The 288,358-nt window shown below is 37.0% G+C and overlaps 1 protein-coding gene across 3 annotated transcripts; it reads left to right on the top strand.

Moving 5' to 3' along the window:
- Positions 1-175,715: 175,715 nt before the first annotated feature.
- On the top strand, positions 175,716-285,160 carry LOC106668149 (homeobox protein extradenticle). Of its 3 annotated transcripts, none has more exons than XM_024230464.1 (9): positions 175,717-175,811; positions 255,077-255,324; positions 267,073-267,263; positions 276,961-277,096; positions 277,211-277,307; positions 277,728-277,793; positions 281,298-281,449; positions 281,840-281,884; positions 282,618-285,160. In XM_024230464.1, exons 1-9 carry the CDS (start codon positions 175,775-175,777, stop codon positions 282,759-282,761), a joined length of 1,116 nt encoding a protein of 371 aa, XP_024086232.1. In that variant the 5' UTR covers positions 175,717-175,774; the 3' UTR covers positions 282,762-285,160. The 3 variants fall into 3 exon arrangements, with proteins under 3 accessions (XP_024086233.1, XP_024086232.1, XP_024086234.1); XM_024230466.1 differs by having other exon boundaries at positions 175,718-175,811; positions 281,840-281,902; positions 282,618-282,817; XM_024230465.1 differs by lacking the exon at positions 277,728-277,793 and having other exon boundaries at positions 175,716-175,811.
- The last annotated feature ends 3,198 nt before the right edge of the window (positions 285,161-288,358 follow it).

Raw genomic sequence — 288,358 nt, 5'->3', positions numbered from 1 at the left:
TTTCATAGCCAAGCTCCAATAATTTTTGTGACGTTACACGTGACACATGTGGTCGAGCGTTGTCATGCAACAAAATGGGCCCTTTCCGATTGACCAAAGAGGGCTTCATTACTGCCAATTTCTGATGCATGGTATTAATTTGGTTACAGTATGATTCAGCATTGATGGTTTCGCCAGGATTTAAGAAGCTGTAGTGTATTAAACCAAATGAAGCCCACCATACCGTAACCATTACCTTTTTTTGATGAGTTGGGGGCTTTGGAAAATGTATTGGAGCTTCTCCTTTGTCGAGCCACTGTCCAGAACGTCTAGTGTTATCGTAGAGAATCCACTTTTCGTCACATGTAACAATTCTGGCCAGAAATGGGTCATTTTTGTTTCGACAAAGAAGTGATGCACAAACATCAAAGCGCTGATTTTTTTGGCGATCGTTTAATGAGTGTGGAACCCAATTTTCGAGTTTTTTCACTTTTCCAATCGCCTTGAGGTGGTCAGCGACGGTCGTTTTACTGACTTTGAGTTGCTCTGCAAGTTCTCGAACAGTTGTTTTGGGGTTTTCTTCCACCACTGATCGCAGAACATCATCATTAAGAGAGGAAGGCCTTCCACGACCTTCTTCATCTTCAAGGCTGAAATCTCCCTCCCGAAATTTTTTAAACCACCTTTGCACAGTGCACTCATTAACACAACCCTCGCCCCAGACTTGGTTAATGTTTCTAGCCGTTTGGGCTCCGCTTCGGCCGAGTTTAAACTCGTAAAAGAAAATCGTACGAAATTCTCGCTTTGACATTATAAGGATGACTGAATTATTTCCAAGTAGCGGAATGCTACAGAGGTAAACAAACAATATCATTTGGAAGAGGATTAATAAGTGTTGACATTCATACAAATGAGTAATCCTATAAACGTAAACAGAATATTTTATATAGATTTTTTTTAATGAAAACTTAAAATCCTGCATTATTTTCCGGACAACCCGATATAATTGGTTAAGATAAAAGAAGATATATGTGAAGTCTTATACACAGAAGGATAAAATTTATGTACCAACCTTAAATTTTAATGTACTTAGGATTATTCATATTTCGCATACCAGAAATAGGTTTTTAAAAAGAAAACGTGTATTACCTGATACTGAAATAAACAATTATTGAATAAATGTGTCTCGCGCTTTTTTTTCTTTTTCTTTTTTATCGTAGAAGGTAACGAGACCAGGCGGACCAGTGGATATTTTATCATACTGTACGACATTTACGACATGTTTTACCATCAGCACCTTAAGAAACAAGCCCTGCAGGCGAAAATTAAATTCACAGACGTTCGCTCATCTTTAAAAATAATCGTTGTCTCATCCGCCGTGCAAACTATATTTCAAAAATTCTTACGCAAGTAATAAGACTCATAAAGTAATTACACAATTTAAAAAAACGTAAACGGTAGGATAATGTTGTTGATTCGTGTTTCAAATCTAAATAAACGTTATGCAATTTGACTCCTCTCCGTAGAGAGTTGAAATTTTAAAATTGGACAAAATCACTGGGACAAAAAAAAGTAGTAGTTAGATGTCCGAAGCTTGTTTATTGATGTGCTGATTGATTTCTTCCGCATAGTCTCCCTATGTTTCATCAAGAATAGTTTTGTCACGATCTATAAAACAATCAGTTTTGAACTAGTTTCAATTTTCTTTTGTTTCAAGTGTATAAATCGCCATTTGACTTTTTTTAAAGTTAATTGAAGTCGTAAAACAGAGACCGTTGAGATTATCAGCGATTTATTATTTCAATTCCATTTGTTAGTCCTGGTCCGTATGCTCTCGCTGCGTTTCAGTAAGATCGCCCCTATAATACACATGACGACCGTCAATCTTGGAGTATTTAAATTAATTGATTTTTTTTCTAAGCTAGTTTTAGCATAATTAAAAAACATAAAACAAAATTGTGATTGTGTACAGTTTGGTCGTTTTGATCCGCCTAGTCCCGCTATGTTTCGGTTCAATTTCTTCGATATTAGGCGATAACAATCAGACGAATGTGCTTCAATTATAATAAAACTGACCAATCATTTTTGCGTGGAGTTTTCGCCGTTTATTGTATATTTCTACGCTCCTTGATGACCTGGTCCGCATATTCTCGCTAAATTAGGGTTTTTAATATATTCTTATAATAATTGTTAAAAAAAAGTGCGCCCAGTCTCAGTATGTTTGAGTTAGATTTCTAACTTAGTAAAAACTATTTGATTCGAGGTTTTGAGCTTTTAAGATAGGTCATAAAACCGGACAAAATTGAAGTTGTGTTGGATTTTGAAAACTAGATTTTTTGTTTTTAGTTTGATCTTTCTCCTAGTCTCACTATAGTTTGGTCAGTTAACTTGTATAATTAAGTGATGATCATCAATTTTTGGCTTTTTTAAAATGTTATTAATTTACCTGAACGTAAAGGGCTATTTGTTTCCATGTTTTGTGCGTATAAGATAATGACATAAAACTAGACAGAATTGTTGGGTTTGATATGTCTGCGGGTTATTGAACATTCGTATGTTGTTTTATCACTCTGGTCCGCCCTTTCTCGCTGTTTCGCTTAGATTCGGTCTATGATTAGGTGTAAAGCATCAATCTTGGGCTGTTGTCGGCGTTGCGCCGTGTACAATTTCATACGTAATTACATATTATCTCAGGAGTCCCCAAGAATTTAATTTATTGATTATTGTCGACTCTTTGACAGTGTAATTATTAGTTATTTATTTGTAGCTAATCTTAACCCCGATCCGGTTTCTGAAAGGGCCCGTTGAATAATACGGGCGGGTGTTAACCGTGATACGTACATGAATGCATATCGGCTATGAATAATTCATTGGGAAATTTCGTTTCGTTTAAAATTTGGGCCGATTTGACGCCGGGGCGTTAATGGGCCCGGCAGCCGTATGAATAGGAAAGGCCCGGGACCCTGCTTAAGCAAGAGAAATGAATAATTATCCGGGATGGAATAGTATTTACCCTCGGCTCCTTTTACAAAATTGGCTTCCTGCAACCGGGTAGAAATTGGATCATCTCAATTTTTCAATCTCTCCTGGATTAGATGCTTGCGAAACGCCATTATTAAAAGGTAAAAAACAAATATATCTACATTTTCAACACTTTGTGTTAAATTCTTTGCTGGTACACGAGCCGGAAGTAAACTCGAGGATATTTTACAAAATCAATGCAATCAATTTGTCGAAATCAAGTCCTAAACACGGTGTAAACAGAATTAAACTTCTATTTAGACTTTGTCCGTATGGTGCGTGTTTGTTTATTTTGACTGAGACACGAATATAAACTTACGCGCTAAATGCGTGTGCGTGTGTCTCCACAACGCTTCCGGTTTGAATTCCCGACACCTTCTAACAAAAGCAACGATTCAATTGATAATTTTTAATTTTATTCTGCGGAATGAACAATTCTTGGAGGAGTGGACATGATTTTTACCCGGTAATCAATTAATAGGTTGTACTTAGATACCCTGTACTCCCTATTTATTGAAACGTATCCGATAACAGTTTTATTACGGGTAATGCTTGTGTGAGTGTCGTTTTGTTAATTAGTTAATAATCAGCAATTGGTTATTCTGAGATACCCTATCTCAATTGTCTCCTGTCAGCTTAAGATTGTTTTCAGCTCCTTGTAGAACATTTCCCCTGGACGTGATTTGCTTTTTGCTTTAGGTCTTTCGACTCGTTCGTCCAAATTTAAAAAAAAATCTTGCTTGATAATTTGTGGTTAAAATCCAACGAAAATTGAAGGCTGGAAAGAATGTAAAAAGAATTGTTTTCCACGTACAAGACTCGCCCAGTTAACAGCAGGCCATCGAGTTTTCCCCTTTTGAGATAGCTTTTGTCCTTGGGAGTTTTTAAGTTTCACCTTCGGGGTGGGTCTGCCTCGATACGTTAATCTATTCAGAGCCAGGCTTGGCGGCCAAATCCGCTATATTAATTAAATCCGTGAGCGAGGGGGTTGCGGAGGGTATTAGCAGGCCGAAATGGAGGTTTTATCTCTGGGAGGGTCTCCAGCCATTTCCAGGGGGACTAAACCGAGCCCCGGATAGGGATTTATCTACAACCAGACACACGCTCACATATCTTACCTCTAGTGGTATTTACTTACCAACACCACCGCCGTGCTACCGCCCCTGTTACCGTGGCACAACCACCATCCACAGAACGGTTACGTCGAACCGGTGAATTATGTCCCTTCTCTTGGTGTGGAACTGCGAAAAACAATGAACTCACGGAGGTGAATTATGTTAACGCTCTGATATCCTCGGGCAATTCAATCCCAAACGGAACCCTCTTTCGAACCTCTAAAATTCTCAGACGTCTATAATAGCCTGTACCAGCCCTTCTGCGCATCAATTATGTCAAAAAAGCCATTCCCTTGTTGAAAAAACACACAAAATAAATACGAGGGGAGGTTTTTAAATCTTCAAATAAGAAACTGACCTGATGGAATTACTTCCTTTTAACGGGGGCAACGTAGTTGTATGTCTATAAAAACGTAACATAATAATTTCAGAATTACTACTAACGTATTTTATGAAATGATTTTGAGACGCGTACTACAAAAAATAAACTCACACTAATGCACGCAACTAACAACACAAAACTAGGTGGATTGCATAAAAATACCAATTAGAAGTGTTATGCAAATATCATGTTACATTAAACAAATGTGACGGCAGTTTTACGAACTGACAGACAAACGCACATGTACTAACGAAAAATAAACTAAATCTATACAAAACAAAGAATTTATATATAATATAGCCGATAAATCGCACCAGTCGCGGGTGTACATAAGAATAATTTTCTCTTTAACAGCGGTTTACAGGAGGAAAAACACTTTTTCGCTCACTCACTTCCCTCTTATAAATTCACTCAATCACTCTCCGATTAAATCATTCTCATTAACTAACTTACTCACTTTCTCTGATTCTCTGAGTCACTTTCTTTCACTCACTAACTCACTCCCTCATTATCATTAACTCACTCTCGTACTATTCATTCACTAAATCACTCTTACTTTTTGCCCCACCCAATTACTTAGTGACTCACTCTCTCTCACATACTGCTCACTCTCTAACTCATTCTCACTAACCCACTCTCTGACGCACTCACTCTCTCGCTAATTCACTAACTCCCCCTTTCTCGTTAATTATTTGGAGATCGTGAGGTGCGGGCTGGTGTGACGTAGGTTTTAGAAAAACGTTTTCTTTATCGTGCCAACGTTTCGAACTTTATTGAGATTATCTTCAGCGCTCAAAGTGTTTGTTTTCCGTGTAGATGTGTCAATCTTGTGTGTCGTGTTGAGTGTGCCGTGAGTCTCGTTAACTCATTCTCTCACTCTCTGACTCACCAACTTACTCTCACTCTCTGGCTCATTCATTGACTAACTCACCCACTCACTTTGCCACTAACTCACTCATTCAGTCACTCACAACACACTAACAGAAAATCAATGCCACACTAACACAATAATAATTTTTGAATGTCAAAAATTCAAAATCAAAAATTATTGATATAATGCAATGTTATATTTACACACACTTGCAGACCATAATGTTCGATCAATTCTAGTTTAAATTTCATCATTATTTTAAACCATTTGAAACCTCTTTTTTCGTCATTGATCTTCCCAGTCTCTAAGAAGTAAATTCAAAATGTTTTGACTCAACAGTTCATTTATATTAGTTGGGATCGTACGGAAACATGGCGAGAACGGACGGACCATATGACCAGATGCGTTCTAGTTAATGTGTGGTGATTAGTGACCGTTAGTCGATGCTTATTCGGAAATCGTGAGATGCGGTCTTGTGTGATGTAGGTTTCAGAAAAACATTTTCTTTATCGTGCGAACGTTTCGGTCTTTATTGAGATCATCTTCAGGGCCTGGGATTTACAAACTTTTAAATTTAACAAATACTTGTAGGATGTGGAAAAACATGAATTTATACAATGCAAAAAATATTTTTTATATTCAACCGAAGTATTTCTACTCACGCAGAAAACAAACACTTGAGTGCGTAGAAATACTTTGATTGAATATAAAAAATATTTTTTTGCATTGTATAAATTCACGTTTTTCCACATCCTACATGTATTTGTTAAATGTAAACAATGTTTGTAAATCCTAGGCTCTGAAGATGATCTCAATAAAGATCGAAACGTCACGATAAAGAAAATGTTTTTCTGAAACCTACATCGCACCAGACCGCATCTCACGGTTCTAGTTAAACTAAATTAAATAACAATCGCAGACTGGTGTAAATTGGAGCAAAATCATGCCTTATATCGATAATACAAAAAATCTGTGACCATGACGTTTGACTTATCATTAATTAATAATGTAATATATCGGAGGCTGTATGGAAATTTAAATTAATTCTCGGGAAAATTTGTAAATTGTTTCTGTTAACTGTTTTAGTAAGTTGGTAAAATGGCTGACATTCCTAATCAATACTGTCGGACTGAAGGTTTTATTGTCACTTGTTCCTCCACCCTTGATCGATCCGACGACTGAGTGCTCGTAGTACTGAATCATTCTTCAATAAAAAACTATATGTAGTGATTAAAAAAATCATAAACGCTACAAATTGTTTAGTTTTGTATTGTTTAGTCGTATTAAAAAAAAAAGTTTGGTATACTTTGTATCGAAATATTTTATCTTGTGTAGCCTTAGCTTTTTAACAAGTGGCATCTTGACGACAATAGGGAAGCATTTTTATTATTAAAAACGTACAAGATTCTCAGTGAACATCATGGGAACAGTTTGTACGGGGCAGCCGTGGCGCAATCTTGCCTGTATAAAGCGATAAATCTGTGAAAAGCGCCCCAAAGGAGTTGCCGTAATATCGCGAGGGCCAAGGGCCGGAGAAAGAGGCAAAGGTAACTTTACACTTTGAACACTTTTTATGCCCCTTTTTAACGCCTTGTTCGGCCCTCGACGAAAACCCGTTTCCCCGCGCGGAGGCGATATCTCACCAGATCCTATGCCCGTCTCTTTATCGCGGCCTTATCTTAAATATCGACCGTCTAGTCCTACTCGAAAAGCTCGCGTTTTTCTTTTTTTCCCCCTATCTCTTTCTCTCGACAGAAATTCTTTTCTTTTAGTACGGGAGAAAATTGGAAACGTCCCAAGCTCCTGCTATCATTACAGAAATATATTTATTATTCAATTTAAAGTTTTTAAAAAAAGTGAGATAACGCTTGGTTATGAGTTTAGGTCGGACATGAAATAAACATTATAATAAGCCAGGTGGAAATACAACTCCGCCTTAAAAATAATTCCTTCATATCATACATGTGTTTTTTCCCCAGGAGACAAAATTTATTACCAAAACGTCTTAAAGATAGGATTTATCTTGGTTTAAAATCCTTTTTGAATGTTTGTTTACAAGCTGAACCCGGATAAAGAAGAAAAACATTTGATATTTCATGGACCCTTCGGGTCACGCTGTTTCTCCACTTGTTCCCGCATAAGTGTTTGAGAGTTCAATTTTACATAGTGAAATGAGAAGACTTAAATGGTATAAATCCAACAGAAACGTAGTGCAATTCCTCTACTTCAATGCAATGTGTTTGTTTATTCTAAACAAATGTCGTTGTTCTTCATTTAAAATTAAATAGTTAAGTAAAAATGTAATTGGCCGTTTTTGAGGTCCGTCTAATCTCGCTGGTTTGGTAAAAAGGTTTGGCCCTAACCGTCCCCGTGACACGATAACCGGAAAGGAAACTACAGTCTTAACACCTCGCAGAACCCAACAAAATAGCTTTAAAAAATAAAATAAGTATATCACTGCCCCTATCCTGGTTAACCAAAACCCATTACTCGGGCTGAAAAAACTAGGATAGAAAACCGGAATAAAAGTTTCAACTAGCGTGTAGTTCGATCCTATTCAGTGTATACTGATGATTTGGTCTGTCAGTGGTTGGTTTATAGGAAAAGATGGCGTATTGCGGGAACAGTGAGAAGACGATCCGTGATGATGAGAGACGACCGAACAATGAGACTAGTCGGACCAAGAGATCTGAAACGACCAGACTAGTGCTTAAAATTGGTGTAAAGTTAGATCCTAGCCGGACTATTCTTGCTGTCTTGATATGTCAATGGCGAGTGTAAGGAAGAATAAGTAATGCGCAAATGGCGAAGCAGAAACTACCAAACTATCAGTTAAGCGTTAACTGGTCATCTACAAACGACTGTAGCGTATCTGAGTAAATAAGCTGTTATAAAGTAATCACCGGATTCTTAAGACAAACCTACCTAAGATGCTGAAATGGCAAAAGGCGTATGGAAACATAAATAGAATTTGTTGAACGTCCGAATCGGTTCATCGCTCCACAGATTTGATGAAGATTTTTAAAATTACGGTCGTTTTGTCCTGGCAAGACTTGCAAATCAGATGCTTTATTGCTGACAAACCCTGATTATGGCGACTGACTTCAAAGAATGAGACGAGGGCGGTCCATGAACCATACCGACCAAACTGGGGTTTGTCATCCGCAGACACAAGAAGAAATCTTACGATTTAACAATTATTATGCCTGTTTTTATTAGCTTCGGATCTGATTTGAGTAAATCTGAGTATTTGCAGATTGTGTTAGCCAAATGAGAAGATTTTAAAGAAACACGATCAGGATTAACGAGTTTTTAATATTGGCGTATTTTGCGTTTTAGACGGAAATAGCTCTTGTGGAGGGTAGAGAGTTTTAACTGAATTTTTCCTCGTTCACCTTGGTACCATCGGCGGCTAATGTATCTTTTATCCCCGGCGTAAAAGGCATTATCGGTCCTCTGTATCGGTAATTACCCTAAAGGGGCAGTGGAGTGTTTGTAGATCTCTCCGGGGAAATATTAGTTATCGACCCGTCGGAGAGTCGGGCTTCGTTCCTGAGTCCCACCCCCGCATTATTGCCAATGAGCACATGTGCTACATTATTAATTTGCCTCCCTCGCGTAATGAACCCCGGGACTAATCCCCTTCCACGGGCAACCCTTCCACTCCAAATATAAATTGTAAAACGCCAGCCGCTGCAGGCCCGGAGGGACGCCACCCCGCTTTGATTAAACTCCATCTTGGCCCTCCGGGCCGGCCTCGTCGCCTCGGAATTTTTAAATGAAACGCGTTCCGGAAAATCCGACTCTTGCTGGGATGACCACGTGATCGTTATCTGGACAAAACAGAACTCATAAAGATATCGCGGGAATTAAAACAAAACGACCTCCGAAGGGACGCCTCGGCCACTGCGCCGTTTCGTACCCACGCAAGTGTAATTTAGATTAGCCCCCTTATCAGATATCCGGCCTTGTCGACAGAAAGAGATGTGACCGAGGCTTCAAGCAACAGAAAAAAAACCAGCCTCCGCATTTCTTCTATTTCAAATACGATATAATAAATCGACCTGTCACTCCTGACCTTTGCGTTTAGCCGTTTTCGGAGGAGAAATTTCCATCTGACTTCAGGAATTGTGTTGTTGTGCGTTTAATTTTCCCTCTTGCAAAGGCAAATTCAGTTGATCGTAGTTCTAAGTCGATATTAAATGTTCTGAGTTGGATCGAAGTTAAAAGTATAGTCATGGTTGGTGGTCGTAGGATTTTCCAGCAACACACCACTCGTATTTTCTACAAATTTTACATAATAAACCACTAAAATGCATCAATTTAACAAATATCATACTATGTGTTTCTTTCTATGCTAACATATCCTCCTGTTCTCTCTGTACATAAAAGGCCAATTTGAACGTACTAACGTGCTAACGAAAGAGCTAACCCAAAGTGGTCTTGGATGGAAGTCCAAAATATTAACTTCATGGCAATGTTGTGCTTAAAAGTAAAGGGTCAGGTGATTAGAATCAGGATCCAGTAGAAGTACTTAATATAAAATGCTTAAATCCCACTGTTGAATTTTTCTATGTCGGATCTAATCGGAAAACGGGTTAAATACAACTTCAGAGGATTAATTGGCCGGGGAGCTTCGCCTTTTTTTCTTTTTCTACGGCTCACCTCGGCCCCACGCATTAATAACACATAAATTTCATTTCCGCCCTCCTAATCATCGTGCGCATTCGTCAGCGATGTCGCTTAGACGTCGGTTTAAATGTTAAGAAAACAACTGGCTCTTATTTCCTCCTGTGACGGAATTTATCACATCGGCTGTGACATTTGCATTGACATCTGTGGCCGGCTGTGCGACAGTACGCACCGATGCCGTTTTTTACTGTCTAAAAATACTGAAAACCCTATTTGATAAAAATCCAGAATGTATTAGGGTAAAAAAAGATTTCTGGCTAATGGGGTTGCAACTGAAGGCCCCTACCTTAAGAAAAGAAGACATTCAATCGTCCAATCACTTTCCAACTTGACAGATTATTATTTTCAGAACTGCTGAACATACTGACATGCAAATATCGCATAGTATGCACATACTAAAAAATATATAAAAATAATGCTATTGTTTTATTAAAAACTTCTTCGTTTTAAGTAAATTACTAAAAGATTAACCAAAAAGAAGAATATGACCTTTGGTGGGAGCTAAAAGGACACTGGTCATTAAATGGAGTAGACCTGCATATCTCTAGATTTATTTAAATTCTTGTTATATTTTTTGATATGTCAGGTCAAAAGGAGTATCGGTTTTCGAAACACTTCCAAAATATCCCGCCATGAGATTGATAATCCGTTTATTCAGCCGGGGGCCGAATTAGAGCGGATAATCGTGAGGGTGTCGGGATTGGATCCCGGGAATAGTTTAATGGTTTGAGCCGTGCCGGGAACCGCTAAAACTTAACTTGATTCCGGCAGGGTTGTTGCGGGGGGCGTCTAACGGCTAAGTCGGCCGCAAAGCCCACCAAGTTGGACAAGTTATCATTCGCGGCTTTCAGCGCAGTCAACGCCTCGTACCATCCGGCAAGGGAAGTTTTCCAACTTGCCGTTGGTTTGAGAACGAAGAAAAACCCAAAATTAACGCAAGCATTATAATACAAAATATTGTCAGCACACCGGTAATCATCAATCAACAGCAAAGTGATCTTTATTGATAGATTAAACTGAATTCAATTGACAGAAATTTTGTCGAAGGAAAAATACCAAATGTGAAACGCCTTTTTAACGCAATAGCGTACTTTTTAATTTTCGAGGCGGGGTTATTTCGAATTTCAATCATCTTGTAGCGTTACTCTTCTCTCTCTCTCTCTCTCTCTTTCTCTCTTTCTCTCTCTCTCTCTCTCTCTCTCTCTCTCTCTCTCTCTCTCTCTCTCTCTCTCTCGTTCATTCCTTTCTATCTCAATCTCTCAGTCGCTTGTTCTTTCATTTACTCACTCTTTCATTCATTCACCCTTCTTCATTATTTCAATCACTCAGTAATTCACCGATTTTTCACTCACGTAGTCGATCAATCACTCAGTAGCTCATTCGTTCATTCACCCATTAGTTCATTCACTCACTAACTCAGTCGCTCCGTAGTTGGCTCATTTATTCATTCTGTTACTAACTCAATCACCCAGAGGCTCATTCTTTCATTCATTCACTCATCCACTCATTCCCACTGTAGCTCACTCAGTATTTCATTCACTAACTCAATTGCTCAATAGCTTATGTTTACGAACATTTATTTAGTGACTCAATCACTCAGTAGCTCATTCGTTCATTCACCCATTAGTTCATTCACTCACTAACTCAGTCACTCCGTAGGTGACTCATTTATTCATTCTGTTACTAACTCAATCACCCAGTGGCTCATTATTTGATTGATTGATTCATTCATTCATCCATTCATTCCCACAGTAGCTTATTCGTGCGTTCACTTATTAAGTGACTCCAACTCTCAGCAGCTCAGTGATTCGTTCATCCTTTCATTCACTCACTCACTCTTATTCACTAACTCAGTAACTCATTATTTTTTCACTTGCATACTTGTAATTCGCACAGTAATTCATTGAATTATTTGCTAATATCGCTTAGAAGCTCACTCGTTCATTCGCTCACTTACGGATTGAGTCGCTCCGCTGCTGAATTATTCATTCCCTCATTGACTCACTCAAATCACTCAGTAGCTCAATCTTTCATTGATTCACTCACTCAATAACTTAGCAGCTCGCTCATTCATCGGTTGTTCATTTACTCCATTTTGCCAATTTAAAGCATTTCGGCCTTCAACCATTTATACAAAAAGTTGGGCATTAGAGAAAATCGGACGGTGTTGCTGGAAAATCCCATTAACTCCCAGGCGGAAAATTAAACTGTATAGCTCAAAATTTGTCATGAAGACTTCGATCCAAATCTAACGTTCACAACAGGCGTTGATTGAATTATAGGCCGGATAGTTAACCCGCGGACTTCATTTAAATATAGCGGAAAGCTTAAGCGCGCCAGGAAAGCATAGCGAGAAATGGCGGACCAGGTTGATCAAATGTGAACCCGTTTTCTGATGTCGGATGATCAAGTTGTAAGTTACGGAAAATGTCTTTGCGGCTGGTCTCGGCTAAAAATTCCACTGACCCTGGCGAAACGTGCTCTTAATTCGTGTTTACATTCTGTGTAAACATGATGGAATTAAGCCTAGCCCTGAATCAATAGCCGTAGTCGCCCCCGAAAGGTAATCCGCATTTCATTCGCATTGGGTCTCGCACGAAGGAAGGGGAAATAAAAATCGGAAATCGTATTTTTGGAAAGCCATTTAGGGCGATTGCGATGGGGCGAAGGGACAAGAATGTTGTCGGGTGAAAAAGAAGAAAAAAAAACCGAAATCAAACTGTTGAACCTCGCGTTGTTATTATTCCGTTTCCTGAGCTATTAGGGAGGGAAATGGATTTTCGGCCGGCACAGAATGCACCATTAAGTTAACGAGATTTAGATTGCTCGCGTCGCGCGACTTTCGGGAACGAAAGAAGATAAAATTCCGATAAATATTGTGTCGCCTTGAGTGTATTGGGAGCTGGTGTATCAATATTCAAGGGGGAGGCCGGCTTCTAATCCGATTGGGAAAGCTCCAAAAGTCCAAAGAGTTTGACCACTTTCTAGACATTTGCCCTTCGGACAAATCGAGGCCCTCCTCCGGGGCATTTACAGATTGCTCCCGTTCCCTGAAGATACACAGGGACACAAAATTGGACCTTTTTCTATAAGGAACCCCTTATACTCTCTATTATTTACAAATTGAATTCGAAATTGATTTTTTTCCCTAATCTTATAATATAAAAATAACTTTTCAATCACACTTTTGATCTTTGAGATCCTTCCTGGTAGTATAAAATGTCAGTAATATACATTATTGCTTTAATTTTTGTGTGTATTTAATTAAATTAGATTCACCCCATCAGCCCACCGCGAGACTAGGCGGACCCAGAATTACCTATCTCTTTGTAACAAAAAAAATTGATTATTTGTCATATTTTATTATATGAACAACATCCTCCCACCAATGAGTCTCACTGCGAGACTAGACGGACCGAGATTTCGTTTGTATTCGACGGTTTGCGAACGTTCTGTGTGTTATGTAATACTGTCCGTTGACGAGTTTGTAACGTTGGATAAGGCAATAGCGCCCTGCAGCGCCGGGGAACATTTTAAAATTTCCATGACAAACGGACATGACCAAACGTGATCTTTATTTTCAATCGGCTCAAACGTTTCGAATATTTACCGGACGGATTGCACAATTCGTACACAATTCCTCGGCTCGAAACTCTTTTTGAGACGTTTTTGATGCTTATGATGTGTACAGTTTTGTGTTGAGGTGTATTTCAAGGGTACATTCGAAGCCTGCTTTTCCTCTCTGTAGCAAATCTACATTTGCTGATTTTTTTATGTTTAAAGTTATATTTTTATATTTATATTAAAAATTAAAAATATTTTTTGAGTTGGTTGGATTTTTTTTTTTTGCTTTTGTTTTATGGTTTGATTTTGTTTGAAATGTAGAGTTATGGCCTGAATTATTATCTTTATTCGCTCACGTATATTCCTCTATATTTCAGATTTCATCTTACTGTTTATATGTGAGGTGATTAGTGACCGTTAATTGATAATTATTCAGAAATCGTGAGATGCGGTCTGGTGTGATGTAGGTTTCAGAAAAACATTTTCTTCATCGTGCCGCTTCGATCTTTATTGAGATCATCAGTGAGTAGAAATACTTCGATTGAATATAAAAATATATATTTTGCATTGTATAAATTCACTTTTCCACATCCTAAATGTATTTGTTAAATGTAAACAATGTTTGTAAATCCCAGGCCCTGATGATGATTTCAATAAAGATCGAAACACGATGAAGAAAATGTTTTTCTGAAACCTACATCACACCAGACCGCATCTCACGATTTCTGAATAATTATCGATTACCGGTCACTAATCACCACACACGTTTTACCTTAACTTTGTCATTTTTTGAGCAATTTAAAATCCGATTGCACCATTTTGTTGAATTTTGAATTTTGTTTTTTACTTTAGTTATCGCATGAAATGTGGAGTTTTGTCATTATAGAACTAATAATTTAATGTGTGGTGATTAGTGACCGTTAATCGATAATTATTCAGAAATCGTGAGATGCGGTCTGGTGTGATGTAGGTTTCAGAAAAACATTTTCTTTATCGTGTCAACGTTTCGATCTTTATTGAGATCATCTTCAGGGCTCAAAGTGTTTGTCTTCTGTGTAGTTGTGCCATTCTTGCGTGTCGTGTTGAGAGTGCCGTGGCAAAAGAAAATGTTTTTCTGAAACATACATCACACCAGACCGCATCTCACGATTTCTGAATAATTATCGATTAACGGTCACTAATCACCACACATTAAATTATTAGTTCTATAATGACAAAACTCCACATTTCACGCGATAACTAAAGTAAAAAACAAAATTCAAAATTCAACAAAATGGTGCAATCGGATTTTAAATTGTTCAAAAAATGACAAAGTTACGGTAAAACGTGTGTGGTGATTAGTGACCGGTAATCGATTAATAATTTAATGTTTATATATAGTTTTAGAAAATTCAATATATTGTTTTGCTTTTAGGCTTTTTTCTTGGTGAAATTTAGTTTTTGTGATTACACCAAACTCTTCCGTACTCGGTGTTGGCATATTATGTTCATCTATTTTTGTAGTTTATTTTTCTTAGCAATGTGGAGGTTTATCGTGGTGATTGCTTTTAGACCCTAATTTGCATTTAAATTTATTGATTTTAAATTAGTTTTAGTTTATTGTTGACTTTCTAGTTGTATTATTATAATGGGGTTTTTCACGGATTTGTTGTTTACGAAGATAGAAATAGTATTACGAAGAGTTTGACAAGGGTACTATCCAAGCCTCTTCTCTACTGTAATATAATATGATTATATAATAAAATGATTATTCGGAGACATTGAGATGCGGCCTGGTGTGACTTAGGTTTTAGAAAAACATTTTCTTTATCGTGCCAACGTTTCGATCTTTATTGAGATCATCTTCAGAGCCTGGGATTTATAAACATTGTTAAAATTTTACAAATACATGTAGGATGTCAAAAAAATGGGTTTATACAATGCTATAAATTTTAGATTCAATCAAAATATTTGTACTCACTCAAAGTGTTTGTTTTCTGTGTAGATGTGTCATTCTTGTGTGTCTTGTTGAGAGTGCCAGTGAGATTGATTGAGATTGAGATATCTTACTGGCACTTTATTTGTTCAATTTAAACAATGTTTATAAATCCCAGGCCCTGAAGATGATCTCAATAAAAACGTTTCGATCTTTAATGAGATCATCTTCAATGCTCAAAGTGCTTGTTTTCTGCATATCTCTCTAAACACCGCACATGTAAATATAATTTTATTTATTTTAAATGTTTCTTAAATTTACTGTTTATTCTTATTTTATTACAGTTTCTTCTTTTGTGATTAGGCCTTTTTCTTGGCTTTTGTTTTGATGGAATGTTTTCGCGTAAAATTTGCCGTTATTGTGATTTTAAGGTGCAGTAACTTTTCCTTACTCGGTGCTGACATTTATATTCCACTATATTTTTACTTTTATTTTATTAAGTCCCAGTACCCTAATAAAAAGGGAAACGTTCTCCTGAAGGGGTGGCTAATAAGAGACCCCGGGATCTTTCATCCTAACAGTCCCGAGCACCTGGGAGTCGAATAAATTCCTTTTCAGAAGAGAGAGAATCCGCGGGCGATGAATCATTCATCCCTATATATACTTAACAAGCCGTTAAGTCTCCCGGTGAAAATGACGGCATTTGGAATTATGCGTTTTTGCCCGGTTTATACCGTGTCACTAGGGAGGCGGTTTATGGTACAACGTTTATGGTACGATAACTGTCATGGGCCGAATTTACCGTCTACCACCTTCCGTCTGCTATTTCTTATTTAAACCGGGATTCTTTTTTTCCCCACTCGACTCTTGTGTCCAGCCCGGTTATCTCACATCCTAATGTCCTCCCTTGTAATAGTCACAATTAGACATGGCGAATCAACCTCCTTCCGGCCCGGGTGCAATTACACGTAACGCCGAACCTCGTTTTATGGCGGTGCGTTAAACTCGGCCGAGGGTGAAATGCTGACAATTAGAAAACTTTATCGTTGCTCTTTTAGATAATATCTTTGTAAACGGTGATGCCGACGTGTAACATGTAATACACACACCTTTAAACCTATCAGACTCTCCAAACTTAATTTTTTGACTTCGGTAACCATAATACTAATTATTTTCTTTTTCTTTTGTTTCAGGTGAGTTTCAATTTTCATTACTACGTAGATAAACAGAGTAAGTGATTAAATTCTATGTTCAAATGTTGGATAAAAAAACACCCCCTCCATTAAGACTGCTCCAAGTTGCGGATTCAAAGACCGTGACACCCCCCAGGCTGTACGGTCATACTTCAAAACCCCCGGACCTCCTGGGGATGTAACAGGAACAAGTTTTACTCCGTGTCTTTTTTCTTTAAAAAAATATTCAGTCGATTTAGCTATAAAAGAGTTCTCGGTAACCGGCTGTTGAACCCCACAGGTCGGAACTCTGTTTTAAAAGATATCCGGCGTCCCCGTATATTTCATTATCCGACTGGAGGTCAGTATCAGAGCATAGCCGTAGTTTATGAGCCAATTAAGATAGTGTGGCGGTGAGGGTGCTTGTATTCGCCCCGGCCACCTATCGACTTTATGGCGGATAGGGCGTAACTTCACGTTTTGAACTTCACGCTTGTCCTCGGGTTGTCAAATGGCTCAGAAAGCCTGTTGGACACTGATTTTTTAAAAATAATTCGGCGGCCATCGCCTTGTCTTTCAACGGTAATATGCTATTAATGTAATGTAATAACCAATTATTATAATTATCGTGGCAACATCATAATTGGATCGTAATAATAAAGTGATAAATTTAGTTTTTTCCATAATGTTTGTTTTATTATCTACATAGACATGAGATATTTTTCTTAATACATATGTACAGATTAGTTGTGTTTTTTTACTTGTACCCAGATCGTTAGGGTTCGGGAACATGAAGGCGTTTCGGACTGTTCCAGCCAGCGGACATTGGATCCGGTGCCCTTTTGTAATTAGGTCCGCGTGGCCCTCCCCACGGTTTTTGCCAGGGAGGCACAAGTTAATTTCGTCCCTTTCCCCGAAGGGGGTGCGTCTATAATTGCGGCGTGGGGTGAGTCCGCCGTGCGCAGAACACAGGTGTTTCCCAGATCTAATACCCGTGAAATTACACGGTGCCCACATCGGACGGACAGCTCCCTTTGATATCCACAACCTTTTATTAGAAGGCCGGTTATAATTTACACTGCTCTTCCCGGCTGATACTTCCCGGCTCCAATTTCACTTAACTCAAAACCTCCTATTATCCTTACTTAATCATAACTATCGCTAATTCTTTAACGCGGTGGAATTGTTTCAAACGAGAAATGGGCTTCAATCAAACAAGTACTCGAATTCACCTTGTAAAGTCGTGCTTTGAAAGGGTTTAAACCATTTTCGCGCGCTTCGGCATGTGAAAGGTGCAATAAAATAGAATTCCACCTAACCATCCGGAAGAAGAGTCCTTTTAGTCGCGTTGGTTTAGGCTTGCACGATACCCCCCTATTGGCAGGTGTATCTAGTCTCACTTGGTTGTTGCTAATCAGGCGCGTTTATTTATTTATTTTTTATCGTTATCTTTGAAAGGCCAAATACTAAATACATCCATCTTCAAGATGGCTGTCCTCATGGTCTGGCTTCTTTGTGGAAGTCTGATACGTTTGTTCTTCGAAAGACAAAATACCAAAGTGAAGATGGCTGGTGCGCATAATCTCACTTAAGCTGTCACACTTTTCTCGATAACCGAAGGATGAAATGCTAAACAAACCCACCGTAGTTGTCTGACATGTCTAGAGTAGATGCTTTAGCGACATTCAGACTCGTTTTGGTATATCGGCATTTTCGACAGTCAGTAATCTTATCCATCTCAGAAGATGGCCGGTCCGCCTCGTCTCGCCGGTTTGCCATCTCAGAAGATGGCCGGTCCGTCTCGTCTCACCGGTTTGCCATGAATAATTTTTCCAATTCAGTGCCACAATTTTCAAGTTTGTCGCGATCACCGAGTGATAAAATAATAAAACAGACCCACCAGAGTTGGCTACTGTGCTTAATGTAGCTACTTTGCAGGCATGTTTTTTCATGTCGCCTTCTTAGAAAGACAAAATCCTAAAAAAAATCCATGTTAGAAGATGGCCGGTCCGCCTCGTCTCGCCGGTTTTGTTTGCCAAACATAATTTTTGCAGTTCAGTGCCACAATTGTCTAAGTTTGTCGCGATCACCGAATGATAAAGTAATAAAACAAACCCGCAGAGTTGGCTACTGTGCTTAATCTCGCTACTTTGCAGACATGTTTTTTTATGTCGCCTTCTTGGAAAGACAAAATCCTAAAAAACATCCATGCTAGAAGATGGCCGGTCCTCCGTAATATTTTTCTCATTTCACCATCTTAAATGGCAAAATTACACATAAAACAATCCATTGTCCTCCCAATGTCACTAGTTTCGGCTGTCACATGCCTCTGGGCTTGTTATCATCGAATGTCAACATTACACATAAATCCACCTAAGATATCTGAGTTGTCCAGTGTAGCTATCAATGTCTACTTTTCTATCATAGAATGACAAAATAGGTCACCCCCTGATGACTTTTCCTATGCTGCCCTTTGTTAGTTTGTTAATTGGCGCTGTCGTTGAATGCATTCTTTGTTTCTACCATTTCTCTTTGCAAATTGCCTCCTAATTTCAATTAATCATAAACTATTGCTAGTAACTTTCAAACAAGATATATGCTTCGATCGAGAAGCCTAAATATGTTTAGTTTTCCTTTGCCGTTTCCCTGAACTACATTTTGTCCCGAGGAGGTCGTTTAAAATGTAAATTGTTTTATTTGTAGGAATGCACCTTCGTCATAACGTCTCAGGGTGTGTCTACTTTTTGAATCCCTATTTCCTTATCTGTATTGCTTGTCAGCATGCTTGCCAGACGTCTGTTGATACGAGCCGACCGTCCTTTTCTCGCTTTTTTGCCCGACTTCTTATCCCGTCCGTGTTGCAATGTTGACTTTTCAACCTTACAATTAGTACGGGGCATGTTGAACACCTATAAATTCTTCTTTTAAGCAGTTAAGACTTCATTGACGTTTTGAAAAGGATTTCGATGTCTCAATCTTCCAGGATGGCCCAAATCGTCGATTGTACATTTTCAAACGGTGATTTCGTGTTTTATTCGGGCGAAAGGCCGGGAGCAGTTTGAAAAGCGATAATAAATAATTATTATACAAGACAACCCGCCCCGGGTAAGCTTTGACCGTAAAACTTTCGTGCGGGCCGGCGAAATTTGACAAATGGGCCGGCGGTGTGTCAGCGCTCATGGCAACCGGGCCCGGAGTGCAACTTATTCCGGAAACAAAACCCACACGGAAAAACCATTAACCTGATTTCCATGTTTTTAAGCCTTGTTGCTTTGTCGTAGTTTAAAAAATGGATAGCTGATATATTCATTCCCACGCGTAAAGAGACAAAGCTTGTGGCAAAGTGCGCGCCCATTCATATTCCGCGGTTCTATTAGGTGAGATTGATTGATGGCGTGGGCGTACCGGTACGATTTTAGCAAGTCTTCGTGTGGAAAAAGGACAACCTGGTTTAAAACGTTTCTGAACGCCTTATAACAAGCCGCCATATAGAAGAAAGCAGAGAAACGTATAACAAATTTCATAAAATTCAGTTTAGACATCCACACATGTTCAAAACCCTACCTCTTTGCCATGTTATTGATTACAAACCAAATAATTTGCATTAAGTAAGAATTTAAAATTTGTTGGTATTCGTCAGTACTTGGTATCAGAAAAATATTTTTGTATATTTAATAATTTGATTGTATGATGATCAGGTCGAAATTTTCAACCATGCTTTTGGAATTTTCTTCTTTTTTTTGTCGACTGCAGAGTTATGGACTTTAAATTTGGCCGTTTTCGATCTTCCTAGGCTGCCTAGTCACGCTGTTCTCTGGTCTTTCAGTCATGCTCAATGATAATGCGTTCTTGTTGGAGAGATGCAAAAATGAGCATTAGATGCCATCTAGGTTTCTAGGTCATGTTTGAAATATTTATGTTGTTACCTAGGTTTGTTTATTACACAACCACTAAATAGAAAGGCTAGAAGTTTGGCTTATCAGATATTTACTTAATCCATGGAGAAATTGTGAAATATTTTGTCGAGGTATGTCATTTTTGTTCGGTTCCGACTATACCAGTGAGCATTTACCACCATCTTAGATAAGCTGAAGTCTCAGAGTTTGGCGTACCAGAAATTGACTTGAACAAATTCCAAAACGCCCGAATCCTACCTAAGACAGTATAAAACAGTAGAATTGCTCAATCAAGTTCGTGGATCTGATTGGTTTTCTTGTTAACTGGGATATCTTGGACATGAAGGCCATAAGATAGTTTTTCTAGTCAGGGTTGTCTACATGCCTCAGGTATCCTACTGTGGTTGAAATTGTCATTGAAATCGATCATCCGAATATTGGAAAGAATCACAGTTTCTAAGCCACATTTGACAACCTAGGTCTCTTTATTCGAAAACCTTGGGTAGAAGAAAGTCTAGGCGTTTGGCATACCACGAATTGGCTTTGAACAAGCCTGAGTCTTGATCTAAAAGTAGAAAAGATGTATAATCCAGGCCATAGGCCATTTTAACTCGGATATCTTCATAGTCTCCGAGATAGTCTGGGCGTTCTCTAGCTAGGGTTTGTTTACACGTGAGCTTCAGGTATCCTACTGTGACCGAAATTGTCAGAATTGATCGTCTGAATATTGTGGTCTAAGCCACATTTGACAGCTTAAGTCGACTTTGTTCGAAAACCTGTGATTAGAAATAAGTCTAAGAGTTTGGCATACCAGATATACCTACAGGACCCGACACCAGGTCTGCAACAAGAACGGTCAGACGGTTCAACACTGTAAAATCCCCGTCATGTGTTCGAAAGTTTCGCTTTTTAACTCCAGCATATTGGTTTTGACCTCTCCTAGAAAGTAAGGGATGCACTGGTCATGATGTTGTTCAGGCCATAGATCGTGCTTTTACTGAAGCTATCTTTCAAATTCAACAGCAACCATTAATATTAACAAATGGATCCACTAACAAATGGAAAGACCGAAAGTTCGGCTGTTTGGACATCGACCCAACCAATGATGGAATGCTAAAAAGCCTCCTTCACAAAGCCATAAATGGTCATATTTGATCATCCGAGAGACAGTTGGATAAAATCAGGGTTTCTTAGCCATATTTGACAGCCGATGTCTCTTTCTATATAAACAATACAGTAGAAGAAAGTCCTAATAATTTGGCAGGCTAGAAATAGCTTTCGAACCAGATTTCAGGTCTCATCGAGTCAACTCCGCAGAATGATCAATCCATAGAAATTATGAATGGTGGAGTTTTAAAAAGATAGTTCCTAATCACAATAATTTCTTTTGCAACGATCCGGATTTCGAGCTTATAGCTCATCATCAGGTTGAAGGAGTTCTAAAACCTGATGATGAGCTAAAAGCTCGAAATCCGGTTCGTTGCAAAACAACTTACTGTGAGTAGGAACTATCTTTTTAAAAAAGGATTAATCAATCCATTGATGGATCTGAAAGTTGACCTGGATCGGAAACGACAAACTGTTCTATTTTATTTATTTATTTTCTAAAGTAATCTTTACTATGATTTACCTGAAGACGAGAAAGCATTTTGGCCTGTTTTTGCTGTTTATTTACGTGTAGTGAAGTAAAGTTGATAAGATGAGTTCCCTCGAGGACCCAATCTGGATATCAAACAAAGGGAAACTGTTTACCCAAGTGGCCTGGAAGATGAGAAAGTACGACGCAAATAGGCCTTTAAAAACTTTATCGATCCGCTCCTTGTCTCCAACTATGTTTCACTATTACATCATTTTATTTTTATTTGTAAACATCTACTCAAGGGTCTTGTTCGGAAATGTTAAAGGTGCGAAAATTACGTAACTCATGTAAAAGGAGTCAATGAAAAGGGCATTAAGGGGTAAATTACTCTCGGGAGGAGATGCGCATACAAATTATACACCTTGCAGGCCTCTCTCATCCCACTTCCTCCAGGACAGGTCCAACATTTTGGTTTTGAAAAACTCATACAGGAAGTGCGTAATTGGCGCAATTAAAAAATCCCTTGCTCGGGTCTACCTTAAAACGCCGATTTTTTTTCCGAGTGAGGATTTAAATAATTGAAACCCATTATTACAAGTTGTTTCTTGAGGTTTTGTTTTACAAAGGCAACTCTTTAATCGCACTTATCGCCAGTCAAAAACGGTTAGTCAACATCGTATTAATATCTGTTACGCACTATCATAAAAAAATAAAATAAGGAGAGACTGATATGACGATAAAGAAAACATAAAAACACACGGAAAAAGTAAACTAAAATAAAATATAAATATTTGACTTTATTGACCTCAAACTTATATATTTTAAAATTCTGATTTACGCCAGCCTGCTAAAACTAGCTCATTTGTTTTAACTTTTGTTCAAACACCTCAAATCATAAATAAAACCGAAAATTTATTGAAAGAAAATCTCTCTTCCAAACAACCGATTCTAGCTTTATTTTTCGGCTTAGATCAAATTGTTCATGTTAAAAAGAAAAAAAATCAATCACTTTGATGTTTCAAGAATGAATATTGATTTTCTAACGGCTACTGCTAAGGGTGTGAAGACTTCACCCCGGTATTGATCAGTCGTTGACGCGGTCCGCCTATTCAAGCTTTGAGCACTGTTGGAATTCGGTGCCTATCGTTCAAATAAACCTGTTGTACGTTAATGGATTGTCTTTTTTTCTATAATTTACTTTTTTCTTTATTAATACACAATAATGCATAAATGTAGGGGAAAATACAAATAAAAGTTACCCATGGCCATATTGCTTTCTTTGTTGTCGTTTTAGCCTATTTTTTAAATTTTTTTGTTTCAAATCTATTCTTTTTTTGCCTATAAAAATATGTAGTTACGAATACAAGGTCCTGAAACTTAAGTTGAAATCAACTGTGACCATGTTGATAGATAGGATAACCTTCCTAATGCTTTATGCATCCAGTAAAAACTATAGTTTTATTTTTTTTAATCAAAATATGAATGTTTTGTGTAAAGAGCTGATTATATTTTTTTTGTTCAAAATTTGTCATGTTTATCTCCAAATAATCTTTTTATATAGAGTTGCTCTTTTTAGTTGAACATATTTTTTTCTTTAAGGCTCTATCTATACAGTATACCATAACTCTGTCATATTTTCGCTCCTATTTTGGATTTTTATCATGAATAAAATATTATTTCTAGAATCTGACAACTACGTGGTATGTGCATCGATACAAAAATATCAATATGATTGTAGAGAAACCTAGTTTAGCTGTTATAGTTCGAGTGCCTTTATTTTCATTTTTATTATATTGAAGTTCGTTTGATAACTGGAGAAGTATATTATATTTCTTCTATTCTGTATATTTTTGGATATCTGTGAATTACCTTGTAGATAAATAGATACTCGGTATTTTGTATCGATATTTTAGTTCTAATATAAATTTTTTTATTTTATCCTCTGATAACATAATATTTGTCATACTAGATTTTCCATACTTTTGGTAAAAGATTCCTACAATGGGTGAAATTTAGTGACCATTAATTAATGATTATTTTGAGATCGTGAGATGCGGTCTACAAAGATTTTCCGTTAAAATTAAATCAAAAGACTTTTTACTTGGATTATCAAATACATGATATTTCGAAAATATTGGTGCTGTGAGAAAAATAAGTTATGCAAGTATCGATTTTAGAGAACCGTGATATTTCAGTATCGATACTTTTATGGCGAATCGATATTTCATTTCTACATATTTATTTTTTCCAAAAGATTTAGGTGAGGTTGTGATGAGAAGTTGGTGTCCTAGTGGATCCAAGTTACGATATCTCAAGTAGCCGAAGGTCGTGGGTTCGAATCCCGCTCGTGACACTGACTTTTTTTATCTCAACCAATACGTTCCTTAATGATTAATTAATTGAAAAGAATTTATTTGGTCAATCGGACCGAAACCTAATCGAATTAAAATCAAACCAGAGTACATTTTTGTTGAATATCGATAAACTATATATCGAAAATATCGATGTTGTTAGAAAAATAATATGTATCGATAATTTCGATATTATAGTGATTCAATGTTGTTAGAAAAATAATATGTATCGATAATTTCGATATTACAGTGATTCGATGTTTTTCATGGATGTTTGCTATTTTCCTAGATAACTGTACATTCACCAATTCATTGTCCGGTTGTAGAACCCGAGTCATTTCAGTATCGATACTTTTATGGTGAATCGATATTTTATTTATACATATTTATTTTTTTCCCAAAAGATTTTCTATTAAAATCAAACCAGAGGACGTTTTTGTTGATTATCGATAATCGATACATCGAAAATATCGATAAACGATACATCGAAAATATCGATTGTTCGAAAAATAAGCTTTCCATGTATTTCTCGTAAGGGCACTGGCATTTAATATATCTGAAATATCGATGTTGTTTCTGGGAATCGATGTTTATTCATGTATGTCTGCTATTTCTATAGATAACTCTACATTCACTAATTCCTTGTTCGGTTGGAGAACACGAGCCATTTCAGTATCGATACTTTTATGGTGAATCGATATTTTATATATACATATTTATTTTTTTCTACAAAATTTTCCATTAAAATCAAACCAGACGACATTTTTGTTGAGTATCGATATACGATACATCGAAATATCGATTGTTCGAAAAATAAGCTAGCTACGATCATTTTGAATTATCCATGTTTTTCTAGTATATTTGATATTTTCCTAAATATGTAAACATTCATCAATTCAATTCACTAGTTTTCGTGGTCTACTTGATCAATTAATAACCTTCAATTAATTCAGGTTTTTAGTTGAGATAAAAAAGTTAGTGTCACGAGCGGGATTCGAACCCACGACCTTCGGCTAGATACGGTAGAGTACCACCTGAGCTATCGTGACTTCCATCCATTCGGGCACTAACTTCCCATTCATCAATTCCTTGTTACGAGCGGGTATTGGCATTTGATATATCTAAAATATCGATGTTATTTCCGCGAATCGATATTTTTTAAATCATTTTGCCTCGTAATTAAAATAGTCTTTAATTACTTAGTACAAATGAGTGTTGAAATATGCACTATCGGAAATGTCGATATTGATAAAACGAACCAGATATTTTCGTTTTAGTATCGATAAATTTTTCTTCATGGGGAATCGATGTTTGCGATCCAGAATTTTGCTGTTTTGCTTCATGATTGGAATGTTGATAATTTGCTTACAATTAGTCGTAGTAGGTAGTTGTCAAAGCGGAAAAAGATATAGAATAGATAGTGCGTTTTCTAACAAAAGAGGGGTCAAAAGAAAATCTGACTACGACAAGAACATCGTACTTTCTTCACCAGTCCACCCAGGAAGGAAAGGCGACATAAAAATGACGATAATGAAGTGAAAAGTCTTAAATAGGGTGGACGGACGGGTGGGCGTCTGTGTAATCTTTGATAAAAGTGTACTTTTATGGAGGGTAAAAAAAAAGGAAAAAGGAAAATAGCACCCGGGTCCCTTCCTTTCCGCCCTCGGGTTGGGTTTGAAATATTCATCGACCGCTTTACTGGATGGACTCACTCCTTTAATTTATGTTTATCGCCCGTCTGTGAAGAGGAGTAGCGGCAAACATTGTCAGCCCCTTGCACCCGCCGCCCCTGAATCTTGGATACCTCCACTTTCTCTCTTTCCACACACGCCATAATCATGAATATTTATCACCCTGGAAAAACTATTTGCCTATTTCCACTGATTCGCCTTTCTTTGAGAAATTAATTGATAATAAACAGACAAAATCTGTACGTACGTGATATAAGGTGATGCACCTCATACAGGAATTTCAGCAACTTTATTCATTTTTAACGTAAAAACATTTTAAAACCGAAAATATTGAAGATTCCATGTATATTACAAAAGCAACGGACAGGATTAATAGAGCATACTTTGAAAAAAAAGTCCGAAAATCTTCAAATTCATTGATAGAAAACTTCATGATTCAACAATTTTACAGTTATCCTGATATTGCTTGAAGAAAGTAAAAGTAAATATATCGATTATCGATACCGGCATCTTGGAAAATTTCTGTTTTCAATGCTAGAGTTATCCACCACTTTTGCATTCACGAACACTGGATCGAGGTCTTGAAGAAAAAGCAAATTCAGTTGTTACTGCCAAGCTTTCGACCTGGTCATCATCAGAACAAAACAATCTTAAATATGTGTACGGAAACTAATGAAGTTGCAGGCATTGGCAATGTTCGGACTGCGTCGGTCTTCAAGGAAATTTCAAATCACCTTTAAAAAACTGATCCAAAATTTACGTATCGGAAAAATGACAGTGACAATACCAAATTATTGTGGTAGAATACGAATGGAAGGGAACTATATGGACAAAAGCATAGATTATCGATTATATACATCGTTATGGACAGATATATACATAAATATTTATAATTAAATATCGATTGTCTAGAAAAACATTTTATCAGGAGGAGGACAGAGATATACAAAATGAGTGGAATATGTATGGAAGAGGAATTTAGGGACGAAAACTTTGATTAGCAATTATATAAAAACATATACATAGAAAGATATAAATACACATAAATATGAATAATAAACTCTCTGGTTTCGATATATCGATTGTCGAAACCGACATCTTATCAGGAGAGGGAGAGTGTAAATATAAAATAAATAGATTAAGTGGGGAGGGAAAATTTAAAAACAAAAACATCGATTCGCGATTATAGACAATGTATATAATATGAAAATATACAGTTCTCTAATATTATCGGTTTTTTTGGTATATCTCTAATATCTATACCACCCTAATTATTTAATTGTATTAAATACTATTAATATATATTACAGTAATATATTAATTATATTGAAATATTAAATGAATTGAAACTAAAGAAAAGCCTTTTTAAAAAAGATGGTTCCTACTCACATAAGTTGTTTCGAAACAATCCGGATTTCGAGCCCTTTAGCTCATCGTCAGGTTGAAGGGTTTCCACAAACACGTCTCTCGACATGAATCGCAGACGTGAACCCGCTGATACCCCCGCCAACGCGACGTTCCAATGAGGAGCCGGGTTTTTTAATGGCGCTCAATTTGAACGTTCGAAAAGCGGTAATTAGAACACAAATAACAATTGTAATAGTAAATACTGTAAGAAATTAATTGTAAATTAGTGATTAAAGATAAAAAATTAAAAAATAAATAAAAATAGAAAATAAAATAATTAGAATAATACCTTAATATTATTAAATTGTTATAAACATAATAACAATTAGAATAATTAGTTTAATTATTTGGACGTTTAATATTATTTATATACATATTTAAAATGGGAGCTAGATCAAAATCTGTTGTATTATTAATGCATATATCACCATGCTCAATTTTACATTTTTTTATTTCAAATTTCTCAAACCAATCTAGTTCTCTCCCTTTGTGAAACTATGTAACACTGTTATTTAAATTTGAATTGAAATTATGTTTTGTTTCTTTTAGATGGTCTTTGAATTCCGAAAATTTGTTCGTCTTAGGCAAATGTTCTTTTACTTTCGTTTTTATTTCTCTACCGCTTTGTCCTATATATTTAATATTACAGTAATTACAATTGAGTTGGTAAACCCCGCTTTTTGTCATGTTGTCTACCTTGTCTTTAGGTTTTGAAAGGATGTTTTTTACTGACTCCGTACTTCTATAAGCTATTTTAAAACCTTCTTGTTGAAAAATTTTACTAACTTTTTCCGATAATTCACTAATGTATGGCAAACAACGTAAACCTAATGATTCATTTATGGTGGGGTGGCAGAGTCCTATTGTTGATTCTTTTAAAGTTAATTTTTTTATTCTTTTAACTAGTAACCTATCAGCAAATATTTCTAGATACCCGTTGTTTTTTTGCTATGGTTTTAATAGTATCTAATTCTTTTTTATAGTTAGCAGGAGTTAATGGAAGTTTTAACGTTCGGTCTATGAGCCAAATGAAACCAGCAGCCTTTTGAGACCATGGGTGGAAAGAATCCGCTGGAATCATAGTGTCTGTAGTTGTGGGTTTTCTATATAAATCTATTTCTATTAGGTTGTTTATTATGGACAATTTTAGGTCTAAAAAGTTCAAACAAGCATCTTTGTTAATTTCCAATGTAAAATTTATATTACGGTGTAGAGAATTAATTAGTTGGAGGAATTCTTTGAGATCCTCTAATGTTCCCGACCATATGCATAAAATATCGTCTACATAGCGTTTCCCAAAATGAACATATTTAATTAATTTGTTTTTTGATTTCAACAGGGTTTTTTCAAAATTATCCATGAATATTTCGGCACAAAGTGGGGATAATGGAGACACCCCATTGGTAACCCTTTCATTTGGTAAAATTTATTATTGAATTTACAATAATTAGATAGTAGGCATATATTTAAGAGGTATATCATTTTTTACAAATTCGTTAATTCTCGGTAAGTTTTTGTTTTATGAGTTTAGCACATTATTCAACGGGGATATTTGTGAATAAATTAGTAATGTCAAATGACACACACTAACACACAGTTGTTGGGTATTTTGATGTTATTTAATTCTTTTATCAATTCTAAAGAATTGTTGATATGTAAAGTAGCGGTATTTTAATAGCCGGCTTTTCTGTTATTGGGTTGTCCGGAAAATAATGCAGGATTTTGGTATTAAACAAAAAAAAAGAAACTAGTTACTTTAAAGCAATGTTCTTTAATCAAAATANATACAAATGAGTAATCCTGTAAACGTAAACAGAATATTTTATATAGATTTTTTTTAATGAAAACTTAAAATCCTGCATTATTTTCCGGACAACCCGATACAATATCGATTTTTTATATCGAATTTTATATCAAAGTGTATAGATTGTCTTGATGAAGTGATAAGACATAAAAAAAATTATATTGCTAATTAAATGTTGTTTGCATCGAATGATTTGATTTGTCAAATCAAGGTCGAGCAGTATTTAAAAATTTACTTGTCTGAGAAAAATTACATGCTGTTTTCTTAACGATATTTTACTTGTTAACCAAACCTAAAGTTTTAAAAAGTTTAAACGGAAAAGAACAATTTTTGACAAAAGAAATTCTGTTCAAATTGAACTAATTTATCTAGTTATATATATATAAAAATAAAGAAAAGTTTGCAAAAACTCCTGCATAACTGTTCTATGCTAATATATATGACATAGTTATATTAACATAATAATTAGCATTACGTAATATTTTATGTCAATTAGTTTTGTTTTTAATTACGTTAGCACCTGTTGTGTATATAAGGCATTTAAGCTATAAATTGTAACACATTTGTTAAGAAAAAATTAATTCATAATTTATTGGTAGTTTCGATGTATTCATAAGATCGGATGACCATCTCTGGATCAGTGGGACGGCCGTTACATCGACAAAAATAAATAACAGAGCCAACAACAAAAAGGTGAAAACCCGGTGCCCGATTGCATTTTATGCCTCCGGTATAAATATTCATTAATCCAAGAAGTGGAACATTCAGGTGTATAATGTTAAAAGGGCCTGACAAAGTCGCTCTTGGCCATAAACATAAATCTACGGGCCGAACGGCGCTCCTGAACCTGTGGGGGGGGGGTGAATAAATTTTCGAAACCATTGTTTTCTAAAAAAAAAAGGAAAAGAAAGAAAGGAAAAAAAGACGCAGATGGACTGCATCTTACGATCAGCGACGTGGGGCACCAAAAAAAGGGGAGATATCTCGAGGTAATGAGCCATGATCATTACTGAATCCGAATCAATTGTGTTCCGTATCCAGAAAAAAGACAATAATGAAAAGGACGCAGAAAAGGATTCTTCCTTCTAGACTGCCAATAATAACGATATTTTTCTATTTATAATAGATATTTTTTAATGTTTGTAGTATCAATTCTTATGACATAATAAATCGAACTTATATACAAAGTGATCAGATAATTTTATGGTTATCTTTATGGCAATCGCGAATCGCCTTTATAGCTTTTGATAAATGTAGATATGTTGTTTTTGTAGATATTCCTCTGACAGAGAACACAGGCATTTTTATAAACATTATAATAAAATATTCACCCGTAGATATAAGTANCTATATATATATATATATACACACACACACATACATACAGGGTGGCCCCAATCGATTCAGCCCCACTTCCAGATCTTATAGGAAATTGAGCGCTGAGTAAAAAAGGTCTTATGAACCTGTGTCCGCAAACCCTTCAGTTCAGAGCTACAGGCAAAAAACCATGAAAAGCCACGTTTTTTTTTACATTATTCCTGAAATTGTTAGTAAACCTAGCCTGAACGTAAAACAGAACAACATCTGTAGGGGATTAATTTCTGCGTCGAATGAGATTAAAACCAGCCTAATCGACCGAAAATTTCATTTTTGGCGATTTTTCGAAGTTAGGAGGTGAAGGGGTACACATAATTCACCGTTTCTGACATTTTTATCGAAAATTCACAACTTGAACTGTTTTCTGATGGGTACTGCCTACGGAATGAAATAATGTACGAAAAATCTGAACGGCAAAACGAAGTTGTGAATGTGATTGGGGCCACCCTGTATATATAAAATTAGCAAATCGATATTTTGGTATCTGAATTTCAATACTCTATACATATTACTCTGATAATCAAGGACAAAGGACCTTTCTTTTCCTTTCTTTTACAGTTTCTTGACACAGATGCATATCGATATTCCATATTGCAAAAATATCGATATTATTAACGAGAAATAACGATATCTACCTGATACCTTGCATTTTGAATTTCCATTTGTTCTTGCATCTTTTTGTTTCATGAGAAAAGACGATTTTTTATTACCGAGAAATTAATTCCTGCCGATATTTTTGATATTGAGCATCGATATTTTTCTTTTAGAATTTCAATTTTTATTTCTTTAGATCTTGCTATTACATAAGAAAAAGAATAATTTTTGCCGATTGCTTGTTAGGTAATTTGATAGGCTATTAATGATGTATAGATAAAAACTGAAGATACTATTAAAGTGCAATTAATTCTCATTGACACTTTTGATTTAGCGAATCTACAGTTTTCTTCTAGATTATTGATTTTCATCCAAGATATTGCTGTTCAATGTGAAACGTGGAATTTTTTTACTTGTAGAGGATTACTTAAAGATGGACGTTGGTCTCTATATTTCAAAAATATCAATATTATTACGGAGTAAATAATACATATCAATTCTTTCGATATCGCGAATCGATATTTCGTTTCTACAAAATTGATATTTTATCCTAGATATTACATTAGAAAAGAGGAACTATCAATATTGTCGTCAAGCAATTAATTTTTGACTTCATGAATTTATATTTTTCAGAGACGTTCCTCAGATAATTAATGTTAAATTGAGAAATTTTAGTCGAGATAAAAAAGTGTGACGACCGGGATTCGAACCCACGACCTTCGGCTAAATTCGCCGCTGCTCTACCACATGAGCTATCGTCACTTCGATCCGCTCGGACACTAAATTAAACTTGAAAAATGGCGAAAAGGAGGGAAAATTCAAAAGGTGGGGTTGAGATGGGACGTTGCTGTCCGAGCGGATAGAAGTCACGATAGCTCAAGTGGTAGAGTAGCGGCGTATTTAGCCGAAGGTCGTGGGTTCGAATCCCGCTTGTGACACTGACTTTTTTATCTCGACCAAAAACCTCAATTTAAAATGAATAATCTGAGGAACGTCTTTGAAAAATATAAATTCATGAAGTCAAAAATTAATTGCTTGACAACAAAAATTAATTAGTTGAAAAGAATTTATCTGGTCAAGCGGACCACGAAACCTAATAAATATTCCTCAGATAGTTGAAACAGAAACCTTTCTTCTTACGATGTCATATTATTTGGGTTTTTTTTTCGACACGACAAAAATATCGAAATTATTTTAAAAAAACTGAATAGAATCGATGGTTTTGATATTACCATGAATCGATGTTTTGCTATTGCAATTTCGATTTTTTGTACCTAATCCTCTCGCAACTAAAATATTTTTTTTTACTATTACACATTCGATAGGAGTATACCCATGTAACGATATTATTTTAAAGAAACCTAATATTTTAATGTAGATACTTAATCATCAATTTATGCTTATATGGTGACAGGAATATTTTCAAAAATTCAATTACATACTTATAAGGAAAGATATATGGTCTATTACCAAAACTATCTACATTATTTCAGAATACATAGATCCATAAATCTATCGATATTGTTGATTTTGTAGATATTTATCTACGTTATATATGAGTTTATCCATGTGATAATTAGAACTCCGATTTTTTGTTTTATTTGTCCAAATTTGTCCGTTATGTAGTAAAACATTTTATGTATGTATTGTTGCTTTTGATATACTGTAAGTGTAAAATTTCACCTCTAGTGCGTTCAGAAATATATAAAAGTGGCAACCCACCTGTAAACATTATTACAGTCAGATAATATTTCCTCGACGCAGAGGGGGAAAAATAGGGAAAATAAAACAATATACGTCCAAATCGATAAAGGTATATCAATGTAAATAGAGTTATTCGGAGACCGACCGACCATTGAGGAGATCCCGTGGTAGAAAATCCACCGGGGGAGGGAAAATAACGATTGAATTTACGACTTAGAAGAGAAATAAAGGAAAGGGGTGGAAGGACAGTGAAATGAAAGGCTAACTGTACAGCGGAGGATATTTTAAAGGTTTGTAGGAGGGGGTTGTAAATCTTGTGCCTGAGCTAATGGTTCGACCCATGATGGGACATATAATAAAGGAAAGCCCTCGTTCTCTTTCTCTCTCTCTTATTCTCTTTCTCTTTCTCTTATTCTCTCTCTTTCCCTTCCCCGAGAAAAGGCAACCCGTCCTAAAAACGAGGCTCTTCATGATTTGTACTCTCCACGTCCCCACGACATAACCGACGGCCCAGAGGGATGAAGCATTTTCTGTAAAATTAGGCCCTCACGATCGCCCTCCTCTCACCACGAACTAGCAATTTTCTTTTCATCAATTCTCTTTTTCTTTTGCAATATTTAAATTCAGGGAGAGATAAAAAAAAATTAACTTTGGTTCTAATTGGTTAGAACAGCTTTTATCCTGACTGCTCATAAATAAATAAAAAAACTAGACTTCTCGCCGTTATTAAAGGAAATTATTAGATGTATTGATTTTTCATAAAATATGAAATGAATTCCAAATTTGAGGTGTTTTAATCTGCCAGGTAAATATTTGCCCCATTTGCTCTGATCATACAACTTAGAACGCAAACGTAAGTAGATAAGGTAATAAATACAAGTAAAGAAATACCAGTAGAAAACAATCTTAAGTACAAAAACATATTCATACACAATAACAATCGAAGGGGGGCGTCGGTGGCCACGGTTTAGGCGTTGACACGGCGCTCATCACTGTAAGGTGAAGGTCCCGGGTTCGAATCCAGCGGCTTTGCATTCGAACCCGACATACTTACAAGTGGGCTTTTTTTTCCAAAAACACCGGCAACCCGAGGGTTTATATAACCTCTGCTGTTGAGAACCCTGGGGACAGACATACATCAGTCATAAAAACATAAACATCTACAAATAATTTATTATTATTTTATTTTGATCCTATTTGTACGTACCAGTTACTCACACAAAACGTTTTCGCTGATACTAATGGCAGCGCTGCACCCGGAGGTCATAAGTCATGATAAAGTAGCCAATTTTGGCTATCAGTGTGAGGGATTAAGGGGCGAGGAGGTCTCGAGGTCGATAGGAGTCGTGGCGGATTCTCGGGATGGGAGTGTGTTGAGAGGTCTCGAGCAGAAGGGTTAGGATCAAAAGGTTGGTCTGAAACTTTTGCAATCTGGAACTGATCAGTTCGTTGACAAAAGGGATTTAGAGGTAGTTGTGGATCGCGAGGTTAGTGACGTACTAAGGAGCGTAGAAGATTTATCTGAGGAATTTTGGATGGAAGGATTGGATGCGCAGGATGTTGGATGGTTTGGCAGTTCCACTCCGTATATCGGTCGCAGTTAGGTGTTGTATAAGTTTAGTTTAGTGTTGACGTTCAAGACGGATTTCGGTCCTAGAAGCCTTCGTAGTTTTCTAGTTTTTTACTGTGTCTCTTAAATCTCGCATGGGGATTTCACGCCAGTCCTAAGTATTTGACACGAATGGGAGAAGACGGAGGACAAACGTGTTTTTCAACGTGAACGTACACTGAATACACTTTTCTTCATCAGTCTTGTCATCCACTTTTTGCACCGGTCTTCGATATGTAGTGTTCTTAGATGTTGGAGGAGTTTAGATAGGATTCGAGTTAGAGGACACCTGCGGTATCGTCTGTGTAGGTTGTGATTAGAGTTTGTAGTCGGTCAGTAGTTAGAACCAAGAATGTCGGACGCCGGTTTGAATCGGACTGATTTCCACAAAACCTCACTTTGTAACAGAACAAAAATAATGATCATGATTTAGAGACAAAATAAATCAATCGCAGGAACATATGGTCACAGTGTAAAGACTACACACTTAGAATCAAATAATCTCAGTGAAAATGAGACAAACCCATTGACGTAAGGTAGAATGATTTACTTTGTAAAAATGCGCCGTACCATTTGCGAAATTCTTGTCTAGGGTAACATCCGTTGGCCCGTCCAGTCTCGCTTTTGCCGTTAGTGAATCGCGGTTTTTGGCTCATCGCCATATTAAAAAGAAGTCGAGCCAGTGTGTCGTGTCGCTTTGATGGTTTTAAACAAAAACCGAATCGGTGAAGGATAAATTTAAGCTGTTTGAACATTCTCAGACGCGTCGAGCCGAAACCTGTCAGCCCGGGAGATGATCAGCTTTGATAAAATTGTTGACCACTCGCTTTTTTCGACTTTGTGTATCTTCTCCGTCCGTATTTCCTTTAATTTAAACGGCTGCCAGGAAAAATTTTCGGCAACGCGCGTTCTTCGCATTTCCAAGGTGGAATTTTAATTTAAATCATATTTCGACTACGAAAGGGCTTTAAATTCGTCTTAAACGAGTTGAACAGTTGTCGAGTGGTGGCGAATCCACTTAGTGCCGTTTGTCTAGCCAGGATCGGTTTAAACGGAACCGTAAGAGGTGACTATTTGCTCTGACAATAGGATTAAGGTGGGCTTTGGTGGTCAATGCCTTGGGCGATTCAAGCGTCAATCCCATTGTCTGAAGATTACACACGGCCGGAGTTAAAAACTCTTAAATGACAGCCCTTCCACAAAGGGAGTCATTATCTCGAGTCAACCAGATTCCACGCCGATCCCTCCTTTCTGGCTCTTATCACATGGAAATTGCAAAATTGTGTGTGTCTGCCAGGGTAATGATCCGAACATCGCTGATGGATTTCTCGGGTCAATAAACGAGGAAATGTTACCATATTTCATCTTGAAGACGTCACTGCTTATACAATTCTACCAAAAACTAACAAAAAATTTATAAAAAGATATATACCTAACTTAAAAAAATTATAAACATACAAAACACACAATAACAATCATTGTAAAACATACAAACACAAATGTTTAAATTTTCCACTCATTTAAAACTTGCCTGATAATAACACAATCAACGTGAAAAACTATCCTTCTTTCCGAAATCTAAGCCTAGATGCTATCCCAAACCAAAATTGAATGTAAAATCATTTTAATCACTTGTTCCAACTCTTACAATTTGTCATGTAAATATTCTAATTTGTATAACAGAATGAAATATTTAGGCTTAATAACGGTTAAATTTTAACTTTCAAAATGAAACACTATTTTATTTTATTATTTGGAGGTCGAGGTCGGTAGGTGCGGTCTGGTGTGAGGTTGGTTGTAGAAAAACATTTTCTTTACCGTGCCAACGTTTCGACCTTTATTGAGATCATCTTCAGGGCTCAGGGCTCCTCCAGACTGGCTCTCTCTACATGAGACACATCTACACGGAAAACAAACACTTTGAGAGAGCCAGTCTGGAGGAGCCCTGAGCCCTGAAGATGATCTCAATAAAGGTAGAAACGTTGGCACGATAAAGAAAATGTTTTTCTAAAACCTACGTCACATAAGACCGCACCTCACGATCTCCAAATAATCATTGGCTAACGGTCAATAAACACCATACATTTTATTTTATTTTATTTTTTAAAGTGCAGATTGATCAAGTCGTCTTGTTCGGTGACAGTACATCTTAAGCGGAGTGGAATACCGTAAATCATAAACTTTCATCTCAATCCGTTCAAAAGTTTCGAATTTTTAGGTTTATTTAAGAAAAACCCGTTTCTTTAAGTAAAAAACCTCAATTTTCTCACCCTAACATAACAGTTTTCAACTTTTGACCGAATTTTTAGATTTACGGAATTTCCTTTTTGAGTAGTCCACTATTGTTCTACAAATTGCCAGTCTACGTACAAAATGACTGCAAAAATATCTTGAAATTTGCGAAATTGTCTTTTCGGATCCACTCCTTTAAACCGTACCCTCTTAATTACATGTTTAAAAATGTCAACCCGGCTAAAACTTAACATTTTATGAGCTTTATAACGGTTCATTCGAAACCTCGATTATTTTGACTTCGATGGGCAATGTAAATTGATAATTAGCAAATACTTCTGAAATAATTGCATAGAAAACAAACAAACTTATAGAAATTATGAATGATGGAGTTGAGTGTGGAGTTCAATCCTTTTAAAAAGGATAGAAACAAAATTTTTTACAATCCTTTAAAAAAAAAATGGTGTCTACTAACAGTACGTTGTTTCGCAATAATCCGGATTTCGAGCCCTTTAGCTCATCATCAGCTTGAAGGGTTGCTGCAAACACCTCTCGACATGAATTGCAAAAGTAAAAAGGATTGAACTCCATACCCACTCCATCATTCATAATTTCTAAGAAACAAAATGTTCTTTAGAGTAATAAATAAAGAATAAGCCCGAACCATGAGGTTTATGGCAGCCTACTCCACTTAAGAACTACCGGTAATATTTTTTTCACAAGAAGAGCTGACCGCTGTGCATGTGTATGTGTATACACATGTATATATACACACCCCCGTGGACAGAGGCACTTACTTTGGTTAGGTCACGGGGCCATCGTCGTTTGAGGCGACGTGGAGCGTTTTGGGAAGAGAAGAGGAGAGGGCTTGAAGAGTAGGGCTAGGATGGAATTGAAGATTAGAGTGAAACTTGACGAAGGGAATGTTAAGGTCATTGTGGATACTGAGGTTGGAGACGTAGTAAGGAGTTTGGAGAATTCTTCTGAGCACTTTTGATTAAAAAGCTTGGATTGATTGGATATTAGAAGGTTTGGTCGTACCCCACAGCGTATGTCCAAATATGTCCAATTAACATAACACAATTGTACTCCAAAGCCTGTCTATTTTGCTTTAGCTCAATTTTTTCTGATTTATGGGATTAATTCTTGTGGAGGGTCGATCAAACGTATGCCTATTAAAAAAATAATAATATTCACACAAAATTGCTTATTAAAAATTACACCAAGCAAGTAAAGTGATACCGCACAATTGTAGTAAGAGAAATAGTAATAAATCTAAAATGACAGTAAACACTTAAAAGAAATCATTAAGAAATTAATGAAAATAACAAACCACAATATAAATACAAAAAAACAATAATAAACACAACACAAAAATATCCCTGGTGAACGCGCACCCACGCATCCACACAGAACGATCACAATAATAAATAGAAAACACAATAGTAGAAAATCAAGAATACGAGGGCGTTTTAATTTTTTATTTATCTTAAAATGAACGGCCTACCGTTAGAATTTAATCAATTGTGATAAATTTTCGAAAAAAAACCCGAATCTGCGTAATAAATATTTTAAGCGATAACCTTGTCTTTATGGGGTTAAACTGAAGATAATTGCATCTCATCGGTTACTGGTTTTTTGGTCTTTTTTTCTCTTTTCTTTTGTGTTTTGACGAGGGTATCAGTTTTGAGTTATTGAGTTTCGTTAAATAGGTGGAAGTAGCATGTCGGAGCTGGAAACAAATGGCTTAATAAATGAGAGGAAGGGCATCTGTCTTGCGCTCGTCTCACATAAGACTTTTGACTTAATACTCCCGCCAGAAGAAATTACGAGAAGGAAAACTGAATAAAAGCAATAGAAATAGGGAAAAAACACGCCGCCCAATTTTACCTTTTAATAAGATCACAAATCACCATGACTCAATAAAAATATATTTGAAAGGAGTTATTCCCCGGGTTTGCGAGGGTGGGAAAAATCCTGCGGGGGCAAGTCAAGGATTGAATTTACGACTTTGAAGAGAAATCAAAGGCAAAACAAGAGTAACAACGTTTTAAAATAGGAGACAGTTGTAAATCTCGACTCAACAATCAAGTCCTGTTCGCATTCAAGACATTTTCAATGCTTTCATTACACCCTTAGGTTTTCCCTGGTTTCTTTTAATTTCAATCAATATGATTAGCACAAGGGTGAAAAACTTAGGTGAGAGTTGTAAAATAAAATTTTCTAGAGTATTTTATTGAGTCTTCTATCAAAATATTGATAAAAGAATGAACATTAACATTGTCATCATCCCTTTTCAGGTGGCCAATCAATTCTTTCGGTCTGCCTTGTTTTCCTTTTTATCATAACAATCTATTCCATGCAGTAATTTTATGTGGTCGTTTCTTTCTTATTGTACTTTAATTGTAGGGATTTGAAATTAACATATTTGTCATCTATTAATTGATCATAATTGATAAGTTATTATTCGTACTTCCTTATAGAAGATGGCGTAAGCCGAAACGCGTTCCAATGACATTTTAGCCAAATGAAGAGGACACGTATCCACTAGAATGATGAAGTACCGGTCAGTTTAACATATTTTTGTAATTTTTTGTGCAGTTAGTTATAAAATATAACCCTTGTCCGGGTCTATTCTAGCTGTATTTATGTTGTTGTTTGTACAACTCTTTAAATGTGCTTGGTACGGCCTTTCAATAATATTGGACACCATGTGGATGTTGAGGTAGTTTAACGTTTCAGTCTGATAATGGGGGGATGATTTACTTATTTTTGTAATTTAATGAATAATAAATGATCACTTATTTGTAATATTGGTTCTTACGTAAGCAACAATTTGAGCATCTTATCCGCTTGTTCGCTCTGTGTTTAATGGTCATTAACACATTTGGCATACATAGCGAGCCTAGGCGGACCTGGATGATCAGAAGTCAACCTATTGAAAGCAACCGTTAAATTTATTATATTATTAAAATAAAAATTTCTCAACATTAATAATTTTTAGCAGGTGAATAATTTGATCCTTTTTGTTCCGCATGATCTGTGAGAAGATGCAGACCAAATTGATTAAATTGGAGACACGCCATAAATAAATCAAATTGAACAATAAAACGTAAAGATATCCACGCAGATATAAAAATTTGTTTAATTAATATAATAGAAAAATTGAATTCTTGATGTTTGTAGCATGATTCCACTACGCCCTAATTATTAAGTAATTATAATTATAAGAAATAAATGATTAATTGGTCAAATTCTATTGACGGGAGAGAAATTTTGTAAACTGTGAGGGGGCGCCTGCGGACACAGTTATCAATGGACAGTTGGCAGCAATGATCGACCACACTGCGTTTTAGTGTTAAACGAATGTCCGTCAGTGCGGAATGTTTCACTTCTTTAAATATAAGAATTAAAAACATTTCCATCTCGTTTTTACTGCGAAGAATATTAAGTAAGTGATTAATTAATAATAATAAGAAATAACGTTTTTCAAATCAATAAGAATATAAATAAATAATTTGGTAACATGAAGACTGTCCACCGAACCTGACTGGTTTGTCAAAATTCTTCCAAAGTAACTAATAATTAAAAAAAAGAAAAGAAAAATCCATGCTAGAAAATTTATATAATATAATTCTATTAATTTGTTGTTTTTCTGAGCATTTTCATTGTTTCTGATGATCTAAGTCCGCCTATTCTGGCTGTGGATATCACATATATACTTCTATATAACCTAGATGGTTCACGACAAGCGGGGACCAACGATCAAAGTGTTTACACACTAAAAAATTATTAATACTGAGGAATGTTTAGTTTAGTAATAAAATAAATTTATTAATGGGTGATTTCAATTGTTTGACTGTACCACTTATCACCCAGATCCGCCTATTCTGGCTGTGTGTATGCTCATCCAAGATGGTGGGACAACTGCCGAAAACACGGACAAGCGGACACAAATGATCTAATTGTTTACATTACAACATTATTATTGCTGAGGAATTCTTAATTTATAGTAAAATAAATTTATTAATGGGTGATTTCAATTATTTGACTGTCCCACTTATCACCAGATCTGCCTTTTTTCGCTGAGTATATCACAATATTCATCGAAGCCAACTGTCAAAAATGGCACTAAGAAGCGGACCACAAATAATGAATTATTCACATACTTTAAATTATTAATGTTGTGATAGCATAAGTAATTTGATTGATCTGTTATATTACTTAACTAAATGCCTAGAACAGTGTCGAATATTTATATATTCAGTTTCATTTATTTGTACCGTCTCAGCAACCTAATCAATTTGGTCTGGTTATTCTCCCAGCATATATTCGAAAATTGCGATATGCCAGTAGTACTCAGCGAGAATGAGCGGACCATTGTTCAATTTCTGACCCAGTTCAAATAATCGTTATTAATAAAGATCCAAGTTGAAATTGAGTGTGAAAAATTGCTTTTATGTACCATCCGTTGTCTTCTGATTTTACTTCTAAAATTTTCTTTTTAACACAAAATTCCTCTTATCTAATTGTTTTCTTTTGTTCTGTTTCAGGTGAGTACTTCTTTGGTGACAATTTTCATTTCCTGGACCGAATTCGACCAGTCATAAGTCGGTGGAAATGTCCTAGGTCGGGGATAATTGCCCACCACACCCCCTCCGGTCCCCGATGCTAGAGTTTCACCCCCTTATTATATTTATCACTACACTCGCCCACCTTCCTCGGGCCCGCTTCTAATTCCCTGAATTATTGTCCTAATTCTCAAAGCCGGGTTTACGCTTTTCCGGCTGATTTATCGCCATTTTATTACGCCTTCATGACGTCGTTATATCCTGTCATCCCGGGGGGAATTATAACCGATTATTTGCCCCGTTTACCTTTTTCCAACTCACCCCTTTCCATTCTCTCTTGCGTGTATGGGTGGATTTTTTAACTTTTAATTCCGGCCTTGTTGATGATTTCCCACTTAAAACTACATTCAAAAAACGCTCCTATTATAAAACGCCTGTTATTACTACTTACTTACTACATACTTACTTGGACAAGGTCCTAAGAGGATTAAAGATTAGGCGGCTCGGATTCCTAGAAGGATAAACCATTGTTTGAAAGGTTCAGGTTTGATTTTATAATTATAACAGTTCATAACGTTCACTAACATATTTGTAATAATAATGGTAGAAAGCAGAGAATAAGCAAACCTGGATTGCTATTCATCATATCTATCCAGGTCTGCCTATTGTCGCTAGGTTAATGAGATACGTGATGAGAAGATCAAATATAGCGAACCACTGAAATCGCAGCGGTTACAAAATGGACCAAAGTGATTAAATTGCGAATACACTGGATTTTAATAATGGCAGTGTGAGTTTGAGCTTTAAAATAAATTTATTCTTAGATGGTTACCACAAATCAATCTCCCAGATCATCTAGGTCCGACTATTCTCCCTGTGAAAATCGTAGAAGTGATATGACGATCATATGTCTATATTGACGTCTCAGCGGTTAAACAGTGTACGATAGTGTTTAAATTGCTGATCAACTAAATTTTAACACTTAGCTATGTGAGCTTGACCTGTAAATTAAATTCATTCTTAAATGCTTTCCACATATTGATCGTCCCTGATTATCCAGGTTAGCCTAGTTAAAGTTAAAACAACAAAAGCAAAATTTGTTGATATGTATGTCTTAATCTCAGAAGGTCCGAAGTATTGGTGTGTCGCATCTATTGGTACATGTCAGATGTTTTCTAAAGTCCAGTACATTAGGCAAACCGAATTATGTCTTAATCTTGTCAATAACGCAATAGCCTGTCATATTTATTTGTTTACTTTTGTTAGAGATGAAATAATTAGGATATTTTTATGTTAAATAATGTCGTGGGAGTTTGCAAGGTGATGAGCATGTAATTTTGGTCGTTACCGATCATCGTGGTCAGCCTATCTCTCTAAACTATCAAAAGTATATAAAATAACCTTTTATGATATTTTATTTAAGAAGTTTTTATCAAACCAGTTATGAGATTGATGAATGGTTCAAAAGTCTAAAGACCCTAACAGCGTTTAAACTATTTAGCTTTCAAAGCACCCATTGGATCATAAAAAAAGGGCTTTTCTCATAACGAAAGACAAAAGTCTGAGACAAAAATATAAAACAAATTGATGACACCCATCGATGAAATGGTGTATTTGTGGCCCCTTTGTCGAAAATAGACGCTCGCCCTCAACCGTGCTCACTTTCAAGGCTCGTATCAATTTGTTGAACCATCTTGGCAGCCTCCTTTCCTCGTTATGTCGCACAATGTCAATAAAAAGCTGAGGCTAAATCTCCTTTCGGGGTATTAACGTTTAAAAGAGAGGGTGTTTGTTTGGAAAGGCTGGTTTTGCGTACGTTTGACTATTGGCTACTTATCTGATCAAACCTCTCGACACAATTAGGAAAAGAGTTCGTTTTAAAAACTAGTATTTAACGGATCTGTAAATCACCGGGGATATGTTCAAATTAGCCGTGTGTCCTGTAATTACAGATGGCGAAAGTAAAAGGCGTAATTTATGATTTTCCATCGTTGCCCAGAGCCCGGGTCCCTGAAATTATTATAACCGCTTCTAATTGAAATAAGAGAGAAGGGTCGGAGATGTTTCGAATCCTCCTCGTTTGAGACGTAACAAATATTTTTTAAATCCACTTGTCTTCGAATTATTTATGTCGTCGGGCGTTGTTGGCAGAGGCGACGGGGTTGGCAGCTCTCGACCCAAGGCAGCATAAATAGACCCGACTATCTGCTCTGGGAAACGTCGAAAAAAGCGGCTCAAATCTCGGAAATAAAAATCACCCGACGGACTCGCTCGGCCACGGCCCAAACAGACGAGAGAATTTATAAATCACCTCTTTGTCTTCTTTAATCTGCGTCGAGGACCACGGCTGACAATTAGCCAAGCTCCGCGAAAGATGACAAATTTTCAAATGTGAACTGTTTTTCCCACATGTCCATTGAAGATAGTAAAATAGCGAAACTGTAAAGCTGTTTGGTTATTTGTATATTGCCGGTTAGTTCGTCATGCTCCGTTTTCTCTCCCTGTACATATTATTAGAACACAACTAGGGAGACAAAGTGGAAAAGAATGATAAAATCTTTTAGTGTTCAATTACCTAATTTTTCTTCTTTTCTTAATTGATGCTACATATATAAAGTATTTTTTATTTATTGGTTTGGCAAGAAAGTAATGTCGTTTTGCAATTATAGGATTAATTAGATCAATATTTACCTTTTTGCCTGTATTAATGACTTTGGATGAAAGTATTTCTTCCCACCAGATTTATTAGACTAATACATAATACATAAAAAACATACAATTGATACAAATTTCCTAGTATAAAAGAAAACTATATATATTTATATAACAAAAATTGGTACTATAGGCACCCTCGAGGTGGAACCTGTTTAAGGGCTGCCAGCAATACAAAGGTAAAAAAAAAGGGTTGAGGGGAAAACTGGTAACATTAATAAACGTGGGGAAAAATAGTAATAATATTAGTTACAAATTGTAACAATAGATTAAACCAACATAACAAAACTAAGAACTTTCCTTTTTAAATGGTAGGCACTAATTTTTTGTTTTTAGCCACTTACTCAAATAAACAACACTTGACTTTTTAGAAAATGTTTTGAGATTTACTTAACATCTTCTCATCAGGGACGAAATGGAACCACTTATGGCCTACATAGAGGAAATTCAACATAACTGTTAATTTTGGTTGGGGCAACACGCTATTTATAGGACATCTCTTATCATATTTATTATTTTTATATTTGTTGATATAATTTCCACCTCTATTAGAAAACAGCCTTATGGCTCGGAAAAGATAAAGGTATGATACGGGCAAAATGTGGTATTTGAGCAGGAGTGGCAGAGAGTGTTCCAATTTGAATTTAAATATAGGACATCTCTTAACATATTTATAATTTTTATATTTGTCGATATAATTTCCACCTCTATTAAAAAACAGCCTCATGGCTTGGAAAAGATAAAAGTATGATACGGGCAAAATGTGGTATTTGAGCAGGAGTGGCAGAGAGTGTTCCAATTTGAATTTAAAAAATATTGTACGGGTAATTTTTTTATTGTTGTTTATTTTATGAATTCCAGAAAGGGAACAGTGAAACTGAAAAATTGAGGGCAGTATTATTAATGCTGTAAATAGCTTGTTTGTTGGAATTGTCAGGAGCGGTCAAGAATGAGGTTGTTACGAAAACACTTCTTCATTTTTTGCTGTAGTTTCGAACTTTATTCTGGTCATCTTCAGAGCCTGGGTGATTTGCAAAACATACGTTGTCTGGAAAAAATGCAGTACATATGTAAATATAAATTTTGAACCAAGTATTTCATATTCACATGAAGTGTGGTGCTTTCCTTGTGGTGTCATATTGGTTTTGTATGAAATTGTTATGAAATTTGAATTTATGTTCTGCTGTTTTTATATGATTTGGGCATGGTGGGGTGAGGTACGCGATAAATAAGTAAAGTCCAACAATGGTTTGCTCGATTTAGAAAAGGAAATTGTGTTCTTGAAATTGATGCACGCAGTTGACGTCCTTTTGAGGATGCGATGAGATATTGAAACATAGACTAGAAGAAAATCCCTTTTTGACGACTCGAGAACTAGGAGACCACATCCATAGGTGTATACAAAAGTACGCTTCGTAGATCCCACCCGAATTCAGCGAATTTGGCGGATCGCATCTCAATTTGCTCTTCGCTCCTCTGTCGTCCCTCTTACGTCCCATTTCTTCATAGATTGGTAACAGGTGATGAAAAATCAATAACTTACAAAAACATTGTCTGCAAAAAAAGCTTATCAACCCCCTCAACGCCCCCCAGTTGTTCCAAAACAACAAACGCACGAAAAAAAGTATGCGGTGGACTTGGTGGGACATCACCGGCCCATTGCATTTTGAGCTTTTATCACAAGGGCAGACGGTTAATAGTAAACGGTCTATGAACAGTTAACCCGTTTAGACCTTCAAATAAAGTAAAACCGGCCTGCACTAGCAACCATAAAAGGTGTCCTGTTTTACCACAACAACGCCCGCCACCACGTTGCTTTGAGGACCAAACAAATTATTAGCTCTGAATTCGGAAAATTTTATTACTCCCACCATACTGTCCGGACATTTCATCTTGTGACTATTATTTATTTCTGTCATTACAAATTTTTTTAAATGGCCAAAATTTTGAAAGTGTTCAAACGTCTCCTGAACTCAAAAGTTGAGAATTTTCATGTGGAAGGAATAGACATCCTACCTGAAAGATACAAAAAGTAATTCCAACCAATGGACAATACATCTCCGAATAGTTAAAAACAAGCGAGGTATTAAAAAAAGAAAGATATATATAGCCTGCAAAAAAGTCATTATTTTCTTGCCAACCCAGTATTATTACAGCATGCCTAGTATAAGTATATACATGCAAGGAGTTCAACAATATACGTTTTGTACATTTGTGCAATATGCATTCTCGGTTATTCATCAATTGGAATAAATCCCGTTTTTTTCCTCTGAATGCAGGAAAATTGTAATAAAACGAAATTTAATTCAAATTAGCCTTATGGTAATAGTTAATAATAAGATGTAAATTCATATGCCAAGGATTTTAGAGTAATAATGATTTGAATAATGTTAATAGATTAAACCAAACCAACCAAGTCGTTAGTTAGGAAAAGTAAAAAAATAAAATCTAATTTAGAATAGAATTATTAAATCAGCTAGTACTGTAAAAATTTTGTGAATCTTTGACTGAGTTGGAAATTAGAGGTGACAGTTGGGTTCCGGTCCGCTTATTATCGCTATATATTTTTTTAAATGATTTTAATAAGCCTTCAGGTTATAAGCATAACTGTGTATGTTAGAAATTTGGTAATAAAGTGTATCTGTCTGGGGCTTCCGACATCTAGTTCATTTCAGCCCCCAACTAAGTCTATATTGTATTTACACTTTCAAACACTACATTCATACAAATAAATACATCCATACAGTACACTCATTCCGTTTGGTCGGTGGAGTACTTGGTATTCCTCCACCGACCTATATTCAAACTAATCTAGATTGGGGTCGATGGAGTACTTTTATAAATATTCCGCCATCGACCCCGAACACACACTCATACGCTCTTAACGTTCGAGGGGCGATGATGGCATTATATTTCACCCTCAACCCTCGCCATTCACGCTAATAAATACATGCACTCAGACAAAACATATATACACAACACATAAGACATATTATATACAATAAAAAAACCAATATCCCCTAAAAAGCGGAACGGGGACTCTGAAACTCGCTACATTGTTCGAGAACTCTATTTAAGTCCGGCGGCATGCCTACACGCTCTCTGTGGAGCCAAGGCATGACAAGCCTCTATTATGTGGAACACATCGAGCAACCTTTCTCTGCATAAGGGGCCCATGTGTCGACCGATTAATCCTTAATTTTAATTACTAAAGTATGAAAATGGTCCCTTGCGAAACTAGCTTGGTTATGATAGTAGTATCCATCATCATCCTCATCAACAGTAAAGAAAATTCCTGTCATACGGATGTTTAACGTCCACTAACGTTTTGTTATGTGTTATTTATTACATACTAAAAGTGCAGTGTGTAAGTGTATATTTCGAACCTAGAACCATACGAGTCAGACCCTTAACCAATAGACCACTGTCATTACCTTAATTTGAATAGATCGCTTGTTGAAAAACAGCGGGAATAGGCGGACTGGATGGTATTCAGGCTGTCAGATAGGAAATACGGCTTAAATTGATCGACCTAAACTAGGAATTCGTATGGAAACGAGCCTGAGACAGGGAAAGAGAGAGAATATGACGCGAATAAAAACTTAAGAAACCGCTGTCCTTGCGATTTATCTATGCCAGATCCTTGTATGCATACATTTTTTTTCTTTTAAGTGAACGTAAGTCACGGAAATGAATTCAGCCCTACTTCACGATTTACACGGAGCGAATTATCAACTTATTTAAGTCTGGAGTAACAATTTGTTTCCAGAATTGCATAGTCCATACGGACCGGGCCGTGTTCTCCACGGCTTTTACACGGCACTGTCATTATCCTGGGGCGAAAAACATCGCTCGCTTGCTCTTTTTCTCTCTTTCCCTTTTTCCCTCATAGTAAACAACGGGCGATAACGTAAGGCAAGAAGCGTTTGAAATTTATTCGGCTTAATCCGCCTTAATAGCCGGTGTGTTTCGTTCCTTCTGATTAATAGGCCGGATAAAAATTGAGCTCCGGGAGCCCTCCCGCACGCATTTGTAAAAATGCGTTATCATCAGTGAGAGATAGAAAAGTTTAAATAGGCCAATTTACAATTCTGGAAGAGCCTTCGAGGGAGGCCGAATAAGAGTTTTAATAAGAGAGCCATCCACTCATAAACAAATTTTCTAACTTTTGACCAACTTCATAAGTCTATAATATTCTTTCAATGAAATTTAACATCATATTTAATTTTTCTTGTGGCCTTAAGGCTGTCAGAAACGGACCCGTTTAATTTGCTAACCGGTGCATTTGAGATGGGTTTAAAAAAGTGTTGGGTATTTCAGTCGATCTACGAAGTTTAATATCGAAAATTGTTGGCACAGGGTCGGAGAATTCTTAGCATAGATAGCCATCCATTTCGGCCGGCTAACGGCTAATTAGTGTGCCAGTTTAAGTCGTTGAAAACCCCTCGGGATAACAACCGAGCCGTCAGAAAAAGTGAGATTTTTCTCGACACGAGACTATTAGAACAATGGACACATCCCAACAGCTTGTATATTTGCTATTTGCATTCTTAGATATAATTGTATGCGTGAAAAAAGCACAAATGCTTAAAAGTCGACATTCCCATGTCTAATTAATCTTGGTAATGAATAGATCCAGTTCACGAGCATGAATCCTTTAACGTGAGACGAAGCGAAACCAGTCGAACGCAGAAGCGATTTCCGAAAACCGAACCATTTTTCTGTTTAGTTGGTGCGGATTAGATATTTATTATAAAATGAGTCAATAGGTTTATGTGTGCATGTTGAAAGGGAGTGGACGTATTTCGTGGACAGCTTGTGTATTGAATGCTTCAAGATGATGGGTCATCTTTTATAGTTTTCTAGCTTCTTAGTGTTGTAAATAATCCCGCATATCGATATTTCCTTCTTGTAATTAGTTGTTTTTAAATTTGTTCTAATGGCTATTCAGAGACGATTCAAGTGTTTTAGATTGTCTGGAGTTATTCGGACCGTGAACAGATTACAAAATTTTCTTACGAAGTCTAGTTTTTAGACTAATTCAGTAGTGTGAAATAACGTTTTATTTAATTGATTTTTGACATAAAATATGCCCTACACATTACGTTACTATTTAAAAAAAATTACCTGGAAATGTATTTCATATTATTTGTTTTCTTCCGATTATATGGAATGAAATATATAATAATTTTTAAAAGGTAAGCCTTCATAATAAAATGTAAAATACTAATGTCGTTTGTTATACGTAGATTTGTAAAAATGTAAAACTGATCTGTTGATGGGTGTAAATTCCCGAACGTCCGAATATATGTTTAAATAAGTAACGAATTTACTTTTAAAAAGCCCAAATGGATTTTTTTTTAGCTAAAGTCAAAAAGTAAATACTTGTTATATTTAAACATGATAACATTCTGGAAGTGTATAATTTCACCAGAAGCCAAACATTTTAACGAATACAACTTCACTAAGTATACAGGAAAATGCAAAATGCTAAAAATATATATCTAATTTACACCTTATACACTGTGATGACGTTAATTTATATAGAAGCCAAACACACATGATTATTTACATCGCTAAAAGGCTAGAAAACTGTGAAAAGATGTCACATCATCGAGACGTAATGCATTACATAATGTTAATTTGACCAGTAGTCAAAAAGTTGAAAGAATTCATTAAGAAAGCCTAGTCTTTATACATTGTACGAAATCCGGAATCTTAATTTGTAAATTAGCCAAATATAGGTTAGTTGAGTTATATTAGTACGAAGCTGGATTATTGTAAAACGATATTGGCCATTTATATACATTTTCAGCGCACTGGTGATGGCTGTACAGACTTCAGGAACGAACTCGGATATTATCTGTTTAGAAACTAGAAGAAAGTATACATGAGGCTTGCATATGAGTCTCCACTTGCGAGGAAATAGAGTGATTGATAGCATGTTGATAGCAGAAACTGGCACCCTAAAATTCGTCTCCTTTTTCGAAATCTGTGATCCAACCATTTCCAAAAGACATTCGAAGTAGACTGGACTCATCCGAACAAAATTTCGTAATCCCATTTCGTCTTCCAATCTAAGTGTCAAGAAGATCGTGCCCATGCTTATTCTGATCCTTGAATATCCCACGAACCAACCAACGTGGTGGCTTTTTGTTAGCTCTTTTATTACTCCGTAGAGCTACGTAAAGTGCTACTGCAATCCTCGAGAGCGCGATCTCGTTCGACATGGCTCAGACTCAAACTAGATGCGGACACGATTTCCGGAGCGACAATGTTGCGGGGCAAAGATTCTGCGACATGTATCCGAGAGTCTGCGAAAAAGAGTCCGAACAAAGAATCCCAGTGCGTACTAGGCTTAAGAAGACAGATAAGACTGTAAATATGCTGCTTCTTGATTCTAGAAGTGTATAATTTAACCAAAAGTCAAAAGGTTTTGAAGATGACATCAACAACGTCACAAAGAAGCTAGAAAACTATGAAAAGATCTCATACTGTATAACATCATCCACATTTCAGAATGTTAATTTAGACATTAGACTAACATGGGTCATTAGTTACTCGGTTAAGAAGATAGAAAATTATGAAAAGAACATCTTGAATTAATACAATGTGAGATGTTAATTTAGCCGGTAGAAAAAATGATGAAAGACGTCGTTAAAAAATCCCAAAGTTGGAAGAAAAATGTTAAAGAATGTTTTGAGTCAATTCAAATAACTATAAGTCAAAAGTTTTGAAAATGACATCGACAACACCACTAAAAAGCGAAAATATTTAACTTCCTCTGTAATTTATACATTATACAATTCCAGAATGTTAATATAAACATTAGCTCATCATAGGTTACATAGCTAAGAAGTTGAAAAATTATGAAAATATGTCACATCTTTAATTAATACAATATGTGATGTTAATTTGGCCAGTAGTCAAAAATTATTAAAGAAATCATTAAGAACGTCTCAACGAAGGCAGAAAACTGTCTTGATTCTATCCAAATATATTCTAGAATGATAATATATCTATAAAGTTTTAATATAAGCATAATTACAGATACGATTGTACCAGAAACACTTGGTAAAACCTTACAATTGCAAGTTGTTAGGAAATTGAATCGTTAGAAGAAAAAAGTCTATTGGTAACCAGTCAAAAGGATTAAAGAAGATATTAATAATTTGACTGAAAATGTAAAAGCCCAAGAAATAATACAGAAAAACCTCATTTCCCCGGCAGTATGTAAATATAATTTATTCGGCTTGATTACGAATTTGATTTACATCGTTTCCCCTGTCGTGCGCGACGGGCTGCGGGGTGGGAAAAAAAGCTCCATCTCATTAGATATGTACGGAGGATATCGTTTTGGGGTCCGAGTTTCTTTTTGTCAGGACGAGGTGTACGTCATCTAAAGTAGGGGGACGCGGACGCCCCGGGGATTTATAGTAATGGATCGGCAACTTAAAAATGAATATTTCATCGGGAGCCTCTGTTTTCGGCCATCGGATCTCCACTCTTTAGATAGAGATCTAATTTCAAATTGAATGATTTGTTGCCTCGAATTTACCAACGGTTGGTGCTTTTCTTTTTTCACCGGCTGGGTAAACGACTGGCATTTAACGTTTGCCGGAAGATTTTCCCCCCTGGGTTTCAACCTGTAAAATAAATTGCCCTTTGATTTGGCCAAATTCACTGGATACAACTGCCCGGACACGACAATTTATAATTAACTCTGTGGAACCTCATTAACATTTCCTTTCCCGTGTAGACTTAAAATACGAACGTAGAATACAACGTTAATTAAAAACGTCCCAATGAAATTGAATATCCTGCAAAACCTGAAAGAATTATGCTGAAAAAATTAAATTCAAAAGTTGTATAGAATTAAGGAAGAGCGAACCTACATAATCAAAAACCGACTACATAATAAATCTTAACCGATAGCGTCCTGCCAGGCAAATAGTATTAAGTGCATATAATACATAAACTTATGTTGTAATAATAATGGCTTTATAAAGGTAAAGTCGATTAAAACATTCCCTGGCCGTTATAACTACCACCCATTTTGCACTGAGGTCCGCTGTAGAACAACGAGAACCGACTGACCATGATGAACATTGTCATGCCCCAAAAGACTACGGTTCAATTAATACATGGAGATAGTTGGTTTTGCTTGAGTGTGAATACAAAAGACATATGTTGTTAAGTCTAAAATTCCATCGAAAATAAGCATGATCGTGACACCTTCTGAAGACCACAAGCGGAAAAAGCTGATAAAATAAAAATCTTAATTAGAATTTCGGAATAAATTAAACAAAGCGAAAATAGGCGGCCTACTTTTCATGGTAGGTAAAAATGTATCTGTTGATAATATAAGTTGAAGTCTTAATGTAAACACAAACTGAAGGCAACTGTCGCTAAGAGCAATATAAAGCTAAAGCAGGTGAACCTGCACGGCTGAACGTCGCAAGCTTGTCAGAAACCATCGATCTCAACAGATAACTGCTTAAGACTTAACATAAAGAGAATATAGGTATCCTACGAAGATGAAACGCATTGTTATCATAAAATCGTCAACCTAACAGATACCTCCTTATAATATAATTTGAAGCTTAATGCATACGCAAGTTGAAGCAACTGTCACTTAATGGCATATAAAGCTGAAGCAGTTGGACTTGGACGGCTGAACGTCGCAAGTTTGACAGAAACCATCAATCTGAACAGATATCTGCTTAAGACTTAAAATAAGGCAAATATATGTACGGTGAACTAGGAAAATGAAACGAACCACCAGAGAATAGCCAAAAATAAACAAACAAAAAACAGTAAGAAATATTCTAAAGGCTCAATACACGGATGATGCGAGGATGAAACTATAGTACTATATTAACACGTTACGACATTTATTATATGTTGACATTTGAAAGCAATTTTTATATCCTTGTTGGTTGTTTTTGACTATGTGATAGGATTTTTTATTTGGTTTGGGTAGTTCTGTTTATTTGAACTTCTTGCTTGAGGTTGGTTCATTAGTTGTTTATTTTTTTCAGGAGCAAAACAGTCAGTGGTATCATTAAAAGAGAAAATGGTTATAACGAATTCATATATATGTATTTATTTGTTGTCGGCCCAGGGCGATGCGTATTGAATTATAAAGAGGTTCGTTAAAGGATCCTTTTTCCATCCTTCTGAGTGGGCAAATCAAAAATATATATATTTCTCCCCCACCCCCCTAATTTGAATTCGAGGTGTGGGTCCCTCGGTGAGTGGAGCCCCACCTCGGACTCTCAATCAGGGGATTAATGTATAAATAACCGGTGGAATTTTTTCGACTTTTGACCGCCGGGGGCCCCTTCTCCCGGCATGTCCGGAGTCAAAACGACATTTTCCTCTTGACGGCTTTCAAGGATTCCTCTCCCTCGTCGATGTTAAGCCGATTCATCACAAAAGGGCTTTTGGATGGGGGAAAGTCTTTGAAAATCGGCCTAAACGGTCCATTTTGTACCTGTACCTTTTTCGCAAATGCGACGCCCCATCTAACATTCGATAACATCTTTTAACTTATAAAACGCATCCGTTCGTCATGAATAAAAAAGCGATATAGCCTAATAAATTCCAGACTTGAAGACTTATTCAACAGACGGTGTTACAAATTAAGACCTCTTTGGCCGGTCCACGCGGGCTATTCTTTAAAGCCCTGTCACTTCCCGGCCCCGGTTGTTGGCCCGTTTAGAAAAAAGGGGAAACTGACAGACGGACAATTAATATTAACCGTCCTCCAGGCGGTTTTGACTGTCTTCATTTCGTGATCGGGGCCGGAAGAAAAGTAGTTTTTCTGAAAATCAACTCACGTGTTGCTCTGATCTCTGCCTGTCAGGTCAGCAAGCATTCTTAAAATTGTTAAAAAATCAGTTTATGAATGCTAACAAGGAGGAAACGGCATAATCAACACCCATGATTAAACCACTCCTAACTATATAATAACTGATCATTTATGCCATTTGTACTATTCATACTGGGTTTGTACGGTTCACAATAGCGTGAAGAAACACGACACTTAGTGATAATTAAAATAAAATGAAAACGCAAGATTATCTAAAAAAAAATCACCCAATTACGTTTGTTTTATATTATTTCAATTTTTGTGGACGCTTATAAAAGGTTAAAAATTTTACTTATGAAGGTACCTACTCTACTGTGTCTCAGATGTGTTTGTCTATCTTGGCGATTCTTTGCTTTTCTTCCTCTGGCTTTTGTTTTTCCTCTTCATATTTTCTTAACAAAACCATTAATAGCCATCTCAACAGTCTTGAATAAACTTAAATCATTTAATTCCAACTCTTGGCCAACAATTTAATCGTTTTTGCTTCTCTTATCATGTCAATGTCATTATACTGTTGCAAGTTATTGGCGCCTATTTCCGCGACCTAATTAAAAAAGTACAACAAACGTTTGTAAAACAGTTTTTCATATTTTGTTAAGTACTATTGTGTCCGTTTAGAAACAAATTAACTCCACCTGAAAACATGCTGTGATCATAAACGTTTGGCACCAACTTCTTTCTTTGCCTGATCTCACAAAGTGGTATAACACCGATTTGGATCAAACTTTTTTGGTGATTCTACACTTTAAAATATTGGATACGTATCCGCCATTTCTTGAGAATAGGCCCTGGTTTCGCCAAAAATGTTTGTTGAAAATTGACACTCCGTTTTTTGATATTTTTATTTCCCCGTTCTACTTGTTCGGATCAACTATGTGAATATATCATTTTACTGCATTTTTACTTAGAATACAATAAAAATATTAAGAGCTATCAAAAGTTTATCGATAACCAAAAATTTCTAAAACCAAATTTTTTTCTGGTCATATTTCATATTTTCTTTTTCTCGTGAAACTAATATGAAATGTGTGGTGTTTAATGACCGTTACTTGATGATTATTTGGAGGTCGTGAGATGCGGTCTGGTGTGACGTAGGTTTTAGAAAAACATTTTCTTTATCTTGCCAACGTTTCGATCTTTATTGAGATCATATTCAGGGCCTGGGATTTATAAACATTGTTTAAATTGTACAAATCCATGTAGTATATTGAAAAAAAAAATGAATTTATACAATGCTAGAAAATTTTAGATAAAAAAATGAATTTATACAATTAGAAAATTTTAGATTTTAAAAAAATTCTAGCATTGTATAAATTAATTTTTTTTATCTAAAATTTTCTATCATTGTATAAATTCATTTTTTTTTCAACATCCTACATTTATTTGTAAAATTTCAACAATGTTTATAAATCCCAGGCCCTGACGATGATCTAAATAAAAATCGAAACGTTGGCACGATAAAGAAAATGTTTTTCTAAAACCAACGTCACACCAGACCGCATCTCACGACCTCCAAATAATCACTAATATCAAATTTCGTTTTAGCTCCTCTGACCTCTAAATATAAATTTTTGTTTGAATTTAAATTTATCGACTTTTTACCCTTAATGTTTTTTCGATTTTTAAGAAGGCTGTATAAAAATAAATGTATAAAAATGGAAATATAAAATACTTTATTAATGACAAAAATTTAATTTACACCAGTAGATCTGATTTACATTCAAATTATACACGCATAGTTTACAACCGTCTGTCAGAAAGTCACCTTAATAACATTCGTATTAATTGTGCTCGTATTATGTTCCAATTGCGGATGTCTAATCTGATCGACAGTGTTATATATCAGTTGATTTAGGTATTCCTTTGACCCGAATAAATTGTGCCTATTGGACCTATTCTCAAAGCCAGAAACCATAGAACACTTTATAATTCGTGTTAAGCATTTAAAAGAATTTGTCCAGCATTTTGAAAAGTTTTTGTACACAAAAAATAAATAGGTTTATTGCGTGATATATTTTACTTTTTTTCAATCGTCATACAATAGAGAATGAAACTAACGGATTATATTATTTAGTGGATCATTATATTTATGTATATTATTTCTATTGCTATTACTTTTATTTGTATACTTTTCCTTTCACAATTTTGCTACACTTCCATACCGTTTAAAATGTAATGCGATGTTTCTGAGGTAAAGTGTACCGTTTTGAATCGATGGTACAGATGGTAATTCTTAATTTATTATGTGTGGTGATTAGTGACCGTTAATCGATAATTATTCAGAATTCGTGAGATGCGGTCTGGTGTGATGTAGGTTTCAGAAAAACATTTTCTTTATCGTAACAACGTTTCGATTTTTATTGAGATCATCTTCAGGGCTCAAAGTGTTTGTCTTCTGTGTAATTGTGCCATTCTTGCGTGTCGTGTTGAGAGTGCCGGTAAACCGGAATGTACAGGCTAGGACTAGGCACCGCCAACCTTCCAATGTCCATGGAGTACAGTCATTACAATCCAAAGCCATCAGAGTAATAACTATGTCTCCATTACCCTCCACCATGACTTCAAAATCCCTTTCGTGCATAAAATAATCCTCAAAACATTGTCCATTTTCCGCAATAAACTCACCTCTCACTTCAATAGAGTTCCCCAAAACTTACACAACAGAAACCACCCTTATAACCCCACCAGACGGCCGAAGAAAAGATGGCCTCGCGACCTACTAAACGAGGATTAGTCCTTTGCATATAGTTGGGAGAACAAGGAATGGTTGTTAACTCCCCTCACAACACATGATCTATGCCATTTATAGTTACCGATTGTAATAAATTTTTGAAAAATAAAATCATCATGGTCTGCTTATTGTCCATGCGGTACAGCACGTATATTTTTCTAACTACATGGTTTTGTGAGCTTGACTTATTCCTGGGTGATGTTTCTTTTAATAATAAAGAATTTAACCTGCTTTGTTAATTGTCCCCCTTGAACTTCCTGGTTCGCCAATTCTCGCTGTTTCATCATATCGAAATTTCCTAGTTGTTTTTAAATCTGATCTAATGGCTAGACACAAATGATAGGGTGATCTAAACAACCTGGTCCCCCTATTCTCGCAGTATTCTGATAGAATTTATGATTTATAAACTTAAGAAGTAGTGACACATTTTCATTTCTTTCTATCTCTTTAGCGACGTTCTTAATGGCCTCTTTCATCCTTTTGACTACTGGCCAAATTAACATTATATATTGCATTAATTCAAGATGTTGTGAGATATTTTAATACGTACTTTTCTAGCTTCTTAGCGATGTAAATAATGACCTATGTTTGTCTCATCTCTAATTAACATTCTGGAATGTTTATATTGGAAGGGTGGTTAGATCACATCGTCATATGCTTGATGAAGTTGTTGCATTCTTTTATTTCTTTCATCCTTTTTTTCTGCTGGCCAATTTAGCATTATATATTGACATCCTTTCGTGTTTAGCATAGTGATTTTTTACGTATTATTGTTTCTTCCTCTTTCTTTGTTGGTTTTTACAATCAGATTCTAGGTCCTAAAAAGCTCCGAAGACTGCGGGACAGGCATAAATACGTAGGAAAACGGGTTGAACTGGCCCTAGTTCGTTTTTTTCTACGCAGAGGGTTTTGGATGTTACTCAAGCGTGTTTCGACTTTCCGCTATCTTCAGTGAGTAACTCTTCAATCCCTTTCACTTTCGGCTTGATGTACATATCTAGAATGTGAATAATGCTTGTATAAAGGATTCGGACTCCTTTTCATTTTTCTGGACCTTCTTAGTGAAGTTCTTGAACATTTCTGGCGAAGCTACTTCTGGAGGATTTCTAGTTTTTCAAGTAACTAACCTATGACTTATTTTTAACCCTTTAAACTGACTTTAGGTCTGTATGGCCTCTTTCTAAAGTAACATCCTCGATTTTAAATAATTTTGAAAATTAAATTATAGAAACATTTCGTTGTTCTTTCAATATCTAGTGAAGTTTTTGGGGTCTTCTTTAAACTTTTAATTAGAATTTCTAGAATTTATGTAATGTATAAATTGAAGTCGGGAAAACTTCTGGATGTTCTTAATGGCTTTTGGCTAAAATAACATTCTAGTGTGCAAAAAGTTATGGGATGTTACATTTTGCGCACTTTCTATGTTCATAGTGATTTTACTAATGGTGTTTACTTTAATCGTTGATGACTGTCGGCCAAAATGGCCAAATTAATATTTTGAAACGCATATATGTATAAATCCAAGACGTGACATAGCCTTTCACAATTTTTCCAGGAAAGCCCCTTCTCAGGTACGTGGCCGGTTGGGGTTGAACGACACCCTTCGAAGGGCCTCGCCTCGCCCTTTGTGCCATGAGAAACTTTGGAAAAGGGCCCTTTTGTCGTTAGGCGCAGGGCCACATCTTGCGCCGGCGGGGGGATTTTTGGGACCTTTTTTGTTTTGTTTTTCGAGATTTTTTTCATCTCTTCCGAATCGCACCGGCCCCGGATGAGCGGCAAAGCCGGCCCCGACAAATTTATGTTTCACGCTTCAAAAAGGGTTCGCTCCCAACGTCAAACACCTGCCCACGGTCCTCCTGATTTACGTCCTGACCCTCTCATTCACGCTGGTCGGATCGCACGGGGAAAAAATCCTTTTTCTCATTGGATTTGTAAATTTATTTATTCTTTTTTTTTATAATATATATCTTGACTACTCGAGGATGATTATAAATTATTGCCATATTTTTTCGTTCTGGTATGTCGTCAATTACGAGCTTGAAACATTTTCTCACATATCGCAACTTTTCTTCAGGACTCATTTTATATCATTAGTCATAAAAGAACCTAAAAGCACACACTAGGATCTTTAGTTTTAATGGGTGTACATAGAAAATAATCCATATTTGTTCTAAGTTCTTTCTATCAATTTTCAATAGATTCAACCTTCAATTTTTTTCGTTTTGTTAAGTAGATCCTGTGTAGATTTTGATGTGTTTGTTAAATTATAACTTGGAGGGTCATCACCTCTCAACCACCAAGTTTAAATCATTATTTAACAAATGTTGAGGCATGTTTCTTCACAATTCCGTTTTGATTTAATCTCTGGACCTTTCACGTGTAATTTTCCAACGTGCCAAACTAGTAACTTTTTGAGTGAAAATTAGATAAAAATCTAGGCGTACGGGATAAAAGGGATTATTGAAAACAGCAGAAACACGGGTAGGAGTGACAAGTCGTGAAATGTTAAAAGTCAGGGTTTTTCGAGTCGTCATTCCTGACACTCAGGTAAAAAAAAGGGGGGTGGTCCTGACCTGGGGGGAGGACAATGAGGAGTTTTTCGGCTGGGCCATTTGTCCTCGACGGTGTATCGAGGGTGGGCTACCAGGGAGAAAAATCCCGGGTGTGGTAAGGACACAAGTGTCGGGTGTGTTAATGCGTTAATGGCCACCAGCGGAAGCAGGCTATTAACTTTCATTGTTTTACGTTGAGCGGAGGATGTGACTGTTAAATTAAATTGAACTAAACCCATCGAGAGCTAACCGTACCATAACCATCAAACTCTATTTAGCTCCTTCCTTCAATTGCGAGCCCATTCCTTTCCTCCTGGAAACCGTAAAAGAGAGAAAAACGTACCGAACGTTATTTTTATTTATATTTTCTCTTGAGCGGAAGACATGATGAGAAACTAATAGTTCTGCTTCCCACCATCTTCATCTGTATGATTTCGCAGGCCAAAATAGCGAGGATAAACAGAATAACATTGAAGTCACCAAACAAGCAAATGCAAAACTTTCTCATTGCTACTTCACCACTTAGGCTGAAATAAGTAAAATTTCCTGTTCGTCCTGTACCTTATACTTTACAAGATATTAGTGTGATATGTAAGGGTAATATATCATAGTTGATCTCTCCTTGCGAAATTCCATATACTATCAAACTTAGTCGAAAAACAAGCGAAAAGCCCCATTAGTGTAAAACCACTGGTTGGAATTTCAAACATTTCTTTCCGTGAAGATGAATTTGAATTAACTCTTCTTTCTCTCATTCTCACATTTTTTCTTTCTTTCTCGTTCTTTACCCTCTCCCCTTCTCTATTTTTTCTATATTCCTTTCTCCTTTCTCTTTCCCCTTCTCTCTCCCTCCCTTTCTTTTTCCTTACCTTCTAATCGTTTCTCTTTCTCTTCGTCTCTCCCTTTCTTCCTTTCTCGCTCTCTCTTCTCCCCTTCTTCTTCCTCTTGGCTTTTTCTCTTCCTTTCTCTTTCCTATTCTCTTCTCTTTCACTCTTCCTTTCTTTTTCTCCTCTTCTCCCCTCTTTTTCCTTTCTCTTTTTTCTATTTTCTTTCTCCTTTTGTCTTGTCGTTCTATCTTTTTCCAGCCTGTCTTTTTTTTCCTCCACCCTTCATGTTACTATGCTTACTGTCTGTGGTATATTCTATTCCTTCCCCTCTCTGTCTGTTTCTCTTTCTCTCTTTCTCTCTCTCTCTCTCTCTCTCTCTCTCTCTCTCTCTCTCTCTGTCTCTGTCTCTGTCTCTCTCTCCCCCCCTCTCACCACTCTCACCCCTATCACCCCCTCTCTATTTCTCTCTTTCTCTCTCCAGCTTGTCTCTTTCTTTTTCTACATTTCATATTTGGAAGCTTACAGTTTTCTCGTGTCTCACCCTTTCTTTAACTGAATTTTTTCTCTCTGTCTTCCTCCCTCCTCTCTCTTACTCTTTATCTTTTTCTCATTCTTAATTTCTACTTCTCACACTTTCTCCATATATATTTAAATAGCCTAATTGTGGCATTAATGACAAATCCTGGTCGACCACTCCCCCACTTATGCCAACTTTTAAATCGTTGATGGGTTTTGCTCTCCTTAGTTCGAGTAGTTTTGATGCCCCGGTTGCAAATGCCACATTAATAAGTGATAACAATAGCTAATCCTCATTATGATTTAGAAGTGGTGGGTCGAGATAATAGTCGGTCGTCCGCGGTGGAATGAATGCAGTGTTCTCACAATTCAGTGCAATTAAAAAGGGCAGTTTGCATAATGAAAACGGAACGAGTGCCCAGGCGAGGATCCATTACCATAGCTATCTAATGCCAACATATGTAAAGTTTTAATTTAATTATTGGACCCGTCCTCCGTTTTTCTTCCCTCGATTTCCATTTTCTTCACCAGTTTCCAGACGTTTTAATTTGCACGGGTGAATAAATAATAATTGTCACTTCATCTGGAAGTAAATGAACACCCTCATTAACTCCTTTCCTGTTCTCATTAATTAAGCACTTCTCGTGGATGGTACAAACTGTTAATGTTTATAATACTCCTTCTAATAAGCTCTTGTTCCGTTATGGGGAAGGTATTTTATTTTATTTTTAAACGTTTTAATTAGTACCCATTTCAAAATACTCATCACTACGTCAAAGTTTACGAACAGACACGTGTCTAATTTTCTTTGAATTAATTTTGGACTTGGCCCGTGGTCAACACAACGTTTCTCTTGAATCACATTTATCTTTTAAGTGGATTTTTTCTATTCTACCTTTGACTAACTTTGATTAATTATTAATCTTCCTCGATTAACGAACATCTGGTCGCGATTTTCCCAAGTTTATTGTTTAAATACGGAGACAGAAACGTGATCCACCCCTTCTATTACTGCACTTCTCATCACGATTAACCGGCTTGCTCATCAGGGCCCGCAGTGTCTCGTAAGATCTTCGAGCCCATGACGCAAAAGCCACTGACTTATTTCAAAAGATAAAACACCGAGCGCACATAGTAATCCTTGTCGCTTTTTCACAAAAGGCCCCAAGCGTCTTTGTTGACCTCAGAATAACTAATACGAGCCGAGTATACTGCCCCTCAATTGAATAAACCCTGTGAGGATTTGTCGTGTCTCGGAAATTCCAATCTCGAGAATAAAATCATGCCTTGGAACAAAGTAAAAACCTCCTGCGGTAATCCGACAAAGAATTTGTCTAAACTATCTCTTCTGACTGTTATCGTCAAATATGTCATCACTGCGCAAACGGATTTAAGGTGTTTAAATTTGAAGCTTCTGAATGTAACTAAATTGTGGGCCTGTCATCTATTTAATCATAACTCGCAAAGCATAGAGCTTATTGTTTGTACTTCGATGCTTAACAATGTCGTCTTCGGTTGTGCTATTCCCACAAAGGATGGATTTAAAAAAAGATGTAAGTTTTATTTTATTGATGTAAAGACGTTTTATCTACCATGCGTTAAGGCTGACTTTGTCTGAATTATAAAGATGACGGTACTTAACTATTTATTGGCTTTAAGTTGTATGATTGCATTTTCGATCCTCTATTCCTCGTGAGTTCCATTCCAATTTAGCTTTACTAGCTAATAATTTTTTATATTTCTATCGCGCTTTGTTAGCTGACATCGAACAGGTGGACTCCAGATGGATGAGATCTGAAACCTTTATTTGTGGGCTTAGTGGACTTGTACTTAGTTTCTTTAGCTTGTATCCTATATGACCGTTGTAGAGGTGTTCATTTATAACCTTTCAGGGTATTGGCTGACATCCTGATTTGGACTTGATATCATCCTTCTTTACTAAGTTGGGTGAGATCCTTCGCTATTTTTCTTAAGGATGAGATGTAAACGGGTATACCATAACTATACCATGATATGTAGCTTCTTGGACCAGCAGACCTTCGAAACTGTTGGGGTTGGTTGTGTACTTAACTGTTGATGGAGTCTATGCTGCGTTTCCATTGTGCGAAAATCACTAAACGCGAGCATCATTCGCGAAACGGCCCTGTCGGGTTAACTATGTCCTCGAGGCGAAACATTTCGCAATGTAGAGGAGAAACAAGGTGAGCCATCACTTTGCCGTTCATATCTACATCTTTCCTGCTGGTCTATGTACTTTCCTAGCTGGTGGACAGGCGTTGATGTGGGTTAAAACCTCCGTTGTTATACCAATAACTCCCAGACTATAATATTAGGTTCCCTCCCATCCCTTCTCCAATCCTTACTTACCATTCGATCGCTCTGCATTAACAACCAATAGATCTTTTAGCCATCGAAAAACTTGAGATCATCCTTCGTTAAACCCTATCCTGGGAAACTTCTATTTCCCAAATCTCCCGTGTTGTTTCTCCACCCTTCGCCATTCCGTCATAGCCAACTCTTCCCAATCTGTACCCCGAAAAGTCCTGGTCTCCTCCCTTGTGCCATTTCGATTATGGCTTTTCTGGTCTTCGGTGGACTCACCTGCGAGCTTGTTTACAGAGTCAATAGATAAACTACAGATTTTTTGGGTTTATATTTATCCCCCCCCCCAAAGGGATCGCACGTGTTTAATATATATCGGGATTTGAAATGGATGTATCCCTACTATCGCGGGTTATACTTTCTTGGCTCCTTACAATATCAAACAATTTCTTTCCTTTCCCCTTCCTATATTTATAATCTGTTACCATTTACCATTACTATACACACCCGCAACACTCGTTCCTACCTTCTGATATCTACATCCTGTCAAGCAAATCCACCGCTTTTAGTCTATGTTTCCTTATCAGTTAGTTCCTACAACATCTAGAATTCGTCCCTCACTCCATTCGCTGTGCCTCAACCCTTACCACCTTTAAGTGACGTCTTTTTAAAATCTTTATTTATAAATTCATTTTGACACTAATTTTGCCAAATTGGGATCTTTTTATTATTCAAGGCCCAAAACCCCAAAATTAAATTTATTTTCATCTTTTCTTCTTCTCGGTAGGCTAAGTGAGCAGAGATCTTCTCTAACGTATCAGGATTTGCTGACTATTCTAATTTTGATGATTTAAAACGGTTAAACTTTCACTGGTATTGCTGTCAGCTTGGAGGTCATAGGTCCATATGGCTTGGCAGTTGGTAAGGATTCTTATTTTAGGCGAGGTATTCATTCTATGCCCGCAAATTGAATATAAAGAATGTTGAATTATTCCAGCTTTTTTTTGTATGAAAGAAGCAGTCAAACCTTGCTAGAGGTGCGTACCATACTATACGATGGTACTTCGATGCCCCTTTGTTTTCCTATCGTATGGTTTTTGTTCATTATTACTCAGTTTGACGGTTGATTTAAGATTTCAAAGGATTTTAATGGTAAGTTAACTGAAATTTTAACAGGCACGTTGTGGTGAAGGTAGACTGGTAGATCGGCGACCGGCGAGAATTAGTGAATTTGGATCATTCCCTTTTAGCCTGTAAGCGCTTTATGGTTTAATTAGCATTTTGAAGTTATTTCTTTACGGAGGGCAAGTAAGTGATCGTTATATTGACATATGGCAGTGCATAAGCAATGACTGGTCAAAATTGTAATCCCATCTTTCAAAAGTGCCGCTCAGGACCGGACCACCGAACCGACCGTCGTACTGCCATATCCCGGAAGTAGAATTATAGTACATCTGGTCCAATTCCCGTCCGGGCCGGTCAGAATTCAGAGCCAATTGTTGAAAATATGGCCGGGCGTAATTCGTCGGCCGTGCGGAAGCGCGCGGGATGATTAAAAGTCTTTTAATTGCTTAATTATAACGTCTTTCCGAGGGATTGATGTGTATTATAACCGAGGTGATTGATGGCTTGTATTACTTTTCGAATATTCATTGCTAGCGGATTGCGTGTGTGAGCCTATAGCGCAACATTACCCGGTTCCGGTCCCACCCCGATAAATCATCCCTGCCCTTAGCCAAAAAAGCACTCTTGTACCTTTTTTAAAATCCTTGCATATTTATTTACGTCGTTATAGTTCAACGGTTGGAATTGAATATTTATGTACGTCGGAGAAAAATAGATCTTTATTTTTACATTACGTATAGCCAAATGTCGTTGAAACATTGACGAAAAAACAGAAACTGGTTGTCAAATTGGTTGTCCTTTATCTTCCATTTTATTTTTCCCCATAGAAAATCCAAGCAGTCCAGAGAAATCGTACCTCAAACGGCAAAACCTAGAGATTCGGCCACACCTGACATATTAAATATCCACATCTCTATCACTCTTTTTTTTCTCGATCGTTTCACACAATATTCCGCGTGATGATGATCGTCAAACATAAGATCAGGCTAGAGTCGGAACTGAGCAGTTCTGGGATATAACGTACCAGATTTTAGCCTCTATCTCTATTTATCTAGTTATCTACGGCCTAATATACCTATCAACCAACCAACCATCCATTTACCTATCTAACCACCGACTAGCCAACCTACTTATCAACCAACCATTCTACATTCCTTCTTATCTGTTTACCTTTTTACTTATTATATACCTTCCTACCTACCGACCATTCCGTATATCTTTCAACCAGCCAACCAACGTACCTATCTATCTACCTAGATTCTTTATATCAAACTGACACTCTTAAAACACGGTCCGTAAACTTCAACATCTCACCCATTCTTTCTTTTCGCTTTTTCCAACTCTCTCGCTCTCTCTTTCTCTCTCTGTCTCGCTCTCGCTCTCTCCCTCTCTCTCGCTCTCTCCCTCTCTCTACCTCCNTCTCTCTCTCTCTCTCTCTCTCTCTCTCTCTCTCTCTCTTTCTCTCTTTCTTTCTCTCTCTTTCCTCCACACTCACCCTCCCTCTCTCCCTCTCTTCCAGAAAAGAAACCAGTAAGACTAGGCTAACAAGATTGTTTTGGTAAAATTGCGCAAAACAATAATAACGGTCGTCCTAATACTGACCCTTGAGCGGTTCACAAATGTGTAGTCCAGACTCGATCAGCTCGCTGTGAAATGATTTGGAAAATTGTTTTCACAAATACTACACTAACGCGGTAGCAATACATAACATAAAACCAATAAATAATGCATAGTATAGAAAAAAATAGGTCAAATTAAAATTTGACTTTGAATTTTAGCGGTTTTAGTTTTATATCAGGTGTTACGTTATATATATTTTTTCTTGATAATTATACAGCTTTGTTTATTGTTGGCTATATTTCAAGATTTATTTGAATATATGTTTTGTATTCAGGTTAGATATATTATAAGCGCGTTGCTAGATTTATTACACCATTATTTCGACTAATAATTGTGGATTTATGCAACTATTACACTGGAAATTATTACACACTGGCTAGTTGCAACTTTTAGGTTGCCAAAACAGCCACTGGCAGATATTTGTCACTGCTTTTTAATAAAAATTCAAACTATTTTCTGTCTTTTGTTTAGAGAAAGAAGTTTTTCTATTTACGTATCTAAAATGAAATCTGAACCGCTTCCGATCCTGTTTTATCCTTTCTGATAGCCTTTCCAGTTAATTACTCTTGGCTTTTTAACCCAATTGATTTGTCCAGCCTCGTGAAATCCTCGTATATTTAAATTTCAAGGTCGGAGCTGATGATGTGCACTTTTGCTTAAGTACGAAATCGACAAGTCTTGACTATTGCACAACATTGCGCAATGTCTTGAGCTTACGGGCTTATTTCAATCTTCTGCGTTTGCCTGGACAAAAGGAGAATGCCATGTACGAATTCCAGGGTTTTTATGATTAAAATGAGTACTATTTTATGTTTTTTCTGTTAATTTTCATTTCATAACTGGCGATTTTCCTTGTGGACTGAAAACGTAAAATTTGACTTTTAATTTTAGAGGTTTTAGTGTTAGATTTTGTGATATATTACTTACATTTTTTATTGATAATTATTAAAATTTGTTCATTGTTGGCTGTATTTGTAATTTTATTGAATTTGTTTTGAATTAAAGTTAGATATGTTATAACCGCATTGTTTGTTAGGTTTAATACGGCCACAAATTGCCGTTTCCGTTACAAAGTCGTGAACTTTTAGATTATGAGCATAATAAATGCTCCAAGCGATTATATTTTGTATTGCGATTATCGTACACGCCGTTTGAAAAAAAGAAAATCGAGATTAGAGTTTACAGTAGTCGTATTTGAAATCATAATTAGCGATAATCACGCGTTTTCCTCTGGAGGCTTTCAAAATCCGAATAATCCTCTTGATTAATAGTTGTTTCCGTTTGATTTGTGTTTTCTAATTTAATTCGTTGTGCAATACGTGTTCGCTGTGTTTGTAAAAAGGGTATCTGGAGCCACGGGGTGCGGCGGGGGTGGTAATTTGTTCGCGATTTCCCATTGTTTGCTGTTTCGTTTATCTTCGCCTGTGTTTTACCGGGCGGTATTTTAGAAGGTAGATTTATCGCACAAATGATTAAATTACCATATGAGGCAATTCCTAGCGATATATACACAGGGAGAAGTATGGAGAGTAAAAACTGCTTTTATAACGTGTGGAACGCGAGATAATGAAGACGAGGGAACACAGTGGGCCATTTCCGAATCCCAATTAGGCCCTTTGAAATATTAAATTTTCAAGACATGCTTTTATGACGCACTGATTAAACGGAATTGATCGACATATCCCATGCCTATTTGGTCAAACGGTCGATTTCTTCCGTAAATTAACATCCAAACCGGCCACCCTCCCTTGACATCCGGACATAATCCAATAGTATTGTTTGAACGTTTAAATGAAAAGCCAGGTAGAAAGGTCTGTATGTCGGCTCTAATTGTTGAAATAGATTCTCCCGCAGGCGTAATGAAATATCAACAGTTTTGGACAGGGACGTCCAAACGGCATTACTTCTACATGACAATTGCCGGCCGCCGCTGTGATTATAACGTTGAAAATTGAACGACCGAACATGGCTGTTTAGAGGGCAAGTTGCTCACGTTTGACGTCGGTAATTGAAATGGTAGTTGGTACGAGGAGGGGAAGAGGTCAGGTTGAAACCAGTGATACCCTGCATACTAGATTCATCTCCGAAAACAATCAAATCTAACGTTACTATTACTAATAAAAGTAATCAATTAATTTAAACGTTCTCCTTTCTTATTCCCTTAAAACCCAATCAAAACAATTGCGTTTAACATAATTATTCAATTTTTTAATGTGGGGTGATTAGTGACCGTTAATCAATGATTATTCAGAGATCGTGAGATGCGGTCTGACGTGACGTAGATTTTAGAAAAACATTTACTTTATCGTGCGAACGTTTCGTTCTTTATTGATATCATCTTCAGGACTCAGCATTTGTTTTCCGTGTAGATGTGTCATTCTTGTCGTGTTGAATGTTGAGCGCACTTGTTTCTGTTGCTCCGAGTACATATTATGTCTTCCGAGTCCCAACTATCATTCTGGTCCTATCACCTTCTAGGTTTAATAGTTCTGCTTTTTCTTTAATGCACTTTTCCGATGCATCAGTTCTAATGTAATAATGTAGGGCTTATTCTTATCCATAGAGATTCAACGTCATTTGTCGAAGTACAGTCTGAGGTATGGCACTTGGTTCGCAACGGGAATAAGATGATTGAAATATAGAAGAGGGAGTGTTTATTTGTTACGGATAGAAACTATATATGTATGTATTTGAACTTAGTTTTGTTATTCTTGATAGCAAAACCATGATTCGAGTGTTTGTAAGTTATTGCGTGTGCTTTTAGCTCCAAACTAATCTGGGTATGCTTACATGGTACTAGGAAACTGAGGTTGTATGGTATGGTTAAAAGGATACTAGGAAGAAGGAAGGTTTTGCGCTCCCCAGGCACTGCAGCCTTTTGGTTTTGGCTTATTGTACCTTCCTAGTTCCTTAGTTCAGTGCAATAGACTCAATCCTTCTCCTTAGAAGTATTAGGTCATTCATTGTTGCTGCTGCAATTTGATTCCCTAAGTTTTTTCTATATGTTAGGTTAAATCTCCATTGAGCTGTTGCTTCGCATTCGAAGATGATATTGGTGGATGTTTCCTTCTCCCAATTACATAATCTGCAGATGCCAGTGACCGGTTAGTAGTCCTACCACTCCTCTGAGTTTGGTCCACACTTCTAAGCATTGGTGCAATTGGAGAGGAAACCGAGGTTATTTTAAGCTGGGTTCTGCGACATGAAGGTTTGGAAGGTAATGAACAGGCCAATTAACAAAAAATTGGAACAACCCTCTTACCCATGGAGCGGAACCATCCGCACCGAAGAGAAAGTATGCTAAAATAAAACCTGAAAAATTGCAAAAATAAACGTTCAAGCACTAGACCACAAGTCGCCAGGGCAAGCTAAAAGATTTAGAAACCTCTCAAAAAGAAAGGAGAAATGAAATCTTCTCTCTCAGTAGGCAAAAACCAAGGCTTTCCGGAGAAACATTGAATGTGAAGCATTAGACTAGTTAGGGTACGGCCTCTTCGGCAATTCTCATACCAAGAGAAGAAAGTGCTTAGTTTTGTAAGAAAATGCAAGCTATGACTGTAATCATAAGTGTTCCACCTATGAACTTGATAGATAGTGAGTGGCTATTCTCAGCACTCCGAAAGCCTAACTGATGGTTAGGAGTGATGTCGGAAGCTATTTCATTATACAGGCGGAGCAACAGTTTTTCTACCATCTTAATGATTAAGTAAAACATGATGGGTCTGTAAAAATTAAGAAGTATGGTTTCTTATGCTTAATCTTTCATTCCAGAACGATTTTTGGTAATATCAGATTGTAGGATCACTAAAATTAAGCAAAGATAATTTCATGAAAATAAATTATCACGGGTTAGAGCTAATTGCTCATAATGAAGTAGATAGGTTCGAAACTAGCTGCATCTACAGGAAATGAATCAACGTTTCTTCTGAAATTATTTAAGTCACTATGTAGAACTCAAGTGATGTTATTCTTAAGAAACATTAATATTTATAAAATGATCTAAAGTAAATCCAATGAAATCTAAATGGTGGGCGACTATAGATGCCATAGGTATGGCCGATGTGCTAATGCAAAAAATACGTATGTTCTTGAATTTTTCATTACGCTATAGATATTTTTTTTTTGTTTGGCATACATAGTAAATAATTAATAATTGTTTAAGTAAGTTATAGATTATTAAAGTGAGTTTTCTTTTGTAGTATTTATGCTAGATTTAATGTTAATCTGTGATTCAATAATCATATTTGATCATTGATCAGATAATTTGTAAATGAAAAAAAACCGTCGTCGAGATTTTTTTTTACATTTATTTTTTAACGCGTGACTTTTCAAAGCGCGGTTTAGAGACTTTAACGATCCCTGAATCGTAGGCTTAATCTTCCCAGGTGAATTTTTTTTCACCTGAGCTTAAAGAGTTTTGTTAAAGTTAAAAAAAGCAAAAAAAACAAACGAGGAGGTACTCGACTTATATGTAAATGAGGTATAAATTGCATTAGGGCTTAGTGAGAGGCCGCGGCACGTTGAGAAGGAAGGCCGAGTGCCGGGTAACCACGATTTTCTTGTCAATTAGAATTAGGCACGCCTTAAACTCTCCTCCTGTCATGAATTATAACTCATAGGGCTCTTCTCCGACAAGGGATAAAATCTTTTGTTATGCTTATTAGCGGCTGAGGGGCGTCTGAAAGGGGCTTTTTGAGAGGCCAACTCTTTACAACAGTCCGTCCACGCCGGTTCGCAACATTTTAACTCTTATCTCCCCTCCCGGGGAGCAGGGTCGAGCATTGTCGGTTTTGCCTTCAAAGCTCAGATACAGCACACTTTTTACATCTAAAAAGAAAGGGGGAGAGAAAGGGCTCGACACGCTTTCGGCTCGAAAAGAAAAATTATGTATAGATGCAGCTAGGATCCCTCGGGAGTCTCTTGTTGTTTAAAAAAATGCTTTTGTCCGTAGGTTTTTGTCTTGTTTTAATTAAAAAAAGCGATGGTGTTTTGTGTGGGAGATTTTGTTGGGGTCTGAGGGGCGATGAGTTTGGTCGGATTTGGCCCTGTGTAGTCTTGCTTTTCTTCATTTCGATATCTTTTAATAACTAAATAACCCCTAAATCCACTAGAGGTAATCACTTTTATGCCTAAGTCTCGCTGATTAGGTCTGTCAAACTTTCTAGCATGATACCTGCTTCTTATGACAAAATCATTGATCAATCCATCACGGATGATAGCTGTTCTGTTAGGCTGCTGGTTTTGTCTGTAGCTCTGGCAGACGCCTTTCTTCGTGTCTCCATCATCTGTGGCTTTTGTCGTCCTAAGAGAATAGGCATACTAGGAAAATCGGATAAAACCACACTTCGATGAGGTATGTCTAACCATCCCTACCTTTTGGGGGGGGGGGGTCTTTCAGTGTGTTACTAAGTGATGAACTGGTGTTTTTGTTCTTTTGGTATTCTAGGTTCGTCCTGATATATCCAGTCCTTCTTGATTTGTTTGTCATACTCTTTTGGAATTTGATCATCTTCGAATGTCAAAATAGCGGACCAGTAATGACTGTTCATGACCAGAAGATAGGTGGCTGTCCAGATGGTTTTGTCTGTAGGTCGGGCAGTCATTTTTTTGCATGTCTATCATCATTGGCGTGTGTTGTTTTTTCATTTCAAGACATTAGGCAGGCTAGGATAATCGAAAAACCAAACTACAGTGATTTTTGTCTGCCTTTTGCAGTATTTTAGTGTGTTGATAAGTGACGAACTCGTAATTTTTCTCGGTTCACTCTTCTCTATCCAGTCCCTTATTGAATTCACTACTTTCGGCATGTCGCCTGTTTCTAAATAAAAAAATACCCACCAACCCTGGACAAAAGATGGCTGTAATGACTAATCCCGTTTTTTGGTATATAGGACAAGTTTTGGCATGTAGCATCATCTTTGTTAGTGATTTATGTATTATTTTATGTATAAGCGCATACCACTTAAGATACTTAGAAACAAATATGATGAAAGCGACTAAACTACACATTCATCACCTTGTGGACCCACCTTGGTCTATCCACTCCCGCTGGTATGGTCGGTCAAACTCCTTTCGGCAAGTAGGCAGTTTTGAATGAGAAAATAAACAGAGAAGATGGCTACTGACTACTGTACTTTTCACTGCATCGCTATCATCGCCGTGTTTCTGTGTTTTTTCATATGAAGAAGATAGACTGGTTGAATAATCGTTTTTGTCAACCTGGTTTTAGTGTATGCTATGCGATGAACTCGTAGTTTTCCCTCGGAACATCCTGGACCATTGACTCTTGATGGTTTTGTTTACATGTTTTGGTATTTAGTCATTTTCGAATATGAAAGTATGAAAAAAGACACAAACCTTACATGAAAAATAACGAAAAGAAAGGCGCCTGAAGACCAACCGACAATCTAGGCAGACCTGGACGATCTCAGGCACATGGCTGATTGTTTGATACTGCGCTTTTCTATGTGCGATATGAATTTTGTTGTTCGTGTAGGTCTGTGAGGTTACAATAGAAAGTGTTTATTGAAAATTACTGGAAATGAATGAAATTTATGCGTAAACGTATGGAAGGTATGCGAGGTGATGAATTTGTTAATAGATGTCGTACAAGTTATTTGTATACCAATGTTTATCCGGTGATACGTCAGGACCTCCCAAAGTCGGTCAAATTCGCAACATATTTTGAAATTTAACCGTCTTCAATGAAAATGTAGCATAATAAACATGCGCGAAACTCCGCGTACCGGCGAGAGGAGTCAGTCCAAGATTTTTTTCGATGTGCGATTTGTGCTGAGTTTGCAGACTGGGCCAAAGGCGGAAAAAAGGCCTCGGCAGCAGGTCTTTACCGGATTTACTCCTGGCCGTAAAGAGACAAAAGGATACTAATCGATCCGACTCTTTGGTAGGGGGTTCAAAAACGCGATTCGAGTAAATCCACAGACCTCCGGGCGGGGAATTCCCAAGCCTAGTTTCAAGCCGGTCGTGCCGAAGGAGAATAAAAAGGCGGAATAAGAGGTAGATGGGAAAAAGGAGGCTGTGCGGTGTTAGCGTGGAGCCTATTATAAGGAAACACCCCCGGGCGAAATATATTCCACTCCGGAGAATCCTCACCTTCCCCATTCCATATTTATAACCGGACGACGTGCACACTTGCACACCCTAATTAGTCGAGTACGACGTCCCTGAAGGGATTGACGACCGTCTCACATGAGGTAAAAGCCGAACCGATCAATCAACCTTTGAGAGAATAATACCATCGGCATTCGTACCCGTGTAACATCGTGTCGACTTAAATGTACTGAAAGATAAAAACCGGTGACCGGGGCTTCACTCCCAATTTGGACCCGATTGACATCTCGATAACAAAAGCTGTCGCCCGTTTCCCACAATCAAACCCCCTCATTTGGGGTCGTGTAAATCAGCCGAAATTCAAATGGAAATTTTGGCATGGGGCACCTTTTCAAACGACCCGGCCTTTTTTTTTTTTTTTTTTTTTTTTTTAAGTTCTGTGAATGATTTGTCTCTACTTGTTCTTAAAACCAATTGTTTGTTAACTCTAACCATTTTTGTTTCAGGTGAGTGTTGATGCTTTTTTTTACTGATAACGATTTTCATTGTTTCAACAAGCGGTGAGTCTTTGTTCTGCACATTTTTACACTGGGACGGGGCTTTTTTTACTCTCGTTCTCTCATCGATTCGCCGGTTCCTCTTCGGGTGGTACGCGTTTTCCTAAAGCCTGTCACGCGAAGTGTTTATAACCCTCGGTTATAATATATTTCGTACAGAGCTCGAAATAACTCACGTCCAAAACATGCCATGGAGGATTCTCTTAATAACCGTTTTATATATATAATTATAATTATTTTACAACCATCAATCCGTTTATAACTTCATCTAATGTTAACACCTCATAAATAGCAGATACTTGATATTGTTTGGATTCGCTGAAATGATTTTCTTCACTTCTGAAACTTTTACATATTTTCGAACGATCAAATCCGCCCCCTGTTGTTTTATAACTTCCTCTACAGCTGTCACCCGATTATAATACTTGGCATGAAAGTGAACGTCAAGATGCAAGTAATAAATAGCTGCTTTACGAGTTTTAGATTACTCCCATCTCCTAAAGCGTAAATACATTTAGGAAAAAAAGAACAAACGTTCACTCAAATTGTATGAAATCCATATAACTGAAAACCTCTTTTACTGAGGGACACTCAATGGTATTACTAATTTTGCCCTCTTTCAGGAGAAGTCCTCTAAGTAGATATTTTTATAATCTCATAGCATATAGCAGTTTGTTTATACATACGATACAAGTACTAAGAATAGTGTAAATTTATATTTTAGATGTATATTTTCAATGACTTAATGACATTTTAAAATTTTCCCTCCTTGCGTATCTCTGACTTTTATTTTTCTGATGTTCTCACTCTAGACCTTCCAAACCTTTCGTATGCACTTCTTTTCTTTCTTTTATAGTCAATCTGTGACCGGTTGGAATCATGTTACTATTGAAATATTTGCGAGATTTTTCGAGAGATTCATATATGATGCCCTTAAGACAAATGAAGAGGTTTTCTGTACTGATTACTGTTACAGTCTGTAGAACGATACAAGTGTCCTTGTCCCTTATCTAGAGTGTTCCTTAAGTTGTTTGAGATGATTAGGGGTCAAATTTTCGACTTGTTCTGCGCCTGATCGAGCATTCTCAAAGGAGCCTTACCTTAATGATTACGGACCACAGTAACAACGAGCGGTAGATCGTGTTAGAGGCTTGAATGTTTCTTCAAAAGGTTACTTTGGCCTCGGCATGTTCTTTTCTCTCAAGCTCATTCCCGGGCTGTGCAGTGGTTGCTCCAAGGAGACTTCAACAGGCCCTTCCCGACCCTTGGTTGCAAGGAGGGTTTCCAGGCACAAAATTGGCTTGTGAACGTGATGTGTTTTCTGGCGCGCATTATCTCCTTAAGCACCTTCCGTGTGCATTTAGAAGACAGGACAAAGGAAGCGAATATCATTCGAGGATGCAAAGACTACACCTACCCAGTCGTCGAAATGCGTTGAGGGAATTGTTGGCTTGCGAGCTTGCCGCGGACAGCGGGTGCTTAGGTAACTCGTGGTTTAGGGTACCAGATCCTGTCTCTCCTAGTAGCGTGCTATGTGGGAATGGATTTGTCGTTGGCTGTAAGTGAGATCCCTGGTGGTTTGAAGAGCCTGTCGTTCGGTAATGCCCGCATGAGCGTCCTTTACCGAAAAGATGGTTAGAAATTCCACTTTAAACGAAACCGCGGCCGGAGCGGATCCGGTAGTTTCGTCGCTGGCGGGGCCCCTACAGTCAGCAGAGCAAGAGTGGTCGGCTCTATCTAGGTAGCGCGTTGGGAGACCGGCTGATGCATTTCAGCCCTTTCGGGTATCCTTTAACACGGCTAAGTGTACTTGTTGACCCAACCCTTCAGACGGGGCAAGTATGTTCGTCATATGTTTGATTAGTCTGTCGATGTGGTGGCTTCTACACCGAACCTCATGGTGTTCTCACTGTCTACCGTGAGCGGAGGTGAGTCGCTCCAAACTTGATAATCTAAACGTGTGATAAGGCCTATGTGCCAAGTACTCGCATTAAAGAGCCTCATTGTCTAAGACATTTCGACCACCAATGGGAAACATACATGTCTCTTAGGTAGAGGTGTTAAATCATACAAAATGATTCTTAGGTGTCGGTGTAGAGAGGACCCCTTTGTTGCAGAGGTTTTGCTATAGATCTTTTACCCTTTCTGCTTTGAGCACGTCTTGTGTAATGGAAGATATTAGTTGACGGATTCATTACTCTATATATGGTCTGCCTGTTTTCGCTTTTTAATATACTTATAGGGGCCAGAACGCCCTTAAAACTCAAAACTGTGATGGAGTTAAACCATAGGTCTTTGTTTAAATACGGTCCCAGCATTTTAAAATAATAAATATTCACAATGTTGAAAATTAAAAAACGAGAGGTTTTCGCTAGTAGACCGATAATTACGCAAATTAGACTCAATTCTTTTTGTTTCTTCCTGTAAACCATCAAATCGTTTCCTATAAATTATAGGATTAAAATCTAGAGGGTGCCCAGATAAAATTGTAATTACATTTAATTACAATTAAAAAGAAAAAGAGGAAATTGAAGACCAATTACGGTTTTTATCAGATTTTTATGTGAAATACCTACTTTTTTTAGTTTCGTTTTTTGTTGTGTCTTAAGTGAACTAATTAAATGTAAATGTATTAATTAGACGGTTTGATACACCGAGAAACAAGTGTAGAAAGAAAGGAAGAGAGGTGGATTTCCATTCTTGTAGTAAAAAAAATCATGTATAATTAAGAAAACTTAGACTCAGAGGAGGGAAAAAATACACAGTTCAAAAACCTCCAAAAAAGGACGTTTTTTTTTTGTACCCCGCATATTTTTGGCTAAAAGCTCGGACAGGTCATTGTAGCGGGATGGAAAGTCGAGGGGGAATATTAATTCGCGATAGTTGAGCCCCGTCCAAATGTATTTGTCATTTTTCATCGTTTTCCTTCTCTCTCTCTTTCTCTCCCTCTTTATATAAATTTTAATTAAATCTCTCCCGTCTCCTCTTTTCGAACGAGGTGTTTTTTTCTGACCCGATTAACCACCTTTTCTCATTTGACCAAAACAATTTGTCACTAGTAAGTGAGAGTGTACGTTAGGGTTGAAAACACTTAAAAGTAGCATAAACATTATCAATAAAATTTATAATGTCCCAAAGCCTATATTTCCGATTTCCTTCATCCTTAAGCTCCTTTATTTGCAGTTTTCCTCTTTCTTTCTCTATACTCTATGTTCTCATATTGTCTGTAGTTTTCTTTCTAATATTTTCCTATGTTTTATGCACGTGTCTCTTCTTTTCTCTTTCTGTCTCTCTTTCTCTTTCTCTCAATAATCGTAGGTGTTCGTAAAGACTCGTATTTGGTCACATCACACTGCACTTAGCTAGAAAGGGTGACTGGACGGACCAGTACGATAAACTGCGATCAAACTGAGGAATATTTCGTTATACCAAATACCCAGACAGTGTTTGTATAAAAGGAATGTCACTATAATGTTTGTGTGATGTGCAGGATGTATGTTGAAACTTTGTCAAAAAGTATGCAAATCTACTAAAGATTCATTGGAATTGAAATAAGTCATGTGAGTAGGGTTTCTTGTTGTTTTATTTAAAAATTAAATTTACTTGCTATATTTTTTAATTTACCTTATTACCCTAACTTCATAGGGTTTAACTTTTTTAGGATTTCGCTGCTGATAGGTTCTGCCTAATTGTTTGCTTGCTTATATTTTTTTCTTGATGGATAAGTTTTACTATGAATAAGATTTCTTGGTGATGAGTGTTTTTTGTCTCACCCTTATCCAATTTACATGATGTTATCCTCAAAGGGGTTGTTGCACGGGTGTTTGATTTGATCTAAAATTCATAGTCGCGGGACAATAAACCTGGGATCGCATCCGAGGGACGATTGGTAAGAGTGAATGTGTTTTGGAAGAAATTCTGGGTAAGCGGGATTGGGGTCGACCCGGGCCTGGGGTAGGACGAGAAAGAGAGAGAAACAGAGTCGAGAGATAGGAGTGGAAAGAGTGGGACCGAGAGGGAGAAAGGAGCGAGAGAGGAATTCGTAAGAAAGGAGGGTGAGCGAGCAGGGGTGTAGTGCCGTTGCTAAGATACCCATGTTGTTTTTCATACACCCTTCTTTCTTTTCCTCCCCCCTCCTCCGACACACGAGGCCACCCCGGCAAATATATTGCTCCGTATATCAGTAGCTCCGTTACCTTACACTTATCTCGTATCTTAATTACCGGCCCTGCGTCATATATCGTGTAATCCCCTGACTAATATGAGCCCCGCGGAACTGCCTGTCAGCCGCCCTTCCATAATCCCTTTCTTGTCTACCAATTATCTCCGGTTACCTAGTCGCCTTTTGTTTTCTCAACATTCAACATAGTCGTTACTCACCCCATTTGCCAAAATAGCCAAAATCAGGTTTCGTCGGTGAAATCCTGCTGTCGACACTGTACCTCCACAAAACACCATATATAGGTTACTACAAATGCGTGCCCAAAACATCACTTTTTCACATGCGAGGTTAAGAGGTTAACAGTGAGCCCGGATAGTAAAATTTTTGAAAACATTGATACGTTCTTTGATAATCGATTGTGCATCGGTTATCAATGTTTGTAACAAACGTATGCAGTATTTGTTGTGTCCGGTTTTTGTTGTTGATAGTTTTAGTCCTATTCGGACGGCCAGATCATGCCCCCATTGTATTAATGAACGTTGCTGATTCATCGCAATCAACGAGCCTCCTCTTTTAACATCGTTCGTCGGTTTCTGATTAATTGTGTTTGTCATCGGTTTGACGTAGATTCGTACTATTGTTGCCATATACATTTGTTGTATCAATGCATATTTATCAATTAAGAAATATTGTACGAAAAAACTTCATACAGTCAACATATGATCAACTGTTTTGAAAGGAGTCAACTCCGTCCAGGTGTATGAGGGTTGGTTAAAAAAGCCCATGTCGGGTTCGAGTGCAGGGCCGCTGGATTCGAACCCGGGACCTTTACCTTAAAGTGATGAGTGCCATGTCAACGCCTAAACCGTTGCGGCCACCGACGCCCCCTTTATACTTATTCTGACTGTATATACATCCGTTAAATCCCTATATAAAAATCGGTAAATGTTGGCGATCAGTAGACGTGTACAGTTAGTCTACTTAACTATTTATCTAGTCTACCCAATTACATATAGAAAATCTCCACAATGGCCATCTAAAGAAACCTGAATAGTCGACAAACGGTCAAATGTTTTGAAGGAGTCAATATTTCTAATTGATCATGATAAGGAATCAACGTTGTCTAATGTATTATCAACATTTCGACCCGTCTACCTACTTTGGCTGTATACGAACCCGTTTTCTGTGTCGACATCGATCCAAGATAGAATTTAAGATGAAAAAAGCAAATTTAGAAGAATAAGTCTTCTGTAGGCATATTTTAGATTGTTTTGCCCTGATGTTGACCTTAAAATATCAATTGAATTTGATTTTTCTTCAAGACCGTGCCTTGATCCATAGCAGTGAAAAAGTGGTCATTATTTGTAACATTTAAAACCGAAATATCGATTAAACCGTAAGAAGAAACTTGAATACAGTCAAAAGTTTGGAAAATGACCATTGTTTTTTAATATTGTACGGTTTTTCATAAATTATCTTCTTACTTGATCTCGTTGTAGCAGTCTTTGTGCATAGGGATCGATTAATGATGTTCATCATAGGAAACTTCAATACAGTCAACAGATAGTCAACCATTTGTGAAGTGGTCAATGTTGTTTAATGTATTCTCACTGGATGAACAGTCGTTTGATCTCTTTGTAGACATATTTTTAACATGACCCCAGGAAAAGATCGGTCAACAAGTGGTCAAAGTTTTAAAAGGAGTCAACATTGTGTAATGTATTTGTGAACAGTTTGTCCCTTCTGCATACTTTCTCTGAATATGCAGTCGTTAGATTTCTGTATCGATATTGATTTTAAAGAAGAAATTAGAATATAGTCAACTGTTCGTAAAATTGTCGATATTTGGTAAATTAGAATTTTTATTCAACGTGTATGTGGTGTTTAGTGACCGTTAGTCAATGATTATTCGGAGATCGTGAGATGCGATCTGGTGTGACTTAGGTTTTAGAAAAGATTCGTTCATTTTCTTTATCGTGCCAACGTTTCGATCTTTACTGAGATCACCTTCAGAGCTTGGGATTTATTTTTATTCGACAATTATATTTTCCATTTTCCAGTCTTCGCTGTTTGTACAATCGTTGAATCTGCATATAGGCATCGATTAAAGATACAGGAGGTCAACTGTGTAATGTGGTCAATGTGGTCGTTACATTAGCGCTGAATACCCAGTCTTTGTATAGGCTTTGTTTGTTTATACACGACTATAAGGAGAATCCTGAACTAGGTGAGACGGTGAACTATTTGAAACACTTAATTTTTTTAATATTAAAAGTTTTTCTTATGTTTTGTCCGATGTTTAAGCTCTGGATAGACATCGGAATATACTAAACTTACGGCCACTTTTATTTTCTCTTTGTGCAGTCGTTGGAACTGTATATATGTGGCTTTAACATGACATGATGCAAAATGTATTCCTTTTCTGTCTATCTCAGGATCAGTTTTTCTCTCAAATAATTGTACTATTTCTTTTCAAGCTGTGTGGTTATTAACAATACGAGCTGAATGTGTCCGTTTATTATATCTTCTTCAGTCAAATTAAACATTTCACCTATAAAATGAAATGAGAAATGGTTTAATATGATTGGTAAAATGTTGATGTTTCTAAATTATACCCCTTTAGACAACGGACAGCGTCCAGTGTCCATATTATTTTGTCATATTTTGTTTCATTTTATTTTCCAGAAAAAGCCCTGTTGTGACGGTATTGTGGGAAAGTAAGGACCAAACTGGTACAGACCTGCTTTTGCCTGGCGTGTTCTTAAGCCCGTTTTCCCCCGCGTCCTTCGATCCGCGGTGAATCCGTAGTTTTCCCTCGGTAAATTTCATCTTTCCCCGTATTATTTGCGATACCGACGGCGATATTGGACCTGGAAGGTCTGTATATATTACCCCCCTTCCGGTGGCACAATAGTCCGACCACAATGGCCCTCTGCTGACTTGGCACGGCCTCCGATACAAGTGTCGTTCTCTTCCTGTTTCCCCGCAGAAGAAATCGTTTAAAAGCCGTGTACTGCCCTGTATATTTCAGACCCGCGGTCCCGTATAAACTTTACGGCGAAAACATGTCTAATAAACTTGTTGAAAATAATGTTTCGAAGTAGGATCGACTGAAAAGTAAAACCAACTCGAGTAGAACATATTCAGTTTATTTGTCTTTTCTTCCATGAAAATGGCACGTCAGATATGAACAAATCGAAAATAATCAATTTAACTTTTCCTTAGCGACATCCATTTTCCTGGTCCACGGTTGCCAGAAGTTGCGTTATTGGCCAATTGGACATTTATCGACCTATTGGGATCTTTTGTTGCTCTAATACACATACAGTGTACTCTGATGTTTTTCAAGCGAGCTGGCGAATTCTAGAATCATCAACGAAGAAAATATTCGCATTTGAAATTGTCACCGCCACTCGCCATACAGTCACCTTTTCGGAAAATTGTCAATGTTTTCTGACATGTAATTTTTTATTAGTTCGGTCCTCCTGATTATTCTCGCTGTATATACAATCGTTGGATCTCTATATAGTCATTAAAGTCGGCCAAAGAGGTCTATAGATAATCGGCTTTTCGGAAATTTTTCAGTGTTTTCCGACACCTATTTTTTCATTACACAGGACAACACTAGCACTAATGCCAGCACTGCGCCAGTAGAACACATACTTTGAGGAACTATCCATTGCTTGCACTCGTTGTGTATAATTTGTGGTCAAGGAGGTCTTGAGGCCATCGTCGGTTGAGGCGACGTGGTGGGTTGTCAGGATGGGAATGAATGGAGAGGGCTCGAGCTGTATGGTTAGGATGGTTCCAAAGGTTGGTGTAGAAGGTTTGGAATCTGGACCGGATTAGTTCATTGACAAAAGGAATGTTGAAGTCTGTGGATAGTGAGGTTACTGACATAATAAGGTGCTTTGACAATTTGTCTAAAGACTTTCGATTGATAGGACTGATGTGCTGGATATTGGAAGGCTTGGCAGTACCCCACAGTTCCACTCCTGTCCATATTGGTCTTAGTAAAGTCTTGTACAGTACGGCTTTGTCTCAATTGTCAAAGTCGATTTCGGTCTTAAAAGTTTTCGTAGGAGCCCAAGTCATTCATTAAGTTGTTGTTTATAAGTCTTGTGTGGGGATTCCACATCAGTCTGCTGTCGAGATATAGTCCCAGGTATTTGACTTGAGTGGAAACTTCTCTTTGTTGTTGATGTACAATAGAGGGCAAGACTGCTTTTTCAGCGTAAAAGTACCCTGAGTGCATTTTTCTTCGTGCAGTCTTGTCCTCCATTTCTTAAACCAGTCTTCGATAAGCTCAAGTTGTTCCCTGGATGTTGGAGGTAGCTTGGACAGGATCGAGTGACAGGATAGGATTGTGGTGTCGTCCGCGTAGATGGTGATAATAGGATCAGGATGTACTGGTAGGTCAGCAGTATAAATGATATGGACCATGGCTACTACCTTGCGGTACACCTGCCTTTGTCTGTTTGACTTCCGAGAATTCATTGCCGCACCTCACTCTGAAACAGCGTAGGATTTCAATAAAAATGAGAGGGTAGGAAGCGCTTAAGTTTAAAAAGTATGCCTGAATGCCAGACCCTGTCGAAAGCCTGTGCTACGTCTAAGAACGCGCCCTGGCAACGCTCCTTTTTTTCTGGGGTCGATGAGATGGGGTCGACTACTCTAAAACATTGTTGGATAGTGGAATGTTGTCTAATGTATTTTACTTGAATGTCTGTCCTCTTCGAAGACATGATTTTAAATATGACTAAGAAGAAATTTGGAGAAATTCAGCATGTGTAATTTATTCTCACTGTATGTGCAGTCATCGGTAGACGTGGTTTAATCATAACAATTAGAAAAAAACCCTGAATGTAGTCAAAAGTAGGTCATCTATTTGTGAAGTGGTCAATGCTCTTTATTTTATTCGCAGTTTAGTAATTCACAATAGTTATCTTCACAGACTTTTAACAATACTCAATTTTTGAATATAGTCAATAGATAGTTAACTGTTTTTGTCAATATTTTCTAATATTCTGATTTTTTTTCATCAGTTGTGCTCTACCACTTGAGCCACTAACTTCCCATCTCAACCCCACCTTTTGAATTTTCTCCCTTTTTTGCGATTTTTCAATTAGAGAGAGGTAGAGGTAGAGCAGCGGCGTATCTAGCCGAAGGTCGTGGGTTCAAATCCCGCTCGTGACACTGAGTTTTTTACCTCAACTAAAAACCTTAATTAATTGAAAGATCTCTAAAAATGTTCAACCGTTTTTCAAAAAGTCAACTTCTTGCATTTAACACGTTTCCCCTTCGAGCATATATACAACTCTCTGTATATACAATCGTTACATCTCTGTGCAGCTTTAGATTAACATTGACAAAAGAAAACTAAATACAGACAATCAAAAGATGGTCAAAAATTTTGATAAATGGTCATTATTGACTAGTACATTCCTGTTGGTCATAGGGAGAGAACGCAGTATGGATTAAAGTCCGTCATAAGTCCGTGTATGAAGTCATCAAATAATGGTCAACCATTTTGTAAAAAGTAAATTTTTTTATAGTTAAATTTTTAAAATAGTTAAAACTATCGTACTTTATTCTCTCTGTATGTACAGTCTGAGGTCTATGAATGAACAAGAACAGACAATCAGACGAACGTGATTACAGTCAATCAAGTGTAAAATTATCAGATTTCCCTGTAAAATGGCCAGTATTTTCGACATATCTCATCGGTCCATACTAAGGTGATGGATATGCGGACTGTCGAGTGATGGAATAAAATCAGATAAAAATATTTAAGCCGGAACAATGGGAGATTCCAGTTGGAAATATTCCTTTAATGCTGGTTTTGAATATATCTCAAATTTCCTTCCGTTTCTTGTGTTCGATAGTTGTAATAGTGGAACGATCAGTTTCAGCCGGGAATTTTCTTTAGCTCTCACCGTATCCCCTGTTGTAATCGTACCAAACTCACGTCCACGTTGGATAAAAACAACTCAGAGCGAGAAACGGCTCTAAGCCGTGTATTATAGATTGCCCAACTTAAATTTAGCCGGGGTGAGAGGCGGGTGATGACGAGGCAGATAGATCGAGTAACGCTGATACATATCAATAAAGGATTGGCTCTCTTGCTCTTGTTACAAAGGACGTCATTAATGGATATATCTTGTTGGACTGGAAGCGGGCCCGTCACTTTTTTATCAGTCAACAACATGCTTTTGAATTTTATAATAATGGTTTTTTTTCTCTCTCCCTTTTCCATCCTGGTAAATGCCGTTCTCGCCTTTGACACCGCTTCTGAGTGCAGCCATAAATTAATTGTACGAATCGGGTGGAGGGACCTGTTAAAGACCCCCTTCATTTGAAATTCCGGATTGGAACTGTTCTGAACAGACCCCTGGACGCTTTATCTTCAAATTCTGAGAAACAATTAGAAAATAATATGATTTTCCTGACATCACAGCGACTGGTAAAATTGTCTTGGTAGTAACCTTCTTAAATAGAAATATAAACAATATATACCTTTTTTATCCTTTGGTGGTTTTTTATTTCAGGCCGGAAGTTCGGAATTTTGTAGCGAGATTAGGCGGACCAATGTTGGTAAAAGACAATCAGATTTCATATGTAAAAAAGCCAAAACTTGTATAAATACACAATAGCCTATCAAACTGTCCTCACAGTTAGGGTTGTCTGGAACCATCTGTGGCTCAAACAGGCCCGTCAAATTTCAAACATAAAACAACCCAATCTTTATAAAAGGATAGTTCCTACTCACAGTGAGTTGTTTTAACAATACGGATTTCAAGCTTTATAGTTCTTCATCAGGTTGAAGGAATTTACAATGATGAGCTATAAGCTTGAAATCCGCGAGACAGTTAAAAACAACTAACTGTGTGTAGGAACTATCTTTTTATAAACATTGAACAACACATTCACTCCACTATTTATCATTTATATAAAACATCTTGTAACTGGGAGAGAGAAAAAAACAAAACAAAAATCCCTAGGAAATAAGCTGACCATTGCATTAAACCGTTGTCTGTCAACCTACACTCGAGCTACTATACTGGAAACTTTGCTATGTAGTTACTATATTGGAAGCTATGCTCCCTAGCGAGACTAGGTGGACCGAGGACGATGAAATTCGATCAAATTTCATAGATAAAAATGCCAAAACTTGTGTCGCAGAAAAAAACGTTGGGAATATGCGAGTGTTTAATATGGTGTGTCCCTAAGCATATAAACAAAACAGCAAGACTAGATGGACCAAGGTTGAAGAAAGACGATCAAACTTCACAGGGAAAAAAATCGTCTCGCAGAAAGAAACAGAGCATGTCTCGCCAAACCAAACAACGAGACTAGGCGGTCCAAGATTATTGAAATGAAAAAGCGGGGAAAGGTGGATCATTCCGTTATCTATTAAACTTTACTGGAACTACTATACTCGGAACTATGCTCGCTAGCTAGTCTAGGCGGATCGAGGTTGAAGAAAGACGATCAAACTTCACTGTTAAAAACGCCAAAACTTAGATCGCAGAAGGGAACTGCGGAAATAAGCGCACCATTTAAGAATTACATTTATCAAATAATTTACACTTGGTGGGTTTTATTACTTAACTCTTTATTGGCATGTAGAAATGTGTGGTGTTTAGTGACCGTTAGTCAATGATTATTCGGAGATCGTGAGATGCGGTCTGGTGTGAAGTAGGTTTGAGAAAAACATGAAAAACATTTTCTTTATCGTGTCACGTTTCGATCTTTATTGAGATCATCTTCAGGGCTCAAAAAAGATCGAAACGGCACGATAAAGAAAACCTTTTTCTCAAACTACGTCACACCAGACCGTATCTCATGATCTCCGAATAATCTTTAGTGACATTTGCTCCATAAGTTAAAAATAATACTTGAATAAAAATAATAGTTGAAAGTATACTTTAGTTTGTGATATTTGGTATTATTTCCTTACTCTATTCTCATTTTATACATATGTCAAGAAATATTTGCTATGCTACGGTTAAGGTATCTGGGACATGACATCTACTTCATTTCTGGGAAATAAACCAGAAAGTTTTTATATTTCATCTGGACCTTGATAACCTTGTACTTTTAATAGACTTTACTTGTCATTTTTTCCTGTCAATATTCCGGTTTATCAGTTTTCATTTCAACCAAAACCCTTACAGATAAATGTGTGGTGATTAGTGATCGTTAGTCGATGATAATTCGGAGATCGTGAGGTGAGGTCTTGTGTGACGTAAGTTTCAGAAAAACATTTTCTTTATCGTGCCAACGTTTCGATCTTTATTGAGAGCATCTTCAGAGCTCACAGTGTTTGTTTTCCGTGTAGATGTGTCATTCTTGTGTGTCATGTTGAGAGTGCCTTACATAAAAAGATTAATTTATTGAAATTCGAAATGTGGCCAATCAGACCCCCAAATATAATGGATTTCAGTTTGTTATTGGGAGAGTATAGACTGACTTCAGTGTTTTTTTCCACGTTCTCTATGGATTATATGATGCCTAATTGACTGATCGAAAGGTGTGATTTATTTTATGGGGTGGTTTTATGAGGTTTGGATTGATTAGTAGTTTGGTGATTCATAATCCTGGTGGGCTCATTCTCGTTATTTTGTCAGTACTGTGTTTCATTGTTATTTTGTCATTAGAAGAGACAAGGCATACCTTGGTAATGGTAGACATGTAAACTCAAGGTTTTTTAAAATCGGGTTTTGGTTTTATAAATTTGTTCAAGTTGTCTACAGATTATCTAAGTATTCTTGTGTACAATATGAAGTGTCATCCCAGTGGTTTTAGGTATGATGGAGTTGTAGTTTGTCCAGGTGCCGTGACAATCGAAACCCCCCGGGAGGCTAGTTGGCCAAATTAAAATCCCCATTGTTTTATTTGACGTTCAAGACCTTACGCGTCTTTTTCCGCGGGACAAAGGGCATTAACAAATTAAAAAAAAGAACCTTGGCACCGGAAAAGATAGAAAAGCTTGGGAGTCACCCTGCGTGACCAGCTCGCCTACCCTTTTAAACGTTATTACATCAAAGTAACCAGGGCGTCCGGACAAACGGATCCCGTGCCTCTGGATTCGTCGAAAGGCCGTTCAACCATAAAAATGTTTGTTTCACCATGAGGCGGAGGGGGCTGATTATGACCTTGTCAGTCTCGAAAACCGGTCTCAGGCTACATATATTTGTGGAATAGATAATATTGTACATCTCCGTTGAACCTTCTCGAGCCTCAATGGATACCCTTCATAATTATGGTTATTAAATAAAAATACGATCCCAGAGAATGGAAACTTTATTGGATGCAGGAGTAATGCGGTAATTATTTTTTGATTTAGACCGACCCTCGACACGGTTTCTCAATTCGCAACTGAACAACGCGAATTTTTTTAATCAACTTTATAGATTCATCTCGTTCTTTTCATGCTCGGTGTCTTTTGCACACTTCGATGATCGTATAACAGCAGGAAACAATAAAAGAAAGATTAAGCCGTTACATATCGTCCCAGTGCGACGTAAGGCTTAACGACGTCTGGGCCAATTTCGCGACTGCTGCTATACAGCCCATATCGTGAAAGTGAAAGATACAAAAAAAGAAATACGCTTAAAGAAAGAAAAGTAAAATATAACGATACGATCCAATACGTTAAAAAAACGCTTCTGCCTACACGATAATAGCTGAATTGGCTGGTCCGCTTAGTCTCGCTATTTAAATTTGTCACAGAAATCCGGGGTTTTAATCCATATGCTGTCCAACTTGGCAGGTGAATTTTTAAATTATGAAATATTCTCAAAAATATTAAAGTCGTATTACTCTTGGCCGGCGGCCTGAAAAGTGATTGATTAACAGCGAGAACAGGCCGGCCAGGGATGTTTCTATTAAACTTGAATTGAAAAGGTTTCGTTGGTTATATAAGTTAGTGGCTTATGCTCAATAAAGTAATTGAGATTGATTAGAAGCGAGAATACTCGGACCCAGGGCACATACGTCTGTCAAGAGATATGGTATGGTATGGTATGGTAAAAAATAAAAAGGATATTAGGAAGCAGGGTTTGCGTTCCCCAGGCACTGCAGCATTTTGGCTTATTGTACCTTCCTAGTTCCTTAGTTCAGTGCAATAGACTCGATCCTTCTCCTTAGAAGTATCAGGTCATTGACTGTCGCTGTTGCAATTTGATTCCCGAAGGTTTTTCCATATGTTAGGTTAAATCTCCATTGAGCTGTTGCTTCACATTTGAAGGTGATACGGGTGGATGTTTCCTCCTCTTCATTACATAATCTCCAAATGGGATCATCGTTGTATATACCCATGGTTTTGTCAGATGCCAGTGACCGGTTAGTAGTCCTAGCACTCCTCTGAGTTTGGCCCTCTCCAATTGCAGAAATGGTTTTGCCAGTCTCGGTGAGGGTTGTTTCATCATAAGTTTACTCTGTCTAGCACCGCTAGAGTTTTTGTCTCCTTTTGTTTTGTTTGGATTCGTTCTGCGATGGAGGATTCTATATTTGTTTATGTTATCCCAAGTATAGGTTTGGGGCCTATGTATTTTGTAATCTTGTAAATCCTCCTCTGGCCAGACTATCTCCTTCTCATTACCCAACTGTAAAGAGATAAATAAAGTTCGTATAGAACTGGGTAGATGGAAAAATAGGATGAAAATGTGATCAGATGATTTTTAAACGCACCGAATTACGTTATCAAACTATCTTCAAAGATTATCTCATCTCGTAGCAACATGAGGAAAAAAACAGCGAGAGCGTGACTAGGCGGACTTGATGTCGTTGATGAAATACGACCAAACCTACCATTAAATTATACCGTAGCCTATGAAACTATGCTCGGAGAGTGTTTATGATTGTCTTACCAAGCAAAACAGCGAGTCTAAGCGGACCAAGAGATGAAATACGATCAATTTCACATATAAAAATACCAAAACTTGATGCGCAGACTGAAAGAGCGGGAATAAGCGGACCGTTAAATTATACTATAGCCTATCAAATTATCTGAGAGGGTAAAAATTGTTTTTAACGCGACTAGACGGACAAAGATTTGATAAAAGACGATCATTTGTTCCTATTTTTACTCAGCTATGTTGAATTGATTAAACTTGTTTGAACTGAGGATCTTTAACGTCCGAACTCACTCCCAGGGTGTCTCTCAAACGCTTCAATAGAATAGTAACAGGAAGATTGTTAGTGCATAGACTTGTCACAGCCCCTTGGAAGGTAGGTGGTACATTGCTTGCCAGGTTCAGAAGTGCTCTACAAAGAGCACATCCATATACGTGCCTTTCACAAGCAGTTTTACTGCTCCGAGCAAAAGCTTTCAGCTGGCCCCGGAGAAATAGAGGCCATCTCCGACTAGGTCGGTTGTTATCTTCCAGCAAAGGAACAAGCTGTTCTCAAAACATGACCACCACTAGTCGAACCTCAATTCGGGGCAGTTTAATATTTAAGGTGAGGCTGACTGCCCACCCGGGAATTCCTAAGAACCCGTTGCCTGAGAGATTCAGTAAACCCCCCCCCCAACAAAAAAGCTAAGTCTTGTGTCACAGAAAGGTACAATGGGAATAAGCGAGTGTTTAGGATAGTCTGTCTTGAAGCTAGTCTCGCCCATACAAAACAACGAGACAAGGCGGGCCCAAGTGATAAAAGATGATCACAGATAAAAAAGCCAAAATTTGTGTATATAGCGGACATTTAATTATACCACAGCCTATCAAAGTATGATATGAGAGGTTTCGAAGCATGAATCACCGTAGCAAATCCGGCGGATCCAGGTTGATTAAATACGATCAAACTTCACAGATTAAAAAGCCAAAACTTGTGACGCAGAAAGGTATAACGGGAATAAGTAGATAATTAAATTATACCATATTCTTTCAAACTATGCTCCGGCAGATTTAGTATAATAGCCAAGGCAAAAAGGCGAGACTAGGCGGACCAAATTTGATGAAAGACGTTCACATTAAAAAAAAATTTTGTAGCAGAAAGAAAGAGAGAGTGGTAATAAGTGGATGATTAAATAACATCATATTCTTTCAAACTATGTCCAAAGAGATTTAGGACTGTCTCGAAGTATGTTTTAATGAAATTGAAAGAGTCGAACCTGGCGGACCCAGGTTGATAAAAAGCATTTAGACTTCCCAGAAGAAAGCCAAAATTTATGTATCGGGCAGAAACAGCGCCGCCAGAATTTATAACGATCTGCACAGAGAGATCTGGAAACATGTCGCTCTGAAATAAATCAACGCGACATTTTGATAAAAGGTGATAAACTTGTTTAAATAATAAAATATCCTCAAACCATACGGAGTTTCATAATTGCCAAGAATCTTGCATAATCTTTATATTAAAATAGTTAAAATAGCCTTATGTATTATCTTGAATACCAAGTGATTAGAAATATTTGTAAATGATTGAGCAAGTCTTAGCTGAACAAACACCGAGAATAAACGGACCAGTATGGTAATAGCCATCAATTTATACCCCGAAGCACCAAGTGATTTAATAGCGAGAATAGGCGGTCCAAAGAACTGTTTTTATCAAAATTACAGTTTATTCCGACGTAATTTTCCGCTTTGTGTATCCCGTTTTGTCTAGTAAATAGAATTGTTTCCAATTATATTTTTTCTGTTTGGCATACAAACTTGTAGGAGGTTTTATTGTAAAAAGGAAACTGTCGCGAGGGTGAGAAAGAGTGCTAGAGCCGTACTGTTTTCTTTAAAAAAAAAAAGAAAAAAGTTTTCGTTATTTCGACTCGTCCGACCGTGGAAAAAGGGCCGAAAAGGAGGTCGAGTGCGATGGCGGTTGCTCAAGAAACGGAAAAGCCTTGCAGTTTGATTTACGGCGTCGCTCTCCTCCCCTGTTTATCCTTCATAAGTGCACAATGGAGCTATAAAACCGTGTCACTGAAAACATCCCTTCATGCCTCTCCTTTACGCCCTTTGCCGAACCCTTTTTATCCGAGTTATCAGGCCACTTGGGTGTTTTATTCCGCCGATTGTCAGCCTCCGGGTCTTGAAACATAACTAGCAATAATCTCTTTAGAGCCGTGAAATAACTCTGGTTTTTCAGATTATTTAATTATACATCTCGGTATGAATGAGGAGTTTCCGGTCTGCAATTGTGAATCGTCTCGGTTTAATTTCGCCACCGTAGAAAAACATTCAGCCTCTTTTCAGCAGTGGTGATTTGTGCTTTCTTCACATTCCAGGATTCACTTTCTTTCGGCATAAAAGTGAACTACCAGCTCTGAACCGCGGATTGACAATAATCTCACAGTGATAACCATAAATGTTTTGTTTCGCAGCCGTTGTGTTGCTTAACCTGTTCAGCATTCTAACCTTCGAGTAGAGAACGATATCGTAAGGATATGAGCGAATTTTTACATTCTTCGTGCTAGGATGGGATACAAGGATCTGGATGGGTCCAAGGATAGAGTCTTAAAGATGACCAGCATCAATCAAACGCTGAATTGAAAGGAAACCCATAATTTTCTGGATAGGAGATATGAGTAGACTATTTTTATTCGGCATGATGAAAAAGATTAGCCATACCGTACAGTCAAACTCCTTTTGTATTTGTATATCACCCTGATTAGCTGGTAGATAGTGGCATAATGATGGGGTAGTAATACAAGTTCAACTACCTCATAATACTTTTCAAATTCAGTCTAATAATCATGAACATGGCGAAATGCCGAAACTGAGTTTAAACCCAACACAGCGCTTATAGAAACCTCACTGATCGCACCATCTCGTGAAACCTTATCTTAGTTTGGTCCTGCAATTCAGCGCCATCTTTGAGTTTTCTTTTTATATTGTTTGTTCATAAGACATTCTTTCAATGTCTGTACTTCGGATTGAAAAGCACTGGTGTACCGCACTGTTTTGTCCATGGGGTGTGAGCTATTAATTTGGAAGCGAATATTACTGCATCTGGACCTTCTTGCGTACCTAGTTCCATGAGTATGCCAACAAATTGTACCTTTATCTATCTGTCACACTCACTAAGCTCATCCACTCTCAAATCAACCTTTCGGGGTCTTTCTCCTTCTCTTTCTTGTTGTCTTTGTATCTCCATGTTTGTTCACCTATCAAATTGCTGGGGTATTGTTGGATTTAGTAACAATCCTTGTTTCCTCACATTTTGTATTCTTTTTGTGATATCCTCCTTAATAGTCTCTATGCCAAAATAGGGTTTCTATCTGCGGTGCCCGGTAGACTTTAGTTTGTAATTTAATCGTTATCGATCATCTTGGTCTGTCTATACTATCTGGGTTGGTAGACACATGAAGATGGCGAAATTTCGAACTTTCTGACAGGCCTTAAATTAGAGGTTCATCACCCCCGCAGATCACAGGATCTCGTGACCTTACCTTATTTAGTTAGCCTGGCAATTCAGCACCTATTTCGATCAGATTGTGGTTTTGTCCCTGGTACCTTTTTGTGTCGCTTGAACCATCACATTGGTCATACTAAGCACTCAATTCCAACCTCATTCAGGTAATAGGTCAGCCACAATATGTGCTCTATTGGGCCTGGCATTCCCCTGCATTAGCAAGAATCTCTCAACGACGTGGGGGGGGGAATGGTACTGCATATTCTTCGAATATGTCTTGGTAGTTCAATACCGCGCAACAGCAAACTCTGCCCAAGAAAATGCCACCTCAGAATATCATTGACCCACCTGAGGAACCATACAGCATAGGACCTACCTCTTCTTGACAGTCTGATGTTAAATTTCCCCCATCTGAAGATATGAAGCCAACTGTAAAGAGTATTGGTCCCCATTCTTCCAATGCCCAGTTCACGTGTTCCCGTCCGAATTGAAACCTCGTCTTTTTCAGACCTGCGATAAGACGAGATCCACGGGACGAATGAATCTATAATCACTCTCGTTTGTAGAAAGAACTAGGTCGACCCAGACCTGGCCTTCTAGTGAGGCGCCCTGTGCCTCTGAAGCTCCAAGCGCCAAGGAACTTTTCCTATTGCAGAGTGATTTACATTCAGTCTCCTGGCCACCACGCGCTAGAACTATCCTTCCCCCAATGTTATGACTCTGACATCACGCCTTTGTCATACTCACTCAAATGCCCGACTGGAGCCAATGAAAAAGTTTAAAAATAAGCATAATATCAACTGAAATCATCGAAGATTAACTGAAAGCATTAGTCGTAGCAGAATGGAAGAGCATGATACTACTTTTATGCAAGTGGGATTCATCAGTACAAATGTAAACAAAGAATTATTTTATTTTTGTTTATTATTATGCTCACTACCTGTAACTATTGTAGAAAGATAATAGATTTAATTTTAAACTAAATATATTTGAGAGGCGAGTTAAATTTGTCCATCAGTTATATTCCATCTATGTAAATTGATGTTTTAGTTTTGTCAAATTGATTAAATTTAATGAAAGGACCGTATAAAAGGTAAATAGCGATCGTTCTGGGTGCTCCAAGTTTTCTCATGGGCAAGTTTGAAGTCGTTATTCAATTTTTTTCCCCTCCGCGACCCCCACACGTTAGCGTGATTTTAATGAGATCTCCTTAAGGCTATGGACGGAAACATGTTTGTTACACATAACTTACTCGAAAGGAAAGATAAAATAATGGCCCTGTTAAGGTCTGGGTTACCCTCCGGTCCTCCTCGGGACGAATGCCATTTGGAAGCAATCTATTCATTCATTATCGATTATTAACCGACGGAAGATATATGTACGAGCTCGGATCGAAAGAGTCACCATTGAAAATCTAATTTGGCCGGGGATAATTTTGTATTTCCAGTGTTGAAACGGTGATTGATGGCCGGTTGTTTATGCCGGTAACAAATGAAAGCCGCAAGTGGGTTAGAGGGTTGGGCGGGTCACGGATCGGCCAAGGGTTCTCACTCGGTACTGTTCTCTTTTTCACGTACAAACAAAAATTACACAACTATTATAAACATTATATTAACTATTAACTAACAATACTTAATCCGTTAGGGTTTTAAAATAGGTACAAAACGTCTTTCTTCAACAAAAATAACCCTTTAATATTTTTCTTCCGCACATGAGCATTTGTATCAAACTTTGTCATTGAATCTGATCATCCTTGTCCGCCTAGTCTAGGTTTGTTTTTCTTTAGTTTCACTGGATTGTATATAAAAGAGAGCAAAACTGCGAGAACAAGCGGACCGTGGGACAAAATTGCTTTCTCGTAAAGAAGACTTAGTTTTTGCCTCTCTTTCTCTCTTTTTTTTGTCTCTGTTTGTCTGTTGCTCTTTTTTGCTCTTTCTTTCTCTCATTTTATGTTTCTCTCTTTACCATTTTGTCTTCTCTCGCTTTATTTGTTTCGTTTTATTTGCTTTTTTCGTACTCTCTCTTTCTCTCCTCCCATCTACCACTCTTTCAGTTTCTTTCTTTCTTTTAAACTCTTTTTTTTCTTTATTTCTATGACCTCGTTTTCCTTCTTTTTTTTTACTTTACCGTTTTGTCATACCGTCTGTCTTTTTTTTTCGTTTTCTCTATGGATCCTTATTTAGCACTCTCATTCTCTCTCTCTCTCTCTCTCTCTCTCTCTATCTCTCTCTTTCTCTCTCTCTCCTCTCTCCTCTCTCCTCTCTCTTCTCTCTCCTCTCTCTTCTCTCTCTTTCTCCTCTCTCTCTTTCTCCTCTCTCTCTTTCTCCTCTCTCTCTTTCTCCTCTCTCCTCTCTCTCTTTCTCTCTCTCAAATCCACGAACTCACAAGCAAGCGCAGATTGATCCATTTATTACCGCACAAACTGTAATGCATTCTTGGTAGCAGGGAGGGGACGATTATTTTTTTAACAATTTTTTACTTCCTCAGAAATTATCAAAATTATATAATTGATTGTTCGGTTATCAGAACAATCATCTTTGGTCGCGGGGTATAATGATGACCCTTGGTGAGTCCTTATCATACAAAAAATAATAAATAAAAGCCTCTTCTCTAATTTTCGGAAATCTATCTATATAAAAAGCAGTTTTGTCCCATCGAGAGGTTGAATCGTTTTTATCAATAAAACCAAATTTTTTTATTCTTCTCTCCTCTATTTGAATTAACTCATCATGTAAATATATACGAGTCTGTGTTCTTTTTTACGTTGAATTTATAATCCCTCCCATTAACATTTATATTGTTCATGTACGAGTCGGATGTTGAATTGATTTTGTGTGTCTGTGTGTGCGTGAATCGGAACCGAGCGAAGCGTGCGGCGAATCAGCCAGGCCCAACAGAACAAACGTATGCAAAACACGAATTGGACGTAAATCAGGGGCATAACGCTTACTAAATGATCCGTCCTGTCTCGCTAGTTGCTGAAGTGCTTCACATAAACAATAAAGAGTAACAGCGGTTGAAAACCCGGTTCGAAAATTGAAATTATTTCTATTTTTTTATTTTCTGTTTTTTTTTGTTTGTTTGTTAATATAAAATCGCCTGTCTACATTTAACGTATTTCATTCCTTGTTTAGGACGAGAGTCGATTTGTATTACAATTTCGCACTATTTTTTATTTATTTTTATTTTACGGTGTAACAAGAATATTATATTCAAATCAAATCAGCGGAATTAATAATCTAAAAATAGTTGAATAATCCTTCAACAAAACAAAGCTCTGACTCTCAAAGGTTAATCTAGACTCTAGAAAGTTTTTTTTTATACAGGTCAAATATATATATATCCTCAGTAAGTATATACATAATTTTTTAATGTATCATGTCTAAAATATTATCGGTCATCTTGTGAAATTTTAACTATAAATAGACAGATACTTATATCTTACCGCCAAGTCTCCAGAATTACCCCCTTTTTCACAATTTGTCAGTGTTGTTCCTGTTACAATGTGGTGAAAAGCAAGTCATTCACACGGCTTTGAAGCGAGATTGGGCGGACCGGGAAAACTGGCAAGGGTTCAAAATCAAACGAGTCGTTCAGTCGATACGGATAATCATCGTTATTTTCTCGATAATGTAAAAATAAAAGTCCCCCGCTATCTCTATCTATCTATGTGATACACATACACACATATTCACTACCTCACTGCTCTGTTATCAAAGTACACGCTCTTCCTTTCTGTTTCTATATTATTGTATTCTCTTCTATATTACTTGTCTTTTTTCAGTAACTCCCTGTCTGTCCGATTACTTTCTATTATTTCCATCTCTCTCTCTCACTCTCACTCGTTCACTCACACACTCACATCACACATACACTCTCGCTCATTCACACACTCACACATCTTGCATACACTCGCTGACACACTCTCTCTCTCTCTCTCTCTCTCACACACACACACACACACACACACACACACACACACACACACACACACACACCTCCCCCCCTCTCTCTCTCTTCTCTCTTCTGTTTTTCAGCCTGTACCATACTGTCTCACTACATCTTCCGCCTTATATCTCTTTCCACCTTTTCTCTTCATCACTTCTTCACCTTCGTCATTGAACATATGACAGTTTTGAAGTCCTTATGAAAATACAGGCCTTTGTTAACTTACGTGTCTATCTATACTTGAAAAATTGAGTAGATTTTGTCAGCTGTTAAACGGTTGTTCTTTTGTGTGTATATATTTGAAGAGAGGAAATTCCACATTTTATAAGTGCCTTCCGATATTTTTTTCATGAAAACAATAAAACTGCGTAAGTCAAATTATTGAAATGTATTTTATTGGTAATAAAACTAGTGCAGTAAAAAAACAAAAACTTACTCCTTAATATGCAAGAAAATAAGAAATTAAAAAAACGTTCTATGTACTGTGGTACATAGAACTCTTTGAATGAAAACTATATTGATACATAGAACGTAAACCTAAATAATGTAATGGATAAAATTAACGTATTAAGATAAAATTATTTAGAACGTTTTGATAATGGTTTTTAGCAATTTCTGGCAAAAATCAACGTGGCAGAGAAATCTTTTTTCTTGCCATCAGAATGGCTTCTGAATCAATGACATACAAACTTTTTTAATATCATCAGGTTTAGCACATTAACATGTTTCCACAAATCTGTGTCATTGAATGTGGATATATAAAACCTGGATCATCTTTCGAAACTTTTATCACAGTAACCTTTGCAGTTGGAACATTTACTTTTAATTTAGACGTGTTTTAAGTTTAGAACGTAGGAATGTTCAATGTTAACTATGGAGAACGGTTCCCCTGTAACTTTAGTTGATGCCAGAACATTTTGTAAATCTATCGGAGTGAAACCTTTGGAAACAATTTTCCTTTTTTTCAATAATGGCAAAGTCTCGATCACATGATAAAAAGTTATGACAAATAAGGGTGCGGTTTGTTTTAGCCTGCACAATTATCTGAGGTCTTAACCAGTTTCTTTCTGCCGAAAATGTCATATGAATTCACTAGACGTAACAGGCAGGGTCCATCTTCTGATTCTCCAACTGGCTGATACGCCATGACACATAGAACCTTTGGATAAATCATATGTCCCATACTTTGACCAGTGCTATGTAGGACGAACGCAACAAACCACTTTTAAAGAGGTTTGGCATTTAGAACATTGTTAGGGTTGTTGGGATGGCACATGGAACATATTAAGAAAAAAATCTCAGTTTTGAGGAATTGGCACTTAGATCGTTTAGAATTTCCACTCTATATTTTTCTTAAATGTTCAGTTAAATATATAGAATATTCAGTTTTGTTTTCTCCTTTCCTCCCTGCCAGATAAGGCGCTAATTTTCCACTCGTCCCTCGTCCAGGTCCCAAACTGTTTTTCACAGAGGATGCCTCCCGTCACATCCTATCTGACTGGGGTTAAATCAATAAGGGATTTCTGCCGGGTGCCACCCCCCTCGACTCGACACACCAGAAACACGAGACGCCGCAAATAAATCCGACCAATCCCGTCCCAAGAATTAAAAACAACGTGCGCCTTTTGGCCGGTCCGTCTTTCACCGCGGCTCCTCGACGACGAGAACGCCTGGGGAATTCGCCCCCGGCAGCCCCTAATGGGGGTGGCTTTTAGGTACAGCGAAATCCCATCCTCGGTCCAAGTCCTACGACAACATTCCCGGAATCTCAACAACTTAGAAAAGGATAAAAACTACCGGATCCATCCATCTTGAACTGACGATCTGGTCTACTTAAAACTTTTTTTTATGGACAAAACCTGCTTTAGTACCGCTTTTATATAAAGGATTATAAGATATGTGTCGAGAAGTATTAAATTGAGTGCTGTTGAAATAGAAGAAGGTCATAGTTGTTCACTCTTTCAGGCATAAGATCTACAGAATTAACAATTTATAAGTTTTCCTGAACTTTTTTTAAATAAACCAGGTAGTCCTTATCAGTCATTAATAACGTTGGACAAAAAGGGACTTAAGACAAAGGTTTGGTACTCTGAAGGTACAAAATTCACAGCGAGAATTTGCGGACCGGTTGTTTATGGATGATCGAAGGACTGACATATCACAAGAACAATAAGGTGGACTTTAGAGTCGTGATCCGCCTCTTCTGGCTGATTTTATCTACTTCTGATTATTATTAAACTTAACTCTTGGTCAGTCAAAATGCGTTAAAAACGTGAAAGAATAAAACCGAAAGAACAATAGACCCAGCGAGATTAGGCGGACCATTATTAGAAATTGCTAATAAATATTACAGTATGTTGTCGTTTACTTGATAACTTTGGTCCTTTGTTATTTATACATTTATATTATGTATTATTTATTTCTTTCTACCTCCCTCTCAATTTTAATCCCAATGAAACCAAAGGCTCAATTATTCATACAAATCTTCTTGTGTTGGAATGAAAGTCGCCTGACAACCGGCTACTGTTAAACATCAAATCGCCCCGGGGCGTCCCGAGCTCATAAAATTAATTATTTATTATTCCAACCTCCCGCCGACGATTAAACCACGGGGTTGAGGCGGGAAAGGGCGGACCACCCGATGTCCAGAAGACTGCCAATTAAAAAAGATGAAAAATAGTAATTACATCCATTGAGTTTAGAGGCCCCCGCTCAAATTCAAAACCCCTGAGCTGTTAATTAAACCGGGTCAAGACGAATTTAAAACCAAAAAAAAATTGCCTGCGCATTTCGCTTTTTTTCAGTTTATTTACAAAGATGGTCCAGTGCGTGCCAAACGAACCCACTCGGCTTAACAAATAGTTAATCCAACAAATTATTGCTAATCTACTCAACCCCAATTAACTATACTTTATTTTATACTGTTTTCTTGTCTCACTGAAACCAAAGGTTAGCGCGTTTTAAAGCCGGTTATTCAGAAGGATTATAGTTAAATGTCGAGGTGCTGGTATGACCATAAAAATAATTCGCACGTGCGTTTTTTTTACCCTCCGTGTGTACATTCGAGCTGAAGAGCATAAAGAAGTCCGCGAGAAGACGTGTTTCGCCTTATTTCACGTGAGGATTAGATAATCTTTTTATTTTATGAAACAGGTTGACGTTATCTGGGCGAGGGGACGTTCAAGAATTCCTGTTGTGCAGACCTCGTGTTCTTCCTAGCACCTTTTTTTAAAAAATTATCCTTATGTCTTTACGATCCTGGCACATCCTGTTGTTTTTTCTAATCCACTTGTATTTGCAAAAAATAATCCTAAACTTTCTGTATTCATTTTGATTCCTGATTGACTTATGGTCTATTTCCTAAAGAGAACCTTCTCTCACAATTTTCTGCTTTACTTATGAAAATTTAGTTAATTTCTTACTACCATGCACGAAGTTCATTATATACACCAAAGACAATCGAGTTTTCATGTCACATTTGAAGATATATCATGCGAAAGGATTAATGTAAATTTATTTTCAAATTTCATCCCCATGTTTTTCCCCATAATTATTCAAAATGGTCCCCAACCCTTTTGATAAAATAAGTTTACAATGGATTATAAAATTAAACAATAAAAGGACCGTTTTTATCGACCGTGATACGCTCGGTTTGACGGTCGATAGTCTAGGCAACTCCATTTGTTTTACTCGATCGCTTTGCATTATTGAATATTAATTGATTTTCCTGACAGGCCTCCTACAATAGAGCATTTATTGACGTCCTAGACAATGAAAAGCCCATTAATTGAACTATATGTTTATAATTAGAGGCCCTGAATTATGTCATATTCGTAAACGAGTTGTAATTCTGTCTTACATGCTTTGCGATAATTTTACAAAAACAAAAGTGCGTGTAAATCTTATCGACAGTAAAACCTTGGCTGTTATAATGGATGTCCTCGATAGTTGGCCTTCCCGTTACAACGTCTTGAGCAATAACCCATATAAAATAAGCATATGCTCTTCTGACGTTTCCAATGTAGTGACGTTAATACGGTATTAACATTTCTATCAAATGTCACGGTATAATTGAAAAAAAAAACTGAATTTTTATTTCGTATAAAATATGGGGAAAAAGGGAAAATGGTCGTTCGTTGAGATGGAGAGTTGGTGTCCGAGTTGATAGAAATCACGATAGGTCAAGTGGCTAGAGCAGCGGCATATTGCGCCGAAGGTCTTGGGTTCGAATCCCGCTCGACACTAATTTTTTCATCTCAGCCAAAAACCTTTGATAAAAAGAATAATTAATTGGAATTTCTTATCAGTTGATTTTGAATTTTGTACTAGCAGAGCCTTTATTTCGTGATCCCGGTCCGCCTAGGACACATTTCCCCACTTATCCTGTTTAAACGATAGGCTCTTTATTTCTTTATTTTCGTAGAAATTCTTAGTGGGTTTCGAATTTTGTTGTATATTTCGTTTTTTATATTCTTAAATTGCTCATGTCAATTTTTTCCACGATTTTTTACATCATATAACAACTGTAAACTTGATGGTGTAGTTATCTGACCTCAGTGATTGTATGTAACCTATGCTGTATATTTGCAGTTGAACTTTTTCTCTCTAATCACTTTTTCTTTGTTTTTTTACCTGTTTTTGACTTTTACCATGATGAACCGATTTAAGTCTTACATTACTGCTTTTCTTTAGTTTTTAAATTAATTGATGGTTAAATAGACTAGCCAGTTATATTTAAAAAAATAAGAAGTTTTATCCTTATGGCTCATGTTCATTTCAATTTTATCAGGTTTTTTTATTTTATTTTATTTTATTTTTATTTTTTTTATATTTTTTTTTTTATAGTTTTGTAGTCATTAGTCATTAGTTTTGCAGAAAACAATAATAAATTTAAATAAAAAATAGCTTCATCGGTCGGCCTATTCACCCCGTGTCTATAATGCCAATCAGCATTTTGCTTTGGTTCATTTCCAATTTTCTGCATTCATTTCTGCTCCATTATTTATCCCTGGGAATTTCATTTTTTATATTTTTTATGTTCTTTTTTTAATTTATTTATGTGATTGTATCACTATTGATTGGTTTGTTTTATAGTTTGTTATTTATCTTCTTAAATTGTTGATTTTTTTTTTTGGGGGGGGAGTCAGATTACACACCTCCAGTCGATGATGTCTTTACCTGTTCTTCGTGATTGTAGTAACTACCTTCTTTATTTGCAATCAATGTTATTCGTTCTTTTATGGTGTTTTTTTACGTTATTTACCACCTGATGATGAAACTGTTTCTTTTCTTTCTTAGTTCATTTTTGTTTCTTTATTTTTAGTTTGTTAAGTAATTTTTATAAATTTCTCCTGATTGGTTATTGTTCTGTATTTTGTTTTTGTATATTTGTGTATAGTGCGGCAAGTATAAAAGTCTTGAGGTTTTTTTCGGTTCTTTGAGTATTCTTTTTAACGTTTGATGACTGGGTGTTCTTATACAAAGTTGTTGCTTTTGGACATTGTTCAACTCAAGTCGAGTCCCCGCCCCCAAAAGATTTGTACGTGCATCCCGCTCGAATTTAATCTTTCATGCTGTTTAATACCAGATTTCCTCAGGAGAAGCTGTGAGGGAAGAGGGAAAATGCCCAGTTAAAAATGCGAGTGGGTGTCCGCCCGGGTGAAATGTGGATAGCGGATGGCGGATGGCGGATGGTGGGCGGGGGCGGTGGAACGGGGCCATCTGGCGGCGTAATAAACAGCACCAGCCGACGGCGTCGCTTCCTACAGCTGAGCCGCATAACTCCACCCCAGGCCGCCGCCGCCGCCGCCGCCCCCGGAATATTAAACTACTCCTCATCCGAATAACTTGGGATTCGGGCCCGATTTGAGCCACCCAGATCCAACATCTACCTTGAATAACAATTTCGCCCCTTCTACCATTCCGCTATGTGAAATTTATTTACCTGTCCTTTTTTCCTCCCATTTTCCCTTCCGTGCCACCCCCATGCTTATTGCAATCTTGAATCGAATCCCTCTTTTTTCCCTCTTCATTTTAATGCTAAGGAGGGTGTGGATCTTCTTGAAATTGCGTTGTGCCGAACTGTTTTCTTTATCTCTCTCTCTCTCTCTCTCTTACCCTCTCTCACCAGAACCAAAGGAATCAACCTAAACCCCTGTGGTGACAGTTCCATCAAAATTGATTATTTCTACCTTACCTCGTTGACGACGTTTCAATTATATAATTTTATTTCAAAGTTCATGCCGTTTCTGCCCAATGTACTTAAATCCCATCTAATCCGGTGATACCCGATAATTAAATCTGACAATTGCGTCGAGCAGCATTCTTTTAAAGTGCCTTGGGCTTGGTAAAGATTTTGGTGTGATTTCTATAAAAATAGGATCCCTGTAGTCTAACGAAAGACCAATACTCACTAATACATGTCATGACCAAATTTTCCTCTTTCAAATCGATCCTAGAAATGCCCATAACATCCATTATTTGTTTTGGTATTTTCGTTGAAACAAGACCATAGATTTGTTCTGTCGTTCTCCCTACACACCTCTTCTCAGGATCTGAGTGGAATTATGACGTGTTCCAACAAGGGGCATAGTATACCGACATCATTTCATATGAGGTGCGGACGATCATTGATGACCAAACCTGGCACTTCGACAAAATATTTCGTAACTTATTCAATGTAATCAGTGTAAACTTTAATTTAATAATTTAATTGAGCCTTCGGTGTTGGTTTTACAAGGACTTGCATTTTACCCAGTTGTCCTGTTGGGTTTTAAGGGCGCTACACACCTTCCGATTTCACGTGTCTAAGGGATATACTGTGAGAACTACTAAGTTTACACGGGTTTTCACGCGGATCAAAAGTTTGTGCATTCCTACCATCTTTTGCAACGATAAATTGCGCAGTTTATGCTCAGTTACCTATGGCAACTGGTCTTTAATCATGTCCACGTTAAAGAACATGCCTTTTAGCATTTAGGGACGGGAACCGGTCTTGAACACGCCAAGAACAGAAGAGTATCAATTAGTCTTGCATGAGGTGATATTGCTTCTATCAAGACGGTCCTTTTTTTCTATAAGGGAAGCAATATCATCTGAAATGTACATGCATCCATTCTTAGTTAATTAAAAAAATCATTCATTTCTTCTCATACAGTTAGTGATAATCACTCGCTAAAACGCTTCTTTGATAACAATCTTTACGCCATCTCACACTTTTTTTTTTTTTTGGGGGGGGTTTGCAAAGTCCATTTGTAAGTATATGCAGGGCCGCTGGATTCGAACCCGGGACCTTTACCTTACAATGATGAGCGCCGTGTCAACGCCTAAACCGTTGCGGCCACCGACCCCCGATTATTATTCTTTTAGCAAAATTTCCAAAAAAACTTGTGATTCTTCTTTTTCTGCCAGCCATTGTCACTTTGCCAAGAGTGACAGAACTGAAGAAAATATTTGACCGAACTGAGTTCCGTAAATGCTCAGACAGGTAACGGTGCAGATGAGCTGGAGGTGTGTACCCCCTTTATATGCAACTTTAGTAGTAGCTAACAGTTTTGAAGAGACACACCGTGGAAAAAGATCAAAGGGTGTGAAATACTAGTTGAAAGGGTTCATGAAGTACAGTAATTATAAAGAGTTTGTTTATTGGCGGCCGTAATGCCTGGATCTAGGCCTAATCAATATGTTGTCCAGATTTAAGCGTACGCTTGCGGTGGACCGACCGGAGGGGATTTTTTTTATAGACGGTCTGTTCAAAAGCCCGTAAAAATGCTCCTTGACGTTTTAACTCCCGAAATATTTACGCCCGTGTTTGCGTTTTCATTAGGATGAGGGGAAAACTGGCATGTAAACAACCACGCCTACAGTCGGTCAGCAGAAAAGTTTCATTCGTGGGCTCTGGAGAGACAAAAGGCGATAAAAGTCTTTTCAACTGTTCCTGACGAAATGCCCGTTAGAAGGAAGGGAAAGAGATCCGGCTGTATTCTGCTGACCTCCCGGTAGATAAATCTCGCCTTTTCCCCCGTTCCAGGCCGTTTTATTCGGGCATATTTCTGTCCTGAGGCCGTTATATGGCAAGGGTGCGCGTATTAGCTCTCGCCCTGACACGGTCATTGCTCACGGTTACAGGAACGGCCCCATATCGCTTCGAATCCGAGCAATACGTCCGTTCTCACAGAAACATAAAAAATATACCCTTGCCCTTTACCAATTTGATGGCAAACTGTTGTATGTCACTTAGGACGTCATCATCGGAAGTTTCATGCATTTCAATAAAGGTTTAAAAAAAAAAAGGGATTGCAGTTCTGAGCCTAAATACATATTTTAACAAGATAATACTAGACAGACAAAATACAATTTATGAACAATATATAATTTCACACTCACTCTTTCAATAACCCACTCCCTATCAGAAACAATCACTCATAGTTCTACTATCACCCCTGGACTCGCTCATTCACTCAGAATTATTCACTCTCGCTCTCACTTAATCAATCACTGCTGAACGACTCACTGACACACACACACACACTTTCTCACTGGTTCCTTCATTTTTACACTAACACAACTCTCCCAATCAATCACCGATTAACTCATATAATCATTAACTCACACACATCACATTAACATTCTAACTCACTCATTCACTGACAGAATAGCTTTCTGATTCGTTCATTCAATATTTCACTTACACTTAAATCACTCAGTAGCGTAATACATATTTTTCATTTTTGTGTGGTGATTAATGACCGTTAATCGATATTTATTTAGAAATCGTGAGATGCGGTCTGGTGTGATGTAGGTTTGTTGTAGAGTGGCACTCTCGACACGACACGCAAGATTGACACAATTACACAGAAGATGATCACAATAAAGATCGAAACGTTGGCACGATAAAGAAAATGTTTTTCTGAAACCTAAATCACACCAGACCGCATCTCACGATTTCTAAATAAATATTTTTCATTGTTAATTAATCACTAGATGACAGACTTGCTCGTTTTTTATACTGTTAAATTAACTAATACAACTGTTCTTCTAACCGTTCCACTGAATAACACAGCACATTCACTCATTCATTTCAGCGCAATAACCATTTTACTCATTAGTTCAATTAATCACTAACTCACATTCACTGTTACACTCATTCTCTAACATAATCACACGCTCATGGAACACTCCTCAACTCGCTCTCCAGTTCATTCAGCTTTTACTCATTCACTTGCACAATAACCCTTCCTCATTCATTCAATATCTTATTCACTCACTCTTTCACTCATTCACTGTCACAGTGACCCTTTCGTTCGACACAGTAACTCACATACACTCTTTAGTACACTCAATCTTCCACTTGCACAATAACACTTAATCGTTAAAAAAATGTGTTTAAAAACCGTGTCGCCCTGCTTTGTACACTTTCTCTTACACTCACTCTCTAGTTCACTCAATCTTTCGTTTCACTCCATAATCGTACAATCCCTCAATGGCATTACGCGCTCACTAACTCTTCACTCATTTCAGCACCATCACTCACTTACTCCTACAATATCTCAAGAGCATAAATCTTTTTCGTACTCAACGGCAAGCTTGTTCACTGGTTGTTTGTTCACATGCTTCTCTCTTTCTTTCTCTCCCTCTCCATCCTTCTCTCTCTCTCTCTATATATATATATATCTATATATATATATANTTATATATATATATTTCTCTTTCACCGTTTTTAGAAAAAAATATATAAAAACCGTGTCACCATTAAAAATATTCCTCAGAAAGAAAAAACTTCCTTAAGAACATGCTGTTGGAATGTTTCAGCTATAAATTGAGCCATGAATTGGCGACGATTCGAAGTGTCTATCTTCGACAGCTCAACACCTATCGATTGACCATGTCGCAATCTAATGCGCTTGATTAAGTCCAACGTCGTGTCACCTACTTACCCGGCTCGAAACACCAAAACCGGCTGGAGTTGTAATACGAATTTACTTTTTCAGTCGACCCTGTTTTAAATCAGGCGATTACCCTCTGCTGAGAAATTTTTTTTAAATAAAAAAATCCTCCATGATCCGGGAGGGCATAACTCGGGATCGCTCTCGGATTAAAAAGCCGGCTTTCTTGAATAATAATAATAATCCGGAGTGCATATCTGCCTTCTCGCTCACCGCCCTCTTCGCCTATTGTATTATGTATCCGGCGTTACATTCTCGTTTTAAAATATATTCAGCCCTTAAAAGTTTCCTCCGGGCAAACTTTAAAGAAAAACTTTCTTATTAGTTATTACTGGGCAAGATTCTAATAAATTTTCCTAATCTGTGGGGTGGGTCAACTTTTATGTGCAAAATCACAAGAGGCTCATTATAATAAATTTTAAATCCCTAAATCCTTTAGATTAGTTTTTCTTTTTTATCTTGAAGGAATAATTGATTAATTGTTTATTTTCAATGTAAATCCCTGACAATCTTAAGCACTAAGTAGCCTTGCGGGATAGAAAGCTAGAGTCAATATATTCATAATCTGACTTGACCACCGCGATCACTGTGCGCATTCGTCGGACGCCTTCGGATGCTCCATCTTCTGACTGGTTGTGCCGCGAACGGATCAAAAACAATGTCGATAAGCGATCGACCCGATTAAGGACGGCCCTTGCAAGTTTGAAGGGTGCAACTACTTAGCTCTGTATAGAAAGCGTGTAGGATTACCACCCATTATGAGAATCTGGGTCCCCTGTTCCGATATTTGGAGTTGTTTTATTGTATATAGCAATGTTCTTGGCGAATGTATTGATTGGTGTGAATGAGTAGTACAAACGGGTCGCGGGATATTGTGTAACCCCATTGACTCTCAAATAGGTAGAGTGAAATTGTATGCTAATTGAATGAATGATATTTAAGGATGAGTAGAGAGGGTGAATGGGTTTGAATCTGGGAACTGCATGCGAAGTTGAATTGTATGCTGCTGAATTACCTAGTTGACATCAACCAACCTCAGGTATGACCCCGGTCTGCCAACAACCCGAGTGGGTGATTCTCGATGCCTGCCGTCAATTTATTGCAAATTACGAAAGCTGGAATTATCGGTGACTGCGAGAAAGTTATATGATCAACTATGCAGATATGTCAAATCATCATTTTTATCTATTATTCCAGTGTAAAAAGCGAAATTTGTCAGAAAAGAAGTAACTACAAAATGAATTATTTGTTAGTAAACAAAACAAAAGAGCTTTTACCTTATTATAATGGGTAAATATATAATAAATATTATGTATAATTCAATTAATTAAGGTTTTAGTTGAGTTAAAAAAGTCAGTGTCAGGAGTGGGGTTCGAACCCACTACCTATCGGCTAGATACGACGCTACTCTATCACTCACTCACCACTACCATCATTCACCATGAAATCACGATGGCTCAAGTGGTAGAGTAGCGTCGTATCTAGCCGAAGGTCGTGGGTTCGAATCCCGATCGTGACACTGACTTTTTTATCTCAACTAAAAACCTTAATTAAAAGATATTAATTGGTCAAGCGGACCACGAAAACTATTGAATTATGTATAATTTCTCTTAATTTGCTAGTCAAAGCAGTAATGGATTCTAACACAATCAATAATGTTACCTCATTATTATAATATTTGCTTGTGTTATAATTCCCTCTTTTTCGCACGTTCAAAATTGAGCGGCATTAAAACCCAGCTTCTCATTGGAACGTCGCGTTGGTGGTGGTATGGTCAGGTTCACTTTTGCAATTCATTTCGAGAGACGACTCCTCCAAACTGATGATGAGCTAAAAGCTCGAAATCCGTATCGTTGCAAAACAACTTATGTATGAACTATCTTTTAAAAAGGATAGAACACCGCATTCACCCCACCATTCATGATTTCTATAAACAAAAGAGAGTGAAATAATAAGAGTATCGAAATGCTATAGAAACTAGTTTCCTTCCTCCAGGATGACCAACTCATGGATGATTGATGATAATCGCAGGAAGTTTGTAAGGGGCGCTTGAATTTTATATTGTGCCACTGTTTATGTGAATTTTTCTTTTTTAAAATTGTAAAATGGGCTGAAATTGAATAGAAACAACGATGCGGACCGGAGATTTTACTGTATCAGGGTAATCAGATTGTTTTGACATTTTTGAGTTGTGCCACCACGATCTATAACTTTTTTTATTTGTTAAAATTTAACATGATGCGACCGAGTCGTTAGCCGGCGTCTGTTCAGCAACAGCAAAACGCTCTTCTTTCCAAAGCATATTTCAGCAGGCAGGTGTCATGTATTCCAGGCCCCCTGTCGAGCGAGCAGGCCTCCCCAATATAACCCACGTTTTATCTCCCTCCTCCGCATTCTTTATACCCGGTCCGCCTTTTCAATTATTATAAATTCCGGTCGATACACAGGTACACGTATGTGCCTTCGAATTTGTTTTTTCCACCGTCCTTCCTCACCGGATCCGCCAACGCTGGACGGTTTTTCCCCCCTATGCCACGAAAAATCCGTGGTAAATTACAAACGGCCTCGAACGAAACTATGTAAAACTCAATATAAACAGCGTCGTATTCTACTGAAAATTAACTTAAGTTGTAAATTAAAAATACTCCATATAGGCGAGGATGTGCGGAACAAATGGATAATAATTGCCTCATATATCCCAGGCTGATTGTCACAAAAAAATCCGTAATAGCCTCCACCTATTTGGCGATTAAAAGTAACGATTTACAGAGTTTTAATTAACAAACAGTATAGAAAAGAAATCCTATTAGAGAACGAGACGAATTAAATTGGTTATTTTCAGACAAATGTTCCTATATAAAAATAATCATATGTGTTAAAATTATTACGGTTTTGCAAAAATAAATGCTACATTGATCAGATGAATGATTTAGATCAATGATCTGATCATTGGCATCTTAATAAAATCGTAAAAAAATATTTCCAACCGAGTAGAACTTGAGTATCCACATTATTGCTATCTAAACCGCTCTGCTACTGACCATAGTAGAGGCAAGAAATGATTCATATTTGGAATGAAACCATCAAACAAGCATTAAATTCTATATTGAATAGAACAGGATCCAGATGATAGATTTAATAAAATTACTACATTATAATTGTTTCATTGTGGTGACTTATTCACCACACACTCCCATTCGTTCAATCACTGACTCACTCTGTCACTCATTCACTATCAGAATACCTCTCTAATTCGTTCATTCAATTATTCATTAGCCACTCATTCAATCACTACCACCACACGTTCACTATTATCTCTGCCACTTTCTCTGTAGCTCATTCACTCTTAAACGAGACGATTTTCTCACTAGTTCTTTCAATTAATCACTAACAAACATTCACTCATTAGCTCCTTCCCTGTTGTAATTCTCAGTAGAATAATAAATCTCTCATTTAATCAATCCCTAGCTCAGATATTTTCTAATTCGTTCAGTGTTTTTAAATTTACCCAACTCTCCCAAACAATCGCTGTATAACTCACTCACTCCGTTACTAACTCAAACACTCTCAGTTTAGATCACTCACGCACTAGCACGATAACTCGCACTTGTTGTTCAGTGAATCACTAACATACTACAATCATTCACTAACAGAATACCTCTATCATTCGTTCAATCAATAAAACATTATTCTCTCTCTCTCTCTCTCTCTCTCACACACTCTCTTCCTCTCTCTCTCCCTCTCTCTCCCTCTCTCTCCCTCTCTCTCCCTCTCTCTCTCTCCCTCTCCCTCTCTCTTTCGCTCTACCTCTACCTCTTTCTTTCCATCTCTCCCCTTCCTCTCTCTCTTTCTCTTTCTTTCTGTCCCACACACATACTTTCTAACTTAGCCACTTTCTCACTAGCTGGTGATGAATGAATCATCATCTGAACAGTCCTTCATTAACAGAATACCTTTGTCACTCGTTCATTCAATGACTCATTGCTCACTTACTTTTCTCACGATCGATTTACAATCACTCAGTAGCATAATAAATATTTCACTTACCCAATCAATCACTACCTCCCACACGACCACTCTCAGCTGGGTAGAACATGAAAGCCTATTATTATTATCTAGTCTGGTCTGCTGTTAAAATCTCACGATAGTATAGGATCAAGAAATGATCTATATTTGGAATAAAATAAAAATGTATTAAATCGGATTTGCCGTTATTGCAACGATGAAAGGTTTAAAAAAATTGGAAAATTATATTTTCAATAATGATAGATCCAAAGAAAAATACAAAATGTAGGTTGTAATGAATATATACTACGTTATTATTGTTTTATGGTTGTGACAATTCTTGGCCGGCCAAGAGTAATCATCACGCCTGATCAGTTTTGATCAATCTCCTGTCGACAGTTCGTCAGTGTTAACCACCTGTCATCAATAACCATCGATATATTAAAAATCTTTTCACCGATCGGTTTAAAAGAAAAACAAAAAAGAAAAACTACCCTTTGCGATAAATTTCGGGAATAACAGTTTTCAAACTTTGCGCCCGGCTTTCTAAAGATCTCGACCCGGTAATGACTCCAAACCATGGGAGGATTTCGGACAGTAAGGGATATAATTTAATATGTAGACTGTACGCTGAGAGATAGGACGTGTGCGTGTGTCTGTCTGTGTGAGACGGCACTTAGCCGATTGCGGTGTGAATAATTGTCAGAGAGAGACAGCCTCCTCCAATATCTCTAATGCGATCCTCGAGAGCCGCCTCCCCCCCAGATTTATCCCGCATCTGCTACCCGCATTAAATATTCTATTAAACGCTTCTTTTTTCCCTCCTTTCTTCCCTCTTTTCCCTCCCCCAATTGCGCGCCGCGACGCAATTAAAGGGACTCAGGAAACGCGGTTGTCGTTGTGAGGAATCTTTGGGTCCGCTGGGCCACGCAGCTTCTTGGCCGGACGCCATTTTCTTAAGACCGTTCAATCCTTTCAACATCGGTTTTAAACTATCCGCACGTACAACTTTGCTAAGGGGCCCTGGAAACAAAAAAGGACGGACCCAAAGATCTTGTAAAAATTCTTTGGCTTTGAGTCGGACGATATTGTCTTCAGACCATCAAGGACTACAGAATCAGATCGTTTGTGTGGTCATCAAAATAAAATAATCGACCAAAAATTCGTTGATAGGATAGAAAAATGGCATACTTTAGTTAAGGAGGATAGAAAACAAACTCGACGAGATTATAGGAACTGAAACATCATGTAATAGTGAAACAGAAATTTTGGATCTCTGTTGGACCTCTCCTGTTTTAGATCGGACGACATTACTCTAAGGTCGTCAGATCCAATAATGCTCCAAACACGGTTTTAAACTTGCCACGATGACATCTGCGTTAAGGGACCCGGAAAAAACACGACGAGGTGGGACGGATCCGAAGATATTAATGAAACAGCGAATCTTTGGGTCCGCTGGATCTTGCCTGTACTAGAGTCGGACGCCTTTAACTTAAAACTGTCAGGTACTACAGATTCAAATAGTTTCAACATCGGTTTGAAACTAGCAATGAGGACATCTGGGCTAAGGTGTACTCGAATAAAACACGACGAGATGAGACGGACCCAAGGATCGTTTAATAATAAAAACAGGTGTAGAGATTAGTGACCGTTAATCGATATCTGAATAACTAATAAAAACAGGTGAATTTTTGGTCCGCTGGATCTGGCCTGTACTAGGGTCGGATGCCTTTATCCTAAGACTGTCATGTAGTACAGATTCATATAGTTCCAACATCGGTCAAACTAGCAATGAAGACATCTGGGCTAAAACGCGACGAGATGAGACGGACCCAAAGATCGTTTAATTGTAAAAAACTGATTAATATTTGGGTCCGTTGGATCACGCGGGTTCTTGGCTGGATTCCATTCCTACAATATGAAATTATTAAATACTAAAAGAGAGCTAAATCATTAAGTCCGAACCAAAATAACACGAAAAATTATTAAAGATCCGTTTTAAAGGGCTGACATGGTGTACACTTGCTACAACGGTACTAGGAGACACTTGAAACAAACATGACGAGATTACACGGACCTATTGATTCTGTGTTAATAAAGTGGCGAACATGTAGGGAAAACACCAAACACCAATCAACTCCCACCTTGGTCATATTTAAGAACTGCTAACGAGGTGTTAAAACGATTGGGTGTTACTTGGCTATCAAATCATTAAAGCCTTTGACAATTCGCATTGGAACATGACTAAATTACATAAATTCGACCGGAAAGACAATATATGTATATGTATAAAAAGGTTTACCGTTAACCTCCCCCACCCCCAGTACAGAGGAGTCTGACTACCATAAATTGTCTCAGAACTACCGGCTTGAATTACTGTTTTTTATTGTAAAGTGTTTTAAACAAATATTTCCGATTTACAATAAGGTACGGCCGGTTCGGCAGTTAGGCGTCAAGGGAGAATCCGCGGTGCCGCAACACGTCCACGTGCAAAACAAAAAGACGGAATAGAAAGGGTTAAAGAAAGAAAAAGGACGTGCCCTGGGGCTTTTAAACCGGTGGAATTTGCTCTCGGGCCGTTTTTTTCTCTCCCCATTGAATGTGAATGATTGATGCGACGCGCGCGCGGATTGAGTTCTAAGGTGGTAAAAACTCAAAATACACCCCTTGGAAAAAATTCGGAAGCGGGGATTTTCCAAACCCGCCGATAACGGATTTCTCAATTTAGGTACTTTTTGTGGTACTTACAGTTAAAAGTTCATACAAACCTTTTTCGTGTATGAAGTGTGTTTTTCTACATTCGGTTTATTTATTTACGTTTTTTATGTAAGCTCTACCTTTCTGTCAGAATATGTGTTTGCTTCTGCCATTTTGGTTCTTATTCTTTGTACATACGACTAATTTTCTGCCTTTCCGACTGTTTGTTTGACCAAATCTATGTCATCAGTTTACCTTCATGCCTTTTCTTTTCTCTCTCTCTCTCTCTCTCTCTCTCTCTCTCTCTCTCTCTCTCTCTCTCTCTCTCTCCCCTCTGTCTCTTCCCCCTTTCTTTCTTTTTCTCTCTCTCCCTTTCTTCCTTTCTTTCTTTCTCCCCTCTCTTCTGTCTATCTATCTCTTTCTCTATCTTTTTGTTAAACCCTTAATTTTCTAATTGTTTATACCCAACATCCGAAATCCGATAGCATGCTTTTTTTTTTAATTGAGGGTTGTAATATAAAAAGAAAATAGAAGTATAAATTGCCAAATTTTTAATTTAATGCGGTTTTTTTCGTTCAGTGTATGGTTTTGAATCATAACGCTAAATTATTCACCGTTTAGTTTCATGAAAACATCACGGTTGTGCATGTGGCTCGCGTGAGAACAGATCTTAATGGTACGGTAAATCTTTTTATTCATAAGGAAGCCAACTCGGCCTGGTTTTGTAACAGCCATATTTAATTAAGTTAAACCCCCCGTGCATGCTAATTATTCCTAAGAGGTCATGGTTCGACCCTTAAAAAGAACGGGTTGGAATCAATTTACGTTTTTTTAAATTATTATGTATTTATAAATTAAAAACTTCGTTGGTTTTTATTTTGTAGTTTTTTACCTTCAAATTTGCCTGAGAACTTTGGGCCATTTGCCATTTTGGCAGATGTAAGCAAGCCTGTGTGATGTACTGTAAAATTGGGACATCCTGTGTTTTTTATTTTAAGTTTTTTTATTAATTAATTATTTCTCTCTGATGAAAAATCTTAATAATTGAATTTCACATATTTTAACATTGTTTAATGCTTAACAGGAAAAACTATATTAAAAATATTGTTACAATTGTGGATTAGAATTGGCCATACGTGTTTGAAACAAAGACTTTTGGGTCATAGCCCGCGTATGTGTATGGCAGCAAGATGGCTCAGTGTGCCCCACATAATTGGAAAGTCATTCCTTGGCTCCGTATAGGGAGCAAATAGGAATGCAGCCCCATATACGACAGGTGCTCGAGCACGGCAGCTAATCTTCTATGGTATGGTCGTAGAAAGGATACTAGGAAGCAGGGTTTGCGCTCCTTAGGCACTGCAACCTTTTGGCTTATTGTACCTTCCTAGTTCAGTGCAATAGGCTCAATACTTCTCCTTAGAAGTATCAGGTCATTGACTGTCGATGCTACAATTTGATTCCCTAAGTTTTTTCCATATGTTGGGATAAATCTTCATTGAGCTGTTGCTTCACATTCGAAGATCATATGGGTGGATGTTTCCTCCTCCTCATTACATAATCTCCAAATGGGATCATCGTTGTATATACCCATGGTTTTGTCAGATGCCAGTGACCGGTTAGTAGTCCTACCACTCCTCTGAGTTTGGCCCTCTCCAATCGCAGCAATGCTTTTGCCAGTCTCGGTGAGGGTTGTTTCATCATAAGTTTACTCTGTCTAGCACCGCTAGAGTTTTTGTCTCCTTTTGTTTTGTTTGGATCCATTCTGCGATGGAGGATTCTATATTTGTTTAGCGAATCTTGTGCCCCATGTTCGGAATTTTGGATGAAACCGGATTGGTTAATTACATATAGTACCAATAGTTTGTATACCCAACGTGGGTCGAGAGTGAATGTATTTATTGGCGTGAATAAGTACGAATGGATGACGAAATGTTGAGTACAACCAATCGATCCTCAATTAAATTAGTTATATAATGGGTGTAAAGGGTGATGGACGATTGTCATGTGTTCCACCATAGCAATAGAGTTAAATATATGTAATAGGAAACAATGTATTTAAGAATGTGTGAGAGTGGGTTTGGTTTTAGGAACTGATTGCATTGGGGACTGAAATGACCTTCAATTTATTGAAAATAACAAAAGCTGGAAATTGTTTACATAAATCTGCTTACATACTTATATAAACTATATGGCTTCACATAAATCCAAATTATTAGTACAGATAATTTGAAAATTTTGTTTTTAGTACTAGTGCTTTACAAAAATATATAATAAAAAATATGCAAAAATATTGTCTAATTGGCCAACTATGAGAGTTGTTTTTTTGTCTGGCTGTCCAATCAGGAGCATGGCCAGAAAATCGACCCCTCCAATATTTCACAGGGTTTAATATCGTCTTGATTGCCTCCCTGGTTTTGTTTTATAATGAAACTAATAATAATAAATTTGACCGATGTGGCAATTTAAAGAGGACGATTTCCCATAGGCGATAGATCAAAAGACTCCACTTCGGCGTACATCATTTTAATCACCCGAAAACAAATTACCCCCCCCCCCATCCAAATTGCATCACATCTATGCCAACAGGCCGAAACTATCGTACGCTCGAATACACTTTGGAATTAATAACCCTAGGGTTGTTTTTTAAATAATTGAAACCGTTTAACACCTTTGGCTTTCTCATGCTATCGTCCTAGAGTTAAAAGGTCAACTTTCTTGCAAAAAGTAATCTATCTTTCTTTCGAAATAAGTTAAAAACGAATAAAAACACAATTATTATGATCGGTATTGCAGTATTTTCTTAGTTTTTCCTGCTTTGACAATCGGCATAGAAGCTCTCACGTAATAAGAGCACTATCGATAGCTGTCTTTCGGAGGATCTGACTCGTAGAAGATGGACCTTTCTTCCGATTAAAGAAAGGCGAAGTTGACACACGGACATACTTTTGACCCAAAACCTGCATTTTTCTCTATCGTGTAGAGAAATGTGTGGTGATTAGTGACCGTTAGTCGATAATTATTCAGAAATCGTGAGATGCGGTCTGGTGTGATGTAGGTTTCATAAAAACATTTTCTCAATCGTGTTAACGTTTCGATCTTTATTGAGATCATCTTCAGGGCCTGGGGTTTACAAACATTGTTTAAATTTTAACAAATACATGTAGGATGTGGAAAAAAGTGAATTTATACAATGCAAAAAAATATATTTTTTTATATTCAATCATAAACCTACATCACACCAGACCGCATCTCACGATTTCTGAATAATCATGTAGAGAAAGTTTTCTCGGTGTTTCCTACTTAATTATGGATCACTCCTTGGCTCTATATAAAGAGCATGTAGGAATGCCATTCGATATAAGAATTGAGCTTGACCACAGTAGGGAGTACTTGAATCTCTGTTCCAGGTTTTTTTTTTTTTTATAGAGGAAACATGACTCAGTGTATACAGTACTGTATAGATATCTCGTCTTGTGTTTTTCATTATATATTGAGACTGAATGTTTTTATTAGCACGTATGCTGATACTGTCCAAAGCGGCCCGCGGATGATCTGTCTCCTTTTGGCCAAAGCCCGGGTTTTTGTCTGGCTATTGATAAACGTTGCTCGACGTGTCCTATCTAAGTGAAGGTTGCAATCCCTTAGCTACATACAAAGTGCACTGCCATATGTATAATTATTGTTGTTGAGCGCGGCCATGAGTATCTTGGTTCTGTGTTCCGATTCTTGGACGAAACAGGCAGAGTAATTATAATTATACTGATACTTTTGTGTACCCTGGTGTGTTTTGAGAATGAACGTATTTATTGGCGTGAGTGTGTAGTGTGAGAGGATCAAGGGCAGAATATTGAGTCACCATTGACCCTGAATTAGGTTATTGGACCATGTCCACCCAACCCAAACCGTTAAAATAGACCCCATTGCCAATATAGAAAGTTAAGTTACAGTCAAATCGTGCTTATGTCTGAAGTCGAAACTACTTTCCTTGCAGTATCCTCATTAAAAATCATTTTACTCGAATATATATGTATAAAAAAACGCACTGTATTGGAGTATTGGCTATTCAAAATAACACGTTGTTTAAACAATTAAAATCTTACCGGGGACAAAACAGGCTGTTCGTATTTTCTTGAGCGTAGATCCTGCCTGGATTGGATCTGTGGGTCCGGTCCGCCTTCAAGTTTCCCCCGAGTAATAAATGGTTTAATCAACCTGTTAACGGGGAACGAGATAATCTTAATTCGACATATTTCAATAACCCAAAGAGCCATAACGGCTATTACCGCGAATAAGAAATAAATTGGAAATTATTAGGTGAAAGCATAATTAGAGGGTATATTATTCATTAAGTGGTGGCCAAGTGAGTGGGGGCGCGAGGCGGGGATCGGCGACGGACGCGGGAAATTTATTGCCTCGTTAATTTATATGACCGGCTTAAATATAGTTATAATAAAAATGATTATGTAAACAATTAATTAGAATGTGTTTTGTGTGTGGCCGAGGTGTGAATGAAGGCAGAAATTGAGTTTCGACCGGCTAAAATTTGACTGGTTTCGTTCAAAACGTCTCATTTTATAAATCAAATCCAGTTCGAAAATTCAATTCCTGGAGTAAACCTGAACGGACAGACCCAAAATAACCCTAGTGGCAACTTGAATTTCAAACTTCGCTCCCTCCAAAACGTAATATCTAGAAAGGTTTTGTCTTCTGATCTTAATGATATAAACGTAATCTTACCTTAACCTTTCCTAACTCAACAATGAGTCAATATGATAAAATATTGCCATTTTTGTCCCTTTCATCTTTACAAATAGACCTGATCGTCACCAGATCCCAAATAAAACAGTGGGACGTTCCACTACGCACAGTTGACGTATCATGACGCCTTTTGTGTGCACGCGTTGGGAAAATTCAAGTCCGCCCACAATTCAGATAAAAAATGTCAAGAATACGAACTTATTGAAACTAAACTTCTCGAGCTATGTAATGTCTTGGATATATTGTGAAGTTTGATGACAGCTTTGGGTTTGTATGCCATGCAAAGGAAGTCCAGAACCTTTTTGGGTAGAAGAATCAATGTGACGAACCTATTATTTGTTCAGTATATTCGAATTCTTTAATCTCCGCGCGGTCTTGCAACAATTTGTTCAATGTAATAAAATATTATACTATTTAAGCGCAATTATTGAATTCCAGAATCTATTTGTGCAGTGTGATGAATGTCTAGAAATTATTTCTCCATTATAGTGTAATTCTGGAACCTATTTGTGCCGAATATTGAAATTCTATAAACTTAGCGTAGTTTATTCAAAAAGTAGAATCTGTTTGTATTATTTGATCAAAATCTAGAAGATATTTGTGCAGAGCAATCGAATTCAAGAATAGAATTGTACAGTTTGATCAAAGTTTAGAACATTTTTGTGCGATATAATCAAAGTGCAGAAGCTATTTGTGCAATTTGATCAAAATCTAGAATTTATTTATGCTGTATAATAACAGGGTTAATTTTTGCAGTAAAATCAAATTATAAAATATATTTGTGCAGTTTGATTAGTGCATAGAAACGATTTTTGCCGTATAATGGTTTTTTAAAACCTAGTTTTGGAGTATAATCCAATTCCAGAACATATCTGTAGCAGAATAATATAATTCTACAATGCCCTTAAACAATTCAATTGATTTCTAGAATCTATTTGTGCAGTTTCATTAAAATCTAATACCTATGTATTTGTGCAGCATTATGTATTTCTAGAACCTATTTATGCAGTTTGATGAAAGTATAGGATCTATTTCCGCAGTTTGATCAAAGTTTAAACCTATTTGTGCAGTATAATCCAATTCTAGAACCTGTTAGTGCAGTATAATCAAATTCTAGAAACTATATTCTCGTATAATCAAATTTTAGATCAAAGTTTAAACCTATTTGTGCAATTTTATCAAATTCTAGAACCTATTTGTGCAGTAAAATCTAATTATAGAACCTATATTTTCGTACAATCTAATTGTAGATCAAAGTTTAAACCTATTTGTGCAGTTTCATCAAATTCTAGAACCTGTTTTTCCAGTTTGATGAAAGTATAGAATCTATTTACGCAGTTTGATCAAAATTTAAACCTGTTTGTGTAGTATAATCAAATTCTAGAACCTATATTCTCGTATAATCAAATTCCAGATCAAAGTTTAAACCTATTTGTGCAGTATAATCCAATTATAGAACCTATATTCTCATATAATCAAATTCTAGATCATAGTTTAAACCTATTTGTGCAATATTATCAAATTCTAGAACCTATTTGTGTAGTATAATCAAATTCTAGAACCTATATTCTCGTATAATCAAATTCTAGATCAATGTTTAAACCTATTTGTGCAGTATAGTCAAATTCTTGAACCTATATTCTCTTATAATCAAATTCTAGGCTCTGTTTGTGCAGTTTGAACAAAGTTCAATAATTAATTTTGTCACTTGTCGACTATGTGTGCAGCGTAAATGTATTAGATCCATGGGACAATTTAATGATTCTCGTAATTATCTGTGCAGTATGAACGTTTTGGACCTATCGTGCAGTTTGATTGTGCATTTGGACATATTTTTTGTTTAGTATAATTATGTTTTGGACACATTTTTGAAGCATGACGTGCATCTTAGACCTATTAGTGCAGCGTAAAATTGTTTTTAAACAGTCTTGGGCTTGGTTGTTACAGAATAATGCCAATTTATTATTATTTGGAGGTCGTGAGATGCGATCTGGTGTGACGTAGGTTTTAACCTTTTGTGAATAATCATTAAGTAACGGTCGCTTAAACAACACACATAATGTAAGTTTTGACGTCCTTGTGCATTTTACTGAAAATCTGTCAAGCCACAGTTACACTGCTTGTCGTGAAGTTTAATTCTTCGACCGCTAACGTGAGATCCAGGGACATATTTCAACAATACTGACAAGAATCCAGCATGTTTGGTTTTTAAATGTTTATTTAGGTTTTATGTGTGATTTGTGTTGATCGTTAATATGGCAAATGAAGGAGGAAGAAAGAGTTCTTTGTTAAAATTATTTGTTTAGTAAAATATGTATGGAAATTAGCATCTGATGAAAACTTTTATTACCTCAACCTCATTAGCTTAGGCGACCCGTTTTTAGAATCTCCTTGGTTTATGCTTTCATAAAAAGCCCCAGGCCAGTTAATTTTAATTTTATTTTTAATTTATTTATATTTTTCCCCTTTCGAAAAAGCCCATTATATTTTTATCGCCCCGTTTGTCCAAAAATAGCGGAAGAACACTTAAACCGGGGACACAAATCAGCGGGGGGGGAGTTTTCTAGGGCGAAGTGGGCCCCCGTGCAGCGTTGTCAGTCCAGCGGAAGTGGCATGTGAAAACAAATAGGGGAAAATATACAACCGCACGTGTTGCCTCGTGATGGAAGTATTTAAAAACGACGGTAGACAGCTTTTCCTTTGCCCCCCTCTCAACCGAAACGCAATAGATTTGCCCTCGTAGACAATTTCGACAACAGACCAAAATACTGGGCGAGTTCTGTCTATTATAAGACCTAGAAGAAGAAGACACGATAAATATCTTAAATTATAAGTTAAAAATCATTGTCATCAAAATCATCAAAACTACCCAATGACGTTGTGTGTAAATTTCAGTTGAAATATCCACAGCTTTCAATTCTGTACATTCTGTATATTTCAAAAATTTACCGTTTTGTTTGTTAACAGTCGGCCTCTTTTTACCACCCCTCGGGATAATTGAATAATTGTTTAATTCTTTTTTTATTCCAAGGGAGGATCAAACCCTCCTTTTATAAATGAATATCGATTAAATGTATGTAAGTGATTTGTGCACCATCTGCCCACCACGCCTCGCAGGACTCAGGTGGTCCGCTTGTAAGAGCTTTATCAAGGGGGGATTTTTTTTATTCTGGCCAAAACGATCCCAAGGAGTCCTGACAGTAATTGGTCGAAATTCCTGAATAATTAGTTCACAAATTGTTTTGTTCTCGAATTTTCTCACAGTGCCGGCCAATTTTCAATCCGATAACGAATTGGCCATGTTCGAGGCAACATTGTTTATGTAGACTTTGTGATTTTACATAATTTTTAGCGTGTACTGTTTTTAAAACTTGCCACGGTTAGAATGAAATTGAGCGACGATGAATCGGCAATTGGCGTTTTCTTTTACTCTTCGCGATTTATGGGAGGATGAAGATTGCCTCGGACTCTTAACGGCATCGGTGTTCTTCGGGCGGACGATTTTCTAAAATGACTGCAACCGGGATTATCCGGCCGTGACGGACAGTCCCAGGACAAGAGCTGGAGAAACGAGACTTTCAACAGACTCGGGGTCGACCCGTAGAAAATGCCGAGTGGTTTATTGAACCAACGCAGCGAGAACATGCGGACGTTGATTCCTTCCTTTCCAGACAGCTTATTCTCTATACGCGATTATAGTCTAGTTCTTAATTCTTGAGCAAATTGTGAAAAAAATGGAAACCAAAGTTTGCTCGCAATTCATCCAAAACATTTTTGCCAATATTTAGTGTTTAGGTAGTATTCAATTCGAAGCTGGTGTGATATCAAACATCAACTTGCCAATCGACAGTCACGTACTGACGAGTTTTTGGGGCTGTTTTAAGCAGGGAATATAGGAAATAGGGTTTTTAGCTTGTTTGTGGACCACTTGGAGTACCACGTTCGTTTGTTCTACAGTTTCTACTACTATCAGATCGAGGGTAACTTTCTGGTCGAAGCTGCTGAATAAACCTAGTCCCTTGTCAATCACCAAATACTGAGTAGGTGGTAGGTTTTGGGGCTGTTTTAAGCAAGGAATATAGGAAATAGGGGTTTCAGGTTGTTTATGGACCACTTGGGGTTCGTTTGTTCCAAAGTTTCTACAACTATCAGACCAAGGATGACATTCTCGTCGAAGCTGCTGGATAAACCTAGCACCCCTCGTCAATCGCCAAATACTGAAGATGTGGTAGGTTTTGGGGCTGTTTTAAGCAGGGAATATAGGAACTAGGAGGACCTCTTAGGGTACCACCTTCGTTTGTTCTACAGTTTCTACAACTATCAGACCGAGGGTAACTTTCCGGTCGAAGCTGCTGGATAAACCTAGTATCCCCTTGTCAATCGCTAAATACTGAATGAGAGGTTGGTTTTGGGACTGTTTTAAACAGGGAATATAGGAAATAGGAGAACCACTTAGGGTACCACCTTCGTTTGTTCTACAATTTCTACAACTATCAGACTGGATGACATTGTGTTCGAAGCTGCAGGATAAACCTAGCATCCCCTTGTCAATCGGCAAATACTGGAGAGGTGGTAGGTTTTGGGGCTGTTTTAAGCAGGGAATATAGGAACTAGGAGGACCACTTAGGGTACCACCTTCGTTTGTTCTACAATTTCTACAACTATCAGACCGAGGATGACAGACTCGTCGAAGCTGCTGGATAAACCTAGCATCCCCTTGTCAATCGCCAAATACAGAAGAGGTCGTAGGTTTTGTATTAAGCTGAGAACACAGGAACTAGAGTTTTTAGCTTTGCATAGAACTCTTCAGACATAACTTTCGTTTCTTCTGCAGTTTCTACAACTAGAAATGTTCCATGTTTTTTTCAGGCTGGAAGAGTAATGTAATAAGTTTATTTCGCTGGTTCGAGTTATTTTGCAGTCCATTGTCCAACGTTTAAACTTGAAACCATTCCTTACTGTGATAAAATCATCGACGTATCAGCAAGTATTGAACGTTGGATAACATTTTGGTCGAAGCTGCAAGATCTTTTTGCCAATCGACAGTCAAGGGTACTTCATAAGAGATTTTTCTCCTAAAGCATTGCCCTACAACTTGTCTGGTGGTTTTTGTGGACTCTGATACTTTTTCATGCTAGTCAAGGTAGATGTTCACTGGTTCGAGGACTATTGGGATATGACTTTGGAAGTTTTCTTAGGTTTTTGTACTGTATGATCATAGCCTAGATTGAAAATCCAGTCATTTCGGTGTAGGTAAAACGTTACGGCATTATGTTCTAAGGTGCAAAGTAGAGCTTCAAATACACTACCTAAGAAGCATTTTTGCTGAAGATTGCCTTACACCTTTAATGGTATTGGTCCCCTCTTTCTTGCTTTTCAAGGTAAATAAGTCAGTTATTTCATTGGTTTTCGGGGATTATTGGGGGTATAACATTTTATTTATCTGTAGTTATCTTCACCACTGTAAAGCCATTACATAAAGAACCAGTCCTTCCGGTGTGTGTACAATGTCGAAATTAACGCCCCATCTGTAACTCGATTTCGTGGGAAACGGCTCCATTTGCCTCCACGGCCCGCAATTATACAGAGTGTCGCCTGAGGCCTGGTGAATACGCTGGCATGAAAATATGACAAGAGCCGGCTAATTGGGTGCGTCTGGCCGCGTGCCGTGCACACGCTACAACCCGACGCCCTTATGGGGTACGGTTGATTATTTTTCCTGAAAATTTTCGTTGGGGCAATAACAAAATAGTACAACCTTGCTCAAACCGTACAGTATAAAAGGTTCAATCTTTCAACCTTAAAAAAAAAATAAACTGTAATTTTTATTAGGAGCCTGTCAATTGTCCTATTCCCTTATAATTTGTAAGTAGCGACCTGCGTGAAAGGAGGCGGCTGCTGAAAAAATATTATGGACCGCTGTTAATACTCGGAAGGATAATAAAACGAGATAAAAAAAGTAATTAAAGTTAAAGACCTGGCTGAATCAATGAGGCTGGCCTGTATAAAAATAACTACTGTCTGGCTTTAACCGGATTATTTTATGGTTATGGGCCGTAACTTTAGCTGCCCTCCCGCCCTGACGTTTCGGACAAGATTACAATGAGTCACCTGTTGTAACTTCGTCTTGTGATATCGAGACAAAAAGAAAGCCTATACACCTCTCTATCATCGAAAATTTGAATCCAAATTTATCACTTTAACAAGCAATAATTCAAATTTTACCGTCTTTTATCTTTTTTTTTTTACCATCTCAAAACATCGAGTCACATATGTACAAAGCGAAATAACATCCCAATTGTCAATTATTTTATTCACATTGCTTATCAACGATGATGAGTAGGCCCGAGGGTGACAAATAGTTACAACCAATCAAAACTTGTCCACCTTCAATTTTTTTAAATCTTGTATTTTTCGTATGTAATATAACAAAAACTAATTATTTTCTCTTGTTCTGTTTCAGGTTAGTATCAATATTTCTCATGTGCTGTCCAATATTTGGGTAAGCCGATATTTTACACAAACACCATACTTGCAAGTTAGGTTTTTATTGTTATGCATGCGGATAAATTCCTTAATTTTATCAATTTACAGTTTTTTAGATTTACATTCCTTCTCTCAGAAATTTTGAGCTAGTGAATTATTGACATATTCAAAAAGTGTCGGGGTGTCGGGCTTAGAGACCAACTCTTTGAGACTCCACTGTCGGAGTAGTATAACCTTCTTAATTTTATCGATTTATTGTTTTTTAGATTTAAAATCCTTATCTCAAAACTTTTGAACTAGTGAAATATTGACATATTCAAAAAGTGTGGGGCTTAGAAACCAACTCTTTGAGACTCCACTGTCAGAGTTGACCAGAGTAGTATAAACTTCTTAATTTTATCAATTTATTGTCTTTTGGATTTAAATTCCTTATCTCAGAACTTTTGAACTAGTGAATTGTTGACATATTCAAAAAGTGTGGAGCTTAGAAACCAACCCTGTTTAGACTCCACTGTCGGATTAGTATAACCTTCTTAATTTTATCAATTTATTGTTTTTTCGATTTAAATTCCTTATCACAGAACTTTTGAACTAGTGAATTATTGACATATTCAAAAAGTGTGAAACTTAAAAATCAACCCTGTGAGACTCCACTGGCGGAGTCGACCTGAGTAGTAAAACTCCTTAATTTTATCGATTTATTGTATTTTAGTATTAAATTCTTTCTTTCTGAACTTTTAAATCTGCGAATTATGCACATGTTCAAAAAGTGCGAGGCTTAGAAACGAACCCTGTGAGACACCACTGTCGGATTTATCGGGTTGTCCGGAAAATAATGCAGGATTTTAAGTTTTCATTAAAAAAAATCTATATAAAATATTCTGTTTACGTTTACAGGATTACTCATTTGTATGAATGNTGGGAAATTATTTTGATTAAAGAACATTGCTTTAAAGTAACTAGTTTCTTTTTTTTTGTTTAATACCAAAATCCTGCATTATTTTCCGGACAACCCAATAGTATTCATTGTTTATTTTTTTAATAAATAATTATTTTGTAAATAATTTTCTTTACCGGTTATGTAGTGGCAAATGACATTGAAACATATTGAAAAGCGGTACGACTTAGGAATGAGCCTTGTTTAGCCCGCATTCGGTTATTGCTAGATTAGTCCATCGGTTGTGTTTTATACCAGTTTTACTACGATTTTAATTACTTTTTACAGTAATACTAGGTCGAAAAATAAAGTGTCTGAGAGTTCTTGCGAATAGGTCCTAGGAGCCGAGAAAACAAAAATTAAAGTACTTTAAAGATTAAAAAAATAATAATTTCCTGGCTTTCTTGTCTAAATATTCCAAGGTTATTATATCAATTAATTATGTTATAAGCGGTTCGTTTTTTAACGTAAATGAAAACATGATTGTATGCAATGAGTCTAGATGTATAAACAGTCATAAAAACCACAATTAATTATGATTCAAGTAAGCCAAAAAAAATGTATTCGAAAAAAATAAGGATTCTTTTTAAGCACTCTTTAAAGCCCTTATATACGAATTTTGAAAGTAAAAAAAAAGATAGAGATTTTCGAGCTAGATCAGCCACTGCCTTTTATTTTATTGGCTTTTATTTTGGTATTAGTGAGAAAAATAAGTATAACTAAATAAAAAATAAACCAACAACTCGGCAAACGTTTTCTATTATGCATTTGGTGGTTCTAATTTATTTACGGCTTGTGCCATTGCAAGTTCAAAAAGTTTCAAACTTCCGTAAAGTTTCCGGAGGATTGCCGTTTCAAGGTTATCATAATTTTTATGATTCTCGAAAAATCTAATTCATTTAGTTAGTACGCCAAAAAATACGAAGTAAAATTAAAAAAAAATAAAAATAAAATAAAAAGTAAAATTTTTTTTTTTTTTTTTTTTTTTAAATGAAGAAAAACGAATATTAACTTTGTTTCTCCCTATAAAAATATTTGCACATACTTTGCTGGGTCACAAATTTTTTATTTCAATAGTATTTAGTAAGCGAAAAATTTGAGCAAAAAAAATTATTTTTTGTTTTTCTCAAAAATTTGTATTCAGTAGTTTTTGAGGTGAGGAAAACAAATATTAACTTTAAAAAAAATATATTTTACCATAATTTCCTCTGTCACAAATTATTTATGTTTGTTAGTCGAGGGATTTTTAGGGAGAAAAAACGAATATCTGCTTTTTTCGTCGTAAAAAATGACAACCTACTTTTCTACCTCTCGGAGTTACAAACTATAGCTAGTAAGCAATAATAAATTAACAATAAAGAAAGTGTCGGACTCATGAATGAACCTTGCGTTACATTCAGTCCTTTTATTGTTTGATTTTCCGTGTTTAATCCGGGGGGAAATCTTTTTGTTGAAAAGGAATTTTATTGTCGGTTATGAGACGGATCGGAAAAATCACCTGAGCCATTTATCCCTTAGGGTTAAAAACCCCTGGTAAAATTTAACAGCCGGATTGAAATAGAACGGGCAATTGAAAGGGAGCTGATTATGAAAACTGGGGTGGCCTGGCCGGCGCGGAGGTATACAAATGGCATTTGAGGGCTGAAGGGAGAAAGTTGACAAATGCGGGGGCGAGGAGAGAGAGAGAGTGAGAAAGAAAGAGAGAGAGTGTGAGTGAGAGGAGCGAGATGGCGATGGAGTGAGAGGGGAAAAGGGGGACAATGAATGGCACGGCCCTTCGCCGGGAGAGCCAAGTTCAAAGAATCGACTGGTTTAGGCCCTTGGCCACAATGCGCCCTTTGTTCTCCCGAGCCCTTCCACGGATTTCCCCCTCGTCCGAATCACCCCAAACCAAACCAAAAAAAAAAAAAAACCTGTCATTCCAGATTGTCTTGAACACAAATTGAAATGTAAAAGCCCTTCCATTCCGCCTCATTCTGATTGATTTCCTAGGTGGAAAAAACCTAAATTACATTAAATCCAACTTTCATCTTCCTGTAAAATCTTAATTTATGACCTAACATTTCAACATCTGCGTGACTATATCTGCTGTTTTGTGTTGTCTGCATTCTGAAACCTTGTACGTACGTCTGTTTGCCTGGCTTTATGAATCTAACTCTTTTGTTTCTTCCCCGTCAGTTTGTTTGTGTCTTCCCGCCTTTTCTTTCTCTCTATCTCTTCCTCCATCTTGATCTTTCTTTAATTCTGCTTCTTTATTTTCCTCAAATCATTGTACTCNACCCTCTCTCCTCTCTCTCACTCTCTCTCTCTCTCTCTCTCTCTCTCTCTCTCTCTCTTTCTCTCTCTCTTCTTTCTTTTTGTCTGACTACCGACTCTGTGAGTCTTCTGCCACTGTATGCTGTATCTATCTGCTGTATTCCTTAGTCCTCTTTTTCCATATACTCATTACATGAAATCTCATCATCTATATCTACAAATATTTAACTGACTGTTTCTCGGAACTAGTCGGTTTGTCAGTTTCTATGCCTATATGACCAATTGTCTCCCTCCATTTCTGTCTTACCTCTTAGTGTGCGTGTGTCTGTGTCTATCTGTTCTATATGTCCCCATCTGACTCGCTCTTTATTCATTTGCTGTCTTTTCTCTCCGTCTGCACATTTGTTCACCTTTTTGTTTTTCTTGTCATGAGCATCTTTCTCTTGCCATATTTCTCTCTATCTATCTCTTTCCTTTTGGTGTTCATTTAATTGTGTATTCTGGGGCTGGTGGAAAAATTGAAAAATGTACGGTTCATGTATCACTACGTTACACAAATGTTTAGAGAAGATAAAAAGTCTGAGTAAAAAGGGAGAGGAGGAAATTTCTCTGCATATATTAAATGATTAATCTTTACGTAAGGAATTGGTTGAAATTAAAAAGTTAGTGTCACGAGCGAGATTCGAACCCACGACCTTCGGCTCAATACGCCACTTGAGCTATCTTGACTTCAGGAAGTGAAGCGTGATTAAGCCGAAGGTCGTGGGTTCCAATCTCGCTCGTGACACTAACGTTTTCATTCAGGAAAGAAGTTATTTGGTCAATCTGACCAAGAAATATAAAGAATTTAATTTTAAATATTATTAAGTGCTCCGGTGTCCAATATTTTTATTAGTCATGAACACAAAATAAATTATATTTAATAATTATTATATTTAATAATTTTAATTATTATGTTAATATATTCAATAATCTGAAATTCAAATCGTAGTCTTCGGACAGGCCACATAGTCGCCATAAAATGTAATTAATAACTAATTGGCCATCAATTGTAATTAGTATCGAAGTTTCATTGTCCCATAATTATCAGTTAATTTTTAAAATTTATTTATGATGAATTTTATTGAGATCAATGCGTTTATATTGCTTGTTTATGCTTTTTATCAAGTGGATTTGGAAGCCGGATCGGACAAGGCGGAAGAGGTTTGAGTGACAGTGCCCTTCAGGCTACACACGTCCATCATTTGACATCTTCGTCCCGATCCGTCGCCTTTACGGCCAATTTAGCCTGTGATCAATAAATTTTGAAATTTGGACTTTTCGCTGATTAAATTACGTGGAAAAAACGCATCGCTAATCGTTAAAAAGCGTATCGTCTCCCCTTGTCACAGATTGAATTGTAAAAAGCTCCTCCTTTCCTATCTTGTTTGATTGATTCCCCGTCCTCCAGTCGTACCAGACGTCTCGACAATGATGACCAGCATCAGTGGGTCCATTATTTTCCGATTCGGCTTGACACAAGCCCGTGTGTTAATTACACTCGGACCCGGCTTTTACAGGGATCGTTAATGGATTTTATTTCGCTCCGACACTATCCATCAGCGCTGACAGAGTCGGGGTAGGGCGGCCGCCTCCCGCCCGCCGCAATATCTAATCACAGCCTCCTTCTGCAAATAATTCGGAGGGAGTCCATTAAAATGATCTATGTCCCGCGGAGGTCAAAATGCCGCCCATTTCCTTTACTTAGCGGCACCTTTTTTTCCTTTAAAATTCCCCCTAAGTTAAAAAAAAGAACAGGTGCCTAGAAGGACCCGATCGCTGAAAGAGAAAACTTTAAAATCTTCGTTCTATAGAAAAACAGCACCTACCATCATACAATACATTTAAAACAAAACGTCGAGGCGTTGCGGCCCCCGACGCCCCCCTTCCCTTCGTACGTTCGTTTGGTGTGTTAAAATCTCTATAAATTTCCAATTTTTGCATATTTGGTTTTTTATATTCCTTAATAGTTTATTTCAATTTTTTCCCGAATTTTTGTATAATATTACACCTGTAAACTTGATGGTGTCGTTGTCTGTCCTTTGTGATTGTATGTAACTTGTGTTGTATATTTTCAGTTGATGTTTGTCTCCCTAAATGACTTTTTCTTTCCTTTTCATCCTTGACCTTTTTTGACTTGTATCATAGTGAATAAGTTGAAGTCTTATTATGGTTTTAATTAGATGAGAGACAAAATCGAAACAAATTTTCAGTATTTTATGAAGAAAGGGTTAGTTAACACGTATTATTTTTTATTTATTTTATTTTTGTGCGTGCGTGTGTGGTTTTTTGTAGGCTTTGTTTGTAGAAAAAGATATGAAGAAACAAAAAGGCTTTAGTTAAGTTTGACAGTTTTAAGTGTTAAATTGTAATTACCCCGGTTGTCAGGCCTTCTATGCTCTGTCGTATTGAAAGAGGCGTGGGTCCGCCATGCACCGCGTCGCCCGGCCACAGAACTCCTTAATTGAGTCGTTCCGTGCGATTATCTGCATCAAATACACGGGGCTTAACAATATCCACGGCTATCTCAACACGACCCTTGGTTTATTCTCCCAGCTCACGACACCAGATAATGACAACTTCAAACCCCAAAGGGATAAAAACATTATTTTAAACCGGCCCTCGGTGATTTGTTTGACAATTGTTTATCTAAAAAAGGAAAGTCTTGAAAGCTCAAAGTTGTAAAACTGTTGATTTATTAACAATTATTTGAAATATCGTAAGACTTTAAAATTTTTGTGGGATTTTATTATTTTTATCAGATGTTTTTAAAGTTTCTAAGTATTAGTAATTATTAAAACTGCTAAATCGGAAGATTAACAAATGAAACTTGGTCTGCTCATCCGTCTTCAGCGGTAGGTTTATTGTCTCTCCCTGTTTATAGTCCTGACCGATTACAAACCCACGACACGAAATTACATTTTTGGACTAAGTATCTAGTCATAAAAAGGATCGCAATGGATGTCTTTTGCTCGGTGACACCCCTCTGCGGCTAAGTCTGCTAAAAACAACACAAAGCACGCCGGACTTTGTGGAAACGGCCTCTGCATTATTAAACAGGTTCAACGGCCTTTTTAAATGGAAACGGATCATATCGGATACACTAAAGCCCCTTTCAAGGGCGGTTAAATTGCTGTCACCTCAAAGGGAATCGTTAAATTCGTCAAAAGCCACTTGTCCGGCCACCTGCTCACCACGGGGATTCAAACGAAAATTCGTCAAATGAGGAAAACCGTTTTAATTTACTCAACGGTGGTTTATTACGGCTAAAAAAAAACATCATTTGTTATGCATCTTCTAAAGTTACAAAAGTAATAAGTGTATATGTTTATGTATATAATATTGAATGTCGGTTCAATCCGCCAACAGCTGCATAGGCTACATTGCGTCCGAGATGTAAATGAGACCGTAATTAATTATTTTAATTACAGGGATATTTGTTAAATATGTATGATCGTGGTGTTCTCTGAGCTCCTTGTGACACTTCCTTTATTATTTATCCCTTCAGGACAAATCGCCATCATGAAAAATATAGAGGTCCATTGACAACGGTCGTCAGAACAGTGGGCTATTTAAATAATTAGACTTGATCAAAATAAATGTTTTTTCTTTATTTACAACAAAAACATTGCTCTTTATTATCCTGTGCACATATCTTCGTCCAATCTGTACTATTTATTTGGCTGTAGATTGTTTTGTCAGTACTGGATTTATATTTCTTTAAAAAAATCATTGTTTCATTTTGTATGTATTCCAGCACTGAAATGTTAAAATGCGCAGTTGCAATATGCAGGTGGAGGATGCCAAAAGGTCAGAAACTAATAAAAGTATTCTTCACAACCATAACTTAGAGATTTTGGAACCTGTTCGATGTTATGTCTATCCTCATTAAGTGGGCGGGGTTTTGTGTTACAATATATCAAAAACAGTATGAGTCCAAGCATAATCCCTTGAGGAACGCTGCCTAGTGAGTTATTCTCCAAAGCAGGCTAAAATTAAGTTTCTTCTTGTGAAGTAGTTGTCCTTGGAGAATTTATTTATGGAAAGATAAAATTTCCAATTTACTTTCCTTTGTAAGATTTTTTTAAATTGTGCAGTTGCAATATGCAGGTGGAGGATGCCAAAAGCTCAGAAACTAATAAAAGTATTCTTCACAACCATAACTTGAGAGATTTTGGAACCTGTTCGATGTTATGTCTTTCCTCATTATGTGGGCGGGGTTTTGTGTTATAATATATCAAAAACAGTATGAGTCCAAGCATAATCCCTTGAGGAACGCTGCCTAGTGAGTTTTTCTCCAAAGCAGGCCAAAATTAAGTTTCTCCTTGTGAAGTCGTTGTCCTTGGAGAATTTATTTAATGAAAGCTAAAATTTCCAATTAACTTTCCTTTGTAATGTTTTTTTAAGTGTGCAGTTTCGATATGCATCTATATAATGTGTCTGTGACAAGCCGTATAAGTTTCTGAATTTTTTTTTTCGCACAATCATCATCGAACCATATGGTGCGTATATTAGCATTTTAGTACTGCCTGTGGTACTCGACAAGGTTTGAAAAGAGCTGTCAAAAACGAACCAAGTTCAAACCGCTGTCTTTTTGTTAAATTGTCAAGTATCAGTAAGTAAGGATTTGCCGAGATCGTGCTATCACAGGTACATTTCTTTAGTAGATCACAAAATGAAGCTGAAGAAGTCTAATATTTGTTGGTTGTCGTTTTTCAAATACAACGAATACAGGAGAACTAGATTCAAATTTCACACGTCATTAATTTTTAGATTTTTTAAACTATTATATGACCAGATAGATCTCGGAAGAATACCTTCAGGGTTTGAAGTTTGATAGTACGCAAAGCAAGCACATTTCATTAGCAGCGCATATTGCTGACAAATTTTCGCCGATAGTTCGACTTTTTGAACAGAATTAATTATTCAGAAATGGTGAGATGCGGTCTGGTGTGATGTAGGGTTCAGAAAAACATTTTCTTTATTGTGCCAACGGTTGTAAATCCCAGGCGCTGAAGATGATCTCAATAAAGATCGAAACGTTGGCACGATAAAGAAAATGTTTTTCTGAAACCTACATCACACCAGACCGCATCTCACGATTTCTGAATAATTCTCGATTAACGGTCACTAATCACCACACATTTTTGAACAGAAATTATATTACGTTTTTAGTTCTGATAAGTCTAAACAGCGAGAATAGGCTGGTTCGATCTGTCTTTATGTTTTTGTTTGATTTCCAAATATCCAAGGTATTAGAGATAATGTATTTCTTTAGTAGATCTTCACAAAATCAGGCTAAAGAAGTCTACTCTTTGCTACATTTGTACACAGAGACTGTAGGATGACTTAAGGTCTGAAAGGTCACACAGCAAGAACAGGCGGACCTGGTCCGAACTTCAGCCAATTTTCGCCGATAGTTCAAATTTTTAAACAGAGATTGTGCTATTTTTGGATCTTTTTATTTAGTTATAGGTGTCGAATACCTTTACGTTTTTAGATCTGATAAGTATAAACAGCGTGAATAGATCCTGGTTCGATCTGCCTTAGTGCTTTTGTTGGATTTCCACATATTCGTGGGCTTTGGGTGAAATATATGCCACGATCAGACTCGCCGGTGTATTTCTTTAGTAAATCATCAAGCAAAAGAAAAATCAAGATAAAAAAAGTCTTCTATTTGTTGCATTTGTCGCAAAAGAACTCACAGGGACTAGAGGATGACTTAAGATCAGAAAGGTCACACAGCAAGAACAGGCGGACCTGGTTCGAAGTGAATTTTTGCCAATTGCTCTCATTTTGAAAGAAAGACTGTACATCTTGTGGATAGTTTCATTAACACATCTGCTAGAAAGTGGAATGCCTTGTTTTGTGGTCTGACAAGTGCAGCAGTCATGAGTTGGCGGACTCGGTTGGAACAATAGGCAAGTTTTCGTATCTGGATGTCGTCACCAAGAGTTGAGAAGAAGGAATGCAGTAAAAAATAGACAGACTACACGGGTTAATTGTGATTGGAATGTATATGCAAATGAGTGAGTAATTAATGATGTTAAACGTAAAGGGAGCGTAATTAATGATGCGGGGTGCATAGATAATGATATTATTGAAAGTGATCGGTCCTGGATTGATTTGGAAGTCGAGACAAGGATTGTTCTACGTCCTAATAGAGTCGTCGGTCTAAGAGTGGAGAACAATAAAAGACGAGCTATGAAATAGAAGCTATAAATCAAGGGTGGCGAGGGGGGCCCCGGAAGAAGAAGAAGAGGGCCGGCGGCGAGGGAGGCGGTGTCGGAATTTTGACGGCGCGTCCCCGCCGGCGTCGGGGGCCGAAGAAAAGGGGGCGGCACTCATTACCGATCCGGCCCAAAATCCAGGCGAGAATTGCATTTTTAATTCTGGCCAGAGGCTGGAATTGTATGGCGGCTAGGAGAGCGAGTGAGACGGAGCGAGGCAAAAATCAATGGGAGGCCCCGCCCCCGGCACCCCACCCTTTCTTCGACGCTCCCTCTCCTTCCCCGGGCAGCCCTATCTTTTTCGAAAAGAAAAAAAAAAGAAGAAGAAAAAAAGCCCGGCTCTGGATCTTGCCAAAATAACCCGCGGTGAAAGGGGACGGGGACGTTTCTCCGTTTCCCCGGGACCCCGACACAACAAAACAACAACAACGCGACACGACGCACAGACACGCAGAGGGCTGTTCCTGATTGACGTATAGGGCCTGAGGGTATAATGGCAGATGTGATCTCTCTTCAAAACCCGTGTTGTCACTCACACCTAAGCCCGGCTGCACTTGCACACTTTATAAACGTCAATTCTTCCTGGAGAAACGGGCAGTTCGACTGGCTCAAGATTCGGAAATTTGCCACCCTTCTGGGGTAGGATCGACTGTCTCTCCCTCGACGCCCTCAACTGAACTATAAACACCGCAATGCAATAAAACACTGCTACGAAGCTGTTGAGAACTAGGAAATAATAGATTTCCACTAAGAACCCCAATTTATTTACTGTTTCCATTTTTTTCTGCATCAGATCGTATATACAAAACACACCAAGTTTCATGAATACGTAACCTTTCTTCGCGTACAATACACTGTCTGAAAATCATATATAACATTTCATGAAATAACATTTAGTTTAGAGGCTGAAATAAGAGTTTTGGGGGTCAAAAGTCTGACTAATTTTAACCTTTGTTCAACCACCATTACGATCGTTATTAAATCGTTAAATACATTTTTTTAAATCCTGATGTTATAAAAGTTCAGTTTGTTTACTTTAAATGTTAAATAAGATCCTTCAAAAAAATCTTAAGGTGGTATTTTGGATATTTTTACTTTAACTATTTAAGACGGTCTACCTGTGCTAAGACAGTTTCAGATGTTAAAGAAGGCCTTTTAAAAAATCAGATTTTGGACAAAAGAAATGATGTCATTGTGAGTTTTTTTTCTTCTATTGGCGGTTAAAGGAAAAAATCTCTTTTGATAAAAAATAGTGAGCTCATTTTGTGTTCTTCTTTCTTTATTTAAACTGAAAGTCACTTTATAAACTCTAACTTGAAAAATTAATCTTGGTATTACGGTTTTTTTTCCTTTCTTTTGCTGTTAAATCAAACCGTTAAAAAATTAGTCTAATGGTGGTATTTTGGGTTTTTTTCTTTACTTTGCATGTTAAAGAAGCGCTTACTAAACATTCATCCTGATTGGCTCTTTTTTCTTTACTTTAAATATTAACGAAAGACATATAAAAAAATCCGTCTAATTGTCATATTTTGATTCTTTTAAATTTAGATTTAAAGAAGGACTTTTAAAAAAATCAGATTTTGGACAAAAGAAATGAGTTTTTTTCCATTAGCGATTAAGGGACTTTTTATGGAAACAAACCATTTTTGACGAAACTAGTGAGGGCATTGGGGTTCTTTTTTTCATTACTTGAACTGAAAGCCACTTTAAAAAATCTAACATGACAAAATGAATCGTGGTATGACGGTTCCTTTTTTCTTTTCTTTATCTGTTAGAGCAGGACTTTTAAAAAATTAGTATAATGGTGGTATTTTGGTTTTTTTTCTTCTTTACTGTAAGTCATGTAGAAAAGTCAGTCTAATGGTCGTATTTTGGCTCGTTGTAATTTAGATGTTAAAGAAGGACCTTTTAAAAAATCATATTTTGGACAAAAGAAATGATGGTTTTTTTTGCCATTGGCAGTTAAAGGCCTTTTAGAGAGAAAAAAATCAGTTTTGACAAAACTAGTGAAGGTATTTTGGTTCTTTTTTTCTTTACTTAAACTGAAAGTCACTTTAAAAATTCTAACATCACAAAATTAATCGTGGTATTAAAGTTGATTATTTTCCCTTTCTTTAGCTGTCTGACCTTTACAAAATTAGTCTAATGGAGGTATTTTTTTTTTTACCTTGCATGTTAAAGAAGGACTTTTTTAAAAATTCAGTTTGTGTTTTTTTTCTTTACTTTAAATGGGTCCTATTTTGGCTCTTTATAGTTTAGATGTTAAAGAAGGACCTTTAAAAAATCAGATTTTGGACAAAAGAAATGATGTTGAGTTTTTTTTTGCCATTAGCGGTTAAATGACTTTTAAAGAAACAAACCACTTTTGACAAAACTAGTGAGGGCATCTAGTTTCTTTTTTCTTTACTTGAACTGAAAGTCAGTTTAATGGTATTTTGACTTTTTCTTTACTTTGCGTGTTGAAGAAATGCATTTTAAAAATATCAGTCTGATTTGCTCTCTTTTTCTTTACTTTAGATGCTAAAGAAGGATATATAAAAAAAATAAGTCTATTACCCGTAATTTGGCTCTTGTTAATTCAGATCAGAAAGAAGGACATTTAAAAAGTCTGTCTGTGTGAAAAGTAATGATGGGATTTTATTTGGTCAAATTCTTATTTATTTATAGAACTATGTTTTCTATGATAAGTTTCGATTAGGAAGGACATTCTTAAAGGTTAAAATATGCACCAAAACATCTTTAACAACAGAAGTTGAAAAAATGAAATACTACCATTAGTTTAATCAAAAGTTTGATTTTTTAATGATTTTTCTTTATCAGTTCAATTTAAAAAAGTTGGTCGTCAAAAACTATGATTTTATAAAAACCTTTAACAAATAATATAAAGAAATTAGTTTTGTCAAGAACTTTAACAGAAATAAAACATGTGCATAACAGAATACCATCATGTTTTTTATATAATTTTTTAAGGTCTTTCTTTCGATAGAATAAAAAAGTACCAAAATAACATAATTAATTTAGTCAAAAGTTTTGGCTTCTTTCGAACCTTATTTGACTGTAATGCATACAAAATAAGCAAATGTATCACAATTCTAAAATAACAAGAAGTAAACGGAATCCATTATTTTTAAAAAAATTTTAAAGGTCCTTTTTTCACACCTTTAGTTAAATCCATATAATATTGTTTAGTTTTGGCAAAAGTCTCGATTTTTTAAATACCTAGTTCGACAGCAATGGCAAAAAAGTGCGTAAGTGCGTACCATAATTAGGTTTGTAGATGTGTGTTTTTAAAAAACTCTCTTTAACAGTAAAACAAAAAAATTACGCAATAAAGTTTTTAAAGGTTTGTCATTAACACTTTTGTAAAATAAAGGACCCAACTATCTTAATTTTGGCAAAAGTCTTGATTTTTGACGCACCTATTATTGTTAATACTTTCATTGAAGCGTAAATAATTCACCTCTTGAAATTCAGGAAAAATTACAAATATAACTGATTTATTTTTGTGGTGCGCGTGTTCTCACTTTTCATAATCCAGAAATTGTTTTGATAGTATTAAGTTTGATCTCATTATCAAGTATGAGTATGTGTGTTGTAAGCTTTGCTACTGAGTTAAAGTTGGTGAAAATAAATTAATAAAATGGTAAAATGTAGCTTTCCATACTGTAAAAGTTAAATTAATTTTTGGAAAAAAAAAATAAGGGCTCCAATTATATATTTATTTTTGTAATAAGCGATTTTTTTTAATTGGGGGGAACAATTAAAGTTAATTTTAATTTCAAATGTGGATTTTTAGTTTGGACCCTCATCGCTGATTCAGCAGAAATGAACTTTTAATAAGGTTAAAATGTAAATAAGATAATCGTTCGCAACGGTTTGTCCAGCCTTTTTTTTTCAACAGATCGCCTTTTCCAATTACGGAACGAGACATGCCATTATTTGTGGGTCCGTGCCGTCTTGCTCCGTTTCAAACGTTGGGTTCAAAAGAGATGGAGGCAGAAGACGCATGATTGATGTATGGAGGTAGTAAAAGATCTCCCTTCAAAACGCGTTGTCATTCACACCTAACCAACTGCACTTGCTACCCCCCTTATATACGTCAAACCCTCCTCGAAAAACATCCCCTTTACGGGGGTTATTATAAAATTGTACAATTTCTCTTTCTTCCTGCGGAATAAAGGGGATTTCTTTATCATTTTAAAGGCTTGTTGTTTTTTAAATTATACTTTTTAAAAGGACTTTTTTTTAACGGCTGGAGAAAAACAAAATAAAATAATTACTTTTGCTCAGTGTGATGTTTAGAGAAGATCAAAATGCCATGATTACTTTTCGTGTAAGTCTGATTTTTATCGGTTCTTCTTTAACATCTAAAGTAAAGAAGAAAAGACCTGTAACAACAGAACTAATGAGAGTTTAGGTGGTAGGACTGATTTTCAGGAGAACACAGTCTTTTTGACTTAAAGCGCCATTACGTTCCCTTCCGTCTTCGAACGTTGTGTAAAGTAACTGCGTATTAAAGTTAAATAAAGTTTGAACCTCAAGAGTTTTCTTATTTTGTTCCGGCCCGCCATCGAAAGCCAAAATACCACCGTTATTCTGATTTTCTTTAATATCTAAATTTAAAAAAAAGTTAAAATTCTACCGTCAAACTGATTGTTTAAAAAATTCTTCTTTAACATGTAAGTAAAGAAAGAAAGAGGCAACATACCTACATTAGACTGATTATTTAACATTAAAGTAAAGAAAAAAATAGCCAACATACCACTAAGAATGATTGCTTAAAATCTCCTTCTTTAACATTAAAGATAAAGAAAAAGAGCCAAAATACCAACCTTAGTCTGATTTTCTTTAATATTTTAGTTTAAAAAAAGAAGTTAAAATTGTATCTTCAGACTGATTTTAGAAAAATTCTTCTTTAACATCTAATTAAAGAAAGAAAGTGGCAAAATACCTCTATTAGACTGATTATGTAAAGGTCATGCTTTAACATTTAAAGGAAAGAGAAAAAAAAAGCCAATATACCACTAATACAGTGATTGGTTAAAATCTCCTTCTTTAACATTTAAGTAAAGAAAACGAGCCAAAATACCAACATTAGGCTGATTTTCTTTAATATCTAAGTTTAAAAAAAGAAGAAGTTAAAATTGTAAAAAATCTCCTTCTTTAACAAAATTTAGGTAAAGAAAACGAGCCAAAATACCAACATTAGGCTGATTTTCTTTAATATCTAAGTTAAAAAAAAAGAAGAAGTTAAAATTGTAAAAAATCTCCTTCTTTAACATTTAAGTAAAGAAAAAGAGCCCCAATATGAACTTTAGTCTGATTTTCTTTAATATCGTAAGTGTGAAAACAAATTAAAATACTTACGTCAGATTGATTTAAAAAAAAAAAATTCTTCTTTAAAATCTAAGTAAAGAAAGAAAGTGGCAAAATACCTCTATTAGACTGATTATTTAACGTTCTTTCTTTAACATTTAAAGCAAAGATTAAAAAATAGCCAATATACCACTAATCGACTGATTGCCTAAATCTTCTTCTTTAACATTCAAGTAAAGAAAAAGAGCCAAAATACCACCATTCGTCTGATTTTCTTTAATATCTAAGTTTAAAAAAAAGAAGAAGTTAAAATTGTACCGTTACACTGAATTTTAACAAATGTTTCTTTAACATCTAAGTTAAGAAAGAAAAAGGCAAAATAACACTAATAGACTGATTGCTTAAAATCAGCTTCTTTAACATTTAAGTAAAGAAAAAAGCCAAAATACGACCGACAGTCTGATTTTGAAAAAATTCTTCTTTAACATCCAAGTAAAGAAAGGATAAAAGAGGAAAATAACTGGATTACTACACTGATTATTTAAAGGTCCTTCTTTAACATTTAAAGTAAAGAAAAAATACCCAATATACCACTAATAGAGTGATTGGTTAAAATCTCCTTCTTTAACATTTAAGTAAATAAAAAGAGCCAAAATACCAACATTAGGCTGATTTTCTTTAATATCTAAGTTTAAAAAAAAAAGAAGTTAAAATTGTAAAAAATCTCCTTCTTTAACATTTAAGTAAAGAAAAATAGCCACAGTATGAACATTAGTCTAATTTTCTTTAATATCGTAAGTGTGAAAACAAATTAAAATACTTACGTCAGATTGATTTAAAAAAAAAAAATTCTTCTTTAAAATCTAAGTAAAGAAAGAAAGTGGCAAAATACCTCTATTAGACTGATTATTTAACGTTCTTTCTTTAACATTTAAAGCAAAGATTAAAAAATAGCCAATATACCACTAATCGACTGATTGCCTAAATCTTCTTCTTTAACATTCAAGTAAAGAAAAAGAGCCAAAATACCACCATTCGTCTGATTTTCTTTAATATCTAAGTTTAAAAAAAGTATACTACCGTCAGATTGAATTAAAAAAAAAATTCTTCTTTAACATCTAAGTAATGAAAGAAACAGGCAAAATAACTGGATTACACTGATTATTTAAAGGTCCTTCTTTAAAATTTAAAGCAAAGAGAAAAAATAGACAATATACCACTGATAGACTGATTGCTTGAAATCTCCTTCTTTAACATTTAAGTAAAGTAAAAGTGCCCTAATACCAACATTAGTCTGATTTTCTTAAGTTAAAAAAAAGAAGTTAAAATTGTACAGTCAGATTGAATTAAGAAAAAAATTCTTCTTTAACGTCTAAGTAAAGAAAGAAGCAAAGTACCTACCTCTTAGATTGATTATTTAAAGGTCCTTCTTTAACATTTAAAGTAAAGAAAAAATAGCCAAAATACCACCGTAAGACTGATTTTTTAAGGTTCTTCTTTGACGTGTAAAGAAACAAAGACAAAGATACAATCACTAATTCAGTCAGTTTTTTTAAAGGTCCTTGTTTACAATTAAAGTCAAAAATACTCAAATAACGTCACTATTTCGATAACTGTGATTTGTTTTTAAACGTCATTTAGAAAGTCAAAATAACATTTAACCGTAAGGCTTATTTTTTAGAGATCCGTAATTAGCAGCAGATCTAAGAACGACTCAACGCCACCCTTGTAATCACAATTATATCTATTAATTTTTTTATTAGCCTTCTTTAACAAAAATCACATTTCTACAATTAGTTAAGTTAAAAGTTCTTGTCAAAACCACTTTTCAAGGTTATTTTGTGTACTTTATCAGTTAGAATTGAGAGGTTTATGATTTTTGAAGCATGTGTGTTAGAAATGTGTCATTGGGGCTTTTAAACAACAATAGATTTTATTAATTTATATGTACTCGTTCTTCTGGTTTCAGAGTTTCTTCAGCTAAAAGATTTTTTTTTAACGTGAAGTAGGTCAAGCTGGAACAAGGCATCATTACACTTTCGAAACCCTGGGCTGTTAATGATTTATGAGGTTTAATGCTGACATTTTCAAATATAGTTTGAGATCTTTGAACAACGTAGCCGGCTTTCACGAGGTTTCATGATAGAACCAAGTTTACAAATAGTTTTGCAATTTATTTTCCCGCGATTTTCGATCTGACAAAATGTTTCTTCGTTTAATAAAGAAATTTTTTTTTCGTAGAGTCCCGTTGCATTTTTACCAAATGCTGTGTCACGGCGGACGGAATAAAAGTTGATTAATTTTCTTTTCTTTTTGGTTATCCTGAACGGACAAAGCCGAATGACTCAGAGAACACGTCCTCGTTAGGAATGACTTGCGGCAGGGCCCCGGGCCCAGGGATGTGTTGTACACCGCCAAAGGGAACCGGCTCTGGGTTCACACCATACTAAAATGACAGGGGTTTATCGTGAAAACTGGAAATGCAAACGGATTCTTAGGGATTTTCCAGGCGGACTGCATTATTTCCAACATCTATCTCTGCTTGACATCTAAAAAAAATGTCAGTATCGTTCATAAATTTGAATACACTAGGATCAGGAATATTGATGATCATTTGATCCATTATGTATATCATACATTGTATTTTTATTGAATTTTAAAATTTAATTATGAATACTTTGCTGTTTATCATACTTAATCATTTTGACAGGAAAACAGCGCTTAGATTTCTGGGTTTGATCTTTTTTGTTATTTTAGCTATTAAAGAAGGACCTTAAAGAAATCAGAATTACGACAATGGTTGCATTTTTGGTGTTTTTTGCCTTATTTCAGTTGTAAAAGCAAATTGAGATTGAAAAATTTAATGATGGCATTTTCCTTCTTTTTTCTTTATTTCGATTTTAAAGAAGGTTGCTTAAAATAATCAGACTTGCCAAAACTAATTTTGCATTTTTAGTTGTTTTTCTTCTATATTTTAGCTGTTAAAGAAGGACTTTTAAAAATCAGAATTACATCAAAAGTTAATGGTATTTTCCTTCTCTTATTCTTCTTTATTTCAGTGTTAAAGAAGTTTGCTTTAAAAAATCAGACTTGCCAAAACTAACGTTGGTATTGTTGCTTTTTTTCTTCTATATTTTAATTGTTAAAAAAGGACCTTAAGGAAATGAGAATTACGACAAAAATAGTTTTTCTTTACTTTACCTTTCAAAAAATGGAATGGTCGGTTGTGTTTTTGGTGTTTTTCCTTTATTTCAGCTGTGTTAGAAAATTGAGATTGAGAAAACTGATGGAGGTATTTTCCTTCTTTTTTTCTTTATTTTGGTTTTAAAGAAGGTTTGCGTAAAAAAATCAGACTTGCCAAAACTAACTTGGGGCTTTAGTTGTTTTTTTCTTCTATACTTTAGCTGTTCAAAAAGGACTTTTAGAAAACTGACTTACAACGGTATTTTCCCTTTTTCATTCTTTATTTCAGTGTTAAAGAAGTTTGCTTTAAAAATCAGACTTGCCAAAACTAGCGTTGGTATTGTTGCTTTTTTTCTTCTATGTTTTTAGCTGTTAAAGCAGGACTTTTAAAAATCAGACTTACCCCAAATGTAAATGGTATTTTCCTTCTTTTATTCTTCTTTATTTCAGTGGTAAAGAAGTTTGCTTTCAAAAACCAGACTTGCCAAAACTAATGTTGGTATTGTTGCTTTTTTCTTCTATATTTTAGTTGTTAAAAAAGGACCTTAAGGAAATCAGAATTACGACAAAAATAGTTTTTCTTTACTTTACATTTAAAAAAATGTCATAGTTGTATTTTTGGTGTTTTTGCTTTATTTCAGCTGTAAATACAATTAAGATTGATTTGATTATATCAAAAGTTAATGGTATTTTCCTTCTTTTTTTCTTTATTTCGGTTTTAAAGAAGGTTGCTTAAAAAATCATAGTTGTCAAAAATAACGTTGAAATTTTACTTGTTTTTTCTAATATATTTTAGCTGTCAAAGAAGGGCCTTAAGGCAATCACAATTATGACAAAAATAGTTTTTCTTTACTGTACGTTTTAAAAAATGCAATGTAATGGTTGTATTTTTTCAGACTTACATTAAAAGTTAAGGTATTTTCCTTCTTGTATTGTTCATTTCAGTGTTAAAAAAGTTTCGTTTCAAAAATCAGACTTGACAAAACTAATTTTGTGCTTTTAGTTGTTTTTTCTTCTATATTGTAGCTGTTAAAGAAGGACTTTTAAAAATCAGGCTTACACCAAAAGTAAATGGTATTTTCCATCTTTTATTCCTTATTTCAGTGTTAAAGAAGTTTGCTTTCAAAAATCAGACTTGCCAAAACTAACTTGGGCTTTTTTTTAGTTGTTTTTTCTTCTATATTTTAGCTGTTAAAGCAGGACTTTTAAAAATCAGACTTACATTACAAGTACTTTCCTTTCTTTTCTTCTATATTTTAACTGTTAAAGAAGGACTTTTAAAAAATCAGACCGTTCATGTTCTTTTCCCTCCCGTCTGCAGCTAGGATTGCTACTATAAGTCTTTATTGTTTAATATATATACAAAGTTTACGGATCGGCATTATATATTACAAAGCAAAAAAGACATTCCTCATGGTTTAAAACCGTCTGAGGGCAGCTAGGATTGATTTAATGTAATTTGAACTGGCTTTATGTTGAATAATGTGCCAGTGACTTAATTCACCGTATTTAATGCTGTTTTGCTGGTCTGTGTGCTATCATGTCAAGTTTGGTGTGATCAGCGGTATGTTGTCGAAAAATTCCAGAGGTTTTTTTTTATCAAGAAACTCTTTGGCATCAATTCGTAATGATATATTGTATATAGACATTTATGACCTATTTATGGTATAGATACTTAGCTTTAGCGACTTGTTCTTAATGTCCCGTGTACACTTTTGAATAGAAGGACCGTCTGGTCTGTGCTCTTTATGTAACGCTAAGACCATAGAGGAACACTAATGATGGGCTCCATCTCCAAGTACATTGAATAAAGAAGGACGTAAAAAAAAAAAAAAATCATGATTGAACACGCCTTTCGCAGACTGGCAGACGGGCCCGACGGAATTTTCTGCGTTGTCCATCCAACGACTCCAGTCATTCCGTCGACCGTGGGAATATTCCAAATGTGTTTACAATTCCAAGATGGATGGCCGTCGTTAATGATGTTCCTCGCGGGGAGAATTGACGGGTTTATCTCGTGTCGTTTATAATTCTTTCCTCGCAGAGGGGGCCGGAATCAGTTCCACCTGATAAAAAAAGTCAAATCTCGACACGATCGGAACTTGTAACACATCGTCTCAAAACCAAATCTGACAGTCTATAAAGAAAAAGAAAGAAAACTAATTGATTAAAAAAATCCAACAACTTAAAGAATCTTAAACAAAATGGGGGATTTTAATCATCAAATCAAAACACCCTTGAAATTTAGTCGGTATATTTAGACAAATCCTTTTAAAATGTGCCTAGAAGACTGGTTTGGGCACCATTAGGCTAGTGGTAAAATATACCAAAGGGTCCATCAACAGGAGGCACTATTAAATAAACACCTAAGTCTCCTATAACTTAGTATCAGACGACGTTGACTCTGAACTCGCTGAGTAGGATTAGAAAACGTCTCTCATTTAACACTTAAACCACGTTCGTTGAGTAACTAAATTTTGATAAGTTGAATCGACCAGGCTTTTACAAATCCTTTTGCCATTTAAAAATCTGACATTTAACCGCATACAAATGAAAGAATTACACCTGCTTCCGGCTCGTGATAAACATTTAATAAATTATTTATCCCCAATTTATTCGTCGATTCGCCCAATTGGTCCAAAGGTCGAAACGCGCCGCGCAGTCGTTCGTCCTTTATGGCGTCCTGCTCCTAACACCAGAAAACCACAAGGGGAAAAAAACGGAAAAGCGCACCGGGACTTTTACATCGACGGTTTTCCTGGTACATGGATCGGAAGAGATTCGGTAGAATGGCCGCAGAGCGAAACCCCCCCCAAGCCCCCCCCCCACAAAGAAAACGAAGTGCGGGTGGGGGCTTAGCAACTTGATTGACAACAAAAACCAATACATTCATACACTTCAATCTTGTGCAATATATAAAAGTAATCGAACAAGAGGGGCGCTTTATGGACTTTTTGTAATTTAAATACGTTTTAAATTGTAGGAAAAAATAACCTTAAACCTTAAATTTACCTTTGTTAAATTATTAATTAATTTAAAACAGAGACAAAATTATAATTTATTTCTTTGAAAAATATTTATTGCACAAGTACCAACTATGTACATACAGAAAAATCTTCGATTAGCATAACAATTAAAAATTATTCAGAAATCGTGAGATGCGGTTTGGTGTGATAGGTTTCAGAAAAACATCTTCTTTATCGTGCCAACATTTCGATCTTTATTGAGATCATCTTCAGAGCTCAAAGTGTTTGTCTTCTGTGTAATTGTGCCATTCTTGCGTGTCGTGTGGCACTCTCAACTTCTGAATAATTATCGATTAACGGTCACTAATCACCACACAACAATTAAATTAGAATGTAACATAACATAAAATTTATGATAATTCGGAGATAGTGAGATGCGGTCTGGAGTGACGTAGGTTTTAGAAAAACAGTTTCTTTATCGTGCCAACGGTTCGATCTTTATTGAGATCATCTTCAGGGCTCAAAGTGTTTGTTTTCTGTGTAATAGTTTCATGTTGAATGTGCCCACGGTCACCTAAACACCACATATAAAATTTATGCTTATGAGAGTAGTGATGATTATTATTTTTGGGGGGTTCAAAATTTGAAAAATGTAATAAGAATTCTTGAGAATTTGGTAAGTTATTAAACGAGTGCTGGCGCGCAGACATACAAAAAATTAAACAAAAAACAACTAATATCTCACTATTTCTTTGTTTCACTCTAACTCAATTCATTATCTCACTCACTCGTTCTCTCTCTCTCTCTCTCTCTCTCTCTCTCTCTCTCTCTCTCTCTCACACACACACACACACACACACACACACACACACACACACACACACACACACACACACACACACACACATTTAGATATTAGCCATATTTGTTCCTTTGTGGAACTCCATGCTTTATAGTTTCCCCAAGATGAAAATTCATTTCGTTCGATCGTTCGATTAGTAAATTAAAAGAGAGAGAGAGAGAGAGAGAGAGAGAGAGAGAGAGAGAGAGAGAGAGAGAGAGAGAGAGAGTGAGAGAGTAAGAGAATGAATAAATAAGGAGAGTAAGAGAAAGAAAACATAGAGTGAGAGTGAGAGGGTGCTAATGAAAGATGCATAGAGAAAATAAAAAAAAGACAGGCCGTGTGACGAAACGACTATGTGAAAAAGGAATACAAGGACGCAGAAATAAAGAAAAAAGAGAAAGTAAAAATAAATAGAGAGTAAGAGAAAGAAAACAGAGAGAGAGAGAGAGAGAGAGAGAGAGAGAGAGAGAGAGAGCGTGAGGCAGAGAGAGAGCTAGAGAGAATGAGGCAGGGAAAAAGAGTGAGGCAGAGAAAGAGAGTAAGAGAGCTAAGTGCAAGAGAGTTAAAAAAAAGTTAATACTAACTTGAATCTTGGCCTGTCGGTTTTTCTTAAAGGTTTGTATCATATATCATTTTAATAGGGAAATTTATGGGTAAATATGCGTTTGTTAGTACGATGGTTGATGTCATAACCTAGTCATAGTCTTAAGAAGATGTTGTTCACGTCCTTTTTTTTCTGTTCAGGGGTGTTTTTCGATCGTTAATAACATATAACGTTTGTCTGTTTGTTTTCTACTTAGTTTGAGTAGCGGAAGAAAAATGATAGCTGATTAATACGTGCACAAAGTAAACAGGGATATGTAAAAACAAACGGGGAAACGTTCGGAAACGCTTTTAGCATCGATCTGTCGCATTAAAATCAAGCAGTTTTTTCTTCTCCTCGCCGAAGGGGGCGATTTGTCGGAACGGGGGGGGGCAATTTGTGGATATAGGATTAAAGCTGAAATTACTGACATTTGTGTTACCCTGTATGTCTTGATAGCCGGTTATAAATCCGGCGGCGTGTTGAATTAACAAAAGGGCCCCCCCTCGCTAGTTAATTTCCTACTTGTTGTACACCGGGGCTGAAAAACGAGCCGGCCGGCGTCCGAGGCTAAGATAAATCCGCGACTTAGCCGAATAATCGGATAACCACGGGCATCGCGCCGGGGCGTTGCGAGTTAAAAAAAGGGATTTGCCCCAGGACGGCCGGGATATCTGAAACACCGGGATCACATCGGATCCGTTTTATTCCGATTGGTTGGAAACTTAAAATCCCACCCGATTCTTCTATCGCGACACGTGCAAAAACGGGCACAGCCGAATATTAAAACATAGATAAATTGTCAAATATCAAGGTTGATTTACCATAAAGAAATGTTAAAAGTGCAATATTTTTTTTTTAAACAAACAAACATAAATAAATCTCCACAAAAAATTTTGTTTTAAACAAGATTTCGGCCTGCGAATTTCGGTTAGAACATTTTGTCATGTATTTTAAAATAAATGGTTCTTTCTTTTCAAAATAACTTCTGAAGTGTAATTATTATACATAAATTCATTAGATTTCGCGGCCCGATTGACCAACTAACATCTTTCAATTAATTAACCTTTATTTAAGGTATTGGTTGAGATATGATCTATTTTTGAAAAATGGCAAAAAGGAGGGAAAATTCGAAAGGTTGGGTTGAATTGGGAAGTTCGTGTCCGAGCGGATCGAAGTGACAATAGCTCAAATGGTAGAAGAGCGGCGTCTTTAGCCGAAGGTCGTGGGTTCGAATCTCGCTTGTGATACTGACTTTTTTAAATCAACAATACCTTACATACAGATTAATTATACATACATATTCTTCACTATCGTCATCCTATTTAGTACTGTTTCCTTCTTTCTTCATTACAACATCAAATCATCGTTCTGTTTCTCTACATAACTCTATCCCTGTCTTGCTCTTTCTATTTGCCTCACTTTTTATCTCAACGTTTTATTCTTTCATACTTCTCTGTAACTTTTTCTTAGTTTCTGTCTCCTTGTTTTCCTTTTTTTTACTTTGTCGTATTGTCACACCGTCTGTCTTTTTGTCTTTTTTCCTATGGATCCTTATTTAGCACTCTCACTCACTCTCTCTCCCTCTCCCTCCCTCTCCCCCGCTTATTCCTCTGTACCTTCCTCCCTTGTTCTATGCGCTCATACTTTGTTATTCTTTGTTTTTTCTACGTTTTTTTCTCTGTATTCCTCATTAGCTCTTATTCTCTGTCTCGTCTCGTCTCTCTCTCTCTCTCTCTCTCTCACTCACTCTCTCCCTCCCTCCCTCTTTCTCTCTCTCTCTCTTTCCCTATTTTTTCTCTGCCTATCTATGTTTGTATCTCTTTTTCTCTCACTCTCACTCTTACTAGTTGATTGTGAGAGAGGTCGTTCGCTACGTAAATTTGTGAAATTTTTAAATAAAACAATATTCATTCATTCTTCCTTTCATCCTCTTTTTGTTTGTGTCTTCAAAAACTAACGGGTTGTTGTTAGTAGTTGTTTATCTTTATTATATATATATATTTTTTTTAAATTTAATTATTTATTTAAATCAGTGCTTTTTCACGATGTACTTAGTCCCATATATCACTGCCTAGTTAGGCTAGATGGGTTTCAACAAATTCCTTCCTATTTAGTAGCTGGAGTCTATAAAAAAATATATGAGGGGGGAATTCTCTAGGAAGGAGTGAGAAAGGAAAAAAAGGAGCCTATTCTCGAGGTAGGCGATATTAAGTCTGGGGGAGTTTAAAAATAGAAAAAGCTTCCTTTTTCTCGGCGAACGGACGCCTGGGAATCGTATTTGGCCGGTCGGAGGGTCGATGGCTGAAGAGGAGGAGAGAGGAAAATGAGTCGTAGGAGCGATGGAGAGAGAGAAGTAATTAGAGAGTGATAGAGGAAGGCCACGGGGGGCCGCTCCAGGGGGGCCTGGAACTGGCCTCAGACTACCATAAACCCTTAGCCGAGGGAAAAGCCAACAAGGCAGCATAACTCCCACCCGATTCTCCATCTCCATCGCCATCTCTTTCTTTACAGAGATAACCGGCTCTATCTAACACAAATACGAGGTATCAACGACCGTTTTCCTCTCAAAGAAAGCTAGGAAAATGTGTGCGATCCCGTTTTATCTCACTTCTGGCTTTTTGTTTAATTTCGCCTTGTTCTATTTAGAAAGGAAGTTGAACTTGTACCCTTTTTGTTAAATTTACGATGATTATGGAAACTCTTAAACCATACAGAGTAGCCCAGAAAAGCTAACTTTGTAAGTTGCAGGCTTTATTTTTAACAAACAGCAAATAGACTGTATTATCTGTAAGATAACCACCCAGTCCGTGTAGTCTCGCTGTTTTATTTGGTTATGAAATAATATTGCTTAGTTCTGCTCTGTCATCATGTTTACTTTTTTAAATCATTAACCAAACGAATAGTTGGACAACTAGAGACATTTCTTACGTGGTACGTATATTCTTGCTGCTTTATATTTCTAACCTCAATTTGTACAAAGGAATCTATAAAAAAAAAATGACATCGTCATCTCCTAAGCAGGAGTAAAATGCCCTGCTTATTCTGAAGATTTTCCTTACGAGCCCAAGATCTAATAAAGACATTTTGCCTACAGGACCATCTGACATCAATTTTTGACTATTCCTCCTATTTACCCCATCACTTCATCCATTTGAAATTATTATGGCTTTTATTAACAGCTCTCCACCTTGGGCTTGTCGGGATCGTTGTGTCGGACGGGTTTAGGCCCCAAGCCAAAATCATTAAATGCCTGTAATGATGATACCCAGCGAGTCCCGGCGAACCAAAAGGTTTAAATCACTTTTGTCTATTCGTAGATCAAACGACGACCCCTAGCACGTCCACCCTCTATTCTTTAATTACCTTTCGAAAATCCGATGATACCTACTGAGTCACAAGTGACACCTTTCTAATAACGTTGATAATGGCGAAAAGGGGATTGTCATGATGACATAATTAATTCGAACCTTATTGACAACCGCTGATAAGATTTCGACTTAAACATTTTTGGGTTATTGACATTTTGAGTCAGTTTTTCCCGCTATTTACAGACAGTTCCAGTTCTTTCTTTATAACCTCTACATATGAAGTAAATTATTAATATGTCATACCTAAATATGTTTTAGTCCAGCCAGAACTATTCTGGGTCCGCTTAGTTTCTATATTTACCGTCAGATCCAGTGACTAGTACCTTATTCTCTACATGGAGTCATTTGTTAACATCTCATTCCTGAACATGCTATAAAACATTCAGAAAACAGACTTCACTTAGTTTAGCTATTGTACTTGTACAGTCCTGTGCATATGTGGTTCAGCATTAAACATCTAACACATAAGCATAAGCACATAAGCTACTAGACACTCAGAAAACATTTTGGGTCCGCTCATTTTCGCTACTTACCTAGACAAAAATCAACACTGAACCTATGTGTGAATTTCAATTAATTAAGGTTTTTAATTGAGATAAAAAGATAATTGGTCAAGCGGACTACGAAAACTAGTGAAACTATGTGTGAATTTTTATTTTGTTATGCCTTGTACTATTTAAAATTGTCAATGCACAAGACTAAAATGAAAGCAAGGACTTCTTCAATTTATTAGCAATTTTGATAAAGAATAAAATATGTAAACAGGCCCAAAATGGTCAAAACTAACTGAAATAATTGCTGTAGACAGGGGGACAGTAGGGTTGAAAAAGTAATAGGCTTAGAATGGTGCCTTGAGGTAGTCCTACATATATAAAGGGTATCGTTTTAATTATAACAATAACAAAAGGATCAATTGGTTTAAAATATTTGTGTATTTCTCCCGTCCCTTTCTCAATTGAAAATTCCACATCCACCCCCCCTTTTCATTCTGTGACCGGGGGTTGTTTCCCATCGTCGGCCCCCAGATCCTGCCCGGATCCGCCGATTTTTCCGTATTATCCCTGGCCATATTGATTCCCGCGGGGGACGTTTTTTTCACCCTGTTCGGGGAAGCAGGAAACGCCGGGTTCCGTTATCGGAATCCGAGATTGAGGGTGGCTGCCACCTCCTGCAACCGTCCCTCCTCCGGAACATGTGCGACCGGGCAAACACACACGCAGTCAAAAAAAAAACTTCTTCCGGGTAACGATTACATTTTTATTTGGGACCTTGTTTTTAGTGGGTAAAAAAAAAGTTTGATTTTTTTATCCGTGACCAAGCATAATTTTCTGGATGTTTATTGCATGAATCGGTGTAAATGTCAGAGAAATGGAAGAAATTAGAATCCTAAGTTTTTAATTACTCTAGATATTCTTTTAAAAACGATGTAAAGTCCTGCCTTTTCTCTGTTAAGTAATTTATACCATAATCGTACGTCTTTCTTATTTTAAAGCTAAAACAAACTCATTATTCATCTGTGTAAATAATTAAAACCTATGCTAATGGTCAAGCTGTGTGTCTTTCTGCTTGTTTATTGACTTCCTTAGGAAGAAATAATTCAGTACTTTTTACCATTTTAATTGGTGCTCAGCCCGCATGCATTATTTCTAACACTTTTTTTCTCTGTTTCAGGTGAGTGTCCCGTTTCCATTGAGCAAGTATGTCCGATGATTTTGACCACACTGTCCAATAACTTCTGACTTAAGAGTTGGAAATCACAGTCTGTATTTGTGTTTATTCAAGAGAAATTTTTATCTGTTTGTATAGTTTTAACACACTTTTTTGGTGGAGTGGGGCTTTGTAAGCCGGTACTTGATCTAAACCCATTGGATTTCCCCCTTTTTCCTGCCGATTACCACCAGATGTTCGCATCGAGTCATCTAATCACTCCTGCGATAATCCCTCAAACTTCTTAAGCCGCCAAGTGAGATTCGGCCAGACTTACCGAATTTATATTTTATAATGGATTTTCATGTTTAATTCTGTAAGCAGTTCTGCTGAAATGGGACCTTATTCATTTACTGTCACTCCTGATATTTTAACTGACTTAAACTTTTCGTGCCAGTGAATTCTTTAATACATCTATACAGGATGTTCAGACGAAAAAATGGAATAAACAACAAACGAATGTCTGAATTAAAACATTACAACTTAATCTCACGAGTCATTTACAAAAATATAATATAAAAAACACTAAGATCAATGGACTCAAATACAGTTGTGATATCTGATGCCATTCCTACTCGCTCCCTATAAAGCATTTTTTATTACTTTGGTCACGAGTGATTTTGGCCGAAAATTGGATTGCCCGTCAACTGCCTATGGCCTATTCTGTCGGATGGCTTTTAACACCACGTCGCATAAAGCAACAGAATATAGAGCAAGTAATTTATTTTTGTCTTCCAAAAATAAGATCGGGGGATTCGGTGAGTCTTTGCGACGTTCAACGATTCTCATATCTGTTATTACTCACTCCTTATATAGAGCCAAAAGTAAGCCCACCTTGATTTATACTGGGCACATCGAGCTACTTCTTCTTCGAGTTCTTGTGGCACCGCATAAGACTTATTCGAGTCGGGTTAGAATTTAATCTATTCTTCTACTGTTTTATGTAAAATATAACAAACAACCATTCCTGCTTTTTATCTATAGTGAGCCAAGGTATGTCACATTTAATGAATTCTGAACATCGAGTTATTTCCACTATGTGTACTTGTGCTAACCACATATGACCTATTCGTAGTCGAGTTGTATGTAACCTCTTCTAGGACTGTTTCATATCAGAACATCCCAAATAAGGTATGCAATCCTTGATTTATCCTGACTCATTGAGCTACTTCTACTATGTGTTCTTGTGGCAACCAAGACCTATTCTTAGTCGGGTTAGAATTTGACCTCTCCTTCTACTGTTTTATATTAAAACATCGCAGACAACCATTCCTGCTCTGTATCTATATTGAGCCAAGGTATGCCATACTTAATGAATGCTGAACATCGAGCTATTTCCACAAAGTGTACTTGTGCCAACCATATATGAACTCTTCGTTTTCAGGTTAGAATTTTATGTTCTTCTACTGTTTTATATTAAGACATCACAATCAATCATTCCTGAACTTTATCTATATTGAGCCAAGGTATGCAACACTTAATGAATGCTGAACACATCGACCTACTTCTACTATGTGTACTAGTGCCAACCATATATGACCTCTTCGTAGTTGGGTTAGAATGTTACCTGTTCTTCGACTATTTTTTTTGTGCTCTTTATCTATATGGAACCAAGGTATGCCACATTTGATGAATGTCGAACATATAAAGCTACTTCTAATTGTGTATTTATGCCCACCACATATGACTTATTCGTAGACGAGTTTGTATGTAACCTCTTCTAGGACTGTTTCATATTAAAGCATCATAAATAAGTATGCAACCTTGATTTTTCCTGGACACATGGAGCTACTACCATGTGTACTCGTGTCAACCGCATATGACCTATCCTTAGTCGGGTTAGAATATTACATTTTCTTCTACTGTTGTATATTAAACATCACAACCATTCCTTCCCTATATCTTTATTGAGCCAAGGTATCCCACTCTTAATGAATGCTGAACACATCGATCTACTTCTACTATGTGTACTTGTGCCGACCACATATGGCCTATTCGTAGTCGAATTTGTATGTAACCTCTTCTAGGACTGTTTCATATTAAAACATCATAAATAAGTATGCAACCCTTGATTTTTCCTGGACACATGGTGCTACTCCCATGTGTAGTCGTGTCAACCGCAATAGCCCATTCTGAACAGAGTAAGAATCTTTATTCTTCATCTGGTTCATGCAAGAAAATTTAAATTTATAGAGGAATAGGAGTTTTGATTCTGCTTGTTCCTGTAATCTTCTGGACGTCTCAGTTTCAACATTCCTTCGAAGTTAAACTCAGCTCTGTCGTTTTTTTGTTGTTCTAGTTCCGATTTTTGTTTTATTTGTTCTTTATCTTTTTCTACCTTTGTCAAAAGAGAGCAAATCAATCGGATAGTAATGAAGGCTATTACAAGCCATTATTGTTAATACAGTCTTTATCGGGGGATCGTAGGTCATTTTTCGAGACAATAGCCGAGTAACACAGACAGCCATAATAAAACGATCAGATTAAAGCCAGTTTACGGTTCAAATTGCCGTCGGAATTCTTCTTTTTATGAAGCTTAATAGAAATGCAAGGTCGTAAAAAGGAAAGCGTGAAGCTCTCAACGATAAAATAAAACCAGAGGAGGAGGGGTTCGGCGGGTTTAATAAAACGGAGGAAAAGTATTGTCAGGAGCGAGGAGGAATCAGGATCGAGGAGAGAAGGAGCGGGCAAACATTTGGCCACCCTTTTGTATTTTAATAAAAGCCAGTCGTGTCGGCGTGTCTGGAGAGGCCCCGGGGATAAAAGAGGACAAGGAGGTCGGAGGGTCCGCCATAAAAAAAAGAAGAGGAAGCACATAGAGACGTGTATGTGCGCATTGAGGGAAGGACTGATGAATGCTAGATAAATAGGGGCGTTTCGCTCGTTTTATAGACTACCGGTTGCTCCGGGCAGGAATAAGGCAAGGCCCGGGGGGCGTCGGGTATCGCTTTAAACCCCGAAGAGGGTCCCTGACACGTAAAAGCGACTTGACGTCTCCTCCACCCTACTTTTCGCGAAAATTCAATTGGCTCGCTCTAACAACAATCTTTGTCGGGGGGGTTGAAACCCTGTAAAAAGGTGACGTGTCGGTTTACACGCTTCGCCTCCTAATCGCACTCGATACCGGCCGGCTATCTAACCAGGAACCACGCTTACAACCACCCTCGACGTGTACCGTTTACCTCTCACGGTTATTATTTCCCCAGTTTCCCATTCACCTCCTCCTCATCAATTCAATTAAGTACTTCTGAAAATGTTATTCCTTTAAATACACTGATTTTTCCTCGTGTTCTAAGAGAACATCATACAAGTCATAACATCACTTTTAGAAAACAAAATCCTTACAAGATTCAGTTTTTACCATGTGATTACTCTTTCTGAACCTGTTTCGCTTATTTTTAACATACGCAAAAGTTATGTCGGAGGAATGGGCTAATAGATCAACTATCTGAATTATGAATTCATTACCAATGCCCATTCTTTTTGTTTTGTTTCCATTGTTTTCACGCAACGATACGCAGATGTGGTGTTGTAGGCAAATTTTAGGTTTGTAGCTTGTGAAAGCTTCAAAATTACTTAGAAATTAATCTTTATGTAAGGTACTGGTTGAGATAAAAAAGTCAGTGTTACGAGCGGGATTCGAACCCACGACCTTCGGCTAAATATGCGCTGCTCTACCACAACCCACTTCGATCCACTCGGACAACTTCCCACCACAACCCAACCTTTCGAATTTTCCCTCTTTTTTGCCATTTTTTAAATTTCGTGTAATCTTTTAAAATTCTCGGCGACAACTGAAATGGCCACGGAGAGCTTTCTTGAAGATATACTTAATTGTACTTATTAAATTCATTAGAGTTCGTGGTCCGATTGACCGAATAACATTTTTCAATTAATCAGTCTTTATAAAAGCTAGTGAATTTAATGTAATGACTTTAATAAGTTGAATGAAGTGTATTTTCTTCACTAATTAATATTTCTCAAAAAGACATCACTGGATGTCCACATGTTGTCGCTCGTCCTCGCCCATTTTGTTCATATTTATTTTTAGGCTTGAATTCTTCTATCAGGTGTTCTCGTTTGTCACTGTGATTGATTATCTTTAAATGTTTTTTTTTTTCAATTTTTTGTACGTTTTCAGTGGATCTCCACACGATATATCGAACGTTTTGCTCTTTTATTTTACCGAGTTGCCTAATTACCTTTTAATGTCATGAGCTGTAATTTTGTATAAAATATTATTAAAGCCATTAGAGTTCGTGGTCCGATTGACCAATTAATATTTTCAATTAATTAATGTTTATGAAAGGTATTGGTTGAGATCAAAAATTCAGTATAACGAGCGGGATTCGAACCCACGACCTTCTGCTTGATACGCCGCTCGCTTGAGCTATTCCAATGTCCTATTTTTCAAATGGCAAAAAAATGGGAAAATTCGAAAGGGGAGGTCGAGATGGAAAGTTGGCGTCCGAGTGGATGGAAGTCAAGATAGCTTAAGTGGTAGAGCAGCGGCGTATCTAGCCGAAGGTCGTGGGTTCGAATCCCGCTCGTCACACTGACTTTTTTATCTCAACCAATACCTTTCGTAAAGATTAATAAAATATTATTTTAAAAGAGCATATTGAGAGATAACTCTGATTTTAAAAGGATCGAATTTTAAATTAGTTGATTTTTATTCCTTTAAGATGTCTTCCAAAACATAGGCCGGTAATAATTTTATTGTTATTAGTATTTATGCCCATTTGACTTTTGTTTACGCTTTGGAATATAAAAATGTAAAAAATGGCTCTTATCTCACAATCTCTGGATTCTTCGGTGTTTCCGTGTTTGGAAAAAAAGCAACAACACTGGTGGCTGGCCCACAGCTCAATTAGGAAACGCGAATACCCGTTTAGTTTTACGACCAAAAAACAGGCCCACCTGGTGAATTAAAATACACTTTTACCGCTTAATTACGATTTAATAAGTAGTTTTATTATAGCTTGTTCCGAGCTGTGCTCCTCGGCTCTTGACATTCTTTATATATGTGTTCATCTGATTATATTAGGTCGTAAAATCATTATGGACCCGTCTTTACCGTTTGCGTTAATAATGGTTGTTCCTTCCTCTGTTTCTGTATAATGTTTATAATCATCACCATTGTCGGACAAGCGTTTTATCATTGTTGAATTTTAAGAGGGCGATAATATGTGGTGATGGTTTATAGCCGTGCCGGCCAGCGTATAACAGCCAAACTAGACGGTCCATTGAGTCACGAGGAAATTTTTTCTTTACAAAACTAAAACAATAAAGTTCTTTGTGTTGTGAATACATTACATAACTTATTATGGTATGGTATGGTGAAAAAGGATACTAGGAAGCGGGGTTTGCACTCCCCAGGCACTGCAGCCTTTTGGCTTATTGTACTTTCCTAGTTCGTTAGTTTAGTGCACTAAACTCAATCCTTCTTAGAACTATCAGATCATTGACTGTCGCTGCTACAATTTGATTCCCTAATTTTTTCCATATGTTAGGTTAAATCTCCATGGAGCTGTTGCTTCACATTCGAAGATGATATGGGTGGCTGTTTCCCCTTCCTCATTACATAATCTGCAAATGGGATCATCGTTGTATATGCCCATGTAGATGTTTCTCAGATGCCAGTGACCGGTTAGTAATTTTATCACTCCTCTGAGTTTAGCCCTCTCTAATTGCAGCAGTGATTTTGCCAGTCTTGGTGAGGGCTGTTTCATCATAAGTTTACTATGTCTAGCACCGCTAGAGTTTATCCACTTCTCCTTTTGTTTTGTTTGGATCCATTCTGCGATGGAGGATTTTATATTTGTTTTTGTTATCCCGACTATAGATTCGGGGCTCAATTATGGTCTTGCAGATCCTTCTCTGGCCAGTATGTCTGCTTTCTCGATACCCAAAATTCCCCTGTGCCCTGGCACCTGAAATATCATCAGTTTGTTGTGTTTCCCCAGGTTTTGGAGATTTTGGATGCATTCACTAATTTTGATGTGATTCTTGTACATGCTAATGCTTTAATGGCTGCTTGGCTCTCTGATCTTATGAGGATTTTTTTGTCAGTGTAACCTCTTTTAAGATTTTTCAGGGCACAAGCATTGATGGCCTGTATTTCTGCTTGAAAGACCGACGTGTACTTCCCTAATGAGTTTGATTGCTCATGATTTAGGCTTGTACAGAAAACGCCCGATCCGGTTCCTTCGTTTGTTTTGAAGCCATCTGTGTACCATTGTTCTGATGCTCTCTATGTTCTTCTTCTTTATAGTGTCTCCGTTGAGACTTTATAGGAAGTTGTGAAGATTTTTGCCGGGATCTATAATCAGTCCCCATTTCTAATAAGGGGTGTACACATTATTAACATTTATAAGAACTAACATACGCAACACAGTTTTGTTGAAAGAGAATCTCATGCGCTGACATATCCGACATGTTCAAAGGAAGTTTGAGTGAGATCACAATTGATCCAACTGCCCAGGAAGTATACGTAGATCAGGAATTAACGGGGAGGAGCTAAAAGCTGATAAGAGGTTTAAAAAAGGTTACAAATTACGTGATGATACGAACCATTAGTCTTCCACGCAGCGAAACACCGATGTAGTGACGCAGACCATGTCTTTTTAGCCTTGGGATGCTTTGAGGTATTAAACATTTACAATTGAATGATGTTATCAAGTAAGTTTTAAGAAGAGATTGATCTAGTAATGCCCTTCTTGTTGATATCACGGCATATCAGTAATTTTTCGACGCAGCGATTCATGGATAAGGCGATATAGGATAATTTTAGGAATTTTAGACTAAACGTGCTTCCATGTTAAAGTATATTTCATGGTTATTTGTAACACTTATTAGGTTTCGTGGTCCCCTTGACCAAATAAATTATTTTCAATTAATTAATGTTTAGGTTGAGATAAAAAAGTCAGTGTCACAAGCGGAATTCGAACCCACGACCTTCGGCTAAATAAGCCGCTGCTCTACCACTTGAGCTATCGTGACTTCCATCCAATCGGACACTAACTTCCCATCTCATCTTCACCTTTCGAATTTTGAAAAATGGAAAAAACGAGGGAAAATTCAAAAGGTGGGGTTGAGATGGGAAGTTGGTGTCCGAGGGGATCGAAGTCACGATAGCTCAAATGGTAGAGTAGCGGCGTATCTAGCCGAAGATCATGGGTTCGAATCCCACTTGTGACACTGACTTTCTTATTTCAACCAAAACCTTAATTAATTGAAAAGTTACTTGTAACTTTTTTCTTTCTTCTGGCCCCCTTTAATTTTCGACGCAGCGATAAATGGATATGGCGATTAAAGTAAATAACAAATTTTACTAGGCTGTGGATGATTCGGATACTTAAAAGGTTAAATTTAAGTGATAGTTCAAAAAATGAATTTTAATGATGGTCCGCCATGAATTTGTTTAAATAATCAATTGCTCTGCTATTCAACTTCGGGAAAATATCATTGATCAGCGGCGATAACCGACGAAATTTGATGAATCTTTATCCCTATTGTAAATATCATCGTATGTTTTCAACGCAGCGATACACGGATTTGGTGTTTGCGAATTTTAGTTTTCTTCACCCCCATGGAAAACTGAAATGTAATGGCGGTCGACGCATCCTACACGGATGTGTTTTGGTCGGCTAATATTAGATTTTTTAGCTTTTGGTTGCTTTCAAGTCTCACAAAAAGAAATTTAATGATTCTTTGTGTTGAATATGTACGAAGCAAATGATCTTGAGTTCTCCCTCGTTTACATATACAAAGATTCTTTGGTTTTCAACGCAGCGATATACGGATGTGATGTAGTGGGTATATTTTAGGTTGTGTAGCTTGCGAAAGGTTGAAAATTGTATTTCAATTAGTAAACCAATTAATATGGTTCGTAATGAATTTGTTTAACTAAATTTCTTTGGCCACCAATAGATCCATGGGTTTTGAACGCAGCAAAATCTCAACAAATGATGTTTTGCTGTTTTTGTTGAATTTGTTTGAAGAAATTGCTATTTATACTATTTCTATCACTGCCTCTTTCTTAGTTTTTCATGCAGCGATACACGGATTTGGAGATGCTTCTTAAAGCTTACAATTATATGAAATGGTTGCGTATTGAATTTTCAACATAGAAATTTTTGATATTGTTTTTTCTAGCATTACCCGTCGTGGAATTATAGCAATAGATTCTTTGCTTTTCAACGCAACGCTACACTGAAGCGATTTTTTTTAAAAAGTTTTTTTAACCGGCGGATGCTTCGAAAAATGATAGTTGTCTCTCGTTAAATATCATTGTATATTAGGTAGTTTTTGACGCATCGATACACTGATGCGGTGATGTTGTAGGCTAAGGCTTAAAATGTTTTTTTTTTTTTTTTTTAATAATAAAATAATAATAAGAAGAAAACATTACTCTACCATTGTCTCTCGTTTAAATATCTCTGTACATTCGTAGGTTTTTGACGCAGCGATACACCGATATGGTGATGTAGGCTAATATATGGCAAAACGGTTTTTAGCTCGTGGATGCTTCAAAATTCTTAAAAAATGAAATTTAATTATTGTTTAGTTAAATACTTACAACCCTTGTGCAATGATATTATTATTGCTTCTATTTTTTTTTCTTTTTTTTTGGAGGGTTTGCAACAGCAGAAGTTGTATCAACCCTCGGGGTGCCGGTAGTTTTAAAAAACACCCACTTGCAAGTATTTCGAATGCAGGGCCGCTGGATTCGAACCCGGGACCTTTACCTTTCAGTGATGAGCGGCGTGTCAATGCCTAAACCGTTGGTGCCACTGACGCCCCTGTTATTGCTTGTAGATATCACAATAGATTATTGAGGTTTTGACGTAGCGATCTCTGTATTTTTAAAACTAAAAACAAAACATCCTTTATATTTTAAAATACATTTCAAAGCATTTGTTGCGCTTTTGCCTTTAATAAAAAACGACCTTTTAGGGAACAAAAAAGGAGAGGCAAAAATCGCTCTAATGAAATGGGCAATTTTGGTAAAACCTGACATGAATCATACGAAGACCAATGGAAAGGGGAAATCACTAAAGTCGAGGGGAACTATCATGGTAACAACCCGCATCTCAGGGGAAATTAATATCTGTATTTTTGTCCAGTCACTGAGTCGGTCATTAGCATTTAATTTCAGATTTTATAAGGTCATCGAAGTTTACTTTCACATGGTTGGAGTTCGAGTAGGTATGTCGTATTTATGTGGGGTTTATGGTTTGTTTGGCTTAATAATTTTAATAAGTTAGACGGACCATGATGATCGTAAAACAACAAACTGCAGGCTCATCATGTCGCAAACCTTCATTCTACGGTTTTCCACTGCGTTTTGGCCATAGTGGTTTTATTTTGGTCTCCGCCTAGAGCATTTTTCATACGGGGTTTCGATTTTCCGCCTTGTAAATCCACCAAGGGCCGCGGTTATTTTAAGTCGGCCGCGTCAATATCGTTTCCCCGTTCCGGACGAGCCGGGTAACAAGCAGCAGTTTGTCGTCCGGCCAGGAATAAACAATCAGCAGGTTGCTGAGCCCGGTGATGAGATTTTCTGATTTTCAGAGCATTTCTGCCGTTCGCACGACCCCGAACGTGTACAATTTATGTATACGGTCAAAATCCGAGTAGGGGAACTTTTCAATAAACATCTCGCTGAAACCCCCGACGAGTTTTCAACCAAAAATCCTCCTTTAGTCGAAAATCCTACAAATCAATAGACCAACCCTTTTAAATAATTCAGAGTTTTGAGCTTTAAATTATAAATGCCAAGCCGTATCGATCAGGAAGCGAGTTTCACAGTGAGAAAAACGGACAGAATTTCCAAAAATATGGAATTGTAGTTTGAATAAACTTATCCATTAAGTTCATTATATTTAGTCTATTGACCAAATTACGTCTTTCAATTAGTTTAATTACTCTTTTTATGTAAGGTTTTGGTAGAAATGATAAAATTAGTGACACGAGCAGGATTCGAACCCACGACCTTCGGCTCAATAACTTAACTGTTTTAATAACTTGAGCTATATTATCCATTAACAATTCGTTTAATCTTCAAAGGTCAACGTGAGAAAGAGGAGCGAGACTATGCCTGACAACTTAAAACCGCTGAATACATACTTTGCTAATGATTTATAATGGATGCCAATTGAAAACGTTCAGCGGACCAGGATCAACAGAAATGATAAGACTTCACAAGGTTGCTCGGTTTCGCACTGGTTACCTTGATGATGAAAGCTTTATCACCTAATCTGACTATTGGTTGAACTTGACCATTTGTTCATCTTTATAGGATGTCAATTGAAAACGCTCAGCGAACTTAGCGGATCATCAAACCGTTCAAGATTGCTCCTTTTAGTATTGATGACAATGATATCTTACATTTTTACTAGCTGGTCTGCTAGCGGTTGAACGTTGATCAGGCTTTGGTCGTTTACTAATGGCTAATGGAAAAACACAGCGAGACTATGCGGACCAGAAATCTCAGGGACGATCAGACTAGTTGCTCGGTTTTGCACTGGTGAACTTAATGAAAGTTTTACTACATAGGTTGAATATTGGTTCTACCTTTTGGGCTTTTGGCGTTTGTTCATCCTAATAAACATAGACGAATTAAATGCCATAGCGAGACTAGTCTGAGGTAATGACAGCTTTACTAGCTAGTTGTTGGACATCATATTGATGCTTATGAAACGTATCTGACGATACAACAAGCGACAATAAGAGGACCCCAATATTATTTGTGTCTGTAATAGCGAATTTTAATGTAAAAATAGGGTTTCTAAAAAATAAGACGTACACGTTGTTTAAATTTGGTTGCCTGGTGATATGACTTGATCTGATCACAAAAAGTGAAACTAAGCGGACCCCCCGGAAGATAATTTTTTTTCTTGTGTAAGAAAGTGTACAATACTTTTTAAACAGGGCCTGAAGTTTATTAGGCTGATTATCATTTGTCGATTGCATGCTTATTCATTGGGTCTGAAGGTAAAAAGCGCGAAACCGTGCGGGCCCAAGATATTTTTATCACAGTTTTATGAAGGGTTTAAGCCCAAGATCTTATTCTTCTGTACGCTTTAAGCAGTCTTGAAGTTTGTTAGGCTGATCTTATGATTGCTAATGAAGCATTAGCTCTGACGGTAAAACAGGCGAAAATAAGCAAACCCAGGATTTTTTTTATGCCTACGATTTTCTTTAGTCGGTCCTGTCAATATCGTTTCTTCGATCCGGGCAAGCCGGGTAACAAGCAGCAGTTTGTCGTCCGGCCAACAATAAACAATCAGCAGGTTGCTGAACCTGGCGGTGAGACTTTATGATTTACTGCAAAAATGGTTGTAAATTAGAAGAAATTAGAAATAGATACTGGGTAAAATCGGTTTGCTGATATATTTACGACTGATCTGATCATAAAAAGCGAAAGCAAGCGGTCCCAAGATTTTTTCTAGTATGGTAAATAGTTTTGAGTAATAGAAAATAGGATTGTTGTGGTAAATAGTTTGCTGAAAAATGTTTTACATGGCGAAAGGTGTGATGTAAGTGATAGACTCAAGAAAAGAAAGTTTTATTTTTTTTGGTTAGAAACGGCTCAGAGGAAAAGTTCACGCGGAACGAAAGGGTTGTTATTCGGGGGGGGGGGGGCAATTTATGCGTTCTGAGGAGAGAAAAAAAGAAGTCCACCGGGGTGTTTACGAAGAAGGAAGGGGGTGGCTATGGATATTATTTACGCAGTTTGACTGTGGAAAGTGGGCCAGCGGTCTCGTCGAGGGAGTTCCCGCGGGACGACCGTTTGCATAGGGGCCTGGGGCACCCAGTAAAATGTTATAATATCGACTGTTGAGGAGAGGCGTTGTAGTTATGAAGGAGACTGTACGAGGACGGAAGGGAAAGGGAAAGGGATAAGGATAAGGGGGAAGGGCCCGGTGTCCGGCGGTAATGTTCCGTTCAGCCCTCAGCCCGCGGTTGCCCAGACGGCTGGCCCTTAATTAAACCCATTAACCGGCGTACCTCGGCTCGTGGGGAGTCCACTTTATTGCTCTCCCTTTGTAATAAACGATCTCATTAAAAGAGCGGAGGACGCGCGATGCGGGGCGGACCCAGTCGGCCTCACGGGCGAAACCGCCGTCGATATGATGTATGCCCAGTGTTCGAAAATAGAAAAGAGTGTCGGTTGTGTCGGGGTGAAGGAGGGAGAGCTTTTGCAGGTGATTGTAACTCCCTTCTGTTCCCGACTGTACCGGCGGGGGGAGTGAGCGAGGGAGAGAGCGAGAGAGTGAGTGAGAGAGCCAACTGAGCAACACACAGAATGGAATGAGAATTTATCGATATAGCGCTCGACGGTTCTCTCTCTGTACCTCGAAACCACACGTTCTCCTCCTCCGAGGGGCAGATATTGACGCTGGCAGCCCTTTCATTCATTAAAACGTTCCTCTCCCTTTGTAAAAACAGAAAGCCCGCCTAAAACACATCATCAACACACTTCCCACCGTTTTTTGTTAAATTTATAAATAACATTCGAACAAACCATATCGATAATCCATGACAACATAATCTGTTCAATATTCTCGAAAAAAATTACGAAACACAGGCAGATCCAGAAACGTCGATCGAACATCCGAATTGGTGGGTGGCCGGTTGTGGCAAAAAACCCACCTAAATTTTCCAAAGATTCCGCCCGCTCTTCTAAAATTTATAACGTCCATTGCACATCAAAACCTGGTTTAGCCTCAAGTATATGCAATTTTTGAATGTTTTGAACTTAGCGGGACTATGACTACTCGTAAAGTTTCACACGACGATCGATCACTGACACTTGGGATTGACAGAAGGGGGCTGGAACGGGGTACAACACGCGGACATCCGCTGAAGATGTTTACAACCACTTGACAACCCGTTGTCAGGAAATATTAATTCCACAGTCAATATTTTGATTCTAAGCTTCTAACTACACCCCTTCAAATATTCAGATATGTAAATAACCCCGGTATATTTAGAGGTCTATTGACCAAATTTCTTTCAATTAATTAATCTTTTTATGTAAGGTCTTGGTTGAAAAGAAATAGTTGGTGTCATGAGCGGGATTCGAACCCACGACCTTCGGCTAAATACGCCGCTACTCTACTAATTGAGCTATCGTGACTTCATGAACTCATGCGAAGTTGAAGCTCAAGTGGTAGAGCAGCGGCGTATTTAGCCGAAGGTCGTGGGTTCGAATCCAGCTCGTGGCACTATTTCCTTTCAACCAAAACCTTACATAAAAATGTAAATAACATTAAACAACTGAAAGCTATGCAACCAAATTTTTCAAGTCGTATTTTGAATTTGAAAAACAGTTAAAAAAAAAGCGAGATTGCGCTAGTAGATTCCTGTGTAACTTATGTACATAGTCTGTCATAGGTCTGTCAGGTCTGGCCTGTCCACCGATAGAGAACGTAAATCAAAGCTTCTGGGATGATGATTCTATCAGATGTACGTCCGTGGTCATCCTTGGCCGAAATATTCCCGGCTTTTTGATTATTTTTCTAGACTTCACTGGATGTCCGCATGTTTCTCTCGTCAAAAGTCGTTTTTTCAATGGCTAAACGAATCATTTGATATTTACATGTGCTATTTGATGGATAGCTGTTAGACTAAGGATTTGGTGTGCTATTATCCTCGGCGTTTTGTGCCCTTCTTCCAGACTTCACTGGATGTCCACATGTTTCTCTCGTCAATAGTTATTTTTTACGGCTAAACGAATCAGTTGATATTTACATGTACCATTTGGCGGAATACTTGTTATAGTAAATATTTCATAGTCTATTACTATCTTCTTTTAGCAATCTAAAATGCAGATAAATAAAATAAACAAGAAGGAATTCAACCTAAGTATTGTAGGTTTCTTTATGTTTATGCTAGCCCAAAGAAAATAAACAAATGAAAAGTTAGTGTTTGTGGTTTATTTAAGCCGTTTAAGGTAAAGGGTTCATGTCCTGTTCTCAGAACTAAGGCGCGAACCCGTTTAATCACCAATTATTATTTAACGGCAAGTAGCCTGGATGAAATACGGCCTTGCCTTTCATTCTTGTCGTCCTTTTTTGTTTTTTTGTGTGAGAATTGTGAAGGGTCGGGACGTTTGTGAGGATGATCGGCAACCTGTTTCCAGTCCTCTTAGCGGTCGGGCTTAATCAATTCTTCCGCCCCCCTCGTAAATCACGTGCCTTGGCCGTTTTTAAAGAGCGAGACGAAACGGCAGAACCGCGACGTTTATTAGCCCTCTCCCTGAGTCTCAACCGTCTGAGATTTGTTTTCGGAGAGTCGGGCGCAGAGTTGGGAAGTTCGTGCCCCGGGGCAATTACATCAAACCAAGAAACAATTAATTAGCGAAAGTTAATTTTATCCACCCTGTCGAGGAGGATCCGGCCCGACTTTTTTCCCGAAACAGTTTTCTCCCCATGTAAAAGAGGCACGTAGAGAGAAAAAGGCCTCTCTCTCCCTTCCTCAATTTGATCAATATCAGTTAAGCCATTTCGGAGTCGGCGGCCATTAGTATTTTCGTTACTTCTGCCCCGGCTCCAATTTATATTGTAATTATAAACGATATGTATATGAAACCCGCCCGCTCCCGAGCACCATTTGTCAATGTTGGATGCCCAATTAATGCTACGTTTAATTGCTTCTCAGTCAGTTCATTAGGATATATTTTCAAAGGAGGGTAATAATAATTCCACGCTGGATATTGAAATTAAGCTGTAAAGTGGTACGACTTGCTTCTTGAGCGTTTTTTTCACCCTCGGATCGACAAGAGACGCGGCCCGGCCAGGATTAAGCCGTGGCTTTCTCAAAACGCCTCGCTAATTATTTTAATTGCGTGCCAAGGGTAATAGGATAGGAAAGTTAAGCGTTTAGCCGGCTCGGATTAGTTTAGCGTTTAATGAAGAAGGGAGAGGACGAGCAGAATTGTGCGGAGCCGGTTGTTGCGATTGTCCCGGGCAAAGTTTAATTAGACATACGCGCCCGTGTCTCCAATTATGCCGGCTCTCGGAGTCTTAGCTGAAAAACAAAAGATAAGAGAAGGGCAAAATGTAAAAGTATAAAGAAATGGAAGAAACGGCAAGGAAAAATACGGGACAACCTGTTCTCCTGCAGTACTGTACTGTTCAAGTTCACATCCTCGGAAACGGGTCGCATCCATTAGCATTGGAATCCAATACCATCATTCCAGTAATTCTTCAAGACTATATACACAATCATCTGTGATCATCCTGATCTGCCTTGTCTTCGCAGCCTTGTCGCTGTTTGGTCGCCTCCTATCATCCAGTCTAGTCTACTATCCATTCTCTCTAGTATAGCTGGTTTGATATTTTTCGATTTTTTTTCCATATACGATACTCCTGCGCAGGCAAGCTAGTATAGTCGACTGATCACCCTGCGTAGAGTAGATCCAGTTTGGTCGTTTACTATCTGACTAAATCAAGCTTGTACGGTCATTTCCGTCGCGCTCGTTTAGTCGCCTGTGATCATCTTGCCTATACAAGCTATTTTGATACTGCACGAACATCCTGACCTATATGTAGATGGTTTGGTTGTCTCTTATCAACCTGCCTAGTTTAGCTGATATGGTAGTCTGCTATCAACGTGCCTAGTCGCGCTGGTTTTGTTGTTTCTTATCCATATGCCTAGTCTAGTTGGTTTCGTCGTGTGATAACATCCTTCTTATGCTAGCTGTTTTAAAATTGTACGATCGTCCTGACCTGATTTAACTAGTTTGGCCATATGCCACCATACTACCTTGGTTGTGTCTTATCATCATGCCTAGCTGGTTGGATATTAAAAGGTCACTGTGCCTAGACTCATTGGGTTGAACTTCTCCTAATATCCTCCTTGTCGCCCTGGTTTAGTCGCCCCTGATCAGCCTGCCTAGTTTAGTTACATATTTTAATATTGAAGATCAACCTGCCTATCTTGCCTTATCGTGATGGTTTGGTTGTCTGTTATCAACATGCTTAGTGTAGCTGATTTGGTCGTCTGCTACCTTCCTGTGTTGGCGCGCTGATTTGTTTGTTTCTTACCAACCTGCTTGGTCTAGTTGGTTTGGTTGTCCGCTACCATCTTGCCTTATCGTGATGGTTTGGTCGTCTGTTATCAACCTGCTTAGCATAGCTGATTTGGTCGTCTGATACCTTCCTCTGTTAGCGCGCTGATTTGGTTGTTTCTTATCAACCTGCCTGGCCTAGCTGGTTTATCCGCCACGTCTCTGGTTTAGATGTCTCCGATCTTTCTGGTATGATTTTAGCTAGTTTAATCTTCTACTACATCCTACTAAAGAAAGCCGGCAGGTTCGATATTCTAATGTCAATCTACCTAGTCTATTGGTGGTTCTTCTTCTTCTATTATCCAGTCATGTCTAGCTGGCATGATCTTCTCCTACCATTCTCCCGAGTCTAGCGCAGGTTTGATATTCTAATGTCGGTATGTCTTTCAGATAACCTTGCGTAGTCAAGACGGACTTGGCTATTTGCAGCCAGCCTGCCTTGTCGTGTTGATTTAGTCAATTGAGATCATCCTGCGTATCAAGCATGTTAGGTCATCTCAGCTGGTCGCGTCGGTCTTTTCAGCTGGTCTACTTAGTCTCTCTGGTCTGGTCCTCCATGACCATCCTGTTTAGTTTCACTGGGTTGATCATGTAAAATCATTCTGGCCAGTCCAGAATCGTAGTGTTTTGTCTGATCCTCTTGATTGACCCGCTTGTCTGGTGTGATAAGACACCGTCCTTCATATTACCATCTGAGCGGTTGGTTAGTCTGTTGTTGTTTTCTTCTTTTTTTTCTAATGAATGTTCCTTCTTTCCATTAATCTGTTTATGTGTATTTCTAAGGTTTCTGATGAAGTCTTGGATCATTCTTCAACTTGTGCTTTATTGTATTTGGTTAAGGGTGGTTTTGTGAGAGGTGGTTGCATAGTGTAAAATCAGTTAATGTCAGTCAAACTTCTTTGTATTTTATTACATTTATCTTTGTGTTTGTACAGGAATGATCGTGTAGATGATGATGTGTAGTCTTTTTTATAAGTATAAATTGAGTGGTTTGAAATCATGGAACGGTTTTCGTTGTTTTTCACCGTTGGACGGACACGTCTTCGCCGACCGGCGGCACGTTCCACCGTTTTCCGATTTGCGGCCGGTGTTAAGCATAAAGACGGGATTAAAGACGGTGAAGTGTAGGGGGTTGTGGCGTCGCCGCGTTTGACATGAATGTGACAAGCCGACGCCTGTCGAGGTCGTCATATTTCAGCCGTTTGACACTCGTCCCCGAGGCGCACTCCACTCCGCTTTTTAACCCGGACGAGTTTCACCGAGCTTGTCGCGTGCCCTCCGGAAGAAATAATTAATGAGGCCTAGTTATGATATATCGCACCGGGCACACGAGTACAACTGATTTTTCAATAATGACGGGTTTGGGCGTACGTACAATGTAGCGCGGGGGTGGGATTTTCGATATATATATATATATATATATAATGCACCTTGTGTTCATTACAACGTTTGTGACCCAGTCATTCCTCTCTCACAGGCCATGTCTCCCAATTGGATTCCACGCCCTATCGGTTACCTAGGAGAGAGAGGGAGAGAGAGAGAGGATAAAATTGCAACCCCTTTTTCAACTCACCCCCTTTTTCCCTCGGCCGCCCTCCGGTCGTCCCCCTTCAGAAAAGGTTAACTAGTTTTCCTCAACCGGAGATTTGTTTTCTTCCTTCTCGCCGTACTCGGAATCCCAGAAAATGGCCTTTTCCAAATTAGATCTATAAGGATGCGATATCGTCTAATTAAAAACCGAAGACGAAGAGGGAAAAAGAAGTGATTCCCTTAACTGTTTAACAAAAGCATAGAAAATACATTTAGTCTGTATCAAATTCACCCTGTTTAACACATTATCGAGCGTGTTCTACCGCTAATAAACAAAAAGGAAAACAATGTTACAACTTGACGTGTGAAAGGACCAGATTAAGCGGGCCAGTTTTAATCGTGACGTTAACATAAAGATTAATTGGCGTCCTCGTCTTACAGCATTGGGATAAAAGAAACCCGTTGGCTAATTATTCTTTTCTGAAATAAAAGCATAATTTTACAATAGGAGAGATCTCGAAAAATGTCAGAGTTTAGGATCTCTTCTAGCTCACATTGAGCGAAACTACGCGGGCCCAACAGTTAATGATGTTAGATGTTCGATTTTTTGACAAAAGAAGGGGCAATTTTACAATAATAGGCGTTTAAAAAAATCGGAGTTGTAATATTTTTCTAATGTAAGGCTGAATTAGGTTTGATTTTTCTGCAACATAGCGATAACCAAGCTTGTGATATGTAAAACGATTATTAATCTTTAGAAAAAAATAATGAAAGAACGGTCAGTATTGGAATTATGAGGCTCTTCTGCCATGTAATCAGCGAAACAATGCGAACCCCTGACGTTCGTTGGATTTGTTTTCAACCTTGTCCCGAATTATGTTTGATTTCGATTCTTTAAAAACAGCGAGGCAAACAAAACCCCATTTGCTTATTATTGTTCTAAAAAAAGCATACGTTTAGCGTAAGAGGTGCCTCTTATAGACCAGAGTTTAGATTATTCTTCTGAGCTTCAGTCAGCCAGCGAAACTGTACGGACCCGCGGCGAGTTGTTTATGGCCTGCATTGACTTACAGCATGATGCTTTCGAAACAAATATTTAAAATTCGAGAAAATTGGAAAGTTCAAGTCATCGCTTGGGTCTTCCGGCATGGAATCAGCGAAACCACGCGGACCCTGGATGAGTTGTTGATGGCCTGTATTATTTCAGACCACGCTTATTTTCAATAAAAAAAAGGACAATTTTAGAATCCGAGAGAGCTCGAAAGATCAAGTTGAGAGTCTCTTCTTGCATGGAAAAAGCGTAACCACGCGGACCCCTGAACGAACTGTTGTTGGTCCCAGAGTTATGTTTGATTTCGATTCTTTACAATCATCAGATAAACAAATCCCAATTTGCCTATTATTGTTCTAAAAACGATTTTTCAGGTTAGAATTTGGCGATTCTTCTCCAGCAAAAAATCGCGGACCTAGAGGAATACTGTTCTCCAAAAACATGTCATTTTAGATAACTACGGGCCTCAATAGTTGTGTTTCCTGTGATGCAGTCAGTGAACTACGCAGACCCTCCTAGCTCCATATTATCAATAGTTATGTTTTCTGATGCAGTCACGGACCCTGCGAGCCTCCACATCATCCATCTAGGCCTGCATTATGTTGGAGTATGATTCTTTACAATATACCCGAGTTGGCTGAGAATTCTCCAAAACAAAACACTAGGTTAATATAAGACGCGTATGGAGTCAAAATGTCAGTTTAGTTTTTATGCCTTGTAGTCAGCGAAAATACGCGTGCCCTTGGGCGATAGACAGTAGATCTAGGGCTTAAATAAACATCGTTCTAGTTTAAATTATCCCACCTGCTTATCCCTGACATTTGACGATACCCGTCGAATCACTAGGAAACGTCCGTCCCGAAATGCTCGCACTAGGGCCATAAAGAGCAATTTGTCTCTCTTATAATCATATGCCAGCAGGTGGTCATTATTCTAAGGAGTACAATGCCTGGGCCCCCCGCCGCACCCTATGGCCGTATCCTTTCCGCCTATAGTCTTATAAACGTCAATCAACTACCGGCCGCTTTTCTTTCGTTGCCGGAGGTCCTTTTTTGGCCCCCTCTGATTGATTTGTAACGCGGATCGAGCTTTTAACTCCAGGGGCCCGGCTAAATGACGGCTTTACTAATTGTTTCATTTATTGTTGGTTTTTTTACTGCTGTTACGACAATCGACACTTTCACAACCAAATATGGAACAAGAAAGAAATGCACCCTGAACTTTCTACCTGGAGATTTGTTGGTAATGCAACTAAACCATTGCAATAATCAGTGGGTGTCCGCATGTTTTCTTCTTCCCAGATCATTTTCTTCCTTCCCTGTGGAAAGGAAGATTGGATTGCCCAGAAACCAGTTGTCCGAATGTAGTCTCCCTTCCCAGCCTCTTTTTTCTTTTCAGTTGAAGAATTTTCCAAAACGCACAGAATATTTTCAATTTTGAACAAAAAAATTGGCTGATCAAGAACTTTTTGAATCCTTCCGGATCATCCTTGCCGGTTATTCTTGTGTGAGGCATTTTCCCGATATCATTGGGTGTCCACATGTTTTCTCTCCTCCTACCTCTTTTTTTTTTTTTTGTTGAAGTTGCCAGAAGGCACAGAATATTTTCAACCATCACTGCCGTCATTATCGATCTTATAAAAATTCAAAATTGGTGTTGAGTCCTACCTTACCACCCTATTCTGCCTATCATTGTTGTCCGCCTTTGCAAATTTTCATTGGGTGTCAGCATATTTTTCTCCTCCCAGCCAGTTCTTGTTTTCTTCTGCATTCACACTTTATCTAAAGGTGCGGACTATTTTCTACCTTGTTTTAAAACAAAAATTTTACAATTTTTTAAACGATTAACCTTGTAAACATTGACAAAAAACAGCAATAAAAATATTATTAAAGGGGCATTGGTGGCCGCAACGGTTTAGTGTTTGACACGGCGCTCATCACTGTAAGGTAAAGGTCCCGGGTTCGAATCCAGCGGCCCTGCATTCCAACCCGACATGCTTACAAGTTGCGAACCCTCGTAAAAAAAAAATTAAATAGGTGAATCATTATGGATAATTGTGTGATTAGTTGTTGGGTCATACCGGATAATCTGATCCGCAATTTTAAATTTTAATGTGTGTGCATGTACTGCCTCCTCCAAGCCCCTTTCTTGTTTTCCTGTAAAGAGATCTTTGTAAGAGACTTTTTCTAAAAGGGCAAAAAATATTTAAATATAAGTTCTGCGTAATTTCAAACCTTTTATTTAACTATTGACTTTGTAAACGTTGACAAACATAGAAAAAATGTTAAATAGGAGTGTGGCTAGTTGGTTGATCGGGAGATTTTTCGGTCTTAGCAGATCTGGTATGCCTCTCCTCTTCCAATTTTTCGGTGTATGATTGCATGTTCTCCCTTCCAACTCCTTTCTTGCGTTCCTGTGATCAGACTGTTTTCTGAAAGGCGCAAAATATTTTCTACATTATTTTAAAGTAAGTTCTGCGTAAATGCACGCCTTTTATTTAACTATTGACCTTATAAACATTGACAAAGGTGTAAAAAATATTAAATAGGAGTGTAGATAGTTGGGCGATCGGGAGATTGTTCGGTCTTAGCAGATTGCCTATCCTCTTCCAATTTTTCGGTGTATGTCTGCATGTTCTCCCTTCCAGTCCCTTTCTTTCTTCCCTGTACCTGGAATGTTTCTGAAAATACGGAAAATATTTTCTACCATTGTGTAGATGACAAGACAAGCAGACCTGTATTAAAAATGGGTTTAGATATATATATATATATACAGGGTGAATTGCTACTCGTGCTACAAACTTCTCCAGTAGATTCTTCACCCTAAAATGAACAAAAAAGTTCATATTGTCCATGGTCCGATTCTCAACCATTTCAGAGTAATTTCGCTTTTTATCGATTTTGAAAGATATCACGTCCTGGCGTCGGAAAATCGTGATATCTTTTAATCTAAACATTTCTCTTAAAATCTATAAGCACCGTTGAAATCCCCGTTAATTTTTAGAGAGAATCAAAATCATAATTCCATTGAAATTTTTTAATTTAATTTAATGCCCATTTAGTATGTAATGCTTAAGAAGTTTACAAACAGCTAGAAGGTCAAGGAAGAAAGACCCAAACGTTTTGCCACCTTCATCTTCTTATTGAAAAATTAACGGGGATTTCAACGGTGCTTATAGATTTTAAGAGAAATGTTTAGATTAAAAGATATCACGATTTTCCGACGCCAGGACGTGATATCTTTCAAAATCGATAAAAAGCGAAATTACTCTGAAATGGTTGAGAATCGGACCATGGTCAATATGAACTTTTTTGTTCATTTTAGGGTCAAGAATCTACTGGTGAAGTTTGTAGCACGAGTAGCAAGTCACTCTCAAACATTAGCAATCCTTGAACCACCATTTTTTCTCTTTTTGTCATCAACATCTTGGTCTCACAACCACTAAATAAGAAAATGACGAGTGCGTTGGAAGCGTTATTAAATCAGGTAGTTTTCCTCAAATTTGCTGCCTTCTGAGACTAAAATTAGAAACTCTGGATTACTTTATACACTTTCCGATTTACACAATTTTCCACTCTTTTTGTAGTTCTGGCTGAAATAAAACACAAAAAATTAGCCCAAACATTTTGCCACCGTCATCTTCTTATTGAAAAATTAACGGGAATTTCAACGGTGCTATTAGATTTTCAGAGAAATGTTTAGATTAAAAGATATCACGATTTTCCGACGCCAGGACGTGATATCTTTCAAAATCGATAAAAAGCGAAATTACTCTGAAATGGTTGAGAATCGGACCATGGACAATATGAACTTTTTTGTTCATTTTAGGGTGAAGAATCTACTGGAGAAGTTTGTAGCACGAGTAGCAATTCACCCTGTATATATAGATCATAATCGTCCTATTTTTTATGGAGTCGGGAAGGAGATGGTTAGGGATGGATGGTGGAGATGGTGGAGAGGATAGTTTTTAAAAACATATATACTCATGGTTTTTCTTTGTGGATTTATGGAATTTTTGTCTTGTTTGTACGTGTGTCGTTTTATGTTAGGTTTTTCTTCTTTCTTTGAGTTTGAGCAACTTCATGCATAAATTCCTATGAGTAAAGAGCCCCGACTGTTTACTCTTCTTCGCCTTTTCCCCTTTTTAATCGGATTATTGTAAATATTTGCAAAAGGGAGGGCGATTTCCACGGCTCCGGGCCAAGGAGAAGTGAGAGCCGAGTCGAAACTCGTAAAGGAATAAAAATGAAGCCGGCCCGGATGACGTGAGCGGGACCGGTGGGATACGGAGGACCGGTTTATCTTCGGGACTAGACAAGCTTTGAAAGTTGAAATTGGATTCGTCATTAATCATTGTGTGAAAGGTGTAGAGGAGAGGATGAGGCACCGGGTTTTCGAATCTGATAACCCCCAGCTCAAATCCCAAAACGGATCTCATCGGGGCCCGTGTTATTTCTCTCCCGGACATTGTTTTTTGACCGGCTGGCTGGCTGGAAAGTCAGACGAGGGCCGAATCGAGAAAGTATTTTTTTCCAACTCAACAATATGTAAAATAAAACGGAGGACGACGTGAAAAGTATGCGACGCCGAGGTAAAAGGGAGGAGAGGAATGCGGGAAAAAGGGACTGGAGACAAGGGTGAAATGATCCTTGAAAAACGATGAGAGGGAAAAGTCGCAACCCCTGTCTCACTACTTTTGTTTTAAATTTCAATATACAGTTTTGCTCTCCTGAGGAAAATGTCCTTACCTAATTGAAGAGGAAGTTCTGAAATTTCATTCTTCTGAATTTGATGGAGCACAAGAAAGGTTAACAAATAACCAACATTTGCAAATGACTCATCGCTCTGTGACAGACTATTTTAGTGGATGTCCGCATATTATTCCTCGACCTAGTCTTTTTCTACCTTTCTTTATCAAGCTACACTTTGTATAAGGCTTCTCTATCGATTTGACTTCTAAAAACAACTAGCATCCCTGGGAAAAACGTTCTTATCTGATTGAAAAATTTCTTTAATTTGAATTTTTAGACTTTTACAACGGAAGTTAATAGTAGACCAAAATTTGGAAGAGATTTCATATCATTTGTCTCATATCATCCTCCACCGCCCGGCATCGCTGTGTGACAGACGATTTCAGTGGATGCCTGCATGTTATGACTCGTCCTAGCCCTTTTCCACCTTTATTTACTAATGACATATCGTTGCTTCATAAGCAACAGCATTAGCTAAATTTTCGAATTTCATCATCCAGAATGGAACGTCTTAACTTTTAGACGTTTCCGATTGAAGTGGGTGTCTGTATATCATGCCTCCTCCTAACACCTTCTACCTTTTTTTAGAAAGCTAGATATTGTAGAAGGCTTTATAATCAATTTGACATAGAAGTCCTGTTTCGCCTAACCGCGCGTTCAGGGCTTAACAATTTCACCGAGTTTCCGCATGTTTCTCTACTTCTAGCCCCTATCTCTTGTTTCCCTGCGTCAGGAAGGTTTTCCAAAAAGCAGATAAATTATGGTCGATTTTTTTTAAAGCAAAAATTTTATTTGGGGTGGCAAATCTGTCCGTACGATTTAAGTTCGAAGAAAAAAGAAATAAACAATTTTGTGTCATATTTTGCAAGTCTGCAAAGGAATTTCATCAATTCCCTCGAATGGACAAAATCTTTGGGACCGTTCTGAATGAATAAACTGTACGTTAAAAAAAATTTCTTCTTAATACAACCGTACGCCGGGTCTACGAGTGGATGGACTGTTATCACCAGGTTGATCGTTAACGATCGTCTCTGGCCCGCCTGTTCTCGCTGTTTGACCCTTAGCAAGATGCTTATCGCCTCTTCGCCATCTTCATTGCCTTGTTTAAAAACCGAGACGATCAATCGACTTCAAAAGCCGGCAGATGGTGTATTTTCTTCCCCCGCTGAAATCCATTTCACGTCTGTAACAAGTGGTTTTTATTTTATTTATTTATTTTATTATTATTATAATAAAAAGGTTTAAGAATTGTTCAAATTCATTGATTATCGGTACCTGGTGGGGGTTGAATTAACATAATCACAGATCATCCAGCCGACTGACAGGGCCTTTGTTTAAATAGAAAATTATTATGCGCATATTTTTTCAATTTTTGCAACACCAGCAGCTGGGTTTAAATCGAAAGTGAATATATAAGTTGTTTTTTACTTTCCGACTGGACTGTATAAATTCGAATAATATTAACAATATGAACTCATCTCCATGACCCTTCGTGCATGGTTTTCACGGATGTTTTTATTTTTATTTACTTAGAAAAGGGACTTTGTTTTTATTATTCACACGTCTCCATAAATACCGTTAATATATGAAAATAAAAATAAAAATACAGCAATGATCATGATAATCTCTGATTGCGAGTAAAATTCTAATTTTCCAAGATTTTAAAAAGTTTTTCTTCTTCACAATTCCATCGTTGCCTAATGATTGAAATATAATTTCAGAAACTTCAAAACTGAAAAAATGTAATATTGTTTTTCCTTTTTTATCTTTTCTTGTATGATTTTTTTTTTTCATTCGTATGTGGTACAATATTTTCGATTTTAATTGTTGTTTTTCGTTATTTCTTCGTTCTCGTTATACTTTTTAAATTTTTATTATTTAATGTTTGCTCTGCTATTTGGGTATATATTGTATTTACTATTTTATCTTTATGTAATTGTTGTATAATTAATTTGCCACTACTATTAGCCTAGGTTGAATTTTTTTCTAGTTTGATTGCTTTGTAGTTAACTTTTAACGTTGGTTTTTCTATGTGTCTAGTTAGGTAACACATTTTCGATTTTAATTGTTATTTTTCGTTATCTCTTTGTTCTCGTTATATTTTTTAAAATATTATTATTTAATGTTTGCTCTGCTATTTGGGTATATATTGTATTTACTATTTTATCTTTATGTAATTGTTGTGTAATTAATTTGCCACTACTATTTGCCCAGGTTTAATTTTTTTCTAGTTTGATTGCTTTGCAGTTAACTTTAACGTTGGTTTTTTTATGTCTTGTTAGGTAATACATTTTTAAAGTTGATTTATAGGGTGGCGTCGGTGGCCGCAACGGTTTAAGCGTTTAGGCAATTACTGTAAGGTGAAGGTGCCGGGTTCGAATCCAGCGGCCCGCATTCGAACCCGACATACTTACAAATGGGGGGGGGAGTTGATTTATAGTGCCGTGTAATGGGAAGTTTTTCTTTCTTTTATTTCTTCTTGGGGAATTAATGTTTATCTGTTTATATGCCCTTAGTTACCTGGTTTTTAGTTAATGGCTTGTTATGTCTTGTTGTATATTTAATTTTTCAGATTTTTTTATTCAAAGAAGGAAAATTCGAACGATGGTCGCCTTGCACGATCGCATGGGGATAATTTGATTTGGCAACATCCCGAACTTTCTTATGCAAATATCTTCGAGGACTTTCCAAGACCTCGACACATACAAATTTTTATTCGATCGTCAAATATATACAAATTCACATTTTTCCTTTAAAAGAAAAAAAAAAAATACATCAATCGTTCGGTGAATTTTCCGAAAAAAAATTAATCCAGCTTGAAAAGCAGGCCACACATTTATTCTGGGATATGTTACGGAGAATGGGCCTTTGAAGGTCTTCAGAAAAGCTGCAGGTTGAAAATAAAAGGACGCCTAGGTTCCTTAGGCCAAAGGGGCAAAGTGTGATGCTCGCTAGCTGATCATAAGGATTGACCCACATTACTGAGTGAACGATGAGCACTCTGACAATAAGAGCGGTAGATTGTAGCTACAGGTCTTTTTATGTATTTAATTTTTAGCTATGAATTTTGATCTACCGCTCTTATTGTCAGTGCTCATCGTTCACTCAGTAATGTGGGTCAATCCTCTCCATTCCGATACCAACTCGTTAGCGATCAACGCATAATGTTGAATTGTCTTTACCATTATTCAGTAAATTTGAAAAATGGCAAAAAGGAGGGAAAATTCGAAAGGCTAGGTTGAGATGGGAAGTTGGTGTCCGAGTGGATCAAATTCACGATAGCTCAAGTGGTAAAGCAGCGGCGTATTTAGCTGGGTCGTGGGTTCGAATCCCGCTTGTGATACTGATTTTTTATCTCAACCAAAACCTTAATTAATTGAAAACTATTCAGTAATTTCCTTCTTCATTTTTTTTATGTTTATTTATTTTGTTTTAGTTGAAATTTAGTATTAGCAATAATACAAAAATGTTAGATTCAGGAATAGTTCATTTATTTCATAAAACAACTCTGTAATTCAGACTATCAACCTTTACGATTGGCCCTACCGCCTGCGCTCTGAAATTTGAAAAACCCGCGAGATTTTACTCATGGAATTATGGGTAAGACAAATTTGGCGAGCGTCCGCGGTGAGCTATAAAAAAGAGCTGGTACATTTCATTGAGTGAGCGGTTTTTCTCAGTGATCCTTAAAACAACATGGTTGTCCCATCTCTTCATTCTATCCTGTGACTCCTCCTAACCCTTGGTTACAAGGAGGGTATCCGGGCACAAAATAATAAAATAAAATAAAGCCCAGAGGACGTGGCAACCTCTCTAAAGCACAAGCTGTCTTGTGTCGGCCTGAGAGTCGGAAGGGGCGGCGGGTGCCTTAGCAGTCACACGAGGGCCAGTGCACTAGATCCTGTCTGCAAGGACGAGGAGGGTGTATGGCCATCTGTACCACGGGGTGACAGAATGTTTCCAAAAACCAGCCCTTGTCACATTGGGAACGGTTTCGTGATGGTACGTGATGACGCCCCTGGCGGGAACTTAGACAGAGGCTGTCTTCTATTTGTGACCTTTCGTGAAGCTTGCGTATGGCCAACGTAGTAGCCCGTGGTCCTCACGGGAGACGTTGCGACCGGACGACAGCATGTAAGCGTTGAGGACGTAATGATCATGCTACAGTCCCTCGAATGCGTAAGTAAGCGGATGGAAGCGGGTAGTGAGTCGGCGTCTTTGACTCGAGTATTCTTTGCATTGTTGTGCGTATGACCGGCGTGGTACCCTTGGGGAAGCGAAGGATCGGACCACCTAGGCTAGACCTATGGCGTCCCTCGAATGCGTGCAGCAGGTGTAGGCTGAGCTCGATAAGAGACTTTTACCGTAGACAGTGCTCATCTAGGGGGTGGGTAACAATTCCACTTTAAACTAAAACCGCTGCCGGGGCGTTCCCGGAAGTTTCTACGCTGGGGGAGCCTCTATACTCAGAGAGATAGAGTGGCCTTCTCTATCTAGGGATACGCGAGGGGGGGACGGGCTGATGTATTTCGGCCCGTTAGCCCCTTGCGTGCGGCGTACGACCCGACGCACAATGCGGGCCCGACCATTCGGAGTGGACAAGCGGAGAGTGTGGGTTACCGGCCCTTTGGGGCCGGGATACCACTACACCAATGCTGCGGCGGTAACAGCATTCCGTCGTATGCAGAAGTGCGTCAGCTCTCATCTTGAGAATCAAAACATCCGATAAGGCCGAAAAGGCTAGGTGCGGACGTTAAAGATCCTCTTGTCTTGTTGACGATGAGTACTCGGGAACGGAATGTCCCATCTCTACCAAAGAGTTCTAACATCATTAGCTCAAAGACGGTGCTGAATTGTAAAACTAAAGTACATACAGCTGACACCCTTGCAAGGAAAGGCGAGGCCGTACTGCTGATATGCCCTGAGTCCTTCTGTGGCACAGGGATTCATACTATCAATGTCCTTGACAAAAGGAATTCATTCATTGAACATAAACAATCCAAGAACCTTCTAACACATTTTGGAAGGAAATAAACAACGGAATGCCTCAAAAGAAGCAAGAAAAACATCGGATCCTAACAACATATTGCAAACTGTGGGCATCTGAGGAAGATTATAGGTATAAAACTACACGCAAGTGCAAATTCTGAACCTTGCAACAAACTGGCATCATATGTTCCCGCAGGATGTGTCTTGGGATGAAGCCCTGTTAGAAATTAACCTCTAAACCGTGCTAATCAAGTTCCTTGATAAACTAGGTCTTGTCGATTTGCTAGTAGCAAAGACCCCAGGGGGGGGTGATACTATAGTTCTTGGAGGGTCAGTATAGTATCCCCCCCCCCCGAATATACATGTATATCTTTATTCAGAACCCGAAAGATAAGGCATATTTTTACGTTTTATTTGAGAGGATTGTAAATAAAATCTATTTATATTTGTTCCAAATCTGATGATGGTAAGGCGATTCGGAAAAAATCTACTCCCTTTTATATATAAACTAAGTTCATTATGTCAAATTTACTCAATATTCTCCTCCTTTTTTTTGTAATGTTTGAAAATCGATCATTAACAAAACTGTGCTAGGAAGACATATTTCACGGATAATTTTACACGTTCATGGTTTAAACTAAATCTTCTTGATTTTGGTCTTTTCTGCCCCATTTTGCCAGGGTAATTTCAACTTATAATTGCTTTAAGCGGATTTTAAGATATTTCCACCAGTCCAATTTAATTGGATTAGGCCTCGAGCTGAAATTAGCCCGTTGTAATACCGTGAGACGAACGTGTCTTTGGAAATCGGAGAAAATTACATGCTACGAGCCTTAATTTACCGACCAGGAAACGCTATATTTAAAAAAAAAGGATAAACTACTTAGAAAAAAGGACTGGAATACTATTTTTTTTAACTCACTTATCAACTGTGATACATTTGCAGTTTTTGACTGTTCAAAATTTTTAACCTTGTTTCAATCAATCAATTTTCGATCAAAATTGACAGGCTGGTGGAATAATTGCAACTTAGAATTATGTAAAGGGATGGATTTTATATACAAAAATTCCGGGAAATCATATTTAAAGTATCATTTTTCTTGGAAATATTCTAGGGAGGCATAAACATTATCGAGAATTAATTTAACAACATAAATTGAAAAAAAAATCTTTCAGTTAATTAATCTGTATGTAAGGTATTGGCTGAGAGAAAAAAGGCAGTGTCTCGAGCGGGATTCGAACCCACGACCTTCGGCTAAATACGCTGCTGCTCTACCTAAGTGCTAAGTGGTACAAGAATTCCAGGAAATCATATTTAAAGTATAAATTTTCTGGGAAATATTCTAGGGAGTCATAAACATCATCGAGAATTAATTGAACAACATAAATTGAAAAAAAAAATCTTTCAGTTAATTAATTTTTATGTAAGGTATTGGCTGGGATAAAAAAGTCAGTGTGACGAGCGGGATTCGAACCCACGATCTTCGGCTAAATACGCTGCTGCTCTACCTAAGTGCTAAGTGGTACAAATATTCCGGGAAATCATATTTAAAGTATAAATTTTCTGGGAAATATTCTAGGGAGTCATAAACATTATCAAGAATTAATTGAACAACATAAATTGAAAAAAAATGAAAACTTTCAATTAATTAAGCTTTATGTAAGGTATTGACTGAGATAAAAAAGTCAGTGTCACGAGCGGGATTCGAACCCACGACCTTCGGCTAAATACGCTGCTGCTCTACCTAAGTGCTAAGTGGTACAAAAATTCCGGGAAATCATATTTAAAGTATAAATTTTCTGGGAAATATTCTAGGGAGTCATAAACATTATCAAGAATTAATTGAATAACACAAATTTAAAAAAAATAAATAAATAAATAAAATCTTTCAGTTAATTAATCTTTATGTAAGGTATGGCTGAGATAAAAAAGGCAGTGTCAAGAGCGGGATTCGAACCCACGATCTTCGGCTAAATGCGCTGCTGCTCTACCTAAGTGTCAAGTGCCAGAGCAGGGGCGTATTTAGACGAAGGTCGTGGGTTCGAATCCCGCTCGTGACACAGACTTTTTTTCTCAAACAATACCTTATATAAAGATTAATTAATTGAAAGGTTATTTGGTCAATCGGACTACGAAATCTAATGGATTTAATGTATTTTGTAATTTATAATTTGCAAATTTAATGTATTATTTAATCAGTTTAAATTTTAAAAAAATTAGAGATATCTTGCTTTTTATGTAATATCTCTTATGATTAGATAAAAATAATACAGTAATAATTAAATAAAATATCTTGGAATTATTTTTTTTGGGTCAAATTTGTTTACAGGGGCATTTTTCCGAGGGAGGCGTCCCCGTAAAAGTCTAATAAAAATAATATATAAAGATAATGCGGCAGTAATAAGGGTCGTCGTGGGGCAGGGGTGAAGTCAGGAAGGTTTAGTGGAGCATAAAGATGTTTATGTTTGCCGAGGTGGCCGCTATATGTCCATGTTACACACTCTGTCCCGTAATCCGGGAGACTGTATTATGGTGAAATATAGCCGGGGATTATGCCGGCAGGGGCCTTCCAACGTCGGGGACATTCAGCCGGTCGACTCCCTTATCTAAACGTGACATGTCGCAGACAATTTTCTACCCGCACGGGTCTCAAATCGACGTTGAATGTGGAAAAAGTGGAAAACAAGGACATACAATTGTTAAAAATAGCCTTCTTTTTTTATATTTTTTATTTTCCTTCATCGTTTAAAAATGAAAACTGCCATAAAACACTATACAATGGATGAAGTAACTGTATATCCATAAATAATAATAAAATCATATTTAAACAACCTGATCGTCCTAAAAAAATAAAAGTACAGAAAAGAAGAATAAAAGAAGCCTTAACGAGCGAAAATAAACGGATCAGAGTAACAAAAGAACGATCAGTTTACAGGCTGATGTGGTTATCGGTTCTTTCCCATCGTTGATCACTTGTTACGATTTTTTGTGAAAATTAAAGAACAGATCCGAAGCTTTAAAGAGCGCGACTGAGCGGACCAGGTTGATAAAAGAACTATCAGTTTACAGGCTGAGGTTGTATCGGTTACCTTCGCAATCCTTTCTCCTGAAAACGATCCTGACACAGTTTCCCGTAATCTCGAAAATCACTCGCAATTCGGCGAATCCCGGCTCCGACAGTGGAGATTCGACGTTAAAGAAACCAAATCGACATATAAATATTCACAATAAACAAGAAAACGCTTCCTTCCGGGGTACCTGAACAATGTTGTTGCGAACCATGCAGGAGCCATACATCATACATCTGACTCTACCTGGACAAACGATGACATACACCACTTACACGCACGTTAAACGTACGGTTTATCATGTTATCGAGTGCTTGACAGATCAAAACACACACTGACAAACAGGCGAAAACGTTGCATTGTCCTACCGGCTCCCAATTGGGGAAGCTTGAACTGCTAAAGTCTAGTAGGCCTTCGTGGACAACCATCGCGCAACTCGTGTCCATAGACAAAGTTAGATGATTGCCTACAGACAAATAAGATCAGATCGCTTGTTCTGCAACTTCCTGTAGACAAAAAGGTCTGTAGTCTGCCAGCTCGGGTGGATAACTTGAGACATGTTGAGCAACATTTAGCAATGTGGACGTGTTTGAAACTATGTAGGTTTGCCGCCCATGACGTTCGTTTTTGTTCATTGTTCCTTGTATAATTGAAGATTTTCATAATTCACGTTTTTACGGGATATCACGCTGGCAGATTGTAAAATCCGTGGTGATTACCCGGGTGAAATTTCTTCTAATTACAATTTTTTAAATTTTAATTATTCCATGAGAGTCAATCCAAATGTACGACCGTCTGCTAAAACGTTCCTTGTTCACCAACGTTAACGATTAATTTTCCTGTTTTGATCAAAAATTAAAACTGCACAAGCAGCGCCGATATCCCACTAGTCATATTATCGCGGAAACCAGTTTAGCTGTTCAGATATGCGCGTGACAAATGTCCAAGATCTTGGATTTGTTCCGCAACAGTCTATAGGCAAAATCGGCCATTTTACATTGGAGGTATCGAATCCTACACCTCCTATCTAAAATCATCAGAACAATAGTCAATACCCATTTCTATGTTACCAATGATGCCATCCATCCATATATATTATGCAGGGTGGGCGACCAAGACCCGAGGGGTTAAATGCCTGGGTAGACCCGTACCCCATCCCTAAAAGGTCCGGGACTTGGTCGGTTCACGTGATTTTGGACCATTTTATCTCGGGGAGTGATTTGGTGATGTCCTCTCCTTCAAAGATTTCAAATCTAAGCCTATCACATTCTGCAGGGTAGTGCTTTGCCGTTTCTTCTTTTATTTCGCAGAAGCGGCAAAAGGGATCTGGTAGGATACCCATTACGAAGAGGTGTCTTCTCAGTGGGCAGTGGCCCGTCAGAATACCTATCAGCCCTCCTAATTCCCTTCCTTGAGATAGAGAATAGCCATTTCGATTCTGTTGGTTTGATCGCCTTAACAAACTCTTTCGATTGCCTGTGTCCGGGGGAAAAATTCCACTCCCTAAGGAATTGTTTCATGCCCCAGATACTCTCTTTCGCTGTGCTCATAGAGTGAGGTAATACCGGTTGTGGCCCGACAAACGCAGTATTAGAACCTTCTTTGGCTAGGCCATCCGCCTTCTCATTGCCATGGTGTCCTTTATGTGCTGGTATCCAAATAAGGGTCACCTTATTCTCAAACCTGAAAGTGATCCTATTGATAAGATCTATAGTTTCCTCCACCAGTCGTGAGGTTGACAATGTTTTTTGTAATACCCTAAGACTAGCCTGACTGTCAGAAAAGATTTTAATATCTTTTCCCATAATTTTATTATCCATAAGTGTTCTACAACACACATTGATTGCCCAGATTTCCGCCTGAAAAACGGAGGTGTTATTGCCAAGAGGGGAGGAGATGCTGATTCCTAATTTTGGTATGTAAATTCCTGCACCACTCCCTCTATCTTTGATAAGTGAACCATCTGTGTAGCAGTCTATGTTACGATGGTCATCATCCAGACTATAATCATATCACAAGGGGTGACTATCTGAAAGTGCTTTTTCCCCGAAGGGGTTTTAATCTTTTTATCACTAACGGTTAATAATTGACCGTTAACCTTACTCAATCGTTGAGAGATTTTCGAGTGATCTATGTTATTGCATTTATGATTCCAGCTGCCCTCGCTAATTAATCTGTAGCAGCTGATTAGTGCTTTGACCTTAACCTCAATGTGAAGGGGTGTGGTATTGGTTATGATTTCAAGTGCTAGGGTATGTGTAGTTGAAAATGCTCCATTGCCATCCATCCATACCGACCTATATGTTCCTTTTGGTACTCATCTAACCCCCGCTACAAAAGGTCCCACTGCAAACTATCCCATCATCCGAACTCTTTCGTCCAAATCCTATCATCCACCACATTATTTAACAATCCTCACTGGGACTGAGGCTTCGGTGGCCTCGCGACAGCCTCACTACTTGAATCTCACTTCATCATGTTGGTGTAATAATGGCCTCCATCACTGAATGGTTGCTGTTCATGTTTCTATGTTATTATTTATGTTTATACTATATGTTTAACTTGTTACATCGAACGAATGCACTTGGGAAAAAAATTATGTGGGTCGTTTTTCTTATCTCAATTTCTTCTTGTAATAATTAGTGTCTTTATCTTATATTACACTATAGTGAGGCGTTATAAATAATCGTTTTTCGTTGTATTTACATATGATTTAAATTCCTGGGGCCATTCTTGTTAAAATAAGAGCATTGTGTGTTAATAAAAATGCCTTTAAGTAAATGAATAAATTAAAGATCTTTACACGTGTTCAAAAGGTATTCTCCCTACACCTTCCCCCCCACCAAAAAAATATATGTACATAAAATGGCAACAAACGGTTACAAGGCCCATTTTTAACAGGGCAAGACACGGAAATGGTGAACCCGCCCAGGTGGGGCGTGTTTAATTTATGGAAAAGGGCCTCGAGATACGAGGTTGGCGTGTCCTTAAATTCCAGTTAATTGTGTTAATCCGGGGGCGGCGGTGAGGTGTCAGGGGTTGACGGTCGGCGTGCATACATCATCGGAGAGAGACCCGATACAGGACGGAAACACGAGTTTATGTAATTGCGCGAGTGCGGGCCGTGAAAGCGAGACGAAACGGACGTTGTCGCTTTGTCCGGACTTTTTACGATCTTTCTACTTCATAATAGCGGCAATAAAACGAAAAAATATCGTTGCGATGATTTCCTACGGGTAAATCCTCGGCTTATAAATTATATTACGTTTATACTAACTGAATCAGATCTAGCCTTCATTTTTGTTCTTACGTTTGGACCTTTAAAAACCAAGTTTTTCATAAATTATTCGGAGATCGTGAGATGCGGTCTGGTGTGATATAGGTTTTAAAAAACATTTTGTTTATCGTGCCAATGTTTCGATATTTATTGACATCATCTTCATGGCCTGGGATTTTAAACATTGTTTAAATTTTACAAATGCATGTAGGATGTGGAAAAAAATGAATTTATACAATGCTAGAAAATTTAAAAAAACCCTGATTGAGTCTATAATTTTCTTGCATTGTATAAATTAATTTTTTAATAAAAAAATTGTCTAGCATTGAATAAATTCATCTTTTTTTTATCATAAAATTTTCTAGCATTGTATAAATTCATTTTTTAATAAAACAAATTGTCTAGCATTGAATAAATTCATTTTTTATCATAAAATTTTCTAGCATGGTATAAATTCGTTTTTTTTAATCAATAAATTTTCTAGCATTGAATAAATTCATTTTTTTATCTAAAATTTCCTAGCATTGTATAAATTCATTTTTTAATAAAAAAAATTGTCTAGCATTGAACAAATTCATCTTTTTTATCATAAAATTTTCTGGCATTGTATAAATTTATTTTTTTAATAAAAAAAATTGTCTAGCATTGAATAAATTCATTTTTTAATCTAAAATTTTCTAGCATTGTATAAATTCGTTTTTTTTAATCAATAAATTTTCTAGCATTGAATAAATTCATTTTTTTATCTAAAATTTTCTAGCATTGTATAAATTCATTTTTTTCAATCTATAGTTTTCTAGTATTGTATAAATTCTTTTTTTCAATCTAAAATTTTCTAGCATTGTATAGATTCATTTTTTTTGTAATTTAAAATTTTTTAGCATTGTATAAATTCACTTTTTTCCACATCCTACAGGTATTTGTAAAATTGAAACAATGTTTATAAATCCCAGGTTCTGAAGATGATCTCAATAAAGATCGAAACGTTGGCACGACAAAAAAAATGCTTTTCTAAAACCAACTTCTCACCAGACCGCCTCCCACGATCTCCAAATAATCATCTCTGGATCGAGAATCGCGGATGAGTAACCAAAGTTTGGACCAAACTGCCATAAACCATCAAACCTATGTTTATATCAAAGAAAAGAAAACGACTACGCTTATGGAATAAAATTTCCATAAATGATCTCGGATTTACATTTACAGTCTTCCTTTGAAAACGCGTAAGCGGGAAAAACAGTCATCCGGCTAGAATTTTCCTCCCGTCTTGAGTTTATAGAAATACAAATGTCAGGAATCAATCCTCGGCCCGTTCGGGGTGTCAGAGGTGGTGATTGAAGCCGGCGTGTGGGCCAGGGAGAGAGCTGCTGTCACTTGGACTTCCCCCGATACACGGGGATCAACCGCAATACCGACTTCATTTCCATCCGTCACCCTCGCGTACAGACGACTACCACCCCTAAGTCTTCTTTACTACCCTTTCATTTTAAATAAGAGAGTGAAGGGGCAAAAAAAGAGAAAATACGAGACGGTTTTTCCAGCTCGCCGATCAAAAAAGTCGCTTTTTGACCACTCCCCCACGCAAGAAACCTCCATTTTACATCCCAAGAAACTATTTACAAAACAATGAACCATTTTTATATTATATTAAAGGAAATAGGGAATGATTTCAAAATTCAAATATATTTTTATTGATTTTCCCAATTTTTTTTATATTTATTTTCTGGTAAAAGAAGAGCCCAACTGTTCGTTGGTAGTTGACCCGTTTGTCCATTCTTTAGATGATTGTTGGCCAACATTTCATCAAGCCGATAGTTAAAAAGAGGTCAGGGTTATAAGGAGGTCGAGGCAATAGTGGTTTTTGCAAGCGAAAGGAACTCTTAAAAATATAACCCCTTATTTTACACGATAAGTATCCTTCATGAATATGATGGAAGAAACATCAAATGGTGATGTTAGGCTTAATTAATAAACAACAACAGAGAAACACCAGGTAGATATAAATAGATAGTTAATTGCATGGACAGTTAGATAAAGAAAGAGAGAGAGAGAGAGAGAGAGAGAGAGAGAGAGAGAGAAAACACCACGCAGAAATATATATATATATATATATATATATATAGTTAGTTAGATAGAGAAAGAGATAGATAGATAGATAGAGAGAGAGAGAGAGAGAGAGAGAGAGATAGAGAGAGAGAGAGCGAGATAGAGGGAGAGAGAAAGAAAGAGAGAAAAAGAGAGATGGAGGGAGAGAGAGAAAGATAGAGGGAGATAGAGGGAGAAAGTAAGAGGAAGAAAGAGAGAGATTGAGAGAGAAAGAGGAAGAGGAAGAAACATAGATAGAGAGAGAGAGAGAGAAACATTCTTGAAAATAAAGGTATTGTTTTACAAAATAGTTTATCATCATCCCATCTCGAATTCGATTGTAACCTTACGTCAGGGTTATAAGCACGGCTAGAATGTGAATTTTTTCTATACATAACTCGATCGATTTAAAGACACGTCACTACAGAATTTTTATTTTTCAACAAACATTAAGTCAATATATGAATTTTGTAACAATGACCGAAATTTAAGATGGAAAGAGGTCAGGGTTATAAGCGGGTGGAGGCAAGTTGTGGCTCATTGGAAGATAAACGTTTCGTCCTAACATAATGTGGGATTTTCATATTAGCATAGCATTTAGTAATTGAATTTGGCGACTGGTATTGTTAGGTTAGAAAAAAACTGTATCAGGGGTGTAAGCAGGGCGAGGTATGGTTCTGGTTCCATTTATATGAATTTTTGCTCTGACTAACACGATTTATGTAAAATCTACAAACATGTAGGTTATTATTATTATTCAGTCGTTATTAGAATTTGGTGATGTTACCGAAGTCTTAACATCTTCAAAGTAGGTCGAGGCAAGATTTAACTGACGACATTCTTGAATATTTATGCAATTGTTTTCCATATTATCATGAATTGATGCCAAACCTAAAAAAATGAGCAACGTCAGGGTTATAAGCACGGTGCGGTGCATTGGTTCCATTCGGTGAATTTTCTCTGTCTTACTCGGTTTATGTAACCGAACCTTACCACTGAAATTTTTTTCACCCATAATTGACTCAGTATTTGAATTGGACGATTACCAATGATGTAAGATAAGTCAGGTTTATAAGTAGGTCGAGACAATATTTGGCTTATTGCAAGAGAACACTCCTGAATATGAATGAATGAATAAAGGCTTTATTTACACAAAGTATTTACATTAACTTTACATTTCCAAAAATGTATGTAAAAATGTAATGGCCTTAGCCGTCTGTCGAGTTGCTTTATGAATTTTTGAATCTTGAATGAATCCCTGCTTTTGTATCTTTAGAATGACCTTTGATTTTAAAAATTGAAGTGGTCAACCAGGTATTTTCGGTACCGCAGGGCGTGAGTGAGGTACACCACAAGCTTCCTTCAGTTATCCCTTCCGTTAATGTTGCAATGACTTCTACATCTAGCTTCAGGTTCCCAAAGTACCTTTGGCGGAACTCTCTCTGAACGGGGCACACTCCTAGGAAGTGGAGAGTGTCCTCCGGGACATTGAGGTTACATAAGGAGCAAATGATGGCGCGGTCCTGTCTCCACGGTTGGCAGTTCAGCTGAAGCAATTCTCCCCTCGCCCTCAAGACCAGAAACACCTCATAAGCTGTCATATTAGAGCACTCCATGTAGTTTCGCCCTAAGTCAAAATCCAGTCTTGTGTACAAGTTGTGATGTAAACTCTTTCTCGCACGGGTTACCAGGTCTTTCCTTTTGCTCTCCTCCCGTTTTTTGTATCAGGTCCGTGGTATTAGAGGACTTCAGTACCTCCTTACTTACTCCTACACCGTACAGCCTACCTAACTCTGACAGCTGCTTGTGCTTATGCCTTTATTTATTACTACGTCGGCGAAAAACTGCGTCAGTCTGTCAGGTGTGTGATTCAGTACTTTTCTTATATATTTCAAATGCAGGCTCAAAGTGTGACTGTATAGTGGTGTGACCGAGCACTCAATATATAAGATGTAGTCTGGGGTGCTAATTGGTAGGCAGGGCAGTTTCTTGATGAAGTATTTCTGGACCTTTTCTATTTCCTTCAAGTATAAGTAACCCCCAGACCTCAGGGTGCTGTTGAATATCACCATCTTTTTCTCTAGTGGGATCTTCTTGTTGGTCATTATTTTGCGCCACAGACTATTAACGGCGTATTTAGCGCTGCTGGCCTTCTCTCTGCAGTGATGCTTCATCTTCAAGGACTTAGTGAAATTGATACCAAGGTATTTGTAGCAATTTACGCAGTCCACTCTTTCACTTTTGAAGAACCATCTTTCATTTTTCTTAAGTCTTCCGCCTCCCTGCCGACAAAACATAATTTGGGATTTTTGCAGATTCAATTTAAGGTTCCACTTGTCGCAATAGTCTTCTAAATCCTTTATGAGTTGCAGAGATGCAGGTGTAGAGGCCAACAACACTATGTCGTCTGCATACATTAGTGTCCTTATTTTTCCTCCGTTAAAGACGCCCATCAGGAAGAGGCGCAGTTTTTCCGTCTGTCATCCTGTCACTCAAGATTTCCGACCGGCTCTTTCCCGTTTTCTCAATTTCCGCTCCTACTTTTATTACCCCTCCGCATAGTTCGTCCTCCAGGTCGTTAAGGAAGATTGCGAACAGGACCGGACTGAGTAAGCAACCTTGTTTCACTCCCATTTCGCAGGCAGTCACTCGTCAGACCTTTTGTCCAGATTCGGGCGTCTGATCCGGCATAATAACTTTTGAGGATGATAATAATCTTTGAGGAAAGCCCGTAGATAATTTATAGAATAGTTAGCCCTCCTTTCTATACTGTCAAAAGCAGCCTGAAAATCTACAAAAAATAAGTACACCCTTTCTTTGTCGCATAATTTTATATTTACAATGTTGTATAGGTTGAAGATGTTGTCTATCGTGTTATATCCTGTTCTGAAGCCTGCTTGCGATTCTTTAAGGAGGTTGTGCTTATTTATCCAATTCTTTATCCAATAGAACACCTGTGAAGAGTTTTGCAGTTGTATTAAGTAGAGATATTCCTCTATAATTTTTGGCCTGTATCGGCTCTCCTGAATATACAAACCACTATTTTCCATATGATCATAATGAATTTCATGACAAATGGCGTTGTCAGTGTTAATAAAAAGGAGTGACATCAGGGTTATAAGCAGGTTTGTGTTGGGATATGTGGTGGAAAATGATCCAGAACAATAAATCATCCATAACCTGTACGTACGATATAGCTAATCCTTTAGGATTATAAAAAAATATTTAAACCGAAAAATATGCATGAAAAATTAGTAATAATTTCCCAAATTGGTGGTTTTATTTTTATTTTTTTATTAAAAGAATATTAAATGTTTTTATCTTTTTAATTTTATGTAATGGCATTTTTTTCATGGTTTATTTTTTTACTCATTCTTGCTCTTGAATATTGGGAGCACCCCATTTTGAAAAGACGCCCATCAGGAAGAGGCGCAGTTTTTCCGTCTGTCATCCTGTCACTCAAGATTTCCGACCGGCTTTTTCCCGTTTTCTCAATTTCCTCTCCTACTTTTATTAGTGTTATTATTATTATTTTATTGAGTTCTGTCATGAAATGGGTCAATCTTGAAAGTATTTCGGAATTAGTTTAATTCGCTTTTATGACAAATACTACCTCCATCCCGGAGAAAAACACTTTTGCATATTCGATGTTATTTGCCCGCCAGTCCGGAAATAACAATATCTCCCTGTGTACTGTGTCAGTATGACAGTAAATTTATGAGCATACGGCTTGTTACCAAAAATGCCGGCCCACATCAGTTAACACGGTGGGAAGATTCTATACGGCCGTTATAAATTATTCAGCAGGACGTCAAAACTGATAAAAACAGGCAATTAGTAAACTATCCCTTCACCTTCTAACTAATAAGCTTAAATAATTGATTAAATTTTAATTTAATTAAATATAAATTATATATATAATTATTATATTACATATGTATGATATTAGATAGAAAAAATTGTTACAAAAAACCAAAAGTCGCTATCAAAAATGTAGGTCAAAAAATTATTATTTTTTATTAAAACAATCCTGATTTGTCTGAAACAAAACACTTAAATCTGAATTTTCATAACAAAAAAAATAAAACAAAAAAATAGAAATTTTCAAGCTGAAATAGTATGGGTGCTAATTTTTCTCTCTCCGAAGACCACATAACAAATCATAACTCCTCTGGATTTTGTCCAGATTCAACATTATTACAAGATTATATTAATCCATTTAAGTTTAGTGGTATATTGACCATATTAATTATTTCAATAAATTATTATTTTTGTGTAAGGCCTTGGTTGAGATGAAAAAGTTGGTGTCACAAGCGGGATTCGAACCCGCTATCTTCGGCTCAATACGCCGCTGCTCTACCTCTTGAGGCGCGTATTGAGCCGAAGGTCGTGGGTTCGGATCCCGCTCGTAAACACCAACTTTTTCATCTCAACCAAGGCCCTACATAAAAAGAATAATTATTACAAGAGTGGACATTTTCTTGGAATTTTCTTCTTTCTGCCTGTCAAGAAAGTTTATGTTTTATGTATAAGCAAGAAAAACTTGGCTGGAATCAAAAAAACTAATCAAACTATTTATACTATATCTACAGTTTTAATTTATTTAAGGAGGCCAAGTTGTTGCCATTAGTAGTTCATAGCGTCTTAAACACCTGTATATTTTCCCTTGTACCAGTTCATTCCTTTTAAAGTTACCATAATTTTTGTGATTTTCTAAAAAGAAAAAAAATCGAAGGCATTCAAATAGTTTTTTCTCCAAAATTATTGGTTCAGGTTTTTTTTAAGTTGAGAAAATGAAATGTCAGCTTGTTTCTTGTTAAACTTTTTTTTATCCTAGTTTGCTCGGTCCCAAATTGTGTATTTCAAGTGGTTTTTTGCTAATAATTTTCAGGGTATTGAGGGTTTTTTTGAGGTGAGAAAAACAAAGGTCAACTTTCTTTTTCGATTAAATTTGTTTTAATCCTACTTTACTTCTTCCCTAATTGTGTATTTCAAGTGGTTTTTTAACTAATAATTTTCAGGGTAATCAGGGGGTTTTTTGAGGTGAGAAACATAAATGTCAACTTTGTTTCTCGTTAAAAAAAACAAACTTTTTATCCTACTTTGCTCGGTCCCGAATTGTGATTTCAAGTGGTTTTTAGCTAATAATTTTGAGGGTATTCAAGGTTTTTTTGAGATGAGAAAAACAAATGTCAACTTTGTTTCTCGCTAAAATAATTTTTTTTATCCTACTTTGCTCGCTCCCAAATTGTGTATTTCAAGTGGTTTTTTGCTAATAATTTTCATGGTATTTTGGGGTGTGCAAAACGACTTTTTACCTTTAATTTTTTACATCCTTTGCTCGATAGCAAATTGTATAATTTCAATAGTTATTTTGTAGGCGAAAAAGCCGAGAGAAAAAATATTTTTCCCTTTAATCAAAAATTAGTTATTTAGAGGTTTTATACGGTGAGAAAAAGGATGTACACTTTCATGCTAAAAGATATTTCAAAACTACTTTACTCGGTTATAAATTATTTAGCGATAGCTAGTTTCACCTTCAGTAATTTATCATCTGAGTGAGATTGTTACTTAAATGAGTTAAAATTTGAACTTCTTTGATCAAAATAGTACCCAACTGTTTGGTTGAAGGTAGGTGTCTGTGTCATTTCTGACCCAAAATATTTTTCGACCTGGTATCGAAGGTTTTTACGAAAGCGATGATCCAACGTCCGTAGCACATGATTATGTTTACCTTGTTATATATAAAACGCAGTAGAAATGTCATATTATTGTGAAATGTTTTGTCATCATTGCGCATAATTTGTCTTTCGGTATGCACGCATGGCTGGTTTAAGGGCCGGTTGTTCCTTTATCCATAGGGATTGTGAGTTCTTCCATGCGACCTCTGTATAAATGCTGAAAGCGTATTTTTCGTATTAAAACGGTCCGAAAGAGCGGGTCCGGTATAACGGTTGATATTAAAGGGCCTGGACACGCCCGAGGCCAGTAAAGTTGGCCGGGACGTCTGGAGAAAGGGCACATACATATTAGCAATATAGGAGAAGGGAGGAGAGCCGACTCTCGGATATTAGTGTGGCCCACCCTCTACGTGGCCGAAATACGCTGTTTCCATAATATGAAATATCGATTGTGCGGCAGCATGTGCGAGGGTGGAGGGGCTCACCCTAGCTTCTCTCTCGTACACACACACTCTCTCTCCCTCTGCAGACGCTCTCACCCTTTCACAAATTACACAAGAGCTGCCATGTTACACCCCCGGCCCATAATTAAATTCAGAGCCCAGGAACACGCTCTCTCTCCCTTTCACTCTCTTTCTCCCTCTCTCTTCGCTTAAATTGCTTTTCTCCCGTTTTACTTTGCACACACTCACATTGTATCTCATCAGTCCCGATCCCAATTACAGATTTCGGAGGCCACCTCGGAATAAATAAAACTCTCCTCTTGCCAGCCCACTTGTGCGAATTCATGATCTCCTTTTACAATCGGACATTTTGAAGCTCTTAAGCTCAAAGGAAATGTAAGAATGTATCAACGAACAACAACACCTACTAAAATAATCGGGAAGAAAGAGTCCATGTCAAAGGCAATGTTTAGAATTTAGAGTAACGCGAATGAAACTGATCAGGGTTATAAGCAGGGTAAGGCATGAAGCCTCGCAGGTGATATTCTGATTTTTTCTCTCTCAATTGGACGTTGACTTCTTAAATGATAAAATACCGCCCATTTTGTTACAATCGGTATATGTCAGAGTAAGAAAGAACAACGGCAGTGTTGTAAGCAGTTTGGGGCTAGACGAGGTTCTTTACACGAATTTTATTTCTGAAAATGTAAAGCCAATTATTTACGTATAAATTAAGGGTTAAAATACAGCAATTTTCACTTATTTTAATCCTATTTCTAGCAAATATTTAAATTGTTTACAATCTCTATTTGTTTTAATAAGAAGGATCGACATCAGGTTTATAAGATGGTCGAGGCGATACGCACTAATTATAACTTTGCATTGGCATCCCTCTGTACAATGCGAACTATTTAAAACTTACACAGTTTGATTCCTAAAGCCATTGTTTTTTTGGTACTACTATTTAGCCATGGTTAAGGTGGAGCTCGGTCATGGTTATAAGCAGGTCGAGGCGAAGCGCTGACTTTTTTTTTTTTTCTTTCTTTTATTATTTTGTTACATTACTTTTGAACTCATTGTACCAGACTTATGTTTGAAGAGGTCTGGGTTATAAGCAGGTTAAGACGAAACGTTGAGACTCATTCCCTTTTTGCCAAGTATCTAAGATGCCCAACGCGTTTAATACTTGCGTTTTTCGTGCCGCGAAGCACGTCGTCACCTCGTTGAAAAACGGAAGGTAAAAATAAATTTTCGCCGCGTCACGTTTCGAGTGTGGCCGGGCTGTATTTCATCCCCTTGGAAGAAGCGGTTAAGCCAGTAAATAACGCGAGGCTTATTGTTAAAATAAATAAATAAATAAATAAAGACTCTAAACGTGTTTGACAGTTTTAAATGACGCGTAACAGCTCGTGTTAAGGAGTGCCGAGGGGGCTCGTTACTATTCCAGGACGCGTGCTCTTTTGTCATCCTGCCCTATACAGAATAAGAAGTCAAGGCGGAGAAGAAAGGAGAAAAAAAATTGAAAAAGCACACTTATGAAGGTTTATTATTTTAACACGGTGAGAAATGATGGGTTTCCTTTGAGCCTTCAACGTCTTATTCGGCTGGACAAACAAATCGCAACGAGGATTCTAAAAATGTATAACGAGGAGGGGGAGGTTTCTGAAGAGGACGGGCCAGGGGTAAAAACAGGACAGGAGGATAAACGGGCCTTGGCTTCCACTAGACAGGACCGCCTAACGTCGACGGATGAGATCCAATTAGTTTGAAAGGCAATCCTCCGGGCCTCATTTAAACGTTTTTCCAGGCCGGCGACGCAGCAATCTGGCTCTGGGGCGCCGGAGGCGAAAAAGGAAAATCAACTGGAAAAACATTAACATGGAAATTAATGCGAGATTAGAGATAAACTGCCCTGTGAAGAACCAACCCTTAAGGGGGTTGCGAAGCTAAAATTATAATGTGAATCATCAATCAAAATCCAAGGCGAAGGGTGCTTAAAAAAAGGGGTAAAAGACACAGACAATGTCGATAGCTCCGAAGATCGTGGGTTCGAATCCCGCTCGTGACACTGGCTTTTTTATCTCAACTAAAAACCTTAATTAATTGAATTAGTCAGCAGTGGTTTCGCCGCACGTTTCGAGAAACATGGCATACGAACTATACTGCCTATCAACTTCAAAACTAGTTTTCAAGGCTAGTTAATAAAATTGTTTTATTATTTATCGTTTTTATTATAATTTTTGCTAAACCATAGAGTGTTCTGGAAAAACATTTCTCCATAACTTCAAGGTGTTCTGATTATAAAATAATGAATCAATTCATTTAATTTAAGATCGTCGTTCTTTTATTTTCCTGAATTTTGAAAATAAATTAATGAGGAAGAATTTAAGTGCAAAATTTCGCTGAGTACTTATTCATTAATTAATGGTGGGCTTGGCAGAAAAAAAAGATATATTTATTTTCCTGCTCCTATTTCAATTTTTTACCCAAATGTTCCAATCTTTGACGAAGATCAGAACGGTCGGGTTATTAAAGCGGCAGTTTCCCCCCGGAATGCAATTTCCAAATGGTATTAGAGCTAGAATTAAAAATATAAAAAAAAGTCGCGTAAAGTAGAAGGAAGAAATCTGTGAAATCCCAGGAATTTTAATATTATCTAAAATGGATTTTGATCTAAATCCTTCTTTTTATGATCCTCAATTTCAACCGAAACTGCTCCATTATATTTTAACTGTATCAGCTTTGCCTGTAGAGTGCAACAGCGGCCTGACAAATCCTGGGATGGTCTGGTGGAAAAATCATATTGACAAAACCGTCCGCTTTCTCTCGCTGTGTCGCCGTTGACGATTACCGGTCATAATCAAGGGTTTTAATATTAATATATGATTAGTGCTGGGAGGATTAGTCAAAAAACAACAGCGAAAATTGGCAGACCAAAACGATACAACGTGAAGAATAATTTTTCATAATAGCGTCAAATTAATCATGTATCACAGCGAGAATCAACGGACCCAGATTGATTGCAAGTTCGTTTAAATCTCCCTAAATTTATTCAAACTATTGCTTTTTAACTTACATAAATTTGAAGGAAATTAAAAAATTGCCTGTGTCAACAGCGAGGATAGGCGGGCCCAAAATGTCGGTTATATCAGTGCTAAATTTGACGGACCCAAAAAGACCAAACCACCACGCTAAATATATTTTTAAAATGGCCTTAACTTCTATGTATTCTAAAAAGGCAAAAATTAGTCAGTATCAACAGCATGAAGGGGTCCACCCCAAAATTGGCTTAACTTAAATAATAATATTAATACTGTATCTTTAAACAAGGATGTTAAAAAAATATTCAGACCAACAGGGAGAATTGGCGGACCAAAAACGACAGTTTAATTACAACTGTAAACATGCTATTAAATTGGGAATCGAGAACAATTTGAAAAAAAGAATCCAAACATTTGCTGGAAGACCAGCGAGAATTGGCGGACCAAAAATGGCAGTTTGAATGACTACTAAAGACTGGGTTATTTATTTAAAAAAAGGCAAATATTAGTCAGGATCGTAGCATGGATTGACGGACCCAAAATGGCCTGAACTTTAGGGATATTAAAAAAAATCAGACAGGAGGACCTAAAATTTCTAAACAGTTGATTACCGTCACCTTAAAATTGTTTTAAAAATATCCTTAGCCTAATCTTCTAGAATATTTGTTTTAAAAAAATTGCGAATGAACGGCGAGAAACGCAATAATGTCCAGTGTATCTTTAACTGTGAATACTTGACAAAAAAATCTAAAAAGGCAAACATTTGTAAGGAAGAACAGCAGTGTTTCAGAAATATTGCCTTAATTTGGAGGCTCGTTTTAGGAAAAATGTTCTAAATCGGACGAGAAAAACAGCGAGAATCTCCGGTCCCGAAATATCCAAAAAGTTAAATTTATTGGAATCGTTGTCTTAGTATGGAAGCTAATTTGTAGGAAACAACCAAAAATCGATCATGACAAACAGCGAGGATTGGCGTATCCAAAGTATTCAAACACTTGACTATAATTTTTTTTTAACGAGGGTTCACAACAGCAGAGGTTATATAAACCCGATGCCGGTCTTCTTTTGAAGAAAAAGCCCATTTGTAAGTATGGGCAACCTCACCGCAGTCTATTATGTCCAAGAAACTATTGAGCAATACATCCCTCAAACCAGGGATTTTTTGGATGGTCATGCCAGTCCTTATGGAAGCAGGATTGTTCATCAATGTTTAGAAAACCTGGGAATTTCCCATCTTCCCCGTCCCCCATGGTCTCCAGACCGCAGTCCTATGAGCACATGTGGGATGTATTGCAGAGAAGTCTTTTCCATCGACATCTGCAGCCAGTTGATCTGCCACAACATCATTATCATCATCATTATGATCAAAGAAATTTATCATGTCCCTGACTCTGTCACAATAATACAAAAACAGCAAAATACAAATTCTCGTTTCACAACGCTTTCACACAAAACCAATATGACACCACAAGATTACACCACACTTTATGTGAGTATGAAATACTTGGTTCGAAATTTTTATTTACGTGTGGTGATTAGTGACCGTCAATGATTATGCGGTGATCGTGCGGTCTGGTGCGGCATAGGTTTTAGAAAAAAAACCCTGAAGATGATCTCAGTAAAGATCGAAACGTTGGCACGATAAAGAAAATGTTTTTCTAAAGCCTACGTCATCATTTTTATTTACATCTTAAATTGTATTTTTTCCAATCAACATATGTTTTGTAATTTACCCAGGCCTTGAAGATGACCCGAATAAAGGTCGAAGCGTTGGCAAAAAATTAAAACGGTGTTTTTCTAAACTACCTCATTCTTGACCGCTCCTGAAGACTTCCATAAATTACAAAATTATAGATTTTTTTTTTAAACCGGTCACTAAGAAACTCTAACTTACTAAAAGTATATGCCTATCAGGGGCATCGGGGTTTTAACTGACAGAGGAAATTATACACGCTATTAATTGTTTAAATAAAAATTAATGTCTCCAGTAAACAAAATTATAAATTTTTTTAACGAGGGTATTTTTTCAACTACGAGGTTATATGAACCCTCAGGGTGCTGGTGTTTTTAAAAAAAAGCCCATTTGTAAGTATGTCGGGTTCGAATGCAGGGCGGCTGGATTCGAACCCGCGACCTTTACCTTACCGTGATGAGCGCCGTGTCCACGCCTAAACCGTTGCGGCCACCGACGCCTCTGACTATAACCTCAAATATATTTTTAAAATTATCATATTTTCTAGAATTTCCAAAAAAGAAAGTTGCAACTTACTCTGCGTCTACAGCGAGAATTGTCGGATACAAAATGAAAAAACTACTCGAATATGATTTTTTTTTAAACTGAACTATACAATGAATAATCTAGGCCCAAATTAAAAAAAAAATTGATAAACCACCGTCTGTCCTCAGCGAAGTCAGCGGGACTAGACGAACCAAGGATTATCTGATTCGTTAAATTCGTTAAAATCTTTTAAGTGAATTTCGAAATCATATATGTAAAACTGTTACAGAAAGAAGAAAAAATTTGCCAATTGAATCGGTCGTTCAGGAGGAAAAAGGATATAGTAATTCTCATTAAATATCATTAAAAATATAAAAACGAATTTAAAAAGTTGTCCGAATGCTGCTTTTCGTATTGGAGATGACAGGTATTTTTAGTTTAATTTATTTTTATAAGGATGAAATAGAAAATTAACCGCGCTGATCAAAGGGCCGGTCGTAGCGAAACTTACGTGGCCCATCGGGTCCGACTACGGTTTTATAAACGTAAACGACGACCCGATTGTATTTCACATAATTAGGCTATTTTAAGTTTTAAAAACACGATTAATCAAAAAACCCGCCGGATTAAACAAGGTATCAAACTCCAAATGACAAAAATGTAAATTCCCCGGTTCGTAGGTTCCATATAAGGAGCGTAACGCGGGGGTGAACGGTCAAAAGAGCTGCACTCTCCGGCAAACAAGTAGGTAATTAAAACTGACAATGAATAATTAATTGGAGGACCTAGACGTGTTCCACGCCATTCAAAGTTACCAGATCCTGGAGCCAGAGTCGTTCCGATTAAATTTATCATGGAGGAGTTTGAAGTAAGGATGGACTGGAGACAAACCGTCGTCAGACATGGCAGGCAAAATAACTAAAAACCTACGATAATTTATTATCAAATATGATAATGAATTAAGTTAATTTTTATGATTTTCCGTTGTTTAAAAAAATATATGTATAAATTTCATGGCATTTTCTTTATTTAAAATTGTCTTCAGGCTTAAAAATTGTTTCTATATTTTTACAAAAATAATTAATCGACAACGGGTTTTCCTCTAATATACTTTGATTTTTTAAACTCTTCCTGTAAAATTTGTTATCAGCCCTTGTTTCGAACGAGCAGGAAGCGTTCGTGTAACAATCCAAGCGATTTTTTTTTTTTTTTAAACAAATGAATATCCGTAAATGCGACGTGAAAAATGGTCATGCAGGTCGGCGATAAGCGGGCCGTCGCGATTGACAAAATCCTTGGCCGGCGCGTTTCGAACGGAAAGGTGTGAAATGGGATCTGGCCCGGGGCCGGCTCGCCAGATCCGATTAATGAACCAAATCCCCTGATAAAACCGTGTCAAAAACCAACCGCCTGATTGGATAAAATGGAGATTAGCCGGGTGGAGCCGTCTTAAGTCGCCAGTCGAAAAAGACACAAGCTAGGCATCATCATCATCTACCCGATTAAGACTTCAACTACCAAAGCGCTTAAATTTTGACGAAGATTTTTTATACGTTAGAAGTTTGCAAAACTCGCGTAAACTGCTTCCCAAACCTGGTTGAATTTATAATGAAAATTCACTCAGAAAGAGACAGATAAACGACTGGGTAACAGAGGGCTAGATAGATGTAGGGAAAAATAAAAGGAGTAAGAGGGAGAGAGAAAGAAAGGGTAAAAGAGACATTGAGGGTGGATATATTTGAGAAGAAAAGTAATATAAAAAGAGAAAAAGGCTAAAAGAAAAAAAAGAGTTAAAACAAGATGGGGATAGATGAGAGAACGTGATAAATAAAGAGGTAAAAAGAAGAAAAATGAAGGAATGAGGAAAAAGTGGGTGAGAGAGAGATAGAGATGATAATAGACTATGGGTATGAGCAGGATAAATAAAGAGAAAAATAAGGCAAAAGAGGAAAGAATGCAAAAACAAAGATGTATAGTAGAGAGAAAAACAGGAAGAATAAAGGTAGAAATATGAAAAAAAAAAGCGGGATGGGTTCAATATAAACAGAAATAGATAAGAGAAGAACAGTTAAAATAAAGATATAGGAAGAAAAAAGGAGGAAATATAAAAAAAGTATGTGTGAGGGTGGACAAAGAATGGGTTTCGGAGAGTGAGAGATATGAAGCTGATTTTAAAGAAAAATAGGTAAACTTAAACGAGAAATAAAAAAAATAGGGAAGAATGAAAAAAAGATGAAGAGAGAGAGGAGAAAGACAAAAAAGGAAAGAGAGGACGATATATAGATTAACAAAAGAATAGTCAGAAAACAAAGAGACAAAAATATATAAATAGAAGGATACAATAGTAATACAAGTCTAGAAGCAGACAAACAGAAGGGTTCTAAAAGACAGACGTATTAACAGAGAAGTAGACGTCGTACAGTGAGTGCACGTACAAACAAATAGGTCAAAGATGCAAGAACAGACGACGAGAGAGTACAGGCAGATTCAACACACAAAAATGCTGTTAGACGAGGAGAGAAAGAGAAATAATAACTGATATTCAGACAAAAAAAGAGACAAACAAAAAACAGAAACAGAGAGGTAGCCATACATTAATAGAAAATGAGATTTTAGTAGAGTCTGTATGTACAAACACAGACAATCATATGGAAAGGGATAGGGAAAAGAGAGGCAGCCACTAGGACTACTGCACCTCGACGTAAATAGATGTATTGTGCTCCTCTGTTAATTATAACTCTCTGGCCAGCTTCAGGCTATTAACCAGCCTCCACTCCTTTGCCAGCAGTTTCTTGGTGTAGGATCTTGCTTGTGGTTTTTCTTGTCCTAGTTGCAAGAACCTGCACTTACATATTGCTTCGCAGAAACACAAAATGTATTCTGCGGTCTCCTCCTCTTCCTGGCAGTATATGCACAGAGTTTCTTCTGTCTGTAATCCTATCCTATGTGCTTTCTTAAGTGGCAGTGCCCCGTCAGGAGTCCAACCAGAATTCTGGTTCGGTTGCGGTTGCCTTCCCGTAGTTCTTTTGTAAGTTTTGCGGATGGTCCTTCTATGAATCTCTTCTCGTGCCTCATACCTGTGTGTTCTACCAGGTTTTGGACTCATTAAGGATCCATTTTAAGATGTATCCTCTTTTCTGGCAGACTGCAGACCGCAGTAGGTTTCTGGGCCCATGGAGTCCTTGTTGGCTCCTTTTTTGGCCAGCATGTCAACCTTTTCGTTGCTCCTATGCCCCGAAGGCCAGGTCATTAATGTCGCTGACTTCCGTCAGTGCCTCCATGCAGTTCGAAACACTCTTTGCCTTCGCATCGCATGAGGCTAAGGACCTAAGAGCTGCCTGGCTGTCAACATACAGATACAGCCGAAAGTCTATGTCAAACGACACAAAGAAATGGCAGACAGACCGTAAATAAAGGGGCAAACCGATCGAGAGTGAGAGAGGTTTTGGGGTTACTGGTAGTGGATGAGTCAATGAACATATTATAGGCCTCACTGAAGACGGTGAAAAGCCGAACGTCTCACAGGCCACAATCTATTGAGGATTAGCAGTCCAAAATGATCGGTAACGAGCAATTTTTCAGGTTCATCAAATATTTCACATAAGAAAAATTATGAATAATATTTAAAAAATAATTCTTCCATGTTTGTTGGAAGAAGCTGTTATTTATGGTCTACTGTTTGTCCCAGGATGTTGTCCACGAAAATACCACCTGTTTAGTTCCAGACTTTGTTAATATTGGATCATTTTTCATTGCATACATCGCAGGAAATAGACGTTGTTGCATAAATTCAATGTGAACCTCATGTTTAATTAAGGCTCAAGTTGTCAATAATTATTTCAAAATGTCCGACGGACATTTCAACTAGATCCTTTTAAGCCCCCTTGTCAGGCAAAGCTCTTCTAGATAGTTACATCTGTTAGGCACAGGTGTTGATAATCCTTCATACATAATTTATTTTTTATACTTAAAAAATAACTTGGCGTTAAGAATAACTCGAACCCTACGTAAATTATGTGTGATTTAAAGATTTGTTTATTAAAGAATTTTTTAAAATAACCTGACCACGTGGAAAACTATATAGGGTGGGATTAGATTTCGTGATCCGATTGACCAAATAACTTTTTTTAAATTAATTAATCTTTATGTAAGGTATTGGTTGAGATAAAAAAGCCAGTGCCACGAGCGGGATTCGAACCAACGACCTTCGGCTCTACCGAGCTATCTATTTCGAATTTTACCTCCTTTTTGCCATTTCCGAGTGGATCGAAGTCAGGATAGCTCAAGTGGTAGAGCAGCGGCGTATTTAGCCGAAGGTCCTGGGTTCGAATCCCGCTCGTGGCACTGGCTTTTTTTAAATCGATCAATACCTTTCATTGATAAATTATGCCTAGTTTTCCACGTGGTGGTAAAGATATTTTCAAAAATTATTTTACATTATTAATCATAATCACCTTTCAAAATCGATTTCCCCCGGGCGTGTAAACAATGTATAAACTGAATTTTGAAACATTCCCCGATAGGAGAATTTTATTTATAATCTCTTTCTCTCTCGAAAAAAAGAAAAAGTAAACAGTTGCGTGTTTTTGGATTCTCCACCGGTGGGGAAGCTGATTTGCGAGCTCCCAACGTGATCCAATTTGTGCCCATTCCAGGTCGATTGCACTTTAGCAAATTGTATTAGCTCGCATTCCCGCTCCTCTTCAGCCGAATTCCAATTTGTATTACAATTTTAGCCCAGAACCGCCACCGGTTCAAAAACAAGTGACTAATTCCCTCTGGGCCGGTTGTGTCTTGATAGAAGCGGAGTTTAAAGAACCATGGTAAAGTTAACACACCACAAGCTGAACATGTCTCAAAGACATCTTTTCATGCGCATGCACAACGCAATCATAAAGCAAGTACTATGATAAAAAATGATCCATAGACCATCCAGCATAGACATCTTATGTGATACCTTTTAATCAAATTAAGCCCCCACAGGTAGACTAAGAAATGATTCAAAACGCAGCCGACCCTATCCCCCCCTATGACCGGTAATTTCGTGACAAAGTGAAACGCATTGCCCAAGAATACGGAACGTGCATATTGATATGTCGAAGAAGGACGATGTTTTATCCTTGTCGAAATAGTTAACAAAAAGGTAAAAGTGTAGGAGAAATCCAGCCGAAAAGCGAAAAACGATATGACCCAAGACTATGAGCCCGTTCGTGCATAAGTTCACTTTTAACAAGGTGTTATTGTTTTTAAGCTTTTCAAGTAAATCGTATTGACCCGCTTGAACCACGTAAGCCCCTAACTTAAAATCGGTACTTTATTTGTCACTTCGATCTCCGACCTTCTTTTTATGAATCTCGGATGATTTCGACACATTCTGGACGTCGAGACAAGCCGAAAATCATTACCCACCCCGTACCGTGCGATGCCTCATCTTCATTCAATGAGTGTTCATATTGCTTATTGAATTTTTACTCGGAGCTTGTTAAAAAAAGAGATAAGAGAGGAAACTTGATGGCTGGTTTGCTTGAAAACTGGAATCGTTGAGACAGCCTTCCGACATTTTTTTTACTATACTAAACTTTAATTATAAAACAACATTCTATATTTCATTTTTTAATCTTATCTTTCTTTGCTGTTTCAGGTAAGTGTTGACAATACACTATGCTCTTGTACAAGACGAATTTCCTCCGGTCTGCTAAAATCAAGGTATTTTCTATTAAGCGCAATTTCTTCTTAAGATCAAATAAGTCAACCAAATAACATACTTCCTACGGTCATACATTTGTAAGTACTTGAGAAGCTTATCCTAATGCAACTGCAAACCATATGACCTCTAAACGTCATTCCTGACTGCTGTTTCGGTTTCCAGCAAACCTATCGCGTCTGGACATTTATAGATACCACATTTCAAACAGTACTGGCCAGTGGTCTTCCTGGACATAATCACTTTCATGTAGTCTAGATTTCCAGTCGACACGACTGTAATTCTTATTGGTAGTCCTGGCACCACTTCGGTAATTTTCTACTGCTTACGGCATTTACCACGTCGCCGTATACCTACGCCGATTTCCTCATGGTAATCCTATTTCCCAACATTGACCATATAACTACATCAACACCTCCCTGTAAGGAAGCACTCATGGTGGGGTAGAATTGTACGGAATATCAAAGTACTAACCTCTGTCGCATCCTTCGTCCTTCCTGGACCAAATACTTGCCCTATTAAGGCAGCCGCGTACTACAACCTCTATCGCATCTCGTCCACCCACTAACTCTTTCGTGTACTAGGATTTTGCTCTTACGAGGCAACAAAGAACTTAGGCTTCTATCTTTCGATCAAGTCCTTCCAATCCTAAACCATTCGTGGACCAAACTCTTGCCTTTATGAGGCAGTAAACAAGTCATACCTCCATCGAATCCTTGATACCATCCACACCCACGACATCGATCATACCAAATGCCAAATTATCTTTTCGCACTTATCCATTAATCTTTGCTGTTGGCCCTGCTAGTAGCAGGTAGCCGATGGATCTTTGGATGACTTCGTTGGATACTGCTAACTGTTTATTGGCACTACTGGGTGAGCGCCGCCCGTGTATTGCTTATAATAATTGTTGTATAAATTTCAAATAGAAATAAAACAAGGAAAAGGCCCGTCTGGGGTCAAATAAACTCCTGGCTGACAAAGCAGGATTGATCCCAGTCCATGGACCATTGCCAGGTGTCGCTAGGGGCTCGAGTTTTCATTGAATCGAGAAACGCCATCAATCAGTCATAAAAAATACGGAAAGGCAGATTTTATGACCCAAGCTTGTTCAATTAACACAGAGGACAAACGAAATTTTCACAACACCTTTTTCTCATGCAAAACAAAATAGTGAAGCATGGAATTATAAATGTATCATGCACAGTCAACGTATTAATTTTAATAGTAATTAAAATACACATTAGACTGAAATTTAAAGTGTAAAAGGTAGATAAATGTCCGTAAATTGGTTAAAAATAGAAGATTAAAATAATTTATCATTTATTTTTGCACTTTTTTTATTTACTTAGAGGATTTTGATTGCATCTGGTCCGCCTGTCCTCGCCTTATTTCTGTTAGATGGTTTTCCTGTTTGTTTCCCTCTATTTTGGTAAAATAAAGTAAAAAGTAGTAAGTAAATTTCTCACGTTGGGTAAAATTTGCCGAAAAGCGATTTACAGCATAAAAAAAGAAGAGTAGTTGACCCAAAAACTAATTTAAGAACGGATGCGTTAAAGAAAATGTTTTATACGCAGCGATATCCTCCTTTGATTATGAGAATACAGGCTATTTTTAGGATATTCGTTGATGTATAATATATATTTTAGTTAAATAAAATTGGTAATGTATATTTACTTCCGTTTCAATTTAAAAGATGCCTTTTTGCCTCCCCTGAGTCAGGATTTTTATGAGAGAGCGATTGTCAAGTCGTTTGAGACGACTCTGACGGGCTCCAATAGGGTGAAACCACGGGGGTGGGACGTCAAGTTTACCGTCTGGAAATAAAAATAAAAGCGTCCTTTGGAGGAGGCCAGTATTTCCCGGGTAATATCCCTAGGCCGGGTAATCCTGGAAGGGCGCTCCGAGGGCTTAAGGGAAGGTAGATAGCGTATCTCCCGGGCCGGGGCCCCACCCACGCAAAACCCTCCTTTATACCCGTTGTGTTTTGCATGAAAGAGGAAAATCTAATTGTCGGTCGGGTTTCCAGTGAAGGAGAAAAAAAGGCACCGATTGAGTCACCGGCCGATTGGAATGCAGGATGTAGGTCTTTTGTTTTCAAATCGAAGCACCTTTGAAGAACGTCTTCATCCCAAGTCCCAAGTTTTTGCCGGGGGCCAAAGAGACATTCCTAATTACAACAACGATCCGACCACTTCGGAGGAGGGCGAGTAAAAAAATCGTATCCTTTTAAAGGACGCAAACTCAAACAACGACGACCTTTAAAACTGCAAAGCTGCATCTTAATAAGCAACTGTTAAAAATTCTTCCATGTATCATCTTAGATCAATTTACAACAACATCTATACGCCTAAAACTTTTATCTGCTGCACTGGATTCAAAGAGATCATGCGACTGCACTATCAGGTCACTTAGACCGAAGTCCCATCAGGATATTGATGAAAAACCTATTCATTAACTGCAAAAACAGCCCCAAATGTATTCTAGTTTATTTAGCAGTATAAGGTGATAAGAAAGCACTTACCCCCTCAATCCTTGAAGACCCCAACTTTTGAACCCTTGGTTTAACATGCAAAACAAAGTCCCGGGACCATCGGCATTCAAGACAGACACATCCAAGTCGTATGCCAAAAAAAGAAATTAACTAGGCTACCTGCCATCTTGATTATGGAAGTGGCTTACTCAGCACCTTAAGACAACAGGCTCAAATCGAAAGTCGTCTTAGCTGCACGCAGCAACTGCCCTTTTCTGATTATTCTTTATTTTATAGAAAAATGCTTAGTTCGACCTGAAAAATAGACTGTTGACATACATATCAGACGTCATATGCCAGCTAAAGAAAAACACCCTTGTACATGAGATAAAGGGAAGACATTTGATTTAGAAAAATAAAGGTCATGCCATACCCATTCATCGATCAATCTGCTGATCATAAATTACTGGAAATCAGTTGTCAGGGCAAACAGGTCCTTGGTTTTCTACAATTATTCTAGGTCCAGCTAGGTCATGTACAAACTAAAGAACCTTAAAACAACCTTCTTGGTGCACCTACCTCTTTGATATGAGTGGTAGACCGCTCTTTGACTTTATCAGTCAGAACTGTTATTCTGTTTGGAATTAAAGGTGGTGGATGATACGTACTAGTACATTAAGCTTTGACCATAGGTTCTTTAATCTGAGAATTGATCTTAAAGTACGGAAAATCCATCTATATTGGGAGCAACAGGCGAAAACAAGAAGTAATCCTTAATCAACATGCAAAACATAGTCTTTAGTCTATTGAGAGACATATATATCAAGATCTCTTTTGTAGGTCATTTACCAACATAAGAAAACACGTGTGCGGACAAGTAACGCCAAAACATTAGCTGTCCGAAAGTTAAAGGTGATTAATATGTGCATGTCTTAGCTAGCAGCTGACCTTTTCTGATTAATCTTTATTTTATAAAAAAAATTCTTAGTTCAATCTGAAAAATAGATTGTTAACATGCATATCAGATACTGCTAGGTCATATGCCAGCTAAAGAACAACACTCTCGTACATGAGATGAAGGGAAGACATCTGAAGTTAGAAAAACAGCACAAATGTATTCTAGCCTACTTCACTCTTTGTTTCTTTTTTCCTTGATTGGCCACATATGTTAAACTACTGGCATTCATTCACCAGGGCAGAACCAAGCAAAGCGATTGAATATATCTCGGTCCTTTTTGGGAAAGATCCTTAGCCTGCCTGAAAAAAGGTCAATTAACCAACAAAATGGTTTAACCTTGTAATGAAGGTGAAACCTGTCCAACTACACAAGCGAACACCCATATTCCAGCCTGGAAATCAAAGACGATAGATGGTACGTACGTACGTGGCCTGCCTTTAAACTTTCCGTATTTATTCCAAACAACTGGTCATAGCTGACGAAGATACAGCATGCAAAACAAGATTTTTGATGTATGACTTGCAGGCCAAACAAAGTCAGGTCATACAATAAACCAAATAAAAATGTTGTGAACTTGCCAGTTCGACCACGGTCAATAAAACCATGCTGTTGGAAATTATTAGATCAATAGCCTAACAATGACTTATTTTACTTGACTTATATGACATATATAGTCCCTCTGCCTATATGCCTCTTTGTCTCTCTGTCTATATGCCTTTATGTTTGTCTAGCTGTCTCCTTGTCTCACTGATTCTCGGTCTATATGCGTCTTTGTTTACTTGGCTCTTAATCTCTATGTTTATACGTCTCTATATTTCTCTTTCTCTTTTTCTTATCCTTGCATCTCGTTCTCTTTGACTCTCTGTCTGTATGCCTTGGTAGTGAATCGGTTGCTCCTACTCGAGTATGCTTTGCGTAGGTGTAGGCTGAGCTCGATTGGAGGCTTTTACCGTAAGCGGTACCACTCTAGGGGATGGTTAGCAATTCCACTTTAAACAAAACCGCGGTAGTTTCTACACTAGGGAAGCCCCACTACTCTGGGAAGTAGAGTGGCCTTCTCTATCTAGGGAATGCGCGGGAGACCAGGCTGATGTATTTCGGCTTAGGTAGCCCTTTGCGCGCGGCATACGGTCCGATGCTTAATGCAGGCCCGACAACTCGGAATGGGCAAGCCGGGAGCGAGGTTGTCTTGGGCCTTCGGGGCTGACCTGCCTCTACACCAATGCTACGGCAGTAACACCATTCTTTCGTATGTGGAGGTGCGTCAGCTCTCATTTTGAGAATCAAAACGTCAGATAAGGCCGAATAGGCTAGGTGCGGACGTTAAAGATCCTCATTGTATTTTTTAGGACGACCGAGTATACGGGAAAGCATGTCTATATGCCTCTAAGTCTCTTTCCCTTTATGACTCCTTGTCTCTCTGATCCTCGGTCTTTTAATTTCTCGGTCTATATGCGTCTTTGTTTATCTGGCTATTTCTTTGCAGAAACGGACAAAATGGGGTAATAGTGGTCTACGTAAGCTCGCTTGATAATGACCTAAAAATAGTAAATGCTCCTTCCTTTGGTTGAATTTCGTGCTTTTTTAAATATATTTTTCTTGTATAAAAGTTAAAAAGTATACAGATTGTATGCTATTGGTGATATAAAGTAGAGAGAGGGGCTTGAAGATCTTAACTTTTGGGTAAGGTTCTTCAATAAGTAAAACACGATTTTTCTATTATGCCAGTAAGTGCAGGATCGAAAGAACTTCTGATGCATTTTTCCGGGATAGCATTCGTTGTTTCAACGGATATCGGAAAAGTTCGAAAAGCTGAAGCAAACACACGAATATAAAATACTCGGTAAAGAGAAAAAAATTAATAGGAACGCTGATTTGATTGATGTGTAACTAAGCGAATCCTGATGAGCCTCCAACAGAACGTTTAAAACACTTTGTCGGAAAAGGAAGAGCGGCTCGTCTCCTGGGCTAATTAATCGGAAATGAATTATTCATTTGGCATTAAAATATTCAACATTTACATCGGAAAGAAGGCCGGATTAAAGTTTTCATTTGTTCCTTTAACGAGGCCCCGTGTCCGAGTTAATTTCGTGAAAGGGCCCATTTGTCAATGACGGAAGAATCCGCGGGATGAACTTGGAAATCTTGGGGTCCGCCGTTTCTCGCTCGATAGATGTAAAAACCGAATTGATTTACCACCACAGGCCTGCCTTAAGAAAACGGTGGGGAATGCAGCGAATTGGCACTTTTTATCCTTGGCAAGTCCCTCGTCCCAAATAAGGCTGGATGCAATTGTCAACCTGGCCAATCTGCTGGAAATGAACAATGGAACAAACCTCTTCGACAAGGCGTAAGAAGCCCGATTTTCCATTCTGAACTCGAAGTTACAGCAGAAAATGAAGGAAAGACAAATTCAAAATAAAAGCGTTTTTTTTTGTTATAAACTTTCAGAAAAAGAAAACGGATCGAAGCGTCGGTTATTATCCGTTGAAATTTGTATCTATTTGCCCCGTAACGAGTACTGTCGTCTGCAGATGCTGATTTTCCGGCAAACGAGTTTCGCCGTGTTCCGCGAGGCGTTACAGCCCGAGAAAACCCGCGATACGCGTTGAAAATAACTCGGCGGAATAAAGCGGTCCCAGAGGTTATTTGTTGACGGAGCCGAGTGAGAGAACCGCTTACATGTGGAAAATATTCAAATAACCTTCTTCGCCGAGATGTTTTACACGGTATTTCGGTCGATACGGGAGACAATTCAGGCCCGAACGCCTTCCGATGCTCCGACAAGACGGAATTAAGATCCAGGTCGAAACATTGGCAACTGTAAGGATATATCGACACCCAATTTCTTTACGTCATCTGACTTATTGTTCAGTTTGACTAATGATTATTTGCTGATCGTGAGATGCCGTCTGGTGTGACGTAGGTTTTAGAAAAACATTTTCTTTATCATGCACGTTTCGAACTTTATTCAGATCATCTTCAGGGCTCAAAGTGTCTGTTTTCCGTGTAGATTTCTTGTGTGTCGTGTTGATAGTGTACTCTATTATCCCGAGGGGGTTTTAGGTTGGTTTTGACCCGTAGTCAACCTCAGTGGGTTCGCTTCGTCCGATATGCCGTCAAACAGGTTCGTAATTTTGTGTATATTTCCATATTTTAAAGCCCGTTGGGTCCGCGATGCAGCATCTTTCGCGTGTTAAGACGACGGAGAAAGGACCTCGTCTGTCCACGGTTCGAACGGAACGAGACCATACGTCACAATTAAAACCGGACGAATCCTCCCTTCTAAATTCCGGGAAACGTCTTCGAAATCCTCCTCTTAGGTAATTTATTCATCCTTTGCGGGATTTTTCGAAAGGGCGCTGGTTTCTTTTCCTTGCAGGCGCTGGCTTTTTTTTCCCCATTCCACTCCGTGACAAATTAAAAACAAGGCGTGAATCGTACACATCAAAAACGGCCCTCCGAATGCCATTGTCCCCGGGAATGCGATAAGCCGGGAAAGATGGCTAATCCTCTCGTATCCTAAGATCGAGCCAAGGGAATCACAACGGAAACGGACTGTCTAAAACTAATAAATACTAACTTAATTCCAAATAATTCTTCTCTCTAGTTCATTCCAGTGGGTAAAAACGAAGTACGGGATCCTCAAAAACAGTTCAAATATACATACCGCATATTTCTAATCTGACATGCTCGTTTGTAGTCTGCAAATTTTAATTAAACAAGACAGCAGCCAATCCAAGGTTTCATCTCTTCAGATGATCCAGACAAAGGAATACAATATTCATGAAGAAGAGATAGAGTGACAGAGTGAGAGAGAAAAAGAGAGAGTGATAGAGTGAGTGAGTGAAAGAGAGGGGGAGGGGAGAGAGGGGGAGAAAGAGGGAGTGAGAGAGAGTGAGAGAGGGGGAGAGAGTGTGTGAGAGAGAAAGGGATGGAGGGAGAAAGAGATGGGGAAAGGGTGGGAGGTAGAGGGTGGGAAGGAATGGGCGAGAGAGAGAGGTAGAGGGAGCGATGAGAGGGTGCGGGAGGAAGAGAGAGGGCGAGTGGGAGGGTGTGAGATTTGGTGAAGGAGAGGGAGTGAGCGAGAGGGAGGTAGAGGGATTGAAAAAGAGTGTGTGAGAAGAGGGAGAGAGAGTGACGTGACAGAGGGAGTGGGAGGTAGATGGAGGGAGAGCGAGAGAGAGTGAGGGAGAGGATATTTAGTGGAAGTTTAAACTTTTGCCGAATTGCGAAGTAGGGCATATTTCACATATTTTGTATTTTTTATCAAGCTTTAATTAGTAAGCTAACAATTGGATTGCATAATAACACTGAAACGTTTTAAATTTACACGTCTGAGAATTGAAATTGAGATTGTGCTCCGGCGTGGGTACGCAGATCCTCGCTTTTTCCTTCGGCTGCTTCTTTAAAAAGAAGGGGGTCAAAATTGAAGCGATTATTTTGTTTCGACTGTTTAACTGCTTAAGAAACTTTGATATGTTTTCACGGGCGGTAACTTAAGCCCCTTTAATAAAATGTTACGGGCCGAAAATTGTCATGTAACACGGCAGAAAAGCGCAATTTTCCCTTTACGATCACTTTAATTGTACCGGCGATTTTCAAAACGACGGATTTGATATTGTTTGTGCTAAGCACGTTGGTCGAGGTGAAAACTTGATTTTTTTATCGGATTAACTCATAAATTAATTATGTAAAAGGGATATTAGTTAAATTTTACGGAGGCGGCCATGGGGAAATTAACCGTTGTAAGAGAAAAAAAAGGCGTTGAACGACGGTTGTAAGGTCGGCCCTGGCGGAATAGAAGTTGGCTGAACTTTAAATAACAAGGGCTAAAGCTGTGGAGCTTAAAGTCCCTAGCGCATCATGGGAGGCAATCGATCCGGACTCTAGCTGTTTCGGGAACTACCCTTCCCTTATATAAAACGGAGAAGGCGGAATGCCATTATCAACCTTGTTTTCATGCTGGCCCGGCTGTTGGAATGGAAAAAAGACGGAACGACTCGGGATTATTTAATATCTTTTTTTATCAGACGACGGTCAGTTATAAACGACGCAAAAACCATATTAAGTCCTGTGTAATGGAGAACAAAGAGAATTTAGTGTGGAGGGGTATGAGCCGGACATTCACCTTGTCATCGTGACTAAAATTTAAAAAAAAATCTTACCTCATCTCATAATCATAAACAACCAAATATGCTAACCAGAAATGCCAATATTATGTTTAATTTCTTTAAAACAGCTTATTTGCTCTTTATCTCTTCCGAAAATCACTTAAATTTCATAAAGTAATAAAATCCAGTATTGGTTTTTATAAAGAATGCGAAATCAATCGACAGGAAAAGGCCATAGTGCAGTTTTCGTGTGAAAAAGGTGGATTGCATAAATTTGTCTCTTTTCTGTACTTGGCCAACTTCGTTGAGTGACAGTTTAGATCACGGCTCAACATCAGGGTTATAAGCAAGGCGAGGCATGATGCTCCTGTTCGCTCGTTTTTGCCAATCGTGTAAAATTTACTACTGGAAAAAGAAGCCGTCACTGTTCGACCAGCATTTGAATTTGCAAACGACCAAAGGCTAAAGATTGAACGGTGTCAGGGTTATATGCAGGTCGAGGCGAAATATGGGCTCCTCAGATTCATTTTTGTGTAAACTATATTTGTCTTTATATTCGACGATCATTAAATGTTTAAATTTCTAGACTGTTGGTACTTTTAGATCAAAGAAGAACGTCATCTGGGTTATAAACAGGTCGCGGACCAAACTTTGTTCCTTTACTTTAATTTTATTCTTGATAATATAAACCATTTTATCTATGTTCACTTTGATTCGGTATTTTAATTTGGTCATTTCTCCTGTTATTAAACTTTTTATTTCTTTTTTTCTGTTGTTATTTGCACAACAATATCACTACTGAATATTTTTCATGGAGTGATGTCAGGTTATAAACAGAACGAGGCACTTCACAACATTTTTCTTGTAATAAAGGTGAATTGTACTCAACGCCGCCTCACTTGACCATCTTTCTTGAGCCACAGTTTACTAAAACTTCGGCGCATCGTCAGGGTTATAAGCAGGGCTAGGCATGGTGCTCCTGTTCCTTCCCAGGCGTTTAAATGATGCGCTTGCTCTCCTACCTTTAATCAAACCGGTATATTTTTTTTATTCTTGGGCCTTTCATGGATCGACAAACTAGTTCAATCAAAATCCTAGGCGTATTAGAGAATTGACCAATTTGGCAGATGATCCGACCAATTAATTCTTGCCTAAGACTTCTAATAATTCAGCTTTAGACCCATATTATAATGATGGTCTTCTGCAGACTCCAATGGTTTTCACCTTTCTACCTTCCCATTAATGTTCAATGAACAATATTGACGCCCATTTTTCTGAGGATAAAGAATAGAATGCCAAGTCGGTTTGAATAAGTAGCTAAACAAAGGATCAGCAAGTGTGCAGAGTGATATAAATTGTATAAATATATGAATCAGAGAAGGATTAATATTTGAGTAAGAATTTAATAAGGCTTTCATGCTGCTTGACTAGCTGTTCAGCTACGATGGTTATGGAGTTCTTGAGTGGTGACTTGGACGTTAAAACTTAATGTAATGTTGTAAAAGTCCCTGGGCGAATATTTCGTCTCCTCGTGATGTAGTCGTTATTACGGTTTTCATGTTCATGCTGTTGGATCTTGTTCAGGGGGAGGGAATTCATTATGCCTGGTGGGAACAAAAGCTCCCACAAAAATGTGACCGAATGCACTTGAGGATACAAAAGGCAATATCTGAGATAGGGATCTGTAAGAAGGAAAAAAAAATGGTAAAAAAACTCATGAGGAGTCGACAAGTTAAAAAGTGAAGAATAAACGCCCGGGGCTGGGGAATCGAGGAAGGGCGAAGGCAGTCAGTCGGGAGAGTATACACATAGATTATTACAATCTTGATCTCAGCCGCTGATGATGGATTTACGGCCGGCCTGAAAGTATTGAAAGGTTTATGCCCGCATTGTTAGAACATGGGGTGCCCTTCTCCGCACTCCCTTCTCGACGGCCGGGCGAAAGGGCGACTTTTTATACCCCGGGCTCGTCGTTTGCATACTATCGTCCTATCGTCACCATTGTCCGTCGGCCCTGGACCATTGTCTCTCCGAGGAGTAGATAAATCTCCGGATCCGGACGATTTTTCGGACGAGGTTTACCGTGGAAAAGAGGGGCCTCGAACGTCCGAAATCCTCGTAACGTCCTGTGACAGTTGCTGCGCGCCCTGTCAACAGCAGGGGCTGCGGACTAATCTAAGTTCGTAATTAACTAGAGACCCGTGCACCACTACAGTTGAAACTATTGGCTGTTTAATACGATTGACTCTACCCATGGATTGTAACGCCTAACTTCCATTCTTCAACCAACCACTTTGAATATGTTATAATGAATGATTTTAACATTCCAATCTGTGAGGATCCAAATAAACAAATTACAGAAAACGTCATTGTATTGTCAATGTCAACAATGATCATCACTACCCATTCTCCTTTTCATATATACATATTAATCATGTGATTGCAAACGATCCTCAGGCCTAGGTTTAAAGTCAATCCACAATTTTTTCCGTTTAATCGTTTTTTGTATACCAATAACTTTTTCATTTTGTTACCACTTGGAAGTGAGGTCTCAGGAAAATTCCTAGGTTAAGGACCCTTCACCTATTTTCAGGAAAACGCGTTTTCTTATAGTACTGACAGGACACTTATTTAAACTTGTGACCTGTTAATGAGTTTTCTGCCTTCTTTCCTGATTTAAGGATCTTTCACGATCATGCTTCTGAAAAGAGCGGTTTTTTTGCAGCAGTGGCCAGGCAGGGCACTTCGTTAAAATTTTATTATCGAGCTCTCCTGTGGTTAAGGACATTTCAAATTTTTTATCTTTTTTAAGCAACTACAGGTCACTTCTTTACATTTGTGAATATATTAACGAGTTTCCTGCCATTATTCCGTCGTTAAGGACCTTTCACAATTTTTACCTAAGAAAAATAGTTGTTTACATCAATGACAAGACGTTTCTTTAAAATGGTGAAGCTGTAATAAGATTTCAGACTTTATTCCTTGAATAAGGATATTTCATAATTTTTTCTAGTAAAAGCAGTTTTCTTTCTTTAGTATTGGGAAAGTGTAAGTAGATACTTCTTTAAAAAAGTGTTATTCCTTGTTTAAGGACATTTCATTTTTTTTTTTTTTGAAATTTTTTTTTTATACAGAAGACACAGGACATTAATTAAAAGAAAGTGTTCTCCCTTAGTTAAGGACATTGCACTTTTTGGCTTTTTAGAGGAAAAGTGTTTTTTACAGGAGGTACAGGACACTTTAAAAAAAGTGTTATTCCGCGGTTAAGGACGTATCAATTTTTTTCACTTTTTTTATCTGTGAAACAGTGTATTTTACAACATTGGCAGGACACTTAAAAAGGTGTTATTCCTTGGTTAAGGACATTTCACTTTTCTCTTCTTTTTTTTGTTTAAAAAAGTTTTTTTTATACAAAAGATACAGGACACTAATTAAAAAGAGTGTTCTTCCTTGGTTTAGGGCATTGGACTTTTTGCTATTTTTTTAAATGAAAAGGTGTTTTTTACAGGAGGTACAGGACACTTAAAAATGTGTTATGCCGCGGTTAAGGACGTTTCAATTTTTTTCACTTTTTTATCTGTGAAACAGTGTATTTTACAATTTTGGCAGGACCCTTAAAATCGTGCTTTTTTAATCAGATTTAGGGCGTTATTTCTTGGTTAAGGACATTTCACAATACTTTTCTAAGGAATGGAGTTTTTTTAGACCAGTGAAGGACACTTCTTTATCTTTAAAAAAGTGTTATTCCTTGGTTAAGGACATTTCACTTTTCTCTTTTTTTTTTGTTTAAAAAAGTTTTTTTTATACAAAAGATACAGGATACTAATTAAGAAAAGTATTCTTCATTGGTTTAGGGCATTGCACTTTTTGCTATTTCTTTAATGAAAAAGTGTTTTTTACAGGAGGTACAGGACACAAAAAGGTGTTATGCCGCGGTTAAGGACGTTTCACTTTTTCCGTCTGTGAAACATGGTATTTTACAGCATTGACAGGACACTTAAAATAAAATCGTGCTCTTTTAATGAGGTTATGGGCATTATTTCTTGGTTAAGGACATTTCACAATGCTTTTCTAAGAAATGGAGTTTTTTTTAGATCAGTGAAAGGACACTTCTTTAAAAAGGTGTTTTTCATTGGTTAAGGACATTTCACTTTCTTTTTTTTTATAATGAAAAATGTTTTCTACGGCATTGACAGGACCTTCTTTAAATTCGTGAATTTTTTAGTGAGGATTTAAGCTTTATTTCTTGGTTAACAACAAATTAAAATTTTTTAAGGATTTTTAGAGTAGAGAAAAAACACTTCTTTAAAATTGTGAACCTATTAATGTGTTCTTCTGTCTTGTTCTTTGAGAGTTAAGGACATTCTCGTATTCTAAGGCAACGCCTTTTTAGAGCAGAATAAGGACCTTTCTTTAAAGTAGTTATCGTATTTGACATTTGTTCTTAGACCAAATTTCGTCGATGTCTATTTACGCTAAGAACACTTCTTTTTAGAACTATTTCTTTACTTAAATAATCAAAACTTATTCTCCTAGGTCCAATATTAAATTTTATAGCGATTGACAGACTCTCACAGACAACCTTTTGCCTTTATTTGGCTGTAGTTTCCTGTATTCGATCGACTCCGGTCCGCCTACTCTCGCTGTTAGTCAATCTTTAAAGGATACGAGGGATGTCAGTCGTTGAACCCCGTTGACTTTCGACCTAACCTTTCCCTAACCCTTTTAAGTAAACGAGTTTTTTCTAAATCCTGGGTTGTAATAAATAAAATTTCTGTTAGATGTAATTTCTTGTTTTGGTTGTTATGTTATGCATTGGCTTGAGGTGGATGAAACTACTAGTGTTTAGAGATAGGCGTATGCTGGTATGCTGTGCGTAGTATGGCGGGATGACGGCAGCGGTGAAACCGACCCGTTTAAAGGTGATAGAGTATGAGAAAGGACAAGCAGTTCAATTAGGATGATGGGCCGTCAGTGGAGTTGAACAAAGAGTAGGGGTGTCAATGGAGATTAAACTGCCGAGTGGCTAGCAGTAAAAGCGGCAGTAACCCTCCGGGCCGAGGGGCTCGTAAAACGTCGCTCTTTCTCGGGGAAGGCCGAGGGTGTTTGCCCCCCGCCCAAGCCTTTTACGAGGCATCAACCTCAAGGCTCTATTACACGCAGATTTGGGCTCGACCCCCCCCCCCCGCACACCATTACATTCAATTACACCTCCGCTCTCGTGTCATACCGCCCGGGGATCAAACGGGCTTTTATTTCACTTTTATTTTACCGCCGTTTCACGATAAAATTCGCCCGGGCGGTTAAGACCGACGACGAGGGCTCGCCTTTCGATCCACGACTCCTTAAGTCCCCAGGACGATCTTCTACATTGATTTATGCCCTTTTCAAAAACAATTTCATGACCCTCTCATGTGCCAGACGATAATTGATCATTGGTCGTTTCATTCTCGCTGTAAAACCTAGCCTGGAATATTCCAACATTACGACATCCGTCAGTGGATGTCCTCATCTTTTTCACGCAGGTTTTCTGTCCAAATTTCATCGCGGCTTATAATTTCACAAGACAGACCATTTCTGATCATCCGATTTATCTATCATCCCTATATAATCTGTTCAGAAATGTTTCGATGTTAAGCCATCTCTTCAGTAGATGGTCAAAAGATGCTCAATGTTTTTTTCTCGGTGTAGTGCCGAAACGTATCTCAAAAACAAAGTGCCAGGCGAAAATTAATCATCTGACTTGCATATTCTTCAAATCTGCCCAAAAGGTGTTTCTGCATTAAGCTATTCTTCAGTAGATTGTCTGCATGTTTGTCTCGCGCATTTAAGATCACATTCTTAATGCCTTAGACCATAATATTGATAATCCGGTAGTAGGAGCTAAATTTGAAATATTTTAAGTTCTTCTTGGGCTTCTGAATAAAACATCCCAAATTAGGGATGTGTTGAGTTCTTGTCGAACTTTTGAATATGATATTTATCAACTCTAAATTTGTGATATCTTGAGTCCTCTATACTAAAAACTACTGCGACTACTTCGGTCATACAGATTAGAAATGGGGCTCTGCCATGTCATCCAATAATCCATAGAATAAAAAAACCAACTTCCTTTCTACGTCCCTAACCATCCTTCCGTCCTAACCACATCTTCCTTTCCAACCTATCACATTGATTGCCAGCTTTGGATTGTTTCAGTTCATATGTCTCTGGCCATATAGTACCCGGTCCGCTTATTATCGCTGTATTACTTTTGTATGTGACTCGCTTGTCTTTTCGATGGCCTGGGCGTAACAAGATGAGCTATAAACCAAGCTTTCGATCCATTCTAACCATGATCCCATCACGTTGACTTTAACGACGATGGCCTGGAATGAAACCTCTTAGCTCCACCAACCTATCACATTGACTGCCAGCCTTGGCAGGTTTCAGTTCATGTGTCTTGGCCATATAGTAACCCGGTCCGCTTATTGTCGCTGTATTACTGTTCGTCTTTTCGATGGCCAGGGCGTAACAAGGTGACCTATAAACAAAGCTTTCTATCCATCTAACACTGATACCCAAGCCATATCTACATTTTCCCATCCCTAGAACCCACCACGTTGTCTTTACCGACGATGTCTGGAAAGTCGAAACCTCCTAGCTCCGCAACCTATCACATTGACTGCCAGCCTTGGCAGGTTTCAGTTCATATGTCTCTGGCCATATAGTACTCGGTCCGCTTATTCTCGCTGCATTACTGTTCGTCTTTTCGATGGCCTGGGCGTATCAAGATGATCTATAAACAATGCTTTCGATCCATCTAACCCTGTTACCCAAGCCATATCTACATTTTCCCATTCCTAGAACCCACCACGTTGTCTTTACCGACGATGGTCTGGAAAGTCGAAACCTCCTAGCTTCGCAACCTATCACATTGACTACCAGCTTGGCAGATTTCAGTTCATGTGTCTCTGGCCATATAGTACCCGGTCTGCTTATTCTCGCTGTACTATTGTTCGTCTTTTCGATGGCCTGGGTGTAACAAGATGACCTATAAACAAAAGTTTCGATCCATCTAACACTTATACCCAAGCCAGATCTACATTTTCCCATTCCTAGAACCCAACACGTTGTCTTTTCCGACGATGGCCTGGAAAGTCGAAACCTCCTAGCTCCTCGACCTATCACATTGACTGCCAGCCTTGGCTGGTTTCAGTTCGTCCCTGATCCGCTTATTTTCGCTGTATTACTGTTCGTCTTTTAGATGGCCTGGAAGTAACAAGACGAGCTATAAATATTTATACTACAAAATAAGGAAAATCTTTTATTGCCTTGGTTTCTACTTAGATCGAAAGACAGCGGCGGGCTTGTATAAGTCGAAACAAATACCAAATGTAAATAATGGCTGTCGTAAAAAATCAAAGAATTAACGACGGATTTAGGTATTTTTGTATAATTAAACTTAATTGCGACGGTCGTGGCGGAAGGAAAAGTACTTCGAGGGAACACTGCGCTTCTCTTGTAATGAGCAATTACACCGTTTCTCTGTAATTGCTCTTTCAATGGATCCGATTGTCGCCGATCAATTATCCCGATTTATCGTCAATAAAATATTCCCCCCCCTCTCGGGAGGTTCAATTGTTAACCGGACAACGGGTCATAATCCGATTTTCATGTTTGTGTTCATTAGGCGGTCGTTAGTTATTTTTCCACGGTCCCATTGTCCGCCTGGCTGTCGGACAAGGGAGAGAAGGATAAAAAAAAGAAGAAAAAAATGATAGAGAGAGAGAGAAAGAAAAAGGACCTAACCGTATCCAATCCGGCGCACCGTTAAGGAATGGAGTTTTCCTTCCTAAAGACGAGAAGGCATAATTCCAAAAGGCTCGCTGGAAAACACACATTGATTCCGCCTTGAAATCGCATTGTGCCGACACAATTGGATGGACGTCTTGGAAAATCTTCAACACTGAAGAACATCGAGCTTGACAAGAATTACAGCTACTTTAGAATATGAACAGTATCGTACAAGATCGAAAAAAAAATCCTTTACATCGATACACCCGACGAACTCTGGTTAATATTGTACACCGATATAAATAGACGAGAAAATAAAACCGCCTTTTCTTCCATCTGTGATGATTTCATATGACATATCAGGCGTGACGGTTACCTCGGCATCCTTCAACGATAACACTGGAAACTTGTAAGTTACGACTTGATATGTAAATATGTTCTAATTTATCATCGATAATAAATAAGCGACGTATCTCCTCAAGCAGTCCGCATTATCGCCGAGTTTTTCCTTGAAATTGTGTTTTTCCTATTTTTTCTTAAATGCCTTATGATATCTGTTTTTATTGTATAAAATTTGAAATAAGTTGCTAACTTTTTTTTTTATTATAAGAAAAATAAGATTAAGAGTAACTAGACATCGCTGGGAGTCAATATTAGGCGACATGGTGGGTTCACAGAATGGGAAATTGTAGATAGGATGGAGCAAAACTAGGTTTAAAAGTTTTGGAAGTTGTGAAAACTTGTGGATAGTAGCGTAGTGAAGTGCTTGGAAAATTGGTCTTAGGACTTTTGATTCGAAGGAATTGGATATGAGATGACATGGCGGAACCCCACAGTTCTTACCTTATGTTCAGTTAATATTTGACCGTCAAAAGCGCTTTCGGTCCTAAAAGTCATCTGTTAAATTTGTCCCGTAAGTCTTTTGTGGGATTTCACCTCAGACTGGCTAGGTCGTCCTGTATACGTGTAGTGATTTGATTGAAGTAATTGGCTTCTGTTGATGATGTGCGTTGGAGGACGTGGCTGGTTTTTCCTCAGTCAGTCTTGTCTCGACTGTAGAAATTATTGTCGTTTAAAGTTACTTGCAGGGGGGGGTGCATCGGTTTAGATGACCTTGAGGGTTGATATGACCTCTGCTGTTGGGAACCCTCGTAAAAAAAAAGTTACTTGGAGGATTCTCGGGATGAGAATATGTACATAAGCTTTGGACAGTAGGATCACGATCGAAAAATTGTGAGCGTTTTGGAACCTGGTTCGGATCAATTCATTGAGAAAAGGTTAAGGTTGTGAATAGATTAGTGACGTTGTAAAGAACTTTGACATTTCGTCTGAAAATAGATTGGAAGTAATTCGTTGGATTTTAGGTGACTTGGCTGAATCCAGCAATTCTACTCCAGTGTCTTGGTCGCATTAATGTCTTGTATACATGGAGTTGAGTTTTAATATTCAAAACAGTCTTCGGCCCTAAAAGTCTTTTGACCATTTGTGGTCTCTTAAGTCTTGCAATACCACGTCTCCTGTCTAACTAAAGTCCTAACTATCTGGCTTGAGTGGAAGTCGGTAGCGCTTTTTTGTTGATGTACTGTGAATGACAAAACTGTTTCTATCATGTAAATGCACTGGCCGATAAGCTGAAAGTGTTATTGGATCCAGGTGGCTTCATGGGTAGGATTGAGGTTGCAAGGCAAAACAGTAGAAGCGGTTATGACGGTGTTGGAATGTATAGGGATGGGAGAGGCAGCCACAAGGTGTACTGCACCTCGACGTAAATAGATCTATTGAGTTTCCCTGCTATTGATAACTCATGGCCAGCTTCAGGCTATTGAATTATAACCTTGAATTAACCAGCCTTCTCAGCTTTGCCAGCGGTTCCTTGGTGTGGGATCTTGCTTGTGGTTTTTTTTGTCCTAGTTGCAACAACCTACGCCTACATATTGCTTCGCAGAAACATAAAATGTTTCTGAGGTCTCCTCCTCTTCCTGGCAGTATATGCACAGTGTTTCTTCTGTCTGTACTCCTATCCGGTGCATCTGATTTCTTAAGTAGCAGTGCCCAGTCAGGAGACTACCACAATCCTGGTTCGGTTACGGTTGCCTTCTGGTAATTCTTTTGTAAGTTTTGCGAATGGTCCTTCTCTTCGCGTGCCTCATACTTGCGGTATTTTTACACCAGGTTTCGGACTCATTCATTTTAAGGTGTATACACTTTTATGGTAGACTGCTAGGTTTCTGGGCCCATGGAGTCCATGGTGGCTCCTTTTTTGGCCACCTTTTCGTTGCCTCTATGCCCCAAATGTCCAGGGACCCATGCCAGGGTCAGTTAATTAGTGTCGCTGACTTCCGTCAGGGCCTCCATGCATTTCCAAACACTTTGCCTTCGCCTCGCATGAGGCTTCGGCCCTGAGAGCTGCCTGGCTGTCAGAGAAAAATCTTCCTAGCCTTTTTATTTCTCTGGCACATTGTTCAATCGCTATGATTTCAGACTGGAAAACTGTCGCATAGTTGCCTAGAACCGCCAGTTCGGTCTTGTGGTTCATCCCAAAGACCCCCAGCTCCCGTACCTTTGTCGGTTTTGAAGCCGTATAGAATGGAATTTTGGAATGTATAGAAAAGTTAAAAGTATAAATGGTAAACAAGATAGGACCAAGAATGTTGCCTTGTGACACTTCGGTTTGTATTGGTCCGGTATATCATTTTCAAGGCTTTTACAAATCAGTTTTATATCGTAAGAAGAGCCTTATGTTTTGGGTCGTTCCTATATACGTTGAAGTTTGTCGTTTGTAAGTAAAGAGAAGGCTTGAAAGAAAAGTTAAAATTAGACATTTTACGGACGTTTAGTAGAGTCAAGCGGGGAAAAAAAAGATTAAACGAGCAGGGCGAATTGAACTAATTTCAAGTAAGGAATTAACAAAAGTAAAGGATGAGTAATTAAAAGAGAGGGTTTCTATAGGAGGTAAAGTGCAGGGTATTATTTAAAGAGCGAGTGGTGTTATAAAGGAGAACCTGGTGTAATAAGAGGCGAGTTAAGGTGATTTTGTAGCGTCTTGGCGAGTTGAATTTAATTAATAATTAAAATAAGGGTGTGAGTGTCAAGGGGTGTTGGTTCAAGTTAATAATTGTCGTTTCTAATTGCGATCTCGAGTCGCACCCTATCTCAGCCAGGGCGAGGCACGGTTTATCCTGCTTCATTTGGCCCATGAATAATTCAAAGCCTCGCTCTCGCTCACCCTCCTTACATTTCCCCGTTTTTCCCTTTTCCGACGCCCCTTCTCTTAGTGCGACGTCGCCCGGCATCCACCCCCTTTTCACGTTGGCAACCGCACCGTCTCAGCCTTCTTCATTGTCCACCGAAAAATATTCTAAAAGGTTTTTTTTTGTAATTTTAAACAAAATTTATATTAAAAAACCGTACACCTGCAGCCCTCTATAACCTTTTGTGAAATTTTTTTTTAGGGAAAAAAGTACTTTTGAAGGCAATAAAGATGGCCGGAGAGAGATTGCGTATCGGGCAGACTGTCTAATTAATAACCCTGGGTTCCTTTATGCGACAGCACGTTCTGTTTGAACAGTCCAAACATCCCTTGTCTGCTCCAACCCGGATAATGGTAAAAGTTGCAATCCGACAAACGTAACAAAAAATATTTTAAAAGTGTAAAAGACACATGGACCGCATTGCCTCGTTTCTATTTGAATAGGGTACAGAGCGACACCACCTTTGCCCATTTACGTTTTTCTATGATCTACATGGCATCCTATTAAAAACGGCGAAGAATCGAAAAAGATTTTATCTCTTGAGACGCGATCATTTCCAATAATCATAGAATATCTTCCAGTCCCATGTCGGACGAGCATAGAATTTCATACGGAAAGTGTCTCGCGTTATAAATCATCTGAGAATATGGCCCCCAGTGTTGTCGCATGTAGGACTCGATGTAGACTAATGTTTTCTCACATTGTAAATCATAGGGGAATCATGATTATAGACCGTATTCCCTAAGCCCTAGACGCCCGTGCTACAATTATCAATCGTGTGGTAATTATAGGTCGAAAATCCATGTTGACGGATTGTCCCTGGTGGAGGAACCAACCCTGAACTTAAATTTTCATTAATAATTTTAAAGTATTTTTGGGTGATGGTTTTTAAAGGATTTTCGGTAATATTCACCTTGAACTTTTACTACTTCTGCCTTTTCCCTCGTGAAACGGCGTCGCTCCCACGATTCGGGTTAATCCGCCCGTTGAAATATTGAAAAAACCGCCCTGTATTTGTCGTAAAGTGGATTGAGCCGCAGACGGACTGTTAAAACTCGAGTCGGGCCTTATAGGAGACGGGCGGGGTTATAAATGGAGGAAAAGTCCTGAAATATTAACCTTTCCTCCTCCTATCTTTGAATTCTTCAGGAGCGACTCCCGGCTTCGTTTGAACCGGCGATGCATTTTTGACCGGAAGTGCACCCCCCGCCGCTGTTTATTCGGACTTCATTATTCATGAGAAGCCTTCCAGCCTCGGAAGATCTTTTTTCTCCTCTATGAAAATATTATAGTTGGAAAATATTTATTGTAAAATTGACCGGCCGCGCCTCCGCTTCGATGATCGCTCGTTGTATCAAGCGTTTATACATGAGCTTTTTACGATTAAAATTTCCGTTGAAATATCTTAAATCCAAACTTGGAGTATCTTAAGTAATTTTGGAGCTTTTGAATATGTCGTTTACGTGGAATATTATTATTTTATTTTCATTTATTTTTTACGAGGGTTCGCAACAGCACAGAAGTCATATTAACCTTCGGTGTGCCGGTACTTTAAAAAAACACCCACTTGCAAGTATGTCGAATGCAGGGCCGCTGGATTCGAACCCGGGACCTTTACCTTTCAGTGATGAGAGCCTTGTCAACGCCTAAACCGTTGCGGCTACCGACGCCCCCGCGGAAGTTAAGTTCACTTTGAAGTTTTGAAGAAGAAGTTTAATTGGTTTAGACCTAGAATATGATCGTCATTTTTTTTTTATTTTAGAAAAAACATTAAACATTCATATGTTAAATCGAATATTTTTTTATTTTTACAATTCCAAACATAAAATATCATAAGACCTGCCTGTTTTTGAATTATTATTTTACCAACATTTTCTTGGGACTTCGTGAAGTTTTGAAGCTTTGTCGCTTAGGGCGTGGAATATCTCAAGTCGTTTCATCAAATATTAAAGATGAATTTTTGTCTGTTTTTTTGCGATATCTTGAGTTCATCTTAAGCTTTTGAAATTGGCATTCCTCTGTTCTAAACTAGGAATATCTTATGTTCTTCCTTAAGCTTTTGAATATAAAACATTATTGGTCTAAACTTGATTCAACTTAAGCTCTCATTGAGCTTTTAAATTGGAACTTCATTGAGTAAAAGACGGCAAATCTCAAATCATTCCTAAGCTTTTGACTGCCAGGTTTTATTATTGTAAACATGGGATATTTTGATGTATTCATGCCCTTTTGAATATGAAGTTTATTGCTTTTGACGTAGACAGCCTAAAATTCTTTATGTACTAATGAAGGTGACCAGTAGCCTCAGATTTGAACTATATTAAAGATATTTTTGATTTGTTGATGTTGAGCTACAACTTTTCTAAACCAGGAATTTCTTGAGATTTTTCTTGATCTATTGAATATGACGGTTGTCTGTTCCGAATTGGGGATATCGTGAGTTCTTAACTTTTAAACATGACATTTATCAGTTCTAAATTTGGTATATCTTGAGTTCTTCTGGAGCTTTTGAATGACATCTGTCAATTCTTAATTCGGACTATCTTAAGTTCTACTTGAGCTTTTTAATATGACATCTGTCAGTTCTTAATTCGGGCTATCTTAAGTTCTTCTTGAGATTTTTAATATGACATTTGCTTATTCCAAATCTGGGATATCTGGAGTCCTTCTTGAGCTTTTGAATATGACATCTGTCAGTTTTTAATTCGGCCTATCTTCGGTTCTACTTGAGCTTTTTAAAATGACATCTGTCAGTTCTTAATTCGGGCTATCTTAAGTTCTTCTTCAGCTTTTTAATATGACATTTGCTTATTCCAAATTTGGGATATCTGGAGTCCTTCTAATCTTTGGAATATGACATCAGTGCTAAATTTGGTATTTCTTAAGTTTTTCTTGATCTTTTAAATATGACATTTGCTTGTTCCAAATTTGGGATATCTCTTTAGCTTTTTAATATATTTGCTTGTTCCGAAATTGGGATACTTGAGTTCTTCTGAGTTTTTGAATGACATCTGTCACTTCTCAATTCGGGCCATCTTAAGACTTATTGAAAACAGATGTATATTGCCTCTATTACTGTTAAATTAAGGGAAGTAAGCAACCTTATTTTTGAAAAGGTGAAAGGCAATATTGCATTGAAAGTTGGTAATGTATTTGAGGATCATGAGACGTCTCACTTTCCTTTAGGGCCGACGGCTCAACCGGTTATTGTAATGAGGCCGAATCAATCATCCCTCATAGGAAATTCAATGTATAATACCTCCGATCATATAATTAAAGCGGCTTTCCTCTCTCTCTCTCTCCCCTCAAGTAGGCAAAAGTCGAAAAGTCCCCCGGGTGATAATTACGTCAAAATTAAATCCCTCCCGGGGTTTTAGCCAAAAGGGGATGTCCGGCTCATCACAGGATGCGGACTGGTAACTGCGCAGTTCGTCCGATCCAGATTTGCATTGCCTCGTGAAACACGGCCGTTAGCGGCTGGTGCGACTGTCGAATGAAATTTCAATGGTCATCCCTTTTAAATACCCGTCCGGATATGCTCAATGTTAATGGGCTCTCGATTATTTCAAATGACCCTACGCTTTCTCTCGGTTTTAACTCTTTTTAAATGAGGCGTATGTATATTTTGGTCTTAGATCGATAGAATCCAATATTATGGATTGTTTAGAAAAAATTTAAAGGTTGCTGATTTGAAACCCTGTCCGGTTCTTGATTTTAAGACAAAACCCTGTAGTTTGGTCTTTGCAGCTTGTCGAACCCAAAGCTGTGAGTAGGAAACGACCAAATGATTCATCACTCCGAAAATCTCAAGCAAATGACTTACAACAAAAGTTTAAACAAAATTTTAATTGCTCGTCTCCTCCGTTGTTATTTGGCTTCTTAATCCACAAATTCTGCGAAAGGGGAGAAAAACCCACTTTACCCTTACTGACATATGACTAGTGGAGTGTACTACATACAAATTTCTGCAGTCGAATCCTCATCAGGTACTGACAGTATTCTCAGATTTCATTTGTCCGATTGAACGAATATACGATCTTGAGGAGTAAAAAAGTCACCAGATACAGTGGGAGAAGAAGTACCTTTACGACTTTCTCCGCAGTTTGGTCGAGTATACAGCCGTGCTTGATTTTTTGTACACTGGTGTCGTAAAACTGTTAAAATGACTAATAAAAGGTCAATTGTATACATTTTACTATGTAGAATTTTCGCAAAATGCATAAGATGTATAGCGCATGAAATATGAAATACAGCGCGGCTAGACGGACCAGGGATTTTTCTTGAATGGATTTTAATTACCCTAATAATGATTTATTAAAAAGCAAAATATATTAAAAAGGGGGTGGCGATTTTGCGGGTTCGGGTGGAGGTTGTTCAAGATGAAGGTGTTTTAGCGGAAAAAGGAGAACCTTTACGACTTTATCCGCAGTATGGTCGAGTCGTATCCATCCGTGCTTGAGTTTTTTGTTCACTGGTGTCGTAAAGTAGTTAAACTGACTAACGAAACGTCAATTGGGTTCATTTGATCATATCGAATTTGAGAAATGTATAAAACATTTTCCTTGTTTGGAATAACGGCCAGTGCAGCGAGACTGAGCGGGCCAGGGTGTTTTCTTGAATTCAAACTGCTCGACCTGCATTTTAATTGTGTTAATAACGACATAAGGTTGCAGTAATAAACAGGGGGTGGGGGTGGAGGTTGTTGGTGAAAGAAGGTGTATGTCTCATTAAATTTTTACAGATCAGGCCTGTAAGGTGTGAAATTGACCCAAAAATCTGATATTGGGTATCTGATCTGTTGTGTGGTGTTTATTGACCGTGACTTAATGATTATTTGTAGGCCTGGTGTGACGTAGGTTTTAGAAAAACATTTTCTTTATCGTACCTATGTTTCGAACTTTATTGAGATCATCTTCAGGGCCTGGGATTTATAAACATTGTTTAAATTTTACAAATACATGTAGGTGAGGAAAAATGAATTTATACAATGCTAGCAAATTTTAGATTAAAAGAGAAAAAATGAATTTATACAATGTTAGAAAATTTAAGGTAAAAAAATGAATTTATACAATGTTAGAAAATTTCAGATTAAAAAAATGAATTTATACAATGTTAGAAAATTTCAGATTAAAAAAATGAATTTTTATAGTTGAGAAAATTTTAGCTTTAAAAAAATGAATTTGTACAATGTTAGAAAATTTCAGATTAAAAAATTGAATTTATACAATGCTAGAAAATTTTAGATTAAAAAAATGAATTTATTCAATGCTAGACAATTTTTTATTAAAAAATGAATTTATACAATGCTAGACAATTTTTTATTAAAAAATGAATTTATACAATGCTAGAAAATTTTAGATTAAAAAAATGAATTTATACAGTTAGAAAATTTCAGATTAAAAAAATGAATTTATACAGTTTAGAAAATTTTAGATTAAAAAAAAATGAATGTATACAATGTTAGAAAATTTCAGATTAAAAAAATGAATTTATACAGTTTAGAAAATTTTAGATTAAATTAATTTATACACTACTAGAAAATATTAGATTCAATCAAAGTATTTGCACTCAAATTTTCTAGCGTTGTACAAATTCATTTTTTCTCTTTTAATCTAAATTTTCTAACATGTATAAATTAATTTTTTTTATCTGAAATTTTCTAGCATTGTATAAATTCATTTTTTTATCTAAATCTAATTTTCTAAATCTAATCTACTTTTAGATTAAAAGAGAAAAAATGAATTTAAACAATGCTAGAAAATTTTAGATTCAATCAAAGTATTTGCACTCAAATTTTCTAGCGTTGTATGAATTCGTTTTTTTGTCTTTTAATCTAAAATTTTCTAACAGTATAAATTCATTTTTTTATCTGAAATTTTCTAGCATTGTATAAATTCATTTTTTACATCCTACATTTCCTGCATTTGAAACACTGCATTAAAAAATGAAATGCAGACAACACAAGGCTCTGAAGATGATCTCACTAAAGATCGAAACGTTAGCCCGATAAAGAAAATGTTTTTCTAAAACCTACGTCCACCAGAATGCACCTCACGATCTCCAAATAAAGATATTTGCTGTTTTGATTTGAAAATACTTTCAATATATTCAAATATGAGTGTTTTTTTATTTTTTTTTATAGAAACTTTTTGTACAAAAAGAAAGGTCCAATTTTGACTCGGCCGTATCCATTTTAATTCTACAAAAAGGATGGTAATTTAGAGTCGTTCCTTGTTTTAATTATGAATAAAACGGGAGGCGGGGTTGAGAAGTCGCTTTGCAGGGTGACACCCCGGGTCCGTGTTAAAGAGGGTTGGAAAGGAGAAAAGGGAAGGGGGGGTGAAAGGGATGCTGAATAATCCCGACGAATAAAATAACATTAAACCACGGCTCCTTCCACTCTTGGTCCGCCGTTCCGGAGTTTTAACTTTTATAGAAAGAGGAAAAAAACAAGCAGGAATCGAGAACCGGAGTTTGGTAGAGAGGCGAAAACCAGGGAGAGACGGGGTTTAAAAGAGAGAGGAAAAAAAACATTTCCATAACTTATATAAAGCGAACTCATAAGGAAACTTTATATATGTAAATGATGCGCTATTATTCAAATGGTTGGTGGGTCTCCCGCGGTGGAGAGTCCCTGGGAAATAAAACGAGACCGGGCCCCATCCGAAAAAGTGTGTAAGAACCGGCCCGTATTGTCTACGGGGGCAAAGATTGTAAAAGACAGCCGGTGAATTTACGGCGGCGTAGAATGCAGGGGAATTTTTCTGGACGAAGACGGCCCAGGATCTTTCACGAACGTTCACCGCCCTAAGAGGAATTGAAAAATGTTCCGAAAACGTAAGTTTGGTGAAAAATACCTCAAGAGAAAAGAACAAGCGAGACCACGCGGATAAAATACAATGGAAGAACTAATCTTTAACAAATGTCTTTATAAAAGCTTGAATAAAACATTAGCTTCAAGAAAAGAGCAAATTTTGCCTTGGCGACCCAGCCTGGTTGTGATAAGAAGTTCTTGTTATTAATAACAATTAACTTTGTTATACATTACTATACTTTATGTTACTTCTTTTGTGCCCATGATTGATCAGATTTTGGTCATGCGATGTCACCTTTGTAGACTTTGTCCTTTTCAACATAAAATTTAAAAAAACATCTATCTTATATCTGCTTGTAAGTCCTCAACTACCGGAACCAACGAAGCCCGGCAGATCCAAACGAAAACAGTATTTCGAAATTTATTTCCAGAGCTTTCTCTTTTCCTTTAATAAATTCAGGTTCATCCTAGGAAGTCTTTTAAGTCCTGCCATCTTCATCTTCTACCATAATAAGTACCCTAGAAGCTTAAATCTCTTATTAGAAGGTTCCAAAAAAATTAGGGTAATAATTGAGCTTAATTTCCCTCAACCAATTATTTGCTAAAGAAGCATCTCGGTTTCTCACTCGTGCTGATCATAGACAATATAGACAAAATCTGGATAGGATAAAACGTGACAAAACATTAGAAATTGGATTCTCACAAGGATTAACCTTGGCTACCCTCCTATTCTGCACGAAGAAAAAATCTCTGTTATTGTCTTACTTTCGCTAATTATAGATGACTTTATAGAAAGTTCTGAATACAAAAAATATCTTAAAACGTTCAAAACGGGACTCACACAAGGGTAAATCTTGGGGACTACTTTGTTCTTCTTTAAAGAAGCATCTCTGTTATCGTCTTGCTTTCGCTGATTATAGATGATTTTATAGAATGTTCTGAATAGAAAAAATATCTTAAAACGTTCACAACCGAACTGACTCTAGAGTAATCTTGGGGACTACTTTGTTCTTCTTGAAAGAAACTTCTCTGTTTAGTCTTACTTTCCCTGATTATAGATGACTTTATAGAAAGTTCTGAAGAGAAAAGATGTCTCAAAACGTTCACAACCGGACTCACACAAGGGTAAATCTTGGGGACTACTTTGTTCTTCTTTAAAGAAGCATCTCCGTTATCTTTCTCATACGCGCTCATCATAGACTTTATAGACAAAGTTCTGAAGAGAAAAAATGTCTCAAAACGTTCACAACCGGACTCACACAAGGGTAAATCTTGGGGACTACTTTCTTCTTCTTTAAAGAAGTATCTCTGTTATCGTCTTACTTTCGCTGATTATAGATGATTTTATAGAAAGTTCTGAATAGAAAAAATGTCTCAAAACGTTCACAACCGGACTCACTCAAGGGTAAATCTTGGGGACTACTTTGTTCTTCTTGAAAGAAGCATCTCTGTTTAGTCTTACTTTCCCTGATTATAGATGACTTTATAGAAAGTTCTGAATAGAAAAAATGTCTCAAAACGTTCACAACCGGACTCACACAAGGGTAAATCTTGGGGACTACTTTCTTCTTCTTTAAAGCAGCATCTCGGTTATCTTTCTCATACGCGCTCATCATAGACTTTGTAGACAAAGTTCTGAATAGGTCAGATAACGTTCGAAATTGGAGTGCAAGGTTACATCTACATCTTCAGTACTGTCCTATTCAATACTTTTTTCCATTATTTCCTAGTCAACAAGTGCAAATAATAATAATCGACTAATTTTCTCTGATGAAAGATAACTTTAACTTTACCGGGAATAATATTGGAAATCGGATTCCCACAAGGATGAATCTTCGGTACTGTCCTATTTTACGTTAAGGAGGTATCTCGGTTATCGTTTTACCTTTGCTGTTCATAGACAACTTCACAGGCAAAGTTCAGAATATAACTAATGGGGAAATTGGATCCCCACAAGGATGTATTCTAGGTCTTATTATTTTTATCTACAGTTGTGCCTTCTTTTCGTTTTTTACTAACTATAATCGAACCATGAACGCTTAAAAACTTTCTTCTAAGCAAAGAAACAGGAACGAATTGAAATTGTACTCTGCAAGGAAGTATTCTAAGACCTTTCTTATTATTTTGCCTTTTCACGTTATATTTCTTCCTTCTAACTCAAAAATTAATGGTTCTTTTCCTATTATCGCTTATAAAATTATATTTAAGAGTAGAAAAAGTTTGTAACAATTGTCTAATCGAGCAAGCAATTCAAGCGAAACTTAACGTATCCAACCTTGAAGTTTGCCATATTTGTATGATACTTGCTTATTTTATGTTAGTCTAACGATTTTGGTCGTTAAATTGTGTTTTTTTTCATTAAGTTACTACGTTTTATTAAGCTGTACTATTTTGCAAATTATTTAGGGTTTTCAGGTCTCTCTTTAATGTGTGTTTCTTAATGAGTGTTTTGTAATATTAATGAAAAATTTGGATTATCCAGGTTCATTTTAAGTTTAGCAGGTCTTTATTTTAAAGGGTATTTACATAATAAAACACAAAAACGAGGAAACCCTTAAAAAAAAAGACTAATTGCGCTGAAAGTGTTTAAACTTGGTGGGTTCAAACCCCGCCCCATGTCCGGAGGCTTGTCCTTTGTCCGAAGGGTAAAAAAGGAAGGATCATCCTCAGGCTGTTTCGACGTCAAATAGAATCCTGAGCGCGCCCGCCCAGAAAATGTGTTTCAAATTGATCGTTTGAACCACCCCAGCCACTTTTCCGAGGGGACCGGTTTCTTAAGCGCCGTACAATTAGAAAACGGCCACGACTTCTCGTGAAACGCTGACAGGGCTGTGGTTTCGGTGGCCGTTGATCTATTGCAGCTGTACACCGGATAATTCGACCTATTACGTAAAATTGCACGGAGGAAAATCGAGACACTCTTTAAGGCGCCAAGGATCCGCTTATTATCGCTCTTTCCCTATTTAATACTCAACACGGCTAGAAGTTTTAATTACAGACATCCCTAGAGTCGTGCTACAATTAAGTAAAGAGTCGTACTTCAATATGTCAAGGATGAGGTAAAACGACATGCAATATCATTCCAGCAGGTGCATGACTGCAGTACCTGCTTATGAAACAAACGGCATCTCGGTTCCAATTTTTAATTTGTCCAACTTTATATTAGGACCTTTCAAGACGGTCGATTGTTATCTTGACAAACTGGAAAAATGGACCGCCATTAGGGAGCTGGAGGGCGTCACACAGATGACCGAGTGACATCCTTTCACCTTTGCTCCTGGGTGTTAAAAATATACCACACTTTCCTAAATAAAAAAGAAGAAAAATTTCCTCTTGGTCTGCATGTTTAAATTACAAAAATAGTACCATCATTGAATACATTTGTCGGATTGAACTTGATTATTTAAGATTCATAGCGAAAACAAGCGGACCTCTGACAATTTTTAGACAAAAACAGCTATAAACACTCACATTCAGGGTGGATTTTCACCAAGATAATAAACCCCAAGCTTCATAAAATTATTTGAAGACGATATCCCAAGATGCAAGTTATATTATGGAGGTTTATCAGAAAGCATTACAAATTTACGGTCCTTGTGAAATTTCTTCACTATCAATTTTAAAGCAAATTTATACCAGATCAAGAAATAAATGTTCATATACTGTACCAAATTTTCTAAAATTCCGTTGATCAGGTGGCAAGATAACCAAAGACATACGTTATTTTATGGAGGTTTATCACCAAAGCATTACAAATTTACGGTCCTTGTGAAATTTCCTCACTACCAATTTTAACATAAATTTTATACCAGACGAAGAAACAAATGTTTTTTTACTGTGCTAAGTTTCATTTATTTCAGATAAAAAAATGAATTTATACTATGTTAGAAAATTTTAGATTAAAAGAGAAAAAAACGAATTCATACAACGCTAGAAAATTTGAGTGCAAATACTTTGATTGAATCTAAAATTGTCTAGCATTGTATAAATTCATTTTTTTTAAAATCTAAATCTAATTTTCTAAATCTAATCTAATTTTAGATTTAGATTTAAAAAAAATGAATTTATACAATGCTAGAAAATTTCAGATAAAAAAATGAATTTATACTATGTTCGAAAATTTTAGATTAAAAGAGAAAAAACGAATTTATACAACGCTAGAAAATTTGAGTGCAAATACTTTGATTGAATCTAAAATTGTCTAGCATTATTTAAATTCATTTTTTTAAATCTAAATCTAATTTTTTAAATCTAATCTAATTTTAGATTAAAAGAGAAAAAATGAATTTATACAATGCTAGAAAATTTCAGATTAAAAAAATGAATTTATACAATGTTAGAAAATTTTAGATTAAAAGAGAAAAAAACGAATTTATACAACGCTAGAAAATTTGAGCGCAAATACTTTGAATCTAAAATTGTCTAGCATTGTATAAATTCATTTTTTTAAAAATCTAAATCTAATCTAATTTTAGATTAAAAGAGAAAAAAAGGAATTTATACAATGCTAAAAAATTTCAGATAAAAAAAATGAATTTATACAATGTTAGAAAATTTTAGATTAAAAGAGAAAAAAACAAATTTATACAACGCTAGAAAATTTGAGTGCAAATACTTTGAATCTAAAATTGTCTAGCATTGTATAAATTCATTTTAAAAAATCTAAATCTAATTTTCTAAATCTAATCTAATTTTAGATTAAAAGAGAAAAAATGAATTTATACAATGCTAGAAAATTTCAGATAAAAAAAATTGAATTTATACAACGTTAGAAAATTTTAGATTAAAAGAGAAAAAACGAATTTATACAATACTAGAAAATTTGAGTGCAAATACTTTGATTGAATCTAAAATTCGTTCAATTCCGCTGATCAGGTGGCAAGATAATCAAAGACACGTTATTTTATGGAGGTTTATCACAAAGCATTATAAATGTACGGTCCCTATAAAATTTCCTCGCTACAAATTTTAACATAAATTTTATACCAGACCAAGAAACAAATGTTCATATTCTGTGCCAAGTTACTAAATGTTGAAGGCAACCTCACCTCAGTCCGTTATGTCCAAGAAACTATTGAGAAATACATCCCTCAAACCAGTGATCTCATTGGCAGAGATTTTCGATTTTTGGATAGTAATGCGAGTCCTTATGGAGGCAGGGTTGTTCATGAATGTTTAGAAAACCTAGGAATTTCCCATCTTCCCCGACCCCCATTGTCTCCAGAGCACATGTGGGATGTATTGCAGAGAAATCTTTTCCATCTACATCCGCAGCCAATTGATCTACAACAACATGATCATCATCATTATGATCAAAGAAATTTCCCAGATTTACCACGTCATCCTGTCACAATTATACAAAAATAACAGAATACAAATTCACGTTTCAGAACACTTTCACAAAAACCAACATAGCACAAGAATAGCACCACTCTTTATGCGAGTATGAAATACTTTGTTGAGAATTTTTATTTACGGTGATTAGTGACCGTTAGTTAATGATTATTCGGAGATCGTTAGATACGGTCCGGTGTGACGTAGGCTTTAGAAAGACATTTTCTTTATCGTGCCAACGTTTCGATCTTTATTGAGATCATCTTCAGGGCCTGGGATTTATAAACATTGTTTAAAAGCCAAATTCATTTTTTTTTCTTTTTCTTTTGTTCACATGCTACATGCATTTGTAAAATTTAAACAATGTTTATAAATCCCAGGCCCTGAAGATGATCTGAATAAAGATCCAACCAGCAATAAAGAACCATTTGAGTTAGAACCAGAAACTTTCTACTTTTCCTTATACTGCTGAAATTTAATAAAGGTAATTTAATTTAATAGGTAATTGATTTAATTGTCTTTTTGAATAGGTATCTGCAATTAAGGTAACACCAGTATTATTAATTATTACAAAGTGTGTTTTGATTGGGAAGACTTTTTGTTCAGACCGAAAAATGGGATTCACGCTCTGAAACTCGATCATTTCCGAATTATAACAATAAAAATAAATCCTTTTCCGGTTAAAAAAAAAACAAGTCCCCCCGTTCCGCGTATGGATTTCCGTTCAATTTTTTCCCCCCGTCCGGTCCACCCGAAAAGCGGCAATAAAGAACGATAACTGGCGCCTGGCTTTATCAAAGAGAGGATATTTGTTTTAGTCGAGGCATTTCCTGGAAGTCGGATGGAAAAAATAAACAATGAAAAGCGCGTGACATTATACCGGGGCGAGGATAAGAGTCGGACACACACAAACGACAGAGACAGAGAGAGAGTGAGAGAAAAGCCCCGGTGAAATTAATACTCGCCACGCGTATCGTATGTCACATATCCGTCCATCTAAATATCGGCCAATTAAACGCCGGATAGGCATCAAAGAGACATTATTTACAAATTTTACAGTCTTTTATTTAACAATTAGCCGCCTTTTTTCCTTCTCTGTTGTATAGGAGTCTCTAAAAATTTAATTTTTTTTTGTTGTTCTACTCCAATAGGCGTTTTTGATTGTTTGGCCTTTTAATTTTATTTCATAGTTTGTCGAGATGATATCGGCTCTTTTGGAGACAGCAATTTACTGATCTTATCTTTTTAATGTATAAATTAAAACCAGTTCCTTTAATTAAAACTGATCAAGAACACGAAATGTTTTTATTTCGGGGGCGCTGACAGAATTGCTATAAATCGGAAACACAGGAAAGTTTTCAATATCCATACGAAATCATATCGAAAAATTATAGTTTGCATACTTCTAAATACTTCAATTTGTGCTCCAGTGCACCAGAAGAACAAAATATATAATATATTTTATGTTGAAAACTGGAAAATTTCTTCGAAGAAAGTTTGCTAGGTTCAGGTATTAAATAGGAATTAATCTAAAAAGTTAAATTATATTACTTTATAGGCAGAGAGGTAAAAGTTGGAAACTGGACTTCCCCAAGGGAGAATTTTAGGTCCAATCTTATTTAGCCTATATCCACAATATTTTTTCACTTCCTAACAGGTTTCCTTGTTGATCATAAGAAAAACAGTCTAATCGAATTATATATCCTGATAATACATCAGATTCAGGATATTCAATCTCAATTCCCTTTAGTTTCCATAAGTAAGTGAATTACATTCTGAATAGAAAATGTGTAAAATTGTATTTTTTCAAGGATGCATCACAAGATTTATTGTTATCCCTGCAATGTTTCTACTTCATGCACATTAAGAGTTAAAGACGATGGTATTGGAATTGAATGTTGGGCTCCCCCAAGGAACGATCTTAGGTCCTTACCTTTTTCAGGATAAACCAATAACTTGACAAATTTGCTCGTCATCTTCACTCAGATCCCATCAGGAAACCACTAAACTCTTTCGAGAATGTATTCTCTATGTCAAAAAAAAATTTCAAGGCCATATCGTGGTATGCCGGACTCCTTCAAGGAAAGAACCTAAGCCTTATTATTTTGTCTTAGTTTGCTCAATCTGATAATACAACCATAAAAAAAACTTTCAAGCCATACTTATGAATAGTCTGATGTTACCCAATTGAACTCCTTCAAGGAACAATTTTGGGACTTGTACTATTCCGTTTATTCGCAACATGTTTCTACATACCGACGTACCCTTCGAGAAACAACCTTTTTTTGCACCATTTTTTTTATATCACACAACTCGTAAAAAATCAAGTCATATTTACGAATAGTGCGAAGTAACTCAATTGGACTACTCCAAGGGGTATTTCTGTGTTCTGTTCTATTCCGTTCAGTCACATGATGTTCTCACAGCTCACCTAAACTACGAAAACGCGGTAGCCAAAATGTTTTATTGGAAAAACATGAAGCGTGAGAAATCGGACTCAAATATCCTAGGTCCTTTGCTTTTATCCATTCGCACTTTATTCAATCCTCATTAACATTTTATCATCCATACAGACAATTCTGGGTCGTGTAACATTCGCTACTTTATAGGCAGAGAGGTAAAAGTTGAAAACTGGACTTCCCCAAGGGAGGATTTTAGGTCCAATCTTATTTAGCCTATATCCACATTATTTTTTCACTTCCCGACAGGTTTCCTTGTTGATTTACTCTCATCACAATATGAAAAAATATCTAATCACATTATGTATCCTGATGATACATCAGATTCAGGATAGTCTGTCCCAATTCCCCTTAGTTTCCATATAAGTACGTAACATATATTCTGAATAGTGAATTTTGGGACTTGTACTATTCCGTTTATATTTCTATATACCGACGTATATCGAACCCCTTCTAGGAAACATTTTTTTTTGCACGGGTCTGGCTACATCACACAACTCGTAAAAATAATCAAGCCATATTTATGATTAGTCTGAAGTAACCCAATTGGTCTACCCCAACGGGTACTGTCATCCCAATACTACATCATACTGTCAGAAGAATGACAGTCACTATGTCATCCCAATACTTATAGACTAAGTATCTGAAACGTGTTATATCCTGTGTCCCAAGGAAATATTCCTCTCTCTTGCTAAAGCTGCTAAGCTCTTTCTTGCTCTCTGTTCGGTTTTTCTTCTGTCTGATCATTCCATATCGTATGTTTAACAATTTCTGTTTTTCATTCTATCTTGAACCTACACCAACTCCAGAGTGAGTCATTCTTTTCATTATAAAACATGTATGATTTTAAACATTAAAGACTAAAAGTTGAAATCTATTTTTAATCGGTTTTTGTTCCCACGTTTCAATAAAAATTTATCTCAATTTATGATGTGCATTTTTTACGAGGGTTCCGCAACAGCAGACGTCTTTTCAGCCCTCGGGGTATCGCCGTTATTGAAAAAAAAACATTTGTAATTATGTCGGGTTCGAATACAGAGCCGTAGGATTCGAACCCCGGACCTCTTACAGTAGCGTTTCGACCTTTATTGAGATCATCTTCAGTGCCTGGGATTTATAAAAATTGTTTAAATTTACAAATACATGTAGGATGTGAGAAAACATGAATTTGTACAATGCTAGATAAAAGTTGCTGTTTTTCATTCTATCTTGAACCGAGTCAAATGATGAACTTGGTTCAACTTAGATCACGTCGAGCGTGGATTAAAACTAGTCCAGAGTGCGTCATTCATTTCATTATAAAACGTATTATTTTAAAGATTAAAGACTTTAGAAGTTTAAACTCAGTTTAGTTCTGAACCGAGTTCAATTTAAAATTGCTTTTTTTCATTCTATCTTCTCTATTGAACCGAGTGCAGATGATGAACTTGGTTCAACATGATCAGACGTCGAGCGTGGATTAAAACTAGTCCAGAGTGCGTCATTCATTTCATAATAAAACGTATTATTTTAAAGATTAATGACTTTAGAAGTTTAAAATCAGTTTAATTCTGAACCGGGTTCAGTTTAAAAATTGCTGTTTTTCATTCCTTGAAAAAAGGATCTCTTAAGAAGTGTCGTTGATCTTTTTATATTCTGTCTATCGCTCTGTTGGATTTATATATCTTCCTGGTACTCCGACACTTTGAAGATCTGTCCTCGGTAGCCTATTCATCCTAAAGGGGTATATTGAGATTATAGTAGATTACATTTTTTGGTCTTGAGGAGCGACTTTCTTCTAGGGTCGGAAAAAGTAGGTAGGTGTTTCACCAATTTCCCTGTACACTCCTGTCACACGTCCTTCCCAACGAACGTTTCCCAATTGTTTTTAATGCCCGGTCAACAATGCTCAGGGTATAATTAGGAAGAGGCCGAATGGAGGACGTCGGACCGACCGATCCGGATTGTTTCTCCGGGGTAATTTGCGTCTGTAATAACATTGTTGCCAATTAAACCGGCCGGGAGAGGTGATCGAGAGGAAGTGAGCAATTCCCCGAGGAGTTTTCCATGTTAAGGAGCTACCCTAATTGCTCGGTACACTTCCTGCCTTGGTTGAACGGACTAATGAGACAGGGCTGATGATTCGCCTTTAAACATGCGTGGGCCGGTTGTGCTCTACTGCGTTCTATTCTCCAAAATAAATATTAAAAAACAGCAATTGCGTATCGGTTCGAACCAAAATCTTCATCTTTTCCGAAGGTTTAATTTTTTTCTTTTATATATAACCCGGTTCACAATGGAGTATTTTAGCAACGGCCCTAGCTGCGGAGCTATCAACAAAACATTAATTGCCAGGCAACGGGTCGCCAAGCGACAGTCGCTTCCACGCCTTTCCAAATTATAAAATGTCGCCTGTGTTTTGTCCAACCCTTTCACCTGTTTTCCATTCTTTTTTAATTATTTCAACCAGCTTTTTTTCCCTTAAAACAGCAAATGGAAGAGTTGGAGGTCAACACGCGACCTTATATCATTCAAATCCTGGCCTTTTTATCTGAAAGACCATTTATTGTGATCTCGTGTTTCAAAAGCTGTTGATAAAGCTGGTGAAATGTTTAAAATTCAATGATGGTCATCGGGACTAACTGCTGAAGTAAGGGCTGTCTGCATTGACGTCCACTCCCTTCAACACATAATAATGCCTGACTAGCTTGCAAAAAACCCTGACCTGTCCTTACAAATTCAACTTATTGTTAGAATTGACCTAATGACCTATCGGTGCATTTATAATACCTACTTAATCAATCGTTCACCAACAACACTTGGTGCCAATTCCCTGTCCTGTCAGATCCCACCTTATCGTTTTACGTTGCAAATAATAAATTCATGTGTGGTGTTTAGTGACCATTAGCCAATGATAATTTGGAGATAGTGAGGTGCGGTCTGGTGTGACGTAGGTTTGAGAAAAACATTTTCTTTATCAAGCCAACGTTTCGATCTTTATTGAGGTCATCTTCAGAGTTCAAAGTGTTTGTTTTGTGACATTTTTGTCTGTCGTGTTGAGAGAAGAACGAAGAACATGGGATTCTATGAACAGATTTCAACTACATATGGACACCACGGAAAACATCTTTGAACCCTGAAGATGATCTCAATAAAGGTTGAAACGTGGTATGATAAAGAAAATATCTTTCTAAAACCTACACCAGACCGCACCTCACGATCTCTAAATAAAAATAATTTCATGTTTTTTCATTAAAACACCAATATATTTTGCAAGGATAATAAAGGAGACATACACAGTTGATTTTTTGGGCCAATATAACAATTCTATTACGAATGTTGACCAGGTGTCTTGAAATGTTTCCCCTATTCAGTCAGGATCCTTCTAAGCTGTAATTGAAGATTTAACGAGTTGACAGAGCTCCTTTTAGGGGTTTACACACAAATAACTTGAGCTACTGTTCCTCGTCGTCTTCAAACAAGATAAGATACCCTTGTTGACTCGAAAGAAAGCCGTTTGTTTTCGGTTAAACAGACAAATATTTAAATATTTTGTCCCTTTTTTCCCCTCTCTCTACATCCGTGTGCTTTTTTGATATATGACTTTCGACAAAAAAAATCAAATCGACAAAAAAATTGATAGGGAAATTTGATGGGTGGAGCGAAACAGGAAGTGGCTTGAGCGGAAAGTCTGAGTTTTAAAAGGATCATTCTGCCTGTTCTACTTTGTCATAGCTAATCGGCAAATCCAGCTGAGTCAGACTCCATGAAAATTGTTATTTATAATTCAGTTCAAAAAAACCTGCAGACCGATTGGAACTTGGCTACACGACATTTTCCTCAAAAAGAAATGTAAGAGGATTTCTGAGCCAGCCTAGGAAAATTTTAGAAAGAAAAAGAATAGTAATGAAAGAGAATCGGAAAGAATAAAATAAAGACAATTATTCCGAAATCGTGAGATGCGGTCTGGTTTGACGTTAGAAAAACGTTTTCTTTATCGTGCGCGTTTCGAGCTTTATTGAGATCATCTTCAGAGCCTGGGATTTATAAACATTGTTTAAATTTTACAAATACATGTAGGATGTGGAAAAAAATGAATTTGTACAATGCTAGAAAATTTTAGATTAAAAAAAAATTGAAAATGAAATAATTTTTATTTGATTTTATTATTTTTTGTCTGACATGTTCTAGCATAGTACAAATTCATTTTTTCCCACATCCTACATGTATTTGTAAAATTTAAACAATTTTTATAAATCCCAGGCTCTGAAGATGATCTCAATAAAGGCCGAAACGCTACTGTAAGGGGTCCGGGGTTCGAATCCTACGGCTCTGCATTCGAACCCGACATACTTACAAATTTTTTTTTTTTAAACAGCGATACCCCGAGGGTTGAAAAGACGTCTGCTGTTGCGGAACCCTCGTAAAAAATGCACATCATAAATTGAGATAAACTTTTATTGATACGTGGGAACAAAAACCGATTAAAAATAGAGTTCAACTTTTAAAGTCTTTAATCTTCAAAATCATTCATGTTTTATAATGAAAAGAATGACTCACTCTGGAGTTGGTCTAGGTTCAAGGTAGAATGAAAAACAGAAATTTTTAAATTGAACCCGGTTCAGAACTAAACTGAGTTTAAACTTCTTAAGTCTTTAATCTTTAAAATAAAACGTTTTATAATGAAATGAATGACGCACTCTGGACTAGTTTTAATCCATGGTCGACGTCTGATCTAAGTTGAACCAAGTTCATCATTTGCACTCGGTTCAAGATTGAATGAAAAACAGCAATTTTTAAACTGAACCCGGTTCAGAACTAAACTGAGTTTAAACTTCTTAAGTCTTTAACCTTTAAAATAAAACGTTTTATAATGAAATGAATGACGCACTCTGGACTAGATTTAATCCACGCTCGACGTCTGATCAAGTTGAACCAAGTTCATCATTTGCACTCGGTTCAAGATAGAATGAAAAACAGCAATTTTTAAATTGAACCGGGTTCCGAAGTAAACACAGTTTAAACTTCTAAAGTCTTTAATCTTTAAAATCATACATGTTTTACAATGAAATGAATGACGCACTCTGCACTATTAATCCACGCTCGACGTCTGATCAAGTTGAACCAAGTTCATCATTTGCACTCGGTTCAAGATAGAATGAAAAACAGCAATTTTTAAATTGAACCCGATTCAGAACTAAACTGAGTTTAAACCAAGTTGGTGCAACCGGCTCGGAGCAGACATCTCTCTCAGACTCGTTCTATGATACGTCAGAGTTTCATTCTGGAGAAGATTTTGTTGTGTATATCATGCGAATTTGAACGCAAATGACAATTTAGGTTAATAATGTAGTTTTATTCCAAAATCTTATCAAGGAGCTATGATACTGTCAGTGGTGTAGGTCTGAGTAGTCTTACTTTAAAGATTTGAAACTGTAACTAAATTATAAGTGAAAAGTGGCGAGGAGAGGTCCAAGATTGTCTTCCGCCTTTTGTATCAAGTTACCGATTTTTCCGGTGATGAGGTATACGGTCGGAAACGGGTTCCAGATATCCGTGTGCGATCCGCGCGGAACCGCGCTCGTCTCGGTCGGCCGGTTTTCGTCATTATCCCCCTTGGAAGTGGTACGTCTTAACTTGCCATCCTGCAATGACAGAGCGTGAAGTCAAGGTGGATTAACTGTAACTGTAACCGAGTGCCAAGTCTTATTGTCCTCCGTCGAATGGTCCGACTGCACCTCTGGGCCCCATTCCCTCACTCGCCACAATTCATTTAGCCCTGAGGTAATTAATGCGGCGAAGGAATTCCAATTTAAAGTCTTTCCTCGAGGGGAGGAGGACCGACCGAACCGTGCTCAATCAATTTAAGCCCAATGCGATTTGCATTCAGGCTAACTTTGCTTGGTTTAACTCCTTTCCAGATACTGGTTTCCCTTACACCCTTGATTTTATTCTACTTCCATTCCGCTCACAGTTTTCAGCCCCCTCCGTACTCTTTTCTAAAATTAAAACCATTACTTACACCTCCTTACTTCTTTTTTTAATACTGAAACGGTTGATTGAGTCAGCCCTTTTTTTTGGGGGGGGGGGAGTTTTTTCAATTTTTATCAGGAGAAATGTAATTCCAATCACTTTTCACGGCCAAGAACGACCTTTTTATTGTCAAACGAGTGGTGTATTTTATGTCAATGTGTTAAGACAAACTACACTACTAGGACAATTAGCCTCGTCTCTATCATCCTAGGACAAGACTGATCCAGTCTGTCGTAACACCTGTCGCCCTCCTTATCCCTTACATTCAATTTGGATGTCACACCGTGGCCATTCAAGCCCTCAGAAACCCTGCCGAGGTGATTGATGGAATTTTGGACGCGTATGAACTTAAAATGGCCCTGCCCGGTCGTGTGTTTTCCCCTGTCGCGGGAAAAGCTTCGGGAGAAAGGGGCTTTTCAAAAGGGTGAACCGTTTTCAGACTGGCTAATATTCGCCCGTGTCAAAAGGAATGTATGAACTCAAGATTTTCCAAGTTCTATTGACTGTAAGCTGTGCGCGAAAAATCGCAAGAAACTCTAAAATCTACAATAACAGAAAAAATATCCAGATTCTAGTTGTCCACTTGAGACTAGTTTTAGTTCATCTATTAGGTTTCATGGTCCGATGTACCAAATAAATTCTTTTTAATTAAGGTTTTGGTTAAGATAAAAAGTCAGCGTCACGAGCGGGATTCGAACCCACGACCTTCGGCGAAATACGCCGCTGCTCTACCACTTGAGCTATCGTGATATCGTAGAATGCTAGCCTCTCGTTTGTATCTCAGGTTATCAATACAGAATAGAAATAAAACGTACTATACATATATATACATCACCACAAATATAGATGTCTCGTCATATTCACTCCCCTATAGTACTCGATATTCCTCGGGGTGGGGTTATAAGCAACCCCTTACTTTCACGCTATTAAATTACTTTTGCTCTTCAGACGTCGTACACTCACCCCAGAGCACTCCATATTCCTCGGGGCGGGGTTATAAGCAATCCCCTTCCTTTCACGCTAATAAATTACTTTTGCTCTCCAGAGGTAATACACTCACCCCAGAGCACTCCATATTCCTCGGGGCGGGGTTATAAACAACCCCTTCCTTTCACGCTAATAAATTACTTTTGCTCACTAGACGTCATACACTCACCCCAGAGTACTTCATATTCCTCGGGGCGGGGTTATAAACAACCCCTTCCTTTCACGCTAATAAATTACTTTTGCTCTCTAGACGTCATACTCTCACCCCAGAGTACTTGATATTACTCGGGGCGGGGTTATAAGCAACCTCTTCCTTTCACGCTAATAAATTACATTCATTACAATAAATTAACACAAACACAACACTCGATAGAAACATAGAAGTCGACCTGGTCACATTCACTCCCCCAGAATACTCGATATTCCGATTTGCCCTGTAATAACATAAGTAGTTTTGATGATGTTTAAATCTTTAATACTTAAAAACACATAATTTATTCTTATTATTTATTTTATGGAATACTTTTATTTTAAATTCACTAGTTAAGTCCGCTTGACCAAATAAATTCTTTTAAATAAATTAATCTTTAATTAAGGTTTTGGTTGAGATAAAACAATCAGCGTCACGAACGGGATTCGAACCCACGACCTTCGCCGGTGCTCTACCTCTTGACCTATCGTGACTTCGATCTAGTTTTAGTTGTTTAATTGCCACAAGTGATGGAAGTTACAAGATTTGTTTACACTGCTTGCTGCTTGAAACGGTGATTCTTTGATTTTAATTATAGCAAATAGTAAAAGGACTAAAACTAATAACTAGGAACAACTGGAACTCTTTGTATTCCTTTCATTTCCTTAGATCACCACAGTTCCTTGATAAGAATGTAAAACTAAATCGTTGACCTAAATGGACAGATTTCGTTCAAGTTGGCATGTTATAAACAACAAAATCTTCTCAGACTACAACGAAACTTTGCTTTTTTTGTTAGCCGAGGGAGATGTATGGTAAATTGTCCCACATAGACATAAGAGCATCATAGCTGAGCTTTTTGTTTCTTTTTTAACCTCTTTCATTTGTAATCTTCTTTCCTAGGTGTTCCTGGATGTAGAGATCCTCTTACATTCTTTCTTTTCTCTAGTCCCAATTGTGTCAAACTTGAAAGACAGAGACTTATAAAAAAATCTGACTTTTCTTAGCACAGAACACTTGAGTACCCTATGACTTTTAATCTTCTTTCTTTTTTCTAATCCTCTTCCCTCTGTACTAGCTTAAAAATCCTCTTACGTTCTTTATTTTCTCGAAACCTACTGACCTATAACCTAGTCCCAATTAGTCAGCAAGTTCTTCTGGACGGGATGTTTGAGTCAATTTTTTCATGGAACAAACATCCATGGTTTGACCAAATTATTTTGTCAAACTTCAAAGCCTTTCAGACAGAGACTTACAAGGAAATTCTGACTTTTCTTAGTACAGAACACACGTCTGCCTCACTTGAGTACCCTACATCTTTTAATCTTCTTTCTTTTTTCTAATCCTCTTCCCTAAGTCCCTCTGCATTAGCTTAAAAATCCTCTTACTTCTTTCTTTTCTCTGGTTCCAATTGTGTCAAACTTGAAAGACAGAGACTTAAAAAAAGTCTGACTTTTCTTAGCACAGAACACACTTCTGCCTCACATGACTACCCTATGACTTTTAATCTTCTTCTTTTTTCTAATCCTCTTTCCTTTATAAATTCTTCCTTTTCCCTAAGTCCCTCTGGACTAGCTTAAAAATCCTCTTAGGTCCTTTCTTTTCCTGAAACCCACTGTCCTGTAGCCTAGTCCTATGGGACTCTATCTTGTGACCTAGTGCTATCCAGTAAGAATGTTCTTTTAGACGGAATTGTACATTACATAGAATTTTCCAAGGATAAAACTACCTTATTTTGACACTATAGGATCATATTGTTGGGAAAAAATGGAAAAATCCTTTTCAGACAGGTTGTTACAACAAAGTATCGACTTTTCTTAGCATATCACACGAGGTTATCGCCAAAAGTGACCACGCCGACGTTATGAGTAACCTGTGTCCTTTCTTTCTAACCCTCCTTCATTGATCTTCCTCTATCCTAGGTCCCCCTGGACTAGGTTAACAATCCTCTAACCATGATTTGACCAAATAGTTGGGACGCAAAAAGAAAGACTTCTCAGACAGGTTGTAACGAAATTCTGACTTTTCTTAGCATATCACCAGAGGATATCTTCTAAAGGTGTCACGTCGCCAGATGAGTAACATGTTACATTGATCTTGCTGTTTTTTCTTTCTTTTCCTCTTTAATTTTTAATTTTCTTCCTCTTTCCTAAGTTCTCCTGGGCGGACCCAGAAAGGATTACCTTTTACCTCTTGGTAGATATGGACAAATTGTCAAATCAATTAAAGATTGGATAAATCTTGGCATAAAGTGGAATTCATTAGAGCTCCTGTATATTTTGGGCAAAGCTGTTTAGAAATTGCATAGCCTGGTAAAACGTTATATTTACCAAGATATTCAGACTACTCGCTAATTAATAATCCGATATAAAGTGGCTAAAATATATAGTAGTTCGAAGCTTTTTTTTATTTTTTACAATAATGACGTATTTAGTGTCACTTACTTTTTAGTTTTTGCGTTGTATTGGGTTGTCCGGAAAATAATGCAGGATTTTAAGTTTTCATTAAAAAAAATCTATATAAAATATTCTGTTTACGTTTACAGGATTTCAACACTTATTAATCCTCTTCCAAATGATATTGTTTGTTTACCTCTGTAGCATTCCGCTACTTGGAAATAATTCAGTCATCCTTATAATGTCAAAGCGAGAATTTCGTACGATTTTCTTTTACGAGTTTAAACTCGGCCGAAGCGGAGCCCAAACGGCTAGAAACATTAACCAAGTCTGGGGCGAGGGTTGTGTTAATGAGTGCACTGTGCAAAGGTGGTTTAAAAAATTTCGGGAGGGAGATTTCAGCCTTGAAGATGAAGAAGGTCGTGGAAGGCCTTCCTCTCTTAATGATGATGTTCTGCGATCAGTGGTGGGTGCAGAGCAACTCAAAGTCAGTAAAACGACCGTCGCTGACCACCTCAAGGCGATTGGAAAAGTGAAAAAACTCGAAAATTGGGTTCCACACTCATTAAACGATCGCCAAAAAATCAGCGCTTTGATGTTTGTGCATCACTTCTTTGTCGAAACAAAAATGACCCATTTCTGGCCAGAATTGTTACATGTGACGAAAAGTGGATTCTCTACGATAACACTAGACGTTCTGGACAGTGGCTCGACAAAGGAGAAGCTCCAATACATTTTCCAAAGCCCCCAACTCATCAAAAAAAGGTAATGGTTACGGTATGGTGGGCTTCATTTGGTTTAATACACTACAGCTTCTTAAATCCTGGCGAAACCATCAATGCTGAATCATACTGTAACCAAATTAATACCATGCATCAGAAATTGGCAGTAATGAAGCCCTCTTTGGTCAATCGGAAAGGGCCCATTTTGTTGCATGACAACGCTCGACCACATGTGTCACGTGTAACGTCACAAAAATTATTGGAGCTTGGCTATGAAACTTTGCCTCACCCACCCTACTCTCCGGACCTCTCGCCTACTGATTACCATTTTTTTAGACACCTGGACCACTACTTAGAACACATAATATTCAAAAATCAAACGGAACTGGAAAATGCATTTATTGACTTTATCAATTCTAAAAATTCTGAATTCTACTCAGACGGAATTAATAAGTTACCAACACGTTGGGAGAAATGTATTGAGAGTATGGGAAATTATTTTGATTAAAGAACATTGCTTTAAAGTAACTAGTTTCTTTTTTTTTGTTTAATACCAAAATCCTGCATTATTTTCCGGACAACCCAATAACTTATACCTGAGGGAGTTATACATGGCCAGTTATAGCAATTGTACGGTATATTGTTGGAAATGAGCACCCCGATTTGGTAAATTGTCCGTTCGTTCTATTGAATTTCATTTATATTAAATTAGAAAAAAATGTCGTAGGTGGAGGAGCAAATTGAAAATCCATGTCTTTTGAAAGGGACAATGGAATGAAAGCGTAAATTTTCCTCTTCACCTTTTATCTGGCTTAATGGAAAAATTCTTGTTTTGTCGACTAGCCCGGAGGTCCAAGCGTTTCGGACGGAGTCTTCCTCCTTTGTGGAAACATTTCCAGGGCGGTTACATAACCGGACGACGTCATTATATATATTTCTTAAAAATATAACTGTTTATGTAATTTGCCCAAAAATCATCTTAGTTACACAACATGCATTTCGCGGTTTATTTATGTAACGGGACGTCTTTTGCGTCGAATTTAAATCCTCCGAGAAGGAAAATTTTCCCCGATTGGATTTTCCACTCGTGCCGGTTTTGAAAGGGTTTTCGTCTCACCGTCGTCGAAAAACGCACAACGGGAAATTAGTGTATCCGTTTATCTGGATGAATTTGACAGGGCGATAAACCAGATCAACAAGTGTACCCAGAGGTTGATATACAGTAAACAACCCGGTGGCCTATATACACATTACAAAGATTTATTGGCCGGGGAACCGTGCGATTCCTGAAGGGACGGGGGGATAAATAGGAACTTTTCCGCGATAAGCGGAGGACTCGCGCCCGGGGACTTTGCAAGTCCTACTTGATCTCACGTTTAAGCACGACACCTGAATGATAACTAACTACCGGCTGGTTTTACAACAAAAATAACGTTAATCGATCAGCTGGAATTGATTTTTGCTTTGCCACCTATCTTGGCACTTCTATAAGATTGTATCCTTGTAGAATTGGAAATAATCGAAAATATGTACAGGAGCTTGAAAATGCTGTTAAAACTTGAAACTTCTGAGCTCCTTAAAAACGAGAAATAACTCCTTATCCTGACGTCCTGATAGAATAGAAAGTTATTAAAAAAATCTTCAAGGAACTGGAAATCCTGTTAAAATGTGAATAATTATTCTTTTGAGCTCCTTAAAAACAAAAAATAACTCCTTATCCTGACGTCCTGATAGAATAGAAAGTTATTGAGAAAATCTTCAAGGAGCTGGAAATCCTGTTAAAATGTGAATAATTATTCTTCTGAGCTCCTTAAAAACAAAAAATAACTCCTTATCATGACATCCTGATTGAATAGAAAGTTATTGAGAATATCTTCAAGGAGATGGAAATCTTGTTAAAATGTGAATATTTATTCTTCTGAGCTCCTTAAAAACAAAAAATAACTCCTTATCATGACATCCTGATTGAATAGAAAGTTATTGAGAATATCTTCAAGGAGATGGAAATCTTGTTAAAATGTGAATATTTATTCTTCTGAGCTCCCTAAAAACGAAAAATAATTCCTTATCATGATATCCTGATAGAGTAGAAAGTTAATGAGAATATCTTCAAGGAGCTGGAAATCCTGTTAAAATGTGAATATTTATTCTTCTGAGCTCCTTAAAAACGAGATATAACTCCTTATCATGACATCCTGATAAAATAGAAAGTTATTGAGTATATCTTCAAGGAGCTGGAAATTCTGTTAAAATGTGAATAATTATTCTTCTGAGCTCCTTAAAAACGAGAAATAACTCCTTATCATGACATCCTGATAGAATAGAAAGTTATTGAAAAAATCTTCAAGGAACTGGAAATCCTGTTAAAATGTGAATAATTATTCTTCTGAGCTCCTTAAAAACAAAAAATAACTCCTTATCATGACATCCTGATAGAATAGAAAGTTATTGAAAATATTTTCAAGGAGCTGGAAATCCTGATTAAAAGTGAATATTTATTTTTCTATGTTCCTTAAAGTTTAAAAATCTCCCTAAAAAATAGGCAATATTTGTGAATATTTACTGCTGTAGTTCCATTGGAAGGTGAAAAAATATTTGCCCTTTTTTTGGTATAGATGACCTGTATATTACATTCAAAAAGTACAGTTGTTTCAAGAATGATGGTGTACTAATTAAATCCCGATAAAAAGTGTTTAGTTGTATCAAAGCTGTTTTTCTTTGGCTAAAGCTCTAAGCTTTTTGTAATCCGGCATCAAGAAATATGTCAGAATGAATAATTTAAAATGTGCTTCATGATAAGAAACGTTGGCTTTAAATGACATTCAGCTTTGTACAATAAATGAAAGATTGACCAGTTTACGTTTTAATCTGCGTGTTGTCGGATTATCCCTAAAAAAACGTGTCCAACGAAACAGGCCTTGGCTGAAAGGTCGCCTGTCTTTGCCAATTGTTATTTTTCAGTTTGAAAGTTCAAAAAATGATCCTTGGACGTTGATTCACTGGTCGAAGAAGGCTCTTTAAAATTCCCTTTTATCAGCCGGAAAATTAAACCGGTGTCGTTTTCCTACCAAGTCAGATAAGTGAAATTATATATACAAGGGGCCTGGATTGGACGGGAATAATCCCCTGTCGTGTCCCAATTAAACGGTGAACAAATTGGCTCGGCCGGTCGGACGACGTGGCCCATTTGTCTACGGCTCTTCTCCTCGCCCAGTCTTCGACGATGCTTCGGCAGCCTGGAGATTGCTGGCAAGTTTAGTAATTGGCGACAGATGTTACCAGGGGGCGAGAAGTTGGCCAAATCTATCATTCAGGCGGTTTATAAGAAGAGAAGAAAGATGCCGATGATTCGGAACCGAAACGGCATTTTAAAAAGTTCTCGGGTTTCTTGATGATCAAAGAAGCACCTTTCAGGGTGGTTTACTTCACTAAAAATAAAATTGGGCGCAAAAATCGTCCTGGGGGTTAAAGAACTACCTATGTCAGTGACGCTGCGTTTTCATCATTAAAAAGATCATCATGTCCGGAAATTTCGTCCGGGCGTTGTTGTTTTTTTTCATTAAAATAGTGTGTCACTGCGTTTTAAAAGACTTCCGCGTTCTTGTTGATTTTGAAGCTTTGTTGAAGAATGTTTTATCATGAACAAGAAAATCGAAGTCTCAGATAGAGCCCTATTTTGTTCAAAGCAGTGTATCGCTGCGTTTTAAGCAACTTCCGTCCTTGGTGCGACAAATGTTCCTAATTTGTGAAAATCCTTCTGGGTAAAGCAGCTTTAGAACAAATTGTTTTATGTTTTTTCTGTCATTGTAGCTTATTTGAAATAGGTTTTCATCTTTAAAAATGTAACGTTGCGAGGAATAAGAGCCCTAGAGTTAATTTTGACCGAAGCAGTGTATCGCTGCGTTTTGATCAGCTTCCGTCCGTGGTGCCACAGATGTTCCTTCCTAATTTGAGAAAATCTTTTTGGGTAAAGCAGCTTATAAACAAATTGTTCTGTTTTTTCTCTCTTTGCAGCTTATTTGAATTAGGTTTTTAATTTTAAAAATATAACGTTGCGCTGAATTATAGCCCTGGAGTTGATGTTGACGAAAGCAGTGTTTCGCTGCGTTTTACACCACTTTCATACGGGCTCTTGTTGATTTTGAAACATATTTGAGAAAAGTTTTTATCAGTATTTACCATTAAGAAGAGAGTGCAAGCCTCAAATCGAGCCTTGAATTTGCTTTTTACTAGAACAGTGTATTGCTGCGTTTTAAGCAGCTTCCGTCCGTGGTGAGACAGACGTTCTAAATTTGAGAAAATCCTGTTGGGTAAAGCAGCATTTAAACAAATTGTTCTGTTTTTTCTGCCATTGTATCTTATTTGAAATAGGTTTTTATCTTTAACAATATAATGTTGCGCGTAATTAGATCCCTAGAGTTAATTTTGACCAAAGCAGTGTATCGCTGCGTTTTAAGCAGTTACCGTCCGTGGTACCACAAATGTTCTAAATTTGAGAAACTCCTTTTGGGTAAAGCAGCTTTAAAACAAATTGTTCTATGTTTTTCTGCCATTGTATCTTATTTGAAATAGGTTTTGATCTTTAAAAATATAATGTTGCGCGGAACTAGAGCCCTAGAGTTAATTTTGACCAAAGCAGTGTATCGCTGCGTTTTAAGCTGTTACCGTCCGTGGTACCACAAATGTTCTAAATTTGAGAAAATCCTGTTGGATAAAGCAGCTTTTAAACAAATTGTTCTTTTTTTCTCTCTCATTGTAGTTTGTTTGAAATAGGTTTTTATCTTTAAAGATATAATTTTGCGCGGAATTAGAGCCCTAGAGGTAATTTTGACCAAAACAGTGTATCGCTGCGTTTTACACTACTTTCTTACGTGCTCTTGTTGATTTTGAAACATATTTGAGAAAAGTTTTTATCAGTATTTACCATTAGGAAGAGAGTGCAAGCCTCAAATCGAGCCTTGAATTTGCTTTTTTTTCCAGAACAGTGTATCGCTGCGTTTTAAATGGAAATAGTTTTCTTATTAAATATTAAAATTTTGTAAAAGTAACTATTAAACTATTTCTTTTAGTTCATGTTGATTGGCTTTTATCTTCACGAAAAAGTCAAAAAATCGAGCCTTGAAATTGCTTTTTTAACAGAACAGTGTATCGCTGCGTTTTAAATGGAAATCGTTTTCTTATTAAATATTAAAATTTTGTAAAAGTAACTATTAAACTATTTCTTTTAGTTCATGTTGATTGGCTTTTATCTTCACGAAAAAGTCAAAAAATCGAGCCTTGAAATTTCTATTTTAACAGAACGGTGTATCGCTGCGTTTTTCGGCGTAATTGTTCTATTTTAAGCATTATCGTTTATGATGACGTTTTATGACCTTCAGCTTTGTATACTAAGGATTCTAAGATTGTATTGTTTTATAAATCGCTAACATAGTTTTTTTTTCTTTCTGTTTCAGTACTTAGTCTAAGGAACACACAAGAAGAAGAGCCTCCGGATCCCCAGTTGATGAGGCTAGACAATATGTTAATAGCTGAAGGGGTGGCGGGGCCGGAAAAGGGCGGCGGCGTGAGTGCGGCTGCAGCGGCTAGCGCAGCAGCAGCATCCGGCCAGGTACAGGACAACGCGATAGAACACTCCGACTACCGGGCCAAACTCGCCCAAATCAGGCAAATCTACCACCAAGAATTAGAAAAATATGAACAGGTGAGGCAATTATGAAACATTCTGGAATCATAAATTTTATATTCGATAGCATTTAAGTTTGTAACAGCATACATGATCGTACCGAAAGGGTTCCCCCAGTTGACGATTGATTAAATCGGTTATAGTCCGCCAAACTGTGATTATCATTCAGGTCTTCCATTATCCAACCGCAGACTAGAAAAACACGGCTCGTCTAAATGAATAACGCAGAGTAAAGAATAATATTGGTAGGTAGAATAAGAAAGGGTGAAAGCAACCCTCCCGGACGTAGACGGGATGTCAAGGGGAACGAGTCCTCCCACGGGAGTTCGGGGGTGCCCGGCCACGGCAACATTCTGCCGAAGTGCTAGGCGATGTCATGGAGGGTGCACCCTCGCATTCTCACCCCCTCGTAACATCGTACTAATGTACAACAACTGTAATTCCGTCCGGGGTCCCAGGTTGTAAAAAAAACATAAAAATATTTTATACATCTAGGAATAATTCACTCTCTGAATATATCCACTCGGAAATCTGTAGAATGTCAAATCGAAAAGTTAAAGTGATAACAGTTGAAAGGGAAAATGAATCACCCTTATACGGGCCTGAAATACCTTCAGAAATAACAAAATCTGCATAACAAAGGAGCTGATTTTCACAGGTTTGCTGTGCATCTAATATAATACATCCCCTTTCTAAATCGCCCATGATGCAATCAAATCCAATGGTTTTGCAGTTTTCTTCAATCGCGTTGAAAAATTAAACATGATTCGATCATTTTCTAAGGCAAAATTATTGGAAAATGAGATATTTTATCGTATGCTGTGATCCTTATCTCTCATTTGCAAATCCATTCTACTCATGTCCTGCCTACATATCTCCCTCTTGTCCTTTTCTCCTTTCATTTCCTCCAACTTTGTTTCGTGTTTTTGCTTTTCTGTTAATTTCCTTTCATTTAATCTTTTCCTCAGGTAGTCCTTTTGTTTTGCCTTATTTTTGTTTACATGTCTCTTTATTTTTTCACTTGTATTTTGTTTTCTTTTTTGCCTTCACGAGGTCATCTCTTCTTTTCTTTTTATTATATTATTCTATTGTTTTTTAGTCTTAAGTTCTCTTGCTTTGATATGTTGTTTTTCTGTCTCCTGGTCATGTTCTCGACCTCATTACTTTGTCCTTTCTGCTGGATATCTTGTACTCCTGTTGAAGTTCTTGAGACATTTTGTACTTTAATTATCCTCTTATTGCGTTGTTCTTTCCTCTCATACTATTCTCTGGTGGTTTGTCGCGCTTTTCTTGTCCTCTTTCGCCCTGTCTCTTTACCTGGTCTTCGTGTCGTTTTCCCTTCTGATCCTGTCTTGTTCTCCTGAAACTGTTGTTGAACAAGAATCTTGTTCTTACTTTTTGACGTTTCGTGAATTATTTCTTTTTTGTTTGAATATCCCGGTTTTCATATTTCTCAACCTTTTATCCTCTTAACATTTTGATCTCACCTCTTGTCCTTTAATGATCTAGGCTTCCAGTGGCTTTGTCCTTTGATACTCTTTTCTTATTTTGTTTTAATCGCTTGGTCTTCTCATCTCCACGTCCTATAGCTCTTCTTTCTTTGACTTTCTGACACCTGGTCCTCTTGTCTCGTTGTTCTAAGTCCTCGTCTCCTTTCCTTCTATTCTCGTACTTGAGTCATCATGCCCTCTTCCTACCCTGTGGTGCTTTTGCCATGTTTCCTTCTGTCCTCTTGTTGCCCTGTTTCTTCTTCTTTATCTGGTACTTCTGTCGCCTGTCCTCCTGCTCTCGTTTTTGAGAATTTTACTTACACCTGATTGAAGTGCAAGGAGTAACAATCCTGTCCTGTCATGTAATCCTTTAATTTTGCTCCTATCATCATGATCCTCTAGTTATTCCGTTCCATCCTCTGGACATCTTGTTGTGCTTTCTTTCTGTCCTTTTGTAGCCGTGCGTCTTATTACGTGATTCTCTAGTTTCCTTTTCTTTCCAACATCTGGCCTTCTTGTCCCGTTATCTTCTGGCTTTCGTGTCACCTTGTCCTGCGCTTGTGTTTGAGATTTGTACTTAGAACTAGTAGAAGTTTAATGGAAAGAAACTTGTTTTGCCTTGTCCTCCTACTCTCTTTCTTGGCCATCTCGTCATCTTGTAGTAACTACAAGACGTTTACCTTGCCCTCCCGCTCTTTTCCTTGAGAATTGTATTTAGAGCTAGTAAAAGTACAAGAAGTAAGAATCGTTTATCATCTGGTCCATATGTTGCCTTTTTCTTATCTTTTTGTCTTTCACGTCTTTGATCTACGGTCGTCTGGTTCTCTCTGATCCTCTGGTCCCTTTTAGCCTTTCGCTCTTTATGTTTCTTTTTGTTTTATAACGGGTTTCTTCCGTTCTCAACCTCTTATCCTCTGGTAGTACAAGTCATCTGGTCATCTTGTTACGCAGTTCTACGACAAACATGCCAACTTCTACACAATTCTCGTTTTTGAGGCATATCCTATCATATTGTCTGCACTAGCCTTTTCCGCCCATCATCTTCCATCCTCAGGTCATGTCCTTTTGCGTAATACTCATCTTGTCTCCCTGTCGTAAAATTGTACTTCAGTTAGTAAGAGTTAGAATCTGATAGGCCTGCCATCTGGTCTTCTTTGTTGTGCAGCTCTAGGAAATCTGCTCTACTTGTCCTCTTTGTATCGTCTTTGATCATTTGGCCATCCTGTCGCATTGTTCTACATTCCTCGTTGACAATTGTGCTTAGAGCTTGTAAAAGTGCAACTAAGAATCTTCTCCTCCTGGTTGTTTCACTCCTCTGATGATCTTTTCGACTTCTCCAGTTTCTTTCCATTGGATATCTTGTATAATATGGTAATATTATTGCATTGTCCTGTGACCCTTCCGTTGCCTTTTCCTTCCATCATCTTTCCTCTAGTCTTTTTCCTCTGGACTAATTGTCCTCCTGCTCTTGTCTTTGATAATCGTACTTAGAGCTAAGAGAAGAACAAGAAGAAATAATCTTGTGCTCCTGTCATCTGGTTGTTCACTCCCCTGATGATCTTTTCGACTTCTCCTCTAGTTTCGTTCAATTGGATGTTTTATATAATACGACAATATTATTGCATTGTCCTGTGACCTTGTTTTCCTTCCATCATCTTTCCTCTAGTCTTTGTCCTCTGGTCTAATTGACCTCCTGCTCTTGTCTTTGATAATCGTACTTAGAGCTAGGAGAAGTACAAGAAGAAATAATCTTGTGCTCCTGTCATTTGGTTGTTCAGTCCTCTGATGATCTTGTCGACTTCTCATCCAGTTTCTTTCCATTGGACATCTTCTATAATATGGTAATATTACTGCATTGTCCTATGACCCTTGCGTCGCCTTTTCTTTCCATCATCTTTCCTCTGGACTAATTGTCCTCCTGCTCTTGCCTTTGATAATCGTACTTAGAGCTAGGAGAAGAACAAGAAGAAATAATCTTGTGCTACTGTCATCTGGTTGTTCAGTCCACTAATAGTCGTGTTGACTTGTCCTATCGTTTTCTTTTCTGACAACTCGTCCTCCTGTCCTTCTGTCCTCCTGAGTTTGCACGAGATTTGTACATAGTTGGTTAATTTTTGTTTTCATTAAAGTACGAACTTGCGAATACCTTTTAGCAAGTAAAAATATTTAAAACAATTCCATAATGTGTAAAACATGGACAGTTGAGTTTGCCTTGAAGTTCTACAGGCCGATTAGAAAAATTGAAGTCCACTTATCACCTTTCACGTCTTTAGATTAGATTAGCGTTAAAACGTCAAAACAACGGCCATTTCTTCTGAAATAATTTTCATGTAAAACGTGGAAAAAAAGCAGACTGCAAGTATTTGCATTCGAGCGAATAAACAATAAAATGTTGTTACGTTTATCGCGGGTATTGGAGCGTGAGGACGGGTGAAGTTAAAGGGCGATAGAGATAATTTTCCGGTCACAGGCTCGTGGACACAATGATTAATTTCATCGAATAGGCAGGCGAATACAAAAAAAATAGAGGTAAAATTATGCAATTAGGTAGTCATTGAGAGAGATGTGGATGTGACATGAGAATTGTACTTAGAGCTAGTATGACAAGGGGTAAGAAGCGGTTGGTTGAATTGCCTAACGACTGCCTGTGAACTGTGGTTACTGGCTAACAACTGTAATTTCGTAGCTGACCTATTACTCTATTACATAGGCGGGGATGGTGCACCTCTAAGCCCTATAATTTAATATCCAGTGTGCACTCTTTTACTTAAGCCCCAAACCTTCAATTAAATCTGTCAAAACGAGTTATAGGCTATTTTTTCCTCCGATGTTTTTTTTTCCTTTCATAACCCGCGAGGTTTAAAGCGGTAATTAAATGATGTGTGAATGTTTGGACTAATTACGGTTTAGTCGGGGGCGACAGTAACCGGGCACTAAACGGCGCTCTGCGGGGGCCGTAAACCCGCCCCCTGGCTTTATGACCTTTTTATGCTCATGCTACAATTGTTTATACTGATTTACACCGGGGCATCAATGCCGAGACAAGGCACCGTTCTCGATTTCTTCTCCGATTAGATCCCAATTTTGACACGACTATCCCGCGAACAGCGGCCCCGGCCCTCTGCCCATAAATATTAATTAGAAAACGGGCCAAGCCGGGGATGGTGTCGAACATTTTCTTATGATTTTCTCCTTCTCTTAGGAAAAAGGCCGACTCTCTTGTAACTGTTTCGCTCAACCCGTGACACAAAAAAATGTGTACAGCAAACAACGATAATTTGCTCTGGGGGAATATGATGATAATGGATACTAGGAAGGGTGTGTGTATATAACATGACAATATAGAAGGACAAAAAGTGTGTTGTTCTCCTCAGGCACGGCTGCCTTCTGGCTATTGTACCTCCCTAATTCTCTAGTTCAGTGCAATCGATTCAACCCTTCTTTCCAGAATTATTATTATTATTATTAAGTAAGGCAGAATATGACAAGATATGTATTAAGTTTTAAAACGGCTTGAATGGCTTGAAGGGCAGCCGAATCGCTACTTTCAACAGACCGCGGGGAACACAGATAAAACGTAAATATATTTATTTCATTCCTTTGTTTCGTCTTAATGAATTTCCACGACTCGTGGCTACTGCTCACGTCCTTCTATCCTCTGGTCGTCTTGTTCTTGTAGTCTCATTTTCTCCACCTCCTCTCGGAGGTCCACTTGTCCTCCTGTCCTCTGGTCCTATCCTGGGGTGCGTCTATCCTCCAGACATCTTGTCCTTCTACTCTCTAGTCCTTTTGTCTTTGAATTCTCTGGACATATTGTTCTATCCACTGGTGCATCTATTCCCTGGCTTTCTTGTTCTTTTATTCTATGCTCGTCTGGTTCTTCCACCCACTGGTCATATTTTCCTTCTGTACTCTAGAGCTTCTTCCCTCTCGTCGTCATCTTGTCCTTATATCCTCTGGTCTTCTGGTTCTTCTTTCCTATGGTTCTCTGGTGCTTCTATGTTCTAGTCCGCTTATGCGTCTTATCTTCTAGCCATATTTACCTTCGATCCTCTGGTCCTCCAGTGCTCCTATCCTGTAGTCATATGGACCTTGTAGTCTGGTGCTTCTATCCTCTGGTCATATTGTCCTAATATTGTTTTGTCCTCTGATTCTTCTTTTCTATGATTCTCTGTTGCTTCTATGTTCTAGTCATCTTATGCATCTATCTTCTAGCCATATTTACCTTCCATCCTCTGGTCCTCTTATGCTTCTATCCTGTGGTCATACTGATTTATCTTGTGGTGCTTCTATTCTCTCGTCATCTTGTCCTTCTTGCCTCTGGTCTTTTGGTTCTTCTTTCCTCTGGTCATATTGTCTTTCTATCGTCTTGTCATCTGGTTCTTCTTTCCTATGGTTCTCTGATGCTTCTGTTCTAGTCATCTTATGCATCTATCTTCTAGCCATATTTACTTCTGTCCTCTCGTCCTTCTATCCTCGGTCCTCTGGTGCTTCTGTCTTATGTTATATTATTGACGTATCCTCTGATGCTTCTTCTAACCTCTAGTCATTTGTCCTTCTACCTTCCTTCTGTTTACTTTTTTTGACATTTTATCGTCTCGTCTTCTTGTCATCGCTTACTCCTTTCCTCTTGTCCCCCTGCTCACATCAAAAGCATCTTGTCCTTCTTTTTGTATTGTCCTGTGCTACTTTTATCTCCTTTCCTACTACCACCTGGTTCTTATGATGCCATATCTTCTTTTCGTTCTTTGATTCTTATGTCGCCTCATCCTCTCCTCTCTTGGTCCTTATATACACCGTCCCTGTAGTCATGTTATCTTCTGACCCTCTTTTCTTCCTGGACTTGTCCTTCTGGAACCTATTCTTCCTACCTTCGATTTTTTACGTTTTTTTATTTATATTCTATAAACTTAAATTAACCGGGGACAAGAATACATCAGATATAAATTTAATGCCCCGGGTTAAATTAAAGTCCTGTAAATCTATTAACTTTTAGTTGCCCTTGTAAATTTATATCGTGCAGTTCTTAGGTTTTTATTGCTGGCCGAGTTGTAATCCAGTTTATTATCCGGGCTCGTTAAACTGTTTTCATATCCTTTCGAAAATCATCTGGCCTGTTTTGACGGGATTTCTTCTCGAGGGTCTGTTTCGAATGGAAACATTCGTAAAGAAATTGAACAAGATTGATTTTATAACGTTTGAAAATAGTTGTCCCACCCCGGGGCTAAGTGGCTTTCAAACCTGTGTTAAGAATGCTTTTAAAACCAGGAATAGCTACTTCGAAGGAGAATAATGCGTTCGGGGGAGATCTCATTTGGTGCGAGGAGGGAGGCGATCGGCGTTCCGGCATAAAACTAATTTATGTCCCTCCGAAATCCTTTTTTCTCCTTTAAAGAAATCCGTCAGAGTCACGAACACAATAACGCAATCTCTTTAAATCCCGGAGGCAGTAAAACGGCTAACGAGTCGTCCCGAGCGGCGTATAATTAGTTGTTTATTATTTCCATTTTGACGCGGCCTGGTTTATCGCCGAGGCGAACGCGCTCCTTTCGGAAATAAGACCGTAAAAATTAAAACACATAAAACCATGATGTTTATCTGACCGCGGATAGTTTTTATACAAATACCGGAGAAAACATAATTGTTTTTCAGAGGAATGGAACATCGAAGATAGGGAGGCAACAATGGAGATTCTTAATGAGAACGTCCCTCCAGGCCAACCTTCTTTTTCAAATGTAATGAAAATACCAACCTTTCCGCTGTTTAATATTTACACATATTTGGTAAAGTCGGCCAAAATAGAAGTACAAAATCTGAAGTCTGGTACGGATCCCGATCAAAAAGCCTTGATATGTTTTTGACTTCTACAAATTTCAATTGTAATCACGAAAATATCAGAGATAGATGCACCAGATGCCTATAGCATAGAAACACCAGATGCCTAGAGCATAGAAGCACCAAAAGACCAGAGAACATAAGGACAATGTGACCAGAAGATAGAAGAACCAGATGCCCACAGGATGAAAGCACGCGAAAACCAGAAAATAGAAGGACGAGGTTGCCAGAGGATAGAAAAACAAGATGAACAGAGGGGAGAAGGTCAAAGAGAAAATAGAAGGACGAGGCGACCAGTTGAATAGATTGTCAACATGGCCAGAGGATAGACAAACAAGATGACCAGAAGGGAGAAGGGCAAACTGTAGTTACAAGGTCAATATGGCTAGAGGATAGATGCACCCGATGTCGAGAGCATAGAAGCACCAAAAGACCAGAGGACATAAGGGCAATGTGACCAGTAGAAGCACCAGTTGTCTTAGAAGTACCAGATGGCCCTAGAATATAAGGTCAAAATGTCTAGAGAATGGAAGGACAATGTTATCAGAGGATAGAAGAACCAGATGACCAGAGGATATAAGGTTAAGATTACCAGAGGTTAGAACGCAAGATGGCCAGAGGATAAAAGGACCAGATGACCGGAGGATAGAAGGACATCCCCCGGGCAACTTAACCTTTTTTCCTCTAGTTATCTTTTGTTCTCCTTTGGACGTACTGTTCATTCTCCTTTTTATCTAGCCGTTCTTTCCTCTGTGCATGTTAAACTTATCTTCTCCTGGCATGTTGTCCTCTCCACTGGTCAATTCCCATAGTTATCATCTTTCCTTTCCACTTGGCATCTTGTCTTCCTCCCCTCGAGTGATCTTCTGTATTAGTCTTGTTTCTTTCTTGTCCTTCATCCTTTGGTCACCTTGCTCTTCTCCCATTTGGCCATCTCGTCCATTTTTTTACCTACGTCTTTTTCACCTTATCCCCATTTTTTTTTTCATTTGGTGAGATTGCCTTGTCCTCTTTTTTATCGTCTTCTTTCTCCTCGTCGCCCTTTTCTCCTCTTTTCTTGTCGTGTCCTCCTATCGACACTTTTTCCTCTAGAGGCTTATTGTTTTTCTAATCTCTCGTCTTCTCGACCTTTATTGGTCTTACTCTATTCTGGATATATATTTCTGCTTTCTTCTTGTCTTCTTGTTCCTAGATCATTGGCCCCTGAATTGCCTCGTCCCTCTATTATCTTATATCTTGTTCTTCCATTGGACATTTCTTCTTCGTTCTTTTTTTAATTTTTTAAAATATATTTTGGGTATTTTCCTTTTCCTGTGTCATCTTGTCTCTTTGTCCTCCTGCTCTCGTGTCAAACTATAAGAATCTCATCCTCCCGGACATCTGGTCCTTTTGTCGCATGGTCCTATGCCTTGTGCTAATTATCTCGTTATATGCGTATGTTGTCCTTCCTCTGTGTCGCGTTCTTCTCCTGTCCTCTCTTGTCGTCAGTTTTGGAATTGGATTTGGGTTTGGACAATTTTCAATTTGTGAATTCTCCCAGGCTTTTAAAACTGACACTGATAACAAAGCCGTAAATTGAATTTCTAGAAATTTTACTAACGTTATTGTTAATGTTATCTGGCAGGATTAAATACCTTTTGGATGTCTACTTCCTGGAATGTAGACTTTCGGGATGTCCAAACCATTCAGCATACATTTCCGATGAATCACCTTCATAAACGGAAACGAAAAGTCTTTTGTGCCTTGCGACATACTTCATATATGATGACTACTTCAAGATATTATATCATTATATAATAAAATATATAATATAATGAAATCGCGAAAAAAACTCCCCGTAGGCTGATAGAAAAATTTATGAGTATAGAAAAGAATCGCTATGGGAAATTAAGTGTGAAAAACAAGAAAGTGCAGAGCGAAAGAGAGAAAGAGAGATTTAATTGGAAATAGATTAAAATCATCATCATTAGGCAAACTGAATTAAAGATGAGCCGAGGCCATTATCTGTCTTGGGCTTCTCTTAATTCTATTTCTTTCCTCCCCTCGTTTTTTTTCCTTCCCCCGAAGTCGGTATGGGGGACAAAAACGTCACACCATAATAAGAATTAAGTTTTAAATCAAAGCCGGAGTCTTCAATAAAATCAATTGTCAGGTTCGGGGATAATCGTCACGTCGTCGGAAGAAAAAAAAAATACAAGCAGATAAACATCGATGAAAACCGATCCGTTGACTCTCGGCGTGAATTTATTTGGAATTTTTCACCCAGGATGTCGTAGGAGGAATGATAGACTACTTGATCTAAAGAATAGCCCGATCTACAACTCAGAATGAAAATAAATAAACAATCTAAACGCAGCGATGCACTGCTTTCGTCTCTGTCTTTAATCTTTCGCAAAAAAATTAAATTAACGATAGTCATAGTCTATATTTTTACCCTGATACCTCGATCAATAATACTACATATTTTAACTTGCCTAACTAGACACTGTAGTATTTCTAATGTCTTGTCCTTTGGCTCTCTGGTCATCTTGTCATTTTCCCTTGTCGTCTTGTCCTTCTTTCTCTCTAATTATCCCTTGTTCTCCACAATCATCATGTCATCATGATCTCCTATCCTCTGGTCATCATGACCTTCTATCGTCTGATCTTGTCCTTCTGTACTTTGATCATCTGGTAGTTCTTTTCTGTGATGATATTGCCCTTCTCTTCTCTTGGTATTTTGTTCTCCTCCTGTGTATTATTTTCTTCTCCCCTCAGATCACCATGTCCTTCTATCCTCTGGTCATCTCGTTCTTATCCTTTTTCCTCAGATCATCTTGAACCTGTATCCTCTGGTCATCTTGTCCTTTTATCCTCTGGTCATCTGGTGCGACTGACTTCCAGCATTCTTCTGGAATTACTATCCTCTGGTCATCTCGTTCTTTCCTTTTTCTTCAGATCATCTTGTCCTTTTATCCTCTAGTCATCTGGTGCGACTAAACTCCAGCATTCTTCTGGAATTACTATCTTCCAGTACCCCTCTATACTCTGGTTAACTCCTCCTTCTATCCTCTGGTACTTTTATCTTCTGGTCATCTTATACTTCTATACTCTGGTCAAGTAGGCCTACTTTTCTCGGATGGGTCTCTCCTCTCGGTATTTTGTACTCCTCCGTTTTATCATCTCCTCTCTCCTCAGATCACTTTGCCTGTCGATCCTCCTATCTTCGGATTATCTTGTTCATTTCCCTTAGGTCATATTTTCCTTCTCTTTTTCGGTCACCTCTTCCACTCAATCTTTATATTTTTCCTTTGGTAATCTTGTCCTTTTATCCTATGGTCATCTGGTGCGACTGACCTCCAGCATTCTTCTGGAATTACTACCTCATCTCGTTCTTATCCTTGTTCCTCAGATCATCCTGAACTCGTATCCTCTGGTCATCTTGTCCTTTTATCCTCCGGCCATCTGGTACGACTAACCTCCAGCATTATTCTGTAATTACTATCCTCCATTACTTCTATACTCTGGTTAATTCGTCCTTCTATCCTCTGGTGCGTTTATCTTCTGGTCATCTTGTACTGCTATACTCTGATCATCTGGGCCAACTTTCCTCGGATGGGTCTCTCCTCTGGGTATTTGTACTCCTCCATTTTATCATCTCCTTTCTCCACAGATCATTTTGCCCTTCGATCGTCCTATCTTCGGATAATCTTGTTCATTTCCTTTAGGTCATATTTTGATCTTGTCCTTCTCTTTTTCGGTCACGTTTTCCTCTCAACCTTTATATTTTTCCTTTGGTCACGTTGTTCACATCTGGCTCTATATTTGTACTTTAGTCAGCCATCTGGTCCTGATCATTTGGTCACCATATCCTTCTGTTTTCCTTTCTTTCTTGATCGTTTTATCCATTATCCTTTGTTTTATTTTCACGATTTCTCGGTTTGATCATTTAAAACAAAATCCGATAGGTAAACAAATTTTATTGATTACCAAATGTGGTCAAATCTCCTTCCAAATCTTTATAAAATTGGGGAAAATAAAACAAATTATATTTATGTAGTAACCTTTTATTGTATGTATTTTTTTCTTGGTTGGCGAGCTTTATAAGTGAAAAATCCACAAATTATTGTGTTGGATTACGGCGGTTTATCTGTTTTCGAAATAGGACCGATCAGTTTCTGATCCCTTTTGACAACGGCAAGTGGTTGATTTAGATAAAGAAGCCACGTGATTTGTGACAATTGTTTAACAAATAATTTTGCAACTCCCTTTAGATAATATGTTTTTTTCTTTTCTGTTCTATAATACAATTCATATAACGTTTCACCCCAGTTTCCCTTTTTTGGGGGCTGGGGTGGCGGTTTAAGGGAAAACAAAAATAACATGTCACATCTTAATGCGATGCTCTTCTTGATGCGTTGTGACAGTTTTGTTTTATATGACGAAAATTTCTATTTTCCAGGCGTGTAACGAGTTCACGACGCACGTAATGAACCTCCTGAGGGAACAGTCTAGGACGAGGCCCATCACGCCGAAAGAAATCGAAAGAATGGTTCAAATAATACATAAAAAGTTCTCTTCGATACAAATGCAACTGAAACAGAGTACCTGCGAGGCCGTCATGATTCTGAGGTCGAGGTTTCTCGACGCGAGGTAAATATGCGCTTTTATCAGTCCATTTATTTATGCCTGATGATAGTTTTTAACCCTGACATTAAAAAAAAAAAAATCATCAGGAGTCTATATACACAATGTGTGGTGTTTAGTGATCATTAGCCAATGATTATTTGGAGATCGTGAGGTTCGATCTGGTGTGACGTAGGTTTTAGAAAAACATTTTCTTTATCGTGGCAACGTTTCGATCTTTATTGAGATCATCTTCAGGGCTCAAAGTGACTCTCAACACGACAGACAAGAATGACACATCTACAAAACAAAAACAATGTTTATAAATCCCAGGCTCTGAAGATGGTCTCAATAAAGATCGAAACGTTGGCACGATAAAGAAAATGTTTTTCTGAAACCTACATCACACCAGACCGCACCTCACGATCTCCAAATAATTATGTACACAATGTTATATCATATTTATTCATTCACACTTTTAATGGAGTTATACTTGAAAAACTTAAACGTTTTCTTAAGTATCAAGCAGAAAAACTTTCATCCTACAGAAGAAAAACTTAACCAAAATTTATAAGATTACAAAATTAAATATATTTAATTAGGCCTACTTCCCATATAAGTATGTTAAACCATTAAAAGTTTATTTTTCACTATTTTTTAAGCATGTTATAAATTCCTCTTGTTTTTCCTCTTTCCACATGTCATCTTGCACTGTTTCTATTGTTCATTTCGTCATATCGTATATTGCACTCCTTCTCTTGTTGTTTGTCATGGGTTCTTCTTATCATCTTGTAGATTTCCACTTTTTTTAATCCTCTTGTAAGATTGCCTATAGTCGTCTTTTTTTCCTCTTTTATTACTATACTCATGTCGGTTTTCTCTTTGTTCATTTCTTTTTGAAGATTTTCATGTAGACATCTTATCTTCTTCTAGGGGGATTCACTAGCAGATTCCCTCTTGTTTTCTTTCCCAATGTAGATTTTCCTTGTGTCTTCCTATCCTCGTGTCGATATTTTTTTTCTTTTTTTTTTTGTCATCCTCTTGTGGGTTATCTATCCTCTTGTCGCTTTATCCTCCTGCAAATTTGCATGTAGATACTTATCTTCTTGTAATTTCCATTTAGATAGCTTAACTTCTTGTACATTTTCATCTAGACGTCTTATCTTCTTCTAGGGGGATTCACTAGCAGATTCCCTCTTGTTTTCTTGTCTTCATGTAGATTTTCCTTGTCGCCCTTTGCTCATGTCGATTTCTTCTTATTTTTTCATCCTCTTGTAGGTTTTTCTCTTCCCACCTTGTCCTCCTTAAATTTTCATCTAGATATCTCATCCTGCAGTAGATTTACTCTTGTCTTATTGTAGTTTTTCTTTTATCTTCCTATCCTTATGTCGACTTCCCCTTCTTTTTTTATTCTCTTGTAGCGTTATCTCCTTGTAAATTTTCATATAAACACTTTACCCTATTGTAGATTTCCTCTTGTTTTCTTGTCTTTATGTAGATTTTCTTTTGTCTTCCTTTCCTCATGTCGATTTCACCTTCTTTTTTTCATCCTCTTGTAGGTTTTCCTCTTCTCACCGTATCCTCCTTTAATTTTCATCTAGATATCTTATTTTCTTGTAAATTTTCGTCTAGGCATCTTATCTTCTTGTAACGTGTGTGTGGTGATTAGTGACCATTAATCGATATTTATTTAGAAATCGTGAGAAGCGGTCTGGTGTGATGTAGGTTTCAGAAAAACAGTTTCTTTATCGTGCCAACGTTTCGACCTTTATTGAGATCATCTTCAGGGCCTGGGATTTACAAACATTGTTTACATATTACATTTTGGATGTGGAAAAGTGAATTTATACAATGCAAAATATATTTTATATATTCAATCAATAAGGTAAGAATGAATGGAAATTCAATCAACGTTGGCACGTTAAAGAAAATGTTTTTTAAAACCTACATCACACCAGTCCGCATCTCACGATTTCTAAATAAATATCTTCTTGTAACTTTCATCTAGATATCTCATACTTCAGTAGATTTACTCTTGTCTTATTGTAGTTTTTCTTTTGTCTTCCTATCCTTATGTCGACTTCCCCTTCTTTTTTTATTCTCTTGTAGCGTTACCCCCTTTCATCTAGACATCTTATCTTATTGTAGCTTTATTCACGTCTTATTGTAGTTTTTCCTTTTATCTTCCTATCCTCATATCGATTTCTCTCGTAGATTTTCATCTAGGGATCTTATCTTCTTGTAATTTCCATTTAGATATCTTAACTTCTTGTAAATTTTCATCTAGAGGTCTTATCTTCTCGTAATTTTCATTTAGACGTATTATCATCTTGTAAATTTTCATATAGGCACCTTATCGAAGATTTCCTCTTGTTTTCTTGTCTTCATGTAGATTTTCCTTTTGTCTTCCTTTCCGCAAGTCGATTTCCTCTTCTTTTCATCCTCTTGTAGGTTTTCCTCTTCTCGCCTTATCCTCCTGTAAATTTTCATCTTCGTCTTATCGTATTGTAGATTCCCTGATGCCGATTTCCACTTTTTTCTCCCCCCCCTTGTGATCCTTTTGTCGTTTATCCTTTTTTAGATTTCCTCTTTTTTTCTCCTCTACTGTTTTTTTATTTTTATTTTCCTCTTGTAGATGTTTCTCTTTTTTCTTATCATTTTGTCGTCTTTTCATCTTATCCTCTCTTGTTAGTCATCATTTCCTTATTGTTCAATTAGTTCTCTTTGCATCCTTGTGGGTTTATTTCCTTGCCCATTTATCCTTTTGTCTTTTTTTACTCTCACTTTTCGTTTGACATAATTTCATTTCGGCGTCTTATCTCGTTATTCTCTTGTCTTTTTTGCTGGAGTATTTTCATTACATCCTCTTTTCTTCTGGCCTTTTTTTGCCTTTTCTTCCTGATCCTCTTGTGTTCCCAATTTCCTCTGGTCCTCTTGTCCACTTGATTTGTGGCCCTCCTATCTCACTATTTTCACATCACATCTAGTCCTACAGACGTACTTTCACCATTATCTCATGTTTATTTTAATGTATTCTCGTCTGAAGTTTTTCTCCTGCTGTTCTCGCTCTCGTCTTCATTCTATTGTTCCAGTTCTCTTGTTAATTAATCCTTATGGCATTGTTAAAATTAAAATGGAATATACAAGTTTATTTATACAAGACATAGGGTTAAGGAAGTACACTCGTAATTAGTATCTTACAAGGGAAAAAAGTCAATAAAACCATCCCTTGGTATATTCAACCGCCCTTCTCTATCGACCCCTCGGCAGACTCCGATAAGTCCTCCAAAGTCACCCTTCCGTGGATAGTCGAAATGAGTGAAATATCTTTATGAAGAGGTCCTGTACATTGTGTTATTACGGGGGTGGACTGGCGGGGCGGCGGCACCCTGCGGTTTTATTAAGGCCTCCTTTTGATAAATAGGAACCATCATCCCCCCACTGGGCTCAACTTAACACCTCGCCCACCAAAGCCAGCCTCTTCGGCTTATCTCTTTTTAACAGTCTCTCCCCATCTACTCCTTTTTTTCAAGTCCCTTCTTGCTTTTTTCTTCTTAATTATTCTTGACTTATCGATTCGAGTTGACTTGTCTTCAAACACAATGAAATTCATGTTTTTAAACTAAAAAAGTATGTACTAATGTGAAAAGAGCCTATTTTGATATTCTTGTACTTCTGGTTGTTAAATATGACTGAAATTTAGATGAAAATTGTAAAACACAGCTAGACCAGACAGATTTTATTTTATAGAGCTTTTTAAAGACTAATAATAAAATCTAAAGGGTGTCAGTCTCTAATCAATTAATTTAGCATAACACTTGTTTGTGAATATAATTTCCCCAGATAAATCAACCGGAAATGGTTCGATTGTCCAATTAGATCTGAACGCCGTGTGACAGGTGACAATCAAAAATGATAAATTTCAGGCGAAAGGAAAAAGGCTAAAAGTGTTTTTTTCCCTGTCTAATCGAAGCGATAGCCCATATCAAGTTTTCGAGCGTAGTTCCAAAGTTCCAACAAACCATGACTGGGTCAGATAAAGCTGGAAAGTAGAGCATAAAATGCATTTTTCCCCATCCGGACGATGTTATATTAGGGGTTGTAAAAAAAACACACAAAAAAAAAGGGGGGGTGGCCTCTATTATGAAAAGTTAGGCAAATCCCGGGTATAAATCCTTGTATACATTCTCTCGCGTTCTGGAGTATTTGACTCCGATCCCGTGCCAATATTTATTCGGCCGACACGGCAAACATTTGTGCTCGCCATTTGTCACGGCTCATCCCCCTTTTCGTCGTGCGGGGGTGAATTTGGGCTCCTTCAAAATTGATTTTACCGTGGGACGTTGCTCCATTGGAGTAAGACCGCAGATCTGATATTTGGACATATTATTACCCTTTAAAGTACACAATAAATATAACTAAAAAAAAAACTTTATAAAATATTAAGTCTCTGCAAACCTTTGAAAATTTAAACAAATTTCTTATTCAAAATCTTAATTATATGCCAACTCCCATTTCGTTTTTTTCCTTTTGTCTTCTGGTCTGGTTGTAGTTTTCCCTTGCAACTGTTATACCATTATTGTATTATCGTATTATCGACTTGTCGTTGTGTCAGTTTTTCAGATTTTATACTTTCTGTGTTCTTATCCTCGTGTCATTTTGTCATATTAACGTTTTATATGTTTAGTGGTCGATTCTTGTCTTCGAGTGTTTTGTCATCTTATCATTTTATCGTCATATCCTCTTGACATTTTATCACATTAGGTCTTATAATTTTTTTTTTCAAATTTGGGATTGTCCCCTTTTCGTCCGATTCCTTTTTAGTTTTTTCAATTGTCGTCATATCCTGTTTGATTTTTCTATTCTGGATTTTTTTCATCTCTTCTTATCCTCTTGAAGATTTTCTTTTTGTTATCTTTAGCCGTACTTTCGTCTTACCCTGGTGTCGTCTTAATTTCGTCCTTTTTTCGCATTTTCATCTAATCCTTTTGTCATATTTTTCGTATTGTCATCTTATATTTTGGAGATTCGCTATATATATATATTGTAGTTTTTCATCTTGCGCCTTATACTCTTGTAAATTTTCATATATCTTCTTTTAGATTTTTCTCTTGTATGCTTTTCACTTTATCCTTTTGCAATATTTTCATCTTACCCTCCTTGTCGTCTTCATTTTATCCTCTTCGAGATTTTTTTCTTGTCGGTTTTTCCTTTTGTAGTTTTACTCTTGTTGCCTTATCCCCTTGTAGAGTTGACGATTTGTAGATTTTCGTGTAGATACTCATTTTACCCCCTTGTCATCTTATCCTCATCTTTCCGACATATCTTCTCATGGTTTGGGATTGTCCTTTTTTCGTCAAATTCCCTTTTAGATTTTTCAATTGTCGTCATATTCTGTTTGATTTCTCTCTTCTGGATTGTTTCATCTCTTTCTTATCCTCTTGAAGATTTTCATTTTGTCATCTTCATATTATTTTTAGGCGTACTTTCATCTTACCCTGTTGTCGTCTTAATTTCTTCCTTTTTTTGCATTTTCTTCTAATCCTTTTGTCATATTTTCGTATTTTCCTCTTGTCATCTTATATTTTAGAGATTCACTGTATATATTTTTTTTTCCACCTTGTCGCCTTATCCTCTTGTGGATTTTTCTCTTGTCCACTTTTCACTGTATCCTTTTGTCGTATTTCCATTTTATCCTTTTGCAATATTTTCATCTTATCCTCATCTTCTCGACATATCTAGTAATAGTTTGGGATTGTCCCCTTTTCATCCGATTCCCTTTTAGATTTTTCAATTGTCGTCATATACTGTTTGATTTCTCTATTCTGGATTTTTTCATCTCTTTCTTATCGTCTTGAAGATTTTCTTTTTGTCATCTTCATATTATCTTTTTGCCGTACAATCTTACCCTGTTGTCGTCTTTATTTGACCCTTTTCCGCATTTTCTTCTAATCCTTTTGTCATCTTTTCGTATTTTCCTGTTGTCATCTTATATTTTGGAGGTTCGCTGTATATATATTGTATATTTTCCTCTTGTAAATTTTCATATATTTTATAGACATCTTATCTTCTTTTAGATTTTTCTCTTGTCCACTTTTCACTTTATCCTTTTGCAATATTTTCATTTTATCCTCTTGTCATCTTATCCTCATCGAGATTTTTCTCTTGCCGGCTTATCCTTTTGTACTCTTGACGTTTTGTAGATTTTCTTGTAAATACTCATCTTTCGACATATTTTGTCATCATTTCGTTTTATTATCATTTAGTTTTCTTTGTACCCTTCTGTTTTTATTTTCTCGCCCACTTCTTTATTTTATATTTTTTTCTTCTTTCCTTTTTTATCACCTTACTCCCTTGTATTTTGTTGTTCTGGCCTTCCTTTTGTTCTTCCCTTCTTCTCATCTTGTCCTCTTTTCTTCGTGTTTCTTATCCTCTTGCCTTCCCAATTTCCTCTTACCCTCTGGTCCTTCTTTCACAGTGTCCTACATCTTCAGGACCCTTATGCATGGGTCATCCGACCATCATCTCTTGTTTATTTGTAAGTCTTGTCATTTTGCCGTCTTATTCAGTACCCTTTTTTTTCCTCTTACCTCCTTTCCTCTTCTCCTATTGTCTTAATTTCCTCATGGCACTTGTAGATTTTGTACTTATCGTCTTAACCTTCGCATTGCGTCAATATTTAACATACGAAATCGTGAAATGTGACTGATTAAAACATTTTACAAGGTGTTTCAGCACATTTGAAAATCTGATGTGAGAAAATAATACGTTTAGGAAAAAAAAAAGTTCGTTAAACCGTGGTTTAGCTTTGTTTTGAACGGATTGTATGAGTCCTGTTGTACGTGGGCGGACGATTTCCGCCCTGGTGCATCGAATTTTCTCCAACGCCCAATTACACAAATTAACTCTAACGATGCTTACAACAAAAAACCATTTTCCAATTGCACAGGGGGTGGAAAAGGGTATTAAAAAACATTTTGTTTAAATAATTCTCCGAAGTGATGCGAATATGGAATTGGCAAGGGCACGTCTCAGGAGGCGGTACATGTTTGATGAGGAGGAGCGGGTTAGGTGTGATATAAGATGGTTGTGATGTGTGGGGACAGTCGGGGGCAGCCGGGGGGCGGCGGGGGCGGCGTAGTGAGTGGGTGCATGTATAATGCATCCGGGTCGGGGGCGGCGCAGTCCCACGTGCCTCTTTCTTACCTCCGCCCCGGCTCGTAGATCCACCGGGCGCATCCAACATTCACCAGCCCTCATCCCTAACCGCCTCCGAGTCCACAACAAAAATTCACCTTTCATCTTTGACAATTCCTTCAGAAAATGAGAGAGAGTCTCATCTCACTTTATTCCAGATGGTTCATGTTTCACTAATACGGAGCATACACAGTATTTGTTATTTTCTTGAAGACTTTATGTTCAAATTCTCTCCTCTTTTTTAGCCTTACAGACCTAAAACTATTTCCAAACCCTAATTTTATTGGGGGGAGGGGTGATTCAATCTTTCATACCACTCAAAGCCATTATTTGACAAATCTTATCCCTATTGACAACCTGCCATTACAATATTGCTACTTCTACTATCTAACCTTCTTTTTTTTTATTTCTAATTGTAAACATTGTTCGAGATTTGAATTTTTTTTCAAAAAATAATTTAAGTAGGGTATATGACTTTGTAAGTGTTAAATTTGACTCTTTTTTTAAAACGGAACCAATTTTAAGGTATTAAATGTGACTTGTTTTGAAGCCACAAATAATTAACTTATTCAATTTTATTCGCTTTTTAAGCCACAATTAATTTTTAAGTGTCAAATTTGACTCGTTTGGAAGTCACAAATAATTTAAGTATTACATTTGACTTGTTTTGAAGCCACAAATAATTAAATTCTTAAATTATTACCTTTTTAAATCCACAAGAATTTTTAACAATTAAATTTCACTTATTTTGAAGCAACAAGTAATTTAAGTATTATATTCATTCGTATTTTTTGAAGCAACAAATAATTTAAGTATTACATTTTAGTCTCCTTTTTTTAAGTCCTATGTAATGTTCAAGTGTCAAATTTGACTCGTTTGGAAGCCACAAATAATTTAAGTATTACATTTGACTTGTTTTGAAGCCACAAATAATTTAAATAATAAGTTTTACTCATTTTGAAGCCACAAATAATTCAAATGATACATTTTACTTGTTTTGTAGTCACAAATAATTTAAGTATTACATTTTAGTTTCCTTTTTTTAGCCATAAGTAATTTTTAAGTGTCAAATTGGACGCGTTTAGAAGCCACAAATAATTAAATTGTTAAATTTTATTCTTTTTTCAAGCCGCAATTAATTTTTAAGTGTCAAATTTGACTAGTTTGGAAGCCACATATAATTTAAGTATTACATTTGACTTGTTTTGAAGCCACTAATAATTTAAATAATAAATTTGGCTCATTTTGAAGCTACGAATAATTCAAATGATACATTTTACTTGTTTTGTGGAAACAAATAATTTAAGTATTACATTTTAGTCTCCTTTTTTAAGCCATAAGTAATTTTTAAGTGTCAAATTTGACTCGTTTCGAACCACAAATAATTTAAGTTTTACTTTTTTTAAATTCACAAGAATTTTTAAGAATTAAATTTCACTTGCCACAAATAATTTGTTTTACTTTTTTAATTACTTTTTTTAAATTCACAAGAATTTTTAAGAATTAAATTTCACTAGTTTTGAAGCAACAAGTAATTTAAGTGTTATATTCGATTTGTAATTTTTGAAGCGACAAATAATTTAAATATTAAATTTTATTCTTTTTTAAGCCACAATTAATTTTTACATATTAAATTTGACACTTTTTGAAGACACAAATAATTAAATTGTTAAATTTTATTCTTTTTTTTAAGCCATGAGTAATTTTTAAGTGTCAAATTTGACTCGTTTGGAAGCCACAAATAATTTAAGTATTACAAGTATTATATTTTTATTTGTTTAAACCACAAATAATTTTTAAGTAGGTATTGAATTTGACTTGTTTTGAAGCCACAAATAATTTATGTATTATACTTGACTTATTTTGAAAACACAAATAATTTAATAATTAAATTTAACTTGTTTTGAAACAACAAATAATTCAAGTGTTATATTTAACTTCACAAATAATTTAAAAAAATTAAATTCAACTTGAAACCGCAAATAATTTAAGTATTAGATTTCACATGTTATGAAGCTTCAAATAATTTAAATATTAGATTTGACTTCTTTTTAATCCACAAATATCATTTGAACTTTGCAATAAAATATAATAAGTCCGAAATTGTATGATTTATTCTATTGCTAACAGTTTAAATTTATTTAATTATTAATTCATTAGACATGTTATATCTCCTTTTCTATGTAGTTTCTCTAGTTTGTCTTTGTTGTTTTTGAAAACAAGCGAATCAGATTTAATTTCATTAAAAGAAATTGCAAAATAGTTATCGCTTTCAAGGATGAGATTAGCCCATCCAGATCACAATTGGTTCTTTATTACACCAATCAATCATGACTGACATCTCAGACCCATAATTTCTATTTACTGTATAATTGCTCTCGAGTTTAAATTAAAAAAAAAAAAAAGATAAACTCACTTATATATTTTTGTTTGATCTTTATAATCCATGCACAAAAAATTGAGGTCGATTGGTACCTTTCATTATAATTTACTAATGTACAAGTTTTCTCTTGTTGTTTTGTTATAGAAGAAAACGACGTAACTTCAGTAAACAGGCATCTGAAATCCTCAACGAGTACTTTTACTCACACCTTAGTAACCCCTACCCCTCGGAAGAAGCGAAAGAAGAGCTTGCGAGGAAATGTACTATTACTGTCTCCCAAGTAAGAGAACAATTCATAAATTGCGTTATCATTTTTTTTTTGTTCTTGTATTTTTATGTCTATGAAGAAAGAAATTTTAGTAAATTTGTTGTAATTTTTTTATTTTGTTTTTAGGTATCTAATTGGTTTGGAAACAAAAGGATTAGGTATAAGAAAAATATTGGGAAAGCACAAGAGGAGGCGAACCTATATGCTGCTAAAAAGGCGGCAGGTGAGTGCAGAAATATCCAAAGTTAAAAAACAAAGAAGAAAAGACAAAGAGAAATTTGATTTTATTTTTGCTTATAAATACATTATTCCTCGACCGGATTGACAAATAGGCCATTAGGATTTATCTTTCAAATTGAATGTTTAAAGAGGGAATGGACTTGGTTTGTAAGTGAGGGCGGGGTGGCGTCGGTGTCCTCTGACACCTGGGTGGGTGGTTGTTTATTTACTTTGAGTGGTGATTGACAGGGGTGAAATGTTTAATTGTTCCCTCTCTGTCGTGTCATCACTTATTTACAGGCTCGGGATGTTGACACCGGCTGATTTGAGAACACGCTCCTTGAACGGCTCCAAAAAGGATTTTTAATTTTGATATTTTTTGTGCTTGGCAGTTGGCAAAGTTTTTGATTTTGGTTTTTTTTAGGTTCAGTTACCAAATCAGACTGGCTGTCTAGAAGTTCTGAGAGCCTGCAAGCATCCCAAACAAGATGTAATTATAAAAACAAATTACTTAAGACCATAAAAAAAATTTCTTTTTTATGTAATACTTTATTTTTCATTTTGTTTTAAATGTTAGCCTCATCATAGATTTCGCTTTAATTCTTAAACCACACCCATTGATTTTTCAGATGATCTAACTTTTATATTTATTTGTTTTATCATTTTCATATTGTTTACACTAGTTCACTTTTTAAAACATTTAGTAAATAAGGACTGGGAAAATGACAATCACAAGTCACCGGGTGGAAATAATGTATTTTAAGCAAACGGCTTTTAATGTATTAATGTTTGTTAATTTTATTACAAAATTCAATGATGTTAAATGTTATGATGTCCTATTTAAACAACAGACATCTAAAACCAAAATGACAATAAATACATAAATATATTTTTTTTAAATTTTGAAGTAAAAAAGCATTGCAGTCATGTTCTCTGTAAAGTTTAAATTTAATGTATTTGAGTCGTACTGAATCAATACAAATAAGGTTTGACTTGATACTTAAAAAAAAAATTAATAATAATTAAATTAAAATCGTTCATTTGTATTATTGCTACCGATTGGGTAATATTGGCTTATTTGTTTAACGTTTAACCATTCTTTATTAAAGCATTCAATTTGAGTTGTTTCAAAATGTTTTAAGTATTAGATTTCACTTGATTTGAAGCCATAAATAATTTAAGTATTAAATTTGACTTATTTCGAAGACACAAATAATTAAGTATTAGATTTGACTTTTTGATACCAAAAATAATTTAAATATTACATTTGAATCATTTCGAAGACACAAATAATTTAAGCATTAAATTTGACCGGTTTGATAACCACAAATAATTTAAGTATAAAAAATTTGACTTTTTTACATCCAAAAATAATTGAATTATTTGACTTGTTTTGAAGCCACAAATAATTTAAGTATTAAATTTGACTTATTTCGAAGACACAAATAATTAAGTATAAAAAATTTGACTTTTTTTATATCCAAAAATAGTTGAAATATTTGACTTGTTATGAAGCCACAAATAATTTAAGTATTAGATTTGACTTTTTGTTACCAAAAATAATTTAAATATTACATTTGTATCGTTTCGAAAGCACAAATAATTTAAGCATTAAATTTGTCCAGTTTGATAACCATAAATAATTTGACTTTTTTATATCCAAAAATAATTGAAATAGTTGACTTGTTTTGAAGCCACAAATAATTTAAGTATTAGATTTAACTTTTTGTACCAAAAATAATTTAAATATTACATTTGAGTCATTTCGAAGACACAAATAATTTAAGCATTAAATTTGACCGGTTTGATAACCACAAATAATTTAAGTATAAAAAATTTGACTTTTTTACATCCAAAAATAATGGAAGTATTTGACTTGTTTTGAAGCCACAAATAATTTAAGTATTACCATTTTTTAATTACTTTTTTTTAAAGCCACAAGAATTTTTAAGAATTAAATTTGACTCGTTTTGAAGCAACAAGTAATTTAAGTATTATATTCAATTTGTATTTTTGAAGCTACAAATAATTTGTTACATTTTTATTTTTTTAAGTCAAATAATTTTTAAGTAGGTATTAAATTTGACTTGTTTTGAAGCCACAAATAATTTAAGTATTTCCTTTTTTTTAATTACTTTTTTTTTAAGCCACAAGAATTTTTAAGAATTAAATTTGACTTGTTTTGAAGCAACAAGTAATTTATATATTTATATAACCAAAAACTTTATTTTATTTCTAACATTGTTATTAGCATTGGATGATAGCTTTGAATCAATTTTTCAATCTTCTCCAGGTTATTTAGAGCGTTTGAAAATAGACAATGAAGAATAAAAAATAAAAAAGCAGCCTTATAAGCTGTCCTGAATTCACTTTTTCAATTCATTTTTATTACCCAAGAGTTTATGGGATTGACAGATATTTATTAAGCCTGTGGTTTGAGTAAGAGAGAGAGAGAGAGAGAGAGAGAGAGAGAGAGAGAGAGCGAGCAAGAGAGAGTGAGTGAGAGAGAAGCAAATGTGACTTTTTACAGTGCCCTGTAAGCGATGGTCATGCCGGGTGATGGTAAAGGGGGGCAGCTCCAGAATGGAGTTAATATATCAGAGCTGTGCTGGTGACACCCTCAATGGCCGGCCCAATCCTACCCACCCCCTTATTTCTTATTACTCTCTCTCCCTTTCTCTCTGCTTCTCTCTCTCTCTCCCTCTTTACCTCGCATTCTTGCAAACTTCACATTCTCCAACCCCACAGAGCGCACGCAAACCTATTAACATAATGGGGCGAGTTTGCATTTATGAATTATAATTACACTTGTTTTATTAGGCCACTTCAGTTTCTTAGTGCTCGGATCTTCAGATAATTTGTTGGATAGAGAGTCAACAGTTAAAACCGACTGTGGGGGTTGTTATGGGTGAAATTCATTGCCTTTTTTTTCTCTCTCTCTCTCACACACAGACTTCCACATAAACTTAGTTTAAGAAATTTTACAATTTAATGATTATACAATAAACCTGAAAATAATACAAATTTTAAACAATAGTGGATTAGAAATCTTACAGTAAGCCTTTTTTTATTATTATGGTTTATTTTTAAAAACCTCAACCTCATAAACTCTCATAATTTTGTTTATATGTTATTAAGAACACATGATTTATTATTATTAATTTTCTTTTTAACAAAATATGGCTTACAAACTTATTTTTGATTTGTTCATTACACTAGGATTTATAATAATAAATATTGATAGCCTATGTTCTTTTTCTTCTTCCTATTGTTTTATTGGTTTCCTCAAATCAGGGGTAAAATGTGATCCAAATATTGTTTCTGTTTTATTAATAACACAAGAAATTATTATTGACTCATTATCAGTTATCAATTTTCATCTAGTGTATTGTTCGGTTGTTGACAGACTCGTCTTATCTGTGCACTTTTCTACATATTATTTTGGTTTTTTCTTTGGCTGCGAATGAAATTTTGTCAAAATACAATTGAACATCTTGTTTCTCTATTGTTTGTAGAAAATGGGATTTATAAAATAAAAATCAATTGTAGTATTTTATCTATAGTCTATACATCTATACTCGTTTTGGATGTATTCATTTTATCTGTGATGATTTTCTTTCTCCATATTATTTCAACTCTGTCTCTGTGTTTTCAGTGATAGTTCAACTATTTCATTCTTGACAAACATTTTAGCAAGTCTTGTAAAGTCTGGTCAAAGATTGTTGATCATAGTGAACAAAATTTTTTTTCTAAATATTATGAAGTTTTTCAATTTAATTAAGCTACTGAACTTTAAAGAATAACTGTGCAGAATTTTTTTTGATATTTGACATTAAAATTGTACATTAAGTCCTATATTTGATAATTTAGCAGTTTTTATATAAATTGGATTACCACTTGGATGCCTTATCACTTTGACAGTCTTGAATTAAATCTTGCGTCATTTTCTACACTGTTTGCACATTTTAACGCTCTTTTCCTTGTTTTGTTCCAGCGGGAGCGTCACCGTACAGTATGGGCCCTGGTTCGCAGGGCACCGCCACCCCCATGATGTCTCCAGCACCGCCTGGTGCGCCCCAAGACTCGATGGGCTATTCAATAGGAATAAACGGTGGTGATTACAGTTCGCCAATGTCCTCCGCCCAGGTAACTAGATATAATTTCTACAAATTTTTTTTAAACGATTTGAGGCTTTGAAAGCAGAAACTTTTTATATTTTCATATTAAAGAAAGTAAAAAATAAAATTTTAAAAATATTCTGGCCGGCTGTTTAAATTTAAATACTTCCTTCGGGCCAGATCCTGATGGAAATAGAGAGAAAACCTTTATCTCCTCCCCGTACGCAGCCCTTATTTGGCCGCATGCCAGGTATACTGTATAGATAAACTCCAAAACAAGCAGCCCCAAACATTTCCTCCATTATCCGTCATTTAACCTGGAAAAACTATTAATTCAAAAGTATGAAAAATTGTTTTTCTGTTTATCAATTTTTTTAAGCCAGGTGAATAATTTTTTTTTTGTAAAATTCTGTTGCAGACGCCATACTCGGATGGGAGCCTGGGCTATGAAGGGATGCATCAGGTGAGCGACTGATCACAGGTGACATAATCACTCTTTCAAAATTCTATAAATTATCGTTTAATTTTTATTTTTGTGACTAAGAAGTTGTACTGTCTGATGCAATTTTTATACACAAATTTATATAAGTTAAATAAAGAGAGTACAAAATGAAAAAAATAAATAAATAAATAAAATTAAAACAAAAAAGAATGTTTCTTTGAGTTTAAACTCCACCTCCTCGGATGAGGTGTTCCTTTTTTATTTACGAGAGCCACAAAAAGGTCTCTGGGGTTTATCCCGCAGTCGGTAATAAGGGGATAAGTAGGGCTCTGGAGACGGGGTGAGATAGGTGTTAAATCAACGTAAAGAGTTAAGATGGTCAGTAAAAGATGTCGCAAGTTTACTGGCAGTAACCCGGGACAAGAAGAGGCGAGTAATGAAAAGTCACCCCATCATGAGAGAATAAAACTGCCCACAACTGTTTTATGTCCCATACACCCCTTGCGATCCTCCTCCACCCTATCATCAAACCCCACCCTATCTTTTTTTTCCTTTTACAGCCTTCTTGCCGATACACTTGATTTATTTTTACAGTAAAGCTTGAATGTTTTGTATACGCCATTTACAAAAAAAATTTCTGCATCGGCATGACAGCTGCTGAGTTACATAGTGAATTAATTGAATTATAATTATTGTTACCGTTACTGTTTACTAACTTTTTAAAGTTTTTTGTTTATTCTTTGGAACGTTCCAGGGGAGTGGTAAGACATCAGGGTCACCTCCGATTCGTGGGGAGGGTTGGAACCCACCGAGGGAGCAGATCCCAGACTTCCAGCCACTACACCCAGAGGACAGTGGCGATAGCAGTGATATAGACATCAAACGCCCGAAGCTCTAGACACATCCCTCTTTCCGCGTCAAGCTGGTCCCTGTATCACATCACTCCCCCCTTTGTTTGGTTCTCATTGCGTTGTCGCGCATTAACGTTATTGAAACAGGTGCCAGCGGTTATGCGACCTTAAATGCACAGTGGTACAGCTTACGACAATTGTGATAGAGCAATCTAATTTTTAATGTTTAGTCTATAAGTGTTTTCTTTTTTCTTTTAGTTTCTCTCTTGGACTTTCACATTTCCGCATTGTGTTCATTAAATTTTTATATTTAATTAAGGGAGAATCTTTTTTTTTCTGTTATACTTTTTCTTTCATTTTTTGTGTATAATTTTGTCAATTTTTATGTTGAGATTTTTTTAAAAGAAAAAGCTGTACCTCTGTGCAAATGTTTGTATAATAAAATTGCAAAATAATTATTATTGGGGTTTAATGTGTAAAATTGTAATTGACGATTGTAGATGATTTGTTTATACAACTTTGGTGGAGGTTAGTTAGTTTTCTTTGTTGATTTTTTTTTCTTTTGGACCGGCACCTGATGTTGGTCGTGGCCAGTCTTTGTATTTTTATTTTTTCTTCCTCGCGCCTTTTTGTGTTGCTTATTTTTTGCGTCTTATTCATCAATAGACTTTTTTAACTTCTCGAAATATCCACAAAATACTGTTTTATGCTTCAATTCTTTGTCCTAGTTCAACCCAACAGCTGATTGAAAGAGTTAACATTAGCAAAAACCCATGATGAAGACTGATAACTTGTAACGATTGGTAAATAAAAGCATTAAAAAACTGTCAGAATCGATGGCGCATTGTCAATTAACGTAAAAGACATTCCCATAAAAATAAAAAATAACAATAAAAATGCCTAAACAGTTCAGTTTAATTTATCCATAATTTTTCATATTCAGTGTTCAAAGATTGTGCATAAAACATGTTTTCCCCCAACAAAATTCGGATTTCGAAATTTTCCAATTTAAAAATAAGCAATGAACTAAAACTTGTCGACGAGGCCTTCGAGAAATTTTAAACAAATTTATATTTGTACTACTTAAAATACTTCGTATACGAAGCAGAAGCCTGGATAGCAAAGGTTTCGAACAAATGACCACAAGTCGCTTATGTTTCTAAAAAAAAAATATATATATATATCATGTGTTTCGATGTATGTATAATTGTTTAAGCTCTCTGTACATAAATCATAAAACTAAGATAAGTTATGTAGTATAATGAAACACTATACATTTTTTTTTCATTTTATATGAAAGGGTTTTTTTTAAGGTAAATTATTTCTCAAGGATCGGACTTTTTTAACAAATGATAACAATTATAATTTTTTTTGCTTTTTATTTACTTTTTTTGGTCTGCGCACAGGTATTTGTTTATAAATTGGTAAAGTCATAGAGAAAAAATTTAAACCTTCAATTTCTGTTATTTTATGATTTTTTTTTTTTTTAATTTTGAGTACGTTTCAAATGAAAAGGAAAAACAGTAATAATTACTTATAATTTACAAATTTACCTCCACCAAAGGCCCTTTTCTTATTTGGGCCGAAAATTAATTTTAAAATTAAGGGAGAAATACAAAAAAATACAAAAAAACTATGCGGTTGTTCCTAAAAAGAACAATACGCGGTGATTAAAATGGTATACCAGGATTCTTCTATGATCCGACACAATATATGTATACGATTTTCTAAATAAAAAAAAATATTAAACAAAAAAAAAAGATAAAAACTAAAACAAAAATGTAATACATGTAATAATATTGTTATTCTAATACGTATATAAAGTAGTGTAATTTGAAGATTTTTTAGCATATATACCTAGGCAAAACAGAGTTTGTGTGATTACTAACAATTAGTTAATATATGTGTAATGTGTTTGGCCAGTATGGAATATTGTGTGGGACATGGAATTCCATTTGAAAATTCAAGCATTTCCATTAATTATTTAAAAAAATATATTTATATAGATATTGAAATAATTTAACTATTATAAATTTTAACAAGTCAAATGAAGTACCTCTTTTTTTATACAAAGTACAATAACAAATTAAAAAATGTAAAATTTATATTAAAAAAAAATGGTTATGCTTAAATTTTACTTTTGGCAGACTATGTTGGTAAAAGGGGGGGTGAAAAAAAAAACATGTGTATATTACATAATTACAATGAAATCGGGACCCCGACCCCAGACCCGGTGACGACTCTCTTGCACTCCTGGCGCTGGTACTCAGTGCGACCCCATCACCAAACACTCGATTTTGAGTATCCCAGTAACATACGCGCAAATAACACAGATACAAGATGAAATCTGAACAACTGAACACTGCCCCCGGCACACTCGATATTCCTGTGGAGCCTGTGCTTCATTCACGCTTTATTCATTTATTCAGTTAATCAGTCACGCTAATTAAAAGAAGAAAATTCTCGCTTATAAAAAAAACACTCGTACTCTAAACGAAAAAATATACAGGGGCGATGTCCCTGTGGAACAATCCGTGTCCTGCTGTTCTCCAAGGCCACGCATAGGTAGGCAAGTTCAACCTTTTTCTCTATATTAAAAAAAAAAATCTATTTCAACCACTCTTTCAGAACATTTTTAACTAATTTTTATTTTTGTTCATTTCAACTTTAAAACCTATGCGTCATCTTGTCACAGCCCTTCATCCCTTCGGCCCTGCCTTCTCGGGTCAGGGTTCGATGTCCTTTAGTTAAAGACAATGATCAATAACACAATGTATGAAAAAAAAATTTAAACGAGGCCTTTGAGAGATTCAATTTGATATTTGTAAAAAAAAAAAATAAAATAAAACTTCGTATACGAAGCGGAAGCCTAAAAGCAAAGGGTTTCTAAAATGACCACAAATTGCTAAAGTTCTAAATATCATGTTTGATGTACGTATACTTGTTTAAGCTCTCTGTACATTAGACGTTAAAACTAGATAAGTTATTTATAACACTAGAATTTTAATATTTATAAACTCAAATAAATATTAACAAAAACAAATTGTTATCTTTAAAGAAAAAAACACTAAGAATTTTACAAAAAAAAATGTTTGTATATTAATTATTGCTTTTTTCCTCTTTCAATCTTAGTCTGCTGGTGTTATTTATTAAAAAAGAAAAAGAAAAAAAGAATATAAATTGTAATATGTATATATTGTTCTTTCAATATTCAGTTTCTATATTAAAAAAAAAAAAAAAAACAGGCCCAAAATAATCAAATTTATTTTTTAAATAATGCCTGATATAATAATGTCAAAGTATGTTAGCTTATAATTTAAAATTCACCTCCACCAAACGCCCACTTGTCAGGCGGAGACTTGAAAACCATAAAAAGCGAGAGAAAAAATGCGGTTGTTCCTAAAATAAAAAAATAAAAAAAAGAGAGAGAGAGAAAAAGCAATCCGCGGTGATTAAGGATATACCAGGATTCATCTATGATCCGACACAATATATGTATACGATTTTTTAAAAAAGTAAAAACTAAAAAAATTATACAAAAAATGTAATACATGTAATAAAATATTGTTATTCTAATACGTATATAAGGTAGTGTAATTTTTGAAGAATTTTTTTTGCATATATACCTAGGCGAAAAAACAAGAGTTTGTGTGATTACTAACAATTAGTTAATATATGTGTAATGTGTTTGGCCAGTATGGAATATTGTGTGGGACATGGAATTCCATTGGGAAAATTCAAGCATTTCCATTATATATATAAAATAAATGATTTGATATAACAAAAAAAATGAAATACCTCCTTTTTATACAAGTACAATAAGAAAATTAATTTTTATTACCAACAAATTTTTAAAAAAATGGTCATGCTTCAATTTTACTATTGGTTGAAGGAGGGCGAGAATGTAATATACTACGTAATACCATTGCAAATGTGATTGGGTTACTCTATGTAGCTTTAACGATTGGCTCAAAATCATTTAAAACAAAAAAAATTTAAAAAAAAAAAAAGAAAAATAGGGAGCCGATGTGTGTTAAAAAAAAGTTACTTGTGGCTTAAAGGTAAAAGGGCTAGGTTTAAGTTGTTCTTTTCATTTTCATCCCCTGTCTTGAAAAATCCGTAAATCTCAAATACAAAAAAAAAAAAAAAACCATTCGGCATAGAAGTCGAAATAATGAAAATTACCGCTAGCAGCTTAATGTTTAGGACGCGATGTACGAGTTAGAAATTGGAAAATCTTATCTCATAGCCTCCCATTAGCACTTTAGGCATAGAGGAAAAGGAAAAAATGACTTGCCCACATTAATTTATTGTAAGTTTACTTTTAAGGCATTATATTAGTGATTCATAATGTATGATTGAAGTGTGTGTTGTAAGCGCGGTTAAACCTATCTGTTCGATACTCGTGTATACAAAGAAAAACATTTTTACTAATCCGCTTTTTCTTTAATTTTGCTTTTCTCCCAATTGTTTATTTTTTTTCCCAAGGATTTCAAGAAAACAAATAGGCTTAACCCACGCTTAGAATATATTTATGTGCAAAAAAACATGCATTGAAGCATGGAAAGTATACGGAGTACGGTTGTAATTCAGAGCTATTTTTCATTCTGTGTACGTAAAAATTTTAGCGAGTAAATTTATAAAGTTTACAGCACGCAGAGGATTCACATTTATTGCAAGAATTTTAGTTTTCATCTCTATGTTCTGTAATACTAAAATTTTAAAATTATAATCATTGATGTTGAATATAAAATGGAGGATTTTTATTTAATCGATTCGCCCAATTCCCTCCTTATTAATCCTTACCCTTAATCCTCAAATCATCTTCTGGCATTATTGGAGATAAAAGTAACAACGACAATAATAAAATACCAGTTTTAAAAATTAAAAGGTTGGTCACAGAGATAGCTGGGAACAAAGAAGCAGAGCATCCAAAGAAGTACCTTAAGATACTTCCCAATCTGTATGCCATTAAAGGCATGTAAAAGGAAAATGGAAAAACTGCTGGGCTCGTAAAAATAGCAATAACCATGCCAAATGTGGCAGATTGAGAAAGACGTCAGTCCCTGGTTTATTTCAAACTATATTTTTACGAACCCCAACATACTTATTTTATTCACTAATTGCATGGTCCACTTGACCAATTAATATATTACAATTAATTAAGGTTTTTTAGTTGAGATAAAAAAGTCAATGGCACGAGCGGGATTCGAACCCACGATCTTCGGCTAGATATGCCGCTGCTCTACCACTTGAGCTATCGTGGCCTCGATCCTCTCAGACTCTAACCTCTCATCTCTTGAAAAATGGCAAAAAGGAGGGAAAATTCAAAAGGTGGGGTTGAGATGAGAGGTTAGTGTCCGAGTGGATCGAGGTCACGATTGCTCAAGTGGTAGAGCAGCGGCATATCTAGCCGAAGATTGTGGGTTCGAATCCTCGTGCCATTGACTTTTTTATCTCAACTAAAAAACCTTAATTAATTGTAATACTTATTTTATTTAGCTCTGCCTTGGAAAGAAATAATGAAGACAAGCAATGTGAAACCTTGGTTATCCAAGCCTATACCCCGAATATAATAACAGCGTACAACAGTTTGTAACAGGTTGTTATTAAATACGCCAAAGCTCGGCTGCCTGTTATACTT

This window comes from Cimex lectularius, unplaced genomic scaffold, assembly GCF_000648675.2.
Source record: "Cimex lectularius strain Harlan isolate CLEC.00 unplaced genomic scaffold, Clec_2.1 scaffold55, whole genome shotgun sequence".
NCBI lineage: Eukaryota > Metazoa > Arthropoda > Insecta > Hemiptera > Cimicidae > Cimex > Cimex lectularius.
This window is presented reverse-complemented; position numbering and strand designations above follow the sequence as displayed.

Coding starts and splice junctions, on each gene's coding strand:
- LOC106668149 (XM_024230464.1), top strand. CDS start 175,775: ATGGTGTATTTTCTTCCCCCGCTGAAATCCATTTCAC. Junction 277,794..281,297: donor GCAAGCATCCCAAACAAGAT/GTAATTATAAAA, acceptor GTTTTGTTCCAG/CGGGAGCGTCACCGTACAGT. Junction 281,885..282,617: donor GCTATGAAGGGATGCATCAG/GTGAGCGACTGA, acceptor GGAACGTTCCAG/GGGAGTGGTAAGACATCAGG.